General features: G+C 40.2%; 11 protein-coding genes and 1 long non-coding RNA gene across 30 annotated transcripts in view; 8 read left to right on the top strand and 4 right to left on the bottom strand.

The window, feature by feature from the left end:
- Window positions 1-48175: 48175 nt before the first annotated feature.
- kcnd3 (potassium voltage-gated channel, Shal-related subfamily, member 3) lies at window positions 48176-158192 on the top strand. 3 transcript variants are annotated; one of them, XM_013273187.2, is made up of 9 exons: window positions 48176-48325; window positions 48462-48552; window positions 49367-50596; window positions 136228-136396; window positions 147311-147412; window positions 150660-150692; window positions 150805-150897; window positions 151919-152178; window positions 152866-158192. In XM_013273187.2, exons 3-9 carry the CDS (start codon window positions 49494-49496, stop codon window positions 153038-153040), a joined length of 1935 nt encoding a protein of 644 aa, XP_013128641.1. In that variant the 5' UTR covers window positions 48176-48325; window positions 48462-48552; window positions 49367-49493; the 3' UTR covers window positions 153041-158192. The 3 variants fall into 3 exon arrangements, with proteins under 3 accessions (XP_013128641.1, XP_005478033.1, XP_025757478.1); XM_005477976.3 differs by having other exon boundaries at window positions 48177-48325; window positions 49417-50596; XM_025901693.1 differs by having other exon boundaries at window positions 48225-48340; window positions 49417-50596.
- Window positions 158193-160064: 1872 nt separating this feature from the next.
- Window positions 160065-167777, bottom strand: ddx20 (DEAD (Asp-Glu-Ala-Asp) box polypeptide 20). The gene is made up of 11 exons (XM_005477975.3): window positions 167562-167777; window positions 164913-165007; window positions 164420-164588; window positions 164209-164323; window positions 163895-164037; window positions 163327-163465; window positions 163155-163213; window positions 162670-162752; window positions 162454-162559; window positions 161626-161727; window positions 160065-161495 (listed from the first exon to the last, which is right to left on the bottom strand). Exons 1-11 carry the CDS (start codon window positions 167755-167757, stop codon window positions 160315-160317), a joined length of 2388 nt encoding a protein of 795 aa, XP_005478032.1. The 5' UTR covers window positions 167758-167777; the 3' UTR covers window positions 160065-160314.
- A 1767-nt stretch (window positions 167778-169544) lies between these two features.
- Window positions 169545-172051, top strand: parapinopsina (parapinopsin a). The gene is made up of 5 exons (XM_003448294.5): window positions 169545-169928; window positions 170704-170794; window positions 170878-171115; window positions 171207-171449; window positions 171568-172051. The coding sequence occupies exons 1-5, from the start codon at window positions 169598-169600 to the stop codon at window positions 171706-171708; spliced, it is 1044 nt and encodes a 347-aa protein (XP_003448342.1). The 5' UTR covers window positions 169545-169597; the 3' UTR covers window positions 171709-172051.
- Window positions 172052-173310: 1259 nt separating this feature from the next.
- On the bottom strand, window positions 173311-212342 carry LOC100697880 (cyclin-dependent kinase 17). 9 transcript variants are annotated; one of them, XM_005477963.2, is made up of 18 exons: window positions 212207-212342; window positions 203535-203695; window positions 200830-200994; window positions 190506-190639; window positions 186871-186996; window positions 182586-182642; window positions 182368-182482; window positions 182093-182187; window positions 181950-182012; window positions 181728-181851; window positions 180229-180349; window positions 179632-179729; window positions 179429-179534; window positions 179197-179239; window positions 179025-179115; window positions 178848-178925; window positions 177882-178003; window positions 173311-176669 (listed from the first exon to the last, which is right to left on the bottom strand). In XM_005477963.2, exons 2-17 carry the CDS (start codon window positions 203662-203664, stop codon window positions 177900-177902), a joined length of 1650 nt encoding a protein of 549 aa, XP_005478020.1. In that variant the 5' UTR covers window positions 203665-203695; window positions 212207-212342; the 3' UTR covers window positions 173311-176669; window positions 177882-177899. The 9 variants fall into 9 exon arrangements, with proteins under 9 accessions (XP_005478020.1, XP_019205287.1, XP_025757158.1 ...); XM_019349742.2 differs by having other exon boundaries at window positions 212195-212328; XM_025901373.1 differs by lacking the exon at window positions 212207-212342 and adding an exon at window positions 211724-211815.
- Window positions 211777-222381, top strand: p4htma (prolyl 4-hydroxylase, transmembrane a). The gene is made up of 9 exons (XM_005478140.4): window positions 211777-212505; window positions 212767-212848; window positions 216502-216698; window positions 216852-216942; window positions 217809-217971; window positions 218090-218275; window positions 218481-218571; window positions 218728-218851; window positions 221653-222381. Exons 1-9 carry the CDS (start codon window positions 212137-212139, stop codon window positions 221859-221861), a joined length of 1512 nt encoding a protein of 503 aa, XP_005478197.1. The 5' UTR covers window positions 211777-212136; the 3' UTR covers window positions 221862-222381.
- Window positions 213066-223685, bottom strand: LOC102083184 (secreted frizzled-related protein 5). 2 transcript variants are annotated; one of them, XM_005477970.3, is made up of 5 exons: window positions 223554-223685; window positions 214456-214636; window positions 213788-213963; window positions 213619-213705; window positions 213066-213512 (listed from the first exon to the last, which is right to left on the bottom strand). In XM_005477970.3, the coding sequence occupies exons 2-5, from the start codon at window positions 214632-214634 to the stop codon at window positions 213193-213195; spliced, it is 762 nt and encodes a 253-aa protein (XP_005478027.1). In that variant the 5' UTR covers window positions 214635-214636; window positions 223554-223685; the 3' UTR covers window positions 213066-213192. The 2 variants fall into 2 exon arrangements, with proteins under 2 accessions (XP_005478027.1, XP_025757161.1); XM_025901376.1 differs by having other exon boundaries at window positions 213788-213945.
- A 217-nt stretch (window positions 223686-223902) lies between these two features.
- Window positions 223903-237741, top strand: si:ch211-117c9.5 (sodium- and chloride-dependent creatine transporter 1). The gene is made up of 14 exons (XM_005477971.4): window positions 223903-224275; window positions 225570-225866; window positions 229021-229152; window positions 229235-229571; window positions 229842-229974; window positions 231121-231255; window positions 231371-231474; window positions 234153-234277; window positions 234386-234498; window positions 235295-235435; window positions 235907-236009; window positions 236099-236199; window positions 236282-236452; window positions 236679-237741. The coding sequence occupies exons 1-14, from the start codon at window positions 224245-224247 to the stop codon at window positions 236805-236807; spliced, it is 2052 nt and encodes a 683-aa protein (XP_005478028.1). The 5' UTR covers window positions 223903-224244; the 3' UTR covers window positions 236808-237741.
- Window positions 237742-237748: 7 nt separating this feature from the next.
- slc26a6l2 (solute carrier family 26 member 6, like 2) lies at window positions 237749-248136 on the bottom strand. Of its 3 annotated transcripts, none has more exons than XM_005477973.4 (18): window positions 247809-248136; window positions 246881-247020; window positions 246516-246626; window positions 246217-246389; window positions 245953-246117; window positions 245014-245166; window positions 244747-244829; window positions 244220-244367; window positions 242613-242726; window positions 242140-242217; window positions 241926-242021; window positions 241714-241820; window positions 241530-241599; window positions 240300-240392; window positions 240023-240133; window positions 239484-239931; window positions 239134-239264; window positions 237749-239009 (listed from the first exon to the last, which is right to left on the bottom strand). In XM_005477973.4, exons 1-18 carry the CDS (start codon window positions 247946-247948, stop codon window positions 238983-238985), a joined length of 2388 nt encoding a protein of 795 aa, XP_005478030.1. In that variant the 5' UTR covers window positions 247949-248136; the 3' UTR covers window positions 237749-238982. The 3 variants fall into 3 exon arrangements, with proteins under 3 accessions (XP_005478030.1, XP_019205286.1, XP_019205284.1); XM_019349741.2 differs by lacking the exon at window positions 237749-239009 and having other exon boundaries at window positions 239016-239264; window positions 239484-239538; window positions 239623-239931; XM_019349739.2 differs by lacking the exon at window positions 237749-239009 and having other exon boundaries at window positions 239016-239264.
- Window positions 248137-253028: 4892 nt separating this feature from the next.
- Window positions 253029-259194, top strand: LOC100698327 (kelch repeat and BTB domain-containing protein 12). Of its 6 annotated transcripts, none has more exons than XM_003448297.4 (10): window positions 253029-253087; window positions 255429-255604; window positions 256101-256282; window positions 256392-256524; window positions 256768-257001; window positions 257115-257473; window positions 257559-257832; window positions 258246-258393; window positions 258480-258677; window positions 258758-259194. In XM_003448297.4, the coding sequence occupies exons 2-10, from the start codon at window positions 255434-255436 to the stop codon at window positions 258904-258906; spliced, it is 1848 nt and encodes a 615-aa protein (XP_003448345.1). In that variant the 5' UTR covers window positions 253029-253087; window positions 255429-255433; the 3' UTR covers window positions 258907-259194. The 6 variants fall into 6 exon arrangements, with proteins under 6 accessions (XP_003448345.1, XP_005478015.1, XP_005478017.1 ...); XM_005477958.4 differs by lacking the exon at window positions 253029-253087 and adding an exon at window positions 254536-254702; XM_005477960.3 differs by lacking the exon at window positions 253029-253087 and adding an exon at window positions 254549-254642.
- Window positions 259195-260425: 1231 nt separating this feature from the next.
- Window positions 260426-269214, top strand: LOC100698588 (bone morphogenetic protein receptor type-2). The gene is made up of 11 exons (XM_003448298.5): window positions 260426-260586; window positions 260839-261048; window positions 261259-261417; window positions 262430-262528; window positions 263789-263895; window positions 264002-264223; window positions 265080-265194; window positions 265442-265599; window positions 265797-265950; window positions 266583-266719; window positions 266801-269214. The coding sequence occupies exons 1-11, from the start codon at window positions 260550-260552 to the stop codon at window positions 266915-266917; spliced, it is 1515 nt and encodes a 504-aa protein (XP_003448346.2). The 5' UTR covers window positions 260426-260549; the 3' UTR covers window positions 266918-269214.
- A 145-nt stretch (window positions 269215-269359) lies between these two features.
- LOC100698859 (NUAK family SNF1-like kinase 1) lies at window positions 269360-281431 on the top strand. The gene is made up of 7 exons (XM_003448299.4): window positions 269360-270107; window positions 274241-274361; window positions 275279-275430; window positions 276655-276720; window positions 278254-278373; window positions 278849-278981; window positions 279091-281431. Exons 1-7 carry the CDS (start codon window positions 269772-269774, stop codon window positions 280278-280280), a joined length of 2118 nt encoding a protein of 705 aa, XP_003448347.2. The 5' UTR covers window positions 269360-269771; the 3' UTR covers window positions 280281-281431.
- Window positions 281432-286435: 5004 nt separating this feature from the next.
- Window positions 286436-288358, top strand: part of LOC102081938 (deoxynucleoside triphosphate triphosphohydrolase SAMHD1) — a 15460-nt gene continuing 13537 nt past the window's right edge. The window contains exons 1-2 of the long non-coding RNA XR_002057698.1: window positions 286436-286606; window positions 287462-287533. This is a non-coding gene — a long non-coding RNA (deoxynucleoside triphosphate triphosphohydrolase SAMHD1). The remainder of the gene's footprint in view (window positions 286607-287461; window positions 287534-288358) is intronic.

Here is a 288358-nt window from a genome sequence, read left to right as displayed (position 1 = left end):
CCTAAACACTTACAGTGAAATGAGGACACACATACCAAAAAAAGGAAAAAAATAACCCTTCTTTTTATTACATTTCCCTTTGGGCTTGCATGTGCATGTGTAGACTCTTATACATGTAGAGACATGGTTATACAAGCACACGCACACACACACACACACACACACACACACACACTCGAAAGAAGTGCACTTTTTAGGCTGAGAAGTAAGAATATGGTGACTGATGCTGGTTTTAGGGATGCAGCATATAAATAATTTTCAAAAATGATAACAAAAACATTTTTGAGGCTTTACCCACAGTGAAGCCCTGATAAATGAAATATTTTGCAGGATATGACACATGGCAGTGATGCAGTAAAGACTGGCTTCAAACAAGGATCACTGTCTTTACTTTTAGGTGACTAAGCCTTTTCACACCATAGTCATTTTGATTTTTTTCCACCATAATGATATAATAGTAATATAAAGTATATTTTGGCAAAGTAGTCGGGGGAGATTGTTGGTAAACAAAACATTTGATTTTAACACAAAAAACTTATTTTCTTTTCATGTCAGTTTTAAAGATGACCTGGATCATTGTATCAACACAAAATTATATAAAGCTTAAAATTAAACATATAGTTAGCATAAAACATGTACATTCTCTTTCCATTCTAAAGTTTTGTGCATCAGGACATCATTACACCCTGATAACGACTGTGTTTAGACTGTTCTTCCCATTCTATGCAAGGCCACCTGGGTTGGCTGGAAGACTGTTTACTTAGCCTGGCAGGGCGAAGGACACTGTCTCAGCTGAACTCTGGACACACACACACACACGCACACAGACATATATACACATGCAGATATACACTCATCCCCCTTCCCCCCTCCAAACGCCTTCGACGCTTATTCCCTTCCGATGCTGACGGTGGATCAAGGAGACCAGCGCTTATGCTGCAGGCCCGGATGTACTGTCTACATTGGCTGTCTCTCACCCTTTACCCACCCCTGTTGCTTGTCATGTGTTTCTTTGGTGTATTAAGAGTTTTTTCATGTGCTATGTGCAGAGGTGTTTTTTTTCTGTTCTCAAACTGATCTCCCTGTTGGAGCTCAGTCTGGGGGGAGTTATTTTTTTCTCCTTATCTTTCCTCATGTTGTGCTTTTCCATGTTATATCCCTCTGACCTGTCTTCCCCATGTGATGTTTTTGTGTAATGTATGTATGGTCGGAGGGTAAGATGGCGTCGCCATTGCGTGCAATAGGTCGGCAGCCTTAACATGAAATTTCCCCTTGTGGGACTAATAAAGGTATATCAAATCATTTAACAAAAATTCCTTCTAAATATATTTAAAAACAACCTCATTTTTACCCAATATCTTTATTTATTTAACAAAATACCCAATCAATACATGACAAACTAAACACCGAACAAAACAAAGTACACCCTTATTGTTTTCATAGGTATTAAAAGGGTAAGTCGCAGCCAGGTGCTGCTAATCAAATGCACTTGTTGTGAGCAGTTGGGCTACAGCGTCCATCATTCTCCATCATTCTATAGTGAAAAAGATTATTTACAAGTGGAAAACACTCAAGGCAGTTGTCAGGAGTGGATGTCTCATCAGATTTACCCCAAGGTCACCCATTCAGTGTTTAAAAAAAAGAAAAAAGAAATCACCATCACCAATCTATTTAAAAAATGGAGTAAAATACGAATAAAATACAGTAAAAGAGGATTCAGACAGGCAAGTCCTGTAGCAACAGCTTTGCACAGAACAGATAAAAGAGAAATCGTGAGCTTGCAGATATGCTTTTCATTCCCGACAGATGATACAACCTCATATGTTAAGGAGGCAGAAGTGCAAAATGACCAACTGAAAGTGACAGTATTTGTGGATGGCAAGACAAAGCTAGCTTGACACTTTACCTGATCCTGAGTGCTTCATTTAGAGCACTTAGCTTCCGGACACACTTTGCAAAGTTTACTAAACACACAGGAATGATTTAGGGCTAACTAAATTGGCTCATGAATCATGTTTTGCAGGCCGGAAATGAATTTACCGAGACCCAGGGATATCACCGGAAGCTTTATGAGTAAATTATTATATGAGACTTATTGTAGTTTTCTTGTCTGTAGTTCATGATTCAGACACAATAATTCACAATGTGTCAGATCGCCAAATTATAATTATATACTGCTGAATACACTACTTCCCTCCAGCACCCGAAGGAATATCTGCTGCTTTATCACTGCAAACACACACTGCAGTAATCAGAAATGCTTGGATAGTCAGGAAGAGTGGAACACTTACTCTCTGTCTATTTCTCTGTGTGTACACTAACTACGTTATTTAATGTTTGAAAGAGCAACTGCCCAGATGCTGAGGCCCACAAAGCATCTCTGTCATTTATCCAATGTTAGACTGAGCCACTATAAAGCTGTATTCTGGAGAATGAATGGGGTATAATGACAACATCCTTAAACAGCAACCATCATCTATAAATGGACTAATGGAGATTCTCAACATTTTGATAACTGTGGCAGAACTGGCGCATCATTCACATCAAGTGCTGTAATTTTTCCCCCTGGTATTTTCTCTGTCATTACCAAAGGCCCTCTCGACTATCGTGATGTATTTCTGCAGTGAGAATAAGTTTCTCTTGGCACTCAGCTTCGTATTCCTAACTGGTCTTTTCACTTTAATATTCACCAAACATTTTGAATATACCATGAGACTTGTGCTGCAGCGCGACTGCTGTAATTGCAGAGATATAATGTTCCTCGTAAGATTTATGAGCTATTAATCTGTTCATGCAGAATGATTCATGAGTCTCAGAGTTGGGAGACATATGATTAGAGTTAATCATTTGTCATGGCTGCTGCAGACATAAGGCTTTAAGCTACAGATATTTCATCCAAACTGCAGTGATGGTGGATCCCGCAAAACTCCCCAAAATCTCATTTTTCGGGCCATGTCAAATCTTATAAGTGTTACAGCTGTATAATAGGTGCATGCTCATTGTACCACTTTTACTTGATATTTTACCCCTATTATATTTAATGAGGCCTTTGCACTTTAGTCAAATGAGGCCATTAGTACACTTTGGGCCACATTTACTAAGCAGGGCAAATTAGCGTGAGGCTAGGCACCGATGTGAGTGGAAAGTTCTGAGAACGGTCTACTAACAATGTGCAAATTTATGAACACACACACAGCCTCTTCACTTTGATAATGACCAATGGAATCTACCAAGAGCCCCACAAATTAGTGTACGGCTGCAGACAAGGAGAACTGGGTAGGGGGGTAAGGAGTCTACTAGCAACGCAGGCTTATTAGATGTTTTCTGACGAACAGAGTATAAACATAGATTTGGTCTTTCTCTTAGGAATCAGCAGTGCAGTGAAGACCAAGGAAAGCACAAAAGATTAAAAAAAAGCCTTCTTTAAAATTGGAGGCATTAGTGGAGGAATTTAACAATTTCAAACTGTCTGAGCTACATAAAAGAGACGTCTGAAATACTACTGGATGAGGTCAGTGCAGCAGGAGGAGGAGGAGAAAATAAAAATGTCAAACCTCTCTGGTGCAGAAAGTGGAAGTAACATTTGTAGGCCATATCACTGAATTTTGTCAGGTAGTAATTTAGTCTACTTATATCTATAGGCAGACTAATATCAACAGGGGAAACACTGTGCACTGTCCATGGTCCTGAAATGTGAAGCTCCATGGGATGCTGAATATCTGACTTTCTTGTTGGTTTATCTTCAAATTAAAGATAAAGTAATTTTTAACAGTAACATTCTTATTTCATTTCCAATCATTTATATGTTCAGATAAAAGCTTCTTGTGGCTTTTACTTTTTTCTGCCACATACTGTCTGTATTGAGTGGTGCCTGCTCACAGGGGCCCTAGTTTATCAAGTACATAGTAGATAAAGTAGATAAAGTCTTTTTTTTTTATTTGGCAGTAAATAATTGCTCAATTAGCCAAGCTGTAAATTGACTACTGCAAACATTAGCCAATCACCTTGCATGATTCATTTAAATACCCTCCTCCACAAATGTTTCACCCTGAAAGGGAATCACCCGTCAATGCACGTGCGATAAGCGCAGCTTGCCTTTCCATTTTTAAATTTTCACTGGTCTTGACAAGAGGTGTTTTAGTGGCAAAAGAGGTGCAAACTATAAGTAAATCTGCTCCTTAATGCTGTAATACCACACACACAGCACTCATGACACCCCACTCACTTGAAAATATATTCTATTACACCCTGCTGAGTGGAATGAAATTACATTCAATGGATGGAGGGAAGTCTGCAAGCTAGCTGAGGCAGATAATTTAACAAAGGAAGTAAAGCCTGCAAGCTAGTTTAGACAGTCAATTTGAGTCTACCACTATATTCAGATGGGATATATTTCACAGCAGAGAGAAAGGTATACCACATGGTTTGTTGTTGCCAAGCAGAGGGCAAATAAACAATCAATAAAAGATCTGATCTTGTCAATCAGAGCAAAATGACTATATGATTGTTGGCAAATATTGTAGTCTGAGTAACTATTACAACAGTGTTCAGCTTAAAAGACCTTTTTGCTATTGTTATTATTTGGATAATGTTCCAAGTCATAGTCCAGCATATTTTTTGACCCATCTGGCCCATTCTCTTTGTTTACTCTGTGGGTCCATATCAGTATCACACCACAAAATCCTGGACTCCCTGAAGACAAGTCACATAATTCCTGCAGCTTTCTATGTTGGTGGGATTTGTCACTGGGCATTTGGTGAAATAACACATCTTGCTGTTTTCTTGGGAGGAGACCTGGCTTTTGCTACAGCCCTGTTGCCACACCACTCATTATTCTGTCACTTGCTACTGCTGCTCTTTTTTAATACATATTTTTAAGCTTTTAAACTGTGCTAGTAAGTTATTCTTACACCAGATTCCATGCTGTAATGCATTTAGTGTTTCCTTGTGATGAAGTAAGAGCTTGGAAACCAAAAATCATATTTTACTATCACATAATAATCTATTCCACATGTGTTTGCTGACTGATCTTTATGTACTCAACTGTCTGCAACACAAGCAATCAATTTAAGCTAACAATGCCATGCCCACTGTTCTGTTTGTCTGCTGCTGTCTGCTAGATTTTCATCAGTCCTATCTACACCACAGAGCCCACCTGTAGTTTCTCATTTCACTAGGAGGGAAGTTTATTATCTTCGCTCTCCCCCACCCTTTTTTTTCTTTGGCTTGAGCTTGCATGGATTGCGTGCATGAATCTAGACCAGAGACTAGATTCTAAGCATAATCTGACATGATTTGAAATTCAAAAGGCTCAGAGGAAGTGCCTATGGGATTTTATTTTCATTTAAGGCTGTGGCATTGGAATATTGGGTTGACTGGGTTGTTACCATACTAACACTTATTCATGCTGTAAAAAAACAGAAAAACAAACAGGATCTCAAAACACATTTGCAAACTGGAGGAAAGAAAGAGCCATTATTGCTTTTGAATGCACTGCAGAGCATGCTGCTATAGCTATTATGTTAAAGAAGTAACTTAAACTTAGAAATTCAGCCTCCTATATTGGAGTCCCAGAGCAGATCTAGCAGAGTACATTCACAAAGAAAATATCGCGCCTGTGAAAATGTCAGTAGTTTGGTTGAGCTCTCCTCTGAGAGGTGATACAGCTGAAGAAGCTCTGTCTTTGACTTTGACCTGAGCTGACCAAAACAGAAACCTCTGCTGCTTTCATTCCTCCTTCTGTAAGTCAGGAAGAGGTTTTATCACACTCTGCTAAACCCCTTTATCTTACACTCTAATCCCCCAACACACAGGGGCTTACATACACATAGACTGTGATGTTTTATATTATATTCTTCATTAAACCCCCTTCAAGGAGGATTCTTTTCCCCCACTGGCCAGTTTAAATTTTGTTTTTTGTTTTTTTTAAATCATGTACAATTGTGCGAAATAGTTCTGTGTCTGCTTCCAACCTGTTTTAAAGCTGATGTGTTAATGGTGCTTCACTCAAGTACATTGTTGGTGATACGTAGCACCATTCATTACTTAGCATAACACTGTATTATTTTACCAACATTTGGCCTTGTGTTTAGCATGTGCTTGCACTCGCAGTCTCTGTTTATTCAGTGTTTATTCAGCTGGAGTGTGTTGACGATCGTCCCCAGGCATTTACCAATTTACTCACAGATAAACTCTATATGGATCACAGTGACTGAAATGCACTAGCAATCAGATAGCAAAATTAAACAATTACCTCGTGTTTAGAACTCTGTAATCTTTCCTTCTCGTCAGGTGTTGCACAGGAAAAAGTCAGGAAACAGACACAAACAAGTCAATAGCATCTGACATAATTCCACTTGCTGAGATGAAGACTGCTCATTTAGTTTGCAAAAGAACACACAAAGCAATCGATACTCCATCTCCTGCTTTATTTCCATTTTCTTCTAATGAGAAAAGAGAGATTCACTTTATTAGGATCACTCAATGCTGCCATGGCTTAAAATCAAGAGATTTGAATGCATTGAGACTGCCTTGTTTGAATAGTATGAAAACTAATCTATGCATACCCAGTGTTTGGTTTGTGGTTAATACTGGGCTTAAGGAAGGGTTTGGATAGGAGATGAGAGGAGAGGAGCTGAAAGGGAAGTCAGAACTGGAACACACTGTCAGAGACTGCATGCTATCTGCTGGGTAAAACTGAGATCTCCACTTAATTTTTGGGCCCAAAGCTTATAATTAGCATGAGATTTCAAAACAAGCTAAGCTTTCATGGTGCAGCAGAACCTTCCAGACTGATCTCTAAAGCTGCTTTCCCTCATCACCATCACCAAAATGCTACTCTTGATTATCTTTCAACAGTTGATCTTGCATCCCAAACCCAGAGAATTCCTAAGTGAATAAATCTGCCATGGCACAGTTGTTTTAAACACACAGGCAAAAAGAAAACTCCTCAGCGTCCTGTCAATATTCATGTCTTCAGCTTTTCCGCTGGCAGCTTGCTAACTACCCCTGACTGCGCAAGGTCGGTGTGAGTGCTGGTTCTCTCGTGGTTACAGTGGGTTACCTTTGTGTAGACTGAATAGAACATCTGTGATCTAATAATATCCCTTCTACCATGCATATTTTATGTGTTTTCACAGCTATTTCTCAAATCTGCTTTGGTGAGTCATTTAGTCGTACATTTGGATGTCACCACATACCTTGGCAAATCAGGTTCCATTTCCTGCTCAAATTACTGCTCATGTTTAATTCACGTCCGATACATACATTCTAATTTGACCATACTAAATTATTTAACCAAAAGATGATAAACGATGAGAGAAACATTAGTTCTGTGACTTAATCATACGAGAGAATTGAATGCAGAATGTAAACTGTACGTTTGGCCACAATAATACCTGTGACATATTCCTCACACACCAATATAGTTGCCAAGAAAGTGATAAATGAAGGGTTGTCAGTTTAAGTGGTTTTTAATTTGTCTTTTTAAAATTTATTTTGTTTTTGTAACAAATCAACTGAGTCATCAAACGTCCTTTGCACCACAGCAGACAAATAGTAGAGATGGTTATGACTGTACATGCAAACATCATCTTTAAAATTAGATATAGTAGGTATTTCATATTTGCTTACCTGCACGCTAGAGATGCCATTAACAAGAGCTAAAACAATAAACGTGGCACGATCACAGGAGGAGACTGCTTTTGTTTACTCTGTCTATCAGCTCAAATGTGTAATTTATTAGATCTAAAACTGAATAGTTGCTCCAGTAGAGTTAAATTTGCATTTGTTAGCATTCACTTGTGTTGCATTGCTTTTAAAGTACCTTGTATTCACCTCGTCTCCAAAGACCTCGAGGCAACAGGGTTGCTCATTAGCAAGCTCTAACGAACTCTTTCCATTTGTAACAGTTGTAATTATTTCTAGGTGTAAGATGACTCTCTTTGGGACTGAAGCCTGATGACACCACCAGGCCTGCTGCAATAGGATCATGCTGACAACTTGCCACACACAGATCTGATTACCTGCCACTGCGCATACAAATAAGTCAGGCAGGGTCACTGCCTCCCTCATCCATTAATCGTGGAAAGAGAGGTAACCTCGTGTTGTGCCTGTCAGTACATGGCACTCAGGTTCACAGGTATGACTAAAGCAGCTCTCATTCTCAGTCGCACGCTCCGGCAGGACACGTGTAAAGCATCAGAATCTCACATCTCTGTGTACGGACTTTAACACACATACACTCTAATATCTACATATACTCCACTTAAATATGTCAATGATGGCTGTCTGCCAGTAGCCTCTATAGCTGTAATTGCACATGCAGAATTACTTGCCCCAAAGATGCCTCGAGGCTACAGTGAAGCAGACCCCATGAATATGATAAATAAGCTACAGTTAGCTAAAACTATTCTGCACATGTTTTGACCTAGAAAAGAAGGGTGGCACACCTTACGGTTATTTTAAAGTCTTTTTAGTGGTTAACTGTTGGTTTTTTATTTATTAGAAAATTCTTTAATTATAAGGCACTGCATGGCCTTGCACCATTCACAGAGGCTTTTGGTTTATGAATCAGGTAGGCCATTCACAGCCTCCCGTTGTTGCCTCTCAAAGTACAACTAAGATATTTTGTAATGCTACTTTTAACTTTTTTGCTCAGAGCCACTAAAAGCCTTCAAGAAGATCAGAAAAGTTCAAGAATTTTATATTTTTAAAAGTTAACTAAAAAAATAATTTGATGGCTTTGTGACACTACATGTGTACATATGTATTTATTTATTCATCTTTCCATTCTCTTTCATTTTATTAATAATCCATCCACCCATCCCATATCCATGTCTTGGATAAGCAGTAGTTGATTTCGATAGTTCTCGCATTCAGTCCTGCAGCTTTTGTTGTGCATCAGCCTGTTTGTGTGTTTCATTTACGTCTCTGTTTTTGTTGGTCATTCGTAAAGCATTTTACAAGTGCTTGACTGATTCCATGGAGGCATAGCAGGCTTAAACAATGCCATCGACACGTGGAAACACAACTGCTGAGTATCAGGGAATAGCGAAGCCAGAACTATGTGATTAGGGGATATGAGTTATCTCCCAGAAATGCCACATTTATAGAGTGGCCCTCAGTAATTACGACTCCTTTTGCAAGTTTAGCTGCAGGGTGCAGTGTAAGGTTGCAAAATTTAACAAAACATAAAAGAAAGAAAAAAAGAAAAAGAAAAAAAAGGTTTTGCTCACATGCTAAGACAGAAACATGCCAAACAGCCCCAGGCTGTTAGTTGCCTTTGCTGACTGTATTGGCAGACGGTTTAGATTTTCTAACTCCCTGACCGATGTGCCAAGCCACGGAAAATTGAATAGCTAATTGCTGAAGAGGGGAGTTTTGTGAAAAAGGTGTTTCTTTCTAAACATCCTCAGTAATGGTGGTTATTTGAGCCCTGATCTCCATATTGTCAGCCAAACTCTGATCCCAGCTGGCCTATATAGGCTAGAAGCAAACCCATCAAGTCTAGTTACTGACAGCTGGCCCTGTATTCGACAGCAATAGTCACAGTTTTAGGAAGAAATCAAACCGGTTTTAATGGAACTGGTACCTCAAAGCAGAAAGAGCCCAGCAGACTGTGCATTTCCAGCTGCTCAAACACCCCTCGAGACTCATGCTAAACACTAAGATCCTCTAAGCAACGCTCATGGGAATTCACAACAGTGACATCACATCAAACAACACCAGCCCTAAATATGCTGTCATTGTACACAATGAAGTGTGGGGCAGTGAAACAGAAGTGAGAACTTCCTGCAAGTAGTCTTATCCCATTGGTCCCAGTGAGCCAGATATTCTTCAACACTGGCTGATTCCAACCTGGGAATACTTGATTATCAGGCATGTCTTTGTGCACGCTGTACAAAAACATCCCAGTGCAGATGTTAAAGGCATGTGTGATGTAATCAGAGCAATTATACAGAAGAATGTATTTGATAAGGGTTTGTTTAATGACGCTGGATTAATGACGCAAGTACAAAGTTAATTACTGTGTCAAACCTTAATGAGGGGAAATAACAACACTTTGTTTACCCACAGACAGACTGAATTTATTACAGTTATTCATTTACTAAGTTAAAATATAGGAAATTTCCTCTTTTATTCCAAGGTTTATTCAATCATTTTGAAGATTTTGAACAAATATTCTGTTGTTACATTAAACTTAAAGCTAATTTGACCTCACAAGGAGGTAAGATGAGAGTAGACTGCCTACCAGTGCTCTGGTCCCTTGGCTACCCAGAATGCCACCAGCAGTCTAAAGCAGTGGAGGGGATTGTGTTTTGGTCGCTTATGAATTTTCATTCACTTCTTTAACTCTCCAGTGCTGATCTCATATGATGATGTAACACATAACAGCAGAAAGCAAACCACATGCAGTCTTATTGCTTTGAGTGAAATTACGCATAAAGGAACACTTTTTAATCAGAGCATAGCATAAAGTCAATTAGACTTCTAGAATAAGTATCTGGTCGGTTAATTAGTAGAGTGTTAGTAACAGGTTTCAACTTCTTTGGTGTTAATTAAATTTACAAAAGGTGCACTAAGAGAAATGGTTTCACAGGTGAAGGCCACTGACATTTGTTTTCCTCCTCATCTTTTCTGATGCTTTGTTCACTAGTTTTGCACTTGGCTAGGGTCAGTGTCACTACTGGTAGCATCATGAGGCAATACCTGGACCCTGCAGAGGGCACAGGTAGCCCAACTCCTCCAGGATAGCACATCAGTACATGCCATTGCCAGAAATATGTCCAGCAGGCCACCAGTGTGAATGTCTCTGACCAAATAATTTGAAACAGACTTCATGAGAGTGGTCTGAGGGGTCTCTAGCAGGCATTTGACATAGAAAATCAGAATTGGCAGGTCCACCAGTGTTGTCCTGTGCTTTTTACAGATTAGCACATGTGACAGACATGAACTGCCTGGAGCATCATTCAGCTAGACCGATTTGGTGGTGGGTTATTGAAGGTCTGGGGAGGGATGACCATATAGGGATGTAAAGTCCTCTACTGCCTATGCAACAGCACCATGACTGCCATTAGGTATCAGGATGAAATCATTGGACCCACTGTCAGACCCTACCCTGGTGCCGTAGGTCCTGGGTTCCTCCTGGTGCATAAATATGTCTGGTTTCATGTGGTGAGAGTATGCAGGCAGTTGCTGGCGGATGAAGGAATTGATACCACTGGTTGGCTTGCACACTCACGTGACTTGAATCCAATAAGAACAACTCGGGGACAATTCATCCCTCGGTAAGTTTTTATTTTTCATTTCCATCAAACAATACGGCATCCTTTTGTTTCAAACACATTACCCAGTCCATGTCAGCGTACATCCAGTATTATTTTCCCCATTAAAATCTGATGGCTTTTCTATGTGTTCCTTTAATTTTTTAATTTTTTGAATAGTATATAATCCCACTTGCTGCAGATATACTAGTAGCAGGGAGTTATATCAACTTCTGCATGCTAAAGAACTTTTTGTTACTGATGCATTTTTGTATATGACTACACCTTTTTAAAAATACATTTTAGTTACAATATAACGTTATTTCCTCAATTTAACAGTAATGTATCATAGCGCAGACACTAACCATCTGTTTTCCTGTTGCTAAATGGCAGTTGATGAACAGTTGGTACTGACTGGAAGGAGGCCCATTTGTTAGCATGGACTCATAGGGAACATGTGGAGAGTCAATGTAACATGTACCTGCAGTCGATCTCTGTGTAATGGAGTCATAATCATTGCTGCTCTGGCCATAAATCTCAATCAGACGACTCAGCCGCTATTGCATATTCTAACTAGTACAGTATGTATAAAGCTGGGTAGATAATGGCATAATGAATCACACAAAAGTGTAATGATGATGTGAATTATGATGACAGTAAAGGCTATGATGATGATGATGGTGATGATGATGATGACCGTGGTTGTTAGAGTACATGCTTATGGGATGAATCACACACTAACACATTACAGACAGGGCCCAGCAGAGGCACACTTCCAGTACTTTTAACTGATTGATTACATTTGGTCTGCTTTTGAAGTTAAAACTAATCAATGCACAGCTGAATGAATGAAAATGGCTCACCAGAAAAATCATCGACGTGACCATTTTTCCCACATCCATTTCTAACAAAAAACAGCTGTGAGCTACATGCCAGTTGGTGTGTGTGTTCTCGTTTGTGTATGTGTTTAATGGGTTGTTGCAGTAATCAAAAGCAGCATATGGGCAGAACTGAAAGCACCGTTAGAAGAACGTGGACTGGCTGGGAGCAGAGTACGAATGATTAAGTAAAGGAGAGAGGGACACTTGCTGATTTTTCTTTAGTACTTTGAGTATATGGGCCATTTAATGGGAAATCATTAGTTTTAAAGGCAGTTTGTCAAAATAAGCACATATGAAAATTTAGAGGGGGACCAAAGTCAGCCAAAGTCACATCGTGAAGCAGATGAGCTGACAGCCTGACGCAAACAGACTATTTTGATGTGCTGTGGGTGAAAAGGGCTTATATTTTATGAAACGCTGCAACAAGTTTGAGTTTAAAGCTAAAGCACACAGTTTGCCATCTGTGTTCATCTATTTTTGCTGTCACCATGCATTTTGATGGAAACTGCCATGTGAATATTTTCTCACTCTTTTGGTTTCAGTCTTTCTTCAGGTTTGCCTCGCCTTTGTCTGTGACCGTGGAAACGAAAGGTGTAACTATGACTGTTTTTGCTGGACGGCTTACTGTCACAGAAATAACAGCAATCAGCAATAATTTTGTCATTTAAAGCCTATTTTAAACCAATAATACATTGATAATATAATTGCAATGATGATCGCTTTTGGTATTGTATTGATGTTTATTGTTTAAATTTAGATCAGTGAGTTGGATCTTGATTATCATTTTGAATCTTTGGTTTCTATGTTCTAACTGAAATTCAGAAAACACTTTATTTATCTACTGAAGTGGAGTAAGTTTTAGGTTTGCTTGTATTTTATTTTCTGTTTTGAGTTCATTTGTGTTTAGTGTTATTTTAACCTCCTCTAGAGCATTGCAGTAGTCAACTCTACAAGAAATAAAGGCACGAATAAGCTTCTTTAGATCTTGCTGGGGTATATAATCTCTGAGTTTAGCTATGTGAGATGCTGAAAAAGTGATTCAGTTAGAGTCTTTATATGGGCAGTGAACCTGAGGTCACCGTCCATGATTGCACTAACATTTTTCACATAGTGTGAGGTCTTTAATTGAATCTCCACTCCAACACTTTAGATATTAAGTCCACATGGACCTATTCTTCCACACTTTTTAATGAGATGATGCAGTCATTTAGAAAACAGTTTTTAGCCTCGACTTGAATGTTATGGTCACTTCACCCGATTCCCTGCTGCCATACTGTGTGATAGTTCACATCTAATTTGGTGTGACAAAGGTAACAAAATGTTGTATGTTTTATAAAGTCACACCAATGTCACTTGTTAGCCAGTATAACCCACGTTTAAAAAAAAAAGTCAGACTTAACTCTCACAAGCCATCTCACTCTTCTGATTTATCCTGCAAGAGCAGCATGATATGATGGGATGAAAGTGGCAGAGTAAGATTGATGAGATGCAAAAACATCAGTAATTGAATTTTAGATCACTCAGGTAAGTTTGCTTCTTTTTGTTTCATGCCACACATGCAGATACTTTACACGTACTGAAACACGGGGCTTTGGACAAAGAACGGTTTTTGGCTACACATGAAGCCGAGGAGGAATTTGAATATCATGACCTGTTTTAGAATTCAGCAGAAACTGACACCTGCCCTAGATTATGCTAATATCCAGGAAATAATGACAAGTGCTTCTGGGCTGAGAGTTATCAGTTCATTTCAACTTATCCAGTATATTCTTTTGCATGTCTGTTTCAGCACATACGCATGCCCAAGGCAACATACTGAAAAGGTATAAATGCTTCAACATACATACCATTGTGAATTGTAGGTGAACTTTAAGTTAAATTCAGGCATTAATCCAATCAGGCAGCAGTATTTTCAAGACTCGAATGCATAAAGATTGGCAGTCTAATTGGAATCACTGTAAAATCTTATCATTTTCATATATTAATGAGTATTGCTATGGAGAATAATTGAATTAATCTATACTGCTCAGTTTATCATTCAGAACGTTATTCTTGGTTAGTTAAAGCTGAAGATTAAACTGAAATGAAGGTCACATGAGTCATCTAATGTTATCAAGAGAATAAAAAGTTTCATATAATTGGTTATGAGTGTATTGACCCCTCTGACCCAAACGACTCTGACTGCCACTTCACTTCAGAGGCACGGTGCCTCCTACAAGATGAACAGCAGCTGGCAGCCCACATATACTTGTGTAAAAATATACAACATGCATGCAGGAACACACCGAGCAGCAGCATGGGTCCCACCCTGTGGAGAGCATCCAGTTGTTATTGTATTCATTTCTCAATGTTATTTTGACCTACTGTAACATCAGAGCCTGAATGCACGGTCTGCTATTTCACCCTGTGTCTGAGTCCTTACATAAACATCCTTACCAGGCATCTGTTTATGTGGATGCTCCCTACATCAAGAAAATAATGTAAATAGGTTTACCTTCATCCATAGTACATGACAGAATATACCGTATATTCATAATTTATTCCATCCTGGTAAATTCCCAATAAATGCGGCTATTGTGGCTTCGCATATGACACAAACTCTGCCTGTCTAATTTAGAGAGCTCTTGCAAAACATTGTATATGGTACAAGTGATGCAAACTGTTTACAGTCAGCCTCTTCTTTTGTTCTTAAATTCTTGTAAACACTTGGTCCTGTGCTTATATTTGCCCACAGGATAATAACCACCACAGTTAGATATTTAAGCATCTAGGAAAGTCTCTCTGTAAAAGCGTGGGGAACTTCAATGCCATCGGCAAGACGCGTCTTTGTGAGCTCCCTTGGGCTCACTCCAGCAACTTGTGTATTCCACATCCTACAGCATAATGCGATTTGTGTAAACTCTTCACCAGCTGACGAATATAAAATTAGACGTAAATTCCTGGCCTCATCTCAAAACAATAAGAAATAGGTTACTGCAAAGTAGCTGAGTTTCCATAGCAAATTCCATTGACTGCCATCAAACAGACCAAAGACCAGCTATTAATACAACTGCACAAGAAGAGCAGAGTAAAAAGAGAAGAGCTGACAAACAACTAAGGTTTATAGCTATATATTTTCTTTTAAAAAAAAACTCACTTTTTACAGTCTGATCTAGTAAACAACCTTGAAATTTAATTTGCAAACAAAGATAATACAGAAAAATTGATGATTGATGATAACTTTTGTACATCGAGGGAAAGAGAACATCTTAATTACTAACCTTTTAAAGTGAAACTTATTAATGCCAGACAGAACCAAAAACATTTTGGTAACGCTTTATAATAAGTGCACACTATTAAGCATTAGTTAATCATCTGTTAATCATTAGTTAACATTTTTAATACTCTAAGGGAAGAAACCATCACTGTACTTTTGCATCTAACATCCCAAAATCTAATGTGGGCTGGTTTGAGGAAGATCGTAATAGGAAGGAAAGTCAACCTAGGTCGGTATTAAACTTGTCTTAACAGACAACCTTCCAACACACAGTTTGTTAAGAACCTTAAAATCTGAACTTGGACTAAAACAACAGTCATATATACCCAAACAATTAATCAACAGTCAATCTACCAGTGCTGGTGCCTGTTATCTTCCACTCTAAATTACAGTAGAACAACTGTTCTGATTGCAAGTAAAATCAGATTAAAAAATGAAAGGAGGATTGGATTTCCTCTGCCTCAACAACATGCGGTGCAAAAAAAAACCCTAGAAATGAAACACTAACATCTTGCCTCTATAAAAGAAACAAAACTATATACAGATCTTTACATCAGCCATTCAAGATAGTAGAAAGTATAGATTCTGTTCCAAGCTCAGCTCTCTCACTGCAAACTGTCATGTTAAATATTTCATGTTGTTTGCCTGCACTGCTGGGAAAAATGTATCTGACTGAACCTGAAGTCAGATTCATCCCTGTCAAAATCACAATAGCTTAACAAACCTGCTTCCTCTTTCACTCAAGTAAAATCCTTTACTATGTCTGAAGGGGAAAAAACCCTCAGCAGCTTTCAAGGACACTTTTATTGATGTGCTACAGTTATTAATTAATTTCACTACTGACATTTAACACTATGTACCCTGCTTCCGTATATTCTCAGTGTATAGATTTCTTTTTATACTTCTTTTTTTTTTTTTATTTCTTTTCCTTTGCATGTAGGGACAGGGTGGCAGGAACCAGATGTGGTTAAATGTTTCTTTGTTTTTTCTTAATGTTTGGTATCATCTCATTTGAATCTTGTTGCCATATGTTATTTGAAATCAGTTGGCTGCATTGGAAGCTATCTTGAATCTCTCATTGTTCACATAAAAAGCACAGCCGCAGTGCTATGAGTCACTTCCAGATTCTTTGAAAATGTGCCCCCTTATTTTCTAATTGTCATCCCTCTCACCCTAACAACAGGCTATCTGTTGTATGTTTGTTTGAATGCGACCACTCTGAACAGCTGCACGCTTTTGCCTTCTGATGTAGTTAGACAACATGCCTTATGAACCTCTTCTTTTCTGGTATACACATGCCCTTAGGCTGAACTGAGTTTCAGTCTTGTAAGACTTTTGTTTGGTCTCTTGGCGCCTTTCATGACAACTCTCTTTCTTCCAAAGAAGAAAAAAAAAGCACAAGCCATTTTCTCCATGCTGTATTCCCAATTTCAGACCTCTTCTCCACAATCATTCTTTTTGGGTTAATTTTTTTCTCATGGCTGACAGTACTGGGCCAGCCGAGTGTGGTGAGACCTGGACAGGCTGCATTGTGACAAATAGGAGTCCCGCTTTCTTAATATCCAGCTGTAGGTGACACCAGCTCTGGTCGTACTTAATGGAAAACCTGTGTTTTGTCAGCAAGCTGACCCTCGTGCCCCTGAAGGAGGATGAGCGCTCCTCACTGTGCTTTGAAGTCACACCCAGATGACATCAATAGTCTGGATGCAGAAGCCCCCTGGGCAATTGTCGGCATAACCTCCTGATTTGCATAAATTTTGTTATACTTCCTGTTCCACATTTGAAACGCTACCAAAATACCACTTAGCACATAGCAGGAGAAAATAAATTTAGGTTATACTGGAGACTAATTCAATATTTGCCTAACTCGCTCAGAGTTTATTTAATGAGTCCTTTTATTCACAGCTACATATTAAACAGGCACATTTTGGGCCGAGAAGCTCTGACTTTAAGTGTCTTTTGATGAGGTGCATCCCAGGAGCATGATTCAAAACAGTCCTCAATCAAAGCTGCACTGGCTGATCTGGACCCCCAACACATCCATGTATGAGAGTTTCAGCTTTCCTTTTCTGAACTACAGAACTGAACACACACCACACACAAGCTACATTAGCGGGCCTTGCTGGAAATCCAGTTTTCAAAGTGAATCAGGTATTGTGACCCCTGCTGAAACTAGCTGGAGCTGATTTCTGCTCCTTGATTCCTGTTTGTGCTTCTCAGCATATAGCTGATTAAAAGGAGTTACACACTCCCTGGACTGGCTGCCTGACTAAAGAGGGATCAAAGAGAAAAGACTGACAAATTTATTTTTGCTTTGAAACCATCACTTGCATTCCTGTATCCATATTTGTGTCTTGTGTTCACCTATGTATGTTATAAGCTATATGCCAACCTCTTGGTTGTGGACATGAGGAGGATTAGGACACCACTGACCTCTTATTCCATCCATGGGGACAGTATGGAGACAGTGAATGGTTACAGGAACCTCTATGTCCACACTGATAATAAACAGGACTTCATTAAAACACAGAAGCCCTTTACAGGAAGAGCCAAGGCCCTACTTTTTTTGCTACTGAGGTCTTTAAATATCTGCCAGATGAGGCTCGGGGTGTTTTATGAGTCTGTAGTGGCTGGTACCAACCTCTATGCTGTAGTGTGCTAGGAGACACTAGGGAACAGACTGAAGGTAGTGGGGACTAATAAACTAATATATTAACTGATCCACAAGGGCAGTAACATTGTAGATGTGGAGCTTGACTCTGACGAAGGTATCCAAGTTATAACCAACCTGGACAATCCTTCACATCTCCCACATGATGTGTTGGGCAGTCACAGGAAAAGACTCATTCCACCACGATGCACCACAGAACTCCACAGGAAATCCTTCCTATGTGGCCATCAAACTTGACAACTCCTCCTAATGATACATGGCCTATTTTCACTTGCCATATCTTGTTATATTATACATAGTTTTGTTTAACACTGAAGTGTTTATTTTAACATACTGCACTTAATTTAAGGACATAATTTTTCAGGTATAGTATGAAAATATTTCATATTTTTATAATCTTTCATATTTCTGTCTTAACTGAGCTTCTGCAACAAAACAATTTTCCCCCTGGGATTAATAAGGTACTCTGATTCTGATGCTGCAGAACAGTGATCTGTGATTTCCAGTTGCAGGCATCAGTGCTTACATCTGTTCTCATTTAGAAGTTTCAAGACTTTCAGTAGTTGTCATGGTTTTGCGGTGGCCTCCTCTCCCAAGTGGGCATGGGTGGTCCTCCGCCGGGCTCCATCCGGTGGTGGAGCTTTCTCAGTTCCTTCTCCTCGCCTGGCATACCAGCTTCTCATCTGGAAGTTCTTTAAACAGCAGCTCAGGCCACAACTCTCTGCCAGACTGTTGATAATCAGTGTGGCAGTCAGGCTGTTCTAAGTCCCAGTCAGTTTAGCTAATATGTGTCTTGTTTGTTTCAGTTTATTCTCACCTGTGTTGTCACTTTCCTTTTGAACTGGTTTGCATTGTTCAAGGAGGAAACTGAGGAAACTTAGCAGCCATACTCACCTGCCTGTCCACGCTTCATTGCTTCAGTTTCTCTGTGGAACCCTGGTCAGTACATTCCCATCCCGCTGCAGTCTTTTCCCAAGAAAACACAGTTCTAACCTCACAATAGCTCTGGTTTCCACTGGTCACTCCCTCCACGCCCAACAGGAAAGCCACCTGAACTGAGACTCCAAAAAACAAACAAACAAAATCCTGGTAATTTCCCCAGTTTCAAGTCTTTGCTGCTGACTGTGAAACTCTTGTGTCAATAAACTTTATAACACAATGGTTCATTCATCCTTTATTCCTGAATTTTTAAAATTCACATTCCCTAATGCCCAAGTTATTATATTTTATATCAATGCTTAGTACACAACCCATAATTTATCAGATTATAAAGGATGGCTTCTGCAATGCAATAAAGATGCTTCCCCATCTAAAAAGCACATTACATTTTTGTAGGATTTTCTTTGATAGCCATGGCAAGACAAAAATCTGGACATCTTGAATTTGAAAATTTTAGAGTATTATCTGCCTGAAAAGGGGCAGCACAGAAAAAAAAACCAAAGACACAAGACAGACAACTAACATTTTACCATTAAAGCCTTGTCAAAGGTAAAACTGAGTTATACTTCAAAGCTCTTTTACTCTGACCAGTCCCTGTAATTGCCACTTTATCTAAATGGATCTCTTGAGGACTTGGAAAATGCCAGTTAGCCCTACATTTAATTAGTTTTAACAACAATGCTGTTGGGAATCAAGTTTAATTAACTTGGATGAATTATTCCTATGATTAGAGTTAAATTATAGTTAACATCGCCATATTATTTAGCTGTTATTATGCTGTTTACTGTATGTGTAGGCTTTTCATGAAACGTGTTTATTGCTGTTGCTGTGAAGCTGATTGAAGTTGACATTTGGGTATTATGCTGTAAATTCCTGTGGATTATCAAATGATTATGAGCAAAGACCACACACAACAAAACCTTAATTAGTAATCACACTGTATAATTGAAATAATCTACTTATGTATGTACTGCTATAGTAACACAGACAAGTGGCTGGCTCTCATCCAATTAAAACAGGGAAGATTTCTGAAAACCTGATCTGACATCGTGTACACTGTTGTTAAACTCATGAACAGCATCAAACTTCTTGCCCAACTGATTTTTACTTCATAGGGAACTTCATGTAAAACGTCAGTTACAGAAATCCTAACTCTGGGGGAAATGCTGGCTCTTGCCTTTGTGCTTTGTTTTTAAGGATTCAGGTATTGAGTGTTTGAGAATTTTAAAGTATTCATAAAGAACAAAGTTTTTCAAACATCCTTTTAAGGACTTCAGATCCACTTTTTTATACATCCATGTTTTCATTAATCAATTTTTTCACTGTCTTCGCCTGCTCTTTGCAGCATATATTCCAGCTGCACTACATACAAGCATGTGCATAACAGCAACAAAACAGTGACAAAGCTCACAGCCATATGTCTACGCACTCCGTAACTCTTTAATTCAAAAATGCCACACAAAAGTTTAATGCAGTGGTTCGTGACCCTTTCTTGTGTTTCAAGCTGACCACTGATCAAAATTTTAAGGCATAAAAGCTAAATCTGTTTCATATATATTATATTTATATATCAACACAGATGTGAGCAGCAGTCAACAGAAGATTTTAATCTAACAGTCACTGAAAGAGGTTATCCACCATGATGTCCTCACCGGCTACTTTTCTAGGCCCATCTGTTCAGCTGGGTTTTCTGCCAATAACATGGCAGAAACTCAATACATTTAGGGATGTAGACAAGATCATGATATCCTGCTGAAGTTGAAACCAACCATCAGAAAATTGGGTAAGAAAGGTGATTTAAGAGAGTTTGAACATGGCATGGTTATTGGTGCCAGATGGTCTTGACTAAGTGTTTCAGAAGCTGCTGATCTACTCTCTTCAGTTTACAGTAAATGGTATAAAAATATAGAGAAACTATCCAGTAAGTGGCAATTCTCTGGGAGAAAATGACTTCCAGAGATCAGAAGAAAATCACAAGACTATTTTGAGCTGTTAGGAAGGCTACAGTAACCCAAATAACCACTTGTTACAACCAAGGTATGCAGAATACACGCCACATAGAACCCTTAAGGAGATTGACTACACAGCAGAAGACCACAGCAGGTGACACTCCTGTTAACTAAGAACAGGAAACTGAGGGTGCAATTTGCACAGGCTCACCAAAAATGAACAACAGAAGTGTGTTACCTGGTCTGATGATTCTTGATTCTGAGAAAGAAACTGGAGATTTTCATCATGGATGTCCATCCATTCGCTTCCGCTTATCCTTTCCAGCATCGCGGGGGGCGCTGGAGCCTATCCCAGGTGTCATAGGGCGAGAGGCGGGGTACACCCTGGACAGGTCGCCAGTCTGTCGCAGGGCCAACACACAGGGACAGACAACCATTTGCACTCACATTCACTCACACATTCACACCTAGTGACAATTTGGATTATCCAATTAACCTATCCCCTCAAACTGCATGTCTTTGGACGGTGGGAGGAAGCCGGAGTACCCGGAGGGAACCCATGCAAACACGGGGAGAACATGCAAACTCCACACAGAAAGACCCCGGCCTGATCATGGATGTGCAGCCAACAAATCAGCACCAACTATGTGATGATTTCATGTCAATGGACCAAAATATCTGAGTGTTTCCAGCACCTTGGTGAAGCTTATGCATAAAGAATTAAGACAATTATAAACATTGTGTATGGAAGATGTTTTTTTAAAGATAGTTTTGTGTCTGAATTTTTAGCCTTTTTATCATTATGTGAAACTGTCCTGTTTTTAACTGTTCAAAACATTGTTTTCCATGTATTGGCATCTGGCTGTCAAGCTCCTCTTTCAGTTTGTGTTAATGAAGTTGGACTTCTTCCAGTCTCCTTGTGTGAGCTTCCTCCCTCTCATGACTACCTCTCATGTTCCCATGTCCTCATGTGACTCCAGTCATTTGCCTTACTGTGTTATTTTCTTTAAGAATAATGAACATAAGAAAATAAATAGGGAAAAAAGCAACCACACTAAATAATAATCTACAGAAAAATTTACCTGGGAAACTAAATAAAGACAGCATTGGTTGAGCCAGAGAGGAAATTAACACTTGTCATTTTAATATAATCCTTAAAATACCACTGACCTAATTTAAATGGACACACTTGTTGGAAACATTGAAGTTTTAAGCTCTTAATCTTTCCTTAATCCCCCCTTCATTACAGTAGTGTATCTATATACACTTTGCAGTGCTTTATCTATAAAGATAAAGGACCTCGTCGTGATGTCTTAGAGTGTAAATGTCTTTGTGTGACCCCCCCACGGGCTGTGATTAGTTTACTCTCATTCAGACCTTAAGACAAAATCTATTACAGTTTAATTTTTGACCACAGCTTTGCCAGAAAGAAAGCTCTTGGCTTGACAAAGATGGAACCGCCGTCTCGGGAGGGCAAGAGACAGTACAAGGTCTCATCAAAGTGAGCCAAGTGTGGAAGAACCCAGGAGAACTAGGCAGGCAGGATCCTCTCCATAAAAAATGGGGAAAAGGAAGGAAGCAGTTTCTACATGATCAACTGCTGCAGTTTATGGGCCAGTGAAACTGACATGTTAGGTGCAGGTCCAGTGAAGTGGTAAAAACTTTTAACTCTTAGAGCTAAAGTGATGGAGATTCTCTTCCTGTAATGCTGCTAAAGTATATTCGTTGGCTTTTCCTGTTATGACAATTACTGAGTCAGATTGGGCATTTATAGAGTCATGACATGAAAGACTTGACAGACTACACATTTCTCCTCGATCAATCACACCGGCTTTAATGATGTGATCTCATCTGGAAGGGGCTGCTAGCTAGTGATTTACAGGAAAAGAATGTGAACATGTGCTGGCAAGAAAACCAGAGTATGTGACGCTCCTTTGCTTTGTCATGTTTACAGCTAAGTGATAGAAAAAGAAAAAAAAAACAGTACCATGACAAACTTGGAGCATGTCTAACATTGGTTTTCACTCTATATGCTTACCATAGCTGTTGCTGTAGTGACATATTTAATGGAAATATATGACCATTGTACTGATAATTTTTTAGTTTGGGGCAAAAAACCCCAAACTTTTCCATGAATTAGACCTGTTACCGCTGCCATTCTAATGCACAGCTTAAGCCCAAGACAGCATAAAGCGGACACGAGGGTTATGAGGGATGAAAAACAGCAATATTTCTAATTCAGGGCACTTGCTTTCACTCTCTGTATTCTGTTCTCTGTTGACAAATAAGAAGTCTTAATCCCCCTAAAAACGAAATCGCTATATATAACGAACATCATCACGCATACAGTTATTATTAGTATCTATGTGTTTTAAAAGAAGAGTTTTATATATATAATATTCATTTCATCATTCCCCTGTTTGTCTTCCACATGTCATGTACAACCTACAACATCCATACATAACATATTTTGTATCCATGACAGAATTTGAGTCCCCCAGTAAATATGGAATGAAGATTTTTTTTTTAAAGCGCCGCAGGCCTGGTAAATAATGGTTTTAGGGCAAGTTTTGCCTATAGTCTAGTCTATAAACACCACAGAGTTTATATGTTTTTCCAGAGACACCTGCACAGATTAAGGTCACATTACTCCCCCTAAGAATGAAATGGACATGCATGCTTAACTTGCAGTACCAGCAGGGGGAGATGATATATTTAAAGCCAACAAGTCACTACTGACTAGTAATGTATCTTTAAATGTTTGTTCTCATGTTGGCTTGAAATAAAATATCTCGCTGGTAGTGCAGCTTACTACAACTTACTGCAACTTAAGCATGCATGTCCATTTCACGCTTAGGAGCGGCAAAGCATGAACGCTTTACCTTGATACCGGGTTAAACAATATTCAGCAGAAGGTCTGATGAATTTAACTTAAACAGGAGATAAGTTGCTAGCTTCTGTTTATAGAAGTCTTTCCGCTGAGTTTATTAAGTATTAAGCATTAAGTAAGGCAGTTAGACATGTTTATGCTTATGACATGACGATGGCTTCAGTAATTATTTACAGTATAAATAAATTAAATGTATGAATCTTGAAATACAAATGATATGACTTTTATAGGTGTTTTATTGGTGCATAAATAATTTTAGCATGACCTCTCTTGTCACTACCAAATTATAGTAACAAACAAAAACAGCTTAGTAACAATAAAGACACAATGCATTGTGCAGTAATTTGCTATAGTTTGATCAAAGACAAACAGACTGTTTGGTTTTTGTTAACAACACAGATAGCACAGATAACTTAGCTACTAGCTAAGTGTATGACTTATTATTTATTGAGAGTAATTAATTACTTTATCATACAGTATATATGGTTCATTTTGGGATGGTAATCATCAGCCCAAATCAAATCAACAAGAGTCTGGACAGGATGAAATTGTAGTCTTAACTTAATGTGCCCGTACCCTTTATTCATCTTTAATTTCACTCCATGTGGGCAGCACGGTGGCACGGTGGTTAGCTCTGTTGCCGCACAGCAAGAAGGTCCTGAGTTGAATTCCACCATCAGGCCGGGGTCTTTCTGTGTGGAGTTTGCATGTTCTCCCCGTGTTTGCGTGGGTTCCCTCCGGGTACTCCGGCTTACTCCCACCGTCCAAAGACATGCAGTTTGTGGGGATAGGTTAATTGATTGGTCTAAATTGCCCATAGGTGTGAATGTGAGTGCAAATGGTTGTCTGTCTCTGTGTGTTAGCCCTGCGACAGACTGGCGACCTGTCCAGGGTGTACCCCGCCTCTCCTATGACAGCTGGGATAGGCTCCAGCGCCCCCCGCGACCCTGAAAAGGATAAGCGGAAGCGAATGGATGGATGGAAGGTTTGATACTAACAGAAATTATGACTAGGCAGTTTCTGATTATAGCTGCGCTGAGGAAAATCTTTCTAGTTTTGTATTCTGAAATGTATACGATCTGAGATGACGCTTCAACTGATTATACGTCTGACTGGGAAAAAGAATTCCTGGCAGCAAAAGCAAATGTAAATGTGTGATATTTTCTTTATCAATGAGTGTTCACTTGATATGAAACAGAACATTGCCAAGGGACACCGAAGGAATTTCTGTGTTAAGTCATGAATATTTCATTTTGGTTAGCCATTTAGATTGAATATCTAATTAAATCTCTCTGTCCCTAGGGGAATATACACAATGATTCTGCAATTAATTTGATACTTAAAGGCAATGTGCTGATAATCTAAGAATGCACCCACTGAAACAGTTTGTGATGCACACCCTCATTCTGGTATATTTACATTGCGGGACCAGTGGAGAGTTTATGTTTGAAAGAAAGCACTACAGCTATTGTCGACGCCTTGATAAAACATTCATGTGACAGCTGAGATGAATAAAACATACAGGAATGATCCATGGGTCAAGCAAAGGGTAAATGTGGGTGTAGCTGTGTGTCATAAGATGTAAATATTGTTAAAGCAGATACTTCTCGCTGCATCCCTCAGACAGACAGAGATACTGCTCACAAGAAGAACAGCAGCCCTAGTTCTCTGTAGGAGAAACCAACCTGCACTGTCATTCTTTGCGATAAGAGTCATTCATTATGCATCCACTCAGCTTTGACTATGGCAGACTTCAGTAAATGACACAGCCATTGCCTGGCACTAAAGAGCTAGAGGCTTAAAGGGAAGGGCAGACAGAAAGGTGGTGGAAGACGATGATGAGGTCAAAACTGGAAATAAAGAAAATGGAAATGAATTTTGAATATACAGTTTGTTATAAGAAGGCACCAGGCACAGCAGAGCACTCTTTAAATTAGTTATGTGTACGCTCAAGAGGAAAGTTAATATAGGGAGACATGACTAAAAGTTTTCCTGCTGTATTTATTTTGAAAGAAGTTTATATAGAAGTCATAAATATTGCAACAATAAAAGGAAATCTAACTTCACCGGCATACAGAATTCCCATAAGAAGTTTCAGATTTGGATCGGTAATTGGCTATATGCTGATCAGCCACAGCATTAAAACCACCTTCTTTATGTATGGAGGTGATTGTTATACTGCCAAAGTAGCTCTGATCTTTCAGGGGAAAGACTCTGGATCTCCTTCATCCTTCATCCTTTGGGTGCTGTGGACAGGCTGGGAGGCAATACCGACTAAAAAAACATGTTTTCGTACAATTTTCAAGCTTTAATTTAAAATTCCAAAAAGTTTTGTATGCTTCTGTGAATACTGTGGAATACTTCTTTTTTTTTATTCATAACAATGCTTCTGTAATCTTGCAGTATGTGCATTTTTTATTTGATGGAACACATTCCCAATAACAAACAGCCGTACTTCAACCTCAGTTTGTCCTAAAATACACACATAGCCTAAGTCCATACTTATTAGATTTTTACTAGTTGCCCTGAATGAATGTATAAAAACCCCTGACCTGATTTTAATAATTTAAAGTTCAATTTAATTTGTTATTGACTATTTTTGTCAGACATACAGCAGATCAAGTTTTCCTTGATCTGCTGTATAAAGAAAAAATAAGGCAAAGATGGAGAGAGGATATGTTTCTGTTAATGACCAGATGTTAATCAGATGTTGCCATCACGACTTATTGTCATGACATTATCAGCTGTGCTATGACATCTGCTATACTGCCATTTTAAATTAGTGATTAGAGAGCAATTTGGAGGCACAGAGGGCTGATAAAAACAATAACAACAATAGAACACATAACAGTGAAACGTATTAGAAATATCCAATTTACACTAAAACAGCAAAAGAGGCACAGCTGAGCCGGAACTCTGTGCACTCACATCCCGAGGGTGTCCTCAGCTCTGGTTTGAGTTGACTGTGAGTATACTGTTTACCTTGCTTAACATCACATGCTGCACTCTTTATCTGACACATTCTATTACTATACTGCTTAAAAGTAATAAAGAATAATGCACGATGTTGCTCTGCAAACTCACAATCATCACTTTGCTCTTAAGAGCAATAGTTTTATCGAATTCCTGTCTTTAGACCTATCAGCTGAGTCCTTGCCCTACTATTGTGCTCGGAGGACATCCACAAGTCTCTTATAGCATCATTCCAGAGCATTCGGCCTCCTTGTTTATGAATCGTGACTAACGCTCAATAATCATGTGAAAAGGAGAAAAGGTTGATCAATGTGGCTCAAGGTTGTGAAGGCAAAGCTTCTCTCTCTTTTGCTCTCTGTTGCTTCTTTTACTCCTCCAGTTATCCTTTGTAAGTAAAGACCACACGAGCATGGGCATGAGTTCTCTCAAAGACGAACATGGCACGATGCCCTGTTGTCTTTGGATGTTTTGAAGTGCGTATGATCTAAATGCAATAACAAACATAACTGTGAATCACAACTTTCTCAAGTTGACAAACCATGCTTCACACTAACGAGCGAATCTGAATTGGATACCAAGGATTGCTGGAGAGGTGGCCATTTGTGGCAAATCTGCAATGACACCCATCTCTCTATTATTGTAACTGGTGCACTGAAGTCAAAGGATACCTTGCACATATCTCTGAGACGGCAGCGACTTTGGCAAAATAGCAGTATTTGATGGCCGGGACGGTCCCAATTTTCTGGAGATTCCCTCTCAGAGCTGCTGGAAGTGATTTTCTTGTGATTGTGTGTAATTTTCCCAGGAATGGTGCTGGAAAGGAAGACTGCATTTACTACAAGAGCTGTCAGAATAATGATATCTATCAGAGCTGTCAAATGCATAAAAAGATGAAAAAACAAGCTAGACAAGGATTTCAACAGCATATATTTTGACATAGGAGAGTAGAGCTGGCATATATAAATGCTAAATAGTCTGTGAATTAATGGCAATTAATTCCCTGCAACTGAGAGCAGATTAAAACATGTATGCCTGCGAAGGCTAGGCATGTATGTTTAAAGACTGATACTCAAAACGGATACTTTTGGAAACACTCCTGACCCAGTTTTAGCTTTAAAGCTCTGGGATTTTGTTTCAGTTTGGACAGGTAGGAACAAAAGCTTTTGCAAAACAATGACACAAACTCCCATGTTCACTTCCTGATTGAGTCTTATCAGTCACGAAAATACAATCAAAACTTATGATTCACTTTCAGAAGTAAATCACATCTTTCGCCATATCTTTGGTCCAATCAGAGAAATCTCTGGTCTTGTTTTTGTTGTTGCTGTTCTTCCTTTGTGAGATTTTCTACAATAAAATCCCACTCAGTACTGTTTACACCATCACACACACGCCCGCTGCATTTAAACCACTGAAGTATCTGCAGAAGTATTAGTATAAACCTATTGTGTTTAGGCCTCACCGTAGAGGCATTATAATGTCTCTGTCAGCTTCTTGCTGCATTGTGAGAATGATCATATTCTCAGATAGACTGCCGGACCACAGATAAGGTATTCAGTAGTAATTGCTTGCATTACCAAAGTCTATCAAAAAGTTAGAAGGGAAGGTATCGCTGTCTTAAAATAGATTTTGGTGGGAAGAAATATGTGTGAATGAATTCAGCTCACTCATTGAATGGGATCATGTGGTGATCAGAGGAAATGTTATAAGCTGCTTTGAGAAAGAAGAAACCGAGAGAATTGTGCTCTGAGGAATGAAAGAAAGTGCTGTCTTTAAAAATGGGGTATCATGAGAGTAATGTGTCTCCAAAGGTACACGGACTGGTAGAACTTGATGCAGCCCATGAATAAGGAATTAGGCCCAAATGTCCAGTGGGTAGCTGAATGCCAGGGGTTTAATTGGAATTTCTAATGCCGAGAGCCTTGGTGATTTCAAGGTTGCACTGGATGAACATACATGTGCATATCAGCGACCGTGACAGGCAAAGAATTTCCAAATATAACCCAAGTTCCAAAAAAACTTGGAATGAAATGAAAATAAAAAACAGAATGCCCTGATTTGCAGATCTTGTAAATGTATATTTTATTCACATTATAACATAGAAAACATACCAAATGTAAACTGAGGGAACATGACTGGAACATGACTAAAAAGAGCATTAAAATTTATGCATCTGTTACAAAAGCATTGGTACATAGTAGAAAAGTCCATGTGCTGACTGACTTGTGCCTGCAGTCCAGACCTTTCGCCAAGTGTAAAATTTTAGCACATCATGAAATGAAAAATTTATACAAGAAGACCCAGGACTGATGAGCTGGAAGAATACTATACGAGAGAAGCCTGGAACAACATTCCTCCCTCAAAAGTCCAGCAGCTGGTCTCCTTAGTTCCCAGATGTTTATGGATTGTTTTTAAAAGAAGAGGGGATGGCACACGGTGGTAAACATGACCCTGTCCTGACTTGTTTTTTAGATTTATTGCTGCCATAAATTCAAAATGAGCATTTTTTTTCCTTAAAATGATGCATTTTCTCAATTTAAACATTTGATATGTTAATCTTCTAATGTTACCAAAATAAAGGTTTATGACATTTGCAAATCATTGCATTCTGTTTTTATTTTCATTTTACATAATGAACAAACTTTTTTGGGGAATTGGGGTTATGCAAAGACCTACATTTGATTTTTTCCAAGTATTTATTAATCTCAAAGGACTGCTCTGAGCTGCAGATCTTCTGTTCTGAATCTGTCAGTGTGAAAAGCAAGCAGTTTAATGAGAATAAAAATTTTCTGTAAAGTATGTGCATCAGTATAGGAATGAAGGTGTCAGGCTCTGATAAAGAAGCAATTTTAAAATAAACATGCATGAACCACTCATTTTATGGATGTCAGTTTAGCTCAGTGGGTGAGCAGGCAACCATATATCACATGGGCAGAGTGCAGTGGCCCAGGTTTGAGTCTGACCTGTGGTTCTTTGCTCTGTGTCTTTCCCTTCTCGCTCTCTTCCCACTTTCCTATCTTTACTGCTCCACTATTCAATAAAGGCAAAAGTTCCCCAAAACAATGCTATTGCATTAATGTTTTCCTTAAAAAATATCAAACTAGAATCACTTGGCCATCACCTGTGTAATCTGAGTTGGTCTTAAAGTCTGCTAAAGCTAGCTCATGAGTTTAATTTCCACTTATCATTTAGAGCTATAAGAACTACCTCTTGAAAGATATCCTTTTTTTCAATTGAGGCATATGCTGTTTTAGCAGATTATCTCAATATTCAGCTGTGTGACAGAATGAGGTCCCCATGTCAGTTTCTGACCCATTTTTCTCCCTACTTTGTCCTCTATCTGTCCAGACAATCTTAGTCATCTATCTGACAAAAGAAGGAGCTGATCTGGAATGTCGCTTTTGGAAACCAGATTTCTACATTTCTTGTCATCTGCAGCTGTGTAATTATTAATCATAATGGTACAAGATTTTTACTGTATATTATAAAGACAGAGAGCTGTGGGAAAAAATGTATACACAGTTGAAAATGGTTGCAGCCGTGGTGAGCACCCCCTTGATGACTTTCAGGAGGTCATTGTGCCAGGACTCAGCCCTGTAAGATTCTGGCCCAGTTTAACCCCTGCTGTGCACTATCCCACAGAGCTGCCCAGGCCTGAGCCCAAGGGAGGTTTGTCTCATTCTTCATTAACTGCAGCTTAAGGTGAACGAAGACAGAGAGATGAAACACGGATGAGCAGCTGCAGGAGGGGGAAAATGACAGAAGAAGGCAAAACTGAAGATTAATGTGGGGTATGGAAAGCAGATCAAGCTGAGGCAGCATAATAATATGAAGGATAAAAACATCCTGGACTGGAAGAAGACTGGAAACAAATAATTGAATGGGGAATAAGGATGAGAGGGTGGAGGAGGAGAAAAGTAGAAATAATATAGATAATATGATGTCAGTTTTTGTAGATGATGATGAGGAGGAGGAGGATGGTATATTTAATTCTTATTCAAACCAGTTCTTGAAGAGCGTAGTTTTATAGTTATATCAACAGGAGCTTATAATAACGAAGATCTCACTTTCAAGGTACATGTCATCTAAATCTATTATTAAACCCAGTGGTTCTGAGTAAAGCACCCTACCATCATCTATCCTATGATGAGAGCCTCCAGGTATGTATTTTATTTAGCATTAAACTTCCTGAAACTAAGATTGTTGAGCATTACGATTTTTGTGGTTATGTTCCAAATATTTAATGTGCAACAATCAAAGTCTAGAAAATTTTGGGGGGGTTTTAATCAAAGTGAGCTGAAAACTCAAAATATCCAATGATTTACTTAAACATGATTTTGTGTCTTATGGGAGAAAAAATGAATACAGTGAATGTTGCCAAATCCTTAATGAAATATCTCTCATCTAAGTTAACTTGAACTGTTCTAAGACTTGAAACAGTGCTTCAGTTCTTCTTGAAGGGAGAAAGCTCATAGAAACCTGAGGATAAAATAGGTTTTCTGGTCCTTTAAAGTACCAAAAGGAATATTGTATGGCTGGTAAAATCAACAGTTTAAGGATAATTTTAACAAAATGTGTTTTCTAAAAAATCTTTCTAAATGGTGGATGAATAAAAAAAAAAAAAAAATCTATTGTTATTCTTAGTCTAGCAATCTGCAGTAAATTGATGGGTTCATCTGACACGGAATAGCAAGCTGTCAGCAGCCACCAGCTGTGGACTAACATGCTTGGTCATCCAGTGCTCAGCTGTAGCTGGTGTAGCTTAAACACTTCCTGCGCTTCCCTTCCCTGTGTCTGTCTCCCTCTCTGTCTCTGTTTCAGCACATCACAACAAACTGCAACAGTTACATAAAAACAGCCCTTTGGGTAAACAGCAGTTTCTGCTCAGATGGGGTTCCCATTATTGATTTCCAGTCAAACGGCAATTCAAAGAATATACAGTGTATAATTTCTTTTGTCATGGCAGACCGTGTTATTTGTCACAGCACGGCTCAGTTCCATTAAGTGTCCCAGTAAGCCAAGACAGTCAACCTGCATTCACAAAAGCAGCACATCATGTGTGAGGAATGCAGCTATCATTAATACATCTGTGCTTTTTCCTGTTGTGATAAGTCAAGACACCTGCTGTAAAAAAGATCTATTAATTCCATCTTTTCCAAACACTTTTTTGATGTGAGTTCCAGAATAGAAGTAATCCAGTAAACTCAGCTAGATTCTCACCAGGTTCTAACTTGTAGCCCTGTTCATACTCATCAAGGAACTACTGGCCATTAGGTCACAGCTACAGACATATTTAGGTGTGAAAATGAGTAGGTGCTACCTGTCAAGAATCTTCTAATGACTTGCTAACTACCTAGACAGCTTCACTGCCTGCTTATTACAAAGATTCAATTTAATTCCTCTCTGCATCCTATGGTTTGTGCATCTGATTAGCTGAAGTGGGTAGATGGTGATAGATTGTTCATCCAATCACCCGCCAAGTATTTTTGAAAGTTCCTGCCCTTTTCCAAACTGTTTTTAGAGATGACTTTCCAGATGGCTCTGTGTAACAAACCATCTGGTGCGTCAGGTTAGAATACAAGGCTGTCTCAGCTGATCACATTTTGCATTTTGACTGCCTCTCTGTGGATTTCCGTGCCCACATGCAAGAGCAGTACTAGCCAATAGCAAATATATGATGTCATGCTCCTGGCTGGGTCTCTGCAACATTCTTTGTGTGCATCATTCTCATGTCTGTTGTGGTTCCTGCTTTGTGTTCTCTTTGTTAATGTGTCTGTGCGCCCAGTCTTGGCACTCTAAAAACCTCATCTGATCTGCAATCAGCCAGCACACCTGACTGCTATCCAACCGCCATGCTTTGAAGTTTGTCAACCCCAGCTACTCATCTACTCCTCACCAGCCACCACCCGTTGTCTCAGCCTATACCTTGGCCAACTTGGGATTGCGCATTGTCTGTCTCGTGTCTTCGGTAAACTTTCTTGACTGAGTTATAATCCTGTTCTCCTGTGTTCCAGTACACCAGGCTCTCCGGCTCAGCTCTGCACCACTTAACCAGCTCCACTCTCAGCCAACTTCAGTCTGCCGTGCTCTCTCTCAGCCAGCTCACATTGCTAATTCACCCCGCCTAGCTCACTCGCTCATGTCTCTGTTCTGTCTCTACCACAGTTAGTCTGCCACTCCCAGTTACTGCCTCCAATCAGCTGGGATCTTACTTATCATTCATTCGCAAACTTGTAATAAACTGCACCTGGATAAAGTCGGCGTTTCGGCTTTTTATTTTGTCTGTCATGCTCTGGAAAGTGTTTTACACAAATCTTGTAAATTACGTAGAGCAGGCAAAGGCAGATAGATCAAAACAGTAGAGGTGATAGCACTGCACAATATGTGAGTTGTTCATGCAGGTGTTCAGTCTGCAACAGAATGCATTCAGTTTGAACATCACCCTGTTTCAAAGAAGAGTTGTGGATGTGTGTATGTGTGTGTGTTCTCGTCTGCCTCAATACGGTGAAATAACAGCACTGCATTGTTTGAGAGAACCTTGCCTTTGATGTTCGCAGAGGAGGAGTGTGTGTCTTCTGCGGTTAAAGTCAACTGATTATTAATTAAGAGTGTTGTAGTGACTCAGACTGAGACGCTAATCACACTCTCCTCATTGACTTTGATGATTTTTTTTTTTCACTGCAGCCGGGGCCCCGTATAGAAAATCAGTGAAGCAGACAGGTTTAAGGGGAGCTGATGAAAACCAGATCAAATGTCTCCTTTGCTCTCAGTTTCCTCTAAGCAAACACAGGGCGAGGGTGTTGTGTTGTGTTGATTTTTTTTTTTTTTTAGATTGGGAAGTGGATCAGGTGCATTTTGTAATTACTGTGTGACAGGGCGATAACGCGCGAGCAAACGCATACAGACCCATGCAGACAAAGATACAGGCGCATAGACAAACACGAAAAACAACACGTGTGTGCTCTTACACAAACGCACACAAACGCATAATAAATGTCTCCTGCAGGTCAAGACACAGCTGTTTCATGGTCTGTGGAGCATTTCTGTTGTCAGAATAAAAATACCAAAAATAGATCACAGTTTGCATCAGGGATTTTGAGCATTTTTCTACAAAACGTCTTAATTTTTAGAGAAAGAGACAGAGATGGATCAGTATTCAGAGCGCTCGTCATTACCATCATCAGTTTCCATTCAAGTAGTGAGCATCTCAGGCTCGGTGACACATCTTAATCATTGGAATAATGAATAGAGGATAGCCCCTTGCAAACTCAAGCCCTGTTCTGACAGTGGTGATCAATAACTACATATCGAGGCGTCTCGTTAGGCCCTTGCTAAAGGGAAGCCGTCTTCATATAGCATCTATTATTGAGCTTGCCATCGTTCACGTCAACAACATTCACAGACAATCCTGTTACTTGACTTTTGAAGGAGCTAAACTGAAACAAGGGAAACACACTGATTAATGTGTATACTGGAAGAAAAATGTCAAAAGAACAACTGTTTTTTGTCATTTCGGCTGTGGATTGTGTTATATGTTAAACGTAAATTCTGTAAAGAGTAACAGTAGCTTCAGATTGTACTTTTAAACCTTGCGCTTCATCTTGGTTTGTTTCTGTGGAAACATTTTGGCTGTATTGCTGCATTTTTGCTAAAGAGCTGATTCTTCTAGTAGACTAGCAGACTGCTCTTTAGGAGCGTTACCTTTCTGTCCCTCCATCGAACAACTAGCATGGTGAAACACTAAATCAGCAAATGGCAAAAATTCAAGGATGCTTCTTTTCTTGCCTGACTTTTTTGATGCCTGTCTCATTTATGGTAATCAGGCTTTAGAAGAGCTTCCTGGATGTACTGCTCTCTTCTGTCTCCTCGGGTTTTGGACCAGAAGTGCATTTTCAGCAAGAAAACAAAGACAGCTCGGCAAACTAAACCATATGCCACAGAGAAAATGAGATTTCATTATAAATTAATTCATCTGCCTTGAATACAGTCTCCTCACCTCTGGACTTTCAGTTACCAAGTCACCAGGGGGCAACTGGGTGAGGAGGGCTCGAAATATATAAGGGGCTTTTAAAAATCTATTTCATTTAATGAAGGGCTTTATCTAGAGTTGTAAGATTCATTTCACTTTTCCAATTGGATGTTTAATAAGTTTATAGAAAGTTTTGAATAATACAAAGGATCTAATCAATTATAGAACAGATGTTAGCTGAGGCTGCCTGTCACTCAGAAAAACAAATGAATGAACTGAATCTCTAATAAGGTCATAGCTAATTGCTCACATGCTGATAAATAATAAAACTGGTCATTTTGCAATGAAGTAGCAGAGATGAATAGATGCCACGAAGAGATACAATATCCATCTACATGGACTGGGCAAAAATTGTTATCTATAGTTGTGCGTGTTTTAAATTTGTTCCATTATACTTTTTCTTGGAAACAAAGTTATATGTCAAGACATAAGATTAAAAAAATGTTTTTAAAAAAATCCCTTCATATCAAAGTGATTTATATTTTTAAACTTTTTGGCTGCGCTTCAAGCTCTAGATTTCACTCAAAGTCAAGAGACTCTGTGGAAAGATTAATATGTGAGGAATCAGAGTGGAGCTGGTCTGGACTGAAGGAAGCCTCCCTCTTTTAAATGTCATGATAATCAGAACGATGAGGATGGAAAAAAGATAAAAGAAGAAAAAAGCTGAGAAAGGAGAAAAAAGTTGGAGGGTGCTCTATGTAATTTCTGATTTAAGGGATTTTTTTTAAAAAGTTTTTAACATTTATTTATTATTTTTACTTGTCAGTATGGATTAAATCCTCAGAGGAATGTTTCCAGCACCTTGTTGAATTAAGGCAGTTTTGAAGACAAAAAGGGGTCCAACCCTGTATTAGTAAGGTGTACCTAATAAAATGGCAAGTGAGTATATTTATTTAAAGGTTGAACTGCACAAGAGCCCAAAATTGTTTGGTAGTGAATATGTGCTTTGCAAAGGCAAAACAAGTATTTTGATACTTTTCTGAAGTAAATGTCACACTTGTAGTTCTCGAGGTAGAAAGTGACTACTCATCAGTAAGTTACATTCAACCACTGGCCCTATTCATGCTATCATCATCCAGTGACACTGGCCATTCTAAGATTAACCGCTGGCTATTAAGGATAAGATATTACGCTTTGAGAAACCACCTGCCATGGTCCATTGGGAAACTCTTGCTTCATGCCTCCAATTTCAAAGTTTTAGTTCAAGTAATAAACATCACCATCAGTCATGTTTGTTTTCCTCACCCCTGAAACTGATTTAAACATATTCGTCTTTTTATCTGTCCGTTGCAACCTCTTCCCAGTTTTTGGCCGGCAATTATCTGTACTGAGATTAATGTATTCTATTCACACAGCACCTCTTTATTACCGATAATGAAATAAGGAGGGCTGAGATCGTACACTAGCATGGGCCAGGGGTAGTTTACTCTGTTCTCTTAATTAGGTCCCTCCAAATCCCCAACGCTCCTGTTGGCAAAGTTTGACACAACCTGCTCTAATTGCTAACATGCACAGATGTGATAAAGTATATTTGCTGTAGGATAAGGGGATTAGGATGCACTCCATGCACAGATCAGAACCTTGGGGATATGCAGGGAGAACAGCAGGAAATATTTATGTGTATGAGGAAGTTACTACAGAGAATGAGATGAACATGGTGCTTTAAGTAATTCAGCATCAATAGGATATTGAACCAGGTGTCTCTGATGAGATTGGTGAAATGCTCTTAGTGCCTCGAACAGTGAATTCATAAACAGAACTTCCGAATAACAAATTAGCAGAAACTAATTTAAAATAGATAGTTTCGTACTTCAGTATCCCTCAATGCCCTTGGATGATGACTCCAACCTCTGATTAAACGTGGTCTCAGGTCTAAGGGTTTAAATAGTTTAACACCATGTCACTGCAACTGTCTGTAAGTGGTGCAATATGTATGTTTTCAAATCACCACGGCCAGAGAAGGAAGTCACATTTAAACTGAGCCAGTATTCATATTCCCACAGGCCTGTGGGAGAGCTGCAAATAGAACTACTCCCCAATGAACCAGAGTGACCTAGACACACCTGAGACAGCCTTCAGCCAATCAACAGACAGGACACATGTCACACATGGCAGTAGAAGGCCAGACACAGAGAAAAATGGGTCATGCAACAAACCCTATCTATCTATCTATCTATCTATCTATCTATCTATCTATCTATCTATCTATCTATCTATCTATCTATCTATCTATCTATCTACCTTCTTTGTCAAGGAAATGACAAGAGTAAGACACATTGACTTAACATCGTCACATGGGGCACGCTGGGATATGACTGATGGATTTTGACATTGACATTGTCCTATCCACCAAAGTGTAAAAATTACTCAGACTCCTTATACTAAAATAGAACAATTCTCCCTGACCAGTATTCCCACTTGAATTCTCCATATTGGCTGTAATGTGTTCATTAGTCCACATATCACTCATGGCAGTGTTTCTATGTAAAGAAAATAATGAGTAATGCATATTCAGAGGGAAACAAGCCATCTCAAAGCACTGCTTGAAAAAATAGAAACATACTGTACTCATAAAATCCCACACACGTACAAAAGTCCCTGCCCATATAAATAAAATAGGAGCCTTTGGCATAATGTAGATGTGCATGTTAGCAATTAGAGCATAATGTAGATCCACATTATGCCAAAGAGTCCTATGTTGCAAACACAGTGAAGAGAAATTTAAGCTTGCCTGCTTCAGTCCCGTTGGCCGGCGTTGCTGTGGATACTGCAGAAGCATCTCACCATTTAAAAGTGACAGTGTGATCGGTGCCAAGTCTCTCACCCACCATCACCTCAGACCATTACTCTGTCTGCTGCTTTCCTTAACAGTCATCAGTATCTCACCTCTACTACAAAAGGACAGCCAGCTCTCCCTGAGTTACATTTGATCTTGTCAAAGTCACTCCCCACATTCCCAAAGCCGGCGAGTAACCCCTGTGGCAGTAGACTGTCTTACACAGAAGTGCTTTCATACTTACTTGTCTTTGAAAGGTGTTAGAGGACTGCATATATTTGGTCCTATGAACAACCTTAAATGTATGACACAGGCGGTGGCATCAGTGCTATTATACTACTACTTTTGCTTGTTGCATATTTTTGTTGATATCTGTGAATTCAGGAGTGACAGTGGAAAGAGGAAAAACACAGATGCGACAGAAAATAAGAAGCTTCAGTCTTATTGATGTGAGACTTTGTCGAATCTCTGGTCTTATCGGGGAGTGATTTGAAACAGCATGAAGTATACAGTAAAAGTGAAAAGCACTCAAAGTGAAAAACTGAAAATGGGATGTTCCCTTTGTCTGATAATAGTCATTTGCTTTCTATAGACTATAAAAGTCTATAAAAATAGTGATTACAGTTTAGTCATATCAGCAGCCTCCAATATTGCTATTCTGTTTAAAAAATTAGCCTGCAAGAGTTGGGTTTTATTCTTCTTTACTTGATGACTTTGTTAATAAGAAGCCAGGAGGCAGTGAATGTTCTACCAGACAGACTTGCCCTGATTAGTGCTGTACACCCTTATTAACCTTCAGTGATTACTTCTCATCATCACCATTAGGATGCAGTGGAGTTCCAGGTACTTAAGTAATCATCCAAGAAGATTCCCAACTCAATACAAATGAAAAAGAAACAACCACCCTTGAAAAGAGAATGGTTTAATTAGGCAAAACTGCAAGTTCTCATTTCGCAATGCACAGGGCTTAATGACTATTAGGATTGGCGAAAGTGTCAAAGACAGAATTAAAGGGCTATGTCTTTGTCTGTCTGTGTGATGGATTTCTTCAGCCTAAAATCTGCAAAGTGATTTGTCTGGACCTTGGTATCTATGGTGTTTGATCGTGTATGTTGCAGATGCACAGGAGCCACTGGGATGGCAGCTGAACTCTATTAATCTTACTTAGAAGCATTAGAGATGAGTCACAAAGACTAGGGAAGGAGAAGGCGAGAAATATCATTCTCCGTTCACCTTGGTCTCATAAGAACTGTTGTGTTACTGAAAGGAATGAGTCTGTGACTACCTGGAAACTGCAGCCAGTATGGTAATAGCTATTAGTGCCAAGTTATTCTGTTCCTTCCTAATAGAACAATAGTAAAATTGAACATGTTTAATAGATGGTAATTTGTATATTCATTATTTTCAGTGTTGTTAGTAGCATTAAGGGACTAAATCTGTATATTAACAATATACAGGTTTAGTCCCTTAATGCTACTAACAACACCTTGTGTTGTTAGTAGCCTAATAGTAGCCTAATAACCTTGTGTTGAATAATGGTTTATTCTTTTGTGCATGTGTGTGAGAGGGGACTAAGTAAGATTTGCAATCAAGTACTCAACAAATGTTAACAGTGATGTCTACTATTGAATGTTTGTTTGACTACCAGATTGTCTTTGCCATGTTACATACATGTAACACTGAATTTTGTGGCACTGAATTTTGCACTGAATTTTGTGGCAACTTATATAATATTTACAGACATATGGTCAATGAGTCAAGTCATAATTTTGCTATCCATAGAGTTGCAAAGCCTAAATGGCAGTTTTACCTTATTGGTCCCATTAAAGCGTTTAGAAAACATTGCCCTCTGTATTTCATGCTGTCATATGGATATGTGTGTGTTTGTATTTTGCAGTGAAAACTGGACCCAGCATGTATGTCACTGACTCCTTGTTCAACACTGACTCTGACTGATTATGGGAAACTTGTGTCTGTTCTATGTACAGTATAGGTGGTCATAGGGCTCTGACATGCATTTGGTCGTAGCGGTATAATACCCTGTGGAAACCATGATCTTGAACTGCATGTAATGTCATAAAGTAAAGAAAGAAGTATCTTCTTTCTCAAATACTGAAACTACTGGAGGTAAGTTCTTGTATTGTGACTCCTGGATGGTTTGGGTTTAATGTTGTATAGTTATCCTGCTTTTAAAATGCTTGCCAAACCCTGGATTTCATGCGATCTACTAAGAGATAAGATTGCCTTTCGAATTTTTTGTGCAGCCTCTTGCTCTCAAGTTTTGAAGTAAACTTTCTGATGTTTGTGTGCACTACCAAACGTCTGATGCTAAAGATTTTATTCTGCACTTAGGGATTTGTTACTGGGGTTGTTGCTGGGATGTTCTTCAAGGTGATGTAAAAGCCAATGGTGCTATGTAACTAAACAGTTACTATGAAATGAATAAAGTATTTCTCTCTTTTTGTCAGTCATCAGCTGAACCTGTTTCAGTGGTATGGACATTGCTCAGCAGGCTTGTGTGGTTTGTAAAGGTTGAGACAAAATTCAATACATGCTCCCCACACCTCCTGAGGAAACACCACAGCACCTTCACCTTCTAACAGTCTCAACGTAGCTTGAGGGAATCTCATTTAGATCTTGGACATATTGCAGGATTCCAAATCTAAATCCCAAGTTGGTGCACCTGCCACAAACTTGACAAGGTTTCTGTGGAACACAGGAGAGCTTAGCTAGTCTGTTTAGTCTTTTGGCAGTGTGGTTTGGCCCTGCACTATACTGTAAAAAACATTCTCTGTGAAGCTACAGGAAACAACTGGCAGCTTGATTTGCCAGCATGGAACTGCTATTTCACAGTGTACCACCATCAGTTTCAACAACAGTTTCTTACTGCACAAATATTGCAATACAAGATATAATTTTTACAATATACCACAATTAATAGTAAATAATGAATTAATAATGAATTAAACTTTAGTCAATTATGTGAATTACTCTTAAACAATGAAATTTCTAAGTTTGTTAATCAATAGTAACAAGTGTTGTTACAACAGTGGTACAATTTGTTTTATTTACATTATTATTGTCAAGTTTTATAAACATCAGTTACAACTTTAAAATAGCTGTTCAAATAAGTGACAACAAAAAATTAACCAAGGAGTCAGTTCATTATTTATATATCTGTAATTTAGTAATTAGAGATATACTGATAAACTGTTGACTCGTCCAGAGTGTACCCTGCTACCCTGCCTCTATGAAGTCCACGAAGTCCACAAAACACATATAGACTAACAGGCAAAATACCATTCGCCATCCAATATCCACAAGAGGATAAACAGCTGAACTATGATCCACAGTGTCACTGTTCCTCCTGAATCTAAGGTTCGACCAGCAGGAGAACTCTCCTCACCGGTATCCAGATACAGACCTTCTCACCGTGAAGTGTGATCACCCTGAAGTTAGAATAAACTCTCTAGTCTTCCTTCTTAAAAAGAAGAACTACCACCCGAGTCTGCCAATCCAGAAGCCCTGTCCTTGACTTCAAAGAAACATTTTAGAGGCATATCAGCCAAGACAGTGCCGGAACAACCAGTCTTGAGAAACTTGGGGCGACTCTCATCCACCCTGCCAGGAGTTGTTTATCTACCTGAGTGACTTCATCCCAGTGATGGGCAGGTCATCCCCTTTGTCTGTTTCCTCTACAGAAGGCAAGTCAGCGTGATACATCCTCAGCTGAAGTCAGCAGGACCCAATTACAGTGCACAGTGCGAAAAGCACCACTTTCTCCTTCTGAGTCACCTGAGTTTGCCAGAATGATTTAAAGACCGATCAAAAGTCTTGCTCCATGGCCTCATGGAAACCACCCACAACCAGGTGATTGCTTCAGCTACTGCCAGAGCCCTACATGGGCTAAAGCCTGCTCACCAGATGATCTACCCTTCATTTTGCAGGTAATTTAAATAGCTGGTTTAAAATGCCTTTCCTAAACACAAGTTGCTCAATATGAGTGACATTTAAAATGAAAAAAACAAAATGAAATGAGGTGCCAAAGATGGTAGGTAATTAAAAAAGACGTGTTTTATTTTTTTTGTTTTTGTTTTTTGGGGGTATTATTTATGTTGTAATGCCTTTGGGACATATTTAGCTATAATGCTATACAGTCCTTAACATCTGCAACAGTCTGTGATGAAAGCATACTGATGACCTGATCCCTTGAGAAAGTTACATCATGCTACTGTGCTGCCTTTCTATGTGTTTCTGCTTGAGTTTCTGTGAGAGTCAGCATATGTCTAGAATATCAACAACCTTTTTACACCTCTGATTGCTCTGCCCTGAGGATTTGAGTGATGAAAGACAAAAGTAGGAGTAGAGTCAGAGTTGAATTTCAGGGCTTTTCTCTCAGCATGCCCAACCGAGGCTGAAAATTATTTTCCAGCCTGCTTGCCCATTGCATACTTAGTGCTCTTACATAACACAGACATGAGCCAAGTGGACTTAACTTGATATTGTTAGTACTCTGAAAAAAAAAAATGCATGATCTACTTAAAAAAAAGTTCAGTTTTGCATCTGCTTATTATGTAAACCTGTCTTTGTATAAACTACTTAATCTTTTGCGTATAAAAATATTAATTTGAAAGCAGTGCATTTCTTTAATCATTTTCTGAGTGTGCGATCTACTTTAATGCTTCACGTGTCTGTTTCTACCTAATTCTAAGGGTCTACCTTAAGTGGCACAGAGTGACTAGAGTAATATGTTAGTGTATCCCCACAACTTTTGTGAATAAAAAACAGTAAAACTGTCAAATTAAATAACCATTAACTTACATTTAAATGGAAAATTTTCACATTAAGTTTGTATTTCATTTCATTTTATAACATCAAACAGAGTCACTTACGAAGACAAAAGTTTTGCTTCAAAGCTGTCACAGCTCCGCTTATCAAACATGAAGCCAAATAACAGACAGCAGATTTCCTTATACATACAGATTATGCACAGCTTCTTACTTGACATACATAATATTTTCTTCAGCAAATAGAAATTTTCCCATCCCTCACCCAGGACACTGTAATATTAATGAGCAACTGCAAATGATAGCAGACGAAAAGGTCTTTTATTGTGTTTTCCACAAGACTTCTGGGAGTTTGTGCCAGTAACATTGTGGTTGTTGTTAAAAATACAATTTTTAGTAGGTGAAACAGAGAGAAAATAACCCAGAGCCAGCATCGCCTCCAACTTCACAATTATATTGAAATAGAGTCAATTATAAAATATTCATGTTTTTTGTTTGTTTGGTTTTGTACCTAAGAACATTATTTGGGATAAGGTTTAAAAAATGCAGTGAATATATTATAGTATATTATAATATATTATAGTATAGTAAATATATTAATATAACAGCATATTATTTACTGTTATTATAGTAAATATATTTATTGCTAAAATCTCACCTGTAACTGTAAAATGCTTTAGACTGCAAGCCACATTTAGCCAGTGGTTCATAGAGTGCTTTATTTTCATACATTTTTAAGCACTCCATTTACCTTACAGTTAATAGTAACCATCTAAATTAACCCAACATGCATGTTTTTAGAAGAAGAAGTGGAAAGAACCCAGAACACCAGGAGAGACTCCATGAAGGAAGAGCAATAACATCCAAACTGCACACAGAAAGATCCCAGCTGACCAGAAGATTCAATCCAGGAACTTTTTAGTTGTGAGGCAACATTGTTGCTCCATAAAACCTTAACACTGAAGCAAATCAAAAGTTCATTTGAAGTAGTAAATGGAGCATGCTCTATAGCAAAACTGTGCCCCTGGTTTCGGTTTGGGCATTAGTAGACAAAATGTTACATTTTACAGGGTTGAAATGGTGGATGTGCTGTCTTAGTCCCTTTGTGTGCTGGACGGGGGCCAAGAGCACATCTATAACCTCCTTTGTGCCAATGACTGCCTTCCTGAACAGTAGACAGAGAGGTTGCCAAGTCAGTGTTTGGCAGACCAAGGATAAACTCCACCACAGTCGGAGACTTAATCCCCCAAGGAAGATTTCAGATACCTAATGGGGATTAGAGAAACTAAGAAGGCAGGTTGTGGGGAATTTATGAATAGCGAATAAGTGAGCTCAAGGAAGCCAGCAAACAAACAAATGCGCAACAAGGGAAATGTCAAAACAAAAACCTTGGAATTTACTCATGTGGAAAAGGTGCATACAGAAAAATAGAGGTTGTGCATCTGAATATGCAGTTGTTTTTAATTTTTTTTAATTTTTGCTGAGTATTGTCTGAATGTGTGTGACAGTGCAGCTCTGTCTCTGTCCCTGCCAGTCTGTGTGTGTGTGTGTGTGTGTGTGTGTGTGTGTTTGTGTGTGCTGCTATCACAGCCTTGAGGTGGTCATCAGCAGTCAGGAGTCAGAAGTATTATCAAGGTAACAGCAGTGAGCTAGGAGGGGGAAATCGTCACCTTTACCTTAGATTTTCTATCTAAACCCATCAGATCGTAGAAGTTTGGCAAGTCTGTTGTGTGTGTGTGTGTGTGTGTGTGTGTGTGTGTGTGCGTGTGTGTGTGTGTGTGTGTGTGTGTGTGTGGGAGGGGTCACCAAAGACCCATTAAGTACTGTCTTTCACTAAGGAGGTTATGATACCAATCCACATGTGGAAGGTTTATAGCAGACATAAAATGACATATGCCCTATGTCTGTATGCTGCTTATTCAGTGTGCAAGTGATAAAATGGTAAATGCAAATGCTTCTATTCCTCAATAAATTATTGTCGATTGTATATGTAGCCTAGATGACTGCATATCATAATCAATTATTTTTATATATTTTCTTAAATGAGAAAGCTAAAAGCAAGCAAGCAAAAAGAAAAAATGGGGGAAATGGAAAAGGCTCCCTTCTAGCAAATTTTAAAGTTCAGTATCTATTAATAATTTAAACCATCTAAATCCATATATCTATCTCCAAGAAAGAAAATAATGTTATTTTCCAAAATGTCAAATCAATGTTTTACCAGTGATCTACTTAAGGGAAACAAAACTTTATATAGTTACTCTTCATAACTTTTCCAGGGTCATCTAGGTGACTGATCTGTTGGTTGGTTGGTTGAATAGTAATTTCTCATAGACTTGGATGGTTTTGGAGTGATAGCATCCTTTCTTCTGCTACTAAACAAACCTGTTTACTCTCATAACCCACAAAGGTTTGCCACTAAAACACAGCTAGTTTGTTTGTTGAACCCTTGCAGGGAAGAGAGGATTTAGAATTTTAATGTCCGTGTAGTGTCTTCAGATAATTACAGAGGGCAGTTGACCATGAAATTCAACCCACCTTGTTATTCAGTGACATTTGAATTATTGGAATCGCTCTCAGACTCATTGGTTGAAAAGGCCAGCCTCCTTGCAGTATGTGTGTTTAGCTGTTTGAGCACTGATATGTGTGTGTGTGTGTGTGTGTGTGTGTGTGTGTGTGTGTGAGCCTGTGTGCATTTTCTTGAACTTGTCTTCTTCTGAGAGCTAGCTTGAGTTTAAGGAGTGGGGATACTTTTCACAAGGTGAGGTCATTTTGGCTATTCTGTTATTTTACCAAGGGGGCAGTTTACGGTCAGGGACTTAATTGAGCCAACAAAAGGTGCTTCTAAAGATAGCTATACAAGGGCAGAAAAGTATAAACAAGTGTGTGCTTGCGTGTGTGGGTGTGCAGCTGTACGTCTAAATATTAATCATCAGCAATTTATCATTTTCGAACAAGGGTCTATGGAACTCACAGGGTGACTTTATGGTAAATAACATGATGTAATGTATTTTTTTTTCATACTTTGCTTACATGCTGTACATCCATGACTGTAACAAGATACCAAGTGTTTTCCAAGCTGTGTGTGAGCTCCTGTCTCCACTAATATCCGAAGCCCTGTGTATCCAAACAATATTTCTGTTGACACAGTTGGGAATGCATATGCTCAGCAAAGCATTAACTAATGTAGGTACACATACAATGACACACGGACTCTGAACCTAGATAAACATAACACAGTTTTAACATCAGTTTATACTATGTGCTACAGCCTAGTTACGTGGCTGACATGGTTCCTGAAATGATTAAAAAGTCAAAGTAGATTCCGACTCATATACGTCAGTCAGAATAACAACAAACCCAGAAGAGAAGACACCGCTATCTGCTTGAAGGAATAAGGCGCATAAAATATCCACTAACTAATGCAGTTTTGGTTCTCACTATTGTTTGCTGTCAACAGCAGGGGATACAGTGAGTTGTCCTGAGAAATAATCTTTTTGTATATCCTGCACCTACTTGTTTTCAGGGCAGACATTGATTGCTCTGAGAGCTTTTCCACTGGAGCCCCTTTGTTTGTCTTTGCTTTCATGAGTAAAGTTACATGTAGAGATGATTGCCAGAGTCTGTAGACACTCAGACCCAGAGAAAAGAATGCAAACAGAAAAGGGCCGAGGTATACGGCACAGTAGCTCAAAGCTCGTAGGTTTAAAATTGTAGCCAAATATTTTCCTATGTCCTTTTATTTTTTAGGTTTATGATTAAATTAATAAACATTGCCATCTCTGCTGACTTCAAAATATCTGCATTATTGCTGTGAAGTATTTTGTTGAGGTATGTTACTAGATGTGTGTGGGATCCAGTTGGGGTCTAGAGTAGAGGTCCTCTTGGGTTCCACTTGGGTCTTGAGACCACAGAACACTAACTTTACAGATTTGAAGTCCAGATCGTATTCAAAAAGAAGAATGGGGCAGGAGAAGGAATGTGCTGATGCTAAGGAATGTCATCTGACAGTTCTGAATTACTTCATAAATTATAGAAATACAATACTGTGCAACAGTCTCAAGCCACCCCTCATTTATTTTTATTTTTCTTATTGGTTTGGAGGTCTTGCAAAGTTTTAACATTGGCTGTTTTGTCATTTTCAGTCCAGTCCTTGTACCTGAAAGCTTTCAGAATAATAATTTTCTTGTTTGTTAAGCTTCTTAACACTGGGCTATGAATCATTAAGGGACAAAAAGCTGCCATGCTTTTAACAAGTGTTGTGTCTACACATAACAAACAATTTTTTAATTGTGTCTTTGGAGCCAGAAGCTTACTAGAAACTCATATTTTTATCAATTTCTTAAGCTCAATCCATGAAAAATTCAAAAGACAACACAATTTAATAGACATAAAACTGTATTTCTGCAACAAGAAGCGGTTTTGCAGAAAAATGTTTAAAAAATATATTTTTTTAAAAATCAAGAAACTGGACAAGTAGAGTTTAAAAGAAATACTTTTTGTTTTGTTTTTAATTACCTACAGCAGATGATAGACAGTATCTGAAAGTCATGTCTTTAAGAAATAGGAAAGAAAATCCAGCAAAGACCCGACATGGGACATGAGAGATGCATCTAGCCCTTCAGTTGATCCATCGACTGTTCACTGAAACATCATCAGAAATGGTCTCAGTGCAAGGGTAGCTGTCACAAAGCCATTATTTAGGAAGGGGAAAACATGCAGAAGCTGAGGTATACCAAATTACACAAGAACTTGACTGAAAATCAGTGGCAACAGGTCTTACAGAGTGATGGCTTCAAATTTGAAATTCAATATGTACGGAAGAGGTCAGGAGAGAGGTACAACAGTGAGTGGCTACAGTAATCTGTCAAACACAGCGGAGGGTCTGTCATATTGTAGGGCTCCTTTTCAGCCAGCGATGTTGGGGATCTTGTCAGAACTGATGGATTATGAACACTGAAAGCCCCATCAGACTTTGATCCACCATGCAATGCCATCTGGAAAGCACCTGATTGGCAGTTGCTCCATTTTTCAGCATGACAATGCAGTAAAAGCATACCTGGATAGAAAACTCTAAAATAAAAAACTATCATTCATGGATTGGCCTCACCAGAACCTGAACCTTCATATTACCGAAGCAGCATGGCATCACCTTGACAGGGAACAAAACCAAAGGCAGCCAACATCCAGAGAGGAGCTTTGAATGTCCTTCAAAAAACAAAAAACAAAAACACGAGGAAGTGTGTTGAAGAATAAATACGATCAAACTCGTATTTCTCACTTGCAAAATGTGAAGAAATGAGGGGTGACTCAAGACTTTTGCACAGTACTATATGTGACGTAATAAGGCAACTATTTACCAGCTGGTTTTCCACTTAAACGGTGACATCGTATCGGTGTTTCCAGCTTGTTTGTGCGAAAAAATAGTAATAGTCCACTGGTGCTTTAATTAAAGACAAAGTTGATTCAGTGCGCTCTTTTCCAGCCTCCTGTGGATTCTTAGTTATATGCCTCTGCTGGGATGAATCCTGTGGATAACTCAGCTGATAGCACTTGCCTTTGGTGCTGTGTGTGGAAATAACACTGGTTCAGCAGAGCACACGCATACTGTACAATATGAATAACATTCGTGTAAGGAGAAGAAAGCGGTCTGACGTTTATATATTTATTTTCTGCGCATGGTTCTAAATCCTGATCCAGCTTCCCTTAAATGCAGTTTTGGTTCACAATCCGCCCTGCGCAGAAAGAGAGAGAGGGAGAGGGAGAGCGAGAGAAAGAGCGCTCCTCCTCCTCCTTCTCCTTCGTTCCTCTTCCCACTACTCATCCCGAAAGCCAAGGTAATACGGTCCTCACGGCGGAGTCCTCTCATCATTTCTTACCTCGCATAATGGAAACTGAATGAAAACAGCTGTGGTACGTCCGTCACCGGTACTTTTCCGCTTCCCCCATCAGCTGTAGTGTGTGTCTACTGTGGTTCTCCTCTTCGCTGAATAACTTCTTTCCTGGTATTTTTCTTTTATTATTATTATTTATTTAATTTTTTTTCCAGACACGCTCCGAGAAATAACCAAAACCTACGACTTGCCATTAAACTGCCCTGGAAGAAGGTCGTGTTTGTGTGGATGGAGAATTTTGAGTCGGTGAGTTCTACATTAATCAACCACTACAGTCAGCATAAAGCTGCTAATATAGGCCTGCGATGTTTGGTTTCTGTCCTTTTTTTTTTAGTTCTCAGGCAGTTCGGGAAATGATTCCGCTTTAACATATTGCGTCTTCGGTTAGCCATGAAGACTGATTGGTTCATCAGCGCTATTGATACCGTGGCGAATTTGATCTGAGCGATCGTAAAGTAGTTTGACTGATCTTGAGTAAAATAAAGATGCATCTGCTGCGGGGGTTTTTTCTACTTGAAACTCAACAGGTCCCGACTATTCTGGATCACTTTTAAGGCGACCAAACCCACGGTTCAAAAAAGATGGAGCAGTTTGGGCTGTTTTGCGATGCAGTTATTTTTGCCTGTTTTTAGTTTGTAACCTGTAAAATGCAGTAAACTGTCAAGAGAAGGCTGCTGCTTAACCAGTACCTCTACAGAGGGGGAACCGAGGAATTTAGCCTTGAGAAAGAGGATGCTTATTGCAAGTCAGTAATCACATTAAAGCTCAGTATATGAAATAGAAATACATTTTCTATAAAGGTTTCTCACCTGAGTGCAATGTTTAATTTAATTTTCATTTTATGAAGATATCTTTTGTTACTCCGCTTGCCTGCCTTGTTAGAATTAGTTATGCTGTTTATTTTGTCTACATTGTTTTGTGATGTTCACATCTTTTTATTTCACCGTTTGTCCTTTTTCCCCCCTACATTCTTAAGATTCAAATGTCTCATATTTTCTTCCTTTTTTTCTGTTTTCTCATCTACTGATCTCACTCTCCTTGCCTGGGAGGATTAAAACAGCACCCATGTGCTACCTATCCTCATACACTCCCTCCTTTTCTTCTCTTTAGCTGGTAAATGAGCTGAAGTCAAGCTGGTTGTGAAGGTGCTCGACTTCTTCCCCCCTACGCCCCAAGCCGGACACAGCATGGCGGCGGGAGTAGCGGCATGGCTTCCCTTTGCCCGGGCAGCAGCCATCGGCTGGATGCCTGTGGCCAATTTGCCCATGCCAGTAGCACCTGCTGAAAAGAACAAAAGGCAGGATGAGCTCATCGTTCTTAATGTGAGTGGACGCCGTTTCCAGACCTGGAGGAACACTCTGGACCGCTATCCAGACACACTGCTGGGCAGCTCAGAGAAGGAATTCTTCTACAATGAGGAGACCAAAGAATACTTCTTTGACCGGGACCCCGACGTGTTCCGTAGTGTGCTCAACTTCTACCGTACAGGCAAGCTCCATTATCCACGCTACGAGTGCATATCTTCCTATGATGAGGAACTGGCTTTCTTTGGCATTGTCCCAGAGATCATCGGTGACTGCTGCTATGAAGAGTACAAGGACAGGAAGAGGGAGAATGCAGAGCGTCTGATGGATGACCAGGAGGACAACAAGGATGCCAAGCTGCCCAATATGACCTTCAGGGAGACCATGTGGCGGGCTTTTGAAAACCCTCACACTTCAACCATGGCCCTTGTCTTCTATTATGTCACTGGTTTCTTCATCGCTGTCTCTGTCATCACCAATGTGGTAGAGACCGTACCCTGTGGCTCAGCGCCCAACCAGAAGGAAGTGCCATGCGGTGAGCGCTACACCGTGGCCTTTTTCTGCATGGACACGGCCTGTGTTATGATCTTCACCGTGGAGTACCTGATGCGCTTGTTTGCTGCACCCAGCCGCTACCGCTTCATGAGATCCGTCATGAGCATCATCGATGTGGTGGCCATCTTACCATACTACATCGGCCTGGTGATGACTGACAACGAGGACGTGAGCGGTGCTTTCGTGACACTCCGTGTTTTCCGCGTGTTCCGTATCTTCAAGTTCTCCCGTCACTCGCAGGGCCTTCGCATCCTGGGCTACACACTGAAGAGCTGTGCCTCGGAGCTGGGCTTCCTCCTCTTCTCCCTCACTATGGCCATAATTATCTTTGCTACCGTCATGTTCTACGCAGAGAAGGGTTCAAGCTCCAGCAAATTCACCAGCATCCCAGCCTCCTTCTGGTACACCATCGTTACTATGACAACGCTCGGGTAAGAGCAGAACAGACACCTCTTTTATCTGGTTGTGAGGGCTCTGTGTGTGTGTGTGTGTGTGTGTGTGTGTGTGTGTGTGTGTGTGTGTGTGTGTAAGGGCACACTCGTAAATGCAAGTACCCGTGAATTTGCAAGTTTGTCTACATGTCTATTTGCACCTGTGTCAGTAAATGTTTGATTATGATTTGACTTGAAATGTCTGCTTGACTGTGTGGCCCAGAAATCTATAACTGCTTTCGAAGTCTGAGTCACCCTTTCCAAGATATCCTTTGCAAACTTTATGCACGATGATAAGAAACTGCAGAGAAAGGGCACTTTTCAGTAGACTTGTCCACTGTATTTTTACTGATGGTATTCTTTTGGGGAAAGAGCAGCCATCAAGATGTTCTCTCTCCATTATGGCTGTGCCATTGCTTGCCTTTTATACGTCACTGATAAGAGGGGGAGAGAGAGAGAGAGCAAGAAATGTAGAGAGATGGGGAAAGTTGAAAGCATCTTAGTGAGACAAAGTATTAGATGGGAAATATGGGGGAAAAAACGGCAAACCATTACCGACCTCTCCAACTTGCCCTGTGGTTAGCATCAATGCACTTTCAGAATTAAATGAAACAATGAGAGCCTTCCTCCTCCGCTCTTTGTAAGTTACTAGATGTAAGTCTCGAAGTGCTTTGTGGTTCAAAGACTCTGATGTAAAACATCCGAATGCTTTCTGTTTCCTAAGAATCAAACCAGTGTTTAGGTAGCTGGCAGAGATAATTAATGCTATTAAGAAGTAATTTTAAAAGTCATGAATGTTTCCAGTGTTTGCTGAATGGCTAATTAACCTGCAGTCCAGGGTTGTTGTTACTGTATACACTCAATCATGAATTAGTTTTGATTGATCAAGGTGAACATGCGGAGCACTAGGATGTATTTGTTAGTTTTTGTCACCGTGTATTTCCACCAGTCATTTTAATGGTAGTTAGAGGAACTACACATAGATCGTTAATTTTACAGAGCACAAACGCACAGAGGCACACACACAGAGTTATGTGATGCAGCACTATTAGGCCTAATGGTAATGTGTTTTATGAGTGTCCCCTGTTGTGGATGTGTGAGTCAGACTGAGAGGCTGACAAATTGCAGCATCCTGCTAAATGTCAGAGTCATGGAGGCCATAAATGGCTCTGAGCTCATTGCTATAACACACTTGGCACCCTGTCATTGTGCCTTGCCATTCACAATCGGCCCAGAAGATCTGCTGTTGAGCAGATATTTGATTCTGAATCGGATATTTGGTCTACAGACAGACAAATAGCCACTGCACTCTAGAAAATAGAATTACATTTTATTATTTTTTTTTTTAACATTTTATTTACTGACAAACTATAGGACGTTGTTTGCTGTCACAGCCTCTACCCTCATGCAGTGAGTGCCTGTCGCTTTTCACTTAATGCCAAAGTGTTCTCCTGTTGCTTTTGCTGTACAGCCACTCCCATACATACTCCCATACACTGCAGCCCCAAAGCTAGTGTCCAAGCCCCCTAATACGCAGTATGTGCAACGTCCGGTTGAGCCCGTGTGCAGGTAACCGTATGAAAAATTCACAGCGAGCAAGTGGGCATCAAGTCTCTTGCCTCCTGCACAGTCTACCCAACCCTCGTCAAAACTAAACCTGTTGTGTGCTACATGTGTGAAGAGGCAACTTTGGACAACAACAAGCCCTGAATGTCCCGACGCAGTTTTGGAGTTCAAATGTGAAAACAACTTAGAAGTTATGTGTGTCTGTGTCTGAGTGTGTGTGTCTGTGTGTTTAGACTGGGGGTAGTTATTGAGCTTGGCCTCATCAATAAAACAGGGGCCAGAAGTGGGTGTCAGAGTGACTAATGATGTGGCCCACTGCATCTGCTGACTAATGTAAACCTGCCTGACATTCTAGTCTCTGCTCACAGTTTACGTCATAAAAACACACAGTCACACACACAGATGTACACTAACCATACACACAAAGGCAACATTTGTCTTGTCTAAATGCATGCATTCATGTTTTATGACAGAGTTTACTTTTTTCGTAGTATAATATAGATAGATAGATCTACTCCACTTACTTGCATTGGAATCTATCGAAAAGTATCAACTGTCTGCTGTACAGCAATTTATAGTCATCTAACTTAATAAGTTGAACACCAGTTACCACAGACAGTACTTTCCTTGACTTCTTGGCTTCCTGTCTAGGAGCCTGAGGGCTTACAGTTGTGCTCTTGAGTGTTTCCTTCTTTGTTCTCCTCCAAGATACACTCATATCATCTTTACTCTCATTTTAATTAAGTGAGCTTTAGCCCTTGTGTTTCTGCACTGCCTCTTCTTGTCTTGTGCTTTTCTGTGTGCATGTACATTTGTCAGATTGTTGCATGTCTGATTTTGTGGACATTAGCGCTATGACACACTGCAACAAGGGTGCCCTCCCTGTGTCACTAAGTATATGCAGCCTTTGCCCGCTGTGGCTTTTCGATTGTTTTGTTTATCTGACAATAATCCGGCCTCAATCAGAATCCATAATCCCACTTCAGCGATGGGCAATGAAATACCAGGTGAATATTTTCTATTTTTGCTTGTGCATCTTTCTTAGACAATGCAATTTCTTCAATAACAACCACATGCCAAAGGTGAAGAGAAATAGAGACCAAGCTGTGAAGAGTGGGCCAAAATTAGAAATGGAGAAAATACACAAGCATGCATCTATTTTTTTTGTAGCTAACTATTTTAAATGTATCAAAAGCAGTCTGCAGAGAAGAAGCTTGCAGGGGGCATACTTTTGTATGAACTACTTTTAGTACAAGCAAAGAACATATGATTTTCAACAGTAGACCTAAAAGGCCCCCTGTTCCTTTTGACCGACTGGACAAAAAGAGGTTTAACAACTCAAGTGAGTTAGCAAGCCACTAACTGCCATAGAGCCCTCATATCACTCTATAGCAGGGCTAAAAGGCTTAGCTCAAATCCTGCAAATGAGGCAGACAAGGATGCAAGCAAGCAGGCACACAGTGCTGAGGCTTTAGTTAAATCAGGGACATTTAGGCAATAGGACCTGTGAGGGATTTTGTTCTCTAGGTTGTTAATCAAATTGATTTTGACCTTAGGGTGGTAATAAAATTGAGCATTTGTCATATTTGGTTGAACCTGTATTATAAACCGGAGGAGGCTGAGAGTGCGTTGGTGTGTGTTTGTGAGGGAAACGCTGCAACTCGGCAACAAACCTCAGCTCATCATCGCTCGTCCATCCACACCAACAGAAACCGTGGGGTCCTGGATAAGAATAAAGAAAGAAAACTGAAGTTCATAGTCTCAATGTAATTTCAGACAGGACCTAACACTGATGTTTATTCTTGTGACCAAGTGCTTTAAAGGCTTGTATGGCTTGAATTTTAATTATAGTAAATTACATATCACAGTCAAACCTCTAATAAACTAATAATACAGACGAAAAAGCAATTATAAAAATATACCCTACTTCAAGCTAATGAAATCATGCGAATAAAGTGAAAAACTCATCAACTACGTAATAAAAGATATTTTTGTCTATGATTGTTCTTTTATTTTAAATTAGTATTTTAACCAAAGAAGAATGTGTGAAAATCTGACAGTGAAGATGCCTGCTGATGTGTCGAATCTCCCGAGTTTAACACGAACGTCTCACTCAGCTGTTAAACGTCTAGAGTAAAAACTGGCTTCCATGTTTCTTTCAAATTACAGCGCATGAATTTAAGTGAAGTGAAAAATATTATTTCTTTACAACGGCACCTGTCAAAAGGTGTGATGTGCAGTACTATGCAGCATTTGAACAGCTAGTTGTTGACGTTGATATGATGGAAGCAGGCACAACGGGTAGTGATAGAGGAATCTGTGTGGCTTTGGGCCCAATCCAGTTATTGTCAATCACCATCAAAACAAAACTTTACCAAAGTGGTCCAGTGAAGGACAACTCATACACTGGCGATGAGGTCATGAACACCTTTTCCTCACAGGTGTATGTAGAGACTGAGGGCTGGCCCGTATGATCTGAGCGTAGCTGCAGAGGCTAATGTAGCTGCCGTTGAGAGAAAAGTCCACGGTGACCCTCCATGAACAATAACACCTATTATTATTGTTGTTATTGGCACATGTGCATAAGAACTACAACGTGGATAAAAATAACAAGTTGCCATGGTCTTTTTTTCTTTTTACATAACATGCACACCTGGTTAGAAGGTGTGCATGTTTTATCTGTACAGTCAGTGTTACCAGGCTCCAATTTATGCATAATTTACTTTAGAGATAACAGCTACAGTACATGGACATAATAATCAGTGCAGATAAGTGAGTATTGATTTGGGTATAATAGAGGAACGTGCCGTCCATTGTTAGTGTTACTAATTACAATTTGAGTGTGTGACTGATGGGATTATGACTAAAAGCCAGCACCTAAATGTGAAGTCATTGACCTGTTGCCCTGAATTCATGAAAGCAGTCAAGGAATTAATTTGGCCACGCAGATTAAGATCCAGATCTGATGGTAACGTCTTCTTTTCAGGGTCAAGATTATAACTGAGCTGACCTTCACAAGTCTGATATGAAGTTTGCATAGTTTGAATGAAGCTTGATGGGGACAGTTGTCACATACAACTGTGACAACATGCATCCTCAGTGAAACAGTGTATCCAGATAGAGTTTTTGAATGCAATCAAAAGAAAATTTACCTATAAAGTCAAGTATTCACCAAAATTATCAACAGTTTTCATCTGAGGAAAACAGGATACCCTTGATCTTAGAAATTATTATTTGGGACAGACAGCTTCAGCTTCACCTACAGTATTAGAAATGATGACAAGTTCATAGTCGAATCAGTGATATTGAGATGCTCTCTCTCGAAAGCAGTGGAGCAACACCAAAGCATCCATCACAGTTGGTATGGGGCTTTTCACCCAAACAGTTGTCTTTTGATCCGTTTCAAAGATGCCTGCTATACTATGGCCAAACAGCCCTGCCGTTAACTCATATGTCCAGAGTGCGTTATTTCAAGAGGCTTATATGCTCAATAATAATGTTAATTGCAATCCCTAATCCAACCTCTTTGACCAACCTCTGGTTTGGACACAGAGGTTGGCAGATCTCTACTGGGGGTCAAATTTGTGCACTTTCATTCTGAGCGTACACTCATACACTTTGAGATCAACAGCTGCAAAAGCAACTCATGGATCATGTGTTTCTTTGGGACTTTTTTTTTTTTTTTTATTAAACAATCTATCCTTGAGTTAAATTTGCTGCTGTAGCCAGTCCTGGTGAAGATCAGTCGTTTAAAACCTATGGCACTTATATATTATACAATCATTTAACAACAATTAAAATGAAAATGACATGATAAATTCCTTGGCAGACACGTAATTTTTTTTCTGAAAGCCTTTGAGAGATCTTTAGAGCTTGGCATAATGACACTAAAGATTTCAACAGCAAACCTACTGACGTTAGGGGTTTAAATAGGGCAGGCTCCAGCTGTCATTAACCTAAAGACTCTGTAATCATCTACGCATTTTAAAGTGTACTGAATATCAGATCGTACTTACTTTTTCACACGTATGTGCTTTTGTATTCATTTAAATTATAAAATGATTACATGATGGCAGTGTACTACAAAATGTAAAAGAAATGTGAAGAGACCACTCAGCTTTTGTGTTATGTAGAATTATTCTTGTAAACACTTACATGGTATTAAAAGTCATTCGCTGAACCAAAGCAACTTGTTCGTCCTTCAGTATCTTTAGTTACTTGAAGATGAATTATTCATTTAATTCAGTAAGAGTGATGATCGTGGTTTTTAAAGGAAAAATATATTGATAGGGATTATACATAGAGTTACTCTAGATGTTTAGATTTACAATCACAGTGTTTGGAGCGTTTCTGGGGCGTTTTTCGGTACTCTGAAGTCACAGTCTAGGCATCGGTTTCAGTCCAGGCAGACATCCACTTAACTAAGAACATGACAGCAGCTATGTTTCTTTATGGTTTAATTATTGCCTTGGTATGATAAGTGCACTGTAAAATTCATGATAAGTGCAAAAGTGCTGCATATTAATGACCAGCACGATGGCCGTAATGACTGCTTTTTGGTACAGCAGATAAAACAAAGGAGTGAGAAGGTAACCCGGGCACACACCCGTGCAGACTCTGTGTAGATTTCCTGTAATGAAATATTAAACAAATCTCAGGTATAAATTTAAATATTCATACATCAAATGTAACAATGCAAATAAACCAAACAAGACATCAGCACATACATGTTGCATACCCAGCCAACTCTTTCAGCTAATTTTCTTCACCCAAAACACATTTTATTACAGACTGCAGGTTCTGACTGGGTCGTTTATATTTTGAAGCCCGTGCATAAGTAGAGCATCAATGAACATAAGGTCTTTGATTAAAGATGTTACTTTCTGTCTATATTCTGTACAGGTTTTATGTGATCTGTAGGTTTTGCACATTCATTTCACGTTTGTGTTTTCCGTTTTTCTTTTTCATAGGAAACAGCTTATAAAGCCAGTAAGGAAAAGGCAATTGGTAGGAATCCAACCATGTTTGCACACTTTACTGGAAAAAGACTGGAAAATTTTTTGATATATTACCGTTTATCAAATGCTTATCAAAAATTATGGTATAATCACTCCTAACATAAAGCCAAATCACCCCCTACTAAGATCATGTACGTGTCTACATTCAAATAATGACATGTTTACACTATAACTGATTTGTTTTGCCCCATGATGAAGGCTTATGTTTAGCATAGTGGGTTCTGCAACTGAGTATACCCTGATAAAGTAATTATGTGTTGCCACGTTTAGTTTTACATCTATGCTGCTGAATTGTAACTATAGTGGACTTATTGTAAAGGTAGAAAAATCAGAAGTAATTTTCCAGGGCTGTGGTTTCTAAGTAGGTTACACAGCAATAACGTGCAGAAGTTTCATGTTTCTGCTCATTGTAGTAATATAGCTTACAACCGTCTCAATTATCAGCAGGGAGACGGTGTCCACAGTGGTGTATCAAAGCACAGAGAAAGAGACCACAAATGAAAATTATGAGTTTCACCCTGCAGGATCTTCATAATCACTAACTATAATGTCAAGTGACATTCCTCCTGTATAAATATTCAAATAGCAGGTTGAGTCATGGAAAAAAAAATCAATTACTTGCTTTTACCGTACAAACAGCAACAGTAATAGGGGGAAAAAAGGATCCCGTGGGATTAAATGCAGCATCTGTGTCTTAATAAATAACAGTACCGTGTGTAATGGTAACATTTATGGGACTGAGCTCTTTTGGTATGACAACATCAGTTTTTGAATGATGTCCAAACTCTAAACCAAGTCAAATTCCAACTAAAAGGATGTATTTCACCAGTATCAATAGTATGAGTAAAGAAACTTAGTTTATAAAAGGAGTCACATAATTTTAATTTAGGTTTATTTTTTAATTATAAGAACTGTTAAGAATTATTTTATTTAACAGCATTATCTTATTTACAGAAAGGGGCTTTAAGTGTTACAGGATGTTTAATATATTACTCTTTAAAACACATTGTACATGTTTTGCCTCTTTTAAGAAGACTGTTGTGTAAAACAACTATCTATAGCCATTCTGTGAACTTGAGCCAAATGCTGATGTTAGTGTGGTGACATGTAATAACCCAAAGCATGTTTAAATAATACTCTGTTAATGAGGCTATTTTTTTTTTTTAAGTGTAAGTCACTGTTGCTATTTAGATTCATCCTCTAGAGGCTTTGAATGTGCAAATGTGTTGTTAATACATTAAAATATAGAATAAGGGAGCCGGACTATGAAACATACATTGATATTGTTATGCACATTAGCAAAATTGCAAGCTTGCTATCTATCTGAAGTTGAGACGCATTTTTTCTAAACACCGGGTCTCTGTGGCTTTTAAACCCCAAAATACGCTGCGCCAAAAACTGGTCCACCCCAAGGATCGGGTCCCCCGACACAAACAGAGTAACATAGTGTACGCTGTTGTGCCAGGAGGATTGCCAGGATTTATACATCGGGGAAACCAAACAACCTCTAGCGAAGCGGATGGCACAACACAGAAGAGCAACCTCATCAGGCCAGGACTCTGCAGTTTATTTACACCTACAGGCCAGTGGACACTCTTTCAACGATGAGGATGTACACATCCTGGACAGGGAAGAACGCTGGTTTGAGCGCGGAGTCAAGGAGGCCATTTACGTGAAAAGGGAAAGACCATCTCTGAATCGAGGAGGGGGCCTAAGGGTACATCTTTCGCCATCTTACAATGGTGTGATTGCAGCCATTCCCCAACTCTCTGTGAATGGTACTCATGGCCATTGATCAGTGTTCTTTGATCAGTGGGTTTTGGTCAGTGATTGTTGATCAATGGTCATGGGAATTTGCATAATTATGATTAAGGAACTGACCTCACAGCCCATTGTTCCTTCAGTGGGCTGGTTTCAGTCATTATGCAAATGTATTGTTTATAAGGTTTGGGGAAACCTGCAGTCAGCTGAGACTGAAGAAGTCACTTGGATGAGTGACGAAACGTTTCTCCCACAAAACGCTACGTCCAGATGAACAGATTCAACTTTTGGAGATCTATCTGAAGTTGCAACAGGAGCAAAAAATGTACTTTTTTGTTGGGAACAGTTGATCCAAAAACCTCAATAGAGCTCTAAAGGTAATCATAAACTCTGTATAGGAATAAATAAGAACAGAGTAAACCGTTCAAAAAGAGCAATATACTGGTTAGTGGTGTGTGGGTACCTGCTGCTTGTATTTTGTGTCTGAGGTCACATAGGTCAATGCTATCCTGGAGTCTGCCTTAAAAAATTGGAAGTGATTCCTCTCAGCCTGCCTGGATTCTTGCTCAGATTCTCCTTTCTTTTTGGCATCAATTTCACCCTCTTTTCATACAGAGGTCTGGATGGTTGCCCATTTTTTGAAAAGTGATATTGAGCACCAAGCCTTTCTAGCTTTTTCAGAAATCCATTTACCTGGCCACCTGTCAGCTAGGGGGTGGGGAATGTTGTGGCCAATGTGACTGTGAAGGGTAATTTACAGGGAGGGTCTTTCAGCAAGGTATTTTATGTATGTACTCTAGTTTGCCGCCGTCTTTTCATCCTCGGCGTGCCGTGCATGAAAATGCTGCCCTGTCATAGGACGCTGTGTCCTGACTAACTTAATCTCGACTAACTGGGCAAAAGTGATTGGAGTGATGCTCAGGGTGTCGAAGCAGGAAAACCGTACGTCACACGTGTGAACATTTCATTATAGGAACGGTCTCTCTCTCCCTCCTTTCCTGTCTCTCTCTCACTGTCTGTCACAGCTGATTGCCTTCAGCAATGGTCCTTCGAAACCTACAACACTTGTGCCCACTCCAATTCAATTACCAGCAGGCTCTCCATGAGGAGCCTGAAAATGAGTTGGTGATTATCAGTTTCCAGGCTGTTTAGCAGCATCCTGGACAGCTGATGGCTGCTGCCCACACCAAGCTCTGAGACTCTTATCATTTCCTGAAACATTAAGACTTCTCTTTGTGATGTACGAGGGACTGGCTGATGCATACAAACTGTTGGGTAGATTGTTTGCCCGTTTCTAACCCCGGCAGTAACACAGCTTTTGGTGACTCCTATGACTTTGGTCCAGACTAAAATAACTATTGGATGGATTGCCATTCATAGTTTATGGTCCCTAGGCAATGAACTGAAGTCACTTTATTATCCTTCAACTTTTCATCTCACTAAATATCTTCCTAACATCTCACATTTCATCAGGCTCAGTTGTAATCACGGTAAGCATACTAACATCTAAATTCAGCTGTAGAAATTCTGGGAAAAATAACACTTAAAGACCTTTTAATTCATACAAATTATACTTTGACACATGTGACCCACTGAAAAATCATTCCTAATGCGTGTTTTGATAGCAATCACCTCCCCCAGCAGGATAATCCATCCTGCTACAGCAAAATAGATAAATTAATTATTTTTTTAAAAATGAGTTCAGCAATGCAACAAAGAGCCCAAGGTGTTTATCCCGCTTCCTGACTTCCCATATCCCAATTCAATTAAGCATCCATGGGATGTGCCAGACTAAATCCCTGCCACGCGACAACCCACAGGACCTGAAGGATCTGCCATCAGTCTGCCCCAAAGGTCATGTGTACATGCCCTAACAGGTCCCCGCTGGCTTAGTGGTATGAGTGGAACCTGAAAAATAAAAGGAAAATGGTATTGATGTGGTGGATAGATGTAAATACGCTCTTCTCCTTGGTTTCGCTGCACTGCATAAAACAGATTTAAGAAGACAATTACGTGATCACTTGGCTAAGCATTGTTTCTGTTGTTCTATTGGAGTGGCCCTGGATTTAGTTGGCTGTGAGCAAACACTGAATGTAAACAATTATGGATTAGACTGTATTGTGTCTGTTGGTCAGACATACTTATTACTGAGTGGATAATAAGGGCTTAAATGATTGTGAGTGATAGTTCTCCATATATGTAGGCCAAGTTATAGAAATAAATCACTTCTCATTTCCCTGTAGAGATAATGATAAACGAGGTGTGAATACCTCTGAATAATTCCCAGATTTGTAGCCAGGCTTTTGAACAGGTAGACATCATTGTTCCAATTTTTTCCTGGGGTTTTTTGTGCTCTCACTCTTGCACTGGCATATATGAATTTGCTCTCATTCACACACTCCCATTTCTATGTCTTTCTGGGTTTACTGTAATTCATAAACTGTGTTCTGTGCTGATTATCCAGGGTGACAAAAGCAATTGTTCTGCTACACTAAATCTGTGGGGATTAATGCTCGTCTCTGGAGCCGTTCCCTCTGGTTTCGTGTATGTGTGTCTCTGTGTGGGTTGTCTTCTTCTCTCTCCTGTGCTCCGCCCTGTCGGGATGCACTTACTTTATCCGTTGCCATTTGATTTGGTGAGTTCATTTATTTAAAAAAAAATAAAAGGTACCACTGAGTTAACAATTGAAAATTGTATTTGACCTCTGCTGTGTGCTGCTGTTCTTATGTCAGTACATGGATGCAGGATGTGTCCTTCCCAAAGAATCAACTTTTTCCCCCCCATCCAGATGTCTTTGGGGGATTACACATGCTAAGGGATTAATCCTGCCATGTGCCATATGACAGCACCAAGCACTGAGAGGAGCACAAAAGTCAAGTCATGGACTAACGCCATTAATAGATTTCAGTAAGCCTTTTTTTACTTTCAGAGGTTGACTTGTGGCTATATTAATTCAATTCCCAAACCCCTCTTGTAAGTAACCCATCCTCTACCTCTGCGCTCTGTGAGGAGCAAGGCCATGGTCTACTGGCGCTCAATAAGAAGTCTCCTCAAAGGATTTTGACTAGCCTCGTTTCACAGGAGACAATGTGCATTATGTTTTAATCTTATTAGCATTGAATTAACACCGCATCAATGACCTGCTCAAAACAGAGTGCATTTAAGTCCATCCAGCTTTCAGCTGTTATGCAAAACAGATTTAGAAGCACTTCTGAAGGAAAGAGAATCATCAAAGCTATTCGTTACCTCTGGACAACAAATCATGTTGAATGCATCATAAGGAAGCCGCTTTAGCTTTAAAGGGGAGATGGTCCGTAACCTTGGTATCGCACACAAGAACAATATACTTCAATCTTTCACATGAGGGACAACTGAACACGTGCGGTGTGTGCAAATTGATTTTGTTTCTGTGCAGAGGCTCGGTGGATAGGACATAACCTCTTTGTCCAGATGAAGTGTGCTGTGCAGAAGTGGTTCATTCTGGAAATGGGACATAGGAGAGGCCATCTGAGTATGAGGAAAAGTAATCTGCATGTACACCATGCGTATTTGTTAAAAGCTACATGATGTCATAGCATAAAATCAATCCACTGATGAATCATTGAGAATCTAATCTGCAAAAGTGTCCATTTAGAAACTCGAAACTTAATTCATTTTGTTTTGTATAAATCTGGGTATCTTTTTGAAATAATTTTGTAACATAAATCATTTTAGCAAAGATGTCATTTATCTTTACATATGACAAGAAATTTAATTTTACAGGCGAACACTAAAAAGCTCAGTTTCATACTTAATCTTAAATCTTATCTGGCTTTATTGTTCGGCTCTGTTACTGCTTCTCTTTGCCTCTTCATAACACATCTCAAGTCTTTTACTCATCCTATTGCCGTGTCTGTCTCTCTCTGCCTCTCATATTTCATTTCTTTCCACCTACTAGGTAATATCGATATTGTGAAAACAAATTATAAGAAGTCTTCAGACCTCAATTTGTTTTTAAAAGTGGAATATTTCCTTATCGAGTTGTGCATTGCAGTGCCCCACAGTCCATGTGAAGCTTGCATATACTCTCCCTTATTTTCTGTCTCCCTCCCCCTCTCTTCAACACACACACACACTTTGAACCTGCATTGCTGCAGTGTACAAGCATCCACTCAAACCAGGCTATATTACAATTAATTTGTCAGAGTTTTTGCTCTATGCTCAATAGCCTCGGGCATGTGCAGACACAGCAGGGGAATCCTATCTCCCCAGCATGTTTATGAGGTGAAAGAGAAAACTATCCGCTGTTCATTATTAATATTACAAAAACCAAAGGGATGCTGAGAAGAGGGCTGAAGTATAAGGACAAATACAGCCCACTGGTTTGATGTTTGCTTCTGTACATCCAAACAGCTAGTGCGTAAGATAATCACATTTCAGAGGGTTGTCACATTTCAGAGAGTATGCTTGGTAATGAGTGGAAAAACACTTGCTGGAGTCTGGACTTCAATAAAGTTAATGCAGAAAATTTCCTCTGCTGCTCTGTTTGGGGGGGAAAAACAAAACTGTATATCTTTATGGAGGGTCTTAGTAATAACACAGCAGGGAGAGGAGATATCCAGTGTATTTTAATTTTTTCTTCACTCTTAGATTTTCTGACACTGTGTATTACTCTGAGCAGATTTAAGATTCAGTGGGATAAAAGGATAGAAGTCAGTCAGCCAGCACTGAACTATGAAAAGATGAGAACAGAACTTGACTGTCAGTGGCTGCTGAATAACTGCTGTGACTAACATGGGCCACAGAAAATTAATAAAGTAATATTACTATTACTTTTGCTAGCAAGTCCTTAAGAATTAATAACCAGGTTCAAAAAATGTGTTTGATGTAAGGGCTGCGTTATCGACCCATGAAAAACAACAGAATTAATCAATTTTTTGACCAACAAAATTTGATAAACTAAGCTGAGCAGTCAGTCTTAGCCTTCATGCTGTGAAGCTGCATTCACTTGTCTTTAACAAAATATCACAGTCAAAATTACTAACAAACAAATGTTTCATAGTAAGTATTTCACTGCCTGCAGTCTTTGTGAATGTTCATGCACACAGTTGACAAGCTCTATGATAGTTTACAGCTCCGCTAGTAATTTACACATGAATTGATTACAAAAGCTGCGTATGGTGGAGCTGACACTTACTGCATTGTAATGACACTGATCATCATTTTAATTTATTTTATTTTGTATTTTTAATGGCTGCCTCCAGCAGGATAACATGTCATATGTCTCAAACTGGTTTCTTGAACATCATGATAAATTCACTGCACTCAAATGGCCCCCACAGTCACCCAATCCTAATTCCATAGAGCACCTTCGACATGTGGTGGAGTGGGAGATTCACATCGTGGACAGGCAGTCAACAAATCTGCAATATTTACATGATGCTGTCATGTAAATATGAACCAAAATCTATGACGAATGTGTCCAACACCTTGTTGAATCTATGCCGTGAAGAATTCTGAAGACAAAAGGGAGGGTTGACCTTTAGCAAACTGGAACCTTATAAACTATCTGGCGAGTGCAGATTACCAGTTTGAAAATGATATCTGCACAAATATGAACAGTTCAAACTCTGATTTCTGGACATAGCAAGACGGCGAACACTTTACAGTGGAGAGATTCCCTGAAGATGATGTATGAATTGTACCCTCAGAGATAGTTTAATAAAAGTATGAATACATGCTAAACTTGATTTAGATCAAAAAGCAATTTTCATATTATTGAATACTGAATAAATGTCACTTTTTATTTTTTATTTATCAAGCACTCTAAATGATAGCATTTGTTTGGCCCTGTGATTTAAACAGGGATAATATAATAATCCCCAAAATTAATATTTTCACATTGAGTACTGATTTCTAGTGATATTGCAAAGCCCCGAGGAAACTAACTGCAAAACATGTCAGCAACTGTGCTGTCTGTTAAACACAACCCATAAAAATGGACCAATGTTACTTTCAAAAACAGGTTTTTTTTGCACAAACTTTATCAATAAGTGCTTAAATTAGGTCCCTAAAAGTTTTCCCACTGGCATCCAGAATGAAATAGGGTTGTATATAACTTTATGAAACTGTAACACTAATAACACTACATTTATGAATAGTAAAACTGGAAACTCCAAATAAACATGGAGTATTTACGCCTGCTGTTTCTGGAAGATATGCCTGCTGCTCTGCTGTGTTACAAATTAAAAATGTTCTCAAAGTGCTTTACAGAAATTTATTTGGCCACTCAATCAGCATCAAGTGGTTACAAAAAATGCAAACTCTAGTATCCATTAACTGCTCAAGATAATAAATCCTTTTATTTCCTGTTTATGCAACACTCTATATCTCTCTTTTATAACCTTCTATCCATTTAAAGTGATTGGTCTGTATGAGTAAAACCCCACTGCTGCCCTAAAGTATTTATCTATGCATTCCAAGTTCCTATCCACCCACCTAATCAGTTCCTAATGACTAGTGGATGGTGATGTTAGCTCCAGCCTAATGTGTGGATATAGATCAGACTTTGGTGATGGATGTCGTAGTCTGGGCCGTAATGAATGCTTCCAGACCAGGCAGACCAGGCTGGCAGCAGGTGGCTGTAAGTGGAGCAACAGCTTTCCAATAACTCCTCTTAACTGGGCACACTGTGTCCAGACAGTGCTCTGGACACACTCACCTCTCCGCCTCCACCAGCGGCATTCTTTTCACAGAAGATTAGACGAATTGGGTGCAAATAAGAGCCAAACACTTAAAAACAAAGTACTGAGTAAAAAGAGTAATTTAGGGCTTGTGTGATTAATGTATAAGAAACAATAGATATCACACCAGAAGCTTGGGGACTGTGTGTCTAGCTGTACTGTAGGGGAGCTGTGACTTTTAAACAGATGCAGATGAGGTCTGGGCTGCTATAATTAGCAGCGAGTTGGGTTGTGAATTTCATTTCAACTTTCACTTTCTTAAAACCTGTGTCTTTTCCACAGTGTTTGCAGAAGATTTATCCACGATTACTCAGTGTTAGGCTTGTTTGTTTGTTTTTACCGTTGCTGTTCATTACTAGTGCTTCTGACCACTGTGCCAACAAAAACCGCTTTCACCTGCTCCCTTATTCATGAGAGGTCACCATTGATTCGGCGTAACCTCAAAGGATTTTGTCTCCTACCAACTTTTGCTTATCAGGTGAATGTGTAAACAACTATGGAGCCACCTTCTGACTGATGTCACCACAAAGACTGAAAAACAGACGACATGAAGGCTTGAGAAACCAATTATTGTTAACCACTTCGTTTTAAGGGAGCTTGGGATCTCTTTTGAAAGACATGCGTGTTATAAAAATGTATTATTTTGTATCTCACATCACATTTAAACTTTTACAGTTTCCAAGTGAAATATGAGAATGTAGCTTCATACTTTTAGAGCTTGATCCATTCAAAGAGCACTTAAACCTCATTCACAGAGCACCTGTGAAAAAGGGGTAAAACTAATGTCACAGTGCCCTGTGACCTGACACTGTAAGTACTGTATTTAAATGCAGAGAGCAGAGGTGTGACTATACTATGGGCTCTCAGATTTCTAGGAGAGTAGACAGTTTGTTCAATAGGCCCTTATAAATAAACACTGTGATAAAAGGAGACATGATTTGTTTTCGTACACAAATTCAATTTCTGCCTTCAGTTTTCATTTCATCAGGTTTCATTGGTCTTAAAAGTGAGTCTGGTAGCCAGTTTGCTAAGTACACAGAACAGGGAACAGCCCCTATTTTAAGACTTTAAACTGTCAGCAATACAGATTAGGAACTGATAATAAGCAGGACCATTATAAACCAAATGAGTGTTTTGTGGCTTTCACCTGTTTTTGTTTGTGACACAAATCTTATTTTCAGCTCGCTGTGAGTCTGCGTTGTCATTAACAGTTGCTCTGGCTTAGCCTTCTGTGCAGTCACCATAAGTGCATCTCGTCATGTATGCACATCACATGGAGCCGAGCTGACAAGAGACCATAAGTGCAATTAAAGTCTCAACAAGTGTTGAAGAATGGATGAGTGCAATAGGGAGAAGGAAAGAGAGAGGACAGTTGGGGAAAGCGGTTTTCAGATCTGTCAACTCACTTGACCCCAGTTTGCAGTTAAGTCAAAAACTAATCCAAACATACAAAGCTGTTGGCATCATACTTGTTAAATACCTCCAAAGTACTGACCCTTTGCTGTTAGCTTCCTCCTAAGCTAGCTTTCCACCAGCTGGTGCGCTGCTGTGGACAAAAGGTGTCGTAAACACGTCTACACGCTGTCGCCCAGTTTAGCTTTCAAGTCCAGATTTGACGGATATCAAACCAAAATATTGCATCCTTAAATCTGAAAGGTATCAAAAAAATTAAAGTTTTATTGTCATTATTATACATATATGTATGTGTGTACATATACATAGCTACAAATGCAAACATTATATATAAATTGTACATTTGAGTTTTTTGTGGCAGATATCACACTGTTCATGTATACAATAAGTAAAGACTACAAAAGGATCCCCGTGGCACACCTGTAGTAACAGAAAAGGCATGAGTCAAAATGACTGGAGTCTACTATCTAAATTTGCACAAGCATATTTGCACATTCACTGCTGTCTACTGCTCATACAACTGATCTAGCATTACATAGCTTATTAAAGCTCAGAATTAGATTATATCTGTCTATTTTATTAACCACTCATCCATCTTTGCTTTCATAGGGAAAAAGGCGGGGACAGGTTGCTAACTGATCACCAGAGCGCGAGAAACAACCAAACACTTGGAATTGGAAGGGGAACCAGCTTTGACAGCTTCACCTCACTTTGCTGTTTTTTTTTTATTTATTTATTTTTTTTTATTGAGCTTGTGCTCACATGTTAACTCTGTAAGCTGCACAGATTCTACAAAAAACATCCATCCTCTCACTTGTTGAGGAGCATGAACAGTGGGGGGGCTGGAGGCGGGGTAGACCCTGGACAAGTTGCCAGTCCTTCACAGAACTCGCAGACAAACAACATGCTTCAACCCACATCAAAAAGTGCCATAAACAATTACAACCTAATGCACTCAAAGAAAAACACTAGCCACAATTACAGAAGTGTAAATATTGGAGAGCATTGTGTACAGTGCAACAGAGACATTTTCCTCAAGGTGCAAAAGTAGATCAATGAGCTCACCACACACTAGGACAGTTGGAGGTGCCGACTGTGACTGCAGAATCTCATCAACACATTTCAATTTGTTTGGCAGAGATCATGCTTTACAACTAGCTGCACAAAATGATTTAAGGGGGGGACACTTCCTAAATCATAATGGAAGATGTCAGTCAGTGTCCTCCTCAGTTGTGCTAGTTAGACGCATTACTGCAGACGCATTATACTACTAGTAACTGAGCTTGGTCCTTACTGCAGTCAGACAGTAAGATTTGAATTTTATCATAACGCTGACACTGCACACACAGAGATGCTGAGGAAAAGAAACAATAGATGATCAGGGAACAAAATATATCTTTTTAAGAAGGGGAGAGCAGTGATTGCCAAGTGTGTATGTGTGTCTCTTCTTTTCCCGTGGAGAACCTCTTAGTTGTAAACTTGGCCTGTGCTCCAGACTCCAGCTGTGAGGTCATTGATGTGTGTTCTATACAGAAGCCATGCTGGGAAATGGTAACAGATTTGAGCCAGGCCCCATGGAAAAGCAGACACACCAAGAACCTGGCCAAATGTTATTAGAAATTCACAGATGGCCTCTTTTGAGGATTTAGCATCTCAAATATATGTATTTTCTGTATGTGTACCTATGTCTGTGCATGTGTGTATGTAGGGATTCATATGTAGGGTTTATGGATTAAAAAGATGATATTAGAAAAGCAGATTCAAAAGAGCTTCGTATCTTTTGCAGCTCTGCCTGTTTTAGGATATTGGAATAAAGCGTGTTTGAGTTTCAGACATCACGGTGTGCAGAGGCGTGTTGGCCTAACCAGTCAAATTGTTTGCATGCCATCACAGGCTATCAAATAGTCTGTGTTTCTCCTAAAATATCAGATGATGTTTGTGCTGCTTGATGGAAAAGCTCATTTTTCTCAATTTTATTTTATTTGCTAACATCCAACCCCTTATTCACAACCAAATAAAGTAAAACAGCTTGTTAATCTTCTGTTCCCCTTAACAGTGTTTGTCATTTCTTTTTGGACAGCAGCTATTGTTATTAGATAGTGAGGTTTGGTTACTGCTATTTTTAGCTTCCTTGGTCATGAATGCCCCGCAATCTTCTTGTGTTCCCTGCAGGTGTGGAGACTAAATAGAAGAAAACAAGGCTGTGGTGATTATATTAGAAGTCTGCAACTCAGCCAAAAAACCCAACAAGACCTCAGGGTGCGATGAAGAACGAGGCTAATATTAATATGCATCCTCAGGTTCACACTTGAAATACAATTATTGCTATTTTTCACACACCAGCTGCGTGGGATGATGCTGTTGATACCAGTCATTTTGTGACCACCTCGACCCAGAATTATGTCTCCAACTAGAAATTGATTACTATGGAATTAGCTGACTTCCTCTAAAGGCAACAGAAGATTAGTAAACAGTAAAGCCAAGCATGTTGGTACTTACCTCTCACTGATGTGAGTGAGTGCAGTCTCTTAGAGTCTTTAGAGCGGCTCTTAAATACCATAGTGGTGCTGCTGCTGCTGCTACTTTAAATGTTAAATTTGCATGAGTGCATTAGTTACAGTGCAGACCGATACAGTACTGTTTCTGATCATATCCTATGTCTCTGCCAGTCAGACCTGTTTGGTTGTTTTTGCTTGACCTGTCCAGAGAATGATTCAGAAAGACGGAGACAGAAAGGGACAAGAAGCGGTATCCATTGGAGACTGATGCAATTACGATTAGACCAAAGTCAGAGGACGGTGCTATTCATCAGGCCATTTATGAGGGGATCATCAGATAAATGCTTTAGTAAGTGGAGGCCAGTCACAGCACGGGGTGATTGATGTGATAGCCATATAATCCAATAAGTGGCTGTGGTCCCTGCACTGCAACATTACAAAGATGTATAGCAAAACTAGAAATCACATTTGAAATTGTTTGGTAATTTGGCCATGGTAGATCTGACTCTCTCTAAATGTCCATTCTGTAAGCGCATTTATTGTGTTTAGTACGGTGCTTGAGAAATTGTCCGAATCTGTTACTGTTGGAATGGTTTGATGTTGCTAAACAATGGGGACTTATTGATCGATGTCCCTTAATCCATCTCTTTGATGTGCGTGTCTGTGTGTATATCCATGCATCTTTTACCCCAAAGCCCAATCATTTTGGGATTAACAAGTTATCGAATGGCCTTATGAATATAATCCTGATTTGATTTCTTCATGATATCATTTTTTTCTCCTGCTGCTGTTTCCTTAGTGCATTCAATTTAATATCAGCACATTCAATTTACTGGGTTTTATGGAGGCTTTCGGCACCTTTGCTTCCTGGCAGGGAAAGAAAATATTGGGGCCAACAGTTATCTTCAGTCACTCATCTGAAAGATAGACTGTAATTATTTTAGTTGCGCTATCCGCACCGAAATTTAATGTTACCACTGAAAGTTAGGACTTCGTACTTACCGTTCAAATGTGAAAATACACTCGGTGTATCACAGTCTGCTGAAGTCTCTCTTGCTCTGGGGTTTGAACACCTATTGGCATATATCACACATGCAGGATAAAAATAGAAACCATCTACACTCCTATCATCAGCCTCCTCCTCCTCTCTAACACCACCTTCCCTCCCTCCTATTATCTCCTCTATCTCAACACATCTCTCTCTCTCTCTCTCTCTCTCTCTCTCTCTCTCTCCTTCTGTCTCCTCCCCACCCCATTCACATTCATGCAACACAACTCTCACACACCGCTGTGCAGAATATACTGTATATATATTCTAACAGTCATGGTTGCGTGCATGCTAGTTCAGATGAAGTGTAATCTTTTTTTTTTCCTTTTCTTTTTTTTTAGGTGTCATATTTTTAAACATGTCATCTGCTGCTTGGCTGTTTGTGTTTCCGTGGTAACCCTAGGCTGTAAATGAGAATTATCTGTTGAGTGCATAATTATAACGCACGCACACATTCGGAGCAGCCGCAGCAGAGATTCCCACCTAAGAGGATCAGTGGTAGAGAGTTAAGAACCTCCATTTTCACTGTATTCTAATTCCACATTTGCTCCACAAGTGTGCGCCTCCATCTGTTTCGTTATCGCCATTTCTTCGTCTCGCTTTCTCGCTCATAACCACAGCTATATGTTTAATTACAGAGATGATAAAATACCATCGTGAGAGCGTCTTTCTCTCCATTCCGCCCTTTTTTTCCCCCTCTCTCCGAGAGCAAAGATAAGTCAGTCAAACTATTCTTCTTTCTGCACTGCGTGTGCGGTTAATACACTGACTCATTGTGTGTGCCCCCATCTACATCAGACACCTGTTGTGGCTCTAATTGTATAGTGTGACTGTTAATCACGATCGGATTGTCATCCACATGGCTGTATGCGACTGCGCCTTTGTGAAACTCAGGCAGGAACCAGCTGTTACCGTGAATAGCTCTTGGCTTTCACAAGGACCGTTTGCCAGCTTTTGGTTGAGGTTCAGGTTGGTGTATGTGTGAAATAAATTGAACATCTACTCCTTGGCCCATTAGTTTTGAGATTCCATTTCGTTTTCCTGGTATCTTTGTCTTGTGCCTCCTCTCCTCTCTGTCTTTATAAAGAAGTGTATGCGCGTGTTTATGTGTGAATGCCTCCCTACAGGCTCCTTGCTGCTGATGATTGCACTGGCCATTTCCCTCTGAGGCTCTCCCTGGATGACAAATTCACACATCTGTTATCAGCCTCCTCTTTTCCACAAAATCAATAGTCCCTCCTCAGTTTTCTCTGTATCTAGGGGAGGGTGTTGCTGCACTGTCTTCTTTTCACCACTGTAAATGCCCACGGCTAACCACACACATGAAGATAACCCTGTAAAATTTAAGCGAGGCCACGTAACAGTTGTTGAACACCAGTTACAAAAGCCACAAGTAGAGATGATACTAGTGGTTAATGTGAGACTGTAGTATGAGAAAAGCACCAGTAGAGAAGTCCCATTAAGTCTGCTTAGTTACACAACAGATTCTTTTTAAAGTTCAGCCAGCATGAATTACTGAATGTGTCACGCCAAGTAAAATATACTGAGGAAAAACCTGTTTTGCCTTTTTATGACTTGTATTTGTCAAGGACGTGATACTGTGTTATTTCATCTTTCAAACTTGCATGATTTAGCACAGATAAATAAAAGAACAGGCAAAAGTACACAGGTTTATGTCTCTGTGTTATTATATTTGTGTGGAGCAAAGAAGGGAGAAGAGAAGGGGGGGAATGTGTAGTCGGCTACTTAATTAGGTACACCTGTTCAACTGTTTGTTAGCTCAAGGATCTAATTAGCCTATCCCATGCCAGAAACTTTGACTGTGGCATGGTTGTTGGCACCAGAGAGTCTGGTATGAGTATTTCAGAAACTGCTGGGACTTCCCCACACCACCATCTCAATGGTTTACAGAGGTCTGGTCTGAAAAAACAAAAAATCTCCAGTGAGCAGCAGTTCTGTGGGAGAAAATGTCTCACTGCTGTCGCAGGTCATGGAAAAATAACCAGAATTCTGATCCAAAGGCAACAGTTTCTCCAGTAACTATTTGTTGCAACCAAGATATTGAGATGAACTTATCTGAATCTCCAACACTTCTTCTTTAAAGCAGAGCTATAGCTTCAGAAGAACAACACCAGGTGTCACTCCTGTCAGCAAAGAAGAAGAAACTGAAGCTACAGTTTATATGGTCTCGCAAAAAACTGGGCAACAGAAGACTGGAAAATGTTGATCTGGTGTGATGAGTCTTCATTTCTACCAAAACATTCAGACAATAGGTTAAAAATTAGCCATAAACATCATGAAAGCATGAATGAATCCTACCTTGTATCAGTTATTCAGGCTGCTGATGGTGTAAAGGTGCAGGAGATATTTCCTTGGTCCACTTTGGGCCCCGTAATACCATTTACCACAAGACTGATGTCCATCCTTCTATGATCATCGTGTACCCATCTGATCGTTGCTTCGAGCAGGATAACACATCATGTCCCAAAGGTCAAATCATCTCAAAATGGTTTCTTGAATCTAACAAGGAAATCACTGAGGACCTTTGGGATGTGATGGAACATGAGATTTACATCAGGGATGTGCAGCCAACAAATCTGCTACAACTGTGTGATGTTATCATGCCAATATATACCAAAAACACTTCGTTGAATCTGTGCCATGAAAACCTGAGGCAGTTCTGAAAGTAAAAGAAGGTCCAAGCTACATGTATATGCATGTAAAGGATCGACAGGATGTTGACTGAGTACCATTACTGCTGTAAGCAGCAGATAAGGATGGTGAAACCTCTAACATGAAGGAGAAAAAGGCAGAATGACACACTCATCTATCAGCACAACGTCTTTACTCTACTGTTAACCTCTAATATTCGTCAGCACAGACAACAGGAGCAACTGATATATGTTCTGTTGTTGTGTACAATAATGTATACACGCCAAAGATGACCTTAAAAGATGAAAATATAGAGTACACATATAACATACATGTTATGGATCAACTTCACTTAATAATCAACTAACTAAAATCAAATCCTTTAGTAAAATAAGTCCTGTTGATGACTTCACAGAAGTCACAGAAGGAAAAAGTGTCTATTTGTGATGCATCTGTGTTGTTTCTGCAGGTGTTGTGCATTCTGGGTTGTTACCAATAAAACCAGCTCCTTTCTTGTTTTACTTAGTTACCCAAGTCTCACAGCAGAACTAATTAATTTCTCACCAATCATATTGAGGAAGACAGGGATAATGTCCCGAAGCTGGCTTGCTTAGTGTGAACATTAACATGATCACAACATGGAACCAAAGACTGATTACTTCTGTTTACTAATTTTCCGGCGGGTATGGTAACTTAAAGCCACATGGATCCCAGCAGTCCGTCACTGTAGTGTACAAAGCAATTACCCTCCGAGTTGATGATGAAAAGAATCTTGAAATGTTCGCAAATAATTGTCACTATAACTTGGAGAAATCACGGTGCATTATTCAAACATGCATGCCGTTCCAGATCAGGGGTGACAATTTTGGAACAGCAGTAGGTAGCTCAGCAAAGAAAAAGACTGATGATAAGAGCTCTTAAACTACACCCACCCAACCACCCACGTTTCATATTTTGCAAAGCATTTAGCTTTGTCTTCCTGTCCTTCCTCTCTTTCCTTTGGTCTCCGCCACATGTCCTCTCCGTTCACCTGTGCTCAGTCCACCTGTTCTGTTTTCTGCCAGTTCATTCATTCTTTTTTCACAGCGCATCGAGACCGGCTTAGGTAGCTTATCCTCCTCATTTCACACCGGCTTTTTTTTTCTCCTCACCTCACTTGCCACCCATTTTGCCATTTTCCCACTTTTCAAAGGGCGCTTGTGTTATTTACCAAAAATGCAATGAAGGTCAAAGGCCTCTCCATCAGGAAGAGAGTGCAAGAAAAGGCAAGGAGAAAGATGAGGGGGCATACGGGATCAGACAAGGCTGTATAATGACCTAGAGACAGGCTATGTAATCAGTCTGTCTGTCTCTTTCCTTTCACTGTAGCACCAGGTAGCTTGTGGGGTCACGAGAACAGTGTTTGATTGGTACAAGGCTGACAAGGCACAGTCATTTGGAGGGCCAGCATTGGAAGAGGAGTGGCTGCAGGCAACCTGCTGACAGAATCTTCCAGATTGATGAGGGCTGACTTTCACCCCCTTGACCCCTTTTCTTTTGAGCCCTTGTCCCGATTAAGCAGGTGGGAGACGGAAAGAGCTATTTTTGGTATATGGGTTGTCTTCGTGTTGAAAAGACCCTGTAAATGAGTTGATCTGTGGAGGAGGGAAGAGCAACATCTGTGGGATTGGATTGGAGGACAAAAGAGCAGTGAAGGCACAAGCAGTATGAAAAGTTGTTTGTCACATATATCTCACAGTTTCAGAGAGAATCAGCTGAACAGAAATTCACGAGTTGTGGCCGAACAAACTGTATTGCAGGTCCTGCACAGGCATGTGCATTTGACTCAGTGAATTACTCACAGGCTCTGGTGCTGCTTATTACTCATAAGTAGCAGACAGCTATATATATTGGGTGTTAGAGTATAGCTCTGTTTCGCTCTCTTCCCTCACTTGGCTTCATGATTCTTGGACATGAAAGATGCGGAGTGCTGTAGGTGGGAGAGTTGTGTAAGTGAGGAGGCACAGAAAGAGATGGTAGGTCAAGTAGCCCTGATTATGTAAAAAAGAATCAGAGAGGGCTGGGAACACATGCTACTGTACCTTTTGGAAAAATTAGATTGTGGGAAGATCACACTGAATGGGATGCTCCCAATCTGCTGATTAAACGAGACATGTCATATGTATTGACCTTTTAAAATAATAATAACAATAATTATGATTCTGGCCTGACTACCTCGTTTCAAGTTCTCAACCTAATTCTTTCCTTTTCAAATGTCCTCCCACTCTGTACGTGAGCATACATGCGACCCATCTCTCCTTTCGGTTCTTGTCCTTTTAAAAGCTGCATCATTTAATTTTTCTTTTAAGATGAGTTCATGTGGGCAGGCTGAGCCCTGAGGTGGAGGCTGTCTGAACATCAGCTCTGACAGAAGTTCATCCCTCGGGGACCACACTATGGACACACAGACAAGCTGTCTGACACAGATATAGAAATACACTGCAGTTCATCACCCTCTCTCACTTCATTTTACATCTGACTCAAGATTCATAACTCAAGTTCACTCCTTTTTCTTGACTTTTAAACACTTTTCATCGTGGACACGTTCTGCATTTGCATTTTCATTTCCCCGCCCATACTGAGGCTCCGTGTGTATGTCTAAATTTATAGACAAGTGTTTTCAAAATCGGGCCATTTTCAGTGTTTTGTTTGATTATCGGGTTACGCCCAGCGTGTTATGTGTCCTTGGTAAAACAGTGAAAGACCAGACATGCAACTGCCACTTTTCATGACTATTTCCACATCTTTTTATTCATTGCTTCCCTGCGGCGTTCTACCCTGCTGAGAGCACAGATATGGAGTATACAGAAAATGGAATTACCACACTCTTAAATCTATGCTTTTATTCCCCCTCCCTCTCCCACGTCAATGAACGCAAGACATCAGATCTGAGTGGGGAATTAGCCTATATAACGGAAATGGGATCCATATTCACAATAGCTGACTGTATGTGCGCGTCAGTGTTTGTGTTGCTTGTGTGTATATGTGGGCATGAGTCTTAGTCAGACTCTTGAGTGGGCAGTTGCAGGTGTTTGTGTGTGTATGTGTTAATAGGGGGCGGTAGGGGAAGCATATAAGCCGTCAGCTTGCACGCCTGTGGCTAACCCACCTTATTCATGTCTTTGATCCAGTGCTTAAAAGAGCACCCCAACGAAACCGAGCGGAGGGAAAATGGGAAAGGAAATAAATATAAAGAAAGCACCAAAATAAGGATGATAAAGTCGCATGGAGGAAAACAGGATGTTTCAACTGGCTCGTTGATCCGAAAAGACGGGATTCTGATGGATAATATTTTGATTGATTGTGAATTTCACAATCTGCCTCAAAACGATAAGGGGAATGGACAAATGATGGAGAAGGGTTAAAGGTGTGAGGACGTGATGAAAGAAAGGATGTGTTGTGATTTCCCAGGAGAGACCTGGAGAGACCGAGCAAGATGTATGAAGAAGAGATTATGGATGGAGCAGACAGTAAAGGGGAAATGAGAAGACTTAATTAAGTGCTTTTAGGTTGAAAAATATTATAACTGTATTTACCCAAGGGGCAACATTCAGCATCTAATGGTAACCCATGAGCTGAACCCTGAACCGCATTCCCATATTCACACCTGTGCCGTAATAATTATCCTACTATCCATCATTCGTTAATCTATAAAGTGTCATAAAATACAACCCCATTTTTAAAAAATGGTGATGCTGTGGAAAACATTAATAAAAAAAAGAATGCAATCATGCAATGAATCTATAAAAAAATCCATATTTTATTCACAACAGAACATAGAACATAGATTTGACGCCAGCAGCACTTCTCAAAACAGTTGGGACAGCGACATGTCGATGTCTGTGTAGCATCCCCTCTTCTTGTAAAAACATCATGTATGTAAACATCTGGGAACTGAGGACCCAACTGCTCGACTTGTGGGAGAGGAATGTCCCATTCTTCCCTGGTTAGGATTCTCTTGTTTTTCTTTTCAATATGTGCCAAATGTTTTCAGTTGGTCAAAGGTCTGGACTGCAAGCAGCCCAGTACGGCAGCCAGTCTCTTCTACTACAAAGTCATGCTGCTGTAACAGACATAGTATGCGGTTTACCATTGTCTTGCTAAGGCCTTCACTGAAAACAGCATCATCTGGATGGGAGTTTATGTTGCACTAAATCTTGCATATATAACTTTCAGCACTGATGGTGCCTTTCCAGATGTGCAAGTTACTTATATAGCCACAAATGCAGCCCCATACCATCAGACATGCAGGTGTTTGAACTGACTACTGATAACAAGCTGGATGGCCCCTCTCCTCTTTAGTCTGGAAGCTGCAGAGTCCATGTTTTCCAAAAGAAATTCACATTTGGATTCAAATCTGACCACAGCACAGTTTTCAACTTTGCCTCAGTCCAATTTAAATGAGGTTTGGCCCAGACAGGATGGCAGTATGTCTGGATCATGACAGCTTTAACCTGCATTTGTTGATGGCACGGTGAACTGTGTCCACAGACAGTGATTTCTGGAAGTGGTCCTGAGCCAGTGCAATGATTTCCATGGCAGAATTGTGCCTCTTTTTAATGTAGTGCTGTAAAAGAAACATTACAAGCATCCAATACTGATTTTCAGCCCTTGCACACAGTTTTCCCGGGACTTATTGAACTTTTTATGGACTACAGATTATGAGATATTCAGTGTGTTCACAATTTTTCGTCAAGGAAAATTCTACTATAACATTATACATGCCATCTTTACTTCTGAGAAACTCTGCACTTTTTATACCCTACACTGTTGCCAATAAACCTAACTAGCTGCAAAATATTATTCCAGCTGTTTTTAATAGAAACACTTACTTTCCTAGAATTTTGTTGCCACGTCCCAACTTTTTTAAGAACTTGTTGTTGCCATCAAATTTAAGATAATCTAATATTTTTCAGGTATCAGTAAAATGTCTGAGTTTAAACATTTGATACTTTTTCTGTGCTGTATTGTGAATTCTTTTATTGACATTTTACATTGTGACCCAACTTTTTTGAAATTGGGATTGTGTATTCATGGTTTGACATTTTGTTAAATTACTTGTTTGTTTTTCTTGCTGAGAGTTAGTGAAGAAGATTAATGCAACTCCCAGATTCCATAAAGCCAGGAGACAGTTGGATTGAGCAACAAGGGAAATGGCTAGCCCGACTTTGTCCAAAAGTAACGAAATGCCCGCTAGCAGCTCTAAAGCTGACTGCACATTTGGTCTCAGTTGTTTGATGGCTGGGCATTGCAACTTAAAGGTTGTTTGCTCTGCTTACAGCCTTTATGGTAAGCTAAAATAGCCATCTTCTTTGCCTTTGCATTTAACATACAGACATCAGTGTGGTCTGCCGGTCGATGTTCTGATGTTTCTAATCTTTCTCTGCACCAATGTGAATTAATTTTAGAAGTATTATGCAGGAAAGATGCAAAGGCTCCTTGATGCCACACTCAAGATGAGTAACTATGAGTCACCCTGTGTTGCTTCGTCTCTATCCTCTTGTCTTCAGATGCATGAATGGCATGCCTTGGGTTGAGAGTAGTAACTTGGCTAACAGCTGGAGCCTTTAATGACAGAACTGAGTTAGCCCCACAAGCACATTCGGTGAGGTCTTATTAACCTTGGAGCAACTGCAAAATAGCCTCATTCATCTGGCAGCAACCTCCAGCTAATCCAGACCTGCTTTGAACCATTAAATGTATCTTATTTGACATCTTTATCTAAACCCATCTTTTTAAGATGCTGTCAAGTTCATGGCTAGAGCATCGAGTCTGCTGCTATATCAGCCCTTCATCTCAGTCTTTTTCCAGGAAAACATCATTGTTGTTCTTTTTTTCTTTCTCTTTGTTTCTTATTTAGCTATATAGTTGTATTTTTGAACTAGCTATAGACAAATAAGAAGGCTAAGCTCATGAGGCTCAAACCCAGTAAAACATATATTTTGATCTATTTTAACCATGTTAGTACAAATAGCAAAATAAAATCAGTACAACTAGGTTAATGTGTGAACCTGTAATGTAGATGGAGACATGAAAGCACTGTAGAAGCGAGGTCAAGAGGAAAAAGTGATGCGGATGGATGGATTTTGAATCTTGCTTCCAATTCTCTTCTCAGTGGAAAACAGTGAGGAGGTGTCCAAGCCTGCTTGATCTTAGATTAGATGACTGTGCTCTCACAGTGGGCTCCTTGGCATAACACAGCACTCCACATATGCTTGCAAATCCATGCAGCACACAGACATGTACAACCACACAATCCAAACACAATATGCCTAAAATACAGATGAACTTTGCTACAGATTGGCACCTTTATTTCAGTGTATTGTTTTATTTGGGGGGGGGGTTGAACAGTTATAGGGCCGAGGTGTTTAACCGTTTAATCATTTTACAAGATTGTATTTACCAGTTATTAGTTTGGGGTCAGCTGCACGTTTGTTTGAATTGGAATCACTAATCATGAATTGTTTATGGTTTTTAAGGGAGTAACTAATTAGTCATACAGAGACACATTTCAACAACAATCCCTCGAGTACTCCAGTGCATGGTCTATCTACACATTGCACTTACAGGAGCTGCTTGGCCACTGAAATCCCTGCTATGAAGCTTACGATGTGCAATTTCTGTGCTGATGTTAATGCGGAGAGCAGGTTTGGAGCTCTGCAACTTTTATGCGCTGTGCACTTCAGTACTTTGTAAACCCTGCTTTGCAACTTACATGGTCTGGCACTTTGTGGCTGAGTTGCTTTGATTCCTTAATGCTTCCTCTTTGTAGTAATTCCACTTAGAGTTGATTGTGTAATATCTAGAAGAGAAGTAAGTTAATGAACTCAATTGTTGCAACTGTGGCATCCTGTTAGAGGTGTGACCATATAGTGTAATTACTATACTGATTTTCTAATTGTGTTAACAGAACTGAAAACTATTTTGAATAAAGAAAAAATCAATTTCACCAAGTGAGTGTCTGTTGTTTCAGCCTCTGTGATCTTATTATAGTCTCAATATAAACAGAAGAAAGAACCTTTTGACTCATCAAAAAACACCTGTTCAAATAACTGAAGACTGTTTTATACAGGAAGTGCTGAAAAATATTTTATACAAAATGTGTACCACCTCCCTTTACAGCAGAGCACAAATTCCCTATAACACATATAAAAAGAGAAATAGGGGTGCAGGAGTGGGAGTCCAGTGCAGAACTGAGCAAGAGGATATATCACAGTCCCTAGTTTTAAAAAAAAAGATAGCTCACAGGCCCTCAGCTGGCAAATTCAGTGGTACCCACAAAACACCAGTCTTAATGTCAGCAAGGATGTTGACCTTCTAGGCAGAGTTGTAAAGAAAAAAGCCTGCAAATCTAAAACTGGCCAATAAAAGGAAATAATCAAGTGCAGACATCGAATAGAGGGAGCTTGGCAGATTGCTGCAAATTCACAAAATCTTTGACAGAAGCAACATTTGAAGGACAAAATTCTTTATTTAAGCAAAATATGTATTTTTTTCTATATATGTATGTTTCTGTCATGAATATCTTGACTTATTTATGTTCACTCTGGAACTCATTTGATAAATAAACTTAAATTTTGTGGGGGGGAAATGATTCTTTGGGGGGAGATCCAAACTTTTGATTCAATTTATTTTGGTTTATATGGAGCCAGACCAGAGAAACAGAAACCTCAAGGAAATTTATATTGCAAGGTAAAAACCTTGCAATATTCGGGAGAACACTCCAACAGATGGATGATCTCCTATGAACAAGCATTTGTCAAAAGTGTAAAGGAAGAACTCCCTTTTAAGTTTAATAGGCTGAAATCCTAGTAAACGATGTGTGCTGTGCTTCATTTGTGGCTAGGTGTATTGGTTTTGTGTTTAATCATCGAGATCACTGATAATTTGAGTCTTCGTTGTTCTGTACTCAGTGATTGGTACGTGTGGTCCTGGCGAGCTCTGCTGTGACAGATGGACAGCAGACTTGACACTGTCCTGGGAGGTGTGAACCACTGACTTTTAGCAGTGGGGTTCATGAAAGGGGAGGATTGGATCACCCCAGGAGGGACTCGGAGCAAAACAGGAGAGGCTAGACTCACGCTAAGACACATAATGAACACGGTTGAGGTGTCTGTCTCTAAGGATCAAGGGTGTAGGACGGGTAAGGAGAGGAGAGGAGAAGGAGGGAAATGGAAAGGGAAAGAAGCAGGGAGGAGGTCGGGCAAGAGTAATGGAAAGTAAAAGTGGAAGTCAACAGGCTTGCATGATGGCATCAACATAGATGCTGGGATGAAGGTGGGTGGTTTGCTTGGCTGTAGCATCAGGTCACGGCTCTGCTTTAATCTCTTTAGCTGGGCAATGTATGTCTTCTTGCCTTTTTGTGGCTCTCTCCTGTTAAATGTGGGCACCGATGTGAACAAAAGTACAATGTAAAAACAAAAAGCACTGACTCAGTGGTGTTCATAACTCTTACCTTAGGTGACGCTTCATCACCATATTTTCTTTTGTAGAAAAAAGCTGAGTACATAAGTTAGCCTGACACCACTCCAGATCCCTGTTGTTTACTGTTTACTTATTTATAGCCTAAAGCAGAGATGGAAAGGTTGTGTAAGCCAGGACCTTTTCCTTCATCTCACAGTGCTTGTTTTCATTTTAATAACTGTTTACTTATGTCCCCTGTCAAACCTGATGTTAAATCCGCCAGATCTTTGTCTGATGGAAATATGAAACTGTTTGGATTGCGAGAGAGAAAGAGAGAGAGAGAGAGGATGAGGGATAGAGTGAGAAAGAAGCCTTGCAAAGCGTTCACTGTCAAAGACTAATGTTGGGCCCAGTGATGTGGGGTAATATGTCAGTGCTAACAGATTGTGTGATAGGGTAAATAGGGCTTGTTGTGGTGGCTGGCTGGTCGTCTGCATCTTTCTTTCTCTCTTCACTCTCTTTGGTATTCATGGCCTGTGGAATAATGAATATGATGAATTATCCAGAATCTGTCGCCTGTGGTTTTGGGTCGCAGCATAGCAGCTGGACGGGGCCATCTCTCTCACTTGCTTTCTCTTGCACACACCGAAATGTTCTCATGCGAGCACACACATTAAACCCGACAGATTAACCCTCTATCCAGAGGCCTTTCAGAGAATGCTTTTGACACATCGGGGATTTTTATCTCGTCTTATTGGTATTCAGTACTTTTGTTTATGCACATTTGTGCGTCTCTGCCTGGTTGCGTGTGTGGGGCTCTGTGCACACTTTCATACACTTAATGGCCTCTACTTTTGAGATTCGCAGCATAAAACCTTCTGTTTCCTCTTGTTTTTCATCAGTTGAAGATCTTTCGTTAAAGCGAGGAATATGAATGAACATTAGGCTTATTTATGAGGCTCTGCATGTCCCTGCCCTCCGCTGACAAAAGTGGCAGGGAGGAACAAGATCTGTGATGAACAACTGTCATTTTAAACAGAATACTTTCTATTTGAAATAGGATGTCACATTTTGGCTTCCAGGCTCTTTTGTACTATGCTGCTATTTGTATCGGGTCATTTTGTGACAAAGAATGTCTCATTCTTTCTTTCATTATGTTGTTCACAAAGTGTTTCAGCCCTGCAGAGAGAAGTCATTACTGTTCTTCCAAGAGAGAAAAGAAATAGTAGTATGTGAAGGAAAATACTTCGCAGATAAGCTGACATTTCGTGAATTACGATGTATATAACGCAGTGTTTTGTTGAATGAGAGCTACATTATACGTCCTTAAAATGTATGTTTTCATCCACTGAAAATACAGTTTTCACATCTCAAGAATTGTTTCTGTATTATTAGGATACGACTTTCAGTTTTTCCGTGTATCATCATGAACTTGCCTTCTTTTTCCTAAATTAACATTAATTATGCATAGCAAATTCTTGGTCTTCAAAATATACTGCGTTTTGAAGCATAATCTGGCTTTTTCTTTTCGCAACGTTCACAATCTCATGCTTTGTAATGTTTAATGATCTTGAGATAACACTGCACAGATTAAAAATAGCAGAAGCCATCAGTGGAAAGATCCAGTTAAGCAGATTCTAGGATCTCTTCTATGGAAATACGTCTTGGCCTCGGGCTTTAGATGGAGAGAAAGCTGCAAATAAGTGGTTTTCTGGGATGACACACAACAAGGGATTTTTAGTTAAGAAACACTGATTTGTAGTTTTTGCTTGTGGGGAAATGTAGCACGCTTTAGCAGACTTCAGCAACCATGTTCCTCTCTAACAGTGTGTGACATTGCCTGGGCAGGTTGGTTATTTGTTACGTGAAAGTGGGTATATGATTATATGTCCCCCCATTACCACCACCACATTGCGTGAAGATGCACCACTTTGCAACATGAGGTAGTTGCAACAACTATTTATTTGGGGAAAATTTTTTAAAATAAAACGCAGCATGCTACAAATAGGACAAGGATGAGATGCTGCATTATATGGGCGGTTAGGGGGGGTGGGTTGGTGGGGCAAACCCTGGGGGGGTGGGGCAAACCCTTCAACATGTCAGTGGGTGTTGATGTTGCATAGTTTGTCCACAAGAGGGCACTCTGCAAATTTTCCTGTTGGAGTCTCACAGAGCATAATCGTATAATCTACTTGTTGTGAAAGTAAAGCAAGACTTTTAAAGCGCATTGGCATATTATCTCAACAAAGACTCACAATTACATATAACGAATATCAATGAATTCTGTTTATGTTCATGTGTCTGAAAGAAAAAAAAACTTCAGCAAAATGCATCTTATTTTTAAATCACCAAATATCGATATTCGTATCAGTCTTAAAAATCCGGTATTGGTTGTGCTAATTATCCCATTTATACCACTGTGTAAAATATTGTTAATTCACTGATTATGTAATGAGAAGGATTTTTTCTTCTCATCATATAATCAGTGTAGTTATTAATTTATACAGTTATATGTAAAATATAATTTTTACAATTTGATTTAACATATATATAAAACAGGCCTCTTACTCCCATCTCTTACACTGCTTTGTCATAAACTGGCTCAAGGAAAGTGACAAGTAGAAATCCACACCAGAGCTTTACTTTGTTGAAATTGAATTTATTAAAGCTAACACAAAATGTCACATGTGAACGTCATGTGTGAAAAAGCTGCAACATCAGCACTTCAAACAGTGAGTGGATGATGCTGTGTGACGTTTGTTTGTGCAAACACAAAAGAAGGTCAGTGCCATGTGGATGGAAGAGAGAGCCAGTGAGCAAATAGGCAGCAGTCCCAAGTGAGTCCCTCCCATCTTCAGCTATTGCTCTCCAAGGATGGAGACACTGGGAGGGGACACATAACTCACAAGAGCGTTTGAACTGCATGCAGAGGATGTTGGTCAGTATTTCCTTCATGTTGGTCACAAGCCTGACCAAATAGTGAAGGTTACAAAGCTAAAGTAGAGTCCTTTTTAGCTTGCTGAATGTACTGAAACATACAGTTGACTGTTGAGTCACCCCCGCTCTTGCATAAAGTTGCCTTGCTCTTCACAGTCTTGACCTGCTGTTTTCTGCCGTGTCTCTTTATCTTGCACACGCTGACCTCTCTCTGTTTGCACATGCACTCTATACTTGCTAATATACTATAAACAGATACACTCTCATACGAAAACACCATCCTACACTACCACTTCCCCCATGACAGCTTTTATCATATCACCGTGCAGGGACTCTGTATTTCTCGTGTGTTATCAAACCCTTTGCATCTCGTACAAACACAAGCATGTTTGTCATATCATATTAAAGAAATCTAACCACTTGGGTTCAGGACCTCTATTATAATTCTGCTTCAACTGAGATGCTAAATTGAATATTTGCTTGTTAAAGTAACCCATGGGTCAAACAACAAAATCATTTAATTCACATACATACAAAAAAACCAGCATTGCTTATTGCTCACGCACGGACTTTGATAAATTACTCTTGAGAAATATGAGTTGGCTGAAGTTTTTCCTTTTTTTTTGTTCAGCTGATTTATTTTGCGGCTCTGAACAGATTGCCTGTTTAATTGTGATTCAAAAGAAGTCACAACTCAGCACTTTTAATCCAGGGAACAGTCCTGTTTGGGTGGAAGTGTGTCATGTTGGACAGAGCGTTCGTAGAATCTGGATTTGCGATCTCCCGTCAACCCTGGGCAATTTATCATTCGGCGTCTGCCTCTAATGTGAGCATAGTTAAACAGGAGGTCTGATGCCGGCTGCATTTTTAATATTTGAGCCAATCAATAAAAAAGGCTGCCTTACTTAATAGCTTTGGCCCTCGGGGCTGTTTGGCCCTGTTTAGGTTACTTTCCACTTTCCTGTGTAAACATAAATTAGCTGTAATTGAACAAACAGTCGCATTTGCACGGCTGAATGCGTGCTACTGCGTGCTGTATGCCAGCCAGGCCTGACTCAGTGATCAACACTTTTCTCTCTCACGCCCAAGCTCACTGTCACATCCTCCCTGTCATCATCTCATACCTCTACCTCACTGATCTGCATCGTTCTTTCATTAGAATTAATTACTCATTTTAATTAATTACCTGCCTGCTTTAACATAATGGAAGCACCCCCGTACAGCTGGTTTATGGAAGTGAAGGCAGTCATTATTAAACTCTAGTCTCTTTATAGCATTTAGCCTGTCTTTCTTTAGAACTCATCTGAAGCATGTTGTTTCTATACATTTTTAAATAGTGTTTATCCACCCATTTTATTAACCATGTATTCCACTTTGGGTTCATGGGCCAATATTCACAGTCACTCATTCACACCCACAGCTAATTTAGAAACACCAGCATGTTTGTTTTTGGAGTGTTGGGGGAAGAAAGCGTACCCAGAGAGCTCGTTTCACACTGAGGACCACATACTACCCACTGTGATCTTAAGTGGGATAGATGAGTGAAACTTTTAGCTGGTATAAAGACTTTCATACATTTGCCATATCTGTTTAATAAATTCCAATTTGTTCATGTTAATGGAGAGTCCTCTTCATACATCAAGGTTAATCCACAGGGTTCTGTGCTTGGACCAGTTCTGTTTACATTGAACATGCTTCCCGTAGACAGCATCATTAGAAGCCATAGCATATTTTTTTCACTGTTATGCAGATGATATCCAACTGTATCTATTTATGAAGCTAGAGAAGCTAGAGAACCCTGCAGTTTAACTAATTAGTTAAACTGCAGGAATGTCCTAAAGATATAAAGCCCTGGATGACCTCCAATTTTCTATTTCTAAATTAAGATAAAACTGAGGTTATTATTAGTGTGTGTGTGTGTGTGTGTGTGTGTGTGTGTGTGTGTGTGTGTGTGTGTGTGTATGTGTGTGGGTGTGTAGCCCAACAACTAATTATGTCGGTTAATATAGTGCATCTATTTTTGCCAAAAAGTGATTACTCTTTGTAAATCCTGTTCACTGAAGTCTGTCCACATAGATAAGAAAAGACATTACATGTAACAAACACGTAGAAATATTGGAAATTATCAATTGGCATCACTTTTTGGCATAACACACAGGAGCCTTTCATTCCAGTCCATCAGCCCAAAAGTGCATCGGCCCACCAGGAAAATGCCCGGTATGCCAGATTACCAGTCCAGCCCTGCTGTGAGGAATCTTGGAGAAGTTTTTGACCAGGCTACGTCCTTCAATGCGTATATCAAACAAATACGTTGGACTACTTTCTTCCATTTCTACAGTATCTCTAAAATTAGAAACATTCTGTCTCAGAGTGACACTAAAAAACTAGTTCATGCATTCATTACTTCTAGACTGGACTAGTCTAATTCATTAATATCAGGATGTCCTAAAAACTCCCTGAAAATCTTTCAGTTGGTCTAAAATGCTGCAGCAAGAGTACTGACAGGGACTAGAAAGCCAGAGCATATTTTGCCCATATTGGGTTCCCTTCATTGGCTCCCTGTTAAATCCAGAATCAAATTTGGAAAATTTCTCACCATCGTCATCTTAATGACCTTATAGTACCGTGTTACCCCAATAGAGCACTTTCAGACTGCTGGTTTATTTGTGGTTGATAGGATATTTAAAAGTAGAATGGGAGGCTGAGCCTTCAGATTTCAGGCCCCTCTTCTGTGCCACCAGCTCCCAGTTTAGATTAGAAGACAAACACGATCTCTACTTTTAAGATTATGCTTAAAACTTTCCTTTTTGCTAAAGCATATAGTTAGGGCTAGATCAGGTGACCCTGAGGTGCCCCCTTAGTTATGCTGCAGTAGGGTAAGGCTGCTGAGGGCTTCCCTTGATGCACTCAGTTGTCAGTTATTTGTCCATTACTTTGCTGTAGTATAAATGGCTGAGCAGGAGGTCTTTCTCAACAGGAAAAGCTGTAAAACATAAAAATACAGTTAAAAGTAAAAATTAAAGCCTTCCTTCATATATTCCAAAGTCATCCAGCAAGCCAAATTGGAGTCTGCCAGGTCGATTCTGGTCCCCAGGCCTTATGTTTGACACCTTCAACCTAAAGAGAACCTATACAGACTCGAAGAGAACATGCAAACTTTACATGGAAAGGGCCCAGCCACCTATCGGATTCAAACCTAGGACCTTTCTGCAGTGAGGTGACAGTGCCTCAGAATATCTTTGCTTCCCCTGGATGGTTTTACTGAATTTTCGTGGTGAGGTTTCTTGTTTATTTAACAGGCTTATATTTACTTCTTCATTTTTAGAAAGATAATTGTACCACTCTGATTGCTTAAAAGCACAGAAACTTAATAGCACCCTATTAAAATTGCCTGAGTGGAATCCTGCTCAAGTGAAACGCTCACTCCAGGAGGCCAAAACCTATTTTTATTCTTCCAAACTAATTCTTGTACTCCTGCTGTGTGTTGGTGACTCCTTATTATGAGTGTCTCTCACTGTATGTGTCCTTCTAAGTGCCCACTGTTGTCGGTACTACGCAGGGTCGGCCCTGCCCAGGTGTGTGCATGGTGTAATTATCAGAGAGCAGGGAGCTTGTATCCATTCATTTTTAATGAGCAATGAGGCTGAGTTGCCTCCATTAATAGAGAATTAGACCGTCCATCAGCCACCGTGGCACATAAAAGCCTTGTTCTCGGCATTTGGGGTGCAGACTGTACTGTGCAAGTCAGTTAATGATGCGACATGGCCCCCTGTCTGTGCTGACAATAACTCAAAGAGCTGGAGATGGACAGAATGAAGCAAGGAGGGAGGGAGAGAGAGAAGGGAAGAGCAAGGGTAGGAGGGACAACACTAGGGAGCCCTTCAGCACTCACAACAGTGTCAGTGTGAGGCAATGAGGCTTAACTGCAAGTGCTGGGGTTTCAGTGGGATTCATTAGCATGAGACTGCAAAGTAAAACTTTTAAGTGTTATGGTAAAACATCTTTGTATTCATCTCTATGTGTTTGACCATGTGTTTAAGGAAAATGTAGTGTTTTTAAATTCATTTTGCTGCTTTGGCCTTTGTTTTCAACAGGGTGTGACAACAGCTTTTTACCGAGGGAATTGATGCAACCTGCAGTTGCTGATATTAAAACATTAAATGGCCATAAGCAGTCACACAGGTTGGAAATGAACCCCACTGTGGTTACTTTGCAGGTTGCACTTGAGATAAACATGAATAATAACTTTAAATTTGCTTTTTTGTTACAAAAAGTAAATAGCAGAAACTTCTCTGTTGATGTTGTTCACCCACTTCAGCCGGTTTTCAGAACTTTTCCCACTTAATCATCTCCAATTTGGGTAAAAACCTCATGATCCAAAGTTTGGATTTATATATAATGAACATATTTAAGTTCATATTTTAACTAGACAGTACAGTTTTGATGTATCTCTCCCAAATTACAGATTCTGATTCCTTTAGATGGTAAGAAAAGCCAGTGAAAATTTCAGGCTTTCATCTTTAATAGTCTTTGAGATATTCATGTTCAGACATTGCCTCAGATTTCAATGTGCGGGAAAAAAATGATCCGAAAAGGACCATTTTTCAAAAAACTATATTTTCAAAACTATTTTATATATGAAGATAAAATTTCACAGCAATCATTGTAAATGTTAAGATTTTCTGCCGTAGTACTTTTATGCCAATCGAGCAGAAGACTTGGTTGGTTTGAAAAAATGACCCAATAGAGAGCTGCTCAAGTGTTAAACTTCTCAACTCTGAGAACTGTTGCTGCTCCATAACTAACATTTTAGGGAAATTAATGTTTTAAGCTTTTAGTTTAAGTGCAAAAACCTTGGGATCTGAGATGGCCACTTTATTCTCTCTTGTTTTACAGACTGAATAATTAATCAGTTCAAAGAGAAAATAATTTGTAGATTCATTAGTTGTAAAAAAAAAAAAAAAAAATAGTTGCAGCCCTAAATAGCACCATGTTCTTGTTTGTCACCGGTAATGTTGACAGGAGAAATGCTCACAGCTGTTATTACATATTAAGGTGGTTTGTGTTGTGTGTGTTCGTGTCGGCCAGTCGACTACCTGGACTGTCTGGCGCAATGCCCTGTTTAAGCTCTGCTCTCTCTTGAATGAGATATTAAAGAGGAGAGGCAATTTATTACCACAATATTAAATCATGTCCCTTTGTATAGTAATGAAAAATGAATAGTTTTTTCTCAGAAGCTCAGGAGATGGTAGCCTAACAGCCATAATACACATGCACTCACACATAAGTACGCACACATACACAGTCCATTTCCTGAGAGATTGAACCAAGTGCTGCAGCTTGACCATCATTCATTTGGGAAATCGCATCAGCCGAGTGATTCGTCAGGCTTCCTTTTTTGTAATCGCGATAACTTAACCTGCATTAAGCCAACTACTGGGCGTTCTCGGTGATCGGCATCGTGAGCGTGATGAGGCTGACACCAAATCTTCAGCCGAGCTCTGTCTCTGTGTTGCTGCTGTCTGCGATTGGTAATGAGGAACCATTGAACCCTCAACTCAATTTCGAGGACATGACAATGACAAAGATGGTATGTTGCATTGGCGGGAGGGCCAAAAGCTGCGTAACACCTTGGCAATCTCTGATACTCACTACAATGGAACAGCAGGCGGTGTGCTTGCTGTCCTGCTGCTGCTTGATGTAATGTATGCCACATCGCTCTTCCTGTCACAGAATAAAACAGGATTTATCATGAGCCTTGCAAGGCAGTAGCATGTGACTATTAGTCTGACATTAGGGTAGTGGTAGTGCCCTCATCTGTAATGTGTGTAATTTGATCCAAATTTCTACCTGAGACCGTGTGTGTTGGATAAACTCCCCCTGCATGTGTGCTTGTTGACACGGGGACGTAGGGATGTAACAGCAGTCGTGTTCTTCCTGAACTGTTTTGGTATGTAACATTTGGATTAATACGAGACAGCCAAACAAGTTCTCCCAGAGGACTATTTATATCTAGGTACTTCTGTTCCCGGAATGAAAATTCTCAAGTGTGTGTTCCACCCAGACTGGTTTGGCAGTGCACCAGTGGCTGCCCGTCAGCATAGTTAATAGGGATGGGGATTTCAAGCGAAAATACCGTTCTATATTCACCAGGAACTACCCAGCCCCTGCACCCTTCTTTTGTAGCTTTACAGACTGGACTCCTCATTTTCATTTTTTATTTTGAAAGCATAAATTTTTTCGCCTAAAGCCACCATTTATCCTGGTCTTAATATGAACTAGTCAGTAACTTTGTCCTCTATTAGAGTCTCTCTCTCTTTTTTTGGTAATTCATACAGTTGACCTACAATACTGCCCTTCATCTCTGTAGATATGTTAATAATAGTTGTGGCTTCTGTGTAATTTTTCTATTATTCTTTATAGATTTTAACTTGTGTCTCTCAGAGTCCTCTTTATTTCCTGGGTGATGCCCTTAAAGAATAAATACATGTTGTACTCAGTATTACCATTAAAGGCTGAAGAAAATATTTCACATAATTAGCATAACTATGGTGCCATGGTGGTTTTTCACGGCAAAACTCTTCTCACAGGGTACAGGTCAGTCGACAACATGGCCAACATGTGAAGCTTCCGCAAAATGTAAATAAACATGTTTGTTTTTTTTAAACAATATGACCGTGTCCTGCATTTGACAAAAGAGATAAAACAGCCAGGGCTGAAATTGCATTGCGTGAGTGCTGTACCTTACACATTAACTGTACATGTTAACTGAATTAACTGTAACTGGTAATTCTGTGTACCATTCTATCGTAAGTGCAATGATACACAGAATTGTTGGAATGAAAGCATCCTCTGTGCCTGTGCATCATTGTCACAAAAGTCTCTGTGGGATCTCCATTCCTGCACTCTTAGCATACACCCTAATTACAGGCAGCTGAGACCAATGAGGACATCCACAACATGCTGACGCACTTAGATCCGATACACACAAACATAGTCCCGGGCCGCACTTATGCACACTTTATGTAATCCGTTTTTTGTTTTTTTGGTGTTGTTCTTTTACAGGACATTGCAGTTTATGCACAATTTATTCAGGTAGTTGTGGCTGTGACCCTCTTTGTCCGAAAAACGTGTTTTAAAAAATGAATAAATCCAAGTTGGATTGTTGTTTACCTTTTGCCCTTGAGCTTTTTTCTCTTGAGTATTTCTTTCAAAGAGGATTTGGGGCTTAAATATGCACCAGTGTTTTCAAAATTTATTTTTAGGTGTGCTGCTGTCACTGGGTTGCTTTTTTACCATGTTTGTCACGTATGTGGGCATAACGACAGATGTGTCATGCCCGATGTTGTGTCTTTAGGCAGTCACACAGACACAGCACACTTGACGGGCAGATCAATAACAGCTCTTAAAAGACTTCTACACAGAAACAAATCATTAGCTGAAATCATTCACGGCAGAATCAGCACCAAGTGAGTCAACACCATTGAACCTGAGTACTAATGTGCATGGCATTATGCTACAGGATATGAGTGCATAAATGTGCTGATGGAGATTTTTAAGCTCTGTGTTGCACGAGGGAGCATATCTGCATATCTGCCCAGACATCATTTCACAGCTTTAGGTGGCATTCTGGTTGCGTCTGTTTTAATTTTTGTTTCTTTCTTTCTTTCTATAAGTGATGTGTGTGAGAATGGCCACTTGTAATGATGTTCTTGTTTGCAGACTTCTCCCTGCAAATTAGCTGCGTTACTCTGACCCAAAATTCTCTCAGCTCAAAGTTGCTACAAATGCCAAGAAACATGCGTGGATGTGGGTGACTCTGTGTGAGTGTTTGTGCAAGTGTGTGTGTGTGTGTGTGTGTGTGTGTGTGTCTGTGCATGTCCGCTCCACTGACTTACATTAGAGCCCGGCCTTTCTGAGTGCCCACTTTTGCAGGCACTGAGAGTGATCTGGCCTGGCTAATACAGTAGCGCAGTGGCTACCTGGAGGCCACAAATGATGACAACAGCACTGCTTCTTGTAGCCTGGCATAGCTTTTTTTAACAGGACTTGCTTTATTATTCTCTGCCTGGAATGTGTTTATTTGCTGAGTCGCGCAGAGAGATCAAGAAAAGGAGAAATGTGGTCATATATAAATGGCTGTACCAGGGCATATATGGTATCAACTTAAATAGCACAGCACGGTTTGGGATTTTTTTTTTGTTTAGTTTTTTTTTTTATCACTGTGACAGAGTGATAATTTTCTCTTTTATACAGTCAGGCAGAAAAAGATATATGTTGTCACCCACCATTTAGTCAAGAGTCCTGCTGTGTTCTGTTTCTGCCTCAAGCAACATAGATTCTGTTTTTAAGGAATGGAGCACATAAAATGGAAGATTTGGGGGTTTCAAATCTTTACCTCTTGCCTCATGTGAAATATAGATGGGTTACGCTGGAGATGCCGGGTTTGTGGACATATATTACAGAAAAAAAAGATAGTAATGACTGTGCAGTATTGTGCAAAGAGCTAAAAGTAAAGTGTGGCGTGTTTCAAAGAACTGCCATGAATGTTTTCACTCAACGTAAAGTCCAATACGCACAGAGAAGGTTACAGTCAATTACAGCATCAGTTCTCCTCTAGTGTAAGTATACTTGCACACAGACATGTGTCATGTATACTGGAGAACCTGCACCACTTCTTTTGTAGATTTAAACAGTTTAAGCTGTTTTTGTGTCTTCATGAAATCTGAGACAGACTTAATGATGAGAATCGGGGCTCTGTGTGTGCAAGACTCCTGGCTGTTGTTGTTGCTGAAGGTAGCTCAGCTCTCTGGCTGCATGTTTTGTGTTCTCATGCAGTAGAGTGACTTTGAAACAGATCCTCCCTCGTAGTACTTCATGGCAGATAAAAACATAAACATCTTGGCTGCCTGCTTGTCTTGCAGAGTACTATATATATGTGTTTCCTTGCAGACTTTTGTGCTTTCTGGGTTAATGACTTATTGATCCTTAAGGTGCAAATGCATTGACCCTAACTGAGTTAAGTATTGATTTCCTTCGGGGGATCTGCAATGAAATTAGTGGGTTTGAACTGTCCATACCACAAGCTGGAAACAATCTGCTGTTAGCATGTTGTTCCAGAGGCTGTTGACCACAGAGACCCCACCTTCCCTAAGACCAGCTCTAGAAGAATAATGAGGTCAAATATCTATCAGGGGTTATTTTGCTTGTCATGATGGTGAGAATTCTTTCATTTAGCCCCAAACTCAGAGGTTAATGAAATATAGTAAACCACATTTGTCTTTCTTTGTGTGTAAACCTGAATGTTTATCTCATTAAATTAACACAGAGTACTGAAGAAACAGTAAGGTCAAATGACTAAAAGTTGGGAGTGGTAAATAAATTAAAATGGCTTCAGAATTCTGGGACTAAATTTAGGGGGAAAAAACACTTCAGACCTCAAAAGGTGATTGCTCGCACACAAATGCACAATGATATAAATATATGCACACATATAGTTCATGCTCCAGGGTAATCGTGGGAGTTTTTCTTATTCACCTGCCATAGTCCATTTCATCTATCATAGGTCTCACACTGATGCACACCAATACATGTGAGTCACACGAGGGCATACCGAGTCTCTCTCAGCTGTGCATATGCATGCGCACAGAACAAAGAAAATCCCAGCTACTCAATAAAGTTATTTTTGTTTGTCCATTTTGATTACAAATCTTGTTTTGCAAATGGTCCAATAAGCGTGTACGCAAACATGCCCAGTCCAAACACACGACGGGCAACAAACACACAGGCACGCACACATACATAAATTCTCCCATTCAGCGGAGCCATTTCTGAAACCTGGGCTAATATTTGTATGGATTATTGGCCTTTGTGCTTATCAGCTGCACCATATTGCTGGACTAAAACCTTATTACCAGCCTATTGAAAGAGAAAAAGGGTTTTTGACAAGCACACATTGTCACACAGTCACAATCCAGATTCAGAAAGACACGCGAACATTTGTCCGACATACAACAAAAGCACACATTTTAAAGCTGAAATATGCTGTTGTGTGGTAGAAAGAAGAAAGCTCTTGGCCAAGCTAGACAAAAGTTTGCGGCAGGTTCTGCCTCATTCGCTCTGAGAGCTGCTGTAATAATTGCTTGTTTTTTTCCCCTCTTCAGAGAAAATAAACAAATTCAGCTAAAATTGCTTCTGATTATAGATGGAGTCAAACATACTTTACCAATCCAAATTGGTGAAAAGATAATGTAATTATATGAAATGTATTTAAAAAAAAATGGCAATCTCAGCTTCACAGATGCTTATTTGGCATGAGTGAGCCTTTGCTTCCTGTCCACCTTTTGCCTTCTTGCTTTCCTTTTTTGCTGTGATCTCATCTGGTCACTGCTGCTCCTCCTTCTATATTGATCAGATGTCCTCTGCCCAGTTGCGTGCCTGCCCGTGTGCTCAGGTTTGACTTCACTCCCTTACCTCTTCGTGTTTTATCATTTGCGTGCATGCAAAGGTGGGGGGGATGGTTGAGTACAAGTATTAAAGGAAGGAGGAGAGAGATGTAGAAGTCTTACCGCTGGGCTTCAGTGAGTAATGACTGGTCTTATTGCTGGCAAATCAGGTAGGCTTTCCTCAGACAGAGATGAACAACCTCTGCGCCCCCTCCTTAACTTCAGCAGCGTTCTCCTGTCTGCTCAGCCCTCTTTGTGTTTTCTCCTCTTTGTTTTTGACAGTGGAATACAGATGACATATCCCACTCTTGCTTCCCCCTTTCTTTAGACCTACCTCCTCATCATTCATATATTGCTGTTTCCTTGCCAGTCCCTTATGGCTCCGCGAATAGAGTTCCCATAGCAACTTTTTAGAGACTGAAGACGGGCTTTAATGATAACACGAGGGCAGGCAAAATTACAATTTCAAATAAATAACGATAAGGCAGCCTTAATTCCCAAATTAAGTGTTCGGGTTTTACTCTTATGGAGCCAAAAAAATTCTACCTGTAAACTATATAATAGACCTGTCACCACATCTCTAGCAGAGTTTGTGTTCCAGTGTCAACAAAGTGACAGATATGTTTCTCAGTGGAGGAGATTGGTGCTCGGTGTCAGAGTGAGCTATTAGTAGCTGGGTATTGACATCATACTAGGTGCCAAGTCTGTCTGTGTGTTCATTCCTCTTCCTGGCAGCTAATGAAAAACCTGTTTTTGATATGTCACTTTCACTCCCTGCTGGTACATATATAGCAGGGATTATACAGAGACATGACTGAGGAGTGTGTGTGTGTGTGTGTGTGTTTGTGTGATTGTGTAAGAGAGACACAAGAGAATTGACAAGTGGAAGAGGAAAGAGGAGCGACTCAACAAGAAGACAAGAAAGAACAGGAGGAGGAGAAGGAGGAAAGCGCATAAATCGGTGGCATGTGTTCAAACATCAGGCACATCTAGCAGAAAACACAGAAAGACATTGGGTAGGTCTCCATGTTCAAATGTCAGGCCCCAGGTTATTTATAGCCACTCTAATTAAACCATGCACAGTGCCTCTCCTGCTGTCTCTCTTTCTGTTTCTCCCTCTAATTCTCCGGTGACCCTCTTTTGCACCCTTTGTTCCCGCCACATTTTCACTCATTTTCCCCTGTCTTGAGTTTCTACAACACTATCATCTATAGACCAGTTACTGGCGTGGAAATCTTTTAAATCCCGTTTGATTGTGATCCTGCTCTTTTATGGGAGTCTGATGATAAACATAGACACACTCAATCTGCTGAGATTAAACTCTGTCTCGCCCTGTCAGCCTGTTGACAGCAACACGCGCAAAACACACACTCACACACGTATCATTTCAGGACTTGATTGTCAGCTGGCCTACTCTTGGGAAAATGGTTACCATGACAACTCCAGATGTAGCATCTGAGGGTCTTGTTGTTGTTGTATTTTGAGTTCCATGCGTCATTCCCTTGTGATACTCTACCCCTCTATCCAACAAAGCACAGCCACGCAGAGGGGCCTTAACCCAGATTATCCATTAATGCCTAATTATACATCCATTACGTCTTTCCTTGAAGACATCACTTTTCACAGGATGTTATCCCTCCCTCCGTGTCTCTGAAGGCCATTCTCTGCTTTTATGAAAGGAGCATCAATCAAGGCATATGGATTATTCACAAAACATTTTTTTTAAATTTCCTTATTTGTTTTCATATGTCAGGTTATATTGTTGATATGCATTTTCCATAAAGAGCTGTGCATGTGTACACCACAAGAGTCTGATAATAATTTAGTTGCTACTGCATTAATCTGCAGACGGCACGTGAAAGGTCAGCGTAGCCACCGTGTCTTTTTTGACGCCTCAACGTTATTTTTAGCGCCGGCCATGTTAGCTTTCAGGTTCCAGAAGAGAACGCATGAGACGATACGATCAGCTAATACTAGCAAGCTCAGTAAACAGGCTACTGTAAGGTTTCATTGTACAGACACTAACTGCTAATAAGTGATGCATAAAATACAAATGAAATGCTACAGTTTTATTCACATGACGTTACACTGTGATAAAAGAATCTAAAAGACACCACAACCCAAAATGGAGCGGTCCAGTTCAGTGACTAAGATGAGTTGAGGTAAAGGCTACAGTAGCACACAGCTAGCAGTCTAGCTGGCACTCACTCATACTTCAACGTGGCCACGATTTACCGTAAACTGGTATTTTTTAAAAATTCACTCCCTGTGGCGTTGTTACAAATTAAGAACTGTCATTTGAGACCAAAACCACATTTTTCTCCCAGCTGTATACTGGGTAATGTCTGAAGCTGAAAATATCAGGATATGAGTAAATGGGGTTTAACTCCCCTTTTGAGGCAGCCTTAAGTGGCCATTCACCGAACTGCCGATTTGCACTTGTATGTTGGCTTCATTTTTGAGCCCAGTGGGTTTCTGCTTGAATTAAATCCATTAACGGGCCAGAGACCTTTGATCTGTCAAAATCTGGCCCACTTCCTGCTGTCATCACTAACCTTCTGCCCTTTCTAAAGTAGAACCGCCAATACATAATTTGGGGGGTTAAATATGCACTCTGTGTTGTTGTGCCAAACCTTTTTGTCTACCAAATGTTTCATTATAAGTCACAGCCCCACCATCAGAATGGAAAATAAAAAGTAGGTTAATGGCTGTAAATCAGGCTTTAGTCTTGCTCAGTGGATTTCATAAAGAGGAGTTTGATGTTTCAGGACTGAGTAACCTATCATGAGTTGATTCTCCATCTGAATCTTCGTTCAGATGAAAGCGTGGAGCAGCACTCGCTTTTAATTTGAAATAGTTTTGCAACACGTATAGTATTAGCTAATAGAGCTAATTAAAACTGCTGTTGTCTCCAGCACTGAGGTGTCTGATTTATCTAAAACTGTTTATTACCCTGCTGTCCACCTTGTCGACTATCTATTAGACCATGTTTGCTCTTTGTGCTAACGCTACTACATGCTTGTGGGCAAGACACACTTCTGCAATGCTAAATATTCATACTGCTCTCTGTTTGTGTAGGTGGGTGTCTTTGAATGTACTTGTGTGTACGTGCATGTGGCTGTTGCTATTTATATGCTTCCTCATCCATATATGGTTCATCTTTTCCACATGGATAAACAGCAAAAGCTATGCTGAAAAAAGAGAGGCCGACTGTAAGGTCTTGCACTGGTTAAGTACAAACGTCCATACACGTACGTGCGTGTGTGTGTGTGTGTGTGTGTGTGTGTGTGTGTGTGTGTGTGTGTGCTCTACGATGAGCCTTCCAGTCTGAGTGCCATATGCCAGTCTATGTGTCTCCTGTGTCCAGCATGTGAGATCTTGCCTCCTCAGACCAATTAGAACACTGTTGCAGTGACACTTGCACATCAGGCGGGGGAATTGTATATTAGATGCTCGTTGTTTCTGTTGTCCTCTCATCTCTGAGTACCTCAGCTGTCTTGTTTACAATAAAATCTCTGGAGTAGCTTTCCACTCATGCTTTCTGTGTGCCTTTCTACCACATTACAATAACTAGTGTGGAAATAAAATGTTCTCTAATGGAACCGCTGGCAAATACTGCAATTAGCCCTATCCAGAGGGAGTAGTAGGTCTCTGTGCATCCCCAATAGCACCCGAGTGGAGGCAGGAAATAGCATGACTCCATTTCTATTATCACTTAGCTTTGCATACAACACACTCAGTTACTGCTCTCTGTAAACTGATTTTTTTTGTCCAACACTAACTACTCATCATGCATAGGGCTCATTAGCAGGGCTCAGAGCCAGCTAGTGCCATACTCACTCCTAGGGAAAAAAATGCATTTCTGCGTCACACCATCACAGTCATCAGCAAAGCCATCTAAGAGCCTGCTCACGGTCGCTAGGGCTGCAGGCTGTTTCATATTCACAGTCACAGTCAATCAAAGGATCAGTAAGTCAGTAATTATAAATGAGTCTGGACACTTTCACACCCACTAGCAGGTATTAGCCATGAGCATGCAGAGCACGTCTGCTACATTAATGGGCACTATTTGGCAATGCCACACTGTGCCAGCTGTGGCTTTTTAGAAGAGGTTAAGGGAGGGGCTGGGTGGAAGATGAAAGATGTGAAAAGTGAGAAGAAGTAAATGTGAAAAGACATTACTTTTCTGCTGAGTGGTAACATGTTCTGAATTAATCCAAAATGGTTGCCTACTGAAAGGTGGAATTTTGTTTATATATGAACATGCATACACACAAATACAAATGCTTTTTATTGCATTTATGCAACATTTTTGCAGCCTCTGACTCTCTGATACTATAAAAATTATACATGGGATGTAAGATCTATTTTTTTATACTGATGCTTAATGCAGCACACTTTCTGTGGCTTTTTGGGGAATTCTGTTTACATACATGTATACAAACTCTGACCAGATTCATGTCATCAGTGCCCTTTACGCTGTCTTGCTTTTAGCTGTATTTTGCAGTCTTTCTCTCTCAACTTAAATACCCCATTATCAACAAGACAGACAGATTTCTTTTCTCTTTTTTTGGCATCTTCATGTCTATTTTCTCTATTGAACAAATGACCTTTTCTTTAAAAACAAAAAACAAAAAGCTAAGGAATGGCTTATGCGAGAATCCACAGAGGACACAGGAAAGGCAGAAGACTGATATAGCATGTCTCGGTACTTAAGGTTCATCAACTGGCATATAGGAAGGAGAAAGGTAAGGTAAGAAACCTCTAAAGTGACAGAGTGAGACACGGTGAATGGGCATCCGTCTATCCTGATAAAGACAATGAGATTCATGGAAATTCAACAGCTCTATTAGTTTTTCGAATAGGAAAGGCTGGCAGAGGAGATGGGGTGGTGACTCAAGTGAGACACTATAATCCCTATGTGGCTCTGAATACAGTATGGCAGGGCACCAGATGACACTTTAATGACAGTTACATCTTTTTTATGGTGACGTACAGTCACTTTACCTTTCAAAGCGTAAAGAGTTATTTGAGTTAAATGAAGCATGTAAAACAACCTACTTGAAATGTTAAACATGAAATATTTGGGTGAAAACCCACGCGGCGATAACTGAAGCCTCTTTGTATGGAGTGTTTATGTTCTTCTGGGTGTCCTGTGGGTAATAAGTGCCTAACCTCTGCACCAAGTGGGCAGTTATTCTCTCCTTTTGCCACCACTGAGAAGCACGATGAAGTCATTTATTTCCTGCGTGATGTGTTTTCACGTTATAAATCATCATCCATCGCCCTGCCAATTGCCCACAATACTAGCTGATCCCCCGAGTGCCAGAGAGCAACCGTAAGTGGATTTATTTTTTTTAGAAGTATATTAATTTAAAAGTAGAAGATAAATTCAACGCAACCCAGCACTCTTCATCTTTCCAGTTGTTTTATAATTTATTTGTTTGTGACCATACAGATAAACACTATTACACAGAAATAAGGAAATACAACAGATGTACTGGAGGCGGGGCATTTAGCCGTCAGTTTGCAATTCCCGTCTCCAGATCTGCAGCCTTCCTGCTTATGAAAGAAAAAAAATAGTAGATAATATGTTTGTTTTTTTTATTTGGGGAATACACAGGCAAACCTTTCTGTTGATAGCTTAAAACCAGATTTTAACACAATAGTATAAAAGCAGATATTCCTGTGCACTGAGCTGTTTTTTGTCTGTCTTCTCACCTCTACAGCTAAACATTGATTTATTGAACTGCATTTCATACATAATGACCTCAGGGAAATTAATTTTGGCTTAGGGAGCCTAAAATACTTTACCTTAGAAGTATTTTCTTTTTTCCTCTTTTTTTTTCCCAAGGCTTTAACGCATTTTTGTTTTATTGCTCAGTCTCTGTGATTAGTTTATGTTTTTACTTCGTTACACTCGTTTAGTCTATGTTTTCTCCTAATTTGTCAGATCAGCTTTTTCAATGTTGCATTAAAATAGAAAATGAAAAAAGAAAAAACCAAAGCCTCTACCTGGCATGGGCTCCGACTCACAAAAGAGAATGCGTAAGAGAGGAGAAGCGAGAGAAAGAGAAAAATAGAGGTGAGAGAAGAGAGAGTGGAGTGAAGTATTCACATTATACTGGCTTATGTAATCTCCAGTTGAGCGCTTTTGTTTGTGTTAGTTTTGCATGCATGCGGTACCATGGATCAAACAGACATACAGAGCCTAATTGGGTTCGGAAAGGAATTTTGTGAGTGTGTTTCTGTGTGTGCTGACTCATGCAAGGTTGTGTGTGGAGGAACTTATTTCCCACTTTCTCTCCCTCTCTCTCTTTCTCACCCTTTTACTTTTTCTTCTTTGCTGTTGAAATCCATTAAATGGCTTTACTGGCATTACCATATATAGATGCACTATTGCCAGAGAATGGTATGAATACTGACATTAATTTACTTTCATTTTCTTCCTCTGTTGCATAATTCATGACTGTATTTGTCACTGTGCAACACAAGGGCTGATTTTCTTTATGCCAGTATCATGGTGTAGATCTTAATAATGAAATTTGTTCTAACAGTACCTGTAAAGTGCTTTCACAATATTGAGCATGCTGAACAGGTGCTCTATAGTACTGAAGTAAATATGTTTGCTTTCCTAAATACTGTTAACCCAGATGTTCAGACTCATAGTGATACAAGCAATGAAGGTATGAATATAATTATGCGATACAGCCAGTGTTGTAGAGACTGAGTTCCTAACTATCCACTGTAAATACTGGCCTTAATTGGGTTTCTCATTATTTTTTTGTTTTGTTTTTTGTTCTTATTATTTTTGGCTAAATTGACTTTATTCAAAGTTAAGCACAGTACTACTTTATTTTATGATGTGTGTCAAAACAAAGGAAGAAAATTAGGTCCCAAATGGAAGAAATGTGGGTTCCAGAAAAAGAAAAAAACATGAACTTTTAAAGGTTTTGTTGCTGGGTTCAGGTTATACTAAACTTTATGTCACAGCCAGTTTAGTAGCATGGCTCCAGCTGCTACTGAAAGTAGATTCAATTTTCAATTCAGTTCTCTTCAACAAGAAGTCCCCTCAAGGCGCTTGAGTCAGGAGGACTTATAGACTGCCAATGCAAACATTCATCTTCCCCATAGATTTAATGCAAATGTCTTTGGGGATTCCCTGACCTTTCTTCTGTCTCTAGAATAATGTCAATAATTGTGATTTTACATGAAATTTCAAGACATATTGGCAGGTGACAAATTTAAAGAAAAAACTCAATTCTTGACCCCTGCCACGAGGGGGGCTGTTAGCTCTGTTAAGCTGTCGAGGCTTTAGGACTCCATTTATCCCTGTAGAGGCAGGGGTTTACGGCATATCAATACACGATTTCTGTGATCACCTTTATTCTGTGGTGAAACATTCTTATCCGGATAGGAGTGGTCTCTTCCAAGACGACAATTCCCCCATGCCCTGGGCCTCGAGGGGTCACTCAAGCCCAGGGAAGACGTGAATCATATGCTTTCCATTATCACCAGATCTCAACACAACTGATTGCCTGTAGGAGATTTTGCCTGCAGGAGATTACCTACGGCACACCTATGTAATTAAAATACCAGATTAAGGAATATCTTTTAGAATAAAAGCTTTCAACCAATCCCAAGGCACTCAGGTTTCTCACCAGAGCAGCATCAAACTCACTTTTTGGTGGGTTTTGGTTGACCTTTTCTTGCACCCACTAACTTGTAAACTGCTATGATCACACTCCTATTAGACTAATTACATTTTGTATTTAGTGTCTATTAGAAAAGCATTCTTTTATAGCAAACTAAAAGTTGAATATAGTAGGAATTAACCCTGGAATCGGATGTGAATATCAATGCATTTGGACATTTCATATAAAGCATTAGTCGCTATAGTAACTCTAAAATCCTCACATTTTCTTTGATATAAGGGTTCTTTCTGGCAAAAGGCAATTACTATGAAAAAGAGGCATCCTTGCCAAAAAAAAAAGAAATCACCTTGGAGATGTGACACTATATGCTCATTCACATATATTGCTCAAATCATGGCAGCATAAGTATATACACCTGCATGTACTTCTTAAGAAGCCTAGGGTGCACTTCACTGAACCCTCCCATCATTACTTAATGTAGCATGAAAACATACAGAGAATTTTGCAAGAAGAGAGTAAAAGTGACTGCTGCTCAGAGCCACACAGACAAAAAGAGCTGGGCAGCAATGTGGGACACCGAGCAGAGAGAGCAGTGTGTGGCCGCAGGGTCTTGCCCCACACTGGGCGGATAAAGGCATGGTTGTAGTGGTCTCAAGAGGAGAGATGGATGCATTATTAAAGAATTTGACAGCAGTATGGGCTCTGATTTAGAACCCCTGACTAAAGAGCATGACAAATAGCTTGGCAGATCTCTAATTCAGTACAGTTCACATAGTTTATTAGCATTGCACTACTTTTAAAAGTGAAACTTCAGACTTTAAGAGAGGACTGTCAGTGAAGGAGTAACGCCAGTCAATGTTGGTCTTATGTTACAGTGTAGCTAACTGTAATCTACCACACGAAGCTTTATCCAGTTTCTACCCAACGCAGACTATGGATTCAAAGACTGGTGGTTTAATTAAGCGTACACAAATGCTTTAGGTTACAGTGATACTCTCGACAACTGTCTGCTTTCAGCTTTGCAGCAGTTTGGAAAAGGCTTTTTTGTGTTTTAACAAAAATTTATCCCATTAAAAAAAGTGAGGTAAATTAAATTTGAAGGATTTATTAGGTGATTTTTTACCATCTTGAGCTTAGCTGAACATTCATGAATTGAACTGAAATGAATTGTCCTTATTTCCCAGCATAGTCTCACTGACACTTGCCACAAGAGATGAATTCTCAATTATGTAATTGCTGGCTTGATAAGTAATGAGGGAGAAAGAATTGTGATTATAAATTAATTTCGAGAGTATTTTTGAAGCCAAAATGGCAATCACTTAATACCTCTTGCTGTTTAAATGTTCCCGTTTTTGTCTCTGATTGTATTGAAATTGCTTTCTTTTTTTTTTAACTTTATAGTCCAACCGATTAATGACTAGAATTTCTGGATTACTGGTTAATGAAAATATAATTTGTTTCTGCCATACTTACCGTCATATACTAACCGTGGTATGGAACGGTTTTGTACTTGCTACTGCTTTGTGTAGGCAGTCTTTATGTATTCTTGTGTGTGCATCTGTAGATAAATACTGTTATCTCATTGAAGACGTCCCACTAGGGGCACACGCTTTGTGAGCGTTGTGGGTTAACTGTCTGAAGACTAAAAGGCTAAAAATAGCTCAAAGCTCTGAGGTGCGGCTCCACAGGACCTGAAAGAGGTCAGTGTGTTTGCTTCTCTCCTAGTGTGAACATCATGTGTCTGCAAGTCTGTGTTATGGCCTCTCCTCTGCACCTGTTTGTACTGCTGTGCGTGCTCAGCATCCTGTGTTTGCATTTGTATAATCTAATTTGTAATACAGACTGTATGTTTGACCTTGCGCTCTGCCTGAATCATCTCTCCCTTGCAGCCTCTCTAATGAGAGAGTAACTCTCATTAGGAACAATCTAAGAGAACAGACAAAGTAAGGTTACTTGGATATTGTAATTTTAACCCTCCTAGCCGAGAGCTTAGGAAGGAACTGTAAATCATCACCGGAGCGTTTTCACAGGGAAGGTGAGTTTAAAAGGAATAGTTGATAACAGGTGTTCTATTTAGGGAAAGAAAAAAGTGAGTGAGAGCTATAAAGCAAGCAAGCAAGAAAGAGAGCGGGAAAGAAAGAAAGAGAGGCATCAGAAACTGGAAGAGCAGGAATTCTCTTTGTTCTTACTTCAAAGGCCACTCATAGTCATCCAGAGCGTTTCAGTCATGGCTCATTTGGGATATCATGCATGAATATAAAAGCATGACTTTGCTCTGTGAACATAAGGTCTTGTATAGAACCTGGGTTGTGACAGAGCATCTAAATAAGCAATACAGTTGTTCATCATGAAAGCTGATGAAGTGAGAAACGGAGATGTCAGTGACAACATGAGATGCCTGCAGTAATATTGCAGTCATCTATTTCTACAGTGCAAAACTCTTGAGTCATCCCTTTATATTTTGCTAGGGAAGTCTAAGTTATGTGCAGTGATTTATTGAGACGTGCAAACATAAACGGAAATACCTGTAAGGCAAAAATAGAGTTTGAACAATTTTAATGAACTTAAAAGTCAATATTTAGTAGGAGCACCTTTATTCTTCAACACAGCCTGAACTCTCTTAGGTAAGCTTTCTTGTCTTTCTTTCTTAAGAAGTCTTCAGGAATAGTTCTCTAGATCTTCTTTGGATGTCTTTTGATCGGTACTATAATTGACTTTAATAATGTTGAGGTCTGGCTCTGGGGAGGCCAGTCCATGACTACTTGTTATTCATTGTGTGTTTGCTATCTGGGTTATGTTTTTATTGCACTGTATCTGTTTGGGATCATTGCATTTCTGGACAAAATGAAGCCCATGTCAGACTTTGAAATATCCCCAACACTGCTGGCTGATATGTAGCTCCAAACCATGACACTGTGTTTTAAATATGGCTGTAGACACTGTTGGACCTCTCTCCTGACCTCCTCCTTACTTACTGATGATAATTTCAACCAAAAATTTCAATCTCAATCTACCAAACTTTGAAAGACATTCAGAAAACCTCAAAAACTATTGCTTGAGAGGACTGTCAAGATTGGGCTCCTTGAAAGTACATTATAAAGAAATCAGCGAAATGACTCAAGACTTTTGCAGAATACTGTAAGCTGTCTGGAGAATTCATGATGCAGTGTGTGTGTGTGTGTGTGTGTGTGTGTGTGTGTGTGTGTGTGTGTGTGTGTGTGTGGCAGTGGCTACAGGTAGTTGTGCAACACAATGTAGTTTCAACAGCAGACCTCCTGGGAACAGAGCTGTCTCCACTGGTGTTTTCATTTCTAGGTCCCCACAGGTAGAATCCCTGAAGTTCACCTGTTATCTCACTGCCTGCAGGGCCCAGAGCTTTTCATTGACATCTCAGAGTACCATTCTTTGGCTTGGCTTCTCCTCTCAGTAATGCGTTACAGACATGGAATCTATAATAAATCCTTAGTCATCTTTAGGGTGATGAATGGCCTTTTGACTTCCACAAAGATCCAAAATATTTGCTGAAAAGTTTATAGAAAAGTTCTGTCTCGACTGTTCAAACATGTCTGGACTCCTTACAGATAGAAGCGCTCATGTTATATCGGGCATCTGGCACATGGTAACAGACAATGCAGCAAGTTTATTTATGAGGCAGGAGATTGTTTACTGCAAAGCCCCTGAGCTCCCTTTGCTATCTCGTCTTTGGCATAGAGACTTCTCTAATTGCACCTTCAGATTAATATCCAGCCATCTAAACTCAAGCACTGCAAATATCTGGATGCGTTCTGCAGATTCATTTTCATTGTATGCTTAATTTACATGCTGTGTTGTCCTCGAGATGTTATGTTTTGTGTGACTTTTCTGGCAATCTTACTGCTTTTCTTTTTAGAGCTATATATTATGGAAAATGTCACCGGGCTATATGCTGGGAGTTTGCAAGAGAAAATTGAAGGAAAAAAAATACTCTAAGTAGGGATGCAACGATACCAATTTTTTCAAACCGATCCGATACCGATACTTGGATCTGAGTACTTGCCGATACCGAGTACAAAATCCGATACTTCTACCACACACAAGTTAAACTTAACCAGTAGTAAAGAAACGACCCCAGACAACTCTTTAACACAAACGAAACGTTTACTGAACGTAAGGGCAGAGACAAATACTGTACAACACATCCCTTTTTTAAACTCAAATTATATTCCAATTCCTTAACCAAATGAAATACACTGTACAAATGAAATAATTCCCTTTCAAATTATATTAAACAACCCAACTTATGTTATCACCTTTTGGTAAGTGACTCACTAATATACACTCCAAAACACGTTATATAACTCCACTAAACATACAATATTCACACATGGGCCCCACACACACTCACATTCACACTTGTTGCAGGCCTGTTTGCTGCTCACGCTGGACGATGGAGAAAAATCCTCTTCTCCCCAGTAAGAGCACAAAAGTCTGACTTACAGTTCCGTTGCTCGGTAGGTCGCCATTCACCAGTCCCACACTAAATCCACTCCCTGCGGACCCGATGCTGTCTCTGCTACAGCACGTTAGCCAGTCACTGTCCAGCTCTCCGACAGTCCATAGCGGCTGCCTCCGTGGTGCAGCCAAGCAGTCCGGGCTAGCCTTTAGCCTCGGCGATCGTAGCTGGAAACACAGTTTTCCACGGTGGTGCGACCGTTGAAACAAAAAGTCACTTCACCCACACTCTGTTGCGAAGCTCCCACACGGTTAGCTTTCTAGTTACACACTCTTTTGTGCTAGTTAACCTCAGTAAAACTAGCCGAGTCTCTCACTTTGGTTCAGCTAACCTCGTGCATCTCTCCATGCCGTTCTCTTCTCCTCCTCCATTGCAACAGATACACAGGTCCCGTTTTATGCTACCTTCACGGGCCTCCAGAAAATTAGAACTCTGAACAATATTTTAACTCCCTTCAGAGTTACATACCATAAAATAATACTTTATGATTAACATAACAGTTTGATTGCTCTAATTACCTGTATTTACCTTGTGACATATTACAGGGCAAATTAAATTCAGGGTACAGTTACATCACATAACTGTGAACACCTTATGTTACCGTGGCGTTCAAGTCCATGGGAATTATGAGTATCTACTCCCAAATTTGGGCTACATTAGTATCGGTTCATGGTATCGGTTAACTTTTACGAGTACGAGTACGCACACATTTTACAGTATCGGCCCCGATACCCGATACCAGTATCGGTATCGGTGCATCCCTAACTCTAAGTCCTTTTTAAATAAACACATACAGCTGGCAGAGAGTTCCAGATTGCTTTGTGAGTCCTAAAGGAGCTTAACTCATACATACTTGAGCACTTATACAGTCAAGCAGTCAAACACAGCTGTCTGCCATCAGAGCTAAAACTTCTTGAAATGCTGTTTTCTTGGATTAGAGCCACATTAAGATTGTGTTTTAATGTGAAAATGATCTGCGACCAAGTTAGTGTTTCAGAAATTATATCATTATATCTTCACTGACAGCCGTGTAAAAGTAAATCACATGACCGTTTGTGTGCGTAGGTCATCGTAAACCTGAAGCAGAGCGTTAGTTATCTCGAAAGAAAACTAAAGAACAAATTAAATGCAGAAACCTTAGAGCTGTGGTGATGGAAGAAGAGTACGCACATAAGAAGGATGTGATCACAAAAGGCACTTGAGGTTGGCTTTAATGTTTCGGTTTAATTAATGTAACTGATCGGACTCAGACAGGAAGCAAACGTGGGCATCGGCATCATAGTTTCCAAAATTCTCTTTCTGCAAAAACCAGACTCAAACACAACCCCACAGTCTGAAAGTAAAACTGGGTCAGCAGAGTTTTCATCTTAGGGGTCCTTAAATGCTGCAGTAGTGTGGATGCAAAAAGACACAGATGTAGTACAGCGTTACACAGTATAAAACAAAAAGTGTGGATCTACCCTGTGATTTCTCTTTATGGTTAAAGCATGAAGGATAAGACCTCAGATATGATCTAGAGCATGAGTTAAAGAGGAGGGCACTGAAATGAGAGGCTTTGTGAGCCTTAGCCTTTAGGAGCTGTGGGACATCAGCACCAGATCACTCCTATTTGATGGTACGGCACAATCCTGAGCCCTTGTTCTCAGTGGGATAAGATGAATCTGAGTCTCCCGTCAAAGGCATTTTTTTTCCCTTTTTTTGGGTGGATTTCTATTTCTGTCTTGCCCTTTTGAATTTGTCTCCCTGTCTCCTACTGCTCTTTCTGCTCAATTACCAATTGTCTGTATGTAATATGTATAAAATACAGAACATGTAGACAGTTTTGCCTGAGTGCAAAAACACTTACTTTATGCGCATTTCATGAGGAATTCATGTTCTTCCATAGTAGCTTTGGGAAGCATACAGAACTTTAGATACAAGAAAAAAGATGAAGGCCTCAGGCAATGAGCTGAACCGCTCTCGTGTTAGTAGGTAAAACATCCGAGATGAATTATTTGAAGCATGTCACCTTTCCTGTGAAACATCACATGCTACAAGTTGTGCTGCATGGTTAATGCAATAGAGGTTCATCATATCAGATGCAGTGTAAGCATACAGTGATATGTGGAAAGAATAAATGAGGAGACAAATTAGTCTAAAAGTTTTTTTTAAAGTTTAAATAATCTGGTAACAGATATCTAACTTTTTTATTCTCTAAACATAGACACTGAATTAGTTTCAAGGGCTTTGAAATCTCAGAATCAGCTTTAACAACAACAGAAATTAGCTGGCAACTGAAAGCAAAATTTGAGATGAAATGGGGGGGAAACGCTGGATGAGCTATTTACTGCTAATCACTGCAATACAGTTAGTCTAATCTGATGTGATTTACATAATAAATGGCAAATTACAATATTTACAGATTTTTATTCTGTATTATGATTGCTCATAATTACTTCACTGTTGCTACATAAAAGAAAATTGTGGGGTTTTTTCTTTAGTGAAATGAGAGAGTGCTGTCACGGTAATCTTAATGAAATAATGATCATTTGTCAAATATTTGTGTGTATTTGCTCACATGGCTACGTGCAAAGTACTCGTGTAGTACTCTCAGGTGACCTCATCCTTATTAAGATGCATGCTTTAGCTCACACAGGCATATGCGCGCACACACACAGACACACACACACACACACACACACACACACACACACACACACACACACAACACTTCAAGGAGAATCATAAAACAATATACACTTATATTTTTAGAGACATTGCTCATCTAAGCACAGTGACATGCTTTATCCCCCTGCCTTCTATTCATATGCCCATAAATGAAAACTGTTCTAGCACTTACTGGTAATGAAGATGTCTCCACGTAGCAGTTTTTATACCCGGAGACAAACGCTATTGTGATAACAAAGAGCATTCATTCTTCACTGTGTTTGCATTTTTCTGCTGCAGCCATCCCGCATCTCTTTCTTTTGATGTAATTGTGGTTCCTCCCTCTTAATTTCCTGCTTTTGTGCGTTTGTGTTCACTCCGCCGCAAGCCTACATAAGCCCTACATACACCTCCCATCAGCCCCTTGAGCTCCACATGAAACACCACTCGAGTGCCTGCTGCTTTGGAGTCCAAGCAGCAGGCTGACAGTCAGCAAAGCCTTACAAGGCTATTCTCAGCGGCTGCTGTTGTTACTGCTGATGACCCACCAGACCTGTTCTGTGGTATACTGATGTGGTTCGATATGCAGCGTGGGCCGTGTAGGAGTCACAACACTTGTTTAAACACTCACTCGCTCTGGCTCACTGGAACTCACCCTGCATGCTGAATTTAGCTCTCCAGCTTAGCTCTGTCTTACTGCCTTCACACTGCGTAACTGCTCTCTTTCTTGCTGCATTGCATTTTTCAGCTTTGCTTGCATTCAGTCTTGCTCCGTCACTTCACTTTGTCTTCTGTTTTTTGAACATTATGCCTCACTTTCTCCTGAGACGTTATTTGTTCCGTGCTCTGTCCTTTTTCGCACCTCCCCGTTATCTTTTTGTCTTGATTAGCGTATCAAGAGGATTTATTCTGTTTATGCTAGAGTTTCTCAAAAAATCTTTAGTTTTTTTTTTGTGTGTTTTTATTTTTAACTAGTTAAACTTGTTTTTTGTTTTTATTTTTTTCTCTTAGAAAAAAAGCCAAACTGTCTCTTCTTAAAAAGCCCCCATGGGAGCAAAAAATAATTTAGTTTATGTGTCTTCTTAGTCTACAAATAGCTTTACTGAGATGGGCATCACCACCACAGCCCCAAGGCAGTCGTTGCCTAAAACCATGCTTGAGGGGGATACAGGTTGAAGGCAGAACAGATTAAATGAGCCAGGAATCATTGGAGCCCCAAGGGCACCACATTTTGCCCCAATTAATTGTGTTTGTCAGAGCATGAAAGTCCAAGGTCCCCTCTCTGGCAGTAAGATGAGAGGACAGAAAGGTCTGGTAAGGCTCATTCTCTAGTGCAGTTCCAGACATCTTATTTCTGTCTTTCCCTGCGTGAGGTGTCCCAGCAGCTGGTGACGCTCTAGGTACACACAGCTTTGGGGACCGGTGAGTTAAAGCTAGTTTAGGTTTTCATCACTTCCCGTTTTAGCAGTTAATTTAAAACAAAGTTTACCGCTCCTGGTAAGTTGATTACATTTCAGCCAATTACGGGTGTTTTGGAACAAGGCTTGGATGCTGTGCAATGGAACGCAGCTTTTGGCTGCGAGGGACCTAAGGAGCTCTGGGTTATTGTGAATGTAATTGTGTGGAACTAAACAATGGAGCATCATCTACACAGACAGCCTGTGATTAGCCCAGTGCAGCCCTCACAGATGTGTTGTTGAGCCTGTTTGTGCTTTTATGCCTAGTTGGAAGGTTTAATTCTCAAGCTGACATGGTCATTAGATTGCAAGCACAGGGGGGAAAGTCGTTAGGTTTTATGCTCCTTTTGCAGTTTGTTGGCTGAATGACAGTGTAGTGTAGAGGTAGCTGCCATGTCTTGCCTTGGGTTAATGTTTTGAATAGAATGAAGTGTAACATCTAATTTGGCTCCGGTAAAGGTCAGAGCACCCACTTTGACTTGGGAGTAAATGTGCAGTTGGCCATCTCTGCTGGGAGCCCTTGGTGCTTTTTGTTTTGTTTTTTGGGGGGGAGCATGTCAGAGTAAAAACCAAGCTGATGGGGGGTGAAATATCCGTTCTGACAGCTTTAACGTGAGTCCTCTTTTAGAGATGAGATGTGAGAGAAAGCAAGTGTTTATCTTGTGTGTTCTGAATATATGAATGCTAATTGCAGATCAAAGGCAACTTTCTTACCCCCAGACATGCAGCAAAGAGGCAAACTTTAGCTTGTTTATTTGGCCAAAGGCTGTTTCTGTGCTCCAGGCCCACACACATTGCATTGCCGTGTCTTACAGTACATGCACGCCAGCACACAGCGTCTTGTGTTTACTCATCAGTAAATCGTTTGCGAACTGCGATTGGAAGAGTTACACCATCATTCAGTCTGTAGCGCTACGCATAAATTAATGGAATAACATCCCACATCTCAGTGGTGTATTGTAAAATAGCCATGACACCCAAGCCTGCTTTATGATCGTAACATTAACATAACATTAACTCTATACAGACATGTTTTTTCTAATCTGAGGCCCTGGGAAATATGAAATGCAGTAGAAACGTGTAGTTTTGCATTTTGCACCCCTGATTCATGGTTATTACAGATAATCTACAGTAAATATGTTTAGGAACTATAACTGCATTATTACCTTTAAACAATGGATAATTTGGGGGATATAAAGTAGTATTAGTCCATCACTGTAACACAGTAATAATGTCCTACTAATCATAAACCTGTATAATATTATTATGAGGCTACTACCACATTAATGTCATTATATTAAAAATGTTTAGTTCCAAATACTCCAAGAAGCCAAGGAATTTCTTGCAATTTTGTTTGTTTGTAGGCCCCTTCACACTGACCTCTGAATGATTCAAGCATAAAAATGCCACCTGTCACACAGTTTAACACTTGTGTGTACACAGAACAGAAACTTTAACAAAGTAACAATTTCTAATTGTCTTAAGCACTTTATTATTAGCAGCCTGTCACAAAAATATGTTGTTCCCATTTCTTTAGTTAAATCTTGAGAAACCCCAACCAAAAAGACAGTTTGACAGGTAAAAAATAGTATTTCTGAACCAACAAGGTGATTCCCAAAGAGCTATTAGACAAAAAACTTGGCATATCGCTGCATGGTGTGTGTGTTCTTAATAATTTGAGGAAACTTGACAAGTAGAGGATGAAAGAAAAAGTGACAGGTTTAAAAAAAAACTATCTACAGCAGATAAACAGTATCTAAAAGTCATGTTCTAAAACCCAGCAAAGACTCGACACGAGACCTGAGAGATGATCCATCAGTTGATCCATCTACTGTTCACTGGAGCCTCATCAGAAATGGTCTCATTTCTGGAACGCTGGCTGTGAAGAATTCTTACCATTCTTAAGGAAGGGAAAGAGTGAAGGGAAGTCTGAGGTATGCCATATTACATGAGAACTGGACTAAAAATCAGTGTCAACAGGTCTTATCCAAACCTACTGGAATACCTCTAGTCATACACCTAAACCTTACCAAATAACACAAGAAAACTATGCAAATAATTTTCTATTTTATTCTCATTTTCTAGGAACTAGAAGTTGCTTAAATATTCTGTAATTTATACAAAGACTATTATTAAACGCATCAGAATCCCAGTTTTGCCTCAGGATATCAAATATCCTACCCTATCCTATTCTGTCTACATCTGTAAAATACAGTGAAGGCTCTATTATTTTTGGGGCAGCCAACATCTATAGAAGAGCTTTTAAATGTCATTCAACATGCCTAAGGAACTATTTCTAAAAGTACTCAAAGGAAGCTTGCCTAAGACCGTTCATACTGTGTTGAAGAAGGTGGTCTTCAACAAGGTGGTCATACCAAGTATAAGCTTGTTAGAACTGTACAGCTGCAGAACTCGGTTTCTATCTTTTTTGCTGCACCAATTTCCAATTTTCCCAGTAAAATATGAAGAAACAAGGGGTGGCTCAAGGCTTTTGCGTATAAGCAAGTGAGAAGCAGGAAATCTTTATGGTTGCATTAAATTATAAGACACGCTAAAATGGAAATGAAATAATAGTCACGTACATTTACTCTGATACATCTTCATGCTCCTGTCTTGCAGACTTTGCAGTATTTGAAGTTGAGCTTTCAGTGCAGCTCCTAAGCCTTAACACTCAGAACGGAATGTCCACCTGCACTTTTTCCAAAACCCCGTTAAGTGTTTGTTTTGAAGCTGGTGACTAAATTAACGGATTGTACTGTAAATCTTTCCAAACAACAGGGAAATGTGTTTCGCAAGTGATTTTGCAATTTTTGGTCGTTTTCTTGATGAAGATGATAATATTTGTGTCATTTTCTACATTTTAAGTTAAAACCTCTCCTCAGAGAAAGTTGATGAGTAGAAATAATAGTTTTCTCTATGAAGGGCCTACTTTGCCTGCTATTTCTCAAGGAAATCTGTCCTAAACTGTTTTTACTTGCTCAAGAGAGTGCACTTAAACTGGATTTTAAATGAATATTTTGCTCTCTGTTGACACCAGTTAGTTAGCAGAACATTCAGTAAGTGGAAAGTGAGAAATAATTCATTTGATCACGGGTCCCCTTAGGTTAGATGAAAATCTCTTTAGAACGTCTCTCTTAAGGTTAAACAGGATGGCCCTTAGCAATCACTTTCAGGCACTGGAGCAGTGTGCACACACACACACACACACACAAGCAGTGCACACAGTGTAGTAGAGTAGAGTTTATGTGTAGCTACTGAAAAGCCCCCTGTTGCACTCTGCTCTCTGAGCACAAAGACACAAACGTACAGCAGCAGTTGATTTAGATTGTTTTCCACCACCTTATAGTTTTTTGTCCTCAGACAGACATGTTTCTAAAGGCAGTCGGCAGTGATGCGTATCTGAGTCTTTGGATTTGGCTGAAGGTATATTTTATGCGTGCACTCGTGTGTGTGCAGTCAGGTCTTAGTGTTGTATATTTCTTCCTCGGCGGTGCTGAAATGTTTTGACAGTGCGACTGGCCTCAACATACACAGCTCAGTGGAAGGAATGTCAGGCTGTGAAAGACTAACTGTACTGTAGCACTGTGTGCGCACGCCTGCAACTGCAACTTCAATCTGCAAATAATGTATATGTAAGAGGCAAGTGTGTGTCTCTGCGTGGGGGTTTCTTTTCTGTGTGTGCATCCTTCTCTAACACTGCGCATACGTTGAGTTAGAAGGACCGAATGACGTCTCAGTATTAATGTGCTGTTTTCTCTCGCTGCTCTCCATGCAAGCGTTGATGAGGGTTTTTGGAAGAATGCAAAAACAGAGGATTTGTGTCTTTATAGCAAAGGGGGCCATAGTCTTTTAGTTTTTCTTTTTTGTGTGTGTTATCGTGATTACTGTTGTCTCTACAATAGATACACACAGGTAGCAAATAACACTAAATTTAGAAAGGGGGGAAGATGCATGCATCCTAAAGCTGGTCAAGAGCAGAATGGGCTGGTAAGTGAGAGTCAAAGATTGCCTGGTACAGCAGCTGCTTGGTTGCATAGACGGAAATGATGGGAGCAGGGGGCTAGAACAGCCAGCTGGATAGAGCAGAGAGCAGGGCAGGGCATGCGGTGGAGAGGACCAGGCACGCCGGCTGTTGGGCAATCTGCACAAGCAACAGAGTCAGGTGTGTTACAACATTCTTCTGGGAGGACTCGAGTTGGCACGAAAGAATACAAGTCAGATATGGCTGAGGAAATGAAAAGAAGCCGGCTGTGTGTACACATGTGTCTGTCAGCAACTGTTATGTCTACATAGTTATCTCAAGTGTGAGAGCATATGCTTCAATCCCCCTAATAACAGTGTTTCTGTAACACATGAGCGATCTCTCCTTTCTGCTCTTCAACCCCAGTGCTCACTTCTACGGTATATCACGTGCATGAGAGCTATCCATATAAAAAAGTTCTAGATGACAAAGTGTTTCACAAAAAAATGTAACCTGTCCACAGTGAAGTGTCAGATCCTATAAAGTGATATACTGTACAAGAACACACTAGACTGTGTCTGGCTTTCCAAGTGTGTGTGTTTGGACATAGGCCAAAACAGGGATCGCAGCCAAAGAAGGAAGAGTTTAATACAGAGCACATCTTAAAGGGAGGGTGAGGGAGCAGCTCATCTGCCCACAGAGAGTGGCAGAGGTTAATGCAATCCCTTTAAGTGGACATAGAGCCGGTTAAGAGGCAATCAAGTGAGCAAGAGACTAAATAAGTCATCTATTGATGCTCACTTTGATTATAGCGTTGCTTTCTTTAATCCATAAGAAACTGACAAACATTTCACATAAGATTTTCTCTTCCCGAATAGTGTTCTAATATTTATACGAGTTTTGATGTTTATGCATGCAATTTGTGTCTACAGCTTGTCTTTCCCTTTTCTAAGCCTTACAGATGGAATTGTTGTTCACGCTGTGATTCAAAGTCTCCTAACATCCATATCTTTGCTGATGAGTCTAGTGAGTCTGAAAAGCAGCACAGTACGCTTTTTTTAAGGTGTTATTGACTAATGCTTTTGGCTCCTATTAGGAATAAGAAAACCGTGAAAAGTTCATTTAATCTCATAACTGCGTTGCTTTGATGCTTTGTCTTTTTGTTTTGTTTTTTTGTTCGTTTTTTGTGTGTAAATGTGGTCGGTCGTATTTACGTGTTTTTGCATATATAGAAGTAAGTCAGGGGAGGACGGCTGCATGCCAAACAACATGATAGATTGACGGTGTACAGCATTAGAGATCACTGTCAGATGGGTTAGAATTAGTGGCATTAGCAGTGATGGGTGATGGAAATTATTTGTGATGCCTGGATTCACCCATCTTCCATCCTTCCCAGCTGATCCTATTAGTACATGGAAGCTTTAAATCATCCCGATGTTCTTGTTAGTGTAAGCGTGCGTAATAAACACACGTTTGCATGCATAAGAGTGCTGTTAGCCACATGTCTACCATATTTACGCATATGTATGAGTAGGTAAAACATACCGCAAACCCTGATCTGAAAGCTTATTTCTGTCAAAGACAGCATGTTTCTTCGCTCCTCCGTTCATCACCATGGTTACTAATTGGCTTATGGCGTATGTTAACAAGCTGTCCCTTTCATATTTGCCCATTGCTTTTTTTTTCTGTGCGCTGGTTTATTCCCCAGCAGCCCAGCAGAGTCACTTTTTTTTCCATCCCACTCATCCTTTGAAGGTTATTTTTATGTTTGACCTTGAGGAAAAGCTGACCTTTCTGAAATTAAAATTTAATAGTGCTTGCATGTAGCCTGCCCCCCTTTCTGCACTTCCACCCACCCACTGCTCCCTCGCTCGCTCGCTCTCTCTCTCTCTCTCTCACACACACACACACACACACACGCACGCACGCACGCACACACACACACACACACACACATACATACTCCATCAGTCAAGACACAATCTGGACAGAATCAATACATGAAATGTAAGAGTAGCTCAGCTCAAACACCCTCTCCTCTCGGTGCCACACTACATCAGGGGACCTCACCTGATGGTCTGCTTACTGTTTTGGCAGGTGCTAGATCAACAGCCTTTTACTTGTCTTTATGTGGCGGTTTAAACTATGACTTAATACTTCTGTCTTTAAAGGTGCAATATATATTTTAAAACAGTTAAAACATCTATTTTAATTCCTTATGTCAGATATGTCGATATATTCGGTCTACAGATCATTCTGGTGCCATATTGTAGTGGTTTACACATTTCCCTAATAAGAAAAAGATATTGGTAGCCCTTTGTGAATTAGTCAGCAGTCGAAAGTAGCTTGTATTTGAGGTTAGGCAGCAGCCTGTCTAACCTTGTAATACCACTCTGCATCTCAAGAGGCAGTAGTGAGCACGCTATGTTTTGCAGCATTTTGTAATCTTACTTCATTGTGGAGCAAAAGTGCGATTACCTTGTTTGATATTGTTAACTTTCTACTTTCTACTTGTTTATTGTCAGCAACGACTGATCTGTGAAAGCATTTCGTAACACCTGGAGGAAGTGAAAAGCAAGTTTTTATACACTGTTTGGAACATTTTCTCCTGATCTGCTCACAGTGCCATGAAGCCCCCGCCGATTATCATCCCAAATAGAGGAACCAGGCTCAGTTAAAGCTTTGCCTCTAAATTTTCTTTGTTTCTTTAGAAACAACCTGTTTCTGTAGACAGGCATGACGTCAGATGAGTCATCTGCACACAGTTACCTTTTGTGCTTTACTAAGCTACATTTTTAGCTAGATAGTTACACATACTGTCAATGTGCTCTACTTAACTGCTTTCCAATTTCTTACCTAATCTTTTGTGTCTCCAAAGCATGTCTGTTTCTCATTTTCCCTGCTTGCCTCTCTCTATTTCTCTCTGCCAGAACCAGAAGAACAAAGACCGATCATTTTAATAGTAGTTTTGTTTGCTTTCATTTTGCATGATATTTGGATGCTAAAAAACCCCCACACATACATACATGCTTCTTTTAGTAATTTTGGTGATCTGGTGAAAACGGGGACAAAGCCTGCATGGACAGAAAATCTGTCTCAAATGAATAAGAGCTGGCAACTCTCAGTGTTACCTGAAACATTAGGTAGAGGCTTATCTATTCGGCTAATGTTCCCTATTTACGCATCTGGTTACCTTACTGTCTGAAAATAAATAAATACAAAATGAAAAACTAGGATGTCGAGCTGTTCCATAGCAGCGGCGTTCAACCCCACTGCTGAGCCTAATCCTGATGAAGGTCAAGCTCAACCTGATCTGATATAATGTATTTAAATCATTCTTTTGGAAGTTTTCCTAATAATGTAAGTTTGCCCAATGTAATAATATGATGTAATAGGTTAATTGGTGCTGTCAGTGGGTTTCTTTTGCCTCTCTGCTTTCCAGAATGGCTCCTCATCAGTACAGCCCATAACTGTAACTCTAATGAACCATTTTGAACTAATCAAACTATAAATGTAAAAAAAAACCTGTTAATCATTTTTAGTTCAATTTTAATTTTGTACAGTTATCTGCTGAGTTCTTTGCCATGTAGAGTGAATCCTGAGCAGATGCGAATAGCTGCTTCTCTTCTGACATAGTTTTAGTTAAGTCTGCTGTGTGCTGTATCCACAGTTGCTGTTAAACAGATACTGCAACACAAACCCTGTCTTCTTTACATGTCACGATACATGACCAGTGTAGTCTCCCATCAAAACCTAACCTAGCAACCTGACACGACACCCACACCCACCTAACTCCGTGCTTCTGTTGCTCCTGACCTACACGGCCAAAGATCTAATAGCTGTGCACGATTGCACATTAGCCTACATCTCTATTCTGATTCGAAAATACCGTTCTCTCTTGACGTAGAACGGTAAAGTTTCCGTGTGGGATGTACCCTGCCGGGGTATACGCTTACAGAAAGAACTGGGATGTAACTTGGCCCAACACTAAAGGGCCAGCATTTCAGTTCAAATTTAGCAGTGGAGGGGAAATGCCAGGGATGAATTAGTGATGTGTTGGAAAGCTCCAGAGGAGTGGAGAATGGGGACTAGTAGATAAATAATGCCTACCATAGTACAGTAAACATTGCGTGAGTAGGTACACAGATGGGTGGATGCACTGTAGGTGTGGAAGCACAGTGTGTGCTGTGCTGTATGGTGCATACTTGTAAAAGCGTACAGCATATATTTACAGTGACATTCGACAGCTTATTTCTTGCACCCACACAGCCAAACAAAAACACCTACATGTGCACTTCCCCCACCTGTCTGTGCTGCCTTGTTCCTGTTGTGAGTCATCTGCCCAGTTGGAGCAAACACACGTACAGGCAAACGCACTTACTCACATACACACAGGTGACAAATTCCAATAAAGCTCAGAGCAGTTTTCCAGTATGTGTGCACAGACTGTCTGACATTTGGTCTGTGCCCTGGGGGTTTCAGCACATCCATTCCACCCCAGCAAAGAGGCCTGTCACTGGACCCTCATCTCTCCTGCAGGTAGCATCCCTGGAGCTCACCTGTTATCTCTCTGCCTCCTGTGCCTGAAGCTTTCCCCAGACTGCCCAGGGTGCCCCCTCTGTTGAATTACACACACACACAAGCACACATGCCAGTCTCGCCAGGCAGTGAAATAGGACAGGAGGCTGGGCTGGAGACACCTCTCCTGAGTCTAAGTGATGCCCTAGTTTCTCCTGCAGCCTACTTTTCTCCACTAGCACTCACATCCAGACAGCTACCTTCACCATAAACACAGACGCATCCTGACATGCTGACTGTTGTTAACTTATGCCAAACTTGATTTAGGTCATCATTGCTATTTATATAGTCTTTGATTCTCGAGTTTAAAATATTTTAGAACATTTTCTTTAGATTTCACTGGTTTCTATCATGCCTCCTTTTCGTGGAAGGACGTGTCAAGTTGTGACATGTTGTTATTATAGACACTCTGACCGGACAGCACATTGCCCAGCCTAAAGCAGATTTAGAGGCACCAGCCAGCTCTAGTTAGGTGCATTGACTGCCTCTCAGTCAGGCTTGGTCATAGATCCGTACAGTCGATGCTTCCGTCGTGTTGGACACTGATGAGAAGAGCCATGTTGGCCATGTTCACAGTCAATAAGTCAGGCAGCGTAAAACAGTATGTGATAAGCTTTGCCTGCAGCTAGCCAATATTCTTGGCCACAGATAAACAATCTGACAGAAGCATCTTTGATTCAAAGAGGGATGAGCAGCAAATTGTGTGTATCAATTGCTGCTCTCCCCTGAATTCACATTCAGTGATGGAGTGAGCTCGACCTTTGCTGGATATTCTTCAGTCGCGTGAAGTAAAGAAAAGTGTATTTTTACTGTATTTTCAACTCTACAAAGTTTATTTTAAAGGTTTAGAGTACACAGAGAAGAGCGCCTCTGAAGTTGCAGCTCTCAAAAACTAGTCAAGTATGAATTACACTTAAATCAAATGGGTTGAATGCTCACCACTGATAATTTAGATTAGTGCTAAATGCTAACAGCGCTGGCCCTGCTACCACAAATGGGTTTTGGTGCCGCTAATGGGTAATGTAGCCACGCTCAAATGTAACCTGCTGCTGATGTTAATGTAACCCTTTTAACCGCAGTGACATGGCACTCTGTATGCTGCTCAGCATCGCAGCACTCACGAGGTCCCCATGACAACAGGCAACATCAAAGAACTGAGAATAAGGGCTGGCTGTGTTACTGAAATGGATGACAGTTGAGGAATAAATGTGTTTCTAGGGTGAATAAATGACTGAGCTCTAAAATAAGACCAATATTTAGACAATATAGAGAGGTAAATTAATAATAAATAGGAGGACACAGCCAGTGAGCCTGTGTGGACTGTTTACTTAACCCCGCTTTCACACTAAATCACTTGATCTGTTTAAATTGATTGGCTAGACAGTAAATTAATCCAAAAAACATCTCCATAGCATATTACAAGTTGTGTTGCATGAAAAATGGATTCACCTGTGCAGTCACATGGAAGCAGAGACACAAACAGTAAAGCAGAGCTTAATTAATTCCCATCTCCTTTTGAGAAAAAGTTCAATAGTTCAACACTCCAATCAAGTCAATCGTTCTAGACCCGCTGCACCCACCAGGGCCCTTGAGTTGGCCTCTTAAATTGACTTTGTTGGCACATGTGGCTACCTACTGATGTGCTGACATTGAATTAGGTTTGCAAAAATTTTGCAGTAGCCTTCTGGTAGAGCTGAGCCAGAGAAATTAAAAAAAAAATTGCATCACCATTGAGTTTTATGTTGTTGCATTACAGTCACGTGCAGTACAAGAAATGAAAAACAGCAACACCCACTGACAGTAACTGCTATAGGCAACTGCACACACAAACGCTCACGGAAGCACACAAAATGCTTTACGAGCACACAACCAAGCCCACGAGTACACATTCACACTCGACAGCAGGAAATGGTCTGACCAAGTTAAACAAATGAAATCACTGTGACCTGAATGAGAGGCAGAGTAGATCTGACATCCAGAAATGTACTATTCTCTCTCCCTCTTTCCATCAATTTATCTCTCCTCCCTCTGTCTCGTTTGGTCTTTGTCTCTGTTGGGGTCACCCTCAAATCCCTCCCTTCCTTTTTGTTTCCTCCTCACTGATGTCTCTTTTTTTCACATTTGCATTTCGCTACACACCCTTTCCCTTAATGTGGTTTTTTTTTCTGTCTTTTCATCTCTTTGATCTCAGTGTGAAATCTGTGCGGGAACCAGCCGTTCGGTCACCTTGCTGTAATGACGGCAGACTTAACTGCAGTGTGGAGATGACCCCTGAACTCTCAGGCTGTGGCCCTTTCTCTTTGTCCCCTCTCACCTCCAGCCTTATCTCGTCACACAGTGTTGCTTCTTTTCATCTTTGAAAATCAATACCAGCAGTTGTTAAAGTAAAGGAAGGGCTCAAATGATCAAGTGCTGATCATTAAAAAAGAATTAGATATGATTGAATATCATTAGATACATAACGACTGGAGTAGATTGATTACACTATAAAATGTCAACCTTTTCTATTTTAGACATGTTAAGGTAATGTTGACCTGCAAACCTGCAGGTCTTATTGCCTGGTTTCATGTTAAACATAAGACCAGGCATATGATAATAAAATTTAGATGGCAACCTCCTTGTGACTAGGCAAAATCGGTTGTTGCCTGGTGATGGCACTGAATTTCTTTGCTGTCAGGCCGATTGTAGTTGCTGTGACCTGCTGGTTGGACCGAGGTTGAATATGCTACAGCCTCAAACTCCGGGTGACCAAACACATTGGTGAAGGTTTGCAAATAACTGCAATAATAATAATAATGATATTAATAATAATAGCTCAATTATAAACACAGAGATTGGCAGCATTTTGCAATCAGTCTGAGCCAATGAGCAGAACTGGTCTACGTGTTATCTTTTTGCATTAGGGAACTCAGCCCAGTTGGGTGCCAGCTGGTTGTAGTCCAGTTATATTCCCGTGTAAAAGCAAGGCTGCAGAGTGCTTATGTCATTTTAGAGGTAAATTTTCATTCTGTAGCAACTAAGTCACTATTTGTGCAGGAATTTCTGTTCCACATCTCTGAGGTTTTGGCTGGAGTCTGAATGTTAGTCATTAATGTTGATATTTGTGTATGCTGATAGCAACAGATTTACATATAATTGCCAGCTTGACCCTTCAAAATGATAACTGTCTAATAAGAGACAGACTCTATCTTATAGACAAGTGTCTGGACAGACCAAAGTTGCTTTGTAGATGGCAACTGACTGTTAGTGGGTGCATAACTGGTACCTTTGAAGCAGCTGTTTCAAAGCCAGCAAGGTCACAAGTCAATTGCAAACAGTCAGAATAATTGTGGTCGTGCGAATGCTTCCAATCACTGTTTTCTCTTGTGTGACAATGAGTGTGAGCACTACTGGCAGGGGCGTAATTTCCAGGGGGGTTACGGGGGTTATGACACCCCCCCCCGCCCAATAATTAGACCCAACCAATATAACCCCCCCAAAAAAATTTTGAATTATCTTGCATAAATAGGCTGTTGATCTGTTGTTGTTCTTTACTCAATCATCTGGGAATTTACCCAGATTAATTTTTTTATTTAGACAGACCCCCCCCAATGTTCAGCACAAAGTTACGCCGATGACTACTGGAAACGAAAATACAACTTACAAATGTAAAAGTGACAGTTCTTTGGTATCTGTCCATTAACACAAATGAAGAGATACAGTAAAAATGTCACAAATAATCATCAGACTGTGTAGTGAGTGATTTTTGGCTAGCAGACATGATGAAGAGGTCAAGTTCAGTGACTTGAAATTAGGGTTAGTGAAGCCTAGCAAACAGTTGTCAGCTACAGCTGCCTGTGTCACGGCACCTGTCAATCAAACCCCTCACTCCAGTATCGACGTGGACATGTTTTTTTTGTTTTTTTTCCCAATTAAAAATGAACCCCAGTGGAGTGGTTATGACATTTATAGAAGCCAAAACTGTTTTTGTGCAAGGGATCTCAGTCATGCTAGTGACTACTGCAGATACAATAATTTACAAGGGTAACAGATACATAGCTTTGGACTAATTGCTAACACTGGCATCCAAACATGGTTACAGTAACAATGTTAACATCCTGATTTTGAACACACAAAGTATTGAAATTATGTAATTAATTATCGAAATTAATTACATGCTGGGTGGTCAAATGTTTGTGCATGTTGATGTTATTTCCCCCTCTTTGTTGTGTAAACTCAATTAATTTAAAGTAATGCAGTACGTTACTTAATTACACCCAAGCGTAAGATTTTTCTTATGCTACTTGTTACGTTACTTTCATGTTACTGTGTGAAATGATCTGAAATACTAGTTTCAGCTAGTTTAGTTCTGTGCTTGCAAAGAGCCAAAGTTGTGTTAACAGTATGATGCAGTTGTTTCTATCCTGGAGCAGTCTCCACTTTAAGATAAAAAGGGGTCTAACCCAGTAGACCCCCTTTTATTCTTATGGAAACAGCCATCAGTTGGGTATACTGTTGTCATAAAGGGGTGGACGTGGTCAGCTGCAATACTCAGGCAGTGGCATTAATGGTCAGCTGGTACAAAGAGGTCCGAAGTTTGCTTAGAAAATATCCACCACACGCAGCCTGAACTGCTGATACAAGGAAGGATGCTTTCATGTTGTTTACCAAATGTTGAAGCTACCAGAAATTCATCAGGCGAGACAACATTTCTCCAGTCTTCTATTGTCAAATTTTGGTGAGCCTGTACTAATGATAGCTTGAGTTTCCCGTTCCAAAATGTGGCCTTCGGCTGCTGTAGTTCATCTGCTCCAGGGTTCAACATGCTGTGAATTCAGGGATAGTCTTCTAGATACCCTGGTATTAACAAGTGGTTATTTGAGTTACTGTTGTTTTTCTGTCAACTTGAAGGAGTTCAGTCTCCTCTGAATTCTTGCATCAACAAAGTATTTTCTCTCAGAGTGCTGCTGCTCTCTGGATATTTTCTCTTTTTCTGACCGTTCTCTGTAAACCCCAGAGATAGCGTCTAAATCGGCAATTTCTGAAATAATCAAACCAGCTCATCTGGCACTAAAAACCATGCCATGTTGAAAGTCACTTAAATCACCTTTCTTCACCATTTTAATGCTCGATTTGAACTTCAGCAGGCTGTCTTTACCATGTCTATATGGTTGCTATGACATCCAGTAAAGATATAATTGTTACCAAGCAGTCGAACAGATGTACCTAATAAAATGACTGATGAACGTGTATTGTTGGGATTTGAAAGTTGTCATATAACTCTTGTCTGAATTTCATCCTTTTAATGTTGCACAGTTGGACACATAAAACACTGATGTTGTGGAGGCTGCCGTGTGCCCAACCTGTGAGTTTAAACACAAAGTAAAAGATGCGTCATGTATTCACCTAAATTCTATTTTGTTGCTGTCTTGCATTCAGTGGGAAAAAATCAGTCTCGGCTTTCAAATATTTCTCCAGAGAGTCATGTTTCAAGCAAGCTTCATTTGTTCGTGTTTGAAGCTTAATTGAACCACATATCAAGGTAATTGCGCCCAAGTTCCTCAGCCTCTCTTCTCCTTACCTCCGCCACACTGACACACTGTTCAGTGTATCCAGGCTCACAGAAATAGATGGGCTTCTCTTTCAATTATCAGCAGACATTACTATTTTTTTATCTATACAACCACTCATATCAGCCCTCCAGGGCTTTGAAGTATTTTAATGCTTGTAGATATGCCCATTATCATGACTGTGTACATAACCGACTGTACACACTAAGTATTAGCATATCACTTATAGATATGGAAGCACTACACAAACGTGTTAATGGAAGAACTATTTTTTTGTGAATTTAGCAGTATGCAGGCAGTCAGTAGTGCAAGCTTTGGGACTGTCTCTATCTCAGATGTAATTCATATTTAAATGTTGTTATGCTTCTTCTCTTCTGGTAATTGTGTTTGCACTTCCTGGTTACTCTTGAAAGTGGATTCACTGAAGCGTTATGTTGATAGCTGTCTGGTAATCGCTAATTACAAAGACGGGCACATACACTGACTCTCACACGCGTTCATACACACAAGCTCACACATAAATGAGCAGAGCTTGTAACAGGGTCCCTGGCTATTATTCACTGATATCCTGGCAAATATGTGTACTCACACTGCTTAATGGTACTCTTCTGAAGCATCTGTATCATTATATGTAGATTTCTGAAGTGATACTTAAAAGCTTCAAATGGACTTTGTATTCAGCATCATAAAAAATAATTTAAGAGCATATTTTTATAGTACCGTGTAACACAGATGCTAATGTTATAACAACCTGTTACACACTAAAAATACCTTATTTTAAACTTTAACTTTGTACCAACACAGCACAGCATAAATATATTCTCCATTTTTCAACACCTGATGATTACAAGTACTCTGTCTCCTTAAGTCTTCACTAAGACCAAAAAATGCAGGCTGTTGATGTCATTTTGGACATCAATCATTTGGAAATTGACTGCTGCATGGCAGGTAGCATAGTTTTTATTTACTGCCTTGGGGCCAGCAGGGATGTCACCAGGTACTTATAGCACCTTTTATTGCCAAAATTCTGCAATGCAGTGTTAAAGTGTCAAATACTAATCTATACTGAAACCTTTTATTGGATTAATGCTTATTTACAGTTACAATTAGTGTTTGTATTAAAGTATTAATACAAACACTGCCGGCTTTGTCTCCTCTAGCTTACACACAACTTGATGCTGCAGACAGGCAGGCCACACAGCCCCTCCCCTCACTAGCAGCTCAACACTTCTGCAGTAGCACAACAAATTTGCAGAGTGTCTGTCTCTATGAAAAGGTTAGTAAAGCTCCTGTTTTAAAAACACACTGAAGTATTAAACAGTTATCATAAACGTTAACCTAACAGGCAGACACGTTGATGTTAGCAACTACCTGAGAGCTGCATTAGCCATGCGTTAAAATATTATTCAGGTAATCAAAAGCAGGTATGGCAAATTAGTAAAATGACCAAGTGTACAGTAACAAACTTTTTGTCATCCTCCCCCATGGTATCAAAAATAATATGGTATTGGTGTCATGCTTGAAATTATAGAATCACGACAATGCTGATGTTCAGTAAGGATTTAATGAGTGCAGTCAGAGTAAGCCAAAAATGTTTTAGGCGGATTTATATTTTTTGGGGGGGAGAAGTTTGTTTTGGCGGGAAACCTCACCTGATGCTGTTGGGGGGGGATCATACTTTGTCTGGCTTCAACATTGTTCTGGTTTCATGATACAGAAAGTACACAGATGTTGTCCAAAATGATAGACACAGTGTCATGTTAGCAAAGAACAGAAAACAGGCTTTCTTTTTTTTATGTTTAACATTTAATATTAAACTAATAACATCTGAATATTCTCATTTTGCTGCAGTAAAAATAAATGAAAGAAAACAAACCACAAAGCTGTGAGATGTGATGGAGGGAGGAACTGCTGCACAGTGTCAAAGTTGGTCTGTTCCGAGTCATAATGTAGCAAACTGGGTGTGTGTTACAGAGAAATGGTAGCGATCCCTCAGGGTGATTCAGTGTACGATTGGTTGTGAAGTGAGTGATGATAATGACCTCTCCTCTGCGTGCAGTGCAGTGAGAGTAATTCCTTTCACTTTGTCAATTTATCTGTGTGTTTCTTTACCGCCTTTCCTTCTCATCACTTGGCAAATTTAAATGAGGAAGTAACTTATATCCCTATCTCACAGTGAGGCATATAGAAACTGGATTTTTCTATAAGCTCCCAAATGTACTGTCTTATGTGTTGGTGAGAAAGAGAGCACTAATCATTATGATGTAGTATTTATATCAGAAATATAAGCTATTCTTAAGATATATAACTTTTAGGATGTAATCCACCTAATAAAGCAGTCATTTGATAGCTTCATCTTATCATTTTTTGCAGTAGTTTGTTTCAAAGAAATTTGTTGAACACAGTTTTTTTTCTTTTCTTTTTTTTGATAAAACATAGTACATGTGAAAATGCAAGGACCTAAATACCAGGCATGGAGAAAGATGAAGATAAAGTTTAAAAAGTGAACCTTTAATTTGGCTGAGTAGGGAGTCCAAGGACAGGATTATGCTCTGAGGATTGATTGGAAAACAAGACACAGGTGGGAGCAGGGCTCAGGTGAAAATACTCAGCCACAGCCAGCTAAGAGAGAGAACATACAGACCATACAGGCATAAACTAACCTTCAAAGTAAAAGAGGCAGTAACAAAAGATGAAATATTGGACTGAATATGATGACATGTTTAGTGCAGATGGCACTGGCTGCCCTCCATGTCAGTCACTGGGGGTCCATCAGATGAAATTATACAGCATGGGACCAATTAAAGTTGGAGCTGAAACTCTGTCTCGAGATGATATCATATTTGCATAATAAATACAAATCTACAATGCACAGATTTGTTACATCCATGCAAACCTAAACTCATTTCCTAATGTACATAATTTATATTAAATAGTACTTAACAAGAAGGGAATCGCAGTTAATGTTCTAAAAATTTGAATCTATAATAACCATAAGGCAGCTCTCAGGAGCTCTTCCAGCCTTTCCAAGAATCATGTTTTGCCGTAGCTTAAAACAAGGTCATTGCTGCAATTAACTTCCCATTCAAAGAGCAGTTATTCACACAAGACCTTTGTTTCCACTAAACTTAAGCTTCAGGCATTTGTATGTTATCTGTTCATTTATTTCCCTAGAATATAATTCGAGTTTTAAAGCTGCGTTTTATAAATAGTGTACTCTTCGCAGGATCGTGAAGCTGCCCTTTACAAACAAAACATCACCATCCTTAGAAAGAACATCTATTTTTAACCTCCTCATCTTTCTCAATAAGCACGTTTGTGAAGCAGTCATTCCTGCATAAATCTTAGTCAGCCCCCACAAATCAGAATCACAGCTGGTTTTCATGCCTGTGATGATATGTTATAGGGGAGAGGTGAAATTATTATAGCTGATGTGAATCTGATTAATCCATGTTGGTGTGTCTTTTGAGGACTATTTAACGAAACATGCAGTACAATGCAAAAGTCTTGATCCACCCATCTTTTCTTCATATGATGAGATAAAAATGGGAAATAGGTGAAGCAATTTTTTGAAACGTGCAAGCATAAAAAGAATTACACTGCATACGGCAAAACAGAGTTGACCAAATCCAACATGCTTGAAAGTAAATATTTGGTATGATCATCTTTATTCTTCAGCATAGTCTGAACTTATGATTTCTTTTAGTGTTCAGGAATAGTTCTCCAGGCTTCTTGAAGGACATTCAAAGCTCTTCTTTGGGTGCTGGCTACCTTTCTTTATGTTCTCTGTCAAGAGAACAGAGAGTTGAGATCTTTTTGTTGTTGTTGTTTTGTATCCAGGTGTGCTTTTACTGCATTGGCAGTATGTTTGGGACCATTGCCATGCTGACAAATAAATCTGTTGTCAATCAGGTGCTTTTCAGATTGTACTGGCGGATCAAAATCTGACGTTACTTCTGTATGTTCATAATTCCATCAATTTTGATAAGACCCCCAACATCACTGGCTAAACTAGAGCCCCCAAGCAATGACTGAGCCTCCACCATGTTTCACAGATGGCTGCAGACACTCTCTGTTGTGCCACTCTCCTGACCTCCTCCATACATACTGATAATCAACCAAAGATTTCAAATTTATCATACTATAAGACCTGTTGCCACTGATTTTCAGTCCACTCGTGTAATTTGGCGTACTTCAGCCTTTTGTCCTTGTTTGCCTCCCTTAAAATGTCTTTTTGACAGCCACCCTTTCACTGACACCATTTCTGATGATGCTTCAGTGAACAGTTGATGGACCCACTGAAGGGCCAGATGTATCTCTCAGGTCTTTGTTCGAGGATTTTTGTAAAGGACATCTGTTGCTGTCTGTCTGCTGTCCTTTGTTGGACTTGTTGAATGATGCATAGAGCAGTGATAAGTGGCTTAGCAAACAAAGAACAAAAAGGAAAAAAAAAACATCCCTCTGAAAATGTTCAGGTACAAGGACTAGACTGAAAATAAGTGAAGAAGCAGCCAAAGTCCAAGAGAAAACTGAAAGAACTTCAGAAAGTCTGGAGGACTATATTTCAAGTCGGCTTTTAAAATTAAAAGTCTCACTCCTTGGCAGCAAAATGTAAAGAAATGATGCATGGCTCGAGATTTATCCACGGTGCCCTATCCAACCTCATGTCTATCAACACTGACTTTATATCTTTCTTGATCTTTCTGTTGACTCGCTCGTGTCTTAGCTGTACTCATACTCTCATCCTCTTCTATATCCTCTACCTGTGTTGTTCCTCCCCCTCCTTATTTCTTGCTTTCCTGCAGTGACATTTGTGGGGGTGATTATAGATGGTTGTCCCATCCCTGAAGAGCCGTGTGTCATCAGAGTTACTTCCATCTGAGTGACTGGCCATGAAGTGTCAGAGGAGTGGACAGATGGATGGATGGTTGAGGGTTAGAGACCTGGAGAAACAATCTTTCACTCTGTTGAACCCAAAAGTGCTAAGCTTCATTGGCCTGTGACAGGTTTCCCAATAAAAATCGAAGTCTACTACCCCTACAGATATTTTTACGAGGCATCATCGTTTCTGGCCACTGTAGTAATACAGGCGTTTTTCATAGTGAAGCTTGTCTATAAATGTGAATTGTTAAATTTGATGAAATAACTCTTCTTCCCACACATTCTTTATAGATGCAGTGAATATAATGAATGATATAATGACTTTAACTGAATATATTATTAGAAGTAGAACAGCATTTTGATCATATTGAGTGCCACACATTTGGATTTGAGAGAGAAAAGACAAACTGTAAAGGAATGTGTAATAGTTCACTTTTATCACTTATCAAAGTTTTGTGAAGTCATATTTTTTTAATATATCCTTTATTTAATGAAGCAAAGGAATACTAAAATGTTTAAGAATTAGGTAATAATATAATCTAATTCTTGATTAATCATTTTGTCTTTTAAAAACAGTGGGACATGGTCACGATTTTTCTTTGATGTGTGCAAATATGACAAATAATAAAGAGGAAAAAGTCTGGCAATAGAAGCTGTAACTAGATAGTGGTAGTTATTATTGCTAGGCAATAACTTAAAGAATATTAATGTATTACAGTAACAGTCAATGAGGTCAACTAAACAGTTAACAAATGTTCAGACTGTGAAACACTTTATAACTCTGTTTTGAAGCGTCCTATACAAATAAAGTTTTTATTATTATTTTTACTGTTACCCCACCTCTCCCCTTATGTCAGCTGGGATACACTTCAGCCCCTGCAACCTTGAATTAGATAAGCAGTTAACAAAACAGACTGATGGACGATAATCAACATCATTTCTTTATGTAGTCATGCTTTTTCATTGTTGCATAATAACCAATGATGAGGCGTCAAACAAAATGTTTATTTGCTGTATTCTTAATCTCCTGTTGGGAACCCATTCAAGAACACTGTCCATTTTACGATTACGTTTCTTTTTCTGCTGTATGTGTGCGTACTGGCTTACTCAAACCCGTACACACACATAGGCAATGAATGCACTGCTTCCTGTAGGTGAGTTCTGCACTTCAGGAGGTAAATGCACCACAAGGGATGGTGTATTTACCTACTTAGGCAGGATTATTTAGACTATACCCATACAATTAGAGAGGAGTGTGTCTTTAAGTGGAAGCCCATCTCTCACTTCTTCATATTTCAGTCTCCCTCTATCTTTTTCTCGCTTTCCCCTTTTTTTTGATAGAATCTTCCTCTCATAAAAACACAGAAATAGCAACGTGAATCTTGCAGCACATTCAGTTGTAGGTTCAGTTGTAAATATTTATTTTATCTCAGCTGAGTTCATTCACTAAGTTAATCTTAGATTATGGCGCATGTAGTTTACACATACAATAAAAATCCTGTTTTACAAAGCATATGTTCATATAAATTTTCATAAACAGTGATTATTTAATGCTCTTACTTTCAGAAATGGTTGAGTTTATCAGGTATTTAAGGGCTGTGAGCTGTGGCTCGCTGACCTGACCTGACATGGACTGCCATCATCACAAATCTGCGTGTCTGTCACTCCTCAGACCATCTCTGATAATCCATCCATCACACATAACTTCACAAGAGCACTCAGTTCCACTCAATAAGCTCCCATCCGACCCTTATAGACTTTAATAATCCAGAGAGAGCTGGTCCTCTTATCAGAGGACGTGACTATTCAGACCAAGAACTGACCTTCCCGCCTGACCTAGATGCTTCATGTGCATGCATGTGCAGATCCTGCATGCACACTATGATTATTTGCGCATACAGAAAGCCCATCATTCTGTGTGTTTGTGCACATGTGGGAGTGTGGTATGAGCCAGAGAGGAAGGCAGGGGAGCTGATGGAGAGATCAGACAGTCTTCTCTCTGCACAGCATCTGCTGAGAAAATATCACTTCCTCTCACTGTTTATCCATCTTTTTTCCTTTCCGAGAGAAATTTACCTCCACCTCACGCGCCAACTTTAGCATCATCTTTCTCAGTCAGAAATGACCCCGGCCTTCAAAGGGGAAAAATTTGCATTTAGCTTATTGCAAGCACACGCGAGCCTGTGCGTTCTCTCATAGCACTTATTAAAGCTCTTTCTTTAATGTGTGCAAACCCAGCTTTTTTTCTCTTGCATATATAATAGCTGATGATGGTATCATCAGAGACAGACCAGCTTGACTAAATGGGAGCAGCAAATTGACTGTAGTATTAGGAGTGAGGGGCCTCTATCAGGAAATCTAATAGGATCCCATTAAAGAAAGCTTGCAGATGAATATGATTAGGTTTTCTTTCCTTCTAATGGGAACATCTTCTGAAGAGGGGAGGAGATGAAATGTTGTGTAGTGATAGGGCCTTTGTACCACTGATAGGATTGTTATTGCCTAATTTGGGTAGAAAGGCCATTAAAGTTCTTGGAAGGGACGATAAATGTTCTCTGTAAGTATACTCTCAGTTATGGCTGTGGACCATCGCTGTGTGTGGGCAGTGCTTTACTTTGTAGATGAAAAAGCATCCCTTAACTTAAATGGCTTCATATCAAGCTTGTTTTGCCGAAATCTGTGACTAATGAGTATGAGGTTTCATCTTGAATTTCATCTCCCTCGCCGAAATAAACCGAATGGCTTTTTTTGTGTGTTTGTGGTTAATGTGCGCTTATGTATTGCCGCTGTGCTTTTCTTACTCGGACCAACAGACTGCGACCGAAGTGTTTCATTAGATTATAAAATGACTATCATAAGCACAACATTTTAAGCAGATTATTGTTCATTTTAGAAGAGCCTCCCGTGCACTCTTTGCAAGTCCTCAAATAACAACCAGTGCTTTTGTGTGTGATCTCTCAAAGTGGACTGCTGTAATGAGAGTTATTTGGCTATATTTTGTAGATTATCTGTCTTGGGAGTGCTTTAAAGGTATTGACAGCGTTCTTCTCTTTACTCTTTACTGCATTTCTACACAAACGGTCTTATTTTAGTAAGCTGATGTGTGAAAACGTGTGTATGTATATGACTAATAGCAGTAACAAGTTGACTGACTAGGGTCTATAGGGTCCCATCACACATCAACTGCATCAGCACCATGTGCTGTTAGTATCTGTGTAAATGTATCTGTTAATAGTAATCGAAGTGAAAATAGACTTTACAGAAAATGATTCAAATACACTGCGTGTATTTATCTGTAGTATAAGCAGTGCCCTTACAACAGTGTAAAAAGACTCCAGTTAATACTCCAAGTAATGATTAGATGTAACATAACAAGTAGTACATTAACTGGCCACTTTATTTGTTAAGCATTCCCGGGTATGGCCCCGTGCTTTTAAAACGGCATTAATTCTTCATGGCATATTATCAACGATGACTCCTCGTAAAACAGATGTTGGAGATTTGTTAGCTGCACATCCATTATGTGAATCTCCTGTTCCTCTTCATCCCAAAGGTGCTCTATTGGACTGAGATGTTCTCAATGTGGAGGTAATTTAAGTACTGTAAACTGTCCAACCATGAGCTTTGTAACCTGGCGAGTTATCCTCCTGGAAGCATCCATCAGAAGATGGGTACACTGTGGTCATAAAGGTTGGACAATTCTCGGGAAGGCTGTTATATTTGAATGATGCTCAGTAAGTACTAAGGAGCCCAAAGTGTGCCAAGAAACTATCCTCCATACCATTACACCAGCAGCCTGAACCACTGGTACTAGGCAGGCTGAATCTAAGCTTTTATGTAGTTAACACAAAATTTTAACCCTAACATCCAAATGATACAGCAGCAATAAAGACTGGATGTGGTGTTCTCGTTGAAGATTTGATATGTTCTGCATTCAGAGATGCTCTTCTGCGTCTGTTACTTAGTTGTAACAAGTGGTTGTTGCCTTTCTATCCCTGCCATGCAGGAGCAAGCTGAGGTTTGATTTTCCAATGGGCAGGTAAGCTGTTGACACTTAGATTTTCATTGGGAGTGACCAGGACGGACAGGACTGGAAATAACACAGCTCAGGTTAAGTGGTTTGGAGACAAAGTAAGAGAGGCAAGGAAGATTTGAAAATGGACATGGTTTGGACAAGGCCAAAGAAGCGATAGTGGATATACTGGTCAAAGGATGTTGGATATGGAGCTGACAGGTAGGAGGAAAAGAGAAAGACCACAGAGAAGATTCATGGATGTAGTGAAGGACTTACAGAGGGTTAGTGTGACAGAGGAGGATGCTAGGGATTGGGTAAGATGGAGTCAGATGACTCACTGTGGCAACCCCTAAAGGGAACAGCCACAAGAAGAAGAGCAGTTGCCTTCCTATCAGCTCAAAGCAGTCTGGCTATTTTCCTCAGGCATCAACAAGGGATTTTTGCCCAGAGAACCGCTGCTCAGTGGATATTTTGTCTTTTCTGACTATTCTCTGGTGTTGCAGGAAAATCCCAGCAGATCTGCAGTTTCTGTAATACTCAGACCAACCCATGTGGCACCAACAGCCTTGACAAGTTCAAAGTCACTTAAATCGCCCTTCGTCCCACATCTTCTGATCCTCGCTTTGATCTTAAGTCAGAGCAGGTTGTCTAGACCACAGCTACCAGTACATGCCTGAATCCATGGAGCTGCTTCCATGTGATTGGTTGATTAGAAATTGACATTAATGGGCAACTGAACAGATGTGTTCAGACTAACTTACTTATATTGTAATTTAGTTTGACCAGCAACATTTTCGAAGTAAAGGTGCTTATGCTGTATTATGTTCTTTGGATAAGTTATGTTCAGTAGTTTCAAATGTTAGCCTGTTGCTCTAGAGCAAACTTGTCTATAAAAAGTAATGGTGGGTGGTTTAGTGACCATATGCACACAGTATTTAAGCATCAGTTTTGTGTAAGTACTGTACATTAGTGTGATTACTGCACAGGAATAGCTTGACTTGCCATTTCATCTTCATCTGTGCTTTACCACAAATGCCATGCTCTTGACTATAAAGAAAAACAAATAAATAAAGGTTAAATATAAAGAAAAAGTCTTTTCAAAGTTTTATGTGTAGACTTAGCTGGATCAGGTCTAATGAATTCAGTCAAACTTGTTGTTTAGCTGGAAAACAAGAACAAATTACTTGCTCTTTTTACTCATGAATAAGAAATGAACACCATTAAAAATAAAGGTTGCTTTCCCAGCTTAAGTTGTGTTTTCTTTAGCTTTTGAATTTATTCTCTTCTATCCCCTGTTTTTTTTTTTCATCCTTTCATTCTTTATTCTTACAGCATGGCTTCTTCACTGGGAAAAAAAAAGGGGGGAGATTTAATATAGTTATTGTAATGTTGTCTCTCTTTGAACTGAAGATGAAATTGCTTTTGACTTGCAAATATTTCAGACTGAATTGGGCTAAATGACTTTTGGGAAATGTCCCCAGCATACAGTGTCCTCCTCTTTCTCCTCTCTAAAGGTTAATAGTATCTGCTCTCAGTGAATGAGTCAGTGGACTTTAGTGTGCCGTTCAGTGACAGACGAGGTTTGGTTGGAGCATCTCTTTTTCTCCCTTCGGGTGGAATAGAGTCAGCAGGCCAAGTCTTGTTCTGGTGGGCATTGATACATGCAGCATAGAGAAGCCTTTAAAGAAGATGAAAGCAGTGGAAGAATGAATAGCCGGCAAATTAAAATAAATTGAACATGAAATACAGTAGCATGTGCTTCTGTGGGATTTGAATGAATGACCTCAAGTCGGCTGTGCTTGACTAGAAAGTTGAGCTACCGCAGACAGATTTCATTAAATGCATATGGTGTTTTACTAAATTAATTATCTCTTTCTCCTTGTCACTTTCCGCAGGTACGGAGACATGGTTCCTAAGACGATCGCAGGAAAGATCTTTGGCTCAATCTGCTCTCTGAGCGGGGTGCTGGTAATTGCCCTGCCTGTCCCTGTCATCGTGTCCAACTTTAGCCGCATCTATCACCAGAACCAGAGAGCAGACAAGCGGCGGGCGCAGAAGGTACAGGTGAACACAGTTTTATTCCTCTTCAGCGGGGTCCCAGAGGGTTGGATCTCCAGACCTCCAGCCCACAGGGGAGCTCTGACATCTCTCTCACCCCTCAGAGGAGGGGAGGACTCCACAGGGTTCAGGTCATCCCTTTAAGATTACCGTGTTTGTATAATCTACATTGACTGACAGTATTTTCACATTAGCAGTAGTATGCGGTACCCGCTGTTCCCAGTTAGTATTGTCAAACTTTAATAGTCTGTCTAATATACAAACTGAAATTCTCTATTCCTCCATTACCTTAATAAATAGATTCACTTTGGGGGGATTCTTTCCTCCAGAGTATTTATATCTTTACTCGTCTTTTTGTGCAACATTAAGTAGATATTCTCATGTTCCTGCAGGTCAGTGACCTCCTTACACTGGATAAAATAACCCTCTCCTAAATCCTATACAAAGCATTTCAGTCCTGTGAAGCTTTTTTTCCCCCACAGCTGCATTTATTTACGTTTATGTTACCAGAACATCCCATATTTGATTTAAACTCTAATGTCATTTTCCACATGGCAGTGTGGCCTTTGCTGTATATCATGATAAATTATGAAAGAGAAGGGGTTATACTTTTTTCAGTTTTTATAGCCCTAGGAGTAAGTTTGTCTGGTAAAGAGCAGGCCAAATTGTTTTATGAGTCATTTCATTTTTAGAGTCCGGTCACAGCACAACTTCTTTTCTGTGTTGCAACTTGGATGTTTGTAGCTGTTTTTCCTGGAGTGAGGAGTTCAGCCACCCACAGTCGCAAGCATCCTCTGGGGAATCATGTCTGTCACTCTCTCTTCGATTCCTCTCCACAAGTGTTTTTTTTTCTTCTTTTAAATAAATGTAGCAAATCCAAGTCTCTGACTTTCATAATTGATCTGTGGACAGGCTAAGGTTGTTGAGTGTATTTAATATGGTAGCCATATGTAGCCCAATTTCATAAGCCACCTAGGGTCAGAAAACAGTTTTGGAACATCTGGTATAATATCCCTCATTAACTCAGAGGTCTCGAACAGCCACTGCAAAATTTTCCCTCAGGACAGCCGCAGTGCTGCTGAGTGAAAACGTGCGAGACTGGCCAAGCAAACGTGACTGTAATAATCTCGGCTTTACAAATTTCGCAGCGATCGCATCGACAGCAAAGTTAGGCTCTGGCTCCAAACGTTACTTTGCAAACCCTTTCGACAGGTGTCATGGTGATGTAAGCTGTTGTGACGTGCGAAATGCTGCAAGAATCAGAATAGGACATTGTCTGGATTTTTCTTTTCTCACATGAAGCACGCCGAGAGATAGGATGTGTCAGCCAGGTTTGGATTAGACTGCCTGAGCAGAGCATGAGAGTGACAAGAGACACAGGGCGACCGCTCGCTCCTGGTCAATTACTGCGCTATTCTCACATCAGCTCAAATCAGCACAATGGGACATTACATGGAGTTTATGTTAGGGGACTAGAAGGTTAAGGACTGTTTAGCATCTGATCTGACAACACTGGCCTTTTGCATTCTCACATGTACTTTAATAGGTAGTGCATAGAAAGGATCGTGGCTGGAGTCCGAACAAAGGGGCAAATGTGTGAAAACGTTTAGAGATTTTTGCCTGCTCCTTTATTCAGAATTAATTTCTCCGCCTGGGAAAAGAATCAATTAAATAGAACTTTTAAATCAGTTTACATTTTTAAGGTTTTTGTAATAATGGCCATTGTAACGAATGATAAGAATAACTGATGTTGCCTTGTTTAAACTCTGGGAAGTGTTATTCACTTGGCTGTATCATTAATAACCACATTTATTATGGCAGTATTAACAGATCGATTATATAAACACCAGACAAAAATGATTTTCCATCTCTAACGCCAAACTTCTGCATTAGTATGAGATTTATTAACATAAATAAAGGCTCTGGCTGCAACATACAGTATAAAACCTTCATAAAGTATTATTGTTATTATGATTAGTGACACCAGAGTGAAAATTAAACATCTTACGGTTGGTGAATCTTGCTCCCATTGCGAAACAAATCTGATCAAATCACAAACATTCAGTCCTAAAGACGAAGATTATTTGACTTTTTGTATATTTGAATTATCAATATTATAGTAATTTGAGAGTGAAAAGGCAAGATTTTCAGAGGTTTTAAAGCCATGTTAATGACTTTTTTTCATTGCCCCCTAGATATCCATGGCCTGCAATAATTTTATGTTCACCTAGGAAGAGCTCTTATTATTATGTAAAATATCAGTTCCCTCAAACCAAAGTAGTCCTTTAAATCCACAAGCTAAATGTTATCATTACTCAAATCTCATCCAAAAAAACCCCATCCTAAATCCTAAGATAGCCTGTCAAAGAAGTGAATATCAGCAATTTCCCCTATTTGCATAATTTTCTCTTTCAGTCCGTCCTTGTGAGATTTCATCCTTGTAAGTATAGCAATAAAAAAACACACTCAGACACAGATTTATAACAGGATTATGGAAACTTAAACGGTAGATGGTTTAAAGATCCTGTCTAGCCCAAGACCTTTTTAAAATCGCGATGTGCGGTGTCCATGAGCGAAACTGGGTAGCAGCATCGGTTGGCTCACAAACAAAACTGGGCCAGTAATCATAGTTTGCGGGCAAACCTGACCATTTCTATTCTCCTGAGATAGATAGTGGGTTTATTTGGAGCTGGCAAACATACAGTACACACACTGACACATATTTTCAGAGTCCATTCCTTTCTCTCATCACTGCCATTCACACCTCTCCAACTAAGGCTTTTTCCCTCACACCCTTCACTTGTTTGTTAGACCTTTTCACTCATCTCTACTCCCCTGCCTCCATCCATTACCACTAACCCCTCCCTGTCCCCCTTTTTCTCTCACCCTCTCTGTGATTAATGCAATCCATCTCAGCACACATTCTCTAAATCTGTTTAAAGTTCTCCAACTGTGGGCTGCCCACCACCCAGTCTTAGCTAACTGTAACCTTGTCTGCTGAGCAAGCCTCCGTGGTGACATGACCGCAGGTGCAAGGATGAAAAGAGACAAAGAGAGGATGGAAGGATGGCTGAAAAGTCAGAAAATTAGCCAGAAAAGCAGTTTAAGAGGATGAAATGTATAGGTGAGGAAAAGAGAGAGCAGAGGAGCAGTGAGGAGGAAGGCCAGAGGGAAGGGGTGAGCAGGGGAAGCAGAGGGAGCATAGGCAGAGGGTAGAGCTGGAGGCAGTGTTTGTCCCGATGCTGTGTTCTTTCCTGAAATAGCTATTACCCAGCTGAGATGCTTGCTGGAAGGAAGGTGTATGTCTGTCTGCATATGTGCACATCTGTATGCATATACGTGCATGTCTGGGTGCAAAAGCCATACTTCCTGTCAGGCGTTAATCTGAGTGACCTTAGCTGTTCTCTGAGCTGCAGTGTGGTGCAGTGTCCCGAACATCACCCAGTACAAGGCCCCCATAACTCTTCAAGTACCCACCAACAAACCACTGTAGCATGACAGTGCTGTTCTCATTAACTAGTACTAAATGACTCCTTCAGGCACTCGAATATCTCTTTGGCTTGCCTGCCGTGAGGTCAGCGATTTGCTCAAGCACCCCTACATCCCATAGATGGCTTTTCTCCTTTTTATAACAGCATGACTAAAAAGTCTTATCAGTGCTTTCATAATGATATTGCACCTGGATGCTTTAATCCTCGAGAGAGTTATTACTATGGTAAAATCAAGGTCTAAGTGCCAAAGATGATGATAGATTTGCAAATGTGATTTTTTTGTTTTTTTGAGCATTTAGGAGATGCAGTCTGCACCATCCCTGCCTTTAATTAGCACATGGGATTAAGTGTTGCTTAGCATTTAAGCTTTTGTTCTCAAAATCAATGGAGTATCCTGAATTACATATTGTGCGAGCTTTAGTGGGAGATGTTGTTGAAATGATTTCACGTTCCCAAATAGTCTTTAAATAAGGCCGCCTTTCCTGCCTGCTTTGTTAAATCTTCTATAGAAAGCCAATGCCATCAGATAAAATTTCATATAAAACATGTTTCCAAGGCCATAAATCCTAATGTTATGCTTTGCGTTCTTCACTGCATCCCTGTGAGGGTGACATTTGTTGTTTAAAGTTGCAAATATTTGCTGTCATTGGTTGCATCACTTAAAAATCCACAACAGATATTTTAAGGCCTATATAGGCGGTAATAAATTTGTGGTTCTCTGTCAGGTCTTTTGACAGCAGTAAGGTTTACATCTCAATTGCCCAGCGCTCAGCTGTGCTTTAATATAAATGTATTATACTTACTTCTAGCTGAATATATTTATTCTCTGACTCTATTGGAATGCCTGTAGCTTAGGAGCTACAGCAGGTCATTTACTAATTGGGAGGCTGGTCGTTCAATCCCTGGCTGCTCCAGTCTGCATGCCAAAGTCTCCTGGGCAAAATACTAACCCCAAGTTGCTCTTCGATGCAGCATCAGAGTATGAATGTGTGTTCATGTAAGTTAGAAAGCACTTAGGTGTGCTTGTATGAATGTGTGAATGAGACATGTAGAATAAAGCTCTTTATGAGGGTAGCTTTGCTACAAACACCATGATTAAAATTTTAAAATCATCTTTGTTTTATACTGGAACTTGATTCAGCCTGGAAACTAGCCTTTTTAGCTTGTCTCCCAATAAGTCCATTTCAGCTCACTTTCTTTTGATCGGCTGCCCCTCACAGACAGAAGATTAAAACAGAAGTTGGGTGGGAAACTGGGAATGTAGACTAGTCCGAATCATGAGCTTTTGTTTTTAGCCTGCTCTCTGTATATACATGTATATACACTGACCTAATTATTTGAAACTTTGGCCTTTTGTGTTTAATATGAGCATCAATCTCAGTAACTGTATACATGACTAGATGGATCAGAAGTGAAGGAAAGATGCTTCCAGTTTAAGTTACGTGCTTAAATGATAAGAGATGATACACCCGATGACGGCATTGTTGGCAACCTGGTGATAAGCTGTAGCAACTCAGGATTTTACTGACCTTTTTAAGAACTGCTACTGACATGTTTTCTGCACATTGCACATTAGATTGCCATCGAGCCATCTGTTACTTAATAAAGATGTTATCCTCAGCAGATGATGAATAATTCTCATTGTATAGACCACTCTGTCACTGCTTTCACAAGTCTGATTCCTAATGTCCAACTAGAGCCATTAATTACTTATGCATGCCATATCATTTAATAGCCCATTACTGCCATCTATGTAACATGTAGTGTTCTTTACTGCAAATGACATATGACCTTCTCTGTCATTTAACCAACCATTTAGCAAGTGTTACTGGTCATTTACTATAGCAAAATGTCATTTCCTCCACATTTATTATCAGCAAATGGTTGTTTCGCAGAAAATCTGTTCTTCCTCAGATCATTTCTTAGAATAAGGCTATGTTTAACTGAGAGTAAAATGGGATAGCCATTTGAGATTAGCTTTTACAGTACTTAAATGACAAAGAGAGAGCAGATGGGGGAACAGGGAGGAGGAGGAATTATTAAGGAGAAGAAAGTGCGTTTTCCAGCATCTGCTGTCCTCTTCGTATCTTTCTCCGCCTTCTGCCCCCCCCAGATCTAGGTGCTTTTTTGCTCTTGTCATACCCCCCCTGTTCGCATCCATCTTCATTCGAGTCTAATTGTTAGCTGTTCTGGGCTCCCATTACAATTAGCCATCCATCTGGGTGGTGGCAGAGAGACAGCCCCTGATCTATCTTACCGCACAAAGCAAAGATGCATGAGGATGCCACTAGTTGCTGTATGTGGCGAGAGGAAGCACACAGCTGCACAGCTGAGACACAGACATTAGCTTGTCTATTCTGCCTCCCTCTAGTCTCCAGTGTCACTGTTTCTGTTTTGCATCGGTTTTCAGTCGTTTCCTAACGGGCTCAAAAAACAGAGTCCGGTCTGCAGCGGTTGCATTAGTTCTTCTCTGGGATTATTTGCATAAAGGTATTAGTATCCTTAGGTAGGACAAATTACAATTTCAGATATAACATGCCTGAAAGAGGGGAAGGTTTAAATGAAGAAACATAAAGGGCAAGTGACACAGAATAGAAAAAGGACGAAGGAATTAATCTAGCTTAACTTTTAAATGTACCCATGGTATTCTCCTAGATTCCCCCGTGGCTCTGTGAATATTATCTCCCTACTTCCTGTCAAATGTACTTGAAGCCAGTTTATACCTATACTACGAGTTACTATAAAGCTACTGCAAAGCTACTATACTCAAAAGACCAAATTAAATGTATAGAAACTCAGTAGAACGAAGCCTTGTGTGATTATTTCAAGCAGTTTATGAGGATTAGTGGCATTAACAATTGTTTTGTTCATAATATATAAAGAAAATGCTTTCATATGTAAATGAGATTCACAATGTTTATTTCTCCAGTATTATCCCCGTTTCTGTGACATTTCAGGGGGTTTTTTCTCTGTTTTATCACTTTGGCTGCAAAGTAGTTCAAGTTGAACCAGCTGTCTTCAAACTTGGTGGGTATTAAAATTGCTACGTTGCAGTTTATGAGTATTAAACTGGCTTCAGGCTAACATGGCAGAAACAAAACAAAACCATCCCACTCACTCACTCCCTCCTGCTGGCTCCCACTCCCTGTAGTCTAAATCATCTCACTATTGTTTTTAGCCCGCACTCAGAAGGTTGAAGTCAAAAGGTGGAGATGACTTCTGGCTGAGAGTGTTTTGCCCTTCTAGACAATCAATAAAGTCGTCTGCACGTTGCAAGAAGACAGACCAATGCTGATGGGAGACTTCACCGAGGAGGTCAAGAGTGCTGTTGTGAATTATGTCCTTAATAAAAAAAAAAGAAAAAAGAAAACATCAGCATCACAGCAGCCTGTAGAGTGGAGCCGTACCTTTCTTTATAAACAGGCGGTAATCCAGGCTTAGCAAAGGTATTTTGTCTCTGAGTAGTGTTAGTCTGGGGTTAAGCTGTCTTTGCTACAGATATCTGGGGGCTAGAGCTATCACAGGACTCGATTTCCTTGGAATCAATCTCCCGATTGTCCGGAGTGTCCTGTCTCTGCCGAGTCCCAAATGGATTTTCTAACAGTCAGGGTTTTTTTTTCTAAATTTCACATCTATTTGCTCTCTGGCTCTCTTGCTGTATTTGTCTCTGTCGCTTTTCCTCTTTGCGTATGTGTTATCATACAGCAACATACCTCAGAGGAAGTAAAGGACTTCTTTCCTTGTGGCAGGAATGTCAGCGTGTATAAAAGCAACTCTTAAGATGAGTGGCAGCTGCAAAACAGAATAAGACTCTTACACAGTTATTTATATATATACGTGTGTGTGTGTGTGTGTGTGTTTGTGCTTCCTCATCAGATGGTCTCCTTTTTCACTTGCATGGTTCCAAGGCTGGCCTGAGGCAGAACCTAATCTGGTCTCATAGCTCGATTGCTCCACTTTTCACTTAGCCAGTTACTATACCAGCAGTCTAGCAAGGCTGTAACTCACAAGGTGCCATGAATTTTTTAACTTTCACATTCAAGTAAAAGATGAACTTCTGAAAAAACGTCCTGGCACTGCTCAGTGGAGCATTTCACGGGCGCTGAGTGGATATGCAGCGTTTTTTAATCATTTGAGGATATGCCAGGTTAGATCCGTCAGCTGGCAACAAATTGTGTAAAATGGAGCGTTTTGCTGGCTTGGATCCTATAACTATAATCTTTAAAGTGTGATTGATCCTAAATTGGGGCTTCGTGGCAGAAAGGAGGAAAACAAAGAGTAAAAAAGGATGCTTGGATCAGTTTATTGGCCTCTGGGTGTGTGGAAACATCTGGACTCTTTCAGTCAGCAGTATTGAGCATCAGTATTCTGGCAAGTGTTAAAATATGTTGGATTTCTGAAAGCTACTGTTTTTCCCTGGGTTGATGCATTTAAAGTTAAAGTGGAATTAAATTGCATTTTGTCTACTACAGCGAACGTAAATCGCATGAGAAGTTTATAGCTTATACTTTTTTGGTTTCACAACAGCACCCACTGTCTGTGCATTAATCCCTCTGAATGCTACATATTTGCTATCTGCAAAGATGGATAACCTGTTTCCATAGTCAAATCAAATTGTTTTGTTTTAAACCATATTTGCATAGAGCAAAAGGGTTTCTTGTATATAGATGGTTACACTGACTAAAAGCCACATAGCAGCCTGCTAGACATTACAATAGCTACGAGTGTTGAATAAAAGCCTTAGTTTTCCTGCTAAGGCCTGCGTGACTGACAGACAATAACACACAACCTGCACCGTAGCTTCCTAAAGATTGTTCTAAACAAACATGCACCTAGAAAGATTTTCCTTCTAGGGTCATTTTGCAGGCTCGGGACTAGGTAGCATGTCAGTTACTGCACATTAACCACCATCTACATGTATCTGCATCGGTTTAGATAGAGGTTTGGTCCTTGCTTTTTACTACCACTGCTAACAATTGTCCCTCTGTGACTTGTAAACTGTGTCACAAGACTGGTCACTCCTACAGACACTGCCACTCCAGCTAACAATGAAGAAAATAAAAATGTCAAGAAATTTCAAGAACCATGCAGCCATTGGAAATGAGGCAGAGTCGTGTCTTGGAATTAGCATCTTAGTAGGCCACAGAGCTAAACTTCTAACACTTCCTGCAGGCGGCATTCATGGTTATTTCTTCAAACAAGGGCTCTAAAATTCCAGTAATCTCTTCATGAGACAGACTGCATGAGTTCAGACCCTCCTGAGACTATTATTTATTTACCAATGGTGCGTTTTATAATGGTAATCAGGGACCTATCATTTAATTGTACAGCAAACAGACATGTTTTGCATTGAAAGCTGTTGTTTGTGTGAACCTGTGTTCCAAAGAGTTTATTCTCTTTCATTTCACTAAACATGCTTTTTTTGTAGTGTATTTATGGTGTGACTGTCTATGTTTCTATGCAAGCTGATACCTTTGGCTATTTAATACTCCACGTTGCAATATGCTGGTGTTAACGAGGACACTCTATCCATTGCCTTTTTTGCACTCTGTGTTCTCAGTGGTGCTTCAACAGCAATTCAGGCTCAATCTGTTGTGCCCTGACTCTACCTGAAAGCACAGATGAGCCTAGACACAAGTGCCCAGGTCCCAGAGGCCCTGGGAATCTATCAGGGGCCTGAAAAAGCAGATTCAATCTAGCGGGACAAGCTCTCAACATCCCCTCTATTAGCCCTGCAGTGCCTGGCAACCACTGCCACAATATCAGGCCTTCGGTTTGCATGGTCACCCTAGAGAGACGATACCACTGGCAAAGTACAATACCTGAACATAAAGAAGGGTTATTCTAAAGGCCTGTGGGAATGCTGTGCCAGCACAAATGTACAGAGAGGGCACAAAGAGAGTGAGGAAAACTTGTCAAGGAGAGCCGGAAGAAGGATGACAGAGAGAAAGCGAGAGAAAGATAATCATGAAGGAGAACAGGAGAAAATAAACAGTTTAAAAGGAGCTGTGCTATAGATGCCAAAGTGCAGGTTGGTTGCTTTGCATGTGTGTGTGTTCACGTGCACTCCCACATGTTTATTACCCTTGCCTCGTTTTAGATTGCCAAATCACAGCATGAGCTTTCTGCAGGTCAAAAATACATTACTGTGTTTTAAATGAAACTAAAGTCTGGGGATGAGCTTAAATTACCATTCATTACCGAGCCAGGTATTCCTCCTGGCGCTCCACAGTATAAGGTTTGCATGTATATGTATGGAAATTTGCCTATGAAGACGAGACGTGCATGCATAAGCGCACAGCGATAAGCAAACATACATCCGCATACTCGATTAATCCCCCAGCGGTGCGTGAGCCCCCACCCCGCCCCGACAAAACAAGCTCTTCACTTAAACAGCTCGCATTATCCTTCGAAGAATTTCTCTTCAATGAATCCATCATTTTGCTTTAAAATGCAGGAAAGGAATGCAACCGAAAGCAGGCGCTTTGTAGCTACACCGAGTTTTAAACCCAACTCCTGGCTTTTATGTGAAAATGGAAGACCTTAGAGGAGTGAGTGACTCACATTACACTGTTCAGTAAAAGCAGTTGTTCTGGTAACTGAGAGATTTACTGACACTCATATTTTCTCATACCCCTGGATACACAAGCTGATGTGCACGTGGACATGTTTGCACACAAACACACACACACGGTGAAACACAGTACATCAAAAATCATTATGTCGGAGTAGAATTTCTCCTCTGTGTCAAAGCTGTGCAAGAACTCCCTGCAAGCACCACAGTATATCCGTTCCTCCGTGTATTGCATCTCTTCTTGTTGTTGTTTTCGTCTCAAGCTGACTGTCTAACGCAAGTTATTTGACAACTTGGGTGGAAAAAAGAGTGAAAGAGACAGTGGACTTTGCACTAACTGTGATGCATGAGTCGGGTAACTAAAGATGCATTTAAGCCGACACCTAACACAGTGGCTCAGGAGTAAAGATGCGGCGCGCTATGGGAATGGACACTTTCTTGATTTGTTTTTTTTAATACAAAACTGCTAACACAGCGGCACAAAAACAGCCTGATAAATTGAATTCTCCGCTTTAAATACAGAATGACACTTAGCTGCTTAATTCATCCAGGATTTACCTGCTCCGCTCCAGGCTCCCACCATAACTGACTTTCAATCCAAGGAATGTGTAATCGTGTAGTCACTATAAATCATTCATAAGTATCACTGGAGATCAGAGTGAATTCATCACAGGAGATGAGAGTGCATGTTTTAGTAGAGCATGTTTGATTTGATCTATAACTAAAATATCAAGCATGCAAAAGTGCTGAAGCTCAAACCGAGAGGGGTGACAGGATGATGCCATTCAGAGACTTGTTATGATATAGACACTCGCCAACATCTGATTACTCTTCTTTCTCTCTCTGTTCTTGTAGAAAGCCCGTTTGGCCAGGATACGAATATCCAAGACAGGAAGCTCCAGTGCCTTCCTCCACAGCAAGCGTAATGGTCTGTTTAATGAAGCTCTAGAGCTCACGGTAAGACTCGCCTTTAAAGCACAGACACCTCGCTGTTGCATTGTGGTCTGACACGCTTGCATTTGTTGTGTTGTGTTTTGTTTTTAACTGACAAGACAAAAAGCCTGACCTCTGCGGTAACTAAGTCATGAGATACAAGCCTTCCTTGTCTGTTTTTTAATTACGCCAGCATCCCATCAGAGCAGCTATCTGTGGTCTCATTCTATAAGCAGCACTTCTAATGTGAGCATCTCTGAGCCCAGCTGCCCAGCTGAGGAACAAGCTTCGGGCAATGCAGCAGGAAAAGTAAACACAACTCAAGGATGTTCCTTGCCTCACAAAAATGTTGCGGTTCACAAGCACTACAGTGGCCCGAGGCTGACACAGAACAAAAACAAGTGCTTCTTCCACCCGCTCGCTCACTTTCTGTGTCTCTGTTGCTTTGTCTCTCTTCAGTGGCAATGGTGGAAATCGGGATGGTACCAGCAGTGCACAAGCTGTAGCAGAAATAACGCAACTAATTTACATTCATGCCTGAACAGACGAGGGGTGACTGCGATGCTATCTGCAGTCATGTATGTCACTTTTCCACAGTGCTGTGACGAAGGATTTGCGCCCCCTCCTGATTCCTTATTTTTTGGCATATTTGTCCCACTTGATTGTATTTCAGATCATCAAATTCATTTTAATATTAGACAACGCTAACACCAGTAAATATAAAATGCAAGGAAAAAAGTAATCTGTATTTGCTTCCTAAACCTAATAGCTGGTTGTTATTGTCTCTTTCTTAGTGTTGAATCATGAACTCTGACCTTAACTGAGGCAAGTGAGGTCTGCAGTTCTTTATATGCTCTTATGGATTCTTTGTGACCTCCTGGATGAGCCATTAATGTGCTCTGGGAATAATTTTGGTAGACCACTCCTGGGAAAGTTCCCCAGTGTTCCACATTCTCTCCATTTATGGATAATGGCTCTCATCGTGGTTCACTGAAGTCCTAAAGCCTTAGAAATGGCTTTATAACCCTTTCCAGACTGAAAGGGTCAATGACTTTGTTTCTCATCTCTTCTTTAGTTAGTTGTATGAACTAAAGAAAAATCTTTTAGCCTACTTCACTTTCTCAGATTTGTTTTTTAAGTGGTTTCTCAATTCAGCCTGTCTGGCAGTAATCAGGCCTGGCTGTGGCTAGTGAAATTGCAGTAAGCTTTCCAAACATTTTGGTTAATCACAGTTAATTCATGATTTAACAAGAAGTGGCAATTGCTTTTTCACACAGAGCCCGGTAAGTTCGAGTAGCTTTTTTCCAATAATAAATGAAAACATCCTTTAAAAACTGCATTTTGTATTTACTCACGTTACCTTTCTCTAAAATTATCATTTGTTTGACGATCTGAAACATGGAAGTGTAATAAATATAAATAAGGAACCAGTAAGTGGGCAAATAGCTTTTCGCAGCACTGAACATGAGTACATATGGCCCTGAATACGGCTTGCCTGCACATTTAACACTGATGGATAAATCTGCTTTACCGAAGGTTTCCTAACACTTTTCTTAAACAGTGTTAACAGAAACCAGAGCTCTGATTGCCTGTAACATTCTTCCTGCTTCATTAGACTGTCGTGTCCAGTTTCAAAATTTACAAAAAAAGGAAAAAAGAACGAGTTAAGAAGATTATTGTTTGGGGTGGTGTTTTTACCACCTTGCTGGTAAACCAATCGTCAGAGGAAAAAATAAGAAATTGAAAAAAGTAATTGACTTGTCTGTTAAATAACACTGCAAGAAAAAAGATAAATGAAGCTTTCATTAGGTTTTAAATATTTTCTTGTATTGTCTCACATGCCAGAATGGATTTTGAAATGGCACCAATTAAAGTGCTAATAGACTGCTTATGCCTAAAGTCAGCAAAGCTAAAGATCTGTGCCAGCTCAATAATTTTAATTGCTGTCAAACATGGGTTTAATTGTACTGAAGCTATTTACCAACAGTACATACAGTACCATGCCGAGCAAAACATTGTGTTTTGTCACCCAGCGGGTCAAGCTGTTTCCACTCTACAGTATGGTGGCCACCTGGGTGGTGAGCCATAGCCGCCCCCAGACAGACTGCTGATATGGGCTTTGAGTCGCATGTATAGAGAAGGGCAGAAATAGCTCGACCTAAACACCTGTGTTTTACTGCTGTGTTAGGTACAGATAAGCAGCGCGAGCACAGGTGCGCGGTGTCATCAGCGCAAGAAAGTACCCTCTCAGCATAGAAACCTCTGCTTACACCGCCAGCCAGCCGCTTAACAAACAGAAAATTGCTACTACAAATCTTCCAAACATGGCGTTTTACTTGCCTCTCGGCGGTGCTGTGGAGCATGCAGGATCAGGGCAATACTTTTTTCTCTTTTTTGGGCTTTGTTTTTTTATAAACAGCTGAATTACAGATTCTGCTAGGAAGAAAACTGATGCAACGCATTGAAAGTCTGCATGCGAAACACCGCCGTAATTCTGACAAGTACAATCAGAGCATTCGGCAACATACTGAAGAGAACGTCTTCCCAGGCGCAAACTGAGGCTATTATGCAAAATAGTTTTGCCAATAATATAAATAAATCTGTGTTTTCTGGGTAGTGGCTCTTCAAAAACTCCTCCATAGAGCATGGATAAATAGATAGGTGAATTCAAAATCCTTATGTATACAGAAAACTCCAAATGCTACCTTAGAAAAGGTGTACATGAAGAAAACAAACCGAATATTTGAACATTTATCTTCACTGTAACTGAAGAACACATAAGCAAATGAATTGCTAAGCTTATCTTGCTCTCTTTACTTTGTTAAGAGATCTGCGAGTTTCCCCGAGACTCGAAAGACCGCTTATTCTCTGACTCACCTCCAAACTGCAGCACTAGAAATAGCACCTACTCGCAGACAAGTAAACACAGACACAAAAATAAGGGATATGGAAAACAAGTCATTATGAGTCGCCTGTTGCAAGGCTTCGTAACAGCGCAAATGGAGGCGAAATGTCACAATGGAAATTTTTATATCAATTGTATATACTGTATATCTATTAGCATCGAGTTGTGCTAGAAGTCTCCCTTCCAGCACAGATCAATGCGCCGGCTCAGTTGATGTTAAAAGAAATGCCTCTCTGGGTCTGAATAGTAATGTTCCACTGATTGGCATGACTGGAACCCTGACAGCAGCCTGTTCTGAGTACTGAACTATAAACACTAGTAAACTCTGTGTGTGTGTTCTCCCTTTGTCTTCTTCTCCATCTCAAGCAACTTCCATACAAGATGAACCTTTCGAATCAGGTACTGAGGCAGTCGTTGGTCGCACACCTCCCACAGCTAGTTATTGTCTCTCTGCAAGGAAGCATAGCATAACATTTATTTTTGTATTTGTGTGTGTGTGTGTGTGTTTCAGGGTTCCACTGAGGATGAGAAACGCTTAAGCAAGTCTACCTCTCTTTTAGAGAGCCAGCACCACCACCTGCTGCACTGCTTGGAGAAAACCACAGTGAGTGCTCACACACTCGAGCTCGCTCTTTGTCATAATAATATCTTAGTTCCTGTAACCTTTCACAGAGCTGAGGAGGCTCTGTCTGTACACAACTCAAAATTGTGCATCCATCTATAGATTTCTTTGTATCTGGGGCTCATTGGGTGAAAATAACTGACAGCTTGGCGTAATGTGTGTAGATCTGCTAACCAAAGCGTGATATCCAGTACTTTGTGTTTCACTTATGATACACCCTTGACATGCCTGTATGTCCGTATAGATGTGCTCTCTGTTTCACAAGCATGACTCACACACAAGCTGTCCCTATTTAAATGCATTTGTGTGCAAACGGATCTCATGAAGGCCAGTGCGAATACGAGTTTAGCTTTGGAAGATTGTTACGAGCCACTGCAAAAGAGGACTACACTGATATATAATCGTATATTAAAGTATGATGTCTACGTGATACTCATTTAAGTCCAGTGTAGATGCGAACTGCAACCCGCTGATAATTCTGTACGTTCACAGCCTCTGAGTGAACCCTTTCATGTGAAAGTAGTTATGTGAAACATTGTTCATATATAGTGTGATGATGGAAAAATGATTCAGAGCTAGCCTGTGAGGCTGCAAAGGGCCTTCAGAGGACATTGGCTTATATTAATTTCCTGGAGACTCTAATTTTAACCAAACCTGCCATTCGTCTTACCCTTACTGCTACTCTGACCCTAACCTAAGCCTAAACTTAAGATATAATGATTTATGTTACAGGGATCTGTTTTTTTATGGTTATATGTGGTCATATCAGATTTATGTCCCCATGACATGAGTAATACACATACACACACACACACAGCATGGACACTCACATAAAAAATAATCACACTTTCTGAGAAGAGTTATTGATCTAGGCAACGAAGCAGAAAATGTCAGGATATATGAAGCCATGTACAGTACATAAATATAAATGCTGTAAATTTCACATGATTTTTTTTATGACACCCTGTCTCTCCGTCTCCCTCCCCGTCTTGTGTCTTTGTAGAACCACGAGTTTGTGGACGAGCAGTATTACCAGCAGAGCTACCTGGAAGGCGGGCTGCAGAATTACCCGTCCCGAAGCCCCTCCCTTTCCAGTCAAGACGGTGTGACGGGGACGTGCTGCACCCGGCGAACCAAGAAGCACCACACCCCTTTACCGAACGCCAGTGCCCCAGCACACATGCAGCCTTTGACACACACTCACACGCACCCACAAGGCTTGCAGGAGCTCAGCACCATCCACATCCAGCCTCTCAGCACCAGGTGAGATCAGGGTAACAAAAAGGCAAAGCAGTTCCATCTCATACACTTGGACATCTCAAGTGAAACTCTTGAGATTAAGATGTCTTTTGAGGTGTGCTCATTTTCCCCCGGCTAAGAGAGCAATTGGAGTGTTTTGTCCTAATTGGAGTATTTGCCTGTTACACATAAAACAAAGAGTATTATAAGTATCCCCTTGAAATAGCTTCTCCTGTGCTCTGACAAGTGTTGTATAGACACGCAAGGCTGGAAGTTGATTTTCAGTGGGTTTTAGTACTTCTGGTGTCTGTTTGGTCAAAGTGGTTATATTGCCTTTGTTGGGCTGTTCTGTGTGCAGCCTTTTGTTTTGTTTTTTGGTTGGTTTTTTTGTGATGTTTTTAACTATTTTAATTAGTTTAACTTTTTGTCCTTTTGTCTTGTTATAGTTTGGCTTTAGTTGGAGTTTTTTTTAAGAAAAACTTTGGGGAATTATAACCAAATAACACCATTTAGTGATTCAATTTTTTTATAGATTTTCATCAGGTTTTGTTAACTTTGAAAGGGCTCTAAGCTACCACCTCACTGAAAGTTGCCATCGAAGAGGAGAGAGGAGGATTTCTCACTCTGTCCTCGGCACTAATCTTCACAAAAAGGAATATTTCTCTGTGGATTGTCCTAATCCTTGCTTGTCTTTCTTAAATTTTCCTTCAGCCGCTCCAGTTTGAACATGCGCGTAGATGAGCCAGCCCCTCTGAACTGCCAGAGCAGCCAGATCACCACAGCAATCATCAGCATTCCCACGCCCCCAGTGACGACTCCGGAGGGTGATGCTCATCTGCCGGCAGGCCCCACCCACCAAAATGTTGTGAAGGTGTCCGCACTGTGAAGACTAGAGTGCAGGCGCGTCACACAGAAAGACAGATTAAAAAGGAAAAAAAAAAACTCATCGAGACAGACTGAGGGACGGAGGAGGACTGAGAACGATGGAGGAGAGAAAGCGTTCAGAGTCCTGGTCTGGCCTTGGTTGAGCCTGCCCTCTGCTGGTCGTGTACTGTAACGACATGGACTCCCCGTGTGGACGGAGGATGGCTTTTAGATACAGTGTCGTCATGTTAGTGGTTGGCGTACGTGTTCGTGCGTGTGCGAGTGAAAGAGTGAGAAACACCTGTAGGGAGTCGTTTTAGATAAGCGGGTGAGTGAGTGAGTGTCTCCCAAGTGTCAGTGGTGAGCTCCCCGAGTAAGTCATGTGTCACTGTGCACAAAGCACCTTTTCTTATGATTTACGCTTCAGTTTGACTTTTTTAGCTGGAGATGTAAGGAGATATAAGGAAACCTCAAAGGGAAACAAAAGAATAACAATAATAACACATAATCAACCCACCGCCTCATCGTCCCCCTTTGTTTTCTGAAGTTCTAATCTCTCCATAGATAAATATGACACCAATCCTTTTCAGCTCCAATATTATTCCAATTTGATTAAAAATTCCAAAAAGACTGATGGTTTTCATATTTTCATATTCGTGAATGGGTGCATGTGAATTAATTTTTTATTTTTTGGGGGGTAGATAAAGGAATTGTGATCTTTTGGATAGAAGGTGTGTGTGCGTGTGAGCGTGTGTGTTTGTTCCTCAGTTGATTGAAAACTTGTGTTTCAGTTCTTCTGAAAGTCTCTATGGCTCAGTATGTGGTATATTTGACTAGCTGCCACTCTGAAGGGTTCAGCGCACACATTTCTGTCCAAAGTTCTCAGCTACAAGGCTTTTACACGACATGTGCCTGTTCTGCTGGAGTTAAAAGATATTTATTCGTTTTTTTCTAGCTTTCTGAATTTCTCCACGTTCCCCGTTCATTCCCACTTTTCGGCTCTTCCAGCCTGACGGACCTCAAATATCTCGATTTCCCTGACGTAGAAACCAAAAAGTCTATTTTTAATTCAAAACCATCACAATTAAAAGCACAAGGCGTTCGCTGAGAATTTCCGACACAAATCTGTCCTGAGCCTGGGATCTTTGTGAATATTGTTAATAGAATATTTTGTAATATTTGACCATTGTTTGGCAGAACCAGTGAAGCTGTCCTCTCGTTCTCTCTTTTCCTCACTCTGTCTTTCTCTCTGCTCTCTCTCTCTCTACATTGCTCTCTCGCCCTCTCTCTCGTTGTTGTCCCGTTGTATCCCTTCCTCCTGTGTGAACAACAGTATGCTTTCAGTAGTCTTTCTAGCCGTCAACGTTTTTTCTCCCCCAAACTCAGCGGGCATTTTTTTTTTGAAGTTGTTGAGTATATGTACTCTGTGTGGTTAGGAAACTTGGTGTTTGTACTTTTTGTCCTCCTTGGTGTTTCAGATGATTTATTTCCTTTATCTTCTGGAAAATTTAAAGCAGGGAAGTCTGTTGTGACGGTGACCGCAGAGACACGAGGACACTGGATGAGCATCTACAGATGTCTGTCACCAAAAAAAAAAAGTGTTGTTCTGTCTGTTCTCTTGAATCCGAGACCGATATGTATTATTTCTCATCTAATCCCATCAAAGTTGACCTTTGTAACTCTGGATTATGACTTTTTTTAAAAATCTTGAATGTCATTTTTGGGCTCAGCGACCCCAAAGAGAAGTCTGTCTTCATGTGGATTTTCACCAAAAGAGGAAAGAGCAGACTAACCACCCGCTTTGCTCCGTGTAGATAAAACGAAATGGTGATAAAGAGCACAAGGAGTGAGCCAGCGTTTCACCAGTATAAGCCAAGATCTTATTTCAAAGGCAGTATTTGAAATCGTCTACAGCCTCATTTACAGAGCCTTGGGGATGCAGTATAAAATATAAATTACTCAAAAGGCAATGATTTCCAAAGAAATTAAATTGTATTTTTAACTGAAACTAGTACAAAGACAACACACTTTTATGACAATTTTAATTTGATGCCACCCACACATTTCATTAAAGTAAGAGGACAGCTGTGCTGCATACACTTTGTCTTTCTCCAAAATTGTAAGTGCATATGAGAAATATTCATTTATGAATCCATGCTTTTCCTTCTTTTGCTTTGTTTATGATATGAGCTTCTCATTTGAGCCTCCTTTGTCTTATTCTTCCTTTCATAAGTGTGAAAGATCCAGACTGCAGGCAAGTCATTTTAGTACCTGCCAGACCGCCTGGTAAAGTTCAAACCGAGCATCAGAATGGGGAAGAAATTAAATTTAAGTGATTTTGAATGTGCCATGGGTGTTGGTGACAGTCAGGATGGTCTGAGTATTTCAGAAACTGCTGATCTACTGGGATTTTTCCACACATCCCAGAGAAAAAAAGAGAAAATATGATGACTCAAATAACCCCTCATTATGTCAGCTAAAACCAGGAAACGCAGGCTTTAAATCACAGGGGCTCACCAAAACTGGAGTTCAGGCTGGTGGTGGTGGTGTAGTGGTATGGAGAATATTTTCTCGGCACACTTTGGGTCCCTTAGTCCTTGTGTTCGAACAGCCCAGCCTACCTGAGTGTTGTTGCTGACCGTGTCCATCCCTTTACAACCACAGCATGTCCATCTTCTGATAGCTGCCTTTAGCCACATCACAAAGCTCAAACTGTCTCAAGCTGGTTCCTCGAACATGACCGTGAGTTCACTGTACTCAAATGATCTCCACAGTCATCAAATCTCAATCCAGTAAAATCCTTTGAGCTGTGTGCTGCTGATGTGCAGCCGACAAATCTGCAGCAACTGCCAGATGCATGATGTCAATGTGGACCAAACTGTGTGCAGCTATTAGAGGTGATTTTAAGCCCATCAAGTTGTAGTTGTTGTTTTCTGGTTTTAAAGTGACCATGACCATTTTATATTGTTTTTATGGTCCTCGTTTATAAGCTCTCACTAGCTTTTTATGACTCTTTTAAATGTATTTTGTAACATCAATCATGAAATCATCAAAAGATTTTTTTTTTTGTTATGTAGAAATAGCACGGTGGTTAGCACTGTTACCTCACAGGAAGAGGGTCCTGTGTTCAGTGCCACCATCAGGCCAGGGTTTTTCTGTGTGGAGTTTGCGTGGGTTCTCTCCAGGTACTCTGGCTTCCTCCCACAGTCCAAAGACATGCAGTTAGTGGGATTAGTTTAGTTGGAAACTCTAAATTGCCCATAGGTGTGAATGGTTGTCTATGTGTTAGCCCTGAGACCTGTCCAGGGTGTACCCTGCCTCTCGCCCTAAGACAGCTGGGATAGGCTCCAGCCCCCCCTGCAACCCTGAAAAAGGGTAAGCAAAAGTAAATGGATGGTTGATGAAATCATCAAAATATTATTTTTGTTATTTAGAAATATATATTTCTTCTTGTTGTCCTATCTTTCTCAGGCATAGTGAAGTCTGGCACATCTTTACTTCTGAAACCCTCTTTGACCTCTGTGACACATTCAAACTAAACTAATTAGTTGTGTTTTGTTGCCTGATCCCCAAATTCCTTAATTTCCAAACCTCTCGTGTTGCCTTTGTATTACTTTCAATTAAATATAGATATTAAATGAAGAACAAGGAATTGCATTGTATTTGATAATTTGCACAGCATCCTGACGTTGTTGGAATAACATGTTTGCTCCCATGTAGCTGATGATGACTTTGCTGTAGAAGTAGACTGTTTAAAACTACTGCCAAATAGCAGCAAATGTATTACAAACCTTTTAAAAATATATATATCTTAAGATGAAGACATCTGAAAAGCTTAAGCAGTTTAACATATACATTTGTATGAAGCCTTAGAAAACATATCATAAGCCATCAGGTGGAGATATATATAACATACTGGTACAATACCAGTGCATCAGGTCCCTTGATTCTGTGTCGTGCTTTAGTTCACTCTAATCTTGAGGTTAGCATCAACCCCCCAAAAGGCTGAACCTATTCTGCCAAGTTGTTTTATCTCTGATATTCCTAGCAGTGACTTAGTGCTGTCGCTGATAGTTTAGTACTGTACACAAGAATAACTGCATAGACGCAGTAATAGTGTTTAGTTAAACTGTGTGCAAAATTTACATGGGGTTAAAAAAACATAAAAGCACAGACAGAGCTTTTTTCAGTGTTCTTTAAAAAGTGGGGTTAGAGACAGTGTCTTCAGATTTACAGCATAAAGTCTGACATTTAGAATCTGTTAGATCTAGAACGAGGGTATGACAGGTATCGGCAGAAGCGAGGCTCCCTGTGTTTTTTTGATTTATTTCAATTTTTTGCTAAAGACGGTGGTTCATTTCCTGCTTCCCTGTTTCAGAACAGGTTGTTTTGTGTCAGCTGCTCTTACAAAATGACACAGTTTGAAATATATGTAAACATATATTCTGCTCAAAGTGTCAAAAGATTGCATTTTTCTTTACAAACAACTAAAACAGGTCCGTTGTTGTGTTCGTCTCTCTTTCTCTGTTATGTATTCTCCTTTGATTGTCTTTTTTTCTGGGCTCAGTTTTTCCTCTCACTCTTTGCTTTGCCCTCCTATGCCACCTGTCGTTGTTGAGACTACTGCTGTGCGTAACTTGTCAGGTGTTGGATATTATTTATGACCTTGTCTTGTGTCCCAACTGTGAAACGCCTGATAAAACATCTATATCTGCCACTAATACATAATCTCTGGGCTCCCTTCTTCACCCACCTTTAAATCAATGCTTTCGAGTGTGTACATTTTTACCGTAGATTCGGCGTCTCTGCCAGTAGTGCAGTCCTTTTGACCCAAGTATTCATGTCAAAATATTAAACCTTAAGGCTCGCAATTTTTTTATGGGAACATCCTGGGATGAACAGGAAGATCGTGTTCCAAACAAAAGAGCTAGGTAAAAGGGGAGGAAATGAGGGGATCTATTGGAGGCTGCACACGGGTCAGCACCATAACTGATGTTTCCAGCTCCAGCATGGTGGTGTTGGAAAAACAGGAAGTGCAAAGAAATTAAATGTTGTGCTCAATTGTTTTCTTTTCTTTGGTAAAACTGAAGCAGTTGCTCTTTTGCATTTTTCTCGATAAATTGACCAACTGATATAACGTCAATTAGCAAACCTGTGATAAAAGCTTAAGCTCATGTTTTGTTGGGACTGCTGCTTTCTGTTTGGCTGTGGTTAAGCTGTGAAGTCGCTGTGTTTGAACTATATGGAAAGGTCTACTAATATTTACAGTGCGTTTGAAGGTGAAATCAGCTAACCTTTACACAGTAACCTATGGGAGTCCATTGAGTTCGGTTTTACTTTATTTATGCATCACCAAATCACAACAGTCCCCTTAAGGCTCTTTATACTGCAAGGTATAAACCCTCAACCGGAGTGGGCAGTGTATTTTAACAAGGGCCTGGTACTGGTGTACAGACTAATAAGCTGAACTCAGCTCAATATTAATTTTATCCCTTTATAAGCTCATTGGCACAACCCTCCACAACAGTCCCAGTTGATGACAGTTTCCAGTTCCCTATGAGCAGTATGGCAACTGTGGGAAGGAAAAGGTCCCTTTTAACAGGAAGAAACCTCCAGTAGAACCAGGCCCAGGAAAAGGCAGCCATCTGCTGCAACCGGTTGTGGGTGAGTGGAAAGAGACAAGGGCTACGTCCACACTAATGCGTTTTCGTTTGAAAAGGCATCGTTTTCTCCCCGTTTTGGCCTCCCGTCCACACTGAGACGGCGTTTTCGCTCAAGGAAAACGCAGTGTTTTGAAAACGCTCTCGAAAACGCATACATTTGAAAACTGTGTTTTCGCGTCGCAGTGTGGACAGCGAAAACGGAGACTTTTTCAAAACGATGACACATTTTAGTCATGTGATGCAGTCAAGTGACCAATTAAACTAAGATAACGGAAATGAGGCAGGTCAAATCGTCTTGCATTTCACACATGCGCAGTACTGGAACATAAGCCTTTTCGGCCATTTCAATGTGGACGCTCAACTCCGTGAAAACAACTGAAAACGATAGTGTGGACGTTTTCAAATCTATCCGGCTAGTGTGGTCATAGCCAAGAGCAGAGGGTGACTGGACAAAAGACTCACTATGCCAGAGTTTAATAATTAAATGCCCATAAAAAAATTATATTTTCAAGCTACCATTTCTCATCAAGAAGCCAAGAAGGGAAATGAGAAGGCAAAGATATGCCAAATTACACAAGAACCACACTGAACATCTTTTGGGGGGGAACCACACACACAGTGGAACACCATCAGTCATGGACTGGCCTCCCCACAGCCCGGACCTCAACATTACTGACTTGGTGCAGGATCATCTTAACACAGAACAAAGCGAAGGGCAGCCAGCAACCAAAGAAGAGTTTTGAATGTCCTTCAAGAAGCCTGGAGAACTATTCCTGAAGACTACTCAAAGAAATAACAAGAAAGCTTGCTTAAGAGAGTTCAGCCTGTGTTGAAAAATAAAGGTGGTCACACCAAATATTAACTTTCGAGTACAAAATGTTTTATGCCTTACATACTGCATTTCCATGTATATTTCAATCCACCACTGCACATATTTCCAGTTTTTCTAGCAAGATGTAAAGAAATGAGGGATGGCTCAAGACTCTCTACAAGTCATACAAACCAGGCACCATGGCAACAGTAATTACGGCCAGCACTGGTGCCTACAAACAAAATGTAATCTTCATGAGGACCCGTTTAAATAAACAGAATAAAGCAGCTGCACATGCACACTTACTCACTCCGACAGCGTTTGGAAGATTAAATAACCTTCCAATACGAAGAACACACATGCTAGATTAAGATGATTCCAGTTAAATGCAGATGACTGGGAACTGGGTGGGTCTAACATGCTTTTACTCCAGAGACAAAAGATAATCTTTGAAATGGTTTTTAATGTAGTCAAGAACTACCAGGTAATCCTCTTCAAATCCATTTTAGAGCAGAATACTGCAGTGAGTCTAAGAGGGCATACCGTCAGGAGAGAAAGCAGGGCCAACACAGTACTGCACTTGAAGATTTATTTTTTACATCACAACTTGACTGGAAAAAAACAAAATACATGTCCTGGTATTTTATTAGAAAAGTATTTATGATACCAACATGTTATGGGGGGGAGAAAAAAATAGTGCAACGTATACTAGCCAAAGTGCAAATATGAATCAAGTGGCGTAGTAGAGACACTTTATTTTTGGAAAATAGGATGATTAAATAAAAAAAAAAAAAAAAAAAAAAAATTCACAGTATCCACAACTCATTTTTTCATTAGTTCTTCCATGTAGACGGCATTCATACGATAAGCTGCCATCCAGTTGTAGGTTACATTATAGTAGCTTTGGTAGCCTTGCTCTTGAAAAGGGGACATGGAGGCGTAGTAATCATTCCAGGCTCTGTAGCAGGCTCTCCAGTAAGATTCAGCACACCACTCGTCCTCTTTGTCAGTGCAGTCTTCTTCTTCTTCTTTCTTTTCCCTCTTTCGGTCCCTTTTCATCTTTTCTGAGAGCTTTTCTTTCTGTTTTTCAGTCTCTTTTTTCATCTTTTTTGATTCTTCTCGGCGAGCTGGGGCCGGAGCTGTCTGATTGGTTTGCCTGCTTGATTTAATGCTCAATGCAGGTTCCCGGCTATCGGGAGGAGGCACAGTTCTCCCACGTGTTGCACACAGTGTCTGGTCAGAGTTTCTGAGTGGAGGAGGAATATAAGCTTTGGGTTTGGAGGGGCTTTCTTGTTGTGTGGGTGGAGTAGGTGGATGTGTCATTGCAATCTGAGGCTTAGTGACAGCTCTGTTCTCAGCTCCTGTGGTCTCATTTAAACTTTCCAGTGTCACATCATCTTCCATGTCAGATTCAGAGCTGGAAGAACCAGAGATGGAACTTGGAGGTGATTTAAGCTGTTCGACATTTCGTGTAAATATTTGCGCTCCATCATCATCGTCAAGTGTAAGATACTCCTTATGCCCATTCTGATCGCTGGGTTCACCATCCTCTCTGCCTCTGAACTCTCTGATGACCTCCACCGATCTCCCAGGACCTTTAGTGATGAAGTCCTCGAAGTCCCGCTCAGCCTCCTCAAAGGTCACAAACTTTGACCTGCAGTTCTTAAACGAGCTGAGAGGAGGGATCTTAGGCAGACTGTCTTGGAGCTCTTTTCGAGTCTGTGTCACCTGAGCAGGCAGAGTGTCCTCTGTAGAAGATATCTTTCTAGCATCCTCTTCACAGACCGCCTCTCGCCTGGGCGGTGGATGCTTCTTCTCTGGCTTTCTTTGACTGCCGGGCTCCACAGCTCGATCCTCAATGCAGTCAGACACAGAGACGTCAGGCTTTGTACGTCTTTTCTTCTCTGCTCTGGGAAACAGCCGGGATACCGGGTCTGGAGTGGACGCTTCGGTGCAGACATCCCAGTCGCACAGCTCATCCATCAACCCGGGCTCTATTGTGGCTAAAATGACAGCAGACAGATGAGACTGGAATGACTTTTACCGATTAATATTAAATCAAAAGTAGACATGAAGAGAAAAGTTGTGCATGCTGCAAGTAAAAACCCCACAGAGACATGAACAGGGACTCACATGGCAGCGCAGACAAACTGAGGCCACACTTCTGAGCGATGGCCATCATCTTGTTCTCCTCCTCGCCATGGCAACAGTAGGTCACAGCCAGTCCCTGAGTGCCTACAAGCAAAATGTAATCTGGATGAGGAGCCACTTAAATAACAGGAAGGGATAAAGATGAATGCAAGAGTCGCGTATAATGGGATGGCAGCTGCACACGAACACATGTGCACTTAGAGAGAGCGTATGGAAGCTAAGATTGAATAACCTCAATTCTGAAGAAAAGTTAAATCCAATTAAATGCAGATGACTGGGAACGTTCTGCCCTTGGTGGTTCGGTCAAAAATGTTATTATTCAGAGAGTAAAGAATTTACTAAATTATGTATAATGGAGTTTAAAAAAACAAAAACATCAGTCCAGGTCAAAGACGTATGCCACCAGAAGAAAAAGCTATTGCAATGTTTTTATCATTTTAAGACAATGTTGACAATGTGCTGGTGAATGGCCACTAAAATTGAAAGCAGCATAACGAGCTGTTTCATCAATTTGTAAATTCTAAGTAATATTTTTCCCAGAGCTATTCTAGTCTGGGTTTCGCATCAAGCTAATTGCACATCTAAAGAATATTGTTTCTTCCAAAATGTGAGCTGGAGGGAGAACCAATTCTACAAAAAATAAATAAATACATAAAATAAAAAATGATGCAATTTCTCTTCAAACATATTCTCCTGCTGCGGTGCCATTAGCCACCTGCGCTGCCTGACTTGGTGATGTGACAAGGTGAAAATGCTGAATGTCAAACAATGCTTGCTCTCGCTGCCTCTGAAGCGGCGCTGCAGACTAACCAAAACGTCCAGCTCGTCCAATTCTGTGCATGTAAGTTTCCCAATCCTGCGGCACATCCAGGTTTATCACCAAGTTCACCTTCTCTGCATCTATACCTCTTGAAGTCTGAAGTGGTGAAACACAAAGATTACTCATAACGTTATAAGGCTAACAGAAAAATGATTTTGAAAAATTCACGTAGACGTGTGCAAAGATGGAAGGTTTTGGCATCTCACCAGATCAGTGGAGATGAGCACCCTGCACTGGTAATGCTTCAGTTTTGACATTGCCTCCAGCCTCTGGTCCTGACTCAGACCACCTGCAGAGGCCAGACACGACACCTCATTAAATCTGATAACGTCAACTGAAAGTCGCTGGCATGGAAGCATTAAAAATACACACATTCACAACACTGTATGAAGGTCATTTTAAATATGTGCACTATTGAAATGCAAAATGTTGCCAGGCAACACTGCAAATCATAAACCACCTGGCCAAAGAAATAGTCACACGTACAAGATATTCAAGAAACAAATGAATGAATTTCAATCTCTAAAATTCAAAAGCAGCTGGTGTACCAGTATAGAAATGCCTCAAATTTAAAATGAAAGAACATTAACAAATCAACAATTCAAATAGAAATCAATTACCAGAGTTTTCAGTTTTACCATTTTTATTGACCCATCCTAACATTACTATACATCACATAAAGCAGTCTTACCAGAGATGCAAACAGCAGGCAGACCTTTGGAGGACAGGATGTCTGCCAGGTGCTGAGCCCTGTGGTAGCAATTCATCGCATTAGAATTTCAGAAAGCTTTTATGCATTCTATATAAAACAAGTGTAAAAAAATTACTTTTTCTTGGTAATAAATACAATCAGCATCACATACCGTGTGTGTAGGTTGGAAAACACCAGTGCTTGATTGAAGGGGATTTTACTGAACAGCTCTAGCAAGTACTGCACCTTCTCCTCAAAAACCTTGTGAGGTAACGGATGGGACTGAACCAGCTTGTAATACTGCTTCAGACCTGACAGGGGGCGACACAAGGACAACATACATGCTGTCATTAATTCAACCTGACCTAACAACTTTGGTCCTTCGAGCGGGACGTGCTCTGCCAGTGATGTGTGCGAATTAAAATTCTCGTGTTCTGACATTCACTCAAAATAAGCACAGAGCTAAAAATAGGATCCTGTGGAAGAGAAGAGTGTTTTTAAGAGTGCCTTAACTTAGCCTTGTTACTGTCAATCATATTACTCCCCCCAAGAATTTTCTGTCAGGAAATAATCCCATCAAACATGTCAGTTTTCAGACTTGGTTATCTCATCCATGTAGTCTTATTATGCAGAGTCTCTGTTGCTATGACAGCAATTTAAATACATTAAAAAAATGTCGAGAGGCCAAAACTCAGGAATCTTTCTCTTTTCTTTTTTCCACCTATTAAAGTGAGTCTTACCTTTCAGGCCCATGTCACTTGGATTTAGCCGTACAAAGGTGGGCTCTCTCATGTAGCGGGTGAGGTGCTGAGCAAGGGATTCTGGGTAGGTGGCGGAGAGTGCGAGCATCTGTTTGTTCACGGGCAGCGAGGAGAAGATCCAGCTAAAGAGGACCAGGATGATGGGTGAACTTTAGGTTAGGTTGGTTTGTAAATGTGGTTACGATATATAAACGGCTTCAGTCTAAATGTAGTGCTTGAAAAACACTCTGCTCGCTACAGCGGCCTGCTGCTCATTTAATAGGAGTGTAATCACAGAAATTGTATCCTCATACTTTATCTGTTCCTGGAAGCTGCCCTCCTCCAGCAGCTTGTCTGCCTCATCCAGAACAAACAGTCTGATGCTGGCCGTTGACAACATGCCCAACTCGATAAGCTGCTTGATGCGACCTGAGCACACAACCGGAACACTGTTACCGAACAAAAACAACAGCGGCGTGGCGATTACGTGACGTGGCACCGCCGACTACTATCCCGGCTTCCTACCAGGTGAGCCCACGGCTACATGACACTTCTTCAGGTGGGTTTTGTCCTGACTCACAGGCCTGCCGCCAATGAAAACATGGCACTCCAGGCCCTCCATGGCACAGCCTATGGCCATGACCACCGAGTGGATCTGCACCGCTATCTCACGTGTTGGAGCCAGCACAAGAACCTGCAGGAGGGAAAAGTGTCAAAAATGAAAAAAACAAAAACGCTTATACTCGATTGGGAGAAGATTAAGGATGAACAGTAAGACCCCAGAGCTAATAAGATTACATTTGTTCTACAAGACCAGGTGTAGCTCATCTTTATCAATCATTCTTCCCTTTCATTCATGCGTTTGACACTAAGCAGCTTAAACTCAGCAGAAGGCCATCTGCTGGTCATGAAATGATTAAATAATAAAACTTCCCCTTTCCCTCTTCTGATGATGTTTTACTTTAACCGTCCGAGTGCAAACGTAGGTCATATCCTCATAATCAAATATTATACTGACCTGGGTTGAAGGATTCTCCAGGACCAGAGAGTCCAGGGCGATGGTGCAGAACACGCATGTCTTTCCTGTCCCAGACTTGGCCTGTACAATCAAATCTAAAAGGAGAGACTCAGTGAGCGATGCACAACAGGGCTGGCAAATGACAGTTTTGGCATCAGCAGTTAATTACCATGACTGGGTGAAGTATTGCTGCCTAATCCTCAGCATCAAATCAATTGTCTCCTACCATGGTTTAAATTAACAAGTGTTTACCTCAAGTACAATGAAATTAAGCACATTCTGCATCACCGCTGCAGCCGAGAGCTTTTCCAACACACAGGCAACCTCCAGGTGGAAAGCAACTATTCTGAATTTGTACCTCGTAAAGGCAGTAAAATGTTTAAAGGCAATAAACACATTTGATCCCAAAGAGTGATTCAGAATCACGATGAACAGTTGTGATATCTATGATAGTCAAAAGAAGGACTAAAGAAGTACTTTAGTAGTACTAATGTAGTTGTTTCGAGCTTTTCAAAATAAAATACTTTTTAATATCCTTTAAAACAAAAAGATTTGTTCTCATTTGACCATGGCTTTGAGGAAAGTTTACAACAAAAGTCAGTGTACAGTCTGAGTGTAGTACAGTTACAGTAGATAGACAATAACAACAGTAACAGACTTAACTAAATGAAATTATACGATAATATAACAAAGTTCACAAAATAGAAGAAACTCTAATATATAGCTCAATTATAAATATCCAGAATATTGCACAGATGAAATATATATTATTGACATAGAAGCTGAAAACATGTAATTTGATATTGTATAAAGAAATGTTTTAAGAAACTACATTAAAATGTAATACATGATTGAATTATTCAGAGTAAAAAAATATTTGGATTACAGCTGAAGTCTCGGGGCCATATTAAGCTCTTTTCTAAACTAATAATATAGAAGATCTCTGCAGTTAGGTCCATAAAGTTTATATTCTTTTTCCCTGTGTACACATCACAGTGGATTTGATGAAGATGTGACTTTCAGCTTAATTCAAGGGGTTCAACAAAAGTATTGCATTAAGTGTTCGGGAATCAGAGGCACCATCTATCAAAGAGAGTGGAGTTAATGTTACGAACTATGACTGTGAAATCACAGGGATGCATGGCTGCCTGTGAATCTGGGCCTTGAGTGTTTATTGATGATGTGATTGCTGGTAGCAGGATGTACCTTGAAGTGTAAAGGGGAATTCAGATTCATCCAAGTGCTGCAAAACTATGCAAATGGAAAATGACTCAGAGCATCCTGCAGAAGCAACCCGAGAGTTTCAGAGGGCAAAGAAAGTGGAAATTCTTCCTGAACAGTTGATGCAACTCTTTAGGGTCTGGGGTCTTACTGTTCATACTTTTGTCAAACCTCTGAATTAAAGCTGAAAGTTTTCCCTTCAAATACATTTTGACAACTTGATTTAAAATTCACAAAAAAGCATCAGTGTCCACTTACTAACAGACCTAACTCTAACACACCCAGCTATTGTACCAACAGATTTTTAGATCAGATACACGATGCTTTGTCTCTACTGCCATGATATCACATGTAATAACCTTTTTACATTATGTTCTTTTAATAAGTCCAAATGTCAGTTTTGCACTAGTGGCCAAAAGGACAGGGAAGTATTTTTATTAATTTACCTCAGGGACAGTTATGAGTTGTCCTACATGAAGGAAAGCTAAAGTCTTTCTGAGGAGCACGTTGTAAGGAGATGCTGCTGGTAGCTCATGGGAGGAAGTCAAATTAGATAAACTACCTTTTATCTTTTAGCTCTCATGTGTTTCTATTTCCAGATAATATTACCTCCCGACAAAGGTGTTCATGTGTCTGGATAAAACGGAAATAGGCAGGCAGATTGGTGCTGTATCGAAGTAATGTGCCGACTTTACTGGACCAGTGAGATGAAGAGTTAGCTGAACCGGGAAGCAAAGATTTGGATTTACCAGTCAAGCGTGAAGCAAGTCTGGGTTCAGCGTTTCACCCAAAGACACTTCACATGTAGCCTAGAGGAGCTGGGAATCGAACCGCCAACCTCCCAGTTAGTAGATGCTCTACCTGATTAACCACAGCCACCCAAGTTTTAGGTCCATAAATTTGCCCATAAGTGTGTTTTTTGATTGCAGTAATAATAATTATAACAATAGTTTTTCATTTCATATTTATGAGGAGATGCATAAGCGGACGATAATGAATGGATAGATAGATTTGAGGCATAATATATCACATCACATTAATCATTTGCGTCTAAATATGTATGACCAATATGCTTTGCAACAAAAAATTTAAATTAAAATACTTTAAAAAGTTGTAAAAAAAAAATAACATAAAATAATGATGATGATGATGATAATAATAATAACAATAATCATTTTTAACTATAGTGCCAGTCATGTATCTGAGCAGACATGCAAAATTATATATGATGGATAGATAACAGATTCTGATCCCTGATGTATGTAATGCACTAATGTAAGTTAGTGATTTGATTTCACGTGCATACATAAGGTATTTTGTTGCTCTTTTTATAAAATCAATTATAAGTTTTATACACTGAAAACTTTATTTTTCCTACCCCCAACACACACACATGTGAACCCTCCCGCAGTTTTGTTTTGCACCCACCGAGTCCGCAGCGGCCGAGCGGGATCGCCTTGAGCTGGATCGGAGACGGCTTCTGAAATCCCGCGGCGGACAGTCCGTCCAACACGGGCTGAGACAGCAGCAAGGAACCGAAGTCGATCCCCTCCGACAGAATCACGTCTTCGGTCCGCTTTCGCGCTTCGATATCGTGAGCTGCTTTCCTGACGGAGGTAGCCATGTTTGCTGTACTGTTTACTGCCGGTGACCCGGTTAAAAAGCAGAGACACAGCTGCGCTTTAGCGCCCTCTAGCGATGCGGAGGGGAATTAATTTCTCTGCGCAATCATCTGGGTGTGATTGGTCGATTACACACTTTTTGGCAATAAATCTTATATGGTTGGAAACCCTGTTTATTTCCCCCTAAGTGGTGCTAAATTTTTAAGGAAAATGCATTTGTGGGCTGAGCAGCAGAGTTGATTATGTGGGCTGTGTCCATGAAAAACTTGCAAAATCTTCTCTCCCAATGCCAAACAAAGTATTCTGCTATTGAATCTTGTTTGGTGCAGTTTATGGGACTGTATTTTTGAAGTTTGAAGATGCATATTAGCAATTTAATGGTTTATTCATTTGGTAGCATGTGGAAGAACCATCTGGTACCTCCTCCTCATGCTGGTCACCAGCTTGGTCACGCACTGCTGTGGGATGGTATCCCATTCTTTAAGCAGCATTTGTTGCAAGTCAGCCAATGTGTCAGTGTTGGTGACTCTGGCACAAACAGCACACCCAAGCTGACACCACAAGTGTTCGATGGGGTTGATGTCAGGACTGCAGGCAGGCCATTCTATCATCCTCACTCTTCAATTCTGAAGATAGTTTCTGATAAACCTCATTCTGTGAGTTTGAGCATTATCTTCTTGGAGGATAGAGTTCGGTCTCAGACAATGGAAATAATGGATTGCCACTGGTTGGAGAATTACATGTTGAGATTTCTTTGCATTAACAGTACAGGAGTATTTATTTATGGCAATAAGTCAATAACCCAAAAGTTCTTATTGATGGCCTTTAACAGCTCAGTGCAGGAAACTGTCTTTTGATGAGGTTATTAGTTACAGCCAATGTTAGTTAGTGTCTTAACTCTTAAAAAAGAGGAATTATTCATTGAGTTTTTTCAGCATGCCAAGAAATTGCAAATGTAATCACATATAGTTTTGGGGAGCAATATATTAGTGATTAGTAAAGTGCTTATGGATGGATCCATAGATCTGTTGGGCAGAAAATGTAAATGAGATCTTCAAGGTGAATTTAATTCAACAAATCACAATGTCATTTTTTTCTGTTATTGCACCTTTTCTTTTTTAGCTTTATGGATTCATTCATTCATTCATTAGGAGTTGTGTAGGTATTAAGGATGATTATAAACAGAGACACTGACACTGAGCTCATTCTCAAATAAGCCACGAGTTAACCAGTTTGTGTCATTAAGTGACTCAATCAGGCTAACGTCTCATTAGTTTTTAATGAGAGTACATAAAAAGGCAAGGACAGGTATCCATAAATTACCAGTTTATTCCATTATTGGCTACAAAATGTGTGACAAACCAGCAGGAATTCTGTAGACATATCGGTCGATCCTGTATGAACGTTTTGCATCATTACTCACGAGCAGCTGTAAATTGAGCAATCATGGAAAGTGCAGTCTTAGAGGCTATCAGACAGAATTATTCTCTCCACAATCCGGCTCGACGGATTTTGTTTTCTGAGAATTGCAAGTCATCTACGGCCTCCTCTCCTCTTACTGGGCTTATTTAGAGGGCCTCGCTTCGCTCTCAGAATATCAAGCACGCAGTATCTGTTGAACAGTTTTGTAGTTGTTCTTATTGCTACATTATTTATCAAATGATTAAAAAAAATGCTAAACACATACCTGAACTTGCTATTTTATTTGCCTTGCTGACAATGTGGCCATTTTAGAGTTAGATGTGTGGGATCTGACACTTTTTTGTTTGTTGTTTTTTACCAGGCATCACTGAGGTTTTTCATACTGTCACCAGATTCTTCTCCTGATCTTCACAGAGCAAAATGGAGAGTGCTGCCTTCCACAGAAACTCTTCATCATCTAACAGCTCAGCCAACACGGAGCTCTTGTCCCGGACTGGTTACACAATTCTGGCCGTTATCATGGGTGTGTTCTCTGTGGCAGGGATCATCCTCAATGTCGTGGTGATTGTGGTGACGGTGAAGCACAGACAGCTAAGGCAGCCACTCAGCTATGCCCTGGTTAACCTAGCTGTTTGTGACCTGGGCTGTGCTGTGTTTGGAGGCCTGCCCACCACAGTGACCAGCGCCATGGGATACTTCAACCTGGGACGTGTGGGCTGTGTGTTAGAAGCCTTTGCTGTTTCCTTTTTCGGTGAGTCTACATTTTCTTTTTCCTCACATAAATAAAAGAAGAAATACAATAAGGTATTCTAGTACAAGTAAAAGTACCTCAAGTAAAAGCATCTGAAGAGAATTTAATTATATTATGTCAGATTTGCAAAGCTGTATCTGAATAAACAATCAAAAAAACACAAGATCTGGAACAGTGTCCTTTGGACAGATAAGACTATATTTGAGATGTCTGGATCTATTGCAGAGAGGTGAAAACCAAATACAGCACATCGGCACAAACACCTCATACCAGCTGTTAAGCACGGTGGTTCAGAGGTGATGATTTGTGTTTGTTTTGCAGCTGTATACCAAAGTATTGTTGAGACAAATGTCAGTCTGACAGTTAAAGCTTGGCCACAATGTGGTCATGCCACAGATAAATGATCCCAAGCACAGCAGCAAATCTACAACAGAATGGCTGAAAAAAGAAAAGAGTCAAGGTGCTGTTGTGACCTGGTCAAAGTCCAGACCTTGCTTAGTATTTCAAATGCACGCAGTCCTGTGGAAACTTTCATTTTCTAATGACCGCTTTTGAACTTTTTGAGCTTAAAAAAGTTACTTAAAGTGAATTATTTAAGATATTTTGAAGGAACTGTTTTTGTTTGAAGTTACATTATGTACTATAGTCCATATATTTATAGTTAATGTCATTAAAATAAGATTAGCATTTCTTCCTTGAAATGTAGCACTCAACAGTGTGCACAAATGCAACACTTAGAACGCAAAAGTCATGAATTACTTTCTCTTTATTGCAGGTATAGCGAGTCTGTGCACAGTTGCAGTCATTTCTGTTGAACGTTACGTAGTGGTGTGTTATCCCATGGGTGCGGTCCTCTTCCAGACCAGGTACAGTAGTGACCATCAAGGTCTCACTTGGGAATGTTCCTTGTTGTACCAAGCATGTCAGACACCATCTCTGTTGTCCTCAGGCATGCAGTTGCTGGAGTGGTACTGTCCTGGGTGTGGTCATTTGTGTGGAGCACTCCACCTCTGTTTGGGTGGGGAACTTTTGAGTTGGAGGGGGTCAAAACCTCCTGTGCTCCTAAATGGCATAGCCGTGATGTTGGGGACATGTCCTACATGATAATATTCTTCTTCCTTTGCTTTGCCTTGCCCTTTTCTGTCGTCATGGTTTCTTACTCGCGGCTTTTATGGACTCTCCGCCAGGTGAGCAACAAAGAGGCTGCGCACACCTTATATTTTTGTTGATTGTATTGAAAACATAATGGAGTCCTTTGCCCTTGAATGTTTTTCCTAGGTGACCAAGCTGCAGGTATCTGAAACAGGAAGCACAAGTCGTGTAGAGGTGCAGGTGGCGCGCATGGTAGTGGTGATGGTGCTGGCCTTCCTAGTCACCTGGCTGCCATATGCCGCACTTGCACTTGCTGTCATGATAGACTCCAGTCTATATGTCGACCCTGTCATCGCTACCATTCCTGTGTACTTTGCAAAAAGCAGCACTGTCTACAACCCCATCATATACATTTTCATGAACAGACAGGTAAGCTGGTTTAAAGTACACTGAAATTCACACATACAAACAAACACAAAGAGGGATTCAGGCTCATGCTGTATGTTCATGACCAACCATGATCCTGTGTTTGTGTGTGTGTTTCCAGTTTCGAGGCTACACTGTTGCTGCGGTTCTGTGTGGATGGAACCCCTGGTCCTCCGAGCCGCAAACATCTGAGAACGAGACCACTGTTGCGTCTGTAATCAAGACCCCCAAGAAAATTGTGCCTAAAAAATCTTTGGAATAGAAATGTGTAGAAATTATTATTATTATCACTCCAGAGGCGCATCCTGATTATCAGAACAAAGTCAAGACAACTTCTGCAATGTACTGCAAGATGGTTTTCACAAACGTAAACAAAATATCAGAGAGTAAAAATGATGCAATGAGGAAGAAGGTTGCACAAATCTATGTATTAAGGCATAAAACATAACAGTAATAAAAGCAGCAGTAATAAAAAAAAAAAAGATTTCCCTGTTCAGGCAGGCTTCTTTTCCTTTTATGTATTCAGACAACAACACAACATCTTTCTTGTCCTCTGTCATTGATATTGTAGATGGTGTCATTGCTTTTTATCTCTTTTAAAGAATAAAAATACAGTTACATTAATCAAGAACTATTGAGACTGCACAACTCACAGTTTGTTTGCAGACATTATTTAAAAGATAAAACCTCACATATGTGAGCAAAATAGCCTCTGTTTACTTCAGTCTGTCAGTCAGGAGCTGAATTATCTCACCTGGCTGAAACACTGGCACACTTTTTAGGTACGCCTCTTTTGCTTTCAGATCTGGTTTGATTTTTTTGTGGCATAGATTCAGCATAGAGGAAACATTTCTCAGAGATTTTGGTCCATATTGAAATGACAATATCACACAGTTACTGCAGATTTGACAGCTGTACATCCATAATGTGAATCTCCCATTATCTCTCATCTCAGTTTCTCTGTTAGATTGAAACCGTCTGAGTACAGTGAACTTGTCATGTTCAAGAAACCAGTTTAATATGATCTGAGCTTTGTGACATGGTGTCAGCAGTCATCAGAAGATGAACACACTCAGGCCCCAAATGTGCCAAGAAAATATCCCCCTCGCAGTTACACTGCCACTATACACATCAGCTGTTGATACAAGGCAGGATGAATCAAGGTTTACATGTTGTTTCTGACCCTGACACCTGAATCCTGCAGCAGAAATCGAGACTCATCAAACCAGACCAAGTTTTTCCAGTCTTTATTTGTCCACTTTTGGTGGTCTTCTGCTGCTGTAGCCAATCTGCTTCAACGTTCAATGTGGTTTGTGCATTCAGAGACGCTCTTCAGCATGCCTTGGTATCTGAGGTACTGTTGCTTGTTCTTAGCTGACAGAACAATCAGTTATTTAAGTTACTGTTGCCAGTTTGAAGCGGCCTGTCCATTCTCCTCCTACATCTGGCATCAACAAGGTATTTTCTCCCAGAGAACTGCTGCTCACTCTCTTTATTTGGACCACTCTCTGTCGACCCTAGAGATGGTTATGTGCAAAAATATCAGCAGCTTCTGAATTACTCAGACTAGCCCATCTGGCGCTTCATGCTACAATCAACAGGTCGTCTTGATCATGTCTACGTGAATAATTGCATTGAGACGCCGCTATGTGATTGGCTGATTAGATAGCTGCACTAACTAGCAGTTAAATAGGTGTACCTAACAAAGTGGACCTTAATTTTCACAATGAAGAAATGTAGGCAGAAGCTAAACTAGAAATTTATGTTTTGCAGCAAACTGCTAAAACCCTGTGATAGTAATAGTAAAGAACACTTGATAGTAACGTATATTCAAAAGATTTAACACAAGAAAAAAGTAATTACATGATTTTTAATTTTTTATTAGGTGTACACATCCTCTTTGCTTCTTAAGGTCTGTCCTTCTATATAACCTTTATGGCTTTCATTGATTGAAAAACATAAAATAAAATCAATCAAAATAATCAGTGTCTTATACTCATTTTGCAACATGATACTTCATTTCAGCCTTTTGGATCCAGCATGTAAAACAGAAAACAACTAAACCTGTGATAAGTTATGTCACAGTTTGATCATTCACAGTCTCTCACGCCTTCCTAAATAAACACAAATGCAATCATACCCATCCTAGTACCATGGCTTTTTATTGATTACAGAAATATTGCTACGACTGAAGAAAAGCCAAAAAAAAAGCCAGAATGTTAATAGCTGTATCAAACCTGTACACTTTTGTATATACAGAGTGGGGGACCATCTATGTACATGCTACATACTGTCACACTCTGGGAAAATAAGTAGTCCTTCTGACAGTTACTGACATGTGATCATTTTCTGAATCAGTTTTATAAAAAATTAAGAAAGATGCAGAAATGACCCTGTCAGTGCCCGAGGTACAGGAAAATCCAAACTAAAATCACAGGCCATCTCACAGATACAGTACATGTTAACATGTCAGCAGATTTTGGTGTGTGAAACAGTTGTGTGCTTGAACACCTGGTGCTTGGAGGACTTACTTTGGTCCTATTTTTCTTTTTTGTTGTTGTTTTTTGGCAGCCTGTAATAATAACAGCATGAAACAACAGTGTGTCTGAGCGCTTCAAGTCCTGTTAAATACTCAGCCCAGTTAGACGGGCTACATGACAGTTTCTGCTGTATTATACACGTATTGGATAATTCAGATTTTTCATTCAAACTATTTAGTCCCAGTGCTGCCTGCACGTCACACTTCTGTCTTCGTGTACGGTACGGTCTCCAGATGGTAAGGTGGTGTTTGGTGTAGAGATCACGTGACAAGGTCATAATGTCTCATGCAAAATTTAAAGGAGGTATTCCTTCTCCAGCAGCAGCTATTTCATATACCAATTAAAACCACTGGTGTTCAATACAGAAACATGCTTAGAGAGATGACAAGAATAGACATGGGTAAGGTAGTCTCTTAACAGCAACATCTGAGTCAAATAAACAGAGAACGGGTGACAGAAATTGACAGGTTGATGCTGATAAATTGTACCTTGCATACAATTTAAGCCAGCTTTGCAAAGGGTTTCAGGCCACTTCTATCGGGGATGAAACATACAAGACGATCTGTACCTCACAGCATCCACAAAACAACACAAGGAATAAGTCCTGAGCTCAAGGAATGTGCAACACGTCCCCAGCCAGTCACCTACTGTAAAGACTGAGAACAGCATCCTGGAATTTTCTTTGCTTCTGACAAGTAAAACATATGATCATATATACAGATTAAAAAAAATAATACATAGAGTTGGGATGGGAAAGGTGGGGATGTTGGATGATCCACTCATGATCTAAAGAGATAAAATTGGGTGCAAATATGAGGTGTGATCAAAAAGTTCTGAGAACCTGTGCATAAAAATCAAATGTCTCACCAGAATAAAATTTACCAATGGTATGCGCAATCAGCTTCCAACACGGCTCTTATTTTTTGATCGCTCCACTGAAGTCTCGTTCTGACCACACAGTGTGCACTCTGAGATTGCACCATGGGCTAAAAACTTCTAATAGAAAATATAAACTTCTGTTTCAAACTGACACGGATTTTGTGCGAAGTATCAACCCTGATGATGAGACCCGGGTCTTCAGCTTTTACCAAGGAGTGTTCTGAAGGCAGCGTGTCAGATAAGGAGTGAGACTGGGAGTTTCCTATTGTAATGTTCTACTGTAATGTCCTGAGGAGCCTGAGGGGGAATCCATCTGAACTGCAGTGCATACCAGTGTACCATCACGTCTTGGCTAACCAGCACAATCGCCATGGATGAAGGGTTGTCGCTTTAAGGAGATCCGGCATTAATCATGGAGGCACAGGTATGGGGCTAACAGAACTGGACTTCCAGTGAGACAGCTTCCTGTGCACCTCTGCACTGCGCTGAAAGCACTCCAACGCAACATTGGCCAGCTTTGGATTTTTATAGACATGTCCTCAGGACTTTTTGATCACCTCTTGTAGAAGAGCTCAACATCAACACCTGCACATCAGACAACAAATCCAGACAACTTCTGAGTCAAGGCAAAAGAGGAGGGAGGTGTCTAATAATAAGCAGGTTAGGATTTGTACACTTTTACCTCTCTGTCCTTCAACGATAACTTCCTCATGTACAGAAAGAGGAGCATGTTGCAGCGTAGTGTTCTTTACAGCATATAAGAACGTGACAAATATAATTTATGTCTACTACTGGTATGTGGATTGCTGAGTGTTTTTAACTGCAGTAATGATTTGTGCAATATATCTGTCCATGGGTGGTGAATTGCTTAACTTTTTTTTGTTTTTTGGTTTATCTGTTTGGGTCTTCTTCATTTCAATATCACTGGTGTGTACTTTACGTCCTATCTGCTTCAGTGACTGATGAGGTAACATAATGACAGCCACCCGGACCTCTAATGAACAATAAGGTGCAAAAATCTACCTCTGTAAACTCCAAAGATCTACACACTTTCAAGTGAGCCGTCAGCATGTGAGTGTGTTTTTAAGAGAGAAAGAGAAAGATGGAGAATGACAGAAAAGCAGAGACTGATTGCATTTAAGGGTTATGTAATAAAGGGCTGAGAGATCAGGCGAGGGTTTAGAGTTGAGGTGCAATATTTAGAGTTTGGATTCAGGCTGAGGTGTGGCATGAAAAAGCTTCTAGTTCTACAGCTCAGTCTCTTTATATACAGCAATAGTCTGAAAGAAAAAACCATGAAAGAGAACGTCGGGGTTCCACCTCTCTCTTTCTTTTCTTTTCATTCAAGTCCGTTCGAGACTCCTTCGTCCTCATACAGCAAGGTCTGTTTTAAAACCAAGTCAGCTCACATCCTGAATACTGCCCCGTACTGGGCAGCAGTAGTAGCAGCAGCAAGGAGAATCAGATACTCTCCGACTTTTCTTCCAGCATCACACACATTTTTTTCTCTTTTTTTATGTTTGGGTTTGAGCTGAGTCTTTATTTTTAAGAATGAAATCTTCAGCCTTAGTTTTGTGTGGGTTTGTTGTCATTTTGCAGTGTGTGTGTGTCTGTGTCTGTCTTTTTTTTTCAGTCAGTATGTATTTATGTGGCAGGGTGCGTGTGTGTCACTCCTTCAGTGTGTAGGCGGCAGGGTCAGTGGATGTATGTCTGACAGACAAGCTCCACGTGTCACTGTCCTCCTCATCTCATCGCCCCCGCCAGCACTAAAACAGCACACTCTGCCTCCTGCTCTTCCCCTGGGCTGAGAGCAAGACAGAAAGAGGGAGAGAGACAGAGGAAGACAGGGGAGAGAGAGAAAGATGTGAAAAACAAATAAACAAACAAACATTTGGATTTGATTTGGACACTCAAACACTGTAAATTTCACTCCATGCCAGCGACACACAATAAATTCAATAGGGTCCAGAAACACCGGATACACTCTCATAAACGCTGCAGCGATTTGTTTCAGTATAATTAATCACACAACTTAAACTTAACCAACTAGTCAATCAGTCTGGAAAACATCACAAAACAGTGAACAGTATCTGTGTTACACCTTTCACTCACTAGTTGATAAACATAAATATTTTACTAGATCGCAAACCTACAAATCATCCAGTCAGTTTCTCTGCGTTGACCGCTCGACTGACACGTTTTCTAGGGGCTTGATGTGCAACCTGTCAGCCTGAAAAGGTTCAGTGAGGGTGTATGTGTGCTGGAAATGCCTGGCTCACAGTGAACGTGACAAACCTTGCTTTATTGACCTTGCTTTGTGTATATACGGGACATAGTTGCTGCTAATGACACTTCTCTACTGGAAATTTGAAGAAATATAATAAATTAAAAAAGAAACAGTTTGCATAATGCTGCTTAAGCTAAATCATACTTACCAAAAGTATAAAACACAGCACAGTAAAACACTCAAATCCATGCTAATTTAAAAAGACTTTTGCACACAAAAGTCAAACAAACCCACAACACAAAGCCCTCACTTACAGACGCTACATCTCTCGCTGCAGAAATCTAAACAGGACTGGACAAAAAAAAAGAATCAAATGACTCCCTGTTCTCAGATCACATTCTGTGCTCTTATGAACAAACTGTTGCCCCTTTGACTCCCTCAAATGAATATTAGGAGTGGCTTGCTCTGAGAAAAAAAGAGGATTAGTGAAGTGAAATCTGAAGAATGCTTGTGGGAACAGGGCTTGAATGTGAAGAGGAACAAACAAAACATAGACATGAAGAAACAGCTAATAAATAATATGTTGTTTTAGTTGACAGGGTGCAGGGAGGGAAGATCGATATAATTGAATGCAATTTAGGAACTGTGTTACATAAAGTGGTGTTTGCAGCAAAGGAACAGTGCTGACAGAGAAGAAGAAAAAGAAAAGGCCCAGTGGCAGCCAAACAAAAAAAAAAGAGAGCGAGATTACTGAAAAGAAGGCAGACACATGAAAGAGACTGTATTTACCAGAACAGTAGGGGCCACTCAGCCAGTGGAAGTAGAGGAGAGATTGTGACTCTGAGCCCTGGGATTGGCTGCCTCTCTCTGGAAGTACTGCGAGGGTGCGGAGCCTAGCTTATTGGCCATCGCTTTTTTGGGTTAGGGAGAAGGGGGGGAGGTTGGGAATATTGAGGTGTTACGGAAGAGTTGGAGTAGGGTACACAAGGGAGATTAGAGAAAGGATTAAGGAAAAGATGAGCAGTGCAGAAGAAGAGAGCATGGGCACCAAAGAGAAGGGACAGTTTATCAGAACATGACAGCGAGGCAACAAAAGCAGGAAAACAAAGATACACACACACACAGACTGAGACTGTGATAAGGACAGAAACAGTGAAATAAATCGAAGCAAATGTCGAAGGCACTTCAGGTATGCAGAGTAAATGTGTAGAGACTCAGACAAAGGCAACTCTCCCCAGCTGCATTTCAGCAGCCATGTTTAGGAGGTTTGGTGGACTAGTTTGTTTATGTGATGGGACTTCAGTAAAGCTAAACATACTCTAAAATGGATCTAAGGCCACATTAGCGTTTCTGTACTGCAGTACTTGAAGCTAACTTAAATGGTAACGCGAGCATGGCAACCAGATCACAGTGATGTGAAGTCTTTAACGTCAGTCATAGATAAAACTATCATTTCAAGCTAAGATTGTGCTATTTGCTTCCACTATTTCTAATTTAATATTGCTTCTGAGTGAATGGCATTGTGCAATGTTAATACTGGAACTGGGGGGTCTGTGTGTGGTGGAGGCTGAACCTGGTAATAGACCACACAGTGGCATGAGAAACGACAAAAAGCAAACACTTAGAGAGGAAAAAGAGCGAGAAGAGGAGGAAGACAGGGAGCAAGTCCTATCCTGTGTCATACTTTTATCGAGGATTCCTGATTTCTCTCATTTCATCCCTTCCCTTCTATTTTTTTTTATCTTGAGCACTTACATGACTCTGGGTAGACTGAGGATCTCTTTCCTGGATCTTTCTGGAGCTGAATGCCTTTTACAGAGAAGATGGATGCAGCTAAAAAAAGAAAAAGAAAAGGAAAACAAGCAACAAAGGTCAGGTGGGACAGTGCCTGTGCAATAAATGTGGATATTCAAGTCAAATGCATGTACTTACTATCAGCCAGAGTCTGAACCTGTTCTCCAAGACATTTGAAATAAGCGTGTCTGAGAGCATCCTCAGCCAATATCCGCTTCTTTGCTTCAAACTAGGGACACGTAGAGACAAAATCATTATGGTGTACATGATCTGTAAACAGCAGATAATTGTAATTATTTATGTTCTTTACCTGTAAGAGCTTTGAGAGCAAGTCATGACCATCACTGTCTATCCTGTGTGACAGAAAGCAGAGAAAAAAAATTAAGAGCGAATGGAAAGAGAGAAAGAACCGAGAGGAGTGCCAGTGAAATCAAAAGCTGCGCAGGAATCTGGTGTTCCCACTGTCTCCAAATGGTCATTACGTTTTTCTCCAGAAAATCAATCTTAATTTGCACATGCAGGCCTCCACTAGTTCTTTATACCTGGGTGCGTGGTTCACAAGGGGTTCTGCGTGGTAGCGGGGGAAATTGTATGTCTTAAACTCTTCACTGGTTGTGATACCAGGCCAAGTCTCTTCTGTGGGAGTACCTGGAGAAGACAAAGAGCATAATTTAATATACACATGCACACAGTGTACACGCACACATAAAAGCAAATGCTCATCCAAATTCCATTGGTGTCTTACCAAGGATGCGGAATATGAGATGAAGCTCATCCTCCACAGTCGATCCAGGGAAGAGAGGTCTGCCTGTGATCATTTCATAGAAGATGCAGCCCACACCCCTGGAAGAAAGACAATAAACTAGTGTAAAACACAAGAAACAAAATTATAGTTTTTAGTCATCTATTATGTAGATTCAGGCTGCCAGGGGACGTAAAACTATAAATGAGTTGCAAAGACGTTTTTAGTTAATGCATAAAGCAAAAGATTTAAAAAGATTTAACTTTCTTCAATTCCATACATAAATATGAAAAAATAACTTTTTTAGCCAAATTCTACAATCTTTGAGTCATAACATTTTCATTTCATTTTCATTTTATTTATTTATTTCACACTTGGTACAATAGTTCAAACAAACCAACCACACTTTCTATCAATAAAACACTACAACCATGTGTGAAAAGGAGCAGGAAGAAGAAAAATATTCTTACAGAGTATTTAAATGCTGATGAAAGAAAAAAGATAGAAACAACTCTACTCTGAAATATGCTGGTACTTCAGAAGTGACAGCTGCACAAACAATGAAAATGGGCAGTATTATTGATAAATGTGTCCGCTCACCACATGTCAATGGGTGTAGAGTACTCAGTGGAGCCCAGCAGCACATCTGGTGGTCGGTACCATAATGTCACAACTTCATTTGAGTAGGTCTTCGTAGGTACCGACTTAGCTCGAGCCAAACCTGATTTTAAACAGTGAGACTACTTCATAAAAATACAGTTTTGTAATGTGAGCCATCACCTGTGAACCTGTGAGAAGATGTCTTATCCAAACTCTGTAATAGCTTTTCACCTTTGCATAGTGTCGTAGTTGATGAACTACGACACTCTGGCCGATGGCCCCTCTGGGGCCGATGGCACGATATGGCAGCCTCGCCTCTGTCAGTCTGCCCCAGGGCAGCTGTGGCTACAACTGTAGCTTGCCTCCACCAGTGTGTGAATGTGAGAGTGAATGAATAGTGGCATTGTAAAGCGCTTTGGGTGCCTTGAAAAGCGCTATATGAAATCCAATCCATTATTTTAAAGTTTTGTGTTCTATGACATAGATCAATTCTTGTTACATTTTTTAACCTTGCATATTTACCGTTTATTTTTAGAAAGTACAAAGCTTGCTATGCACAAAGATGGGCCTTTAAAATGGTAAATGGCCTGTATTTGTATAGCGGACCCCAAAGCGCTTTACACTACATTCAGTCATTCACACACTGGTGATGGCAAGCTACATTGTAGCCACAGCTGCCCTGGGGCGCACTGACAGAGGCGAGGCTGCCGGACACTGGCGCCACCGGGCCCTCTGACCACCACCAGTAGGCAACGGGTGAAGTGTCTTGCCCAAGGACACAACGACCAAGACTGTCGGAGCCGGGGCTCGAACCGGCAACCTTCCGATTACAAGACGAACTGCCAACTCCTGAGCCACGATCGCCCCAAAATGCATAAAAATGCATAAAATATAGTGAATACATACATTAAGGAGAACAGAAACTCAAAATACAGAAAGGCAGAATAGTATCAGGCACAAATAAGTTACACAATACCTGAAAAAAGATCATGCATAAAGCTAGCTTCCATATAAAGTGACATGGAATTAATGAAATGTCATGTTACAACTTTTACCAAAGGAGGGGAGTGTTGGGTGATTACTCCAAACTATGTTGTATTGAGTAGCATGACTTTTAGGAGTTGCTAATGGGACTCCTACTTGTTTGGGTTAGGGTATATATACAAGGCTACTGGGTTCTAAAAACACACACACATTTATCTCACTCTCTGATGGATCCATCTTGTGTAAATATCTTGATCAAGGATTCTTAAACATGTGGACTGGAGGAGCCGAGGACTGATCCATCCCCGGCTCCTCCAGTCCACATGTTTAAGTATCCTTGTCCACATGTTTTTTGATCCTACCTTTGAACAGTGAAATAATTCAAATGAGACAAAAAATAATATTTTAAGTAATTAGTTTGTGAGAACCTTAGAAAACTAAGCAATAAAGGAACTTTCAGCATAATATACAAAACTGATGTTCTGCTCTTTAAGTTAATGCCAAAGGTGGCATACCAAAGTCTGCCAGTTTGAGCTCTCCTTTTTCATTGATGAGCAGGTTCTGGGGTTTCAGGTCTCTATGGAGGACCTTCCTCCTGTGGCAGTACGCCAGACCTCTTAAAAGCTGAAATAAGAAGATCTGATGTGGAGAGAAGAGGATGTAAACAACACAATCAGCCACCAGACACATTTTCCATTTTTCAATACTGACCGCTTGAAATACTTGTAATAGTTTACCTTAACATTGTGAACGCTCATGATGCTCCCACAGTCGTCCATATATTGCTTCAGGTCTTTTTCCTGATGAGAAAGAAAGAAAGTGCTTATCTGTAGTTTCTGGTTTAATGTAACTCGCACATTAAAAACAAAGTGACACTCACCAGATACTCAAACACGAGTGTTAGGCACTTGTCAGTGTGGATAATGTCATGGAGAGTGACAATATTGGCGTGCTTCAAGTCTTTCAGTAGAGACACTGGAGAAGAAGACAGATTAGACACTGTCAGTCAAACAGAGACAAGCTGTGAGACGTAACATGGCTCATACTTCAGTCACAGCCCACGGCGCTACAAGGCACTTTGTCAAGTTTTTGTCTGTATGTACCAGTGTTGACTTTAGAGGTGTGTGCTTCCAAATCACAACTATTGTTCAGTACCTTCTCGGATAGCGGTGCAGGGCGCGCCCTCCTCGTGCTCTAGGCGGATCTCTTTCAGGGCGACCAAGTTATCTGTTAACTTACTTCGCCCCTTAAATACTGTCGCATAGGTCCCCTGCAAAGATGTAAAAAAACAGTAAATGAATGAGTAAAATAAAGTGGATGAACACTTTGTTTGCATTGTGTCGCTTCTGCTGGTGGCACTTTATTGACCTCACCTCTCCTAGTTTGTCCAGTTTGATGTAGGTTTCAAGTTTCCCAAAGCCGATCTCAGACTGTGGAGGACAGAGAGAAGGTGTTTGAGGAGGCTGGCAATGACAGTTCAAATCTTGCTTTTGTATAGCCTGATCGGATACTGCATCATATTTAATCTAACTGTCAGCCTCACTACTTTTGAAATCTCTCCGACAATTGCAGGTTTCTGAGTCACTGGGCCTTTTTTTTATCCTGTAATGTGTGCAAATTACAGAGCTGGTTGAGTAATTTTTAGGATTATTCTGTATTTTTGAGTGTGATTCATCTTGAACAACAGTCTGCAGACATAATATTTTCCAAAGGAAAAGGACAAAAATATCAGCATTTATCTAGAAATCTGCATCTCTTCAAAGGCTCTTTAACTGTCATTACTGGTAAGGTGTGACGTAATTTACAGATGCACATATACTCTTTGGCCACAAGGTGTCAGTGTAGCAAAGATAATCAAATGTGGCAACTACATTTTTATATCTAGACATTTTTATAGACTGTAAAGATGTGGAAGGTAAACACTGCAGAGTGATAACTGAAATAAACCTGAGTTCAGTTATACATGTTTAGCTGTATAATGTACGTGGCTCCTGGGTTTTGAAGTCATGAATTATGGATGGATGTAGCTATATCAAGCTGCAATACCCACAGGTCTGTCAGGGTTCATCCCTCTCACTTGTTTCTCACTTTTCCTCAATAATTTGCTAATTGTGTGACGTTTCCTTTACATTCATTATAATGAACACACTCAACCCTCTTAATTTAGTCTGTCCCATCGTGACACTCGTACAAAGTCCCAGGCCAATGCATGTACGTATGCGTGTGCGAGGGAGGGGGAGGGTCTCCGGTGACCAAGTTAGCTGTTGAAGCATGTGATGTCTTTAAAGGCATGCCTAAAAAACAACATCTGAATAAGCTCAGATACAAGATGACATACTTACACACTGAGACAAGTCATTGTGGACATGGTTAAGCAGTTTAAATGTGCAGAAATTATTAATTAACTGACATATTCTTATTTGTGTATTTAAATCAGTGCTTTTATTTGTTGCTGGTCAATTTCAGTCCTTCAAACTCACAAAAAAGATGAAAGAAAAACATCAATCAGAGTAGATATATGAGCTTCCATGTAAAGCAGGGGAATGTACTTGATAATACATACACTTGCATACACTTTATGCTTAAATGTAAATCTAACACAAAAAACCACCCACACACACAGATGTTATTGCCACCTCCCCCAGAGCTAACCCCTATAATAACAATCATATAATAAATCTTGCCCGTTAAGGAGTGCCTGCACACAGAAAGGCCCACCTCTCTGCTACCGGTGTGCAGCAGCACTCTCCGACTGCCTTACAATCCTTTTCATATGTGCGAGCTTGTGCGCCTGCGTATGCTTTTGATGGCAATGGGTTCATTTCATTCCCAACGCTCTAGCGAGCTTACTCAGCAGAACTAGGTCAGGCCAAGTTTTAGTGACAAAACTGAAGTAACATAAAACCAAACAATATGTGAGTGTAAGTGTCTTGTCTCAGGCTGCAGGGCAACACAGGCTGATGAACTCATAGTACAACAAAAGGTAGGATGTGAAATGTCTGCAAGAAGATATTTATTGACAAAGAAATCAAACGAATGATCCATATTTCATTTGTAATTACAGTTTCTTTATGTGTTACCTAGAAGAAAGCTTAAGTTTGAGAGCAAGGGTGGATTTATAGTATTCAGTGGGAAAGCTAAAATGATAGCCTTCTGAGAAGAGAAGAGGTGGCAGGAAATGAGAGGTGGGAAGAAAGACGAGGCCATTCATTAACACGAAGCTGCCATTCCTCAGAACTATAATCAATCGGCCAATAAACCAACTTGCACGGTCACCATTTTCATGTAAATCTGCCAACAGCAACAAAAAAGAAAACCAAAGGACTGCACAATACTTAGCAGTCCTTTTAGTTTACAGTTGTATCATATGTGACTTGTTTCAATGAAAACATAACATAAGCAAATAGAGAGGGACATAATAATTGGCATTGAGGTTTTTTTAGTTCAATCTTCTGTCACTGCAAGGTTGAATGGGTTTGTGGAAAGAAGTAAGTGCTGCATAATATGATTAAGTGTTGTGCTTTGAGATAAAATGACATCTCGCTCCTCAGTGCCATGGAACACTGAGTTTCACTGGACTGCTGTGAATAATTGATTACCAATGGGCAACAACCATGAGCGAAAACTGATACCAACTTCACTTGCATTACACTGGCAACAATTCGACGCTCAAAACACGTGGTTTAAGAGTCAAGGATCTGCGATGGAATACCGGAAACATGATCTACATTACCGTAACATATGACAAGCACACAGGCAGCCCCAAGGCTATTACATTAGTTTTCTCAGAAACATTTTTTCCAAACATAACAAGATAACTGGTATTGCTTGTTGCAACAGGAAATACCACAAAGGAATTTTTTAAGCAATCTGGGAGGTGTTTGTTTGCCTGTCTGTGGACAAATTTTGACTTGATAGCATCACAACGCCACAGTAAAAATAAAGGCTGAGGAAAAAAGAAAGGCGTGGTACAACCCACAAGCACTGAGGACTTATGTCATACCATTGAGTACCCATGGGTCATCGCAGCCGGTGTGATTCCTTCGCTAGATGGTCTCTAGTTAAAGTTAAATCTCTTGTGAAACCATTTATTTTAAACATCTCCTTTTAAATGTGCTTAAACTGTTTCAGGAGCAGATGAGCAGTGAATGAAGAATTTCTGCAATTTCACAGGCTAATTCATTTCATAGCACAAATTCAAAGCATTTAAATACTGTACATACTGTGCAAACCATATTCAGACTACTGCACGGTCAAAAACACACTTTTGCATGGATGCATCACACTATATAAAGGAACGATCAGAACTAATGGAACAAAAACAGTCTGGCTGTGATGCATCTTCTGAATACATGGGCTGCAAGCTCGGCAGAGTGCTCAGGATCAATCAAAACCTTGTTTTCCTGGTATAAAACCTAAATCCAGCTACAGAGTGGCACTGATGTTTCCATTTGTCTTTACTTACATTTGCTTAGCATTTTTCAGTTATCCATGCCCTTTTTAAACCTGACATCTTATCATTCAAGCCCTTTTAGTCCTCTCTTTTCATCTCCTTTTGTACATTTCCCTTTCTCCTCCGTGCTCTCTAGCTCATCCCAAGGTGTCCTGGGGTGTAATCCCAGTCAGGAGAGGAGCTGCAGCAGATGAGACTGACACTTCTGCTGAATTATTGATTGATCTATTACATCACACACATACAACAACTCCAAAAATACACAGCTCCACAAAGCTGGGCAAACCCAAGAAAATGCACACTATACATTTAATATATATGACTATCCTCTTCTTCTGCTCCACCCTTAAACCATATACTTCCCCTCAGAGACTCTTTGCTTTCAAGTCTGTGAGCCTCCTGGAGAAAAGCTGTGTCATTAAGTTGCTTCAAGCAGAGAGATTGAGGCGGGCAAATGGACCTGTTTGATAATAACCGCAAAAACGGTTGATGGAGGATGATACCTTCATATTTTCCCAAAGAATATCAGGCTTTCAGTAATTTTCTTTAACGTAATGCATTGACTAAGCACACTGAATTCCCTTTAAAACTAAGCAAGCATGTGGGTGGAGTGAAACAAAGGGCACCGCACTCTCGCGTTACTCAGTAATGTATAAAGGGAAACCTGAAAGTTGGAGCGATGACAGAAACAAAACACTAATTTGGAAAAAAAAAAAAAGTGTGACCAAAATAAAAACCAAGTGACAGAGCAGGAGTACTTCAACAATAAAAGGACATGCTGCATATTCATGAATACATGCCTATTTCTTTCCCAAACAACCCCTCCTCTCACGGCCAGACCCCAATTCATACCCATAATGCTCTTGGCCTGTATGCATAATTCAGAATATATCATTCATGCCCCTACTGAGGCATTGTAAGCACTATTGCATAGCCCAGCGTGTGTTTAAAGTGAGTCTATGTTTGTGTCGTTGCTCTGTGTGTGTGTTTCAGACAATAACGGCCCTGGTCAAGCATTTAAGTAGTGTACAATGGCATTGAAAGCTTACATTACTTTTGTTTCTACACAAAGCAGCATGAAAAAGGGCAAGCACACACCCAGATAAAATGACAAAATGACATCAGAGACTAGCACAGCTAGCTTCAACTGCTTTGCACACATATATATAGATGCAAATGTGCACACAGATAAATTAAGTACTGACCAATGATGCGCGTCGTAGCCTGCGGCTCATGGGTTTGTCAAAGGGCGGGCTGTTCATGGCAAACTTCTCCAAGTAGCCCTCTGGTAGCCTGATATCAGCTGGGAGAGACAAACGTTTGTTTATGTCCTAAAAGAGAAGAAGAAATAAACAAAAGGAGACATGAAGAAACTGAAACATGATTTTCAATATTAAAAACCTTTTTCCATTTACAATTATACTATAAAGACATTAGTCCTGAAATATTCAGGATATTCAGCACCTTTTAAATTTGGTTTGATATGATATGTCACAAAAAAAGATATACAAATGCACATTAAATAAATCTCATTCCCTGATCATTTATCAGCTTGTTATTACTTCACCTTAATTAACCATTGGTATCAAATCAAAGATTTTTTTCTTTTTAAATATTATTGGTTGCTTGTCTACTCACAAGCAGCTTGCTCCATCTGTCTCTCCTGGCTGTGAGTTTGTCAAATGAGAGCAGACCTTTGGTTAACAGGTGCCATCTGCTGCTGTGAATGACTGATGAATGATGATGTGGATAACACCTATATATGGCTGAATAAGATGCCAGTGCAAGACCACCACATGATCAGGATAAATTCCAGCAAGTTACTGGCTAGTTTTGGCTATATTTGCATAATGCACTATTAGCATGGGGTTTGCATGTTTTCCCCATGTCCACAGACCAAAGACATGCCACTAGTGGGGTCTAAATTGCCCATAGGTGTGAATGTAAATGCAAATGAGTGTCTCTCTTGAAGATGAATGATAGCTGGGATAGGCTCCAGGCTGATCTGCATTTTTTTCAAAATGAAAGCACGCTCGATATTTTTATCTTTTACTTTTTTGCTAATTAATTCATGTTGTAGTTCATTGTGACTTCAATTGATAAGTGCAGCCTCTCACTCTGGAAGTGTTTAGCATTAGACGATCCCATACAATTTTAGGAATTAAACATCATCATATATTTGAGTCAGTGTTATTAACAGCTTCTAACCACTGGAAGAACTTTCACCTTCCAGTCTTTGCTGGAATGCAAATTTCTGTGACACAATCACCGGCAAGGTGCCAGTCACATATTGTTTCCATGGCAGCAGTAGTTGGGTGACCCAGTCAAAACACCCGTCAATGTGAATATGTGTAGTGACACATTTGTTTACATGTAACCGTGCAATAGGAGGATATTAAAGTGTGTATATGCCTGAAGATGAGAGGTAGAGGGACTGTATGCCTTTAATAGTTTTATCTGAGCTGACTGGCTAACATCACAACATACATGTCACATGAAAAAAGCAACTATATGGATGGCGACAAATGACAAATCCTAAAGCAACACTCTGCATGTTTTAGTAGTATATGTGAGACAATGTAAACGTGAGCCGCAGTCGCTCGCACAGAAATGCCTACTAGCTGTAGTTAGCACATTTGTAAGCTCAACTTAAAATCTGAATCATAAAAGAGAAGAATACGTGTAAGCCCTACAACACCATATATAGTGTTACAAATATAAATACAAATGACTGCAAATTTCTTCAAGCAAAACATTTGATATTTTATGCAATTTATAATGAAAGTGACACCTCGTGATCAAAACAAAAGTCTTTCACACAAAATTCACTGTGCACACCGTCTTTCAAAGGCGTAACAATAGACAAAAGTTCACAAACACAGCCACTCCTGCCCTCTTATTCACTGGTGGAGACTGAATAAAGATCTAAATGCAAAACAAAACATGTGTGCCCCCGTACTCACAATGCAGAACAGCTCTAGTAGCTCCCTCATTGTCCTCCTTAAATGTGTTTTTCTATGCACTCACACACATGCGCTTTCAACGATGCATGTCTCTAACCTGATACATGACTGCACACACTGAGAGAGAGAGAGAGAGAAAGAGAGAGAGAGAGAGAGAGAGGGAGAGAAATAGAGCAAGAGAGGGCTGGCACTGTGGTAGAGTGCCATCCACATACTTAGGAAAAGGAGTAGGGGGGAAAAAAAGAGTTGGAGGAGGGGGATGCAGGAGCAGAGGAAAAGAGGAATAGACAGATTCCTGAGGGGAGAAAGGCAGATGGGGGGAAGGGGTGAATGGAGGGGGTGGCTCAGAGAAAATATTGTTTTTTGTTCTCTCTTGCCATCATTTTGTCCTCCATCTCTTCTTTACTTTCTCTCTTATCATCTCCTTAGCCCTATTCCCCTGGATCTCCCTTTTCTTTGTCATTGCAATAATTACACCGACATCCGTAATTACTCTCACCCCAACATTTTCCTCTCCCACACTGCCAATCCATCTCCTTCTCTTTCTTTCTCTCTCTCTCTCTCTCTCTCTTGTAAACATGGTCTAAATTAGTCCCATCCACTGCTCACAGCAGTGAGAGGCTCTGTATCTAGAGGCATTTCCCGTAATACTGCTGTGCTCAACACTCTGCAGCTCCTTCAAACGGACACACGCAGCCTGACCGAGACATGAGGGCACTCAGAAATTCAGCAGCAAACTGCAACACTATCTGTCAGATAGCACAGGTGCACTCACATATACACACATGTTAGTGAAAATAAAAGGAGCCTGTTATAAAAGGAGCCCGTTATATTTTCCTATTTTTCTCTCATAAATGTACAGTTGCAATGATAGATGTTCAAAATTTAAAATATTGAGGTCACTGTATACATGTAAATACTTAACACACATATATATATATATGTATGTGTGTGTGTGTGTGTGTGTGTGTGTGTGTGTGTGTGTGTGTGTGTTAAGTATTTCCTATGAATCAAAGGCTCCAAATACACTTGTATGATTTGTATGATGTATGTAAGTGAGAGCAGGCAACATGGTCATTTTGGACACAGACACAAAGACCTGCTGTTCAAAACTATTTGCAAGGGGCAGCCAATCAGGAGAACGGAGTTATGTTAACAGGAGTGGAAAGGGAGCTAAAACAACTTTCTAGACAATGGATTAATTGAGGGGCTCTTCAAGTAAAATAATACTTATTTTGAACAAGTCTAAGATTAAAAATATGGGGCTGAAAAGGTGAATAAGAGATCCCTTTAAATGTACCACATAAATGCCACTTATTCACTATTCACTTTATACACAGTCTATCATATTATACACTGTGTATAGTATATGCTAACTGAGAGACAGCTACCACTGAGAAGTGTACATGCAAGGAAATAAGACATTAAAGGAATGGTCTACGTGTAAAGTAACAAAAAATAGGAAATGTCCTCTTTCTATTTATTTACTTTTTACATACAGCACAGAGAAAATTATTCTGTTTCTTTGCCTCATTTCTAGCTTGGGATTTCTTTTTATGTATTTTCTTGTCATTTATCAACCAAAAAAAAGTACCAATATATCAGCAACAGGCCAAACCTGATATTTGGGCCTGACCAATTTATCATTTTAGTTCTAAAATCCACCACAAGGTGTGGTTTCCTACATAAAATCTACTTAATATTGTGTGGTGAACAGTGAAGAAGTGAATGATTTCAGACAGTCTTTGGCATCACTATTGAATTTCAAATAATAATGCTGAGTGCAGGTGCATTTTCCCTCTTGATCAAAGAGTACAGTACGCCTGGGCTAAAGGCATTTGTGTGTTTGTGTGTGGGCGTGTCCCAGATCATCATACCTCATTAGAGATGCGCCGATGGTGATTGTTCCTCATACGGACCCTCACTGGACTCTGAACCTCATCAGAGGACGTCCCGGATGCTTGGTCACTCTCCCCATCTGAACCCATCTTCACATTTTCATGGACAATGCCTGTGAAACACAAATGTGCAAAGACTTGAGACTTTTTTTTCAGGGATTTATGTCTTAGAAAAAGACAGTAAAACAGGGAGAGAGAGGAGATGCGACATGCCTTTGGTACAAGGGCGGCATGCCCTACCCGCGAGGCTAGAGGGGTGTCCCTTGACATGAATACCTCAGCGCAGGTTTTTAGATTGTGTTTAATGACACCCTATTTCATTTCACTACTCTCTCTATGGGGTCACCAGGAAACAAAACATCTGTCTTAAATTTCACTCACCCATTATGTGAATGACACAGTAGGACCCCAATCCCCAAATGATGAATCATACCACCAGCCACGCAGGGGTGTAAAACAAGTGTATAAAATGGTATTGGTAAGATGAGTAAGTACGAGATCAATATTACCCTGCGTGCAATAGGAGCTGCCATCTCTGCGTGCCAACCCCCCCACCACCACACACCTTCATGTGCCCCAGAATCCATCTGATTAATGAGTCACTGTGCAGCAGACAGGACTGTCTACTTCAATGATGTGTGAGTTTGTGTGTGTGAGTAAATGTGGGGGAAGGGTGGAGGGCTCTCTCTTTGTCTGGGTCATGTACAGCACACACAGTACGTGTGTGTGTGTCTCCCTGGTGTTTGTTTTGGTAAAGATAACTTTTTCATGAAACTGAAATAGGCTGAGTGCTGTTAAAAGCGCACACTTTACAATCATGTACTGTTTACCCACAAAACATCAGCTCCCAACAGCAGAGGACAGACAGATCGAGGGAAGTTTAGGAGATAGTGGGGTGGATGGTTTTGGTTGGAAGAGCTGATGAAGTGGAAAGAAAAATGAGTCCCCAGAGTGACTGCAACACCTCAGCTGTGGGATTTAACAACTGAGGGCCGGTTAGGTAAAGCTATTTATTACAGTGTGCTGCTGTCTGTCAGCTGTGAAACATCTGAGGCTTATTCTAGGCCCTTCTTCATGTAATTAGGATTTGAAACAGGCTGGTCTCTGGACCAAAAAATATTGAAAAGATGGAATACATAGAATAAAGCACAGATAAGTGCTTCTAAAACTGGTTTAAATTGGTCTTTATTCAGTCTTTATCAAATTAATAAGAGGGCATAGTGTTAAAAATAATCCTCTGACTCTGTAGTTTCCCATTAACCTAAAAGCTGAATGATACCTATAGTGTGAAATTATACCTTCTGTAAGTCAATTACACGGTGATTCTTGCTCTCAAGAGTTTAAATTTAATTTTCAGGTTCTATAAAAGTTCTAAAGGCTTGTTAACCAAACCTCCTACAGTGATGAGGTGGGGGTACAGAGACAAACAGCCATAATGTTGCATGACCTAGACACAATGTCTAGATGCTGAAATGTAGGCATCTAGTGGGCCTCCAAGTCTGATGTATAGTGTGCAGCCTCAAAGACAGACACAAGGATACAGGGAATGGATATACCTTTGTAAGAAAATGTCGTTTGTCGTATCAGGAATCAGGAATTAACCCTCACAACCATGATGGTGAAACATTACACTGAAGGTAACTGACACCACAGGCTGGAGAAACTGATCCGGGATATCTACTGACAGATACACGCACAACCACACGCTCATGATGAGTAAGTATCACTGCTCATGAGTATCACATGTCTTTCTCACTTTCTGAGAGGTCCCGATCTTGTGTGTTTATGTAAACAGTCAAGCAGATGTGGGTAGATGAAACAGGATGATCTGACCAGGGAAGTAAAATTCCAATATCATACCATTACGTTACATTTTTCACGCTTTCTGTCCTAAACATTCCTCCTAGTCACATTTTTTTCAATCTTCTGCAGTTGCTTTCTCTTCCTTTCCCACAGAAGCCTAAGAGCAGACAGTAAATGTCACAAGCTACCACTGCCTCCCCACATGGAGCCAAGCTGGCCTAGTTAGGGTTGCTGACTCCCTGCTAGTTTGTCTAGAGGAGAGAGTGGGCTACTTTTAGGAGTATCCTTACTTCACTCTGCACTGCAAATACTCCTTAGTTGAAAATCCATCTCCAGCACATGATAGCAACACTTCAAAAATAATGGAAAATCCAGGGGGAAGAATATCAAAAGAAGTATTGGAAGATTTACTTGAAAAGCCCTTCACGGAATAGCAAAAATATTGGGATTTTTTCTCATAAGCCCTCACAAAGCCACACATTGAATTCAGTACATTGCTCAAAGGGGAAACAGGCAGTATTCGTAGCCACCGTCCACATCCACATTACCCAATAATAACAATAATAATACCATAGGCTTAGGCTTTGAACTGAATCCTTTCACTTCTCTTTCATGCTCTCAGGCGAAGAGTTCTCAAACTCTTTTTAAAGCACAGGACATCGTGCTTTTTGAATTTGTCCTGAGCGGCACGAACAAAGATACTGCAGTCATTGTGCTGACAAGTAAATGAATAAAAAATTCAAAAGAAGAACTTGTCGAACTCTTCACTTCTCTAAGGAGTTCATAGAATCCCTGTAGATAAGCACGTTGCTTGGGGCCAACACGCTGCAAGTTAAGCAGGCACGCAAAGCAAATCATATTTTCACAGGAACAGGTTTAAGATGTTCAGAAATGTATGACGAGCAGATTTTACTTCCATAAATCTGTGTCTAAGTATGAAGTAAAAACCTGGAACACGCTTGATCGAGCTACTAACATTTGTTCGTTTAATGTCCTACAAAGTCAAATAAAAGTATACAGACACATAGCATGTATTGATGTATGCCACAAAAATGTGCCTTCTACCTAATTCCAAACTCTATATTGTAACAACAATCTGATCAGTGGATGAAGTCAGGATGTAGATGAACTTGTTGAAGAAGATGACAGTGATGAGACTCACCAATGCGGTTTCCCGGAGGCCGGCATGAGTCGAGCACTCGAAGCATACGGAAAGGTGACAGCCTCAGTGGGGTGTCTCCTCTCTCCACCATTCTTACCCCCTCTCCCGTTCTAACCTCCCCCGTTTTAAGGTCTCCGACTCTGGGAACACGGGCAGAGCATCCTTGCAGGTTGTCTGCCATATCCATTGCTCCAGTGGGTTTAAAGCACTAACATTTGAAGGTGCATTTAATAATGCAAATAATTTCATTAAAAAAATCCACTTCAGTTAAGTCCTGGAGCCCAATCAAACAGTGTGGGTGGCACCCAGGTTTAAGTAGCAGTAGCTGATTAAGGATCCAAGCTTCCTGGGAAAAATCCAATCCTTAGGCTACCTCTGTACTGCCAGAAGAGCACCATGCAGTAAAGAACAGGTCTGACATTATAGGAATTGTGCAGACTGCACAGGCACACTAATCAAAATCCAACAACTCCCTTGGTTGCTACTCCACTTTAACACACTCTCTCTCTTCCTGTGTGTTTTTCTTAGCAGACGTTCCTTCTCTCCTCCCTCTCCTTTCTTGTTCTTTTTCTCTCTGCAGTCGCTCTCTGCGTGCCGACTAAGGAAGGTCAAACACTGTGCAGGTATGCAAAATGCTGCAGCGACAGTCCAACATGTGCAAGCTAGAAACTGTTACAATCTGCCATCTCAGAATAACAGGTGTTCTGTCATCATCTGTCTTCGTCCGGACACAAGCCCGCAAACAAGGACTGTGTGCAAGGACTCACAACGCACTTAACTTGCAGCTCCCAGCAAGGAAAACACAGCCAGACCTTCCCTTTGCCTCTGTCCTTTGTGACTTCTTCATTTGCATTCTTTTTTCTTCTTTTTGCTGATGTTTTTACGCGTCTCTGGCAGATCTCTTCTCTTTGTCCTCCTTGTTCTTCCACTGTTATTCAACACAGCACTCTATTCAGGCTGTTGTGCTGCTCTCCTTCTTTCCACTCCCTCTCCCGTTTAGTCCCTCCTTGCCTCTGGCGCCGCTATCAGTGTTGTCAGTGCTCCTGCTCCCTCCCTTCACCTTGCTATTACTCCCCTCCCTCTCACATGATAGAAATCTCCATCTCTCTCCCCCCTCCATCTGTCTTTATCTCTCCCTCCCTATTTCTTGCTATCACTGTCTGGGTCCAGAGATGGTGTTGAATATCAGTACAGTCATCCTCTTTTTCTATTCACAAGCCGATGACATTTTCTGCCTGATCGGCCTCTTTCTTGCACTCCATCTTGTTCACCACCTCTTTCTCGTGCTCCCCACCCTCCCTCCTTGTGCTTATCACTCTCTAGTGTAGAAAAATGAAATCCCGAGGCTTCAGAGTGATGCCAATGGCATTCTCTCCGCTCTCCCTTTTCTGCCTCAGTCCCTTCTATATTGACATGAAACACAGGACATGGCAAGCACGCGCTCTTTCCTACACATCCCACTGCACACAGAGTAACTGTTACAAATACAACTCACATGATGCTGACTATTGACTAACGGCTATTAGACACACCTGGAGAGCAAACAGACAATTACGTAATCTATACAAACTAACAGCAAGTTCAAAATAATATTAAAAAACCGAACTAAAAGCATTAGGAGCTGATTAAGGATTATTGAGGGATCATTGGGTTGATATTTGTTACATTTACGTGGTGCGATCAAAAGGTCTGCCCGGTAGAACTCAAAAATGCTACCAGATTTAAATTTGGTCAGTTACTTCTTGAAGGTCATCATTTGATGCATCTCATGATCACTTTAGTGCAAAGGCTGTTTTTAGATGAATCCCTGAAAATCCTGCTCACGTTGCACTTGTAGCTCTGCAATACATGCTGGATCTCCTCCTTAAACCTGATTTTCATTTTGTTGAAGTTTGTTCACGTTGCAAGAATGTCCTCTTGGGACCAAAACACCATCTTCAATGCACTGTGTGCTGGCACATGACAGCATGCTGGAACGCAACATACTTCAGGTCATTACTGCTGAATATCCTCTTTCAAAAGATGCCTTGAGATGTTATAGTAAGTCCCCAATGACCTCTCATACAAGGGACAAATTCATGTTGCACAACCTTGTTGAACAGCAGCATGCTCCTAATCAGACCCGACTTGGCATATGAAATTTACAGCTTCAAATGAAAATTGCTCAAAACGCCCAGAGACAATGCTCCTATTTCAAGCAATACTCTGAAGAGCACAGTACCGTTCTGTACTAAATTGGTGTAGGATACAATTTGCTCAGTATCTCTGCGCATACAGCTAACCTGGTGCAGCTACAACCTCACATGTGTTAGCAAGAAATGGTGGAACAATATTGGGCATCGGAGGTTGGATTCATAGCAGAGAATGAGACCTGTTTACAATTATGAATAACAATAGTTGTATTTACTGTCTCTGACATGAATTATTGCTAGAGGCAACAGTCAGTGGACACCTGTAGGACTTAATCCTTCCAGTTCCTACCAAATTCTCAAACCTTGCTTACATCCATGATAACTAACATTAGAAAAGTGTTTAGAGAACACAACTGCATCCAAAATGTCAACATGATAAGGTGTTAAATGCCATCATTTTGCATACTATTCTCAAGGATTCCCACTTCAAAAGCCTATTTTTGACTACTGCAAAATAAAACCCCACCTCTCCCTTGAAGCCAGTGATAGGCTTGTCTTTTAAGCCTTAGCTAACCACACATGCTCATGTGGAGAGCCTCACACACCCTACATGTCAATAATGATGGACTTAAAAAGACTTAAACAAACTTTGTAATTGTTTAAGACTCTGTAAACATCTTGGGATGTTTGAGACACCGTATTCTTAACATGCTTTGAAAACATTTTTTAACCTGGATATGTTGCCTTATTCAAATCGACTTATTTGGGACCATTAAGTACAGAGTAATGGTGATCTACATAAAATTAACAGACACGTATCGATGTACTGCGATGAGCTGCTCAAAACATCAAGAACAAAAGCTCTCAACCCTCCAGCCATCACTGTTTCCCTGTCTTATTAGATTCACAAGTGCAGCTTGTATACATGGAAGGTTTCTGTTTTGCTTTGCAGCCACGTCCACAAAGCTTTTTACTTCCATCAAGGTCTCTGTTACTGTCACTTTATCTTTCCACCTTGTCTTAAACCACATTTTCTTGACTACATTTGAGCTTCTGTATTGTTTTCACCTCCTTTTTAAATCATAAATATTACAGTATGCCTCCAGACAAATAAAACAGTAAAAATCAAAGTGCATACAACATCCCTCAGGAACAGGCATACATAGAGACGCGCACTCTCAAGGCTGCAGGGTGGGAGAATTTAGACTGCAGTAATTACCTCTAAACCTTTTATCTTCATCTAAGGAATCTCATTATTCAATTACTAAGACCAGAGAGCCTACTGTAAGCTACCGGCTCTGTTTATGCTGGCCAGCTACATCTCAACCCCACACCCTACCCCCACCCCATATATGCAGCTCTGAAAAATACATGCATTCATTAGCAACATCTTCCTTCCCTCAGCCATAAGATTCTCAAACAGCAAGCCACCCTAACACACATAAAAAGCTTATAAGACCGACTACATAAAAGGAGTCCACTCCATTGTTCTTCCTAAAACCAATCCGGGAGGGAGCAAATGGATGGATGAGAGTGTATGCAGCGAGGCAGAGGACTACAGCGATTAATACAGCGTTAATGCATTACATTAAATCCCTGGCATAGACAACGCGGTCTCTTGTGGTACGGGTGGAGATAAGGGTGGTCTTAACAGGGTGCCAGCTTTTATCTTTTGCACCATTCCAGTCTTATTTGGAGGTTAAATACAGTATTTTGATGTGTGCAGAGGGAAAGAGACAAATACAAAGGGGGAAAAGGAACAAGAGAAGACTTCTTTGACAGTACTGAAAAACAGGAGTCTGAGACAGGTTTTGAGAAAAGCAGGCAGCTTTTAGCACAGCCCTTTTGCAGTAAAAACAGACAGGAGGACCAGCTAATCCCCAACCGTGTAACTACAATTAGAGCGAGCGAGAGACAGAGAGAGAGCAAGAGAGCGAGACAGAGAGAGAGGAAGACAAAAAGATGAGGTAGTGGTGAGAAGTAACACTGAAACTGCATTGCTCATCTTTCCTGACTGTAAGTACAGTGTGCTGGGAGTGGGTGTTGGCCTAGATAGCAACAGATATAATAAACCTGTAATACCTTTTGGACCAAACACATATAACCCCACAGCCCATTTACACAAATTAAAAATGTATTAAATTAAACTGATACAATGCAAGTTGGACAAACACAGGGGGAAAAAGTGAAAGGGTGGATAATCTCTTTAGTGCAGCAGGAACAAGAGATTGCATCATCATGTCACTCTATTAAAGGGTGCAACGTGCTCTGACTGCTGAGTGGCACACAGTGAGTCAGCGAGACCAACTAGTGGGAAACACACACACACACACACACACACACACACACACACACACACACACACACACACACACAGTACCTCTTAACATTTTAAACTATACCTTATCAAGACCTAAATAATAGAGTAGCCTTCTTTCTAGGCTGAGTCAAGTCTGTCCTTTTAGGAGCTTTTGTACACTCAGTGGCACCCATGGATTTCCTACAATGAAGTCACTGCCAGATCAACAACTTGTGGGCTCAAGAAGGTAAGATGGTAGACAAACCAATGCATAGTTTTTCTACCAGAAAACACTGATAGCTTTTTTTAAATATGTAAAATATCCCTGAATCTCATAATGAAATGAAACGTTTGGTTTGTTTCTATTTAAAAAAAGCACTGTTATCTTAACAATATCGTCAATATCGACATATAAGCTTTAAAAATATAGTATCAGTATATTCAAATTGGGAAAAAAGCAGTATTATTATTATTATACAAGTAAGGCACCATGCAATAGTACATAATCAAATAGAACCCTCCCCTATGTTGCAGTATCTGTTTCTTCATTAGGATCCTTTTAGTTTTATCCAAGCATTGTCTAATTATCATATTCCCAGCTCACAGGATTACAACAAACCATAAGCTGCTGTTATAAGTCTAGTTCCCTTCATCTAAAGCTCAGTGAATGCAAGGAGTCTCATTGCGGTCCATCTCCATCTCGCAGGGTATTCACAATACAAATCTGATGTGACTCCTGAAGGAGCTGATGTGAAAAACCCTCCTACCATTCCTCCTCACGCTCTTTTTCATTTCTACCTCTCATTCTCTCATAAATCACAGTTTTCTAAGCTTTATCTCATTCGAAACCCATCTCCGGCATGATCATCCTCATCTTTTCTTTCCATCCATCCCAGACTTTCTTTTCTTCGGTACGTTCTGCCCTACTGCTCCTGATATAAGCCGTTCTGCCACGGTGGGAAATGAGATTACTGGGATCTATATAGCCACAGACCACATTACATAATGTAGACAGAAGGAAAAAGTAATTGCATGTGAGTGCTGTGAGCATGTGTTGTATGTGCGTGTTTGTAAATGTTGGATTAAGGTCATTAGAGTTTTATCCCTCCACCCTCATAGTAAGTGTTGCCAGGATAGAAAAGTTGTTTCAGTAAACACTGTTTTACACTTAGTGAAACCAAGTAAGATATGCACACACACACACACGTACACATGCCTCGCCTATAGAAAGCAAAACTGACACGAGTTCAGTACGTGACTATTTCAAACCAGAGGTGGCAGTATTACTCTGGCCTGATATTTTGTGCGGGTCAAGGTTTATATATTATACAGCTGCAACAAGAATCCTATTGGATCATCTATATTGCTAAATATGACCTCAGCATTAACTACATTTTTGCAAAAGTAGATAAAGTTAATCAATTTTACAAACCCAAATGCACAACTGAATGTTATAATGTTTCTAATGAAGTTGTGGTATAAAGGTGCGTATACTTCTGGTGCCTTCCAGGGCGGGGTCTGGTTGGTTTGCTCTTCGTGTCATTTGTGTTTTATTTGCTTTCTTTTTTCTAAATCTTTAAAGCAGTCAATATTTAAGCATGAACACTGTGTCCCTTATTACTTCCTAGTTCTCTTTCACAAAGTTCTGTATTGTTCACACTCAGATGCATCTTGTACACAAAGCACATGCTCACAACACTCACATGCAGAAAAGGGCAAAACACAGAAAACACGTGACTGAATGACACTGAAAACACTGAGGAAACTGACTTGTCAAAGCAGCAATGTTCACTGTGGTTATCTGATCGTTTTACACAGGTGCATCATTGAACATGAACTTATGATGTAACTGTAAAAGCCAGTTTGTATAATAAGTGCTTTATACAGTGCTATGCAAAAGTGTTTAGCCACCCCTCATTTCTTTATATTTTGCTAGGAAAATGGGAAACACATGCAAACGTGAGTGAAGATACATTATGTAAGGCAGAACAGAGTGTGTACAGCTCACAAATAGTTGGTATGTTGTGCACGTGCATGTGTGTGCGATTCAGGTGCCTTCGAGATGGTATTGCATCTGTGAATCAAAATCTGATGGTACTCTTCTGTGTTCATAATTCTATGAATTTAGTCATCCCAGCTACCATAGAGCGAGGGGCAGAGTACACCTCGGACAGGTTGACAATCTGATGCAGGCTCATTTTCCAGTTTCCTCAATTTCTTTAAGGACACACTGCACACCATGCTGAAATATGCCAGGTTGTGGGTAAATAGCTCTTTGCTAGTGCAAAAAAACTATTTTATCCCTGTCAAACTGTCATATTTGTTATTTTTTATAGATTCAATAGACATTTTTTGTTACTAATAACAATGATTACTATCAATTTAAAACTGGAACTTTGCTAAGAATTCTTTTATCTGTAGACACGATAAAGGTTCATCCTTGAGTTTGGTGCATTTTTTGCTTGAAAAGGTAGGAATAGTGTTAGTGGTTAAATAGCTTAGGTTAGTGTTAAATAGCTCAACAGACAAAAAAGGAAAAAAAAGAAACAAGGAAACCGTTCCTCTGAACATGGTCAAGGACTGGGCTATAAACGAATGAAAAAGCAGCCAATGTGCAAAGAAACTTTTAAAAACCTCCAAAAAGCCTGGAGAGCTAGCGCTCAAGATCACTTCAAAATTACAAGAAAGACACGCTCCTTGGAATCAAAATATAAGAAAATGAGCAGCACTCTGCACAGCAATGTATTGGACAATTCAATTAAATGCCTGCAGTGGCATACAGAGCAGCATAAAATATGAATAATTATGAATATTCAGTACCTTTTGTATGTTTCTTTGTTTGCTTACAGGTTTCCGTGTGTCTGTGTATGTGTGTGTGTGTGTGTGTGTGTGTGTGTGTATGTGTACCCAGAGATCCAGTCCTGTGCAGGCTCAGGAAGGCTCTGTCTCGTTCTAGCCCCCCACCTGGCTCTCTGCGCAGGGCGGTGCGGCCCAGATGACCAGCATATTGACGCAGGAAGGAGGGAGCGCTATGGGAGGCGGGAGGGTGTACAGAGCACACCACCATGGGCTCTGAGATTCACAATGTAGACAGACATACAAGGAGAAAGAGAAAACAAAAGCAGAATAGAACAGAGTCCCATAGAGGATGCAAAAGAGAACAGAAAACTCAGAAGGGGAAGACGTTGATCAAAGAAAAGAGAAAGGGGTTCAGGCGAGAGGAAGAAAACAGTGAAATAGAGAAAAAGATGACAGGAATTGTAAAATGGAATGAGAGAAGAAAAAGATGACACAAAGTCACACACAGACAGGCACAGAAAGGTAGCAGAACATGTAGGAACAGTACAATATGTAGTAGTAATAGATAAAAGGCTGGGAATGCACACAGCTCCTGTAATCATGCTGTAATCAATCTGTAATTATGTGAGGAGCCGCTGTAGCACGGAAACAGAAATGAAAATAGAAAGTGTACGAGGCATAAGGCATGCATCGTGGAAAATCTGTTGAGTCATAGAACTCACAGTGAAGTAGCAGCAGAAAGAAATGCAGACATGCACACATAAAACTTGCAGACACACTGTAGGAGACAGGCCACAGAGGTATGGGAGTGATAATAATCATTGATGTAAGGGCTACAAGAGATTTTTGGTTGTCTGTAGTAGGAAAATGAACGCCTAAAGGTCAAAAACTCCTTCCTTGAGTTTTCCAAAGCAAAGCACCTTAACTGAGGACGTCTACATGCAGCATACATGTACTGTCAGCTTTCTTTCACACAGATTAATGTGTAATTATTAAATTCTGTTAGTAGAGTGTGGGTGGAAGCCCACACGACACATCTCCTAGCTTTCAAATAATTCTCTTAAAATTGCTCTTCAAATTTCACTCAAATCACCAAGCAAAGGTAAATTCACCACCCGAGTTTCTTTTTTCTGTGTTTTACTCCAGCAAAACAAGCAAACTGGTCCAGTAATACATGGACAGAAAGGATCTGCAGTGAGCACGAGCCTTGACATTGCTTCTCATTAGCAAGAAAAATGTGAGAATTATTTTCTACCACTCTTTTGTACAGTTTGACTTATCTAGAGAGAGATGTCTGTGCGCCCAGGGGGAGAAGGGGAGGATACAGCAAGGGAAAAGGACAGAAGGAGACAGTAATGTAGAGCAGTTGGTTAAAGTTTAATGTCTCTCCTCATCACTTGCTCCATTCCACTCCTTCTCTCACTTGCTAGCTGGACTCTTTGGAAATGACATCGCTTTAGCTATCAAAAACAAAAGCAAGGGATGTAAAAATAGAATGAAAAGCAGAAAGAAGCCAGTAAGCAAAAATGAATGGGGTAGAGTTATAGATGCTGCAGCCCAGGAGCTGTAGTGACAGCAACAAGCAAGCATCATCGCTCCTTGCCAAGCGGCCAACAGAACACAGCTATATTTGAACACTAAGGCTTTGTTGTTTTGTTTTTGAGCTGACACAAAACCATCTGCCAAAGCTGAGACAACCTCCTTTCTCCCTATGTTCTGACAAACACATACAAAGATAGTGTCTGGGTGCGAGGTCTCTGATTCTTCCAAGTGGGACCTGCAGTCACGGACGATGCCCAGCAGATGGCACCCAGAGCGTCTTAGGATGACACTGTTTTTCAGACTTTCTTCTAGAAGCAAAGACCTTTTCTTTCTCTTGTGTGAAAACATGAAGAAACAAACAGTGTGTCTGAGTTCTGACAGATTTGGCAATTCCCACACATTCCCAGCGTACACTGCCATTCAGTCTTGATGACTGAGTGGTTAAGTTAACTGGATTGTGAGGTTAATTGTGATGAAGACTGTGGTAAAGATGATGATGGTTAAAATGGATGGCTTCAGTGGGTTATAGAAGTAGATGAAGCTACCGTGAATGTGTTTTTGTTTAGCATTTGCATGTCTGTATGACTTTATGAGAGTAGTGGACATAAAAAAAGTGACAAACACACATTTAAACAGGCACATACAGTTCATGAGATATTTGCATTAAGAAATGTATTATCTCTGGGAGGACATCAGTGTAAATGAATGACATAAAGTGAGGAAAAGTGAAAGATCTGCTCCCTTAATTCTGTATGACCTTCATCCATCATAAAGGACCTTTGCTTTAACCCTCTCCACCTACGCCATCATTTAGTTATTGCTTGCTCTTCTTGTACTGAATAAAAGCTCTAAATGAAGTCGTAAGGTCTTGAAATGTTGCAAAACAAGAGCAGGTGTCCTTTAATAACTGCAGTTGCATGAAAAGAAAATCAGCATAACAGATGCTGGAGTCAGACTAGACACTGTGCAACTCCTACAAGGGTTATGGAGGTGACACATCTATTCTTTATCATAAGGACAATATAAACTGTTTGTCTGTTTCTTCTGCTATACACTGTGTTACTGTAATTCCAGTATATAGATAGGTGCACACAGTGTAGCGTAGCTGAGCATCACAAACACACTACATTTCAGTAACAAAAATTTTAACTTGGTTTTGTGAGCTGTTAATTCAACTGTAGGTCTCTGTGCACATACTTTATGTCTGAGTGCCGATGCTTGCTAAGGTGTTTGCATGTACATGTGTGAGGGCACTTGTTCACATCTCTCACCATTGTCCCTAGCTGTGGATGCCTCATCCAAGGCCATCTGTTCGGCAAGTTCGGACAGAGAGTCATCGACGGGCCGAGCGCTGCGTAGAGACATGGACAGCCTCCGCTTGATGATCTTCATCCTGTCCATCTTCTCAGTCACACCACCGGGGCCCTCAGGCCTGACGGGGGGAAGAAAAGCACCACCTTCATTATAATTATATAATCAAAAGCACTACCTGCAGCATGTTCAGAGCTGTCATTATCACTATCGGCAACCACCACATCCATGCTAACCTGTTATAATATCACTGTGCAGGTAAACTACTGCAGTGCAACCCGTGCGCATTTTCTGCATTTCGTTAAGCTCCCAGAGATTGTTTGCTCATACAGCCTGTGTCCTCATTGTTATGTATCCCAAGAGCAAACATTGCAGAATAAAAGACAAAGAATGAGATGAAGAAACCCACAGAGGGGTAGAAAAAGAGAGAAAAAGAAATGTACAAACAAAAAAAGTACAGAAAATAAAACCAAACTGCTGACAATGCAACTTCCCGGAGGTTTCAGACCAGAGCAGCTTTCCCAGATGAGCTGTGATTGACAAACATTTCCCTCGGTGGTCCATCAACTACATGCGATGAATTAATTGCATATGAACTGCAGTCTAAAGTATTATCATACGACACATCTACAGCAAATCCTTCAATATTCCATTTTAACCTACTGTTCATATGATAACCAAACTGATGGAAAGTTAGTTGTAAATACCACACAGTGTCTATGCATCTGCAGGACAGAAGTATCCCATCCTTAAAATAAATGTGGACAAAGGGACATAGCGTTTTTACACCAAAGTGCTCAGTGGTGCACCCACACTGTGTGTATTTGTGCTTGTACACCTCTTTGTAAACCTCAGTGAGCTTTCAAAGTTATATATTGTTTAATGCGCCTCTCAGTAGACATTTATTGTCTAGTTCATGAGTGTATGTACAGTAAATGTGCCTTTGCATGTGTGTAGTTCTGTGTGTGGAAGTCAATTTGTTACGTCTTCTACTCTCTGCCTTAATGGCCTGAAGGTAGGCACAGCTATGGCAGAGTATTCCTGTCTCCCTTCCACTTCCTGCTCCTTCTATCAAACCCATAAGGGCTTGTGAGCTGGCACACAGAAGTGCGCACACATGCACTCACACACACACACAGCGACATGCACAAATACACATTGCACCCACTGCCTTTCTCTTTGTGTCCAACTTTGGAGGCCTCTACAAAAGCCATTCATCCTTTCAGGCTCTACGTCTTTCAGGCCTATTAGAGACAACTAGTGCTCAGAGGGAATTCAAACATTAGCACTGGGGACAACTGGCCTTTTTTCACCAGAAGATGTGCTTAGGACATTGCCTCTGCCAGTATACATGAGATTAGTTAGATGTCGTTTACACCTTAGCTGCAAGCGTTTCTTTGAAGATAAATAAAAGCCAAAGAAGGGAACAAAAAAAGAGCAAAAAGAAAGTAACTTGTTTATTTTGTATCATGCGGTACATGGATTATCAGTATGCAATAAATCCCCCCCCCCAATCCTCATTTGCATGCTTTCCCAGACTTCATTAGAGAAGGTGGCTGCTTGGACAAGAAGATTGGGTTCTCCTCACGTAACCTTGGAGTGACTATCCATTAATTTTCAGGAATAAATAAGTCATATTAGGGGGAAACACTTGAGATATAATTTTCTGCCTATTACCCAGATAAATAAATGCCAGTGTTATCATTAACACAGACAGATATTGCTGGTATCCAGGCAAGCACACACACATAGACATAGACACACAGGCACACAACAATAACCAATTTCCCAGTCTTCCTCTTATCTGGGTTGAATTAGCATGGACGGTAACACAAATCTCAGCATCCAGTGGGTCATACAGAGAAACACTTCTGGGTATCTCTGTTTGTATAGCAAGTTAAGATTTCCAGTTTTATTATAGAACAACAAATTAGACTGTTACACAAAATAAACACATAGCATTCATTATAAATATTTCTTTTTATGAAAATATAGCTTACTTAATCTTCCTTAAATTGTAAAGTTTGTTATTTTTAAAGATGTTTTTTCAGGAAATTCAAGACACAGACAGAATTTTTTTCCACTTAATGAGCTTTGTTTAATAAAACTATGAAGCTAAGGGTATACCACATTTTATTCTTAATGACAATATAAGATGTGTTCAGATGTTCCGGAGCGATTAAATGCAACAGTGATGGTCAAGAATGAAATGTCTTGACTGTGCACTGGATTTTGAGTCTTGTCTGATGCAGATGGAGCTGCAAGTGTGAAGAAGTTGGCAGAGCCCCATCCGTGAATGAGATGGGACATGTGGCTCCAGGCTGCAGCATGTGCAGACGGACACCTGGCAAACCACAAATAACTCTGCTATGCATAACTCCCACTTAATGGAGGGACGCACTCCAGATGACAAAGGCTACACTCATTCTCTAGGACATTCAAAAGCATAACAAGCACTGGTGTTTTAGCTCTGAAAGCAATACAGAGCATAAACTCACATGCATTAAGAAGGGCTGTGTAATAAAACAACACAAGAGATCAAAGGTCAACGGGGTAATTGATATAAAGCAGGAAAAAGATAAAACCTCTGACTTTCTACCGCACTGTGCATATGTGTTTTCACATGCATGTATGGGGTGGTTGCATGGATATTGTAGCCTGGAGGTGAGGTGAACTGAAAGACTCCTGAGGAGGAAAGAAGAGGAACAGTCTGATTTATTCAAGACACACCATTTGGGTTGCTAGGTTACAGGCCCAGACTGGAACCGCAGTTTCTGTCTATGAGGTAAAGAGAAAAGGAAAAGCGAGAGAGAAAGGGGCAAAAAAAAAAAAAGCTGATAATTCAGAATTCGCATCTCTCAGTACTGACACCCAAACATGCCAGTGTCAGCTTCAGAAACTTCCTGCCAAACTTTGTGGGATGAGAGCATCACGTAGCGTCATTCAGCCAACTTGGCTCTAAGATTATGCCAATTATGACTTCTTCAGAGGAAAAGTAATGAATGGACCACAGGGCTGATGCCTGCACAATGAATGTGTAATATACACACAAGCTAGCTGCTGTCTGATGCATTCATAAAACACACATGCACACACACACAGAGTATTTCAGCTGTTTGTGTGACCATGGTCTCCATTTTCTTCAGCCATATTGTCTTACATCCAGCACCTATTTTTCTTTTTCTTTTCATCAAAAATAAACAAGCATTATTCTGAAATTCAATGACACATGAATCATACGCATGCATGCACACACATGCAATGTGGCAGAGTGGAACAGGCACTCAGTGCCACTCCAATGCCACAACATTGTTTTTCCACAGCAGCCTGGGGATGCATGAGTAATGCACGAATCTGCCCAACTACAGAATCCTACACACATCCACCCAGACAATAGTCCCTTCTCATTATAAACCCAAGGGCTTCTTGTCTGCATCCCATCACTAAATCTGAATCTCCGGAGACAGATTAAGAGAATAATATATGGAAAGAAGTTGAATGAACAAGCAGAACAAGACTCAAAACAAATAAAACATATTGGAAAAGACTGAGCAAAAGATCTGGAATGTCATTATGTGCCATGAGAGGAGAAGAAAGTGTGACTGTATGATTGTTGGCAGATCTGGCTCATGAGGATCAGAGAAAGTACAGAAAGATTAGTACATGTTCATTTCAGCCTTCGCAATGTGACTGTTATCATTATCATGATATTAATACAAAGGGACTTTAGATACATAAATGGCAAATATATAACTTTTAATCTTACTTATTTCTTCAGACATAATATTATGATAACATCATAACATAGATGCAGGCCTATACACAGAAGTAGATCCGAATAGCTCATTTGGGAACATTGGGAGAACACTACATTACAATACCGTCATTTATGGAAAGTTGGCAGAGTTTAACTTCTAAATAACTTTCCATCCAAAACGTTATCATTATGTAACAAGAATAATAATAATAAAAAAAGAATACACTGTTCTGAATATAAACTGCCTTATTCGATTATAAAAATGAACAACATTCAAGAAAATTCTTCCTACTGTGTAACGAAGTGATTTCCTGACAACACATCCCGACTTTGAAATAAAGAATCCTTTGCCAAAGGAAAAAGAGAGTAGAAGGGCCAGGAACTCATGACTACAAATTAAAATACATATTCAAGATTATCACGGGATTATTACTGTTCGTGGATTATTAGTGTCATTTTATTTTAGTCGGGGTGCATTGCAAGGGCAAAAGAAGTAACGGATGCGCGCTGTGTTCAATCTGGACATCCCACTTTGAGATGTCCATAAATTATTTAGCGCACAGTGATACTCCCAGCACACTTTGAAGAAATAATGTGGAGCCCTGCGTTTGCTGGTGACGTTAATTGTTCAGCGTGTGCGGTGTGGGTTTATGGCGAACATCCACGAGGTTATCGACAGCACTGCAGGACCGCAGCACACTCTCACTGGACTGTCACATATGGGGACGAGATATTCCGTACAATCTCGACGTGACTGCGGGCAGAGCGCACACAAGTGAGCAGCACAAAGCAGCCCCCACACAGCACCACGTACAGCAAACACGCCAAACATACACGGTGGCGCTCCGGCTCGGGCCTGGCTGGGAGATTCCTCCACCTTCCAGGCCTTTTACGCTTTCGGCCAGTTCCTCTCTCCCCGTGTTTTCCTGACGCGAGTGTCCGGTAGGAGGAGAATCCGGCAGGGCAAAGAAAAGTTAAACATCCGCCAAGCAAGCTCAGAAACTCTGAAGAAAGGGGGGCTGGGGTCATCTTTGACGCTATCCTGACCTTTAAGTTTCTATTTGAACGGCTTAGGGCGCCGAAATGGTTCCAGACTTTAGGCTCTATTGCTCAAGGGACTTAAATTTGTATTGGACTTTGGTGCCCGTGTCGCCATTTAACATCGGCTTTATCTGCTACTGCGATTCAATTTTCTGCAGTGATCTGTTTACAGCAGTTCCACACAGACGCGCAATCTGACCCCGGTCACGCCAACTTATAAACGGCATCTTTGTTTAACGACTCGAAAAATAAGCCTACCTGGAACGTCAGGTGATCGGACACCCGTGGTTGAGTATCGATGCTGGTTATTACACAGTCAGGGCGACGACACGACCGAATATAAACAAACAAACGGAAAAAAACCCCGCTGCCACTGACCTGCTAGTGTTTCTGCTGCAGGAGACTATTGTTCCACTTCTGTATGGTAATCCAGGCAGCACGTTGGGATGAAGCCACTGCGACAAGTTCCTCCAACTACTTTGCTGCAAAACAAATACACCAGATCGCCTCCAGTCCTTCAAATAATTCGCATCGGAGCGCCGTACGGTGTGTCGCAGTGTCCGGTCGCTTGGACTGCTACATAGCTGGTCCGCTGTATTTCATTTTTCGCGTTAACTTTCGCTCACAAACTGCACCGTCCCGTCCGGTGATGATCAGCCATATCGCTTCTGCTGCTGCTGTGTAGATCCCAAGTGGAAGCAGTGGCGTGATCCCGGAAAACGCCGCAAGGGGTGTGCGTGTGTGAGATACACTGTGAACGTGTGCGTATCGGAGCCTTTCAACATCCACCCCCAAAACCACCAACTCTTAACAGTGTCTTTCTCAGGAAAAAGGGGGAGGTCAGATAGATTAATTCAGGGTATCACCGTCACCGGGGAAATTAGCTTTCATTATCCAAACCCCGTTCCCATCTAAATATGCACCTCAGAGAAAATTCCTAGTGAATAATGCATGGATATTATGGAAATTCAGCAGAATGATCCACCCCTGCATAGTTGGCATCCACATCAAGGAAAATACTGCCAAGTTTCGCTTGGCAGCATCAAACAAACACTCCCGAAGATCCGTAATTGTGAAGGCTAAATTAATCATTTAGCTTCGTGATCAGACTGATTTTATTCGGCAGGGATTTCCTTTTTTTCTTTTTTTTTTTGGTTTGTTTGTTTGTTGTGAGTGTAATTACACTCCTTAAAAGCCCCGTTACATACAGTAATGACCTTATTAACATTATCAGCTTTATTCTCCTTTTAATGTGGCTACTTTAGAACATACTTGAACAGCTTTGCATGCTTTTGAAGAGAATCATTAAAAAAACAATACGTTATTACAGGTGATCCCTTTGTTTTTAGAGGTGATCACCTGGATTCCCCACCAATTGCGTGGGAAATCATAGATGACACAGCAAACAGTTGATGGGGATAACTCTGCCTGCTGAACTTCATCGCCACCACGTGGCTAAAGCAAGAAGCAGAAGCCTGCATTCACATATAAGACAAATTCATTCAATTGAGCAAATTCTACAGGGACTGTTTAAAGCAGTCCCTGTACACTTAGCACGCATAGAAGGAGAAAAAAATTGTGTCTGGCTTCTAAAACTGCACCAGAACATTGCCTAAACTCTGTGCAACTTATTGCAACAAAATAAGCAACTACAGCTTAGAGTATATTTTGAAATAAAATTAAATAATAAACACATTTGAATATGAATGTAGGAAGCATTAAAAAACAAAAGTACACAAATCATAATAACGATCAAGTAAAATAATTCCAGATATGCCATAGAATTGTTTTCTTATTAACATCAACAAAGGCACATGAAAGGGCTCCCTGTACATTTCCAAACCATACACACCCTATCCATTAAATTCATCTGCCATAAGAAAATGCCACAAACAAATATATCTATAGAGCAGAAGTAAATGGTTCTTACATATCTTACTCTTTAAAATAAATATGTTCTCACATGACAACCATCTTCCTTTTATTTTCCAGCTGCTCCCTTTAGGGGTCCCCACAACATATCATCTGCCTCCTTCTCACTCTATCACTAGCATCCTAGTCTGTCACACTAACCCTCTGCATGCCCTCTTTCACTGCATCCACAAACGTCTTCCTCTTCCTCCTGCCTGGCAGCTCCATCTTCAATATTCTTTGCCCAACAAATCCACTATTCCTCCTTTGCACATGTCCAAACCAGCTCAAATTTACCACTCTTATATATAAATAAGCTTAACAAATTTTACAGCATAATACAATAAATGTCTGCATTGCTTATCAAATTACAAAACACTCTTGAGCAGACAGAAGAGTATAATCTCATTAGCCCCACATCATCATATGATGATTTTTTTTATTAAGCAGAAATTATAGCTATGCATTCAAAAAACAGTGAATAACAAGTGAATAAATGCATAATATTATAATTCGAAGACAAATCACAGCTTGTGTTAGAGAATGAATATATACTTATAATTAAATATAAGCTGTGATTATTGATTTTGTTACATAAAGTGTAATATAGTTAATTAAAAGATGGCCTGAGTCTGCATTTATTTTATGACTAATCGGTAAAATGTGGACAATAGAAAAGTTTCCAGAATCAAAATATCTCAGGTGCTGCTTTTGATTTTGTTTGCATCTGTCTCTGTAACCTCCCCTCTTTGCAGACTACTTATGCTGGCTTCAGTGACATTATAGAATAGATGCGTAATACTCAAAAATCGATGGAATTAAATCTATGAATTTCATATAACCAAAAATGTTAGAAGCAAAATGGGGGGAATGATTATTAAAATACTGTTTGGGGAAAAAGTTATAAAACTTTTTAAGCAGTTTTTGACTTTGAATAATTTAACCGGTTATTAATATAATTGTAGTTGTTATGTTTCAGTAATAATTAAAATTAAAGCAAAGTTAGATAATGCTTTAAAATAACTGTCCAACAAATGTGGTTGTTGTTTAGCAAGACACACTTTACCAGGAGTTTGACACAAATAACCTGAAGAGTAAATTTTAGCTCATTTCAGATACACTTTAGAGGGAATACTGCACTTTTTTTCTCCCAGAATGCTTATTTCACTACTACATATTAACATTTTACAGCTTTTAGGGTAATAAAACGTGAACGGTGCAGTATTAAACTTGCAGTCACTCTCTAAGAGTTGTTGCACCAGGCAGTTCTTCTCTAAACCTCTCAGACGGTCAACTGCGTGGAGCCTGAAGAAGTAAAATCATGGGGACCAAAGTAATTCAGCAAAGCTTAGAGAAAAGTCGAAAATAATTTAAAACGAGTAATTAAATACAAGCTCTTTTTGTTCGGCTGTGCGCCATTAGAGGCCGCTATGGATTTACCAAGACTTCCGAAACGACGACCTGCTCCATCGTGACTCTTTGGCTTGTCCGTCCTGTTGTTAGGCAGGTTGTCAGGGGCAGCACATCTGTTAGCTAAAGGGGGATTAGGGTACTTCAGTTAATGATGAACTATATATTAAACGAAGTACACGGCTGTGGGCATACCTGCTTTTTTGCGCGAAGCTGTCTGACTTCTTTGACTGAAAGCGGCAGAGACGACAAGGTTTATTTTTCTCGAAACAGTCAGAGGTTTAACGCCGAGTTTGCTACATAGGTAGCTAGCTAGTTGAGGTTTCCTAACGTCAAGCCATCAGACAAACCAAACCTGGTTGACTTTTGCAATAACTTTACACAATACTTATACATATTTATATCCAGCTTTCAGTTGGTGCAATAATAATTATAGTAATAACATGGAAGCCGCTCAGGAATATCTAAAAGAGCAGAACGAATTTGACGACAATGACGAACCTTCATCTTTACCTTACAATTCCCCGTTTCGCTCCACTCGTCTACACATCCAGAGGAGTAATGTCTGCTCTCGGGCTTATTTCGTCGTGGTCATGGTCTTCTTTCATGTTTACATCCTAAATGTTATCGCCCTGCTGCTCTACGTGCACTACAACAACGGGCCTGGGGATCTTGTGAGTGGAGACGGAGGGTCCTCAGCTGCTGACAGCGATAGTGGGAAGAGTCTACCCCATCCTGCCCCGTCCTCCAGAGAGCTGCATGTGGAGGACTACAGTCAAAGCTTCAGTCTCCCTCGCATTGAGGGGATACGGGTAAGAAACGGGGACAATATCGGTATGATAGTTTGACATTTCGACTGAAAGATTATTGCTCCCATATACATTACTTCCTGTAAAGTTAAGTCAGTATTTCTTTCTAGTTAAAACAGTTTCAACTGCATTTAACCAACCTGAAGTATTTAAACATGTAAAGTAATTGGTGTGACATGGAAGTGCTATAGCAAAAACCATTGTGTGTGTACACATACTTGGCCAATAAAGCTGATTCTGATTATGTCTTTTGTGCGTCTGCAGGTTGGACATGTTCAGAGGGTGTCTCTTGTCCCAGACAAAACACATGAAATGAAGACGCTTAGTCTGAAACCATTGCTGTTTGGTAAGCCTTGCAAATAAAGACCAGGTGTAAAGAAACTAAAAAAAAATTGTATATTTTCTATTTAACATCTTTTATTTCTTTGAACTACTCTGCCTGAGTGGCACGGTGCAGCTGATATTGATTGAGCACTGTAGTTGTGACCCTGTTACTGTCTGGTAATTTTTCCTGAACCAATAGTTTGGATATGATTTGGAAAAAAACCCAACAAAACAACAAATGAAACAAGAAAAGGTTTATTTACAGGCTTATGATTTAATTCTAAACATTGTCCCCTAACCACAGCTGTTTAGTGCTTGTTTCAGTTCAAGTCAGCTATTCGACTTTTTCTACCTAAACATATAATCCTAGTTTCTGCATCGGTATTGTTTCCACTTGCGTGCAGCTGCCATCAGGTTCTTGTCTTGTTTCTGCCAGGCGAAAGCTTTGTTGACCACCAGGCGCTCCCCTTGCACTGTTCCTGTCACAAGAAAGGTGCCGCCTCGTGGGTGTTGGCGTGTCATGTTCCTCACGCAGGTGGCATCTCTCTCCAGCCACAGCTCGATGCGCGAGCGCAGCTGACCACCTAACAAGGGTCCCTGCTTCAGGACGTCCAGTTTACCAGCCAGTGAGAACTGAGATAGACTGACTGGGCTGTATTTGAGCCTTGTCAGTCGTAGTTTCACGACTGGGAAGATGGCAGATAAGCACAAGTCCTTAGTCACATTTACTGTTTATCGAACCTTACATGTGTGTGATAATTATAAAATCAAAAAATATATATTGATACTCACCAAAATCACTCCTACAAAAAGTCTCAAGTAAATCATTTGATGAGGAGGCCTCTTCCAGCTCACAGTCCCGACAGCTCGCCTGTGGCGCTGAAATAGTTAAACCACTAATTGAATCACTTGTTGAGTAAAGTCAGCATCAGCAGGTGTGTCTGCGTAGCTCGTTTCTCACCTCTACGCCCTGCTGTGTCAGCGGTGGTGTTAGTGATGGAGGAGATACACATGAGATGGTCCGCGGGATACTGGTCACACCGCAGAATTTCGGGCCATGGGTAGCCATAGCAACTCATGATCGGTGCGCAGCTGTCCCGTACGGATTCACACAAGCTCCTGCAGGGTGAGATAAATCTGATGAAGAAGAGATGGAGAGGAAAGATGGGCAGCAATTAGTAGATGAAGGGGTTGAAATCAATACCACAGTGCTGGACAACACAACACTTGATTAAAAGAGATTTGGTCCTTGTTTTTTTGTTCTTCACACCTGAGACTGCTAATGTGATAAAGAGGAGATTTAGTTTTTTTTGGTGGCCTGGATTCTCTGTGAAATCAGGGCTTTCCCGCTGAGACTGCTGCACAGTTTGCATAGTTGTCAAAAGCGTTATCCCTTGATGACTGTGCTCCTAAATAACATTTTCATTAACCTAGCAGTTTGGAAAAAAATTTTCTGTTAATAAGTCTGGAGCTACTTGTGGTTATCTTCTGCTTTCAGCGATCATGACTCCTGCAGTATTACACTATCCAGTCCATTTCTAAACAAAAACATGGGACATAACGATTCCTATAAAAAGTCAGATTAATATGAAAAAAAAATTCTAGTATAAAAGATATATGAAAACTTACCTGTCAAGGCAGAGGGGAGCAAAGAGAGAGCAGAGGAAGATGCGGGCATCAGGGTGGCACTCTCTGGCAAGGAGTGGCAACCAGCTGGCGCTCTGTTGTACAGCCTCAGCAGGAGTCTCATGGCCCAGCAGGTTGGGCATCCTCATGGTGTTATAGCCAATGTTTTGGCACAGGGCCATCCCTAATGGGATAGAGACACAGCGAGAGGAGCTGCTGGGTTCCCATAGTTCGTCTTCGCTGATAGAAAGTGTGGACTTGAAGTTACTAATACCAGGCTCTCCTAGAACTTCGCTATCCCCTCCTGGAAAAACTCTTGGTTTAGAAACACTGGTATCTCCTAATCCAGTTTCACTGTTGTCCACAATACTCGCCCTGTGTCCCTTGTTCTTTACCCCAGATCGAACCTTACCCTCTGCCCTCACTCGTTCCTCCATCCCTGTACTTACTCTCCCGGTACTCACCGCTAATAGACTAATAGGCCCAGCAAGCAGAAGGATGAATAGCAGGGAGGAATAATGGGAGGACATTCTGGATATTTAATGAGGACAAAGCTCTTAAGCTCAGAAGGCAAAAAGTAGGAGGAATCCTCAAGTGTCTCTTTTGAGTAATTGATGATCGCTGTGTGAAAGTGATGGAGAGGATGGCCAAATAGGTGTATTTATAGTGGGTGGTGAGCAGATCTGCATAGGAAGGGGGTAAGGGGTGGTGTAGAGAACAGTTAGGAAAAGGAGAAGAGTGCATATTAAAAGAGAAACATGGATGCACTTGCATGGATCGGCAGATATAAATGTGTATTATAGAGCCAGGTTAATCATTTGGCATTTGCATACTTTGCATACATTAAGGCAGATGCAGACCCTGATAGTAGTGAAACTCGTCACTTCTTTCCAACCCACATTTTCGTTCAACCCACACTTAACTACCTTGTTTCCCTTTGTTGTCTTTGTTTATGCATTATTTATGCATCATTTTTTTTATAAATACTTCTTTCTCATTAGAAACTTGTATTGTTCTTAATAGTAAAGAGATTGTTACTGCCCACAGGAGGAGGCAACTTTCCACTAAGAGATGTTCAAGAGAAGTTCATCAGAAATTCTCCTGAAATGACAGAACATCTGAGACCCATGTGCAGATAGTAAAGTGCACGCTTTTGCATTGTGTATAAACATTTGCGTAGGATGCAAATAAAATTGGCGTTGTCCTGCTGTGCAGCCGTGGCCTGATTCCTGTTCAGACAAGCAGGTCACTTCCTTTCCGGGGGAGAAAGAGAGACAGTGGTGGGAGGGAGAAGAGGAAGGCTCAGTCCCCCTTCATTCATATCAGTTGTCACAATTAATGAGGCTTGACTGGACTGGGGGTTAACCAAGGGTGCAGTGTAAAAGGCACGGGTGACAAACAAGGCCCCTACTGTACAAGCGCCAGACCTGCCGGAAGCCTTTTATTAGGATGGAAAATGACTGAGAGACATGGATGAATTATAGGAAATCACGTTTGTAATGTTTGCCTTTATACTGTATCTAATTCAAGAATACTTATTTGTTTGTTGGTGTAACATATTTTTTGGGAAACACAGGTGGACCTGCTGAAAGAAATATTTAGGAGCCAAAAAGGAGAATTGGGAACCTCGTTTTTTTGTTGTTGAAAAACATTAATTTTAAAAACTGTAAGGCAGTTTGTCATTAAAGTTGGCATCACCCTAATGCAGAATGAACTCACACATCATTAGAGACATAAGATTCAAAGAGTCAAAATAAAAAGTATAAAATAATATAAAAAATAAACTAAAAAAAGAGGAATATGTATGATTTAATCTAATTAGAACAAACTGTCTATATGGAATTGAGAACTGAGGAGAAGCTTACATTATTCTCATTCTGTAAGATGGAAAATTTTAGATTTCCCATAAAGTCTGTAATGGACAGTCTCATGGCTTTGTGCATTAGATAATGTGAAATAAATTGGTATTTCATGCAGTATGGAGTCACATGTGCCAAAGGCTCCAATGGATCATAACATCTGCTACTACTGTCTTTATGTTCCTGTCAGAGATCCCTGGCTTCCTGTCTGAGGAGGAGTGCCGTGTGGTGGTGCAGCTGGCTCAGCTCAAGGGCTTAATGGACAGCCAGGCAACAGCATCCAGCCAGGAACAAGAGGAGTCAAACCAGCCACTGCTTTCACTCAGCACAGAAGAGGTCTTCAGTCTATTGGACTTGAACCAAGATGGGCTGCTTCAGAAGCAGGAGGTGATGAGAGAGAAACATTGTGCATCTGCAGTTGCAGGAGGAAAATTGATTTCCAGAAAAAGTCATTTTCTATGTAATGTAAAATTAGATGAACTGTCAGAACATGTTTTGCTTTCTGCTGAGATGAGAAAAACACTCTGGTCTTTCCTCTAGATTGTGAGTCATTCACATTCTCAAGATGGAACTTGGTTGAGTCCCGACAATCTACGGCAGATACTGACCGGTCTGGAATCCTGCCCAACAGGTCCGTGCTCGTGTAGTTCAAATATACATCTCTAAATTTCTTCTGTCCTGAGTGACTCTATTTAGAAAAGCATAATTGGATAAAGATGTAACTAAAATTAATTTTTAATTATTTAATTTTGAAACCTGTGTCCCTAAAATACTTGAAACCTAGAAAACATAATGTCAAAACATGCTATTCGTTTTTTTTAGCTAGTCGCAACTGGTCTCCATCTGCTTTCAGCAAACTTGTTACATACTCAGTAAATAAGTGCAGGTCAAATTCAAGTGTGTAAATACTAGGCTAGTCTCCTTCAGTTGTCTGTGAGTGCTTCTGCAGTGGCTGTGTACTGGTAAGAATAGAGTTAACTGCTCACTGGTGGCTGTGATTGCGTGCGAGTCTGTGAGTGGCAAGGCAGGAAGAAGAGTGACACCCTTTTGACCTGATAGCATTGTGCCAGGCGTTCTACACATCCCAGTCCGGATGTGCCTCGTCCCATCTCATTAAAAACCGATTATTCTCCAACCCCTTTTCTTAATTTTCCCCCGGATACCCTGTATCCCCCCACCTCCCTCCTCCACACTTTTTGGTTTACCAACCCACCCCCCTTCCCTGGCCATCTCTTCTCTGGCACCCTGGAGCTATTGTTGCGGCTGGGACGCTGTCTCCCAGGGGAACTGATGGGGACCAGACAATCATTTTTGCTGAGAGTAAAAGCATATTTTTACAGACAGAGACAAAAGGAATTGAAGAAAAGAAAGAATGGAGGCTGTTATAGCTTACTGTTTCCTCTAGTAGAATTCAAAAATAAATCATACTGAAACTGAAATCATGACACTGCTTAACTGAAAGACTGGTTTCTTCTTATTTGTGTATATGTCTGGCAGGGATGCTGACATTGGGGGATTTTAGGCATGTTTATGATGTATCCCAGCATCCAGGACAAGAGAAAAGTGGGAAGCTTCATAGTCAGTTCAAACAAAGGAGCAAGCATACCTGGCTTTTCCAAGGCCCAGGATCTCACCATGTGCTGCGCACACTCAGGAACAGGTCACTATCCACACACACACACACACACACTTTATTGTGGCGTTATTCATCCACACTCCTGTATCTAAGTCTTAAGATGTGTTATTGTCATAAAAAATTTTTTCTTACTTTTACACAGAGTAACCAGTCTGACACGTCTGCCCTCTGCATTAGTTGAATTGAGCGAACCACTGCAGGTCATTCGCTATGAACATGGAGACTTTAGTAACTCACACTATGACAGCAGCCCTTCCAACTCAGAGACAACTTGTGCGCATACACGATTGGCAGGAAACACGTCTGCTCTCACCGAGGTCCCTTGCCGGTATGTATCTCTTCTGTTGTAATATAATGTAATATTTCTTTTTTTTTACAAAGTACTTTTAAAATTCACTTTTATTAACAGGTTGTTGTCAGACAGTTTCATGGTATTTGTGTAACAGAACAATGTCCCTTTTCATAGGCAGGAAGCCCTTTTCCCCCAATTTTTTGCATCTCTATTTATTGCTTCCTTTCTTATTTTATTCCAGGTATCTTACAGTTTTATTCTACCTCACCTCTGTAGAAGAAGGTGGTGAAGTCACCTTTCCTGTGGCAGACAATCGCACCTATGAGGAGCAGGTGAGTGTGCCTTCATATTGTACCTTACTTTTTCCACTGTGTTTCACACCTGCGTATGATAATTCAGAGAGATGATGAGCCATGGAAAGAAATCTGACACTTACTAGACTTATTAGACAAAAGCTGTTTACAGTTTTTTTTTTTCTCGTGTCCTAGGCACTTGTCCAGGATGGAGTTGATTTAACAGACACCCAGGAGACATGTAGTAGAGGGAATCTGAGAATTAAACCTACTGCTGGGACAGTTCTCCTGTGGTACAACCATCTCTCTGATGGTAGAGGTAAGAATAGAAGATTTTAGCTATATTATTTGCACACACAGTCAGTAAGCAGTCCAGTATGCTAATTTTGTCTGTCCGTTATTTAATAGTTTTATTTCAGTCTTATTGAATTGTGACAAAATAATCTCTGTACATCTGAATGAGTGGCAGGAAAATTCTTTGTAAAGCACAAAAGCTCATTTACTACTGAATCATTTTAAGAACAGGATCACAAATCATTCAGTGTGACATTAGACAGTATTCATGTAACCTCAGAGCTCGCCACATCCATGACACAAATAACTAGGTTTAAAAGCCGGGGTTCAGCATTGAAAACATCTCGATAACTTCACAACATATTGTATGATTAAAAAAGTCATGGTAAAAGGAAAGTGTGTCCTCTTTCAATTCTAAGGTTTTACATATCAGTCCACAATCTTCAGTCTTAATTAGATAACTGCAACCTCAGATGAACATGATCACATGACATTTTACACAGTCATTATTTTTTAAAAGCACTAAGCCAAACAGCAGAGTCAGTGTATGAAAAACATATACCCCATGATTAAATGGCTTGTACAACCATCTTTAGAAGCAGTCACTTGAGGTCAGTGTTTTCTGTACGAGTCTGTGACTTTATCTGTCTCGATGGAAGATATTTTGGCTCATGCTTCTTTACAGCTTTGCTTCATTTATTTGAGGTTTGCAGTTATCCATTTATGCACAGCTCTCTTGAGTTTCTGCAACAACATCTCAGTCAGGTTGAGGTCTGTTCTTTAACTGGGCCATTGCAGCACCTTTACTCATTTCTTTTTCAGCCATTCTGTTGTTGATTTGCTGAGGTGGTGGGGATCATTGGCCCTAATTTACTAACAGTGCTTATGAACAAACAGAAAAATCTGTGATTGATCAATAGTTTCGTACCTGAATTTGTTCCCTTGACCATTGTTTATACACATGGTCAAGTCCCTCTGACCATGTGTATAAACAACTCCCAGCCTGGCTGCCTTGCGAATTAAAAAAAAAAAAAAATCTTTAAACTGAATACTACTACTAAAAATAATGATAAAAATTATTATTGCTTTTCAGTTAATATTTAAGGTGTTAAAGCTACCGTAAGTAATGAGAATACTCGAAATTGTTAGGGAATCTGGATTCTTTTTTTTCCTTTTTTTTTATTGCATTGAGTTTCTAACATGCAGCCAGTAGATTAGGCTGTATGGACCTTGGCCTCCACCTGTTTTTCTTTTTTTCGTGCTGTCTTGTTCATATCACCTTTGATTCCAAAGTTTGTTTGTTTTTTTTACTTGAACCACAGTGTCTGTCTCAGAGCAAATCATATTCAGCACTCCTGTTATTTCAGCCTGAGTGTCGCTATTCATCTATTTATTTGAACAATTGTCACTCCTGTGGAAACACTTCAGAAACCTGTGCCTTTTCTGGTTTCCTCCTTGAACTTCAGACACTATTATAGAATGACTTTCTCCTTATTTGTAGTCTACAAATGCAGGCTTCTCTCCTACCATACCGTCGTCTCCGCTTTCTCTGCTTCACCTGGAGGGAAATGTGTTTCCTTATATAGAAAAATTGGGGCAGGGCAGTATGCAGATAGTATGCAAATAGTTTGGAAACTCCACAAGCCTGTGCCCACTACGGCATGTGCGTTTCATAAATCAGACGATGACTTTAAGTGGGAACTCATTTTTTGTGCAGGGTAGGAACGATTACACACATATATTAGTAAACGAGGCCCATAATCCTTTTACACGACCCAGTTTTGGATGAGCTTTAGCTGTCAGATAGAACAGCTCAAATTTGACGCTAGAATTTTTTGACATGCAAAGGAGTTCAAGGTTAAATCAATAATTATTGCAAGGTCCCCAGGCTATATAGCAAGCCCAGATTATCATCCCTCCACCACCATGCTTGACAGGTGGCGTGAAGGGTTTGTGCTGATAAACTGTATTTAAATTTCTCCAAACGTTCCAGTAGTTTTTTGGTCTGTTCAGATATAACATAGAGGATCTCTCTTGGAAACACTTCCAAACAAGCCACACTTATTCAATCTTTTTCTAATTGTACCATCATGAACGTTAGCATTTTACATGGTAACTGAGGCCTGTAGAGTCTGAGATGTAGTTCATCTGGGTTTTTGCGGTCTTTCTAATTACTGTGGAGTCTGACCTAAGGGTGAAATTGCTTTGATATCTGTTCCTGGGAAGACTGTTTCAAATGTTTTCCACTTGTGAATAATATTTTTTAACTGCAGAACGATGGACTTTAAATTGTCTTGGAAATGGCCTTATGAGTCTTCCTGTCATTGCAGCGGTCTTTCTTCTTTGGCATTTTGTTAACACACAGCTGAATTCTCCAGACCAGCAAACTGCCAGAACTTCTGCTTTTATAGAGTTTCTCACACTCGCTGATGAACGGTTAATCAACTGAATTTGTTTAGCAGCAATGGGCTGCTGCTGCTACTTATCATTTTAATTCCTATAGAAGTAGTAAGTGCACTGCGTCTCATTTTGGCTTAACATTTGTTAAAAATAACAAATAAATAATGACATGGTGTAATGTGTCATTGTTCATCTGAAGTTGTATTTACTTAATTTAATGACCTTTTAATGTCTTGATATGTGAAACCTTAGAATTGAAAGAGGGTGTACTTTATTTTTAACCTGATTATATTTAACTTGTGGTAAATGGTCAGCACAGTGCAGCAAACATCAAATCTGTAAATCATTAAGTTGTACGTCTAAATGTTCGTCACTGCTAAAACTTTTTCTTCTTCTTAAACGCTGCTTCTCTCCTGGCTTCCACAGGTTGGATGGGTGAATTAGATGAGTATTCCCTTCACGGCGACTGTCCAGTCAGACGTGGAGTGAAGTGGGTGGCCAACAGCTGGATAAATGTGGACCCAGATTACCACCAACAAGCCCGCTACCAGAGAGTAGTTGCTCAAAGGCATCAAGCTAAATCAGGCATGGATTATCAGTCTCTCTCACACAGCGACCTCCACCAGGATCTATAGCTGGCTGTTTTTATTGAGAAAAGTTATTCTAATTTTAAAACTGGGTCAGTTTTGCATCATTGCAGCCAATGAGTTCTGACAGATGTTTTTTTGTTTGTTTATTTTAACATTGCCAGATGTTGTAGTCAGTTTGAAAATTGCACAAAACAGCACTACATATCTCTGTCTTGCACGTTTAGTGAATTTTATTAGGGAGTTTAATTTGCAGTTATGGAGGCATATTTATATAGCACAATTAACAAGTACACATAAATGTAACAGTGGCAATGCCATTCTTTATGAAACTCCACAAGCCTTACAAATGTAGAGTAATAGTCAGATTATATATGGGCTCCATGTGTGAACAGGAAAAGATGCAGTTATGTTTAAGAGATAAGTCTGCTTACCTCCCTTCCTTTTAGGTTTACTACGCTGCTCCTCCTCTTACAGGTCTATGTCATTTATTGTTATGGAATTCAAGCCTTTTGTTACAAGCCATATTCATCACAGTATACATAAGTGAATGTGTTCCCGAGGGAAATTCCCTTGAACTCCTGTATGTCTATTTTGTTCATCAGTTTTCCTTAAAGTGAAAATGAGCTTTCATCATGATGTGTCATTTAATAAGGCGATTGCAGGAATCTTGTACACTGTATAGAATGATCACTTGTCACACTGGCTGTGCAAGGCCAGTCCTTCAGGAGTAATTTAAATTAGATTTTCTAGTATTTCAACTTGTGTGTTTTTATTCTCACAACTCAAAGCATGTTTAATTGTCTGAGACTATTTATTTCAGTGTTATTTATTGTCACCGTCTGGTGATTTAAGTTAAATGAATGCATATTTATAAAAGCTTGATGTTGCAGTGCATCTGTGTTTTATTGTATTTGATATGTCATTAAATACAGTATACAAAGCAATGGTACAAAAATATTAGTGGTGTTGTGTAACTGCTCACATCATGTTATATACAGAATCACCACTAGATGTCGTCTAACATCATGTACAGTTATTTCTGTGACTTGAATATGAGGTAGTTGTGATATACACGGGGAACTTGTCGGCAATAGTCCCTTTGGATGAGCGACTGATGACGTCAGCGCACATGCGTTACTGACGTTGGGTGATGGAGGTTTCACATTCTGGGCAGACAGGTGCTGTACGTGTCTCATAAAACTCAAATCGAAACTAACTGAAAACCAACACGCCTCTTACTTAAAACAACAGCAATCTTCAGTCTTCATTCAAAGTTGCCATGCATTAAAAATGTTGCTCGCGTGAATTAAAGATCAGATTTATAAATGTAAAAAATACATTTTAAGAAATCTCTGAATCTATATTTATATATTTGGGGTGTATTGACATTTTTTATCTTTGTAAGCAGATCCGTAACTACGCAGAAAGACCTCTGACAGTGACAGTGAACGATAATCTGCAGACGATTACATAAAAGTGAATTTCTAGAGAAATCCAAATGCGTAGGCTAACTCTGAGTGTGCATACACCTGAGAATTCTAGCGTTTTGATTGGCGTGCTGTAAACACACACAGCTCGGCTGGATCTCGGAACCACGTAAAACATTTTTACGTTTGTTGGTTTGTTTTTCTACACTGTCGTGGCGGATCTCCAAATGCTTGTGGAGACGCATCTACGTATATTGGTTCTGTTGCCCTGACTCCGGACTCACAGGCTCGCGCTGCCGGGCTGACATACCGTAGTAATGCTGTGCTGCTGATGCTGTGCACACCGCACTGGGCTCTCCTCGGCCAATCACGTCAGCTGGCGGCGGGAGGAGGCGGGGGAAGCGTCGGTCACAGCTAACGGACAGCAGAGCAGATCACATTCTTCGTCCGTCGAATTGCGGCATACCGTTCGGGATAATGGACTTGTAACTGGGCGATTTAAACACAAAAATCATTACCCTAAGGCGCAGTATAATTTTCATTTAGCTCTTATCCATGAGATTCTTCAGGCTTACCTTCAAGTGCTTCGTGGACTGCTTTTGAATCTCCTCCTGTCAACGGCTGAACTGACCGCGGCGCTTTGTGAAATTTTCCATCTCTTGGCTGAGCTGAGGGGTTCCAACGTGAGATAATTGAAAAAAAAAAAAACTGAGATTTTTTTTTTCAAGAAGGAGAAATAACAAACTCAGAAGATCCAAAAAAAAAAAAGAAGAAAAAAAAACCGAGACAACTGGAGCACTTAACAGTGTGGTTACATCTCCCTGTCTGCCTCTCTGAGCCCGCCGGGTGCCTTCTTTGGCCAGGCATTTAAAAACTTCAGCTGCCTCTGGCTAAATAAAAACAGCCAGCTTGCGCTTTTAAAAAATATAAATATATATATATACACATACATATATATATTTATATATATATATACATATTTTGTGCCGCTACTCAGCAGTATGTCACCTGAGTTGGAAGAGAACAGCCAAGGTGAGTATGACGTACTACCTCCACTGCTTAAAAATGACTTCTTAGGTAGGGTACCATATGAGTCAGCCACTAGCTAAAAACATAAACACAAGTAGGTGAATTAAAGCATCCCTGCTTCTGCCACAGCTTTAACATTATTAGGTGAGGATAAAAGCTTCCACACAGCTTCCAGCTGCGCTTAACCTGCTTCAAGTCTATTTTTTTTTTTACTGCATCATGCTTGTACAGAAAGGAAATATAAATAAACATGGGACCAGAAGCTAGTCATTTAAGGGTATTTGAGTCTCTAAGGCTACATCTCTAAGCCAGTGTAGCCTTAGAGATGTTCACTGGTGGTGAATACAGAAGACCCTCATGTCAGGGTATAGTCATTCAGGTTGGTTCAGCTTATGAATTTACTGTGCCTCAAGGATATGATGCAAAATACTTAGATCTGTGGTGAAGGCAGACACTGTATACCTGTGTTGCCCTCCAGGCATTTAAAAAACTTCAGCTGTCTCCGCATTATGTCCTTGAGCCATGGCCATTTTATTTAAGGACAGATTTTTTCTTGACTGTAAGCTGTTCCTCACACAGATGATTCATCAACCACAGGTATCCTCTTTTAAGGTTGCTCTGTAGATGCTCACATCCCTTACCTTCCCCACTCTTTTCTCATCCTCTGTTCACACACCCCCTCAAAACTGCTCTGATCTGGATTCATCTGCCTTTGAATCCAGCAAAGAGCGGCTCACTCTAATATCGTGGAAAGGCACTAAGTGCCACGTTACATTTGTGTTTGAGTGGTGCAGGAGAAAGAAGAAAAGCTTTGTAAGTAGCAGGGGAGCTTGAGATGTACCTTGAGGCGGCTTTATGCTGTGTTGTACCGCAGCACACTAATCAGTCTGTCTGTGAGACAGAGAGAATGAACATCGGGGGAGGGTGCAGTGATGACAGTATAACTGCAAATGGATGTGGGCAGTTTGCAAAAACAAATCTCATGTATGTGTATATTAAGATGTATTACACTCCTGTTACCGCTGGGGGGGAAAGTACGTAATAACTGGCCAAGCTTGCATTGACTATTTTAATGAATGGAAAGCGTGCAGCCTCTCTTTCTCTCTATTCAGCACGAGTGTGGTCTAAGAGACCAGAGCTGGTCTGTCCCCAGTGCTGACGTGTGATGCAAAGATCTGAAACTGTATACTTGCCAGATGATGTGTTGTAATATTTTATGCTGTTGTTATATTAATGCCATTTAGTCATTTCCATATCTTTGTGCTTGTTTTTGAATCAACCCTGTTCTTCTGTCCAGGTGAAATCAGTGTTCCCCAGCTGGACGCAGGGGCACTGTCTGAGGAGGAGGGCAGCGCATCAGCTCGCCCTCTGGTGCCTGTGCCTGGGGTGGGCTCAGGGTGCGATGACGGCGGAGGGGGTGGCCCAACGCAGACCCAGGACGATGCTGCGGCTGGAAATGGGTCTGTAACAGTACCAGCAGCGGAGAGAGAAACCTGGACCAGACAAATGGACTTCATCATGTCCTGTGTGGGTTTTGCTGTTGGCTTGGGCAACGTGTGGCGGTTCCCTTACCTGTGCTACAAAAATGGAGGAGGTGAGCTCTCCTGAGCACTGTGTAAATGTTCTGTGAGTAAAAAGTTAAGTGTGTATGACTGAGAAGCGGCATGGTGGCTCTGTGTTTAACACTGCCACTGTGGGGCAAGAAGGTTACGCGTGCAAACCAGCTGGTTGGCTTTCCGTGTGCATGTTCTTCCTAGCACAGATCAGAGACATGCATGTTTGGCTAATAAGCGATTCTATTGGTAGTAGATGTCTCTGTTGGACTGGCACCCTTTATCCTGCCTCCCAACTGTTGTCTGGTGGGATAGGTTCCAGCCACAGCATAAAATGGATAAATGACTGGTATTAAAAGCTAAAGAAAAAAAGCTACCACTAAGTATGAACTATAAATGTGCAAGAAAAAGTTAGGGTCTAGTTTGAATACATTAAAGTTCTTTTAATGCATGGATGCATTATTTAAAATAACCAATCTGGAAGATCCTTCATTTCACACCACTGATGTTATCTCCAAAAATTATACCAAAGTTATACCATGATAATTGCCCTTGTATCAAAAGGTGTCTCAGCTATCAGCCCCGAGGGTCACAATGCTGGTGAAAAAGTCCACTATTTAGCCACAAAACCACAATGGGACTAAGTCCTCACTGACCTCTTTATAATTGATAAAATACTATGAATACAATGATCAGCAACAAGAAATTCACCAATTTCCATGGTGGCATGAATAAAGTATTTATCTATCTGTGTATCTATGTATAAAATATTATTTAATTCAAAAAAGATTACGAGTTACAATTAGCTTGGTATCAAAATGAAACGTGTATTTAAAAAAGAGATTCTGGGGAAAACAACGTTTCTAAGTTATCCTTTAAAGTATGATTCTCTAACTGAACGATCATTTAGCAGCTAAAATAAACTCAGATAGGCAGAAGGACAACCGTGAAAGTCAATGCGATGAGATAAAGTTAGACAAAGCAGGGCCTGCGTGGCTGTGAACACGTAGCTCAAAAGCCATGCCCCATCATGTGATATCACCATATTTATTATAGCTGTCTGTTGCTTCATAGGCAGACTTAGGCCAAGCTGTCCTACGATCTTCCTCTTCCTTATGTTGGCATATGATGTTATTTGAGCTGTTTCAAGTCCTCCTTTCATCTGTGCCAACTTTGCTCACTCGTTACCTGACCTGACTGCAGCTTTTGGCCTAGACTTGTTCCTTATCTCTCTTATCTCTGCCCTACCCACTTTTCATTTTATTATGAGGTGTTTAGTTGAAGTAAAACTAAATGAGTGACTGTGTGTCTTAGTCCAGCCCTTTTTGTCTCCCGCCTATGTGTCTTGTGACGAGTGGCTCTGATACCCACCTTCTGGTATCATATAACAATAGCCTGCCTCACACAGTCCACCCCCCTGTGTTCCTGCCCAGCACTCATGAGACAAACAAAGGTGCTCTCTCCCACCCGTCTGCTGATAAGGAGGCATATGGATATGTCACACAATAACCGTCCTGTGACTGCGCCCCGTCCTTTCCCTCCGCGTCAGCGCAGTAACATCCGCTACAGTACTTCACTTTCCACCTTTGACCAACCCAGCGTACACCTTGTAACTCAACAAAAAGTATCAGATAAGAGCTGAGGCTTTTAGTGAGCACTGCTTGTTGGTGAAACAAGGACACGCTCCTCTGGAGACAATAACAGGTGAATACACTGTGAAAGCACAAAATTATTGCCCCGACAATCTCATCGTTTTATTTGTAACCCAGCTGTTAGGCCTGATGTGTCCGGTTTAGCTATGATTAGAGAGGATTTACTTAAGCCTATTAAGGATGCAGTTGCGTGATGATTTGGCCAATTTGTTTGGGTATGTCAGCACAAGAATTTTCTCCACTCATTCCATTCAGTCTTCCTATCGCATCTTTCTCCCCTTCTCTCTCTTTTCCTCTCTCTGCATCTCTCTCAGTCTCCCACCCCTTTCTCCCTTAGACTCTCGCTCACGAATGCTTCCTTATATGGCTACAGCCCTCTCCTCTCAGAGAATCACATAAAGAAAAATGAAGCGGATGAGAGAGAAATTGTAAAGCACTTGCAGAGCGAACCAGGTCAATGCCTTCGTGTGTCATTTTTGTTATTTGTTGAATCTCTGACACGCTGTTGTCCCAATTTTTCTGCCAGCCTCTCTGGTAATCTGTCCATCTTTCCCTCCTTTCTTCTTGGCCTCTTTCTGCTCTGCGTCATAGCTGGTCATGTGACTCCCTCCCATCTGCACGCTGTGGTGGCATAAGCGAGTTATGTTTATTACTATTCCAGCCAAATCATTGCAGGTAGATACAGGGAAGTAAATTCCTTGTGCCGCTTTTTTTTTTGCACCTTTTTGCTATGTTTTCTTCCTCCTCATCAGAGCAGGCTACAGTGTGAGAATTCAAAATGAAGTTATTTATAGAAAACACTTGCTCTGAGCCAGCTGCTGCTGATCAAAACAAGACAAGTCCTAGATGTCTCTATCAGGACTAATAATTCCCATCTGAGTCCATTGTCGTCTCACATTCCCATTTTTCTGTGTCCTCACCTTGCAGTTTCAGAGTTCAAGGACAAACTAGTGCAGTTGCCTCTGCACGCGGGAGACATTGTCTCCCACATTGACTTTCAGCACAGCTTTTATCTGTGGCCTTGTCTGTCCTCCTCCCTGACTCCCCCCCCCCCCACCCCCCCCCACCCCCACCCCCTGTGTTCTGTATTGCTTCTTCCTGTGCTGAACGCTTAATTACTATGAGCCTTGTTGGTGCGTGTGCAGTTTGCGTTCTTAAAGACATTAAATATGACTTTCATGTCACGTTTTCTGGCTGTTTTTTTGTCACACATATTCAAAGAGCCTGAATTTGTTAATTCTGCAGTTGAAATTAGAATAAATTACAATATGAATTAGTTGAATTTAATGCTAATGATATAATTAGTTGAAGATTTGAAGATATTAATGAATAGCATTTAATTGTCTCTAAATATGCTTCATAGCATAACTTCTGTGGGACATGAAAAAATGAAGTAATGTATTTCTCCATAGTTACTCATAGTTGTTTAATTTAGCACATGAGTCATTCATTATGTTTATTAAACAATATTAATATTACTATAGTACAGTATTGAACACTGTTTCTACCTGCCTGTGATGAGTATGAGTGCCGTGTGTTGCAGGGGTTTTCCTGATCCCTTACTTGTTGATTGTGTTCATCGGGGGCATCCCAGTCTTCTTCCTGGAGATTGCCCTGGGACAGTTCATGAAGCAGGGAGGGGTCTCTGCCTGGAACATCGCACCCCTCTTTAAAGGTACCTGCATGACATTTATCTGAAAAGCTATAAATCTAGCCACCATTTTTTGATTTAGAGCTCACCTCTCCTCCTCCATTAGGTCTGGGCTTGGCCTCAATGGTGATCGTGTTCTTCTGTAACACCTACTATATCATGATCCTGGTGTGGGGCCTCTACTTTCTCTTTCACTCTTTCACTAACCCACTGCCTTGGGCCACCTGCGGACACCCCTGGAACACCCCCAACTGTACACAGGACTTTCGACGCACCTGCCACAACCGCAGTACTTCCCAGCCTGCTCTACCATCGTCTGCCGCCTCCAACTCCAGCCTCCTCTCCTCCGCATCCCCGCTGAACCTCTCCTCAGCCCAGCTCCTCCTCAATGGCAGCTGCATGGATGCTGAGGGCCTGCGTTCTCCTGTCATTGAGTTTTGGGAGTATGTCATCCCTTGATTAAGCAGGCTTTCTGCAGTTTTTAAGTAGATTTTTAAGGCTGTGCACACAGGGTTTTTTTTACCAGTTGCAAAATGCATCTATTTTAAATTTTGCTTGCATTTATATGCCATTTGCAGGATGTATAAGGAAATATAGTTTCACTTGGAATCCAGCTGTGCACTTTGTATTTTAATATTATTTACCTCATAGCTTTAAATGTTTTTGTTGTGTTTGGAAACAATGTTTTTCACATCTTTTGTTCTTTCTTCTAGACGTAAAGTGCTTCGTCTGTCTGGAGGGCTGCACGAGCCCGGTGATATAAGCTATGAGATGGTGCTGTGTCTTATAGCCACCTGGATCATTGTTTACTTCTGCATGTGGAAAGGAGTTAAATCTACTGGCAAGGTAAAGTATTTTCTGCCTGTGCAATACATAATACATAATATTACAGGGCTGAGTGCAGATTAATATTTATATCTGTTAGTATGCTGCACATAAAAGGTTGTCAGGGATCATGGAGTGCAGTCTAATGTTCGAACGGCTTCATGGAAAGATTTAAATAATTGCAGCATTTTTGCCCTTTGACCCCAAATCAGCTTTAGTGTAATGTGGGGATCAGTGTCTAGGCTGGAACACAAATGACTCTAAATATATGCATACTTTTATTCTTTTAAAAGTTAGTCATATTCTGTATATCTTTTCACTCGGGCTGCAATCCCTAAATCTTTATTATGTAACACTCTATGTACAGACTGCTCAACCTTCCGTTTTGTAGTTGGCAAAAAAATGCCCATTCCTCATTCTTTTGAATCTCCTTATGCTGTAGCATATTGAGATGTGTGTGTTTGCATACTTGTGTCTCCAGAGTAGCCAAAGCTCATAGAGAGAGGGAAAAAATAATGAAAGCCACTGAGCCAGCCAGCTATAAGCCGATTAGTAACTTTCCACCATGTTTGAAAGCTGGAAAGGGGCTTTTCTGTCCATGTTCTCCCCTAGATCAAGGCAAATATGTGCTTTCTCACTGCTTTGCTCTCACCATACTGAAGCTTGGACTTGATTTTTCTATAAGGTAGCAAGGTAGCAAGCTGTGACTTTTTCTGTATAATGTGACAAAGACTGCATTCTGAAAAGGACTGCCAAAACCCCCTGCTATTGCAGGAGGTTTACAAAATATCTGGCTTTCCATTTACAGGCTACCTTTTCTCCAAAGTAATATGACAGGCCTCATTACACATCTACTACAGGAAGGACCTAATGGGCTTCTACTTATGACACGAGTATTTGCAAAGCAGGTAATTGTTTAATCAAAGTGATAAAAACATGCTTAGGCCCAGCTAGATAAGCTGATGAACCATGTTGATAAGCGTTAAACATTTCCAGCTAACCTGTTCATTTAAAATGAGGGGCCCAACTGTTTAGTTTTGTACTTTCACTTAATGCAAGTTACTGCACAGTCACAAACTTGACCTCCCCACCCCCAGTATGTCCCAGAAATTTTCCTAAAAGTATTTATAGGTGTGCTTAACAAGTCTTGTTTTTATCTCTCTGCAGGTTGTGTACTTCACAGCTCTCTTCCCTTACCTGGTTCTGGTTGTTCTTCTTGCCCATGGGGTCACTCTGCCTGGAGCGTTGGATGGCATTGTTTATTACCTGAAACCAGACTGGTCCAAACTCGGAGAAGCACAGGTTTAACTTTTGCATAAGCTTTGCTTTGGATAACAACTGTTCAAATGACATCTAAGAAATGTAAGTCAAAAAAATTGGGGGGAAAAATTACTCACATGTGTCTTTTCTTTAATAGGTGTGGATAGATGCCGGCACTCAGATTTTTTTCTCCTATGCCATCGGACTAGGTGCCCTGACTGCGCTGGGTAGCTACAATCGCTTCCATAACAACTGTTACCAGTGAGTTTATACACAACATAAAATCAGACACTACTGTCACTGAAAGGGGCCCAAAATCAACACAAAAACATAGCCTGAATCTGCATTCTGTTTCATGTGACTGTGGACTTCAGTACTAAAATAAACCAGAAAAAAATGTATTTCCACTACAAATAGGCTTTCTTTCACTATACACCCACTGACAGGGAGAAGCGCAACCTCAGCCTGACCTTGCTAATGATCACATGAAGACCCAAAAAGATCTGAAACATTCCCTCACTTGCACTTTGAATGCTTTATTGTAAGATCTGCTCTTTTCTCTGAACCCCACTATGACTATTAGACTAAAACTCTATGCATTAGAAGTCTGATCGAAGACTCACAGTCATAAATAGTCGTAAATATATAAGAGATCTATTTTATCTTCAAGCAAACATCCCTTTATGCATTTCCAACAAATGCAGAATATCAAGCATGCACTCAATGAAAACTCTCACATGGCTTCAATGAAAGTTTTCATTGGTTTGTAAGCTTGCATATGTTTAACCAGAACAGACAGATACGTAAACCTATTAAGAGCCTTTTGAGGTATTTGGCTACAAAGTAGTAACAAGGATTTTATTTTGATAAATCTCAAGCACTTACTTATTTAGAGGGCCCTTAACAGCATGGGCCACATTTTTATCCTCTCTTGACCACAAGTGAAAGTTGAAAAATGAGTTCACATGAGAGTTTTTCAGCCCTGTTTCTTACACACATTAAAGTAGGCCCAGAAATAGATGGCAAGATTTCTATAAGCTATTCTTAGAGTTGAGCATGTAATATATTTTGCATCTGGGGTACAGATTTCTTGCTTTAAAAGTAAACCAAACATAGCTTGATTTATGAGCTTTTAAATCACGATGGCTGCACTGGTTTAGGGATCAAACTATCAGCATGTCCATCTGCTGGTTCACCACTTATATGCCCCATATAAACTTCTTAAATCAGTGCACACACTGCCATAAGAGAATCTTTTACTGACTCAGGTGTGAATTGTTTAGAATATAGCAGTCAAAGGTCACAGTCATTGTGACCTCGCAAAACATATTCCTGGCCATAATGCAATAATTCCTCTGCTGATTCATATAAACACTGATATAAACACAGCCTAAGAATGCTAGCTGTGCACAAAAACAGCCAAGTAGTGATGCAAGCAAGAAGAACTGGATATTTCCATATATCATTTAATATTTATGATCATTTGACTTATCTCTTCAACCTATGACAGAAAAATGCAGTTTTATTGAGCAGTTTCTGGTGCCAAAGTTGCAAAGAAACAGCACACTGTTTTGCACCAAAGTCCTGGTCCAGCAAACTTCTTGGCTATGAGAGTAAAAACCTCAACCATGCAAGGGGGTGAGACCTGGCCAGTGAAATTTGCCCCTGTAGTGATGCTGGCAATTATTTTATTTTTAGCCTGTGGCGATAACCTCTTCTGGATTGAGCTTGATAAACCATTGATTGAGCTTTTATCAAAAGTTTAATCATTTACAAGCGTGCTACAAGTATAGATACAGGTATGTGGGGGGTTTTTTGCCTCGCTAACCAACACAGGAATTTCAAAAACCTTCAAGTGAAAAATTCATATGAAATAAAGAAATAACAGATATAAATGACAGACAAAATACAGTTTTTTTGAAAGTCCATCTATAAGTTGTGGAATATTAGGAAATGTAAATAAAAGTTCTAGACATTTATCGTAGATAAAGTTGACACCACTTTTTAATAACCAAAAGATGAACAGTTCTAGTATTTTATAAAAAAATAAGTAGTTTATTAGAGTGAGTGATTGGATCCTCTGAATATACTTACACAGTGTGTACACACAAATAGTAAGTTAAAAAATAAAAGTAAAGTTGGGGGTAGTTTTAGATAGATGGTAGCAGTTCTGTTATGTTTAGTATAACTTTTTTAATTCAGCATTTAACAACTATGTTTCCTGGTGTGTGATGACAATTACAGCCTCAAAGAGCGGCTCCATAACTTTAAGTCATTTGAACAGTTTGGGACTGCTTTCTTAAAACAAACTGTCATTCTGACTTGTTTTGATTGTGTACATCCACACACATTCTTTTGTGCACTGCCTCAGATTCGTACAGATAGTGGACTGAATTGCTGTTGAATGCATTTGTGTAACAGTGTTATAATAAACATCACAATGCAACTGTTGTTCGTACATTCTTCATATCAGTCAGCATTCTTGGTTAGACTTGTCAGAATAAACAAAGGATGCCTGCTCACCATGTAAACAGATAACAGAGACGTTGTTGACTTAATACTCATTAGAACATCCAATCTCCTAACATCACTGATATGCATCATAGATATACGATATATTGCATATATGGAACACGTAGTCAAGTAGTTTTCCTTTCATTCTGTATCCTCTGTGACCTTGAGACAGGCTTATGTGCTCTCTATTCTCCACCTGTCAACTGCAAAGACAACATCTGCTTTTAGAGAAATTGCTATTGATCCCCAATTTAGCATCCCGGCCCATCTCTACTCTCTATGCCAGTGTTTGTCTTGAGTCTCTGACACAGGCTTCATGTTACAGCACAAAATAATGCATCCTTTTATCTCATTTGATTATTTTATCTGATAGTTTCTTTGGGTTTTTTCAATTCTTCTTTCTTCTTCTCTGTATTTCTGTGTAGGGATGCATTTGTGCTCGCTCTCATCAACAGTGGAACCAGTTTCTTTGCCGGCTTTGTGGTATTCTCTGTGCTGGGTTTCATGGCTACAGAACAAGGAGTGGACATCAGTAAAGTAGCTGAGAGTGGTAAGAATACACCTTCCCCCTGACACGCTGTGTAATTTGTATTAAGTAATAAGCGTCACCAGTGAGAGCCACATGTCCATAATGATGGCTCTGTTTCTTAATGTGCAGGTCCAGGCCTGGCCTTTATAGCCTATCCCAAGGCTGTGACTCTGATGCCTCTGGCACCGCTCTGGGCAGCACTTTTCTTCTTCATGTTACTCATACTGGGGCTGGACAGTCAGGTACTAATGACTGACTTTCCTTTATGTCATAATTTTGGAGAAAGAACTTGTCTTACACAAGATATATACTAATTTTACTTGAATCTTACGTGCTTCTATTTTTTGGTGTCAGTGTAATTCCTTCTCTTTTTCTCTAATCCTTTCCTTTCACTAAGGGGGACAGAAACAGCCTGAAAAACCACTTTTAGGATTGCATTTCTCAGCTGCCTGTTTGTTGTGTGTCTGTTTGAGCCACTGCCTACATCCATTGTTTTACAGCCCAGGGATTTGTCAATGAGCTTCTGTGTGATTCACACAGAGAGCGTCTGTCTGCTCTCCATTCATTTACTCTCACTTTCAATTCTCTCCCTTTTCTTTCCCTTCTTTTTTTTAACTGGCATAGCCTATGAATATCCTGCTATCTCTATTAAATAATGTAAAAATAGCGTCGCAGCTGTTATCTGCTCCACTCATTATGGATGCTGAAATATGTTTCTGCAGAGATGCACATAAACATTCTTTTCCAGGGAGACAGAAACTGTTCATGATATAATTCTAACCTGCAAACTTTCAAGTGTCACTTCAGTGCATCTGATGTACGACGATTGTCTGAACGAGGAGTTTATAGAGTAGTTAGGGATGATACAGCGTCCACCTCTGTACTGAAAACAAGAACTAGCTCATTTCTGCACCTTCATGGATATTTTTGTGTGGTATTTAATGTGTCTGTGATATCAGACAAAAATACTAACACACACAGAGTCAAAGGATTCTCATTCACTTTTATTCCTCTATGTTGCCTCTTTTTCACCTCCAGTTTGTTGGGGTTGAAGGTTTAATAACAGGAATCATGGACATGCTGCCCCCGAAATATGCCCTGGGCTCGCTTCGGCGAGAGGTAGTAGCTGCCATCTGCTGCATCATCTGCTTCCTCATTGACATGTCCATGGTTACTGAGGTAAAGTCAAACTTTTTTATTGTTAGATGTCATTTAGTTGTATTCTTCAGAATTACGTATTTTTCTAGTTAGCTATTTGTAGATTACTACAGAGTACCTTTTTTGTATTATTCTAATAAGTAGGCAGATTTTATTTCTTACCAGTCTTGTAGTAAAGATACGTGTCCTTTATGTAGCTTCTCAAGTTCTCCATCATAACCTCCTTTAACTAATAATAAAATGTGTCTGTTGAAACTTGTAATTGGAACTGTAAACCACTCTTAGAAACAAACTGCTCACATATTGGCCCTTTTAGCCTTGTACCGCTGCTATGCTCCTAAATTTGTTAGAGTGAATGGATTCTGTCATTCAGACGTAGCTTTCAGTTTAGATTCGTGGAAAGATTAACGGAAGGAACTGCATGTCTGAAATGGATTATGAATTATTAAAAGGATGGCTCTGATGGTCTTCTGCTCTCACTGTTTCTATCAGGGAGGGATGTATGTCTTCCAGCTGTTTGACTACTACTCTGCCAGTGGCATCACGTTGTTGTGGCAGGCCTTCTGGGAGTGTGTGGTGGTTGCATGGGTGTATGGTGAGACTGTGCTTCACAAATACAGTACAAATTATACAAACTGCACCATTCAGGGCATTCTCATGACATCCTTACGTTACCCCTGTCAGGCGCAGACCGTTTCATGGACGATGTAGCTCGTATGATCGGCTATCAGCCCCTACCCTATATGAAGTGGTGTTGGTCCTACATCACACCTTTTGTCTGTGTGGTACGTGCTACTTCTTTTTTTTTTTTTTTAAGTAAACTGTATCTGCAAGTGGAAAACTAGTAATATCTTGGCATTCATATAGGGAGTGTTCCTGTTCCACGTGGTTAACTACAAGCCCCTGACCTACAACACAGTGTACACATACCCCATCTGGGGTGAAGCACTTGGCTGGGCGCTGGCCCTGTCCTCTATGCTTTGTATCCCTGTCACTGTTCTCTACAAACTACTGCGCTGCAAAGGATCTCTGCGGGAGGTCAGTATTCATGGGTGCTGGCATGTCTGTTCATTTGCATTCTCCTGTTTCTGTTTACTTTTGATCAGTAGGAATGCGTCTCCCTGGATGTTGCCATCGCTCGTCTATGAATTATTTGTTCAACTGATTTCCTCATTAATCATTAAAGAGGGCTCATTGCAGAAAACTAAATCGTCTGTCCAAAAAACAAACCAAAAAACAATGTCATTGTGTTTTTACTCTGTAGCGCTGGCAGCACCTAACCACACCAGTTTGGGGCAGACATCACCTGGAGTACCTGGCCCCTGAGAGTGAGGCTAAACTGCTGCCCCCTGCAGGAACCAAGGGGACACTGCTCTTTGAGAGTGTCATCTGATGAGCTGAGCTCTACAGAACAAAAGGGCCAAGGTCATCTTTGACAGCAGCAGACACGTACATACGCAAACAAACTTATAGATTAATTACACACCCTTCCGCTTTAAAACTATAAGAAAGACCTGGACAATGGACCAAAGATTAGATTGGAGAAAAACAACCATGTAGTCATCACATGCTGATATACCCTCTGCTCTGTTTTCTGACTCTACCTCGCTGGCTTGCCCCTCTCTTTCTATCCCACTCCTGCGTTTGTGCTGTTCTGTCCTGTATTGCTTTGTCTGTGTGATGTGTCCAGTGTAGTTTGCAATATCTTCCCTTTCCGCGCCTTCCTGTCCACGTTTTAACAGCCTCACCTCACAAGCAGTCATGCCATCTTCAATGAGCATAAACTTAAAAGAGTCTGATGACTTGTTTTAAAATTAAAGACCTCATATCTGCTGCTGATAGTGCCACGGTCTGAATGTTTATGTGTGTAGATGCATGTATGCCTGTGCCCTTGTGTTTATAACCCTATGTCATCACGTGCGCATGTGCGTGTCTGTATGAACGGGTGTTGCGTTAGACCGTGGCGGTGGTATTTTCCATTTATATGTAACATTGCCTTCGGCCATTGTTTCCTGCCAACTGTTCTCTGTGAATTAACTGTACAAAAAAACAAACTTCCATTTGTTAAAAACTAAAATGATCATGACAAGCAATGCATCACCAATTCCAGCTATGTATTATAAACTAACTTAAGTATCCAGTGTGTTGTACGGTCTGTGAATCAGTGTTAATATTTGGAGGGGATGATGATTATTATTTCCACACGAAGAGAAGGAGAGAAACCTCTGGGTGAGCTGTTTAAAGAGCAGGAGGCTGGGATGTCGGGAGGGGAGAGAGAATTGCTGTGACGCCTGGAGAGATGCAATAAATGGCCAGATAAAGATGGATGTAATGTGTTTTTTATGGGTCTTTATTTACATACTCATTCATTTTTATTCAAATAAGATACGCTGGATATGTACAGAAAGCATTCTGGAGCAGACATTAAATATTTTATAACTTTACTTGTGTATCAAAACAAAAACAAACTCCATAGATGTTCAACAGTTGACTGTTTTCAACTTTTTAAAGCTCGAAATTAAAGTTCAAATCAGTGAATATAAGTAGAAACAGCTTTACTGCAGTCCTGAACACTTACCGCTGGTTAACATCCAAGTAGTAAAAAAATAGCTCATAGACCTTTTATCAGTGTTCCTGCAGGCTCATCATTTATTTTGTTAGCACCTCATTAAGAGTCATCTTAAACATATCTGTTTTAAAGTTTACACATAAATACACATTGTACGCTGTCTTAACATTTGTGCACTATCAAATAAAGTCCCTTGATGGATTTTTGAAAGTTAAAAGGTAAAAGATGAGGAAAAAAAGCAGGCAGTTATCAGTACACAGACAGCAAATCATATTCTCGTTTAGCTTCTAAACAGGCGCACTGTTTAGCTTCTGATAGGAGCAATAGCAGATGACACCCAAGCCCAAAAATAGAAGGGAGCTCAAGATGTCAGAGGAACCACACATGTAAATAATGACTATAAATAGACACACATTTTGTTACTCTAAAATGTATCAGCGATTACACTGCATGCCATTCAGCTCATTACTGTGGGCTTTGGGAAGGGGTACTGTAAGAATTAAGGCTTAGGGAGGGGGGGGCACAGCCAAACAGTAACACTGTTTAGATTTTATTGATTATGTGTGGGAGACTTTTGGCTTTTGTTGTCTTTTTAAAATACAAACTGGTAGATGCACGCCTCACATATGAGTGTCCCTCTGGGGTCAACCTTTCTTTCTCACACTCTGCTGTCTCACACTGGCTATAAATACAGACTCCTATTAGCCCGCTGTTACATTCTCCCACTAAACCCCCGCCCCTTCCCTGTCCCTTGCATGCACCACAGTGTGAGAGAGCTGCAGTGACGTCTTGCTGTCTATCTCATTAGAGGATATGATAAAAAGCCTGTTGCCACAGCAACCGCTCCCTATGTTTCCATGGCAACTGGGCGCCATGTCAAGGTGGTGCACTCTCCCTTTACTGAAAGGGGAGGAGACGATGGTGAGTGATGAAACAGAAAGCACCCTGAAAAGAGGAGGAGGAAGATGGCTAAATTTGAGTGAATCTGACCCCTGCTGGTCACATCTGGGTGTTGCGGGACACATCCTGAAAGAAATGGGAAGATCCAGAGCTTAATGTGTGAAAATATCTCAAAGAATGTATTTCTGCAATGGCAAGTGATAATTAAATGGAGAAGTCAAAAGTGTGATGAATATTCATGGTGACCCACAAGCACAAAATCCGCCTTCCCCCGTTTCTTGAGAATATAAAGCACCGCATCGTGGACGGTGATAAACAGCCGGGTCTTTGGGATGGATGCTGAAAAGAAATCCGCCGCTTCCAGCTGTTCCACGACACAAGCTGTTTTACCACACATAAATGGAGAGAAATATGCATGACAATGAGAGAGCATATTGTGGTCATCTAAATAAATATTCATGTGTCATTGTCATCTGACAGGGCGTAGCGGGGCTCCACCGAGGCTATGACCTTGACGCATTCATTATGTAAAGCTTCAGTGCTTTAATTCAGCATTAAGGCGAACCCCCTGTCTCTGTTTTTGTCCGATGTGTCCTTTACCTTGGCAGCCTGCTAAGCAGATGTCCAAATCAACTTGTCCAAAGTCCCTGAAAATCTGGGAGAAAAGGACAAATCTCACTTTAGTTTTCTCTTTTACATCCTTTAGAAAAAAGTTACATCTCAGCAGGCACACATATACATTTTTCAGTGTCTTCACAGTGACTGTGTCCACAAAGCTGGTTGTGGAAATGTCCAAGATGATGCTGTGTGTGCCCGAATCGCAGGCCTGTTCTTTCGCTTCATCGCCGTGCCCAGAAAACTCTGTGATGTGGTCATAACCTGCATCTGAGTCTGAATCTGACATGGTTATGTCTGGTTGGTAAGCCAAGTTCACTTGGCCTTTATGAAGGCCATCTGTAGCTGTTTCTGTCATGCTGAAGGCCACACTAGTCCCGTTTCTCTCTCCTTTTGTTCTTTCAGAGATGTTTTCTATGTTCATCTGGGACTCCTTCAAAGAGAATTTGCAACTTAGTGACTAAAGATTGTGACTTAATGATATTTTGAAAGAATTTACAAAACTTTAATTTAGGATCTCGTACTTGTTTTTTTGCCTCCTTCTTGGTTTTCTTTTTCTCTTTCTCTTGTTTACGCTTCTGCTTTGCATCTCGTTTCTTCTTTGCTGATAGCAGCTTCCCAATCTCGATTCCACTCTGCAACAAGAGCCAAGCATCGCATTAAAACAGAAAGAGAAGAGAAAGTGAGAAGAGTGAGAGAGATAGTGAAAGCAATTAAGGGTGCTGTAGACAGCAGAGGCAGATTTAACACATATGCACACACACACACACAGCACAGATTAGTGAACAGTCATCCACATACCTTCTCCTGCAGGGTGTCCAAGAACATCTCGGCATTTGTGTAGTAGATAGTTGCAGATGAACGGAAGATTTTAATTCCTGGAATCTCTTTTACCTGCATGAAATCACACATTAGAAGGTTTCAGAAACTCACACCCTGCTCTTATCTCATTTGCAGTTTTTGCCTTTCTCAGATGTTGTTTGACTAAACGGAGCTCGTCTACCACTTAATGATTGTAAGTAGATGTACCCTTACTCACAGTGCTCCACTACCAGGGTAAATCGAAACAAATTAGCATCTAGAGAAGGTAGTTGCGCATTTGCCACCTCACTGCAATGGGTGTAAATGGAAAGGGAACAACCTAATTTAGTTAAAACTAAAAGTCTGCAACTCTGTGAAACTGCATTCACAGCTCCAGGAGGAAGACATTTAGGAAAAAGTCTGAATTTTTAATGGGATATGCCAAAGTTTACTCTTATTTTTTTGTTTAGGAAACCCTTTAATAGAGAAGCACTTAACAAACCTGTTTGACCACCTGTCATAAAAACAAGAAAATGAAAATATTTCAGAAATTTGTCAAAAGCTTGTTTTAAACTAAAAGTTTACCAAGCACAACATTCAACACTAACATGTCGGAGGATGCAAGTAAGTAGCTGCAATTTGGCATCTTAATCAAAAAATCACAACGCGCTGGACTATTTTTGCTGCTTTTTTGGTTAAACAGTGAATTTGAAAATTCATGGATAACAACACTAATTATATTTTAGCATTAAAAATATGTTTTTCATTAAACAGCTTGGATCACAAAAATATAAAAAAGATTTTACCCATGCTGTTGCTTTATGGCATAAACATTGGGTGGTGGTCCAATAAACTTGTTAGGCACTGTTTCACACGTTCATGCGTCAGTCTAGTGGTGTCTTTCATTTCCACAAGTAGCCTTTCAGTCGCTTCCCTTAAAGTTGATGTTAGTTTCACTCTGCACCTGTCAAACAGTTATCTCGCTCTCTCTCTCACTGATATCTAGATTTTACAATGGGTAAACATTCAGCAACAATACAAAGTGACTTTGAGGAAATGGCTGAATGACACCTGGTCAAGCGCAGAATTCTAAAGCCCAGATTTTTAAAAATCTAGCGCTATATGCATGGTTATTCCTCAAGTAATATGTTTTATTGTTATTATTAGAATTTAAGTCAGCTTGTACTTTAACTTTATGTGGATAAATATGATCCTGAATAGTGTTCTTACCTCCTTGTAGGTGTCTGTGTCCAGATAAAGTTCAGTGCCTGGTAAGTTGCCCAAGATTGAGTAGCGTGGTCTGAAAGGCATTAAAAATGTCAAAATTACATCAACAATTTCCCTGTATCTTATTTAAGCACCTCATCATGATTGCATAGACATCACTAATGAATACTTAGAGTTGTGTAGTTACAGTTGTGTTCTGAAGATGAAAGTAAGCATGGAAAATGCAATAGCGACAGCCAGGCCCATGTCCAAGTTGAGCACGACGGTGCTTATGAATGTTACGAGCCACACCAGCTAGAGGGCGGGATGAACACGAAATGTTAATGAGATCCACGGTGCCACAAAGGTCACACAGTATTCAGCTGAGCAGGGTGCCTGCTAAAGAGGATTAAGTCTTACCAAGTCAACCTTGTTGGTCTTCCACAGCAAAGGGACGTCCATGAACTGTTTAAACATTCCTTTCAAATTCACAAACACGATTGTGGATAAGACGGCCTGAGGAGCAAACAAAGAAACGAATGAAATCACACATACTGATAACCTCACCGGCTCTGAAACTGCCAGGGGGGATGGCGATCATTAGCAAGAAATGGCTCAGGAAGGAGAGTGTTACCTTGGGGAGATCTTCAAAGAGAGGACCTATTTTCAAAACTGTGATCAGCACAATGATGGAGGAAATCACCCCCGCAACCTTCCAAACACACACACACACAATTAATGGTCTCAAGATGAACATAAGAATCAGGTGTAATTAGTTGTATATATCTGTGCAAACGCTTCAGCCAGTCCAGAAGTTTTCCTTTTTATCCTTCAATGTAAGATCATTATGAAGGCAGATGACGCTCAATCCATGACCCGAGGGTCTAATGACATACCGTCCACACTTCTGTATTTAACAGTTTAAATGGATGTATTTAAAATCTTATGCTTGTCACATCAAATACGGATTTTTTTCTTTATATTTGAAGACCAATTTTTAAAAAACTGCTCTTCAAAACGTCCTCGTCCTTTTTTCTTATTTTAGTGCCTGAATCGTTTGCACAGTTGCAGTTTGTGCTGTTTGATCACAGAAGTAGTTGTTTTTACTTGTGTCTTGCCCCCTGTGCTCTCCTGGACGAGGCTCCGTGACAATGAGGAAGTCACACAGTAACAGTGAAAAAATCCACCAATAGTGTTACTGAGACCCACAGCGACGAGCTCCTGCAAAGACAAACGGCAGACAAGACGCAACGCTTTGGTTAATGGTATTACTGTGACTTGGTGTCAACGTAACTTTTGGGTCAATGACATCAGTGCACTCCTCCTTAATTTTATGACCAGGCCAGCACGTCACTGCCACGCTGAGAGATGTGGTCGCAGTATTTAAGATTCCTGATTGCAAAAAAACGTCTTGGGCATGAATGTTTTAGCAGTCTCGCCCTTAGAGCATTGACCCGCATCGCCTCTGATCCCAGTTAAATAGCTCTGCATGTGTGTCAAAGTGTGCAAACAACACAGTGATTTGTAATACACCTCTATGTTTGTTTTGGCATTTAAAATAAAACATCCAGGTTCTTTTTTTTTGCATGCATCTAATTTATCCAAACATCAATCATTTCTCCAATGAACTGATTACATAACCTGATTTACCAGCAAAGCAGAAACAGTGCAGTTCAGTTCCAGGACATGAGTTTGCATGGGGAATTATTAATCAGGTTACAAAGAACAAGCAAAAAATGGAAAGTGACGCTCCTGCAGAACTTGTAACTCATTTCTTCCTGCTTGTTTCACACAATTTATCATTTTATTTTAATATTTAATCATGTAACTGACTGATCCAATTATAGTCTGTTATTATTATTTGGCTGATCCAGACACCAGTGAAGCATAAAATAACTCTGGAGGGTACTGAAGAAATAAGAGAAAGCCATTTCCCAAAATTGCACTACTAGTTAGAACTAAGTGAATAAATAAAAATACACTGTATGAATAGTGTAGTGGGAAAACAGTCCATTGTCTCTCTCTCTCTTTCTCTCTTTTAAGCTTTAGAAAAGTAAAGTATTTTGTTGAAGCTCACACTGTCTAAGGCTACAGTCTAAACCTGAGATGTAAGATTATAATGCTTTGGTTATTTATTCTAATGCACGGATATCAAAAATCCTTTGACATCTGGACCCAAATCCAGCTCACTTTGATCCTAAATGGGCCAAACTAGTGAAACTCCCCTTTCTACCAGCGTAGCAGATACAGAACACACAGGAACTTTTCCTTCATATAATTGTTTCTTTGTTTCTTAATTACTTTGATGTAGTCTGAATGGCCTTGGGGAAGTCGCTATAAATTTATGAAAATACATTTAAAAGGTCCAAATTTATGCCCTCCATCACATTTTGTAAAGCTATCCAGTGGGCCAGATTGGAGTCTTTGCCAGGCTGAATCTGGCCCCTGGGCCTTATGTTTGACACTACTTTTCTAATGCATTAGCTTAAGTACATTTATTTAAATGAACTAAGCACCTGAAGAAGTCTATGCAGTCAGCCCAAAGCTCAATCAGTGACAACCTGAGTCATTTTTTCCACTAATGTGGCAGGAACAGGCAGACTACAGACTAAAGTCTAATTTTAGGCCAAAGTTTTACTCCTCCTTGTTATGAGAGAGTCAAAGGACTGCTTGTACTGTTTGTGCGTGCCACAGTGCGTGTGTGCTTTCCTCACCTGGTTGCTGTCCACCTTGTAGCCATATTTGAGGCCAAATGTTTTGCCCAGAGAAATGTTGATGGCAAAGCCCACAATGGCCACAGCAAAAGCATCTCCTATAACGCTTGAGAAAAAAGTGGTATCTGGAGCACTAGGGGCCTTGAGCCTGGAGCAGAAGGAAAACATGACCTGTTTAACTATTTATCAGCGACACACACATGAATCTGTTTAATAATTTAGAAACACGTCAAAATAAATTTTATGAATCCCCCTTTAAAGGCCAGCTGCCGTTCTATACGTGTATCACATTAATCTCCTATTATGGCTGGTGTTTACTCTGCGCTGTTTTATGGCTTCCGTGGGGAAACCTGGCTTTTTCCATAACAGGAGCCTTCGGGAGACACTGTTACACACACGCTTCTTTGCAGATTGTGTGACAGTCTTATCAACAAACTCTGCATTTCTGGCAGATACGAAAAGAGGGGAATCTTTGTGTCCTGGGTTCACCTCACCAGCACTTTATTTCCACACATAGATGAGCTTACCCACTGGGAATTTCTCCAACCACATCAATGTTGTATTTACTAGGAAGGTCACAGAAGTGTGTAATGACTGTTGCTGCTATGACCTGTTGATTAAAAAGATGCAAAAAAAAAAAAAAGCCACTTCAGTATCAACAGCCCCTTTCATGCAACTACAGCATTCCCCTGGTCTAGTGTGGTCAAGACGCCCCCTGCTGGGTGCTTAAATCAATACACCTGCTGTTTTACTGGCAGAGAAAGGATGAAAGAAAAACCAAAAGGAAGACTCACAACTATGAGCTCTATTGGAATAGGCAGCGGCAGCTTCTGTCGGTAGCAGTCATTGATTTCTTTGACCACAATGAGAACAGCGAGTGCCACCAGGCTGACCACCAGCTCTGGCACCTGAGTCTGCGGCAGCAGGCTGCAAATCTCCAACACAGTCTGTGGAGAGAAAAAAAACAAGTAAAGCAATACAATCAATGAAAGGTCTATTGGTTATATATATATATTTTTTGACATGGCACATGTAGACCATAAATAATTGGTAATAGGTGTCTGCAATATGTGTAAATACACTGACAAAACAAACTTTTTGCAAGTGAAACTTTACATTAAGTTGACACTCCGAGTCCTTTACGTACAGCGCTTAGCGTGTGTGCTGCTTGATCTGAGTTCCTCAAAGTGCGTGTCCATGTTCAATATTGTCTCATTACAGCAGATAAAATTACAACTTCATCTAATCTAATATGTGTGTAATAATGTCCAGTATGTGAGCTCCTGTAATTCCCTGCATAGCTTCAGTGAGATCAGCTTCAGCTACTGGAAACATACTGGTGACTGTAATTGGACTGGTATATTTCAAGCATTACTGGGCAAGCAAAGCTTTTACTCTAAAAGCCATGTTCATACAGTACTTTATATTACACACACACACACACACACACACACACACACACACACACACTTTATATTTATTTAGAAAGGTAATAGGAATTGCTCATTCATTTATATAGGTGCAAGCATCATTTAACTGTTGTAATTAGTCGCAGCGCAGTAATTAAATTACAGTTAACAATATAAATTTTTAACAGTGCAAAATTCATTTTTTTAATATTTAATCTTGTCGTAAAGTTAAAAGCAGCACGAAAAGTAAATAAATAGTGAAAGCAATTTAAAATGTTAGTGTACTTAAGTGTGAATTGGATAGATAATGATTAACACACTCACGTAAACGAGGGAGAGAGGGCCAGTGAAGCGAGACGGTGAGACTCCAAACAGGTACTTGAGCTGGGAGACGCACACATGGCACGCCGATCCTGTGGTGTAGCCGCGGATGAGGGGCTCAGAGAGGTAGGTGACCACGAAGCCAAACCTCACCACACCCAACAGGATCTTAGGACGGGAAATGGCAAAGTCAGCGAAGCAAAGGAGGTGAAATGTGCCCTCACTTCACTTAAAGCTGTACGTCTGACACACAAAACAGACACACACCTGAAAGAGTCCCGCCAAGACTGTGAGGGCACATGCGACCTGTACTCTGTAAGCATCGCGTGTATCGATGTCCACAGTTTCCGTCCCATTAGTGCCATTCACAATAAAGTTACTGTCAGGAGCCAGCCTTTCGGTCACACTCCCAACCATGATGCTGATCACAGCAAATGTGCCTGAGCATACAAAACACAGCAATGTATACACACACATATTAATTTATAGAGACGTGGAAGAATCAGATTATCAATGATATTAAAGCTTTTTTGAATTGGGAAACACACATTTTCCACATTACTCACCTATAGAAATGTGTCTGGATGTACCAAAGATGAAGTAGACCAGCACAGGGAAGAGGGAGGTGTATAGGCCATACACTGGTCTCAAGGAAGCCAGAAGAGCATATGCCATGCCTTTTTAAAGAAGAAGACAGAGAGTATGGTGTCATCTTAAAGTACTTCAGACACATTTTGGTTTCTTAAAAGATTGATAGACATTTCCTTTTCTGTTTACTGATTAGAGAGAGATGGGAGAATTCAGATTTGGATAAGGTAGCTGTTTCTAATGCAAACATTTGTAGCTAAATAACCTGTTGCCAAAAAACGTTTGATAAGGCGCGTGGCTAAACAGTGACCTCCCTCCAGTGCACACATTCACACATACAAACCCTGCGGCAGATGCATGATGCCGACACTGCAGCCAGAAATCAGGTCTCCTAAGGCATTTTCTCTGATGGAGTAACGAGGCAACCAGCTGAGAACAGGGATCCAGGTTAGAAGTATGTGTTTCAGCCTGGGCACCGAACATCTGCAAGAGTCATTCCAGAAAGACACAGTTTGGATATTAACGGTCAGAGTCTCTATTTTTTTCTAAATGACTTTGCTTGTAGTTTTTAAGCTTAAGTATATAATGACTATCTATATACATTTTTATGTCTATACATCTAAACATTCAGAAAGACTGACAACATATCTTGTGAACTGTACCACCTGTTACATCTTTTATCAGTTGGGGCTGTAAAAAATTAAGTGACTGTGGATAAGGGCAGAAACGTGGTACACTACCACTGAGTAATAACTAATATTTTACAAAAAAAAAACCCAAATAAATAAACAAATGCCTTTTTTCCTGCATTAATATTTGATTTGTTTTTAATCCCAAAGAAATTTGTAGGTAAACAGAGTAAGTCTCGACCTCCTCTGCCATGCTGAAGTGTTATGAATTCATGTAATTGAACAGGCAATAATTGCTTTTGTGATTCATCAGTATCACTTTTATGGTCAGATATGATGTGCTGTATCACAAGCTGTTATAAAGGTTAACCAGGGAATTTTTAAAAAATGATGAACTTTGCTTTGAGATAACAAAACAGTTTACCAACCAGACAAAGTAAACTTGTGTCTAAATGTGCAAACTCATTCTTAGCTCTTTAACTCGCTTCATTAATCACTTGTTCAGTGACAAGTTATAGCACTGATAACGATTGCATTAGGATTCAAAAACAAACTTTTTTTTCCTATTTTTTATTATTTTCTTTTGATTTATCTCCTCCTTCCTTCCTTCCTTCCTTCCTTCCTTTTTTTTTTTTTTTTTACCTTAGGGAATCTTTCACCTGATCGCCCAGTGTTGGTTTAGTGGACCAAGTCCCTTTTTGAGCCACTTCATCCAGGCATAACTCATCCAGAACCTCCCTCTTCACAAAATACTCCAGAGATTGCGAGCCCTTCTCCTCCATGTCCTTCTCTACAGTTGGGATTTTTTAGGCTCCTCTTGAGTAGTGCAGATAGTTACAGGTGTCACCTCTGTGTAATGAGAGAGAACCCCCCTGAAGTCTTCTGTAACAATGTGTCTGTGGGAGTGACTGTTCCTTTCCCATCCTTATAAGAGAGGAGCCACCTCCTCACATGTCCCTGACTGCACACCTGCACATGTCTGATGTGATGTGTGTCTATGTGAACATGCATGTGTGTTAGCTTATGTTGATTAATTTGCTAAAAATAACTTGAAAGGCTAAATTTTGATATCAGAAAACAGGCGAAAATTGCAACTGAAAAATGTGTTGAACAAGTGTTTTATAATGTAATGCATGTGCATTAATAGAGACTCTTTTTTAAAAACAAAAACAAAAAACACTACTTTCCTTGATAAAGTGGATATCGTCAGTGTTTAACAATAAAGGATGTTTCTAGTCTGTTCTGTTCCATTCTCTTCTGAACCCATCACTCATAATCTGCTTCCAAGTAATCTGCATAAAACAGCTTAAAGAATAGAAAAGCCTTTTATTGTCACTGTTCAACGAAAAATCTTTATTATCTTTATTCTTTATTCTTTATCTATTATCTTTATTGCTGTTGAGCTTCAGCAAAGAGATAAAATAACATCATTTTCATTGTCAGCAGAAACGCAGTGCCAGATGCTTCTTGCGATGTCTGATATGCTTCTTTGAATCTGACAGACCAGTAAAATCAGGCGACTTCCTCATGTCCTAAATGTGACCAAGTGATCCTGCATATCCCGAGCGCCTGTTAACATATAAGATAACTTTGTCACACATGCCATGTTTCAAAAATAAAGGTATAGCATAGAAAGCTGTTGTTTTTGCTAGAGATACTGAAAATCAGAGCAGAGCAAGATTTGGAAAAGACTGATTAATGCAAAATATTTTGGGGAGGGGGGATTTGTTTCTATACACATGACCTGCTTTTCTGTACGGCCACTTAAACATCAAGAATTTAAAGCCATTTAGCCTTGAACCGTTTGGCCTTATACAACAAATTAAACAGTCACACTGCTGACATCTATGCAACGTTTAAAGCTGAGCTAGTTAACATTTAAAAGGTTCTTTGTCAAAATGTCTTCAGCTATTGATTGGGCTCTTCACACTGTGTGAACAGATGAAGAAGGATAACATAGTCAGCGTAGCATAGCACTAAATGAAGGATTTATATTTTGCCCACGCTGAAAAAGGTAAGTATATTTTAAAAAGCAGCATAGTCTCTGTTACCTTTGGCAAATAAGTTAATATTTACAAGAGGATTTCATCAATCTTTATCAATTGTTTCTTCTTCTCTTTTTCTTAGAATGTACCTCGAACAACATGTCAATGAACTGCACTTGGCAGGACACATAACTGTAGTCAGATTATGTTTATGATTTTGTGTGTTAACTGGTTTACATCTTAAACGCTTTCCTCATACATTTATGTTTTTATGATGTTGATACTGAGGATGACAGTGAGGGTGGTGTACAAGACAAAACAGCCATATCAGTAGACAATGAGCCTGTGAAGCTCAGCTTTTGTTTCATTTTTTAGTTAATTGTAGTGATGGATTCTCCGTCTGCTTCTCTGTTCTCCGTTTTTTGTCTGAACATTAAAAGTTTCATTTCATCAGGTGCCAGTTTGCATTTCTTTCTGCTTGCATGAACCTATATGTTTATTTTGTCATTGAAGCCTCTTCACGTTTTTGTGTGACCAAGTAGCAGCTGACCGAGCAGTCATTGTCACAGGCCCACAGGCTCTGCTTATGGGAGCAGCTTACTCCCAGGAGGAAATTTCCTTTTTCTTTCTCCCTTATTTTATTTATTTATTTAATTTTTTCTTTTTACTCAAATAACTAACAGCAATAGATGAGTGTTCCATGTACCGGGACAGACGCCTGTACATATTAACCTTGATTCCTGTCACACACATGTAAACGTGTGAAGTTAAAATTGGAACATTTTGATGACCAAGCAGCTCAAAGGATAACTCGCATGAACTGTGACAGGATTCTCCATTAATTCAAAACAATTTACACAACCACTGCTAAAACCTTTTTTATGTTAACCCTAAATGTACCCGTCCACATTTAGATTTGGTGCCGTTCTTTAAGTTGGATTTGTGCCTACCAACACAGAAACCCCCCCAAATATTTCCATCGAATAAGAACTCATCGATGGCACCGGGAAGGAAACTCACAGAGAGCTCCATTCAGGCTGGGTTGAGAGGAGAGCAGCACAAAGGTTATATAAATATAAACATAATAAAAATAAAATATATAGGCCTAAGTGTGCGCTTCATATATATAACAAAGAGAATAATTTAAGCAACAGCGATCGTTGTCATTCTGTGATCGATGGGTTTCAAATCCTGCCTGCCGCCACACATCTCTCTGTTTGTATTGTCGCTTATCAAAATGTAAACACTAACTGCAGGGATGAAAAGGTGAAGTCTTGTGCTTTATCACTTAAAAGATATATATTTGTGTGCTGACTTGTAAGGCTCTGCATGGACAAGCTCTACCATACGTCAGTGAACTTTTACATACATACTGCAGCGGGTCGCTGAGGTCATGTGATCAGGGTCTCCAGACTCTGCAACTCTCTCCCACTGAGCCTGAGATCTGCAGACGTGATTTCTTTTAAAAAGCAGCTAAAAACTCAGCTTTTTGGCTAACATTTTGTTTTTATGTTTTTAACATTATGTTGTGAAGCACTTTGTGATATTTATCCTGAAATGTGCTCTAAAAATGAGTATTTTTTTTTTTTTACAAGCTTGTTAAGGGTTTCAGATTTTTTTGTGACCGGAAAAGCTTTTCTCCCTGACTCAGTTAGAAGTAAATAGGTTAAGTATAAATGGAAATGCCTAAAGAGCAACCGACCAAGCAACCAACAAAATGCTGCTTTTGCATTCTGCTATTGGAAAAATTGTAAAGAGAAAATGCTGAAAAGACTAGTGAAGACAATTCACATCAAGCTGTGTTCTGTCAGAAAACTATAACTAATTTGTATCTGAATGTATAGGATCTCCTAACCATCCCCATGAATTCACAAAAAGCCATGTTAGCTCTCTGAGTTTGCCATCTTACCACACTTACATTTACTTATCTTTTTTTAACGTCTATGACAGGCAGCTGCAAGAGGGCCCAAAACCTGAGGGATGACAAATGCTACTCTGCAACAATATCTTGAAATATGCAAACTGCAGTGAGTGTAATTTTCTCTTCTTTAAGGTCCTGCTGAGGCATTGGTCTTAAAGGCTATAATGATTTAAGACCCATATCCATATATAAGCTCACTTGGAGGGAGTGTCAGAAATGAGTGCGATACTCTGTTTCCTACTGTTATGTTTCTGCTCTACAACAGTGCTGTACATGGAGCACATGTAGTGTTACGTGTTTTCCTTATGATCCTGAACCTTAGTAGCTGAGACAGTAGAACTAAAATGTACAAAGAACTTACTTATAGTGGAGTCAAATTAAGTGTTAAAAACAGATATTGATGGATTTTCTTTGACGCTTTTTCCTCTTCAAGGTGAACTCTACTCCTTTTTTCAGTCAGGCCAACTTTTCACCATTTAGCATTTGACCTACACATAATGTCATCCCAGCCGGGTGAGGTGGTATTAACTTCTCTGTAGCCTCTACATTTGTTAAATTCCTACAACCTCTCTTTTTGCACAGCTAAAGACCTACGCAAACAGACACCAAAGCAGTGCCATAAATCCTTCATGAAACAACCAGTTTGGAAAGATAACGGCTGAGTGTGCGCAGTGTGGCCTGGACTGAGCCCACCTGTGTAATCTGTGGAAGTTTAGTAAATTTAGAATGATGTCACTTTTACGTTTTGCCTTTTTTTTGGAAATGTCTTGTTGTTTGAGCCTTTTTCACCTTTTGTGGGCTGTCTTTTTCCTAACTGTTGACACATTTTTGTCCCATTTGATGTGGAAACACCTCTACAAACCATTTCAGATGGCAGGAAAAAAAATGACCAATATGATGATTAAGGCTGAGGGCTTGTTTAAAACTACAGCCACCCTGTGGCACTGCAATGCTGTATACTGTGCAAGGATTCAACATTTTTTTAGGCAGCTCAGCAGTTACGTTTGCTTTATAAATGCATTCACATTCATCAATATAAACTGAGGCCTTCCTGAGGTAAATACGTGAACAAAGGTCCTGAAACCGGGACAGAGGCTGGCCATGTGACAACAGTTTCACTGTGCAACACTTGCAAGGGCACGTTTCAGAGATGTTAATGTACAGACGACCAGAGCATGTGTCACTCATTAATCTACACTGCCTGTAATCTGCAAGGACAACACTTTGTGTGTCTACTGTTGTGTATTGCAGCATGCTTGACTGTCCATGAAGACGGTTGGAGAACAATTAGCCCAAAGTACGACCCTTCTGGGCTGTCACCTCAAATAATCCGCCCAGTAAGCAGCCGCGTTTCCTGACAAATTTGAATATGTAAAAAATTTTGTATAATTAACATTACTTACTTTTTGTGTGTCTCTGCATTTTTGGGGAGCATTTGACGTTGTGTCTTTTCGGTTCAACAGACCCACATAGTGCATTCCACCAATGGTTTGTTTTCAGCAATCATTTGCTTCAGTAGATGTTTGAACAAAGTTGCTGCATGACTGATGCTATTTCCCATTACATGTGCAACATTTCTCTAAGCCAGTTTTAGCCATTGTTATGTTTAATGTTTTTGATGTGTTATGTGTTTGTACATCAGTGTTTAGACATGGGCATTCATGTAGGCTATGCATGCATAAAGCATGCATTTCTACACATTAAAAACATTTTGATATTTGTGACAAAATGGTTAATTTTACCCAAACCAGGATCAAGTTTCCTGGGTGTAAGGCTGCTTTTCTGTTCTTTGAATTACTTCCTCTTTTCCACATTGTCAACACTGACATCGTCACTCTAGTCCAATCATCTTCTTTGCCCGCCTTCTTTGACCAATCAGCATCTTCTTTGCATGGTTTAAATCCATGCTCTCTGTCATTTTCCCTTTTAGACTCTCATTTGTGTAACCCACCTCCTCCCCATCTCCACCTCAGTCTCAGTCTTCATCTTCACCGCTACCTGCGTCTAGACTCTGGGTAGGTCTGCCATGATGGGTAATCAGAGTCTAATAGCCAAACTGATTAATTTCTCTATTTCAATAAATCACATTCAACTTTTCCAAATAATATCTCCTCAATAAATTGTAGTAATACTAACTTATCAGTCGATGTTGGTTCACTTTAGATAAAATAAATAGCAAGTGTGACCAAAACCCCCCCCCCAAAAAGCATTTATCAGCAAAGAAAAAGAGGAAAGGTCTGTACATTGTAAAACATTTATACAAAAGCAGCATTTCAGAATAGTTTTTTGTTTGATTGTTTTGTTCATAGATTTGTGATTTTTGTAATAAAAATGCTTTGATAATAAAGTTCATACACATGATCCCGATTCCTTTTAGTTCAAGAAAAAGTTTATAATTTCAGTTTAATTATAGTTTTTAGAAAATGTCCACTCTTTCTTCTCTTTGACAGACTTTCAGGAAAAACGATCCTGTGAATCGAAATGTTGCTAAATGTTTTTTTAGATTCATTTTTTACTTGAGGGTCAAATGTGATCAGACCTTTTTTTCTAGTTTTTCTTTTCTAGTATCTGTTACTACTATAAACTTGGAGCCCAACAACATTTAAAGCACCAAAATTGTGTAACTACCATCTGTGACCAGAGAAGCTGCTTCTGTTGCTGGTCAGAAAAAAAATACTCGTAACTGAAACTTCTGGGACTATTACTGGAAATTGGGAAAATAACTTAACATTTCAAGTTATTAAATCACTTTTTTAGATAATAACCTTTTAGATCATTTTAACAAATCATTTTTTTGAAGTGATTGAAAAAAAAGCTTCCATACACCAAAGAGTTTTTGCTGTGTTTCACACAAAATCTTCACTTTTCTAATTAGTTTTTTTTTCCTTTTGACTATTTGTTTTTAATTCAGTTTGGTTTCAGTTCGTTTTCAGTGGGTTTTCTTGCTTCGGTTTAGTTTTTATTGTTTGAAAAGGTGCCGTTTTAGTTCAGTTTCTATTAGTTTAAGTGTCAGTTTTAATCTTTTTAATTCTTATTGTATGTCAGAGGCAAGAATTAGGAAAGTCAATCGAACTGTTTAAAAACAGTTGACTCACAGTCTTGCAGACATCCTCAATAATCACCTGCATTAAAGCCTCATCACAGAGTTTCCCAAACTAACAAATACTAAGTGTTATATTCTAGTATTGGTAATACATAGTTTTAATTTCTTTCAAAAGTCTAGTTTTTATTCTTATTTTATTAAATTTATACATAACTTTATATTTGACTTTAGTCTTCACACATACCTGTTTACATTATGTTAATTATTCATGTGGTCTATTAAAGAAATCTGCACACTTTTTAAGTAATTAGAGTGAAACACTGCTTAAATGAGTTTAAGGACAGACTGCTCAGTCATGTCTAGAAACCTGAACAGGCCTGCAGCCCCACCAGCTCTTGCGTGTCTATTTTAAACTCGTCTTTGACAGTGAACACGCTGTTGACCGCACTCCCCAAAACAAAATGGCACAGAACACAAGAGAGAACAGGCAGCAAACAAATACAGCCCAGCCTGTGTTGTAGCTTTAGGTAGAAACCTGACATAATCTCATTTTAATACTTTTAAATCTTGACCTTCGGACAACACTGGTATGATAACTGTTTTTTGTGCATGTTCTTAGCAATAATAACGCATGCTATTGCTTCTTCTCGGAACCGTGTGTGCGTTTCTTGAGCTGTTTATTCGCAGCTCACGCACGGACAGTGTGGTTATCAGCTGCAGGGGTGGAACCACAGGTCAACATGTAGAAGAAAGTTATCTACAAACAGGCCATGGCTATTTCGTTTTATGAAGTATATTAAATATCGCATTAGTTAAGGCAGACTGTGTAACGTGATTGGTATACATGTTAAAGTGATTCATAAAAACCAAAGAAAGGTGCACAGCTTGAACCGCTGTGCCCACTTAAAAGCACGATCAGAGTTCACACTGCTCATGTGTTCATAATATAATGGCCATTGTGACTGGCATGAGTTAGCTCACTCATGCAAAACACTCCCAGCTGAGCTAATGAATACACTTGGTACTCATTAGCTCAGCGTGAATAAACAAAAAGTGGAACTAAATATGAGCTGTGCATGGATCAGACCCACGGAGGAAAGGTGCATAGTCATTCACTCTCATCCGGGAGAAAACTTTGCATGCAGTACTGACAACAGCAAAGCTGCGACAGTGGAGAGTAGGTAGACGCACTTAAAACTGCACACAAGTGTGTATAGACCAAACTTTCGCAGATGTTCACTGATTTTATTTATTGATTTATTTATTTGTAATTACTGACGGATTTTGCACAACTCCCCTCTCTTCAAAACAAGAGTCCATGGATGCTGAGGTGCTGCACTCTGCTCAAGTAGAGCATGGCTCCCTTTTGCTAAGGCAGCTAGAGAGGATGAGAACAGCTAAGGAGCTCACTGACGTGGTGCTGCTAGCTGAAGGGATCCCCTTCCATTGCCACAAGGTGGTGCTGTCTGCATTCAGTCCTTACTTCCAGGTAAAATAGTCAGGAACAGTTTTTTCTGCAAAATTATGCAGTACTTTACTTGTGCACTACTTAAATTATTTACTATGTAATTATTTTTCTTTTCCTGTAAAATACCTGAAGTTATGCAGTTCTCAAAATTGCACATGCACTACAAAGAATTACTTGCATATTACTTATAATTATAAACACAATGCTCAGATTTACTTACAGTATAATTATTTCTTTGTTTACTGTAAAAAAAAAAGATTTGTTTAATATTCTAGTGGACCTACCTCTAGTATTTGTAGTTAAATATAATTACTTGAACACTGGAAACTATACATTGTAAATTATGTTGTATTGCAGGGGAATTAAGTCCTTAGTTACAGGTCATATTATAAAGTGTTACCATATTTTTTATTCTTTTCTTCTTTTTTTCCCCGAACTGCTCCAAGCAAATGCATTGATGATACGCAAGGCTGCAGTTGTATCATTTCTTACTGTTCTGGTGAATCATTGTGTCCAGGCCATGTTTACATGTGGTCTCAAGGAGACGCAGGGAGGAGAAATACCTCTCAGAGACACTTCTGCCCAAAGCTTAAGGCTGCTGCTGGACTACATGTACCGTGGCGAGCTCCAACTTTCAAACAACAACATCCAGGAAGTGGCCGTCGCTGCCTTCCTGCTACATGTAGATGGAGCCTTCAGGTGAAAAAACACGAACATGGGAAATGGGGTGAAACTGACAGGGGGTATGTGGTAAATGTTTTATGCTTAAGAAACACTGACAAACTCTTCTTGTTTTTACTGAGGTAAGGTTGTGCCAGAGTACCATGGAGGCCTGTATGGACCCGTCAAACTGTGTTGGTCTGTACCACTGGGCCAGGAACTTGGGAGCAACTGGCCTTGCTGACTGTGCCTTGCGATACCTTTGTCAACACTTTGCACAAGTAGGGTATTAAGTATTGCCAATGTGAAATAATCCTTCAGTGAGAGTCTTTAAAAATAGCTCTTGAATCTACGATTAATGAAGTTCAGCCTGCCCTAAATTATCAGAAGAATTGAAGTTCAGTGAAGTTTTTGAACACTGTGGAAATCTCTTTTGTTCTTTCTATGATGTGTTGTTTTTATTTTATCTTATTTTATTTCGTCTTCATTACTTATATTGTCTTTCTTTATCTTGGTTTCACTAGGTTTGTGAGGAAGAAGAAGTGCTAGAGCTGGATGCTCAAAGTCTTGGGGAACTGCTTGGCTTGGATGACCTTAACGTATCACAGGAGGAGGTTGTTTTGGAGCTGGTGTTGCGCTGGGTGGAAAAGTGCAGGGGCGACTCAGAAAGGGAAGCCCAGGCTGTGGAGTTACTCAGGCATGTCCGACTGGAGCTTGTGGAGCCTGGATTTCTCCGTAAAGCAAGGAGGAGAAACCCGGTATGAAGAGATTGGAATGAGGTCCAAATATAATAAGGAGCAAGACTCCCTATTTATATTCCTCCTGAGATAAGTATGTATATATATCATTCTTATACTTATGATTCTCTCAGGTGCTTCTGCGGGATGCTGAGTGCTTTGGGATGATTGATGCTGTTCTCCAGACGTCAGGTCTCTGCGAGGCCGCAGCTCCTCCTCGCCGAGCTCTTCGCTACGGCATGGAGACAACAGATTTGCTCCTCTGTTTGGGTGGCGTGAATAAGGAGGGCGTCCCTGCACGGCGTGGAGGACTTGCTGACCTCAGTTTTTGCTTCGACCCCCATGTTAGGAAGACTTACTACATCCCCTCTCCCCTGAGGGGCTGCAGCATAGTGGGACAGATCACAGCAGGCGCAGTGAGCAGAGAAAACATCATAGTGGTGGCCGTAGAGGCAGAAGACCAACATCGAACGAAGGGGGTTGATATCTACAGGTTTTAATCCCTTTGCATATCAGAAATCTTTTTATCAAAAGGCACCACATTGATTTAACAAATGAACTACTTATTCATCTTCCAGGTATGACAGTTCAGAGGAGAACAGCTGGGTGAAGTTGTGCTCGGCAGCTTACAGGGACATGTATGCTTTAGGGCTCATAGGAGATGCCCTCTATTTAATCGGTGGTCAGATGAAAGTGCGTAATCACTACGTCATCACAGACAGCGTGGAGAGATGGTCGCTGAAGAGAGGAGGCAGCTGGCTCGGCTTTGCTCCTCTGCCTCTTCCATTAGCCTGTCACTGTGTTGTGACCCTAAAGGAGCATCTTTATGTGCTGGGGGGCTGGACACCACAGGTACCCAGACTCACCATCTTAACCCTTTAAAGCCTGAGCCATGAAATAATTGCCCCAAAAATACATCTTTTTAAATTAAGTGTTTATTGAACCTTCTGACAAATTAAAAGAAAAAATGTATTTGCATATATGAGTTTGAATTTTTATCATACTTGTTGCGTCTGGCCTTTATTATTTAAAAATGTATTGTACAATTTATTTAGGTTTTTCACGGGTAAAAAAAAAATCATACTGAAGTTGTGGAAGTCTCAAAAATTTACAAAAATTTGCCATATAAAATCCAAAAAATTCCCACGCAATAGAGATGGTGAAATAGTTACTGAAATATTTCTGCTTCTCATTTGTCCAATATGTCCCCATTTCTTCATCTTTTTCTTCATCTCGCTGCCTAAATCTCTCTTCCTGCCTTTCAGGATCACCCTGACGACGAGCCTGACAAGCTCAGCAATCGTGTGTTTCAGTTTGACCCCGGCAAAGACAGATGGACAGAGTGTGCCAGCATGAAGTACTCCAGGTACCGCTGTGGGTCAGCTGTCCTCAGTGGAGAGATCTATATATTAGGTCGGACTACCAGAACACATAACTGTATCTATATTAGTATTGTGAGATTTCTGCACTGGAGCAAGAGAAGATGCGTTTGTTTCCAGGTGGTATAGGATGCGATGGAGAGGACCGTGGGCAATCACGTCGTTGCCTGAGCTCCGTGGAGATCTACAACCCAGATACAGACACCTGGAGACCAGGACCAACCCTCCCCACATCCCTACTTTCCCTTCGAACGAACGCCTCCAACATAGGAGTAGTGGATGGAAAGCTCTATCTCTGTGGATACTACAAGGGGGCTGGTCAGTTACTGAATGTCTGTCAAATAATTTTTAAAAGCACTTTTGAATGCTCTCAAATAATTTTTCTCTAATGGCTGCAGGCCGTCATGAGATCATCACCAAGGAGCTTTTAGAATTGGACCCTGCAGACAATGTGTGGACAGTTGTGGAAAGACGAGCAGCCATGCACGACAGCTACGACGTCTGTCTGGTGGCTAATCTTAATCCTCGAGACCTCTTCACACCCTAATCCAGCTCCTCCTGGGCCAGTGTGTGTGGATAGTAAGCATCTATACGCTAAACCCGGAAAGCCTCATTCAAAAAAGCCTTATTCACTCTTGGTATTTGGAAACCAGAATAACAAGATTAATTTTCACTATAATTAACTAACAACTTTTTTTTTTGCTATATGAGCATCCAAAGTCAGACTTTAGATAATGCAATTTTATGTTATATGTCAAAAGTCTGTTTGTTACATGTCCTGTCCAAGCAATGAATTTTACCTGTAAATGTAAGAATAAAAGAAAAATCAACATTCTTTTCTGTGTATTTTCTATATGTGGTATAAACTGTTAAACTAACATGTGCAGCCTTCTTTAAAGTCACAAAATCTTGTCTATACAAAAGTCACTTCCACCACTTTAACTCTTCTTTTGGTAAAAAGAAGGATGGCAAGAAAAAAAAAAGCAAATTTTAAATTTAACAAGCTATTTATTTTGCTCTTCAGTCAAACTACAGAAACCACAGAAGCCTCACACTGACTGCTACTAGGTTTTTATGTTTTTTTCTCTGTGTTGTCAATTGGTGACATCTTAGTGAGAAAACATTGTAAATATATTTTTCTCTCTTTTTTGGGGATAACTGCATGTTGAAATGATATAATAATAAAATGAAACAATAAAGTCACGTGAAAAAGATGGAGGATTCAGGTGGGTGTTAACACAATGGCACATTCTTACCAGGAATGGACGTCCAAGTAGATTCCACCCAAGGTCAGACTGTGCAATGCTCATTAACTACAAAAATCCCAGAAGTTACATCTCAGACTCTCCAGGCTTCGATCAACATGGTAGAGTCAACCATGAACACATCTGTATACCAAAGTATTCTAGAGTCAGATCTGAAGACAGTCCAGCAGTGGGTCATACAACCGGAAATTCCCAAGCAAAGTCAAAGTCCTGACCTCAAGTCAACTGACATGCTGTGGCGGGACCTTAAGAGAGTAAAGAGCTGTAAAGAACACAATTCCTCCATAATGTTGTGAGAAACTGATAAAGTCATAGAGAATATCATTACCTTAAGTTATTGCTGCTAAGAAATAAATCAATAAAGATTGCTCTACAAGCTACTGAATCACGAGGCATTCACATTAATTAAATTATATCTAATAATAACTACTGGGATTGATTGAGGTTTTTTATTTGTTTGTTTGTTGGTTAATGTTTAACTTTGTCCTTTGTTTAAAACCCCCTCTGTGTTACTCAGTTTGATTGCATTCACACAATACCTGGTCTTTCATGCACTTTTTTAAATGAATAATAGTGATATAGTCAGTCTAAAAAAAAACTCTACATTGCCCTTAAAAAACAACATTTCAATTCACTGAGATGAATACAGATTTCACTGTAGAATTTGATACAGCAATCGTGACTTGAGATAACGCAGGGCATACTTCCAGAGTTCTATGAAATTGCCATTTTGTGAGACCTTGATGATGATAGATGATGCCGATAGTCTGGGAGGCTAAATTTAATCATGTTTTAGACAACAAGTGTCCTCGGGCAAAGCTATAACAGCAGGTGTGGGCTGGTGGGAGGTGCGCTCGCAAGCATGAGAAACTAATCTCACATTCTCAGGACAGTCATTCAACTTCGCCGCTCAGGGTGAATAAGCATGCTAGTAGAAAGGTGGAGGCTGATTTTGGCCTTGGGTGAGTTTTTTAAAATCATCTGCCAATCTGCTGTGTTGTTTGTGCCTTTTTCTGTGTTTTCAGTTTTGATTAATGAGGATTTTTAATGTACAATTTTCAGGTTGATGGCTGCTAATAGTTACAGGTTGCGTTGCTTGTGGTGTAAAAGGACTGCTGACTATAGGCTCATTGAGACTCCTATGTTATTAATCACCCCTGTCATCTTACAGTATACGTCCGGCTTTCTTTTTATTCTTTTTTTTTTATTCCCAGAATGTATTATGTGCATCTACAGCAAGCCCTTACAGCAGAAGAGAAGGTGTTTTTTCCAAATAACAGAAAGTACCGAGCATAACTACAGGCAAAATAAGAAATACACTGCTGCGGGCAGTGTGAGCGGGTCAGTGCAAGTTTGTGAGACCACCGACTGTTGCGTGGGCTACTACTGGATCATTAACGGCACACCAAAAGCTGACGTTCTTGGTAAGAAACCCGAATGTCTGGCCAAGTACGTGGAGTGTAATTGAAAACAACAACACATTTTTAGCACATTAGCAAAAAAATCTAATGATTGATGAGCTAGTTTAATTAAACCCCCCACGCCACTCACTAACAGCTGAAATGCGCCACGTGCTGTGAAGCATAATGTAATATGTAATATTGTTTGTCGTGCTCCTGATTTTTCGGTTGCAGCTTGTGACAGGATTGAAAAGTCATGCCCAGATGAAACCTGCAAGGCACAACCACGCATCAACAACCAATTCTTTACATGCATGTGCAGCACAGACCTCTGCAATGGCAACATTACTTGGGGAAAAGAACAGACTTCAAACCCCTACTCTTATTTTTCAGGTATGGTATTAATAAGGTTATATAACCGTGAATTAGTGTTACGACCCGGCTCATAGCCGCAACATAAAAGAAGATGAATACCAGATTGTGGGATGAGAAGAGGCTTTATCTTAAACTGGACAACCAGGTTGGCTAAAAAATGGCTGGTGCCACTAAGGCAAACACAACAAAGGAGATGGACAAAATGGTGAACGGAGAACTAAACTATACTGGGAAAAACTAAACTACTGACCCTGAACAGAAACACAAACCTGAACACGAATAACAGTCAGCAGAAAACAGATGACGGTTGGGCAGCAGGGAAACACACGGATGAGACACAGTGGATACACAGACGGACCAGCCAAAAAACAAAGACAGAGGACGCGACTTAAATACACACAGGGAAACACAGGGAGATTGCACACAGGTGGGGAACACAGCTGGGAATAATCAACAAGACGAGACAGAGGTAAAACTGAACACACTCACATGAGACGCAGACCTTCACAATAAAACAGGAAACGAGAACAAATCCTTGAACATAACACAAAACAAAACACTGACAACATTAAATCGTAACATTAGTAAATAAATTTATAATTTAAGAATAATATAGCATAATATAATTAGAAGCATTTAAAAAGCCTAAAACACTTCATGTCCTTCCTAAAGGAATTTGTGTCCCCTCCTGGGATCAAACCAAGGATCTTTTTCTTGTTAGGCTCTTGTTATACTGAATATATATTCAGGTGGTTGACAAATTTAAGGAAAAATCCACATTAAGTGTAACATTACCAGACACCCAACACTTGGCGTTGATTTGTCATTATCTGGAGCTTTCTTGGAGGGAGCACTTAGCCAACACCATGCCAGCAAAATGGCTCACACACCATTACAGAGACCCACCAGATCTCTAGCTCAAATGGTTGTGTTTTTCCTTTAATTCTTCACCCATTCGCATGTGCGATAGATATGATCATTCATTCACAATTCAACTGGCACCTAATCCTTTTTTCTCTCCCCTTTTTAGTTGTCTTCATGAAAATGGCTGTGATTGTGGTTGGGATTTTGCTCTTTATGTGTTTCTGTATTGTTGCTGCTCAATGGAGAAGTTGCCTGAAAAAGAAAAGTAAGGTTCTTTTTTCTTCAAAAACATTATTTATGATTGAAATACCACTTGAGTAATTCAGTTTGACCTGACTCCACTACAAAAAAAAAAAAAAAAATAGTGAATCTTCTTTTACACATTCAAAGTTATGCTTTACCCTCAGATTTCTCAGAGAAGTCCAGCGTTCAGGGCAAAAACACTCAAATTCAGTTTGTTATTTTCCTAAAAATAACAATGTTACTTTTAGTTTTAAAGAAGAATTTTGCAGATTTCTAAAATAATGTGTTCTTGTTGTCTTTCTAAAAAAAAAAATCTAAATCACTCTGTGTGTCTGTATGTTCATCAATATGAAGAGATGCACCTTTCTGTTTATGGAATGCCAGGACTGCCAAAATGAATTAATTAAATACACCATTAAATAATTGATTAAATGTACCAATAATTAATTAAAATTTGAATTAATTAATTAAATACATATTTATGACATTTAATTAATTAATTATTCATTTTGGCAATCCTGGCCCTAGGGGTTTGGACTGCCAAAAAGAAAGAAAGAAATACATCATGAAATAATTAATTAAATGTGTCAATAATTAATTAAAATGTGAAATTAATTATTTAATCATTAAATATGTCATAAATATGTATTTCATTAATTTATTACAATTTTGATTAATTATTGACACATTTAATTAATTATTTAAGGGTGTATTTAATTAATTCATTTTGGCAGTACTGGCATTCCATACATGTTGAGTCATTCTCTGGGATGTGTAACTTGCGTGAATTTCATTATGGGATAACGTCGCATGTGATAAAAGTTGACAACAAGCTGCCCAGCTCAGAGGCTGAAGACTGTGTTTTGTTTAAGGTCCATTTTCTGCCTTTAGTTTTACATTTGTAGTGTTTAATATTTGCATTGCATGTTCACATCAATCAACTGTGATGAGATATTAGGTTTACCCTTTTATTTTTAGTATTAATACAGTAATAATGTGTCCATTTGTCTTTTTTAATTCCACAGAAGAATAAAGCTATTGTTTCCACAAAGTTAAAATGAGTTCCCATGATGTCTTGGCCTTGAAATGCCTTCATTCTATGCGCTACACTGACCTTGTTTTTTATCTGTGTTACGGTACTCCCTCTGCTACTCTTCAGTCACATATTTCCATGCTCTCAGTAACTAATCAGGAAGCTTTCAAATGAATGGTGGCTTTATTGTACTGCCAGATTACTTTCTATGAGTGGCAACTAAATCACTTCTTTACTATAATATTTTAGAGAAGAATCTACAATCCTCCAGTCATGATTACCTCGTCCAACCCTCCTGTTCCTGCCAAAGGACAAAAACCTCTGAGATCGACATCAGTCAGATCGAGCTACAGCAGGTATGCTCTGCTATGAAACAGGTTTTAATTCCACAGTAGGTAGTGTGCAAATTATCAGCAAGAAATGCATACAGGTTCTGATACTTTACTTGTTTATGTCCTGCAGATTGTGGGCCGAGGGCATTTTGCAACTGTTTTTCAAGGGACATACCAGGGCTCTGTGGTGGCTGTTAAATTTTTACCTGCAGGCTATGAACATAATTTTAACACAGAAAAGGAGATTTATGAGCTACCGCTGTTAAAGCATACTAGCATCATGAACTTTCTCGGGGCTGGGAGGAAACCAGATGACAAAAGCTGGTTCATCGTGCTGCAATTTGCTGAATATGTGAGTGAAAACCTTTGCACGAAGACAACAGCTGCTCAAGGAAAAAACTGCATGGAACAGACCAGAGAAATATTTATAACTAATACTAAGTTACAAGTGACAAATAGAATATATAGGTAAAAGAAAAATATTTATTTAAATTATCTAAAGTAACGTAACTAAATGTTAAAGAAAAATGAATAAATGAACAGGCACTACAGTAAAAATGTAAAATTATATGCCAGGTTAAGCCACTGTGTTTAAAAATATTTATTACACTAGCTATTCTACCCACATCTCTTATTTAATCACAATAATTTCAGCTCCTTTCAGATTCCATCGGAGGCTGAAGGAAACATGTCGGATTATGTGGCTCACTCGTCATTAAAACCATTTCTGATCAGATGTCTAGAGTTATCGTAGAGTAAGGCTAATAAAATTATTGCAAACACTAAGTGGAAACCACTGTAAAGATTTTAAGATGGGTATAATGAACAAAAACCATTAATAAAGGTTTAATGGGTCAGGGGTCAGGACGGCTGCCTCACAGCAGGGAAGCTTCTAGTTTGAACTTAGTCTTTCTGTGTGGAGCTCTCACATTCTCATAGTCAGAAGACATTCATGTCATATTAAGCTGTTATTCTAAACTGGACATAGATCGGATAATCCGGTACTGTATGGTTAAACCTTGTTGATCAGTAAGAGTAGAACAGCTCTACATAAAGTTTAAAACTAATGCTAATGTGTGAAATATAATTGCTTTTCTATATTTATGGTTGAATAGTTTATGTTCCATGCCTTTAAGTCTATAGTGCTTTATCTGTTTGAAACCACTGTATGCTTCAGGTATGAATGTCTGCTATCCCTTTGATTTCAGGGATCTCTTCATTCCTTTTTGTCCAAACAAACCACGAGCTGGATGTTCTCACTAAAGTTGTGCCAGTCGCTATCGCAGGGACTTTCCTATCTCCACTCTGACCTTCTCAGCCATGGTACTGGCCAGAATAATATTGCAACAAATGCATGTGTGCATGGGTTATCTGTTTGATGTGGGAAGCATAGAGTGCGTGTTTTTAAACTATTATCACCAAGAATAAAGATGAGTTGTTTTCATCCAAACAATGGATCTGCTGCAGTGATTCATCTAATGTGGCCACAAATCTTAAATAATGATACGCTGTTTATCTGAGGCTGTCTTGATATGTGAGCGTAAGCTTGTTTATTGGATTTTTCATACAGATTTGCACAAACCTCCTGTGGCCCACAGAGACCTCAGCAGCTCCAACGTGCTGGTGAGGGCAGGTGGTACCTGTGCCCTGTCTGATTTTGGATGCTCCACCATTCTGCGTTCTTGTTCGGAGCCTTACCGCAGGCACAACCAGAATAAAAACATGAAGGTGAGACACAGGTACTACTGTTTATCCACTCAAATCATCTTATTTAAATAACAAAACATAAAAACTTGAAGACCTAGACTTGCTGCTGGTTTTTGAAGTAATTAAAATTTCACACTAGAATTAAAGAGTCAGTAAAATGAAAACAAAACATCCATTATGATTACTTATTTCTAATAGATACATTTGTATTTCTGTAGTGTATTCAACTGGGCACGCTGCACTACATGGCTCCTGAGATCCTGGAAGGCTTTGTGAACCTGAACGAAAGCATGTTTCTCATGCAGGGTGACGTTTACGCTTTGGGTCTGCTGCTGTGGGAGATCTGGATGCGCTGCTCTGATTTATTTGAAGGTTAGTCATTATGAGTAGATGTTATGATGTTCAAAAATAAGTCCAAGGCTCTTTAGAGTAGTACAGAGGGTCATGGTAAAGTTATTCAGAGTGCTTAAATGGCTAGGCACACTGTAAAAAGGTTGCTGTATATTGTGTAGCTGTAAAGTGCAGCTTTATTTGACTAGAAATGAAATTTTTTTACATGTAAACAATGGTGCAGCACTGCAAATGATAAATGTCATGTCATACACCTGCAGTGTGTTTCTGATGTCTGAATTAAGAAACAAAAAACTGCAAGTCATTCAGTTTTCTCTGCTTTAAGGCAAGCTTATTATTGTAATGGGTTGTCATTATCAACCATACAACTGCAGGCTGTTGCTAGAGTCCAGCTTTCATTCCTCTCAGTAGAGATCAGTTACCACACTGGCTTTTCAGTGGGTGTGTCACTGAAAGGGGAAAATCGACATGAATCAGAAACTGGTGAATAGTGTGCTCCAGCTGGCCTGGTTTCCCAGCTGCTTGAAATCTGATGCATTCGTTTCTGGGCTGACAAGTCAAATTTTCAATTCACTAAGCCTAGAAAATTCTGTGAACAGACCTCATTTATTACAGATACCATCTATGACTAATACCACTGTTTCCACCTGCAGGTGGAGCTGCACCACAGCATCTTTTGCCATATGAACTAGAGCTGGGAAGCAATTTAACACTGGAGAGTCTCATCCTGCATGTGTCCTATATGGACAAAAGACCCTATATACCTGAACACTGGGAACTGCTACCACAGGTATTCTTACATAGGGGCGTTGTGGTACAACTTACACCTGCAGTTTCTGTAATGTGTGGACTAAATGTTTATTGTTCTCAGGGAGCTGCGCTGAGGGAGCTCCTGGAGGATTGCTGGGACAGTGATTCAGAAGCCCGACTAACAGCTCACAGTATCATGGAAAGAATAACCTCTCTTCAGTCTTCTTACTCTCTGTGATTTCTCTGTCTCTTGTCTTTTCAGGATGACACAATTTTGTACTGTTTCCCTCCAGAAACCTTTAGTAAAAGAATCTTCAAAGACTGCCTTAACATTTAGTGGCATTTATAACTTTATTTCTCCTAATCAGAATGAGACAGAACCTGCATCTTTGCTGCCGTAATGATCTCTTATCTGGCAGTTCTGATATAAAGTGAACTCTGATAGCATTACTCAGCAGGCTCACAGGCATTTCTGTCCTGAGTTTGATCTCATTAAAACCACTGACGTCTTACTTCAGCAGGCACTGGTTTCACTGTTCCTTTTAAAGCCCACAGGATTTGTGTTCCTGCTATGCAAAGCCCTATGGTATATATTACAAGAGAGAACTGACCAAGGCAGCAGCCATACAAGTTCAAAACATCTCAGAAATGCAACAAATTACACAAAATGCAAATGTTTCAGACATATAAACTCAATTTAAATTGAACTTCCCCCTAAACTGTCACTCCTAAAAAAAAGAAAAAGAAAAAAGATCAGATCAGAGCGTTTTCTTTGTTTCTTCCTAAATATTCCATGATCAACTGTAAGTGGGATTATTGGAAAGTGCAAGTATTTATTTCAGTTTTAAATTTCAGGCTAAATCTCATTTTTAGGTCTTCAAACACAGAAACATGAAATTCATGTTTTATTGACATTTATTCTTCATTAACTTTAGTCTCTCAATGATTGAGTGCAATAACTGTTGAATCCCAGAAGACTCCCCCAGTGCAGATATCTTACACTGCGTAACTGAACTGCTTTTAAATTATTGTGTATAATGTTACCTTTTTAATCCCATTTATCACCTACAAAAGAGACGATGACAACAGGGACAAAGTCCAAGCATGCACTGACGGGCTGCTGTGGCTGGGCTTTTAAGGTGATGCAAAATATCAAATATAATATTCATTTAAAAAAAATGATAATCAAGGAAACTTATGAATTAGAGAATTTACATTTATTAAATAATGATAAAGATGCTTTTAAAACTGACCGCTAGATGTCACTGTTCACTCACATCCATTTGTTTCCAATGGAAACAATGGATTATGATCTCATCACAAGTCTATTCATAACACTGCAACAAGGAAAAAAGCCAGCGTGTTCAACATGTGGCCACATTCTTCTGGCTTACACTTGAAATGTATTTATTTAAGCATTTCGTTGTTTAAACTTTTGCTTTCAACTGAAATGTTGTTTTCTTGCTAAAATGTCACTGATGTTTCAGAGATGCAGTTTACTGCTTATGCCTCAGCAGCATGTCTTTTGATCTCCAACCTTCAACCACAAGTTTTAAACTGTTTCTCTGGCATTGCCTTATTGTATGCTGACTTCACTGACTTCCAGTATGTAACGGTCATGACAAATGTTGCTGTTTTAAGTCACTGTGCTCAAAAGTTTGTCATCAAATTTTAACAACAGTCTTAAAGTAGAAAACCAAATGAGAAAGAAGTATTTGAACCAGTACAATATGCTTGTAGTGGGTAACCCAACGAAGGAGTCAGTCAAGGATGAATAAGTTTAACAATTTCCACCTAAATCCACAAAGAACAGTAAACCTCATTTTAACCCCTGCCCTGCTTTAAAGCCCACTTTCTGTTAGTGTTCTTTTGATGTTACCAACCACAAAAGCCAGAGACGTCATGTACAGCAGTCTAATGGTCTAGCAGATATTTTGGGTTATTTAGTCATACACAAAAACATCCACAGAGCTCACAGTTATGCTGGTGTCCTGTCTGATGCGGTTTCATTGGAACTAACAAAAGCTTTTCTTTTCTTTTTAATTAAGCAGCAGAGCGGCTGTGGTATTTTAAAATGTTATTTCTTCAGTTTCAAACACATTGCTTTCCTCAAAATATCTTGTAGCTGTGAACTCCTCGTCCAGCATACGATAAAGCTCAGTCCTTTCAGCTGAAACTGCTACTGACACTAATGATTATTTGGAATAACTTGTAGTTTCCACTTTTTTAAGCTCACCTTGTGTCACATTTTCTGGAGTGGGACCTGCTGCTGCTGCTTCACTCTCTCTGGCTGTATTTAAATTAAGGGCCACACATTACCTGGTGTTAAGTTCTGTTAGGGAAATATGGCAAATATAGTGTAGATACTGGTTCCCGATTTAACAACTGCTGACAGCTAAACCATTCTTAACTTGTTAGTTGTGCTCTGCACAAAGCACAGCCACAGAGCATGTATCACTCACTTTATCTATAACAGTTTTTGTTTTTTGTTTTACTGTTTAAAATGTACGTTTTAAATAAAAGAATACAATCCTGGTCTTTCTTTCTACATTTTAAGCTGCCTCTTTTCTCTGACTGCAAAGTCTCTGCCAACTTCCTCAGAGTCTTCAAAGCTCGCCGCATGGCAAAGCATCACCACAAATGTCTGACTGAAGTGATGGATTTAGGGTAAATCTGACCCGCAGGACATTCCCCGCATGCCTTCTTCCCCCGTGTTTGTGCCGCTGGGTAGGTCAAGTATTCGCTGGAAAAACCCAAATTAATCCCAAACGAGTGTGACGCTCGGAGATGTTGCCTTGTGGAGGCTCCGCCCCTCGCCTCGGAGCGTGTGGTTCCCATCGCTCCTGTTGCTGTGTTCCTGAGACTCAGAGTGATAGTAGAAAACAACAGCTGGGCCGATGGATCAGACGGCTTTGGGGGATTTCTTAATTTTCTGACCATTACAGAAGCCTCTTTTAAACGTGTGAGACTCTATATGGACAACCCGATCATTAAAAAGAGCTCCAGCTGCTTTTTATCAAAACTCAAAGTGATTTGGGGATCCGGTCCCGAGGAAAGCTGCTCCTGACAGGTGCGCACAGTGCGCAGAGAGGATGGGCAGACGTGAGGCGGACAGCAGAGGCGCAATGAACACCAGCGGACGCTCCGAGCTGGGCTGCCTGCAGGACGCGGCGTTCAGCAGCCAGCATGGCGGCGAGCAGTCACCGAGAATGGACAGCCGCCGTGCCTGCAACGCGGAGAAGCGACAGAGAAACATGAAAGCAGGCGTGGAGGCGCCGGGCCAGGCATCCACAGCCGCAGCGTCCATGGAAGTAAAAAAGCATCAGCACAAGCACAACTTAAAGCACCGTTATGAGGTGATGGAGACGCTGGGGAAAGGCACCTACGGCAAAGTGAAGAAAGCGGTGGAGAGAGCGAGCCTGAAGACGGTAAGATGGTCACCATATCCCATCATATCATAGTGCCTCAAGCTTTTCGGAGCTGTGTGGCTGAAGGAAACGATCAATTATCAGTTTCTGAAATTGATTTGACCTCTTAACCTCGTCTGCTGACGCTGTAAAAAGCCTATCAAAAGTGTAATGTGATGCATATGCTTTTACTTTTCGCCACTCTCCTTATGCGTCTGTGCTTGCGTGTTGCACTTGCCACAGTGTTGCTCAATGGTAATTAAATATTAATTTGGAGGTGGAAAGAACTTCGTGGGGGGCGCTCTGCGTGTGGTAGGATATGCGTTGATCCTGAACCCATTTCTTGTGCTGCCAGCTTGAGATGCCTTTGGTCTGACTCACTCTAGGTCTGCTCCAACTAGAGTCTGACCCCTAAAAACCCAGACTTAAGCACACACACACACACAGAGCGAGACATAATAGCATAACATGTTTCTGTTTAACTTCACAATCTGAGTATCTAGGTTAAAACAGAATGTGGTGCCAGATTAGTTTGAATAATCGTGGGTTTATGTCTGGTCAGACCCTAATCCCTCCCTCTGTGCTGTGATCTGAGAGGACGGGGGCCTCATCAGTTTCCTTTCTGTTTTATTTTAATAAATAAACACACTTCCGCAACCTGATTGGGACAAAAAAGATGATCCCGATTAAAGTGAGTCTTTCACAATTTGTCTGGCTCCTTTGACTGTGATTGTTAGACCTCCTCACTGATAGTAACCCCCGCCAGGTGTGGAGAGACGTCGAAGCCCTCACCAACTAGAAATTGTCTCAGCATATCAGAGATTGCCTACCCTCTTCCCTCAACTCCCACCAGTTTGCTTACAGAGCAAATCATTCTCAGCCCTCTATTGTACGCCCCGTACACCTATGACTGCACACCAACCCAGCCAACTAATGACATTGACAAGTATGCCGATGATGTCCTGCAGGTGCTCAGAAAATAACCTGAAGCTTAACTCCCTTAAACCCAAAGAACTCATAATGGACTTCAGGAGGCACAGAAAGGTCCACTCCCCACTCATTATAAATGGAGAATGGGTGGAATCTGTAGAATCACCCACATCTCCATGGATCTCACCTGGACCCACAACACCAACACCCTGGTAAAGAAGGCCTAACAGCAGCTTCATTTCCTCTGTGTCCTGAGAAAAATAACCTGGACCAGAAGTGGCCTTCTACTGCAACAACAGAGAACAGGAAGCCTTTGCAGAGGGTAATTAACACCACCCAAAACATCAGTCACTGCCCTCTGCCACCCTTGGAAGCCATCACCAGATCCTCCTATCTCAGGAAAACCAGAGCCATCACATGCGACCCTTTGCACCCTGCCCATCACCTGTTTGACCCGCTGCCTTCTGGTTGGCGCCTCAGGTCAGTCAGGTCCCACACCTCCAAACTCACAAACACCTTCTTCCCCTGGGGACATTGAGACTGTCAAAAAACACTCTCTCCCCACACCCCACCCCTGCCCAACCACCTGATCTGAGCCATGGCCTGAGTTACCCTCATCACTCAGGGCACTCACACACGGACTCTATTCAGACCACGTCTTTCTTTGCACTACTTTCAAGCACTTTGCAACTTGTTTTCTGTTGTATGCTATACAATTCTATTTTACACCTTAACATGGAGTGAAGCATGCATAAGAGACTGCTGGTAGGATACAGAGAGAGGAACGAGGCCATGTAGTGTGTGTGTGTGTCTGTGTGTCTGTGCAGGGTGAGTGGGTTTGGTAGGACAAGGGGGAAAAGCTGAATTCCTTGAGCCATTAGCAGGCACATACCAAGGATTCTTTGAAACAAAACAGGCATTATTTTTGGAAACAAGGCTAGCGGGCTGTTTTGTGAGCGTGGGGAGATGGGAGAGGAAAGCAGGAAGAAGAACAGGAAGAGAAGGCACTATCAGTGATTTTATAATAAGGAGCTGACTTGAGACTTGTTCCTGTAAAGTGTCTAAGTGGTTTTCCTGTGACGCTGCAAGAAAGGAATGTAAGTCATCCTCATGAATGCACAGAGTGAAGCAAAAGGAAAGATGAATAACCAGCCTTGGTTATGCAAGCTAAGTATTCTGTGGTCACTTACGCTGGCTGGGAGCCTCACTTGTTTTTAAAGCTTAAATATCATAGGCAAATCAAATAATGCCATCAGAAAAAATTATCTTGTTTCCTTTCTTGCATTTATGTATATGTATTTGCCCAGTTCCCCATCAGTTCTGCAATTCCTGGTTAAGGAAAGGGACAGCTTAAGGCTGTGTGTAGATGATTGGAGGTCAAGGGTCACTCTGGCAGGAAGCCTGTATAATCCTGCTGCTAAATCGTTCACAGATGCAGCAGGGACCTTTAGTGATGCTCAGGCTCCTGGGATACATATGTGTGTTTGTGAAAATAGCAGGGTAGGAAGGAAGTTGGTGCACACCCCAACCCCCATGATGACTTCATACAGACAAACACACCTGCAATAAGTCAAGACTGGAGTCAGCAGGAAAACGACTAAAATTGCCATGCTATCATAATATAGGCCGTGATGATGTCAAAGAACGGCTGAATGACTCCCACATGCTGCGTTGTGTTTCCTGCACATGTGAGGTTGCAGTTTTTAGAGGAAACAATGAGATGTTGTTGGTGAGAAGGATACTTTAGAGGTCATGTCTCTGCGTGATGCATCCGCAGGATATTTGCATGCACAAGGGTGAGATCACACAAACACACAACCACAGCTTCCTCTACTCACACATGGCCCCTTGAAATCAGTCACAAAAAATACCCTCCTTTGCCCTGAACCATACCCAGAGTGTCTGTATTCCCTGTGTCATGTGTCACTTCAAAGTCTTGGTAGTAAATTAGAGCTGAGACGGCAGTAGAATTTTTTGATTCCCAGTCTATACATTGACATGTCTAATCCATAACTCTTATCTGTTATATTCCACCATGTCATCCCAGTAACTGATTTTACAGTCTCCCCTTCTCTTCCTCACATTACTTTAAGTATTTGGGTCATAAATGGCTCTTTAGTGAGCATCAGAATCCACCTCCTCAACTTTTTAATATTTGCCCTTCAGCTGATGACCACATAAATTGTGTGGCACAAACTATTGCCCAGCACCCCACTGAAGGGTTTGACACATCACCCATATAAGAAAAATATTGTTAGATGCATAAAATGTGACTATAGCAAAGACATAAGTTTGAAAATGAAAGTATTTTCATTCACCACATAGCTTATACATGAGTTTCAGAAGGTCACTTCAGTCTCAGGGGTTCCCTGGATGGTGTTCGTGTTGTGTTGCATAACTATCATGGTTGACGGAGCGTGCGAACTGTGTCTCTTCCAGTATTTCGGAGACATTTTTTTCCCCCCGCCAGCTGAGAAAGCTGGAGTTTTGACCTGTGGGAGCTCACCCACAGGGACAAGGAAAATTATACAGCGCATGTTTCGTCCCATGTTTAAATGTCAGCCTCACAAATTAGTCCCATGGCTTCAGCTACTCGTTATGTTCCACGTCTCAGTTGTCATTCGTGTATTTTAGGCACACTCCGATGCCTCGTTGTCTGCCTGCATGCACTTGTCTCGTCTTTGTAAAGTGCTGATTATGTGACACTTATTTTATCCAACCAGTTTTAGAGGTTCGTTTTAGGATGTACGTTTTTACTGCGGGCCTGCGTGTGTGTGTTCAGAAGCTTCGGGTTGCACCGGTGTATGGGATTAAAGAAGCAGAGTGTGAACACTGCAGCTGTCAACCTTCTGCCTCTGAACATCTCACATCACGAGATCTGCTCTCACCATGCAGCCTTTAAACCCACATAATCATGTCTAATACCCAGAGATTTTATTTGTGTATGAGCGTGTGTGTTTTTTTTAAGCATCAACAGTATGTACAATATGCCTTTGTTTCCATGTTTGGCTGCGCAAATGATGCATGAACTGTTTATTTATTTGTTGCTTTGATGGAGATAAAGCAGAAAATGGTTAAATTGGTGTGTTTTCCGAGGAATTTATGGAAATTAAATCTACTGGCTCAAGTTTTATTACTCAGTCACTAGATTTAACAGATAGTGTGTGAAATTTGGACACAATCTTTTTTGTATAACATCCTCTAATCTGTGTCTTCCTTCTAAGGTGGCGATCAAGTCAATCCGCAAGGAGCGCATCACGGACGACCTGGACAGAATTCACATCCAGAGAGAGATCGAGATCACATCTTCCCTCAGGCACCCCAACATCATACGCTTCCATGAGGGTAAGATGACACTGACACACCATCACACATAATCAGACAATTTCATAGTTTGGTCTCCAGGTAGCATTTAGGCCGTGAATATTTTAAAGAAAGTCAGTCGAAAGATATTAAGTCCCACAACACACACAGCAGCATTTACAGCAGTGTTGTTCAACAATGCCAGGGGCTAAGGGATAACGTTGGTAATGCTCACAAATCCTATTTGAAGCCCAAAACCAACAATGACACGATCCAACTAAGTATTTCCTATTTGTACAAAGAATCGTACACATGGCTTCTTACTCTGTTCCATAAACTTGCATTGATGGCAAATACTTAACTTAAAATCAAATCAGTGATGCACTGATTTGGGAAAAATATCCCAAAACTACTACTGACACCACTCTGGCTCAATTCAGGCTAAACCACCAAAATACTCACTGCAGCGAGAAGTAATCTCCCCAAAATGATTTGATAAAAGCTACAGCACCCAGAAATGAAACAATATGATTGAAAAGAATTTTAAAACTTCTAAAACAGCCTTGAGAGATGCTCTTTGGTATCTTGTTTCATCATCTCGTAGTGTTCCTAACAATAAAAATAGAAGATTTTTACCCTTATTCACTAAAGGTCTCCCATTTATTGTTGGATGGGTATTGTTGTTGATTAGAACAAATGAGGAGGATGTTATAGTCGATGAATAAGATAAAAATCCCAGTTAGCCCCACACTTGTTACTATACTTAAATATATCATTTTGATTGGTAGCCATTCATCAGGTGAGACTCTTTTAAAGTTGTACAAATGAAACTGCAAATATTTCTGTTTCTATGGAGATTTAATGAAAACAATAAGCATTTGCATACACGGATTACATAGGAGTTGAAAACCTACACAGCCAAAACATCATTAAAGGCTTCTGTTTTCCTGTGTTGACAGTGTTTGAGAGCCGAGATAAGATTGTGATTGTGATGGAGTACGCCAGCAGAGGAGAGCTGTATGATTACATACAGGAGAGGAGGCGACTGCCAGAAACGGAAGCCCGCAGCATCTTCAGACAGATTACATCTGCTGTCCACTACTGCCATAAGGTTTATACACACCAAACAACCTACCCACATGTGTTCTGCAGGTGCCCAACAGGAATACATTACAAGTTAGCAAATTGCACACAGGCACGTGTGCACACATGCAAATACTGTACTGCTTAAACCAATAAATCCTAATCCTATTACTGCAGAAAAACTTGACTTGAGTTTTCAGATCTCTTTGGGTTAAGAGCGCATTATAAGGCTCGATTGTTCTTTACAGTCACACACTGACACATTTAACAAATGCTAAATGAGCCTCCTTCAACATTACTGTAAGCCTTGGCATAGAAACAAATACTTCTTTGTTTCTCTGATTTATTGTTGTGTACATAAAATCAGACCAGAAAGCAGGAATTATTGACGAGTTATTAAGTCATATTTAAACAGAAGTGCATTACAGTGGAAGTTAAGGTATCTGCCTGACTGTCAGCTGAGCTGGACATGAAAAAAATGGCAGTTGTTTTGCTTTTCTTATTTTGGCAGTTTGGACTGTGTTTGAATCTGCTCACGTAAAACTCAGAGATTATGATTCAGCTTCTGGGTCTCTGTGGTGTGAAGCGAGATGGAATTTGGGCTCCTCGTGCCCTTGAATATTGTCCCAAAATAGACATGAATGTTCCAGCGTGAATGAATTATTGAATGTGCCTGAGAGGTATGCGGGGTACATGGAAAGATGAGCAAGGCTTCACGAGAAAAATGGAAATAATCGAGGGCCGTTCACTTCTCAGGTCACAGGCATTTTAAACGATAGTAAGAATACTGACCTGATAAACCACATCTTTCATATTTGTGTCTGCCGTGCTTGCACACATACACATGTACACACAGTGCAGTGGAGTTACATGTAGCACACAAAGCATTGTCTGAGGTCATTGGCCATTTCCTCCACATATGTGCTCAGAAGAGAATTTAATAAATGAAATAAAGTTTGTTTAAGATGAACTAACATGAATGTTTAAAGTGTCCCTGTGTCACATGATTTCCTGGATGACCACACCTAATGAGTTACTACATATACACTTTATTTTGCTACAAATAGTGTCGATTTTGAGTCGTCTGCCTTTTCCTTGCACACTCGTGCTTAATGCCAGTCGGCGGCTCAAACCGTCATCCGATGAAAAAAACAGAGCACCTTCTCATGCTTGAGAATAATTAAACAGTCTGATGATCTTCCTTCAGACTCTCCAAGAGCAGGACCTCACGTGTGTTTCTCCTGTCTTGCAGAACGGGGTTGTGCATCGAGACCTCAAGCTGGAGAACATCCTTTTGGACCAAGATTTGAATGTAAAGGTAGGATCCCAAGAAAATACTGTGCACTAACTGAGCCACAAGTCCTGAGCATTTGATACATAATTCATAGTTTCCCATTATCATCTGATCCATGCTACTTGGATTGTTTTTCCGCCTCTAACATAAAATGCAAACACAGTGTACTTTCAGGATATATGTTGGAGCATTTTCTACCCAGAGGAATTTCAATGTGTTGTTGAGCAATGCACAGTGAATGTGAAAAAACACAATGTAAGGCCTTACAAAAGAACCCAGGGAATATTTCTTGCCTTATTTGGGCATTGTTCTCCCTATATCGGTGCTGTGTATGGCCAGGAGGGAATGCCGGGAATTTAGCGACAATCTGGAGGATTCATGCCAGCCAGAGGGTTTACGTATGTGTGCTCTGTCTCTCAAAAGAAAACGCTATGTGCAGACTTCTCTGCGGGTCTTCGTTCGCTGCCAACCACATCACCGGAGGTTCACCGCACCGGCCTTTCTCGGCATCTGCTGCAGGAAATGACCGAGACTCTGTGCAATGCGTTGTTATGTCTGCACAATAGCTGCTTAATGGCATCTGTACGGGGCAGAGAGAGGCGGATATGTTAGGTGAAATGTTAGGTCATGTCAAGTTTAAAGTAGAATATTAGTCTGTAGAGTGTAACTTTGTGTTTGACTTTGTTTTTGTAAGCATTTGGTATTCATTCACTCACTCTTCCAGCTTCATGAAGAACTGTCTCACTATAGGCTGAATGTATACAAACATATGGGAGCCCAAAGAAATGTGCTAATTGCCACCAAATATATATGAACAGTGAGCTGGCTTGCATTTACAGTGACATCTTCTTCTATGAGGTCTTTGTTTCCCCGTATCTCTCTACCATGGAAGTGAAGCTGTCATTGTGAATATTTTTAACACCACGAGGGCTGATAGTGAGCCAGCATGCATGTTTATAATCTTCGCAGATAGAGGAGAGACACAGTCTGTCTGCGTATGGCTTTCAGAGCCTCGAGTGAGTGATTGTTCCGTTACGTGGGCGTAAGCAGCCTGATGCTTTTGGCCCGCTCCCCTTTTCCTCGCTCACACTTACTCTGGCAAAAGCTCAGCATACCTGCAGTATTTTTGGCTCCTTTAAAAGGAGTTGCTTTTGAGTTATTGTGTACTTTTTTCCACATGACTAAAAGCTTTCCGTACATAGTCACTGAAAAGGAATTTAGATTGCGTGAGGGCGAGTGTTAACGTGAATGAAACTCAGTGCAGGATTCAGTGTGAACTGATTAGGTCATTGTGACATAAAGTTTGAGAGATCAGTGTTTTGAGGCTGTGGAGAGACATCTGGAAGGAGATCTGTTGTCTTGTAATGTGACAGCTGTTAGTTTGTTATGCCATCTATGATTCACAGTGTCACATGAACCCCTTGTGTTTACTTGGCACAGAAAATGAGTGCAGACACATCCAGCAGCTGTGAAAGCTTTGAATAGTGTCAGCAGTAGGAAGAAATAAAAATAATTATTAACAAAATATGTTAATTTGCATTCTTTCTTTCTTTGCAGCTGGCTGATTTTGGCCTCTCAAATAATTTCCACAAGGGCACGCTGCTGCAAACCTACTGTGGAAGTCCGCTCTATGCTGCCCCAGAGATCGTGAAAGGGCTGCCATACCAGGGGCCAGAGGTTGGTCAACATGCTGCTAATTCCCAACATTATGGATGTTAGGTTGTTTTAAAATGTTCACAGAATAAGTTTCAGTTTTATTTAGGGAAAGACTGCAGGGCTGCTTTTGGTGAGATTACATCATCATTTACTGTCACCACATGTGGCTGGTTTTCTTTTAAAACAACAGCTTTCTAGTAAATTAGCTAATACTAACAACTTGCATTGTGGGTATTGTAGGCACCAGATGCTGGCATGAAAAAAAGCTCTTTAAAATGTAAAAAAATATGATGTCGCTGGTTCTGCTGCATCTTTGTGTCTTTCATTAATCCAACATTGTTATTTATATTAGTGCAATGCTAAATTACACTAATTTAGCAGTCTAATATTCATATCTGGATTAGTGTAGCTTTAAACCACAGTACATCTTCTTTTACTCATGAATATGCTTTAAAGGAATATAATATTTCATTCTGTATGTGTTTGTGTGTCTTAGGTGGACTGCTGGGCACTGGGGGTGTTGCTGTATGCCCTCGTTTACAGCAGCATGCCATTCGATGGGGCCAGCCACACAAAACTCACAGAGCAGATCAGCCAAGGTCGCTATCGCAGACCCAACTCCCCCTCTGGTAAAGCTTCACAACTTTATTTTTTATATATATATTTTTAAAGGTGTCAAATGGGATCTAGTTTGTCAGCGTAGTGGCCATAAATAACTGTTGACTCTGTCCCCTCCAGACGCCTGCGCTCTCGTCGACTGGTTGCTGACGGTGCGTGTGGATGAGAGGGCCACGATAGAGGACGTGGCTAACCACTGGTGGGTGAACTGGGGCTATGAAGAGAGTGTTTGTGACTGCCCTTCATTTCCACACCAAGAGTGCCCCTCTCCACTTCTGGCTCGCTACATCGACTGGCAGAATCAGGTTGCTGCTGCTAGCAGTTTGACGGTGGATGCAGACTGCCTGTCCTCAGACTCTTCTGGTCCTCCTCAACACGCTTCCAACCCCTTTTACTTCAGCTTACCTCTGAAGCACGAATGCGGGGGAGGTTCAAGGTTGCGTGGTGGAATATCGAGTCTTAGGAAGTCTCGCAAGGAGAATGCGATTCCCCAGACTGCACAGGGAGCTTGTGGTGACGTTTGTTTAGCAGCTGCTTCTTCCACTGTGATTTCCTCCACTTCCACTTTTGAAAGAAAAAAGCCCAAAGGTATTCTGAAACATCAGAGGAGTTTAGATTCAGTCTTTCACACCCCTCCCAGGGATAACTCCCCCTCTCAGCTCTGTAACACTGCTCCCCAGCCCTGTCGAACACACAGTCTTACTCATGCGTATGTTGACGTCCTATCGACCAGCCTTCCGTCTCCAACTACATTCAGTCAGCCATCGTCCAAAATGCCCAAGAAAGGGATACTAAAGAACTTGTATGGTGGGGAGTCAGGTTATGGTTCCTCATCAGACAGAAGAGGCTCAGGTGTAGGAAGTACAGACAGTAATGCAGGTGAGTCCTGTTCCCACAAACAACAAACATGTCTCCCGGGAGTTGAAGACAGTCCCACAATGCGCACAGAAGCAGTAAGAAGACGTAAGGGTATTTTGAAACGTAATGGAAAGTTTTCTCGCAGCCTGGATCTTCCTGACAACCACCAGTCGTCTCCCTCTCCAACTCCTGCGATATTCCCAGAGGCTCTGCAGCATCTCCTCCAGACTGCAGGGGATGCCGAGGGCCGTCATAGCCGCCCCTCCAGCGTGGTGAGCGAGGATAGCCTCTTCTCCTCCGATTCCTTTGATCTGCTGGACCTTAGCTCCCAGTCACGTCGCAAGATTTTCTCAAGAGGGGTGCGGCACAGCTCAGAGGACGATTTGGAGCAGCTGAGAGGCGAGGCGGACAGTGTTGTTGGAGAACGACAAACAAAAAAGGAAACGCTGTAATACGAAGCGTAATAGAAACTTTAGTGTGCTGAAAAACTGGGTTTAATTCCAGCTCTTCAGTTCAGTTTTATGTGATAATCAGTGCCTGCCATCTTGAAAAGACTTCATGAACTCTAGAAAGGTTGCATCTCAAGTACACAGACTCTCATGACCATTGCACTGCCGACGTAAAGCACCATGTCTCGGCATATTTGCAGCGATAAATTAAAGTGTAGCCTCTGATTGTTTAACTGTGTTCCTCCAAATGGGACCTGATTTCCAGCAGTTTGCAGAGATAGGACAGAATAGTCTGTTTAATGGACTCGGTCTGACCTCACCTGCACAACAGACTCTCCTTGTAGATTTTGCAGATTGATGTTGACAACTCTCAAAATCTTTGTCTGAATGCTGTCATCTGCTAACGTGGCAATCCACGCATCTTAGATTTATCGAACAATCATTGTATGAGTAAGTCAAAAGACTTAAGGATATTTCCATCCACCTGCATTTTTTTTGACCATTTTGGATATAAAATCTGAGGTGTAAGTTCAGAAAAAAAGAAGAAAAAATACTTTTAAAGTTAAAAAAAAATATGTGTGTATTGATAACAGTGAAATGTGGCAAAGTGCAATTGAAACTAGCTTTTTATACACTAATCGTGCATGAAGCATGTCAGATAGAAGCATAGAGTACGTATGCGAGAACTAATGGCGGGGGGGGGGGGCATTAGTTAAATTAATATATGAAGCAAATATAAATGTAATTTAATTTTTTCTGCATTGTTTGGCAGTGCTACTAGTTTTGCTGGTGATCTTTTTTTAATATATAATTTGCACACTGTTGTTCTGCAGTGGTTGTGATAGCACCCGGCAATAAATTTAACATCATCAGCTACTTATATTCAAGCATCCACCTTCATGCAGTCATGCATACATATGGAAACAGATATACATAGAAGTTTGCTTTGAGCTTAATGATTTTCTGAAATGTGTTCAAATGTGTGCAGTGTTTGGATGGAAACTAGACTGTAGCAACTTCTGTTATGAGGATAAATTCTGCTCAGTTGACCTTTGGGATACTTTGTGGCAGCACTTTATAAACCTTATATAAACATTACGACATGGTTATAGCACACTAAAATGTAGCAGATATCAGGACATTTTAAGTGTTCAGTATTAACCTGTATAATCTGCCAGCAATTCTAATTTCTCATCTGAGGATAAATTGTGTTTTTATTCATTATCTGTTCACACATCATCCTGCTTATGTTTATGCACTGTGGGCTTGCACAAGAGGAGCTATGGTTGTTGACAGACACTTCACATTGGTTAAAACCCATTTGTTAAATGTTTATATTCCGCTTATCTAAAATGCTAAAGAAAGTAATGCCAATGACAATATTTGTTTTCAAGTATATTTATACCACACAGTGTTTCACTGCACAGTTTGCTTCTTTGCACCAACACACACAGTGTGAATAGCAGATAGATCACATTGCTTTTTACCGTGACACCACCTGTGCTGCTCTGGATGTTTAAGGTGATGTATGCAGTAGATGTATGCAATTTTAAATCTGTGATTTTCATACTGTGAGAGGAAAAACAAAGAATTCTCTTTAACTTTTTTTTTTTTTTTTAAATATTTTTGTTTTTCTGGGTAAAATAAATTATTTGAATCTGAGCAGTTTGCAGTGTTTTTTCTGATGAAACAATAAATAAAATCAGCAGCATGTTGTAAGTCGTATTGCATCTTGAACAACCGTGGAGTTTGTACTCGAAAGCAGGGATGTTAGTCAGTTTGATTATTTGTCTGAGTGTGGAAGACAAAAAGATGTCTATTTAGTTACACTGCTGTCTTTTTCTGTGTTTCTGTCTCCATAAACTCAGCTCTAGTTGGCCCACAGATTGTTTTCATAGTTTTTAATGCACTTGGTTATAAAAAGAAGTAGGCACAGTTTCCTTCTTTAAATGCTCTACAAAGAGGAAACATTAACTGTGGAAACAGCAGATTTGAAAAAGCAGGTTTCAGTACGCAGTTATTCCAACTTTATGTTTTGAAAGCCTGTCCAATGAGTAAACACTTCATAGATTGTTGTTTGGAGATTTTCATTTTAAGGATTACATTTTTCTGTATGGATTAAAAAAAAATTCCAACATCTCCAAAACAACAAAACTCACCAGCAGGCCTTGTTTAGATGTGAAGAAGCCTGGCATGGTCTTTGATAAACACAGAGCTTACTTTATACCACTCACTTGCCTGGTTGTAAATTTCTTTAAGTGTTCCCCCCATTTTAGGACACTGTATATAATTTGAATTGAGCGATTGGAGAAAACGTTGGCCAGCAGAGGATGAAATCCAGAGCAAAGGTCAGATGGTGACTTTTCACAACACTCCTCATATCCCGTCAGTCTCATGGGGACTATTTTGTTACATAAGAACCACCATTTAACTGTGCTGAGCTAATGTTTATGCTGCATGCACAGCGAGTAGATGAGTAAATGTGATACAGCCTTTATCTCCACCCAAGACTTCTGGATTCTGGATCATTGCTTAAGATGGGTTGTCATCAAAACTACTGTACTGGGAGGTGATTTTAAGAAGTATGTTTAAATCATTGAAACATCCATCTATCCACTTTCTTCTTCTTATCCAAGTGCAAGTTAACCTAAAATGCATGCATTAGGACTTTGGGAGAAAGCTTGGGTATCCAAAAAAGCCCACAAGGGCATGGAGAGACTAACTGCAGGAGTGCTCCAGAGGGAACAATGCTAACCACTGCGCTGCCATGATGCCCAAATATCCAAATTCCTGACTATTTAATGACGCTTTAGACTCCAAATTGTGATCTATGTCCCAAGGCACGCTCATACAGTATAAGATGTTTTTAATAATGATTCTCTTACAGTTGAAGGTATTGCAACATTAGCCCCTTTAAGACAAAGCACCGTTATATTTAATGGATTGGTTCAAAGCAACTGATATTTATTTATTATCTTATATTTATTATCTCATTTTTCTGTGTTATTTGTCTGGGCATTCATTAATAGGTACCACATGATGATGTGCAAAGATTGTTGTTGCCCACATGATTGTTTTTGTAACGCAGTGACTTTATGAACAATAATGTTAGATTATTAAACAGTCAAGTTTAGAATTAAAAACAGCTGTTTTAGCTTGTGGTGTTACATAACAGCACCTCATCTGGATACTTCAAATTTCTCTATATTCACACATTTGTTTTAAACTTATACAATATTTCTCTAAAAATATATATTTTTAAACTTAACTATCTACTATCTACTTAACTGAGGTCCTCTAGTCAATAACAAACTTGGCTTCATCACTTACAGCAGACTATTGCCAGCTTAAAGCATTTAAAATGTGAGTGAGCTTCCTGCCAGTGATTTCCCTAAACCACATGGACTTAATGTTGAAGGACTTTAAATATATTTAAGTACTCCAAATATTTGCAATGCTTATTGAGCAGAAGGGGTTCACTGTTAAGTCCTGCAGGCCAAGAGGCTTTTCTTCCTGTTTCCTCACGTGTGGATAAAAGTACTATTGAGTGAACAAAAGAGGACAGACTTTACTGGTTTTTAGGCTGCTTACTGGGGCTCAGGCAGTTGGGGAATGGTGGCATGACTATGGAGAAATCCCCCGTTATCCAAATGCGGTCGCTATGAGCCCTTGATTTTGTTTGACAGAGGAGGAAGAAAGACGTGAGTGAAAGAGTAATCGAAGCCACCGAACGTGGTGTCTTGCTGTACCCAATGCAGAGTTTTGAATTATATTTACTTGAGGTTTATTTTATTACATGCTTTACATATATGGACGTTTCTTTTATTGTAATTCCTTGTATACATTTGTATTATTGCTAACTATGTTTTCTTGTTTCTGGATATATATCATGAAAACCTTCTTTCTCTTCTTTGTGAGATGGACAGAAAATCCTTCACAGCCACCACAACCATCAGGCTTTTCAACTCTCATAGAAATAACAAATGAGCCACATCAGACATGAATTTCCCTGTGGGATCAATAAAGTTATTCTTATTCTTAAAATTGTGTGAAAACTTTCTTTATCATTTCTTTTTTTTATCAGCTTAGGTGTAAGATATAACTTAACTTAATCTGGAGAGTAGAGTGGGTATTATTGAATTAGTTACAGGGAAGAGAGCTGAACACAGAGAACTGAGCAATGGTGCCACCTTGTGGAAATTTAATTTAGCTGTACAAAAGTACACGTGGACAAGATGCTACGTGATATTAAAGCCTGGAAGCGCATTAAAAGTTATTCTTCTTGAAATCAATACTGCAGACTCAGAACTCATATGAATCATTAAGTTGTTGAAATAAAATGGCATAGGCACAGCTTAACAACTGTCAGTTCTAGTCAAATAAAGTGAGTTCCTGTACAGGACAAAGTATACAATCAGCAGCACATTTACATTATACAATATTAAAGTTTCTCACCTCTCAAATTCTTACATGATGTAGCTGCCCTGTTCTGTTTACTGCTTCTGACTGACTGCTGGGATACAGATGACAGATCACAGAAGCCACTGTTAGCTTGCTGGTTAACAGTACTTTAAATGACAACATCAGTTGTCACAATTTTTCAGGCTGCTGAAGGTTTTCAGCTTAAATCAGACTGGATTATTACCTATTACTACCAATAGATTTGGTTATGAAATGTCTCTGGAACAAAACATGTTGTAATGGATGAAAAACTCCATCTTTAACTTATCTCGGTCCTCAGCTTTTGCTTCCTACATAGCAGTAAATGTGATATTTATTTGTGATGTGAGCCTTTAGATGCACCTATGTCTTTCGGCCTGCATACTGCATCTGTAACAAAATCATCTGTAACTTGATCCTATAATGTTGTACAGTAAATTCAGCATTTCCAGTACATTGTTGGTATTAAATGTGGTATTAATGTAATTTTTGTTTAAAAAAATCACTTTTAATAATTAGGGCTAGCTAATCCAGTTCAAGTAACCATGCTTACTATTCTGACCTTGCAAGCATTTCCATGTTCAAAGACAGCTTTGTTACAGTACTGTGCAAAAGTTGTGTCTACCAATGACAGACAACCTAGCAAAGAACCAATTTTAAATTGTATCTTAGGACACTTTGTTCCTCTCAGCCTGTCACAAAAGCAAAGCATTTGTTCCCATTTGGGGCTGCTTTTCTGCCACTGTAAAGAGACAAGTTAAACCCCACCCTTGGATACACAAACAAACTGAAAGACAGGGGAATAAAGTAAACAGAAGAGGGCAAAGGAGGATCATAAAACACACTGCACAAATATATCTTAATATAGGGAGGAGAGCTGAGCGCACATGACATCTAGAACTTGTCATCCTTCTTGTGTAGAGGGTGTTAAATGGCGATTGCTGCGTGCGATTATGTGTTAAGATGGTTGTCTTACAGCTAAAAGTCCTCAGTAAAACCAAAAAGCAATTAATAAAACTGTTTGGGTAACTTGATCATATAATGTTTGAATTATGAACGCATTCAACTTGACAGAATTTTGACAGAATTATTTCTTGAGCAAGAGACATTAATGTATTTGGCGATTAGACTCTAATATGAAGATGAACACTAAGCTTGAATAGAGCCCTGAAAGGGAGAGAGTCTGAAAGGGAGAGAGTACAGAGAGAGAGAGTACAGATTTGAACCAAGCAAAGCGGAGGTCGACCGGCTCAAAGAAGTTAGAGTAATGATGTCAGTATTGAGATTGACAGCATGGGAAAGCAGCAGTCATCTAAAGAAGAAGTCGCACCAGGAAAACAGACACGTCCTTATAGAACTTACGCATAAGCTTCATAACAGCAATAATTTATTGATCTAAGGCAGGTTGCAATCAGGTAGCTTAGAGGAGCACCCCACTCATGGATACAGAGAGACAGAAGTGCAAAACACGACCATAGGGTACAGGCACGTGCAGGTTAGGGGGAGAAGGGTGGCGGAAGCGGCTTGAGCACCTGCCCCATTTCCTGAAGGGTGCCCAAGTGCCCTTTTCTTGAGGCATTTTTTAAAAATTATTATTATTATTATTTTGTGTGTGCGTGTGTGGAGTCCTGCCTATGCCCCTCAATAACATTTAACTATTAATCACAATTTTTGCTAAATAAAAGGTTCTGGCTCACATCAGTCACGTGGCTACCATTAACCAATGCTCGCCCTTGACGGCAGAGCGCGCTGGTTACGAGCCGGGAACGAGCTCGCAAAGAGCACGCGCGTTCTTTGCTTCTTGGGAGCAGAGTGAAGCTGCTAGGGCGGTGGCGCTTCAGGAGAAGCACGAATTAATTGGTAGACGCAGACTGATGCAGAGGACACCAGTAAGTAGGTGTACAGCATACACAGTAGTCTGTAGCACGCAGGAGTGTTAGCTTATTATGTACACGTTGGTAAGTTGTTCTGTGGCAACTGAGGAATTAAAACAAATGAACGTGTTGCGTGTGCAACAGCGCAACCAACATTACCTGTCCTTTTATTAAATTCACAAGTAGTCCTGGTCATAGCTGCTAGCTAACTGGGTAAGGGTGTCATGGGTCTGTAGCTCTGAACAGCGTTTTAGCGAACATATTTAGTGTTAAGTAAGTTACATGGCTTTTCCCTGCCTTTCTGGTGGCCTTATATTTCACTACAAACTATCTGATATGCATATCAGATATGCATATCCACATAATTATGGATTATTATAATCATGATATAAAAAAATTGAATAATCATAAATACATTATTTTTTATTTATACTTTTTTTGGTTCTCATTACTTTACTATTATAGCAGTAAGAATAAATAATAAGAGGAGGATTCTGGATCAGCATCATGATGCAAACTTGTGGCCATGTGTATAGAGTTTTTAAAATATATTACATTACATATGACATTGTCCAGAAAGGCCCTGTAAGGACATGAGGAGGAAAGAGTGACAGAAGGAGCTATTTGACGTTGCTAAAGGTAGTGGATCCCTCACCAGCTGGATTAAAAAGGGCACAGGTAATAAGAGACATGTACCAGTCATTGCATTGCAGAGGTATTCAAGTATAAAAATAATAATAAACACAATTACAATGTTTTGGTTCTATAACATTTTCTATCATTACTTTATTCTGGATTAGGTGTATTATCATCTCATAACACTTGTTTAATCAGCTACCATCTCTTCTATGGATTTTTTAATGTCTACAGTCTCAGATCAACACAGCCCTGCCCTCCAGCACCCTCAGCAGCAGGAGCAGCAGCAACATTATACCCCATCAGGTAAAACATAGGCTATGTTTCCTTTGCAATGTCCCCACCTGATAACAGTGATATAATATGATGTGATTCCATATTATATTCTTGATGAATATGGGTTGTTGTTATTCAGCCTGGTTCTATGTGCCCCTTTTTAATTTTGAGCAACCCCCCCCTTTAAACATCTCTGCACGGCCCTGATAAGGTACACTATATAAACACTGATAAACGGAGGAGAGCTCGGAGTACATCGCAGCCAGAAGTTGGCATCACTAACAGAGACATCCTTTTAGTACAGACTGAACTTCGATTGCCATGGCCAAGGTAATTAACTTTATATTATTTTATATTATATTATTTAATATCTATATTGGGTTTTAAATGGCAACTCTAGTATGTAAACTATGCGTAAAAATGATTGGTCTCATGTCTAACAAGTTATTGATAAACAAATACTCTGTTTAAGAGGAAAATAAGATAATAAAAGACATTCTGTAAAAAGGTTTTTTTCTCCCAAACAAAATATCTGTCTAGTTACAGTTAAATAAATTTTATTTTAAGTGGGTGGGTTACAAAAGGTAATCATTGCTGTTTTTGGTTTTGTTATAATTTAAAGGCTGATTTAAAAAAGCTGCATCATTTTTACAGTCCTAGAGGCAACAAATGAGCAGGAAACACAGACGCACACATACACACGGCTTTTGTTTAACATGGATAAACAGATGTGTCACTACCATCTTTAAGTCATAGTGCCCACAGTGAACAAATGAAAATGATTCTGTATCCAAATCAAAGATGTACAAGAGTTACTGACAGTAAGAAGTACAAAGGTCTCTGGTGTTGTGTTGT

The sequence above is a fragment of the Oreochromis niloticus genome, linkage group LG20 (assembly GCF_001858045.2).
Source record: "Oreochromis niloticus isolate F11D_XX linkage group LG20, O_niloticus_UMD_NMBU, whole genome shotgun sequence".
NCBI lineage: Eukaryota > Metazoa > Chordata > Actinopteri > Cichliformes > Cichlidae > Oreochromis > Oreochromis niloticus.
This window is presented reverse-complemented; position numbering and strand designations above follow the sequence as displayed.

Coding starts and splice junctions, on each gene's coding strand:
- ddx20 (XM_005477975.3), bottom strand. CDS start 167,757: ATGGCTACCTCCGTCAGGAAAGCAGCTCACGATATCGAAGCGCGAAAG. Junction 164,589..164,912: donor TGGAGAATCCTTCAACCCAG/GTCAGTATAATA, acceptor TCCCTCCTGCAG/GTTCTTGTGCTGGCTCCAAC. Junction 163,466..163,894: donor AAGTGACATGGGCCTGAAAG/GTAAGACTCACT, acceptor GCCCCCTGTCAG/GTCTGAAGCAGTATTACAAG.
- LOC100698327 (XM_013273128.2), top strand. CDS start 255,181: ATGAGCTGTGCATGGATCAGACCCACGGAGGAAAGGTGCATAGTCATT. Junction 257,474..257,558: donor AAGGGGGTTGATATCTACAG/GTTTTAATCCCT, acceptor TTCATCTTCCAG/GTATGACAGTTCAGAGGAGA. Junction 257,833..258,245: donor TGGGGGGCTGGACACCACAG/GTACCCAGACTC, acceptor CCTGCCTTTCAG/GATCACCCTGACGACGAGCC.
- LOC102083184 (XM_005477970.3), bottom strand. CDS start 214,634: ATGGCCCTGTGCCAAAACATTGGCTATAACACCATGAGGATGCCCAAC. Junction 213,964..214,455: donor GCTCCCCTCTGCCTTGACAG/GTAAGTTTTCAT, acceptor CTTCTTCATCAG/ATTTATCTCACCCTGCAGGA. Junction 213,706..213,787: donor TGACACAGCAGGGCGTAGAG/GTGAGAAACGAG, acceptor TAACTATTTCAG/CGCCACAGGCGAGCTGTCGG.
- slc26a6l2 (XM_019349739.2), bottom strand. CDS start 247,948: ATGGAGGAGAAGGGCTCGCAATCTCTGGAGTATTTTGTGAAGAGGGAG. Junction 246,118..246,216: donor TCTTGGCGGGACTCTTTCAG/GTGTGTGTCTGT, acceptor TCCCGTCCTAAG/ATCCTGTTGGGTGTGGTGAG. Junction 244,368..244,746: donor GTTGGAGAAATTCCCAGTGG/GTAAGCTCATCT, acceptor CTTCTGCTCCAG/GCTCAAGGCCCCTAGTGCTC.
- p4htma (XM_005478140.4), top strand. CDS start 212,137: ATGGAAGCCGCTCAGGAATATCTAAAAGAGCAGAACGAATTTGACGAC. Junction 216,943..217,808: donor TCTGGAATCCTGCCCAACAG/GTCCGTGCTCGT, acceptor TATGTCTGGCAG/GGATGCTGACATTGGGGGAT. Junction 218,572..218,727: donor ATCGCACCTATGAGGAGCAG/GTGAGTGTGCCT, acceptor CTCGTGTCCTAG/GCACTTGTCCAGGATGGAGT.
- LOC100698859 (XM_003448299.4), top strand. CDS start 269,772: ATGGGCAGACGTGAGGCGGACAGCAGAGGCGCAATGAACACCAGCGGA. Junction 274,362..275,278: donor CATCATACGCTTCCATGAGG/GTAAGATGACAC, acceptor CTGTGTTGACAG/TGTTTGAGAGCCGAGATAAG. Junction 276,721..278,253: donor ACCAAGATTTGAATGTAAAG/GTAGGATCCCAA, acceptor CTTTCTTTGCAG/CTGGCTGATTTTGGCCTCTC.
- kcnd3 (XM_013273187.2), top strand. CDS start 49,494: ATGGCGGCGGGAGTAGCGGCATGGCTTCCCTTTGCCCGGGCAGCAGCC. Junction 147,413..150,659: donor ATGAAGCTCTAGAGCTCACG/GTAAGACTCGCC, acceptor CTCCATCTCAAG/CAACTTCCATACAAGATGAA. Junction 150,898..151,918: donor ACTGCTTGGAGAAAACCACA/GTGAGTGCTCAC, acceptor GTGTCTTTGTAG/AACCACGAGTTTGTGGACGA.
- LOC100697880 (XM_005477963.2), bottom strand. CDS start 203,664: ATGGACAGGATGAAGATCATCAAGCGGAGGCTGTCCATGTCTCTACGC. Junction 190,640..200,829: donor GCACAGGACTGGATCTCTGG/GTACACATACAC, acceptor TGTGTTTCACAG/GCATTGTCCATGAAAATGTG. Junction 179,730..180,228: donor TCTACACCCATTGACATGTG/GTGAGCGGACAC, acceptor TCTTTCTTCCAG/GGGTGTGGGCTGCATCTTCT.
- si:ch211-117c9.5 (XM_005477971.4), top strand. CDS start 224,245: ATGTCACCTGAGTTGGAAGAGAACAGCCAAG. Junction 229,572..229,841: donor CCTGTCATTGAGTTTTGGGA/GTATGTCATCCC, acceptor TCTTTCTTCTAG/ACGTAAAGTGCTTCGTCTGT. Junction 229,975..231,120: donor GAGTTAAATCTACTGGCAAG/GTAAAGTATTTT, acceptor ATCTCTCTGCAG/GTTGTGTACTTCACAGCTCT.
- parapinopsina (XM_003448294.5), top strand. CDS start 169,598: ATGGAGAGTGCTGCCTTCCACAGAAACTCTTCATCATCTAACAGCTCA. Junction 171,116..171,206: donor TTTTATGGACTCTCCGCCAG/GTGAGCAACAAA, acceptor TGTTTTTCCTAG/GTGACCAAGCTGCAGGTATC. Junction 171,450..171,567: donor ACATTTTCATGAACAGACAG/GTAAGCTGGTTT, acceptor GTGTGTTTCCAG/TTTCGAGGCTACACTGTTGC.
- LOC100698588 (XM_003448298.5), top strand. CDS start 260,550: ATGCTAGTAGAAAGGTGGAGGCTGATTTTGGCCTTGG. Junction 260,587..260,838: donor GAGGCTGATTTTGGCCTTGG/GTGAGTTTTTTA, acceptor TTTTATTCCCAG/AATGTATTATGTGCATCTAC. Junction 264,224..265,079: donor TGCTGCAATTTGCTGAATAT/GTGAGTGAAAAC, acceptor CTTTGATTTCAG/GGATCTCTTCATTCCTTTTT.